General features: G+C 36.1%; 1 protein-coding gene across 2 annotated transcripts; it reads left to right on the forward strand.

Annotated features, from left to right (window-relative positions):
- Window positions 1-53,039: 53,039 nt before the first annotated feature.
- Window positions 53,040-182,873, forward strand: LOC131040594 (uncharacterized). 2 transcript variants are annotated; one of them, XM_057973546.2, is made up of 19 exons: window positions 53,040-54,288; window positions 57,235-57,366; window positions 57,693-57,764; window positions 78,299-78,369; window positions 78,516-78,615; window positions 78,682-78,777; window positions 96,523-96,649; window positions 118,167-118,300; window positions 118,396-118,455; window positions 118,538-118,773; window positions 135,251-135,683; window positions 136,161-136,484; window positions 136,610-137,215; window positions 137,342-137,518; window positions 152,285-152,515; window positions 152,705-152,988; window positions 153,106-153,405; window positions 170,327-170,443; window positions 182,033-182,873. In XM_057973546.2, exons 1-19 carry the CDS (start codon window positions 54,133-54,135, stop codon window positions 182,184-182,186), a joined length of 3,810 nt encoding a protein of 1,269 aa, XP_057829529.2. In that variant the 5' UTR covers window positions 53,040-54,132; the 3' UTR covers window positions 182,187-182,873. The 2 variants fall into 2 exon arrangements, with proteins under 2 accessions (XP_057829529.2, XP_057829530.2); XM_057973547.2 differs by having other exon boundaries at window positions 53,041-54,288; window positions 153,109-153,405.
- The last annotated feature ends 89,391 nt before the right edge of the window (window positions 182,874-272,264 follow it).

Below are 272,264 nucleotides of genomic sequence, written 5' to 3' on the forward strand. Positions count from 1 at the left end.
TTTTGCACGCAAGGACTAAGCACATTGAATTGAAATGTCACTTTTTGAGGGAAAAAGTTCAAAGTAAAGATGTTATCTTGGAGCATGTTTCTACCAAGGAGCAGCTTGCAGATATCTTTACCAAACCTCTATCTAAGACCACTTTCGAGTATCTTAGAATTCAACTAGGGGTTGTCCCTCTTCATGAAGTTAGTTGAGCATGATGCTGATTGCATAAGTCCCTAAACCACTTGCAGAATTTTACATGGATTGATGAAGAAGTGGATGTATTCCATAGGGGGAGCATCAAGTTGCAGAATAATGTTGATGCACAGTGAGAGCAGAATTACATTTTCTTTTTACTTTCACTTTGTCATTGTTGTCAAAGGGGGAGAAGAATTATGTGATCGAGGAGAAGAATTATGTGTCTGATTAGGTGAACCAGCGGCAAGTTGAAGGCAGATAGAAGCAAGGTGAATACTTGGTAATGTAAATTAGGATTCCTATTCACCAATCTTAGCAGCAATCAAAGGCATTGATATTTTTATTGCCATCAATGCCAAAGGGGGAGATTGTTGGCATTTTGAGTTTGTTGGCATTTTGCATAAAGATTGCATTAATGATATGTTGTCATTGATGTCAATTGAACTGATAATGGTATTCATGTTATTGTTGATATTGTTGTTTTTTATATTGGCTAGTAACCGGTAAGAAGAGATTTGTGGAAGATGTTGTAAACCGGTATGTAAAGTTTGTGAGTTGAACCAGTGAACTGGTGCAAAGGGTTAAACCTTTCTAAGCAATGTAACTGGTAAACCCTATCAACTGTTAAACCCTAACCGATCAAGTTTGTTGGTTTATTATCTGATAAGCGGTAATGATGAAGACATGTGTGATCATTGTATAAGGATAAGTTCAAATTATTTTGGCACATTTGTTTTTTATCTAGGGAAGGAGCAAAGTGGATTGCGTCTAATGCACAGCGCGTGATGAGTTACAAAGTCCTTAGAAGCGGTGATCTTGGAGCGGTTGGAATTTTCTTGAAGAATGTGAAGAGATTGTCATGATTTCTAACGATCAAGATTGTACTGACTTGTTTGTAATCTCGGTGATGAGAATTAGGTTTATGTTGTGTTACTGACCTAACTGATTTGTATTTAAGGTCGATGAAGTTGTTTGTAAAGGTTGTTGGCAAGATTGATAGAAACCCGTTGAGTGTGTATTTGCCTAACCAGTGAATAGATCTGCACTTTGAGTGAAGGCATATTGAAGCTTAGAAGGATCTGATCAAGCAAATGTAGTGGTACTCAGACAGATCAAGAAAACCTGTTGTTTTCTAACAATTACAGTAGTAGTGAAATCCCTTAACCGAGTAAGCTCTAACAAGCTTGGTTACTCATTAAATCCTCTAACAAGGTGGTCACTTAGCTTGGATTCTTAAATCCTCCAGCAAGGTTACTCCTAACAGGGTATTGTGCTTTTCATCAAGGCATATTTGTAAATCCCTTAACTGGGTGATTCCTAATCGGAATTAGTTCTCAACATGACTTATTGTAAAGCTTTAATAGGCTTGGCTCCTAAAAGGGTGAACTTCAGAAGAGTTCAGATAGCTATCCTTGTGAGTCTCATCTCACCATGGTTTTTACCTATTTGGGTTTTCCACGTATAAACATTTGTGTCAAGTGGTGAATGCTTTTGTGGTTATGATCTTATTTGTTGATTTGGTTAACTTCTGATAAGGCATGATAAGTAGAAGCATTGAAAGATGAATATTTTGAGTTATGATTAAGCATTGTTGATGTTTACAAATTGAAGTTGTTTGCTGTTAAGTTGTCATAATAGTTAAACCAGTTGATGTCAAGTATTCTTATGAATATTGATCTTGACTGAGATATGTTTACTTTGTGTGACTGAGTTTGAGATTGGGAACTTTGTATCAGTTTTTCAATATACTGATTCACCCCCCACTCTCAGTATTCTATCGGATACTTATTATTTCATCATACCATCAGTCATATGGTGTCATAAGTGGTCATCTCATGTACTAGGATCTTAAATGGGGTCATATGATGTCCTGAGGGGCCATATGGTGTCCTAAGGAGTCATATGGTGTCGTTAGGGGTCAAATGTTGTCCTAAGGCCCCACACATGTTTTAGAATACCATATGACCCCTTAGGACACCATATGAGCCATTACGATATCATATTGTCCTAAGGGGTCACATGGTGTCATAGGAGGTCATATTGTGTCTTAAGGGGTCACATGGTGTCATTAGGGTTTATATGGGGTCCTAAGGGGCAATGCATGTGTTAGAACACCATATGACCCCTTGGGACACCATATGGACATCATATGGTCCTAAGGGGTCATATGGTGTCCCGAGGGGCCATATGGTGTCTTGAGGGGTCATATGGTGTCGTTAGGGTCATAAGGGGTCTTAAGGGCCAACACGTGTTAGAACAACATATGACCCCTTAGGACACCATATTGTCCTAAGGGGTCATATGGTGTCATAAGGGGTCATGTCATGTACTAGGATGTTAAAAGGGGTCCTATGGTGTCCTGAGAGGCCATATGGTGGCATAAGGAGTCATATGGTGTTGTTAGGGGTCATATGGTCCTAAGGGCCCAAACGTGTGTTAGAACACCATATGACCCCTTAGGAGACCATATGACCCCATAGGACACCATATGAGCCATTAGGACATCATATTGTTCTAAGGGGTTATTTCATGCACTAAGATGTTAAAAGGGGACATATGGTATCCTCAGGGATCATATAGTGTCCTAAGGGGTCATATTGTGTCGTTAGGAATCATGTGGGATCCTAAGGGGCCACACATGTATTAGAACACCATATCACCCCTTAGGACACCATATGACCCATGAGGACATCATATTGTCCTAAGGGATCATACGGTGTCCTAATGGATCATATGGTGTCTTAAGGGGCCACACGTGTTAGAACACCATATGATCCCTTAGGACACCATATGACCGATTAGGACATCATTTTGTCCTAAGGGGTCATATGGTGTCCTAAGGAGTCATATGGTGTCTCGAGGGGCCATACTATGTCCTAAGGGGTCATATGGTGTCATTAGGGTTCATATGGGGTCCTAAGGGCCCACACATGTGATAGAACGCCATATGATCCCTTAGGATACCATATAACGCATTAGGACATCATATTGTCCTAAAGAGTCATATGGTGTCTTGAGGGGTCATATAGTGTCGTTAGGGGTCATATGGAGTCCTAAGGGGCAATGCATGTGTTAGAACACCATATGACCCCTTAGGACACCATATGGACATCATATGGTCCTAAGGGGTCATATAGTGTCCTAAGGGGTCATATGGTGTCATAGGGGTCATATGGGGTCCTAAGGGCCCACACATGTGTTAGAACACCATATGACTCCTTAGGAGACCATATTGTCCTAAGGGTTCATATAGTGTTATATGGTGTAACAAGGGGTCATATTGTGTACTATTATGTTAAAAGCAGTCATATGGTGTCCTGAGGGGCCATATGGTGTCCTAAGGGGTCATATGGTGTTTTTAGGGGTCATATGGGGTCCTAAGGGCCCACACGTGTGTTAGAACACCATATGACCCATTATTACGTCATATTGTCCTACGGGGTCATATGGTGTCCTGAGGGGTCACATGGTATTGTCAGGGGTCATATGGGGTCTTAAGGGGCAATGCATGTGTTAAAACACTATATGACCCCTTAGGACACCATATGGACATCATATGGTGTTCTAAGGGGCCATATGGTGTCATTAGGGGTCATAAGGGGTTCTAAGGGTCCACGCATGTGTTAGAAAAGTATATGACCCCTTAGGACACCATATGACCCCTTAGAACACCATATTGTCCTAAGGCGTCATATGGGGTCATATGGTGTCATGTCATATACTAAGATGTTAAAACGGGTCATATGGTGTCCTGAGGGGCCATATGGTGTTCTAAAGAGTCATATGGTGTTGTTAGGGATCATATGGGGTCCTAAGGGCCCACAAATGAGTTAGAACACCATATGACCCCTTAGGACACCATATGACCCCTTAGGACACCATATGACCCATTAGGACATCATATTGTTCTAAAGGGTCATATGGTGTCATAAGGGGTCATGTCGTGTACTGGGATGTTAAAAGGGGTCATATGGTGTCATTAGGGGTCATGTGGGGTCCTAAGGGGCCACACATGTGTTAGAACACCATATGACCCCTTAGGACACCATATGACCCATTAGGACATCATATTGTCCTAAGGGGTCATCTTGTATTCTAAGGGGTCATGTGGCATTCTAAGGGGCCACACATGTGTTAGAACATGATATGACCCCTTAGGACACCATATGACCCATTATGACATCATATTGTCCTAAGGGGTCACATGGTGTCCTAAGGGGTCATAGGGTATCTTGAGGAGCCATATGGTGTCCTAAGGGGTCATATGGTGTCGTTAGGGGTCATATGGGGTCCTAAGGGCCCACGCATGCATTATAAAACCATATGACCCCTTAGGAAACCATACGACCCATAAGGACAACATATTGTCGTAAGGGGTCATATGGTGTTGTTAAGGGGCAACACATGTGTTAGAAAACCATATGGCCCTTAGGACACTATATGGACATCATATGGTCCTAAGGGGTCATATGATGTCCTGAGGGGGCATATGGTGTCCTAAGGGGTCATATGGTGTCATTAGGGGTCATATGGGGTCTTAAGGGCCCATACATGTGTTAGAATGACATATGACCCCTTAGGACATCATATGACCCCTTAGGACACCATATGACCCCTTAGGACACCATATGATCCCTTAAGACATCATATTGTCCTAAGGGGTCATATGGTGTCGTAAAGGGTCATAAGGGGTCTTGAGGGGTCACATGGTGTTGTTAGGGGTCATATGAGGTCCTAAGAGGAAATGCATGTGTTAGAAAACCATATGATCCCTTAGGTCAACACATGGACATTATATGGTCCTAAGGAGTCATATGGTGTCTTGAGGGTCCATATGATGTCCTAAGGGGTCATATGGTGTTGTTAGGGGTCATATGGGGTCCTTAAGGCCCACAAATGTGTTAGAACACAATATGACCTCTTAGGACACCATATGACCCATTAGGACACCATATGGCCCATTAGGACATCATATTGTCCTAAGGGGTCCTATGGTGTCATAAGTGTAGTAGGGTGTTAAAAGGGGTCATATGGTGTTAAGGGGTCATATGGTGTCATTAGGGCTCATATGGGGTCCTAAGGGCCCCCGCATGTGCTAGAACGCCATATGACCCCTTAGGACACCATATGACCCCTTAGGACATCATATTGTCCTAAAGGGTCATATGGTGTCTTGAGGGGTCACATGGTGTCCTAAAAGGTCACATGGTGCCACTAGGGGTCATATGAGGTCCTAAGGGGTCATATGGTGTCCTAAGGGGCCATATGGTGCCCTAAGGGGTCATATGGTGTCCTTAGGGGCCATATGGGGTCCTAAGGTACCACACATGTGCTATAGCACCATATGACCCTTTAGGACACCATATGGCCCATTAGAGATCATATTGTCCTAAGGGGTCATATGGTGTCATAAGGGGTCATATTGTATACTAAGATGTTAAAAGCAGTCATATGGTGTCCTAAGGGGTCATATGGTGTTCCAAGGGGTTGTATGGTGTCCCAAGGGGTCATATGGTATTGTTAGGGGTCATATGGGGTCCTATGGGCCCACATGTGTTAGAACACCATATGACCCCTTAGGACACCATATGACCCCTTAAGACACCATATTGTCCTAAGGGGTCATATGGTCTCGTAAGGGGTCATGTTGTGTACTAAGATGTTAAAACCAGTCATATGGTGTCCTGAGGGGCCATATGGTGTCCTAAGGACTCATATGGTTTTATTAGGGGTCATATGAGTTCCTAAGGGCCCACACATGTGTTAGAACACCATATGACCCATTATTATATCATATTGTCCTAAGGGGTCATATGGTGTCATAAGGGGTTATGTGGTGTCCTGAGGGGTCACATGGTATCGCCAAGGGTCATATGGGGTCCTAAGGGGCAACACATGTATTAGAACACCATATGACCCCTTAGAACATCATATGGTCTTAAGGGGTCATATGGTGTCGTTACGGATCATAAGGGGTCTTAAGGGCCCACACATGTTAGAACGTCATATGACCCCTTAGGACACCATTTAACCCTTTAGAACACCATATTGTCCTAAGGAGTCATATGGTGTCATAAGGGGTCATATCGTATACTAGGATGTTAAAACAGGTCATATGGTGTGTGGTAGGTCACCGTCCCGCCACATTGTTTCTATCTTGTAGCTTTATTGTGGTGTTGGCATGGCCTTTGGCCTGCCATATACCACCACATGGTGAATGACAGGTCGGAAACCCTACAACACCCCATCGTGCCCTAGTTTTTCTTGCAATACAAAAGCAGTGTTTGGCGGGGCCGTAGGCCCGCCATACACCATTAAATGGTGTATGTCGGGTCTACGACCCCGCCCGACACCATTTCAAAATATTTTAAAGTACAATGTAGGCTTATAAAATCGTCTTGCGTTATACGGTTTTCATACAATTTTTTAAGTGTATGGCAGGTCTATAGACCCAACCAACACTTTGGTTCTTTTCTTTAATATGTGTATTTTGGATCTATGAGCCTGAATTAAACTTGTTTTTTGGGATTTTTCTAAGTGTAATTAGATTTTTTTTAAATAAATTCTAATTACTTTTTTTGCTCTACACTTTTATAAATGGATTTTTTCAAATGTTTTTGTTTGAGATTTATTTATTTTTCACACACGTAAATGGCAATTTTTCATTCCATTTACTTTGGAAATACCAAGTTATCAAAAATAGGTCCTATTACTTCTAATATTGATCATATTAGAGACACAAAGATAGGTCATATAGACCTAGAAGAATTTCTAAGAAGAATCGAGAAACCACCTTCATATCGAGATATGGAAGCAGTTATCAATAGTGGTATACACTTAGTTGCAACTTTTACCATGTCAGCACAAGGTCCTAAGTTTGTGATTGCAGTGGTGAAGAATTTTGATCCTAAAAGCATAAGCATGAAAGATGAATCCGGAAAGAAGTTAGTCATGCTTGATGAAGAGTTCTTTGATTCAGTTTTCAAATGTCCGAGTATTGAGAGATATTTCTATATCACTATGAAATCAGTTGTAGCTTACTTTGACATAAATTATGACAAGTGTAGGTGTAATATTAATGACAATTGGCTTAAAACTCCAAGGCAAACTATTGCCAGATGGCCAAAAACTCTTCCCACATGTGACTTCATTGAAGAAGTCAATGACTTGATAACTCTTTTGAGTAGAGTTAAAGGACTTACCACTTCTAATACTTTCTATAAGTAGATGTATCAATACATCCATGTGATCAGACAGAATAAAGAGAAAATGTTTTGGGGAAACCAAATCAATGATGCCATTTGTGAATAACTCACCAAGGTTCCCACTACTCTCAAGTTCTATATGACTTCTTACTTGGTGTACATTGCAGCCTCAATGAGACACATTCATGGCTTAACTACTACTGGTGATAGAAGGCAATTTGAGGTACATGAATACCATACCCAATTGGTTTTGAAAGAAAGTCATAGTCATTTCCGAAGAGTCAATGATGCCTTCTTTGGTTACTATATGGTTATGATGGTAAAAACATATATAATAAGAGGCTTCTTGATCACGCATGGGAAGTTGTTAATCAATATGGATGCATGCTTCTTCAATTTCCAACTTTTACCTATATTAGGGTTGTATGTTTCAATGGTGAGCCCTTCATGCTCCCAAGATATCCTTCTGAAAAAATTATGCTAATGGAGCTTGCTCATCAGATGAATGTAGTACATGAGTCCCAATCTAGTTCTCATAAGACAGGTTTGAAATTCTCTATCTCCACTAGAAGATATTGTATCAATTCTATTTTCAAGGCTAGAGCCATGGAGGATGAGATGAGAAAAGTCACTATGAGATTCTTCAAAGCCAGGAAAGATTTTGACTATAGGGGTATGAGAAATAAACTGAAGAAGGCCTATGTGCATGTTCATCGGATCAAAGATGTTTGGGTTGATTGTGGATCCAAGCATGATATAAGGAAACTTGATTATTGTCGCTTGATAGCTGAGAAAATTGAGAACTTTGGTATTGCTAATGTTCCTAATGATCTGGAAGAGGATGGTGATATCTTGGATCCTTTATATGAAAAGAATAGGGTTTATTGTACTCCTTTGCCTCTTATTCAATGGTCGCAAAAGGAGTGTATTTCTAATAGAGCACATATTTAGAGTATTCTCATGAATACTAATATTGTGTTATCTTTGCATGGTGTTCCCCTAAAACCTTTCTCCTTTGTTTCTGATGACGATATTGTTGGCCCATTGGGAAAGAGATCTGAGATTAGAACCAAGAACAAATAGGATGTTGTTGTTCTAGTGAAAGCTCCTAAATTTAAATTCACAGTTGGCTCCAAGAAAGGTAAATCTCAGGGAGAGCCTTCAAGTTCCAATGTTCAGGACATATCAAAATTGGATACACAGAATGAGCAAGACGAGGGTGAACTTCTCGATGAAGAGTTATTTAATGAACATGAGGGTGATCAAGAACAAGATGATTTGAATGTAGAAGAGTTGTCACAAATTGATGAACCTTTACTCCAAGTTTCTTCTCCTACATCTACATTACAAGTTCCTATCTCTACTTCTCATCCTGAGCCTCAAATTTTTGAAAGTGTTGTTTCATCAAGTATTATTCATGTATCTTACACAAGTGCTAGTGAGTCAGCCCTAGACACACCCCATGATAATACTAAGAATGTTTTCTTGGCTTTTCCCATATTGTCTGGAATGTCTACATCTATATTAGATAATTTTGATAAGTTCATCAATGAGCCAGCTCCTAGGTAAAATGAATCTTCATTAGAAAATCCAACCAATGTGATCGCCATAGCCTCTCCTTTTGTGACTACAATTGTTTAGAACTCTATCAATCTTTCTCTGAATGTGGTGGTTAGTGGGGAAGATGATTCTACCTTGCCACCTTGGTTGTTTTCTAATGCCCCAAAAAGGAAGAAGCAATTTTTTTCCCCTCAAGATTTTGATTTCAGTCAACTTGTTCTTGTAAAATCCAAAACTGCCAAGAAAGATAAGACTCTATCAAGAGTTAAGGTCGATAAGGATAAGAACAAGTATTTTGAGGTTGTTGTTACTCCCCAAGATGCAATTATTGCTCAAGTACAAGATACTTATTATACTATTCAGAGGGTTGAGTTGGGAAAACAGACTCATGATTCTACTTCAAGTGATGCAATATCGGCTTTGGAAGCTCTTGTTTCCAGATATGATGAAGACAAAGTTAAGAAAGATCAACTCAAAGCAAGGATCAAGAAACTCACTTCGATCTTGATCAAGGTAAATAAGTCTTCTGAGACTGTTGAACCAATAACTTCTTTCTTGGATGAGAAGGTTATTAAAAGAGTTGAACAAGCGATATCTCATAGTAGAGCTATGGTAGAAGGGATGGATCATATTTTGAGTCAAGGCACACTACTCATAGGTTCAACGAGTACCATTGTCAATAACCTTGATACCCTCAAGAAAGAGATAGATAACACTATAGAGGTCATCTCCCAGGAGCTCGAAACACAAGAAAGAGACTTTGAGGCTTGGTTGAAATTTGAAGATTACGATCCCGATGAACTCATATAGAATAATGGTATTCCTTCACGACACATGTATGTGGAGCAGGGAGAAACCTTAGAACACAAAATGAACATTCTTGAGCATCTAGTCAAGGATATGAGGAAGGATTTAAAGGAATGTGTTGACAAGAAGGAAGAGATTGTTACAAAGATTTCAAAAATTCCATGTATGTTCCTTGATTAGGATGGGAAAGTGCTACCAGTAGATGGGATCACTAAAGAATTTAGTTTACTTGTAACTGCTGAAGTTGATAGAGAGGATTTCTCTTTATCCTCGATTGATAAATTGGTTGACCTTCAATTTGTTCTAGATTTCTTAGATACTATTTTGAGGAAGCATAAGAAATGTTGTATTGATTTAGAAGATTCCATTACTAGAGTCAAGATCATCACTAGTAATACCCAAAGACCTGATGGAGTTCAGTTGAAGCATGCTTTCTAGAAGTTTGAGGAATTTCAAAAGAAGAATTCTACCTAAGGAAAGTGACACTTAGTCATTTTCATGATTCTCCAGTGGCTTTTTGTTTTATCCAGCGACACTTCAAGTGTCTTTTTGTAATTGCTCTTGTGCACCTACTGAGTGCACAAGTCCTAAGTCAAATCGAACTCTTCTTTTGAATTAGTCATATAATTAGTTATATTTTCCCATTTTCATGTTGCACGCCTCTTCTATATATATGAGGATTTTTATTGTAATAAGGATCTTTTTCCATCTTCATTTTATGCAACAAAACTCTACCCATGCAGAACAAATTGAGACTTTGTGTTCTTTTTGTGAATTTACAATTTAATAAAGAAGGATTGAATCTTGGCATTCAAACTTTATTTTGAATTCAATCTTTGTGTGATATTGATATTCTTATCTCATTTAGTATCATATGCTCTCAGTTGATTAAAGTTGGTGAAAGTTATTGGTGATAGGTATTGAAGAACTTTGGATTTTTACAAGTAATCTTTGAGTTACTTTGAAGATTCAATAATTGGGATCTGGTTAAGATAATATTGTTTTAAGTATTTGTGCTTTTTTCAAATTATCCCTCTAGTTAAATTTAAAAGATAGAAAGTGAAGTCTTTGTGCTGCGCAGACTATCTAGTTAGACTAGAATATCTTTCAATATATATGTTAGTCTTTGAGCTAACAGTATATTTGGGTTACAATGGTTGATAGGAGTTATAATACATAAAAAGAATCTTTGAGTTCTTAAGTGTGTGAGTTCCCATCCCTAGGTCATTTTCAGAAAAGGAAAGTAACGAGATACTTTGTTCTTTCATGGACACTTTACTTTCCAAAATAATTAGTTTAAGTATTACTGCAAGTTTTCAAGTTATTTAAATTAAGGGAAAAGTCTTTTCTTAAAAGAGAATTAGATGGAACTGGTTCTGAAAAAAGAGAACTAAGTTGTTGTTGTACCTTTGATTAGTGTAAAGTTAGCAAGTAGAAGAAAGTAGAATAATTGCAGTAGAAAGGGGGAGCCTTCCCTTATAATTAGGAGGGAGCGTATCTTTCCTTCTGAGAGATATTATCCTAAGTTTTGTCATGAAACACTCTTTTTGTAACCCTTTACAAGTTTACAAAATTTTCACCCAACATACACTTAGCTCGGTTACTTTATAACTAGTGTATATCAAAGTTATATCTTCAATTTGCACTACTTTGTGAGTTTTTTCCATGATGTACATCAGATTTATAGCTCCAATATACATTAGTTTTTATATTGATTTATATGAAGTGTAAATCAGACTTCTAAGTCTGATATGCACTTGGTCTTGATTCTACACTTAGCATAGTAACTTTATAACTAGTGTATATCGGAGTTATAACTTGGATTTACACTACTACGTCTGATTTGCATCCAATGCACACACATACAAATTGATGATTTTTGATAAATTTGTTCTCAATCGATGGACTTTCCCTATCAAATGAAGATTTTTATGAAGGATAATCATTTCAAATGATGATATTCTCATGTTGCAATGCATCCATTGCAAATGGTAGAACCCTCGCCAAGCAAAAAATGAATGAAGTTCAAGAAGTAAGAAATACATCTGGTGTTTCCTCCTTCTTCTGTGTCATCAAATATTGACAATATCAGGGATACGGAGATTGGCCATGTTGATCTTGAAGAATTTCTGAAGAGGTTAAGAGAGCCACCTGTTTCTTACAAGATGGAGCCCACCATAAATAGTGAAATGCATCTGGTGGTTGCCTTTCCCATGTCGGCTCAAAATCCAAAATTTGTGTTGGCTCTTGCCAGCAGATATGACCCTGTCACCAAATTAGTAAAGGATGTTGATGGAAAGAAAACACTCATTAAGCTTGATGAGGATTTATTTGATACAATTTTCAAGTATTCCCCTATAGATCAATATGCATATATTGACATGCAATCAACACTGGCTTATTTTGATAAGAATTAAGAGAAATGTGGGAGGAATATGAATGATAATTGGCTAAAAACGCCTAGGTCTATGATTTCAAGGTGGCCAAAGACTCTTCCCCGCAGTGACTTCATTGAGGAGGTCAATGACCTTATTACTCTTCTCAGTAGAGTAAAAAGCCTCCTAACTTCTAATACTTCTATAAATAGATGTATCAGTACATTCATGTCATCGAGCAGAATAAAAAGAAGATCTATCAGGTCAAGCAAATTGCAGATGCTCTATGTGAACAATTGACTAAGGTACCTACCACCTTAAAATTCTATATGAATTCTTATCTTGTCTATGCAGCTACCTCGATGAGGTATTTTCTAGGTCTATCTACCATAGGTAACAAGAGTCAAGTTCCTATTTATAAGTGCTCCACTCAGTTAACTCCCTTTGAGAGTTTACACCATTTTAGGAGGGTAAATGTTGCTTTCTTTTCTCATTACATGTGTTTATTTGGTAAGGACCTTCAAAACAAAAGAGTATCAGATGAGGCATGGAAGGTGGTGAGTGAATATGGTTGCATTTTTATTCAATTCCCCACATTCACATATATAAGGTTTGGATGCTTTGATGGAGAACCATTTATGCTCCCAAGGTATCTGTCAGATAACATTATTTTTATGAATATGGATCATCAAATGATTTCTATCCATGAGTGTCAATTTGGAGCTCATAAGGCAGGTCTTAAGTTCTTCATAGCCATAGGGAGATACTCCATCAATTCCATCTACAAGGCTCGCACCATGGAGGAAGAGATGAGGAGAGTGACTATGAGGTTCTTCAATCCCAAAAAGTTCTTCGATTATAGGGGCATGAAGAATAAGATTAAGAAGAACTATACTCATATCCATTGGATTGCAGATGTATGGGTGGATTGCATGATTGAAGAGGACATGCAGAGAATGAACTACTATTATTTGATAGTAGAGCAAATTGAAAACCTTGATCTAGCTGACGTTCTTAAAGATGTTGAAGAGGATGGTGACATTCTTCATCCTGCATATGAAATAAATAAAGTTATTGGATTACCTCTACCTCTCATTCAATGGTCCCAAAAGGAGAATAATTATATAAGGTCCAAGTTTCAAAAGATTCTTGATAATACCACTATTTGGTTGAACCTGTATGGTGTTCATCTAAAGCCTTACCAGACCGAAACATTTGAAGAAGATGTTGTAGGCCCTAAAGGAAAGACTTCCGAGTTAAGGACAAAAACAGACAGGAACCTATGACTCCCAAAGGTCCAAAATTCAAATTCACTTTTGGAAAAGGTAAAAACCAAGGTGAGTCTTCAACTTAAGAAATTCAAGCTCAAGAAGAGATTGGTGAAGGAGAACAAGAAGTAAATGAAGATGAACCAGAGAATGAACAAGAATAGGAAGAAGTAGAATTTGATGAAGAGGGAGCACTTGAAATCCCAAGTACTTCCCATTCTCAAGATATGCATGAAGGTATTACTCCTACATCACGTGATATCATAGGTACTACTTCAGTCTCTGTTATTGATGTTATTCCTTTGGGTTCTACTGTGTCATTTTCATCCCAAGCTCCAAAAATACATATCATTCCTTCCACCTCCACAAGTAAATTAACCCTAGCTACACCTCATGACAACCTTGATGTCGTGTTCCTTCCTAATCTGTCTAAGGTTAATTCTTCCGTGTTGGAAGATTTTGAGAATTTCATGTTAGAAACCCAGGTTCTTCCAAAGGTTTCTATTGTTTCAAACACACCTATCATTCTTACTTTCTCTTCACCCATTGTTACTACTAGTGTTCAGTCACATGAGTTGGCTACACAAGTTTTGATTGTTGGAGTAAATGAAGATTCATCATTGCGACCTTCATTGGTGTCTAACACTCCCAAGAGGAAGAAGTAGGCCATATCTTTAGATGATTTTTATTTTAATCAATTGGTGCATGTTAAGCCCAAGGGTAAGAAGAAGGCTAAAACTCTATCTAGGGTGAAGGTAGCTGAATCAAAGCAAAAATATGTGGAGATGGCTATTCCTCCTCCAGATACAAATCTTGATAAAGTGCATCCTACTGATTATATTATCAAAAGAATTGATTTGGGAAAACAAATGCATAAAGGTATAGTAGAAGATTCTCAAACTTATTTCCAACATCTTGTGACAATGTTCAATGAAGAGAAGATGAAGAAAGATAAATTAAAGAAATAGGTTGATCAACTCACTAAAGTCTTGATCAATATTACCAAATCATTAGAGGTAATTGAGCCAATCACTTCTTTAGTAGATGAACAAGTAGAATCTCATGGGAGAACAGTGGGTGAATGGATGGATAGATTGTTGAGTCAAGGAACTCATCTCCTATGTTCAACAATCATTCTTGTAAACTTGGAGGAGGTAAGAATTTAAATTGATAATAGTTTGAATTTTTTCTCAAATGAATTGGAAATACATGAGAAGGACTTCAACTCTTGGTTGAAGTTAGAGAATTCACAGTTAGATAGTTTGGGTGATAATGAAGTGATTCCTTCAAGGGAAATGTACATTGAGCAACGAGAGATACTGGAAAATCAGATGAATTTTCTTGAGGTGCTTATCAAATATTTGAGGAAAGCACAAAAAGAATGTAATGTTAAAGGGAAAGACATCATCGAAAAGATTTCATCTTTCCTTGCACTTTCCTTGATGAGAATCAAAATCCCCTCCATGAAGATGCTATTGTTAAAGAATTCAGTTTGTTGATCGGTGAAGAGGTTGATAAACAAACTTTCTCAATATCCTCAATAGGAAAGCTGGTGGATATCCAAGTGTTGTCCCCAATTTGAACTCACGGAAAAATTGGGGTAATCCTACAAATTTTGTCCAATTCGTAGCGTACGTTCTCTAAGGCGCACTTTTCGAGGCATTTTTGTTCTCCTCATATGTGTGTTTTTAACTTGATCTTCAATTTGGGGGTTTTTAAGTATTTTTGAGTTATTTTAGTTAAGTCCCATGTTAGGTGCAAATCGGGTTTATAACCCCGATTTACACTTGGTTTTTATCCTTAGTCTTTGTTTTTCCTTGGTGCAAATCGGGTTTAAACCCGATTTGCACCTCCCAAGTGTTTTGCACCTCCAAAGTGCAGTGTCGGTTTTAAACTCCTACATTGCACCTCCAAAGTGTAGTGTCAGGTTTAAACTCCTACACTACACCTCCAAAGTGAAGTCTCGGGTTTAAACTCCTACACTGCACCTCCAAAGTGCAGTGTCGGGTTTAAACTCCTACACTGGACCTCCCAAGTGTTTTGCACCTCCAAAGTGCAGTGTCAGGTTTAAACTCCTACACTACACCTCCCAAGTGTTTTGCACCTCCAAAGTGCAGTGTCGGGTTTAAACTCCTACACTGCACCTCACTTAACTGTCCAAGGTGTAAATCGGGTTTATAAACCTAATTTGCACCTCAACCTTGGAATTTTCTAAGTTTTCAAATAGGGTTTTTTGAACCTGATTTTGTATGAATCCAGAGTATGAACGCAAATGATCTTTTTCAAACAAGTTATTTTCTAAAGAACCTAAAGATTCAAGAGTACAAGTCATTCCCTATAATTTCAGAGGATTTCTAAAGAAGAATGAAAGTGATGATGCACAAAATGGAACTCCAAATACTTGGTTATTTTCATGTTTTTCCCAGTGGCATTTTATTATGTCTATTGACACCTTAGGTGTCATTTTATAATTGCTCATGTGCACCTATTGAGTGCACAAGTCCTAAGTCAAATCAAACTCTTCTTTTGACCTAGTCATAGAATTAGTTATATTTTCATATTTCTATGCTACACCCCTCTCCTATATATAGGAGGGTTTTTATTGTAATAAGGATATTTTTCCATCTTTATTTTTTGCAACAAAACTCTGCCCAAGTGAAGAACAAATTGAGACTTTGTGTTCTTTTTGTGAGTTTACAAGTTAATCAAGAAGGATTGAAGCTTGGCATTCAAACTTTATTTTGAATTCAATCTTTGTGTGATATTGATGTTCTTATGTCATATAGTATCATATGCTCCCAGTTGATTACAGTTGGTGAAAGTTATTGGTGATAGATATTGAAGAACTTTGGATTTTTAGAAGTAATCTTTGAGTTACTTTGAAGATTCAATAATTGGGATCTGGTTAAGATAATATTGTTTTAAGTCTTCGTTCTTTTGAAAATGATCCCTCTAGTTAAATTTAAAAAGATAGAAAGTGAAGTCTTTGTGTTGTGCAAACTATCTAGTTAGAGTAGAATATCTTTCAATATATCTTTCAGTCTTTGAGCTAATGATATATTTGGGTTACAATGGTTGATAGGAGTTATAATACATAAAAAGAACCTTTGAGTTCTTAAGTGTGTGAGTTCTCGTCCCTTGGTAATTTTCATAAAAGGAAAGTAATAGGAGACTTTGTTCTTTCATGGACAGTTTACTTTCCAAAATAATTAGTTTAATTATTACTACAAGTTTTTCATGTTATTTAAACTAAGGGAAAAGTTTGTTCTTAAAAGATAATTATATGGAATTGGTTCTAAAAAAAGAGAACTAAGTTGTTGTTGTACCTTTGATTAGTGTGAAGTTAGCAAGTAGAAGAAAGTAGAATAATTGTAGTAGAAAGAGGGAGCCTTCCCTTATAATTAGGAGGGAGCGTATCTTGCCTTTTGAGAGATATTATCCTGAGCGCTATCGTGAAACACTCTTTTTGTAACCCTTTACAAGTTTACAAAATTTTCACCCAACACAAAGTTAATCTGGATGATCTAGACTCACTTTTAAAGAAACGTAAGAAATACTATGTGAACCTTGAAGATTCTATCACTCGGGTCAAGGCCATTACAAGTCACACAAAAGGACCTGATCAAAAACCAATGAAAGCAACTTTGCAAAAGTTCAAGGAATTCATGAAGCGGGATCAAAATGGAGTGTTTAGTGACACTTAGTAATTTTCATAGTAGATGCATTTTTGAATAAGACATTGACACCTTAAGTGTCAATTTTGTACTTAGTTTTTGCACTTAGGCAACGCACGTGTCCTAAGTCAAATCGAACTCTACCTTTGACTTGGTCACAAATTAGTTGTAGTTTACCTAGATTTATGTTGCACTTCTCTCCTATATATAAGAGGTTTCTCATTGTAATTTGCATCTATTATCTTTAATATATATGTCGAAACTCTACTGAAGTGAAAATCTAAGAAGTGGAACTTTGTGTTCCTTTTGTAATTTTACAATCTGATGAAATAATAAGAAAGCTTTTGACATCCAGACTTGGTGTTAGGTTCATTGGTGGTGTATGGTCAGATTGTTCTTATGTCATTTTCATTATAAATTCTTATTTTACTCAAGTGAAGGTGTGTTGAGAATATTGTTAAAATGTAGAGGCAATGTTTAATTTGTGACCTTTGTGTCATATCTTGGCTATTGATAGAATAGGAATTAGTGAGTTTGATATTAGTCTGAAGACTTTGTGCTTTAATTAATTTTAGTTGAGATATATTTAGGTTATACTTTAAAGACTTTGTGCTTTATTGTGTAATCTTGGAAAAGGAAAATTGTGATTTGAAGAATTTGAGCTCTTGTCATTATTTTTCAGAAAAATATTATCAAAAGTATAATCAGGAATCAGTATAAATACTTACAGAAGAAACTATTTGAAGAAAGGTTGATAGGAGAGAAACTATTTTAAGACTTTGAGCTTAAGCACTCTTTCCCATCCCAGAGAAGCAATAGAGGACTTTCAACCCTTCATAGAAACTTTGCTTCTTTCCTTATCTATATTTTACTCATTCTTGCATTTAGAGTTAATTTGTAACATAGAAAGTGTAATAATTATCACTGCTCTATGTTGTAAATTCTTTCCTGAAGTAAGAGGGAAATAATAACATATATCTTTAAAAAGAAGATAGGATGATGTTCCACCTATGCTTAGAATAGAAACTAAATGTTGTATTTCATATTAGTAGAATAGAGTAGAAAGTTAAAGGGGGAGATTCCCCTTAGAAGAATAGGACAGATTAAATCTCATGTTTCCATGATTGAAACTATAATTTTGTAGATTCACATAGTTTACAAAATTTTCAACCAACACAGTTATAGGCTACACAACTTTTCAGCCAATATTTTAGCAATAAGACATTGACCGAGCAATGCCAACTTTTTGTTCAATTGCTAAAGATGCAAAAGATGAGACCATTGATAGCCAAATTGAAGATTCATATGAACAAGAAGATGGAGAAAAATTCTATTATTGTCAAAAATATTTTTAATGCTCTCAATTCTATTGGAAAGAATAGCAAGGAAAAAGATAAGAGAGTTGCTCAAAGAGTGATTACAACCTCCTTAGTAAGCCATCATTTGAGAAAGGCTCACTTTATGAGACAAACTTGTGTTGATTTGAACATAAATTATAAAACTTTGGATAGAGCACTTGTAAGAAGAGAAAGACTTGATGATCCTCTTCAAGATGATACATGGGATTTTGGTGGGAGGCTTCCACGTGTTGATAAGAAGTTGACCGACAATGTGAAGGAGGGAATTCAACAATTTTGGCACTCTAATTTTAGAGTATTGCCCAATGTAAATGATGTTTTAAAGTTAAGAATTGGCAATCAAGACCGCACACCGCATCCTAAACATTTCTTGAAATCAAGACAAATAATGTTCTACAAAAATGTTTGTGAAACACATCCAACTTTGCAAATATCACAAAGTACCTTTGAATCTTTGAAGCCATTTTATTGTGTACCTCTTAATATTCATAATACTTGTTGTTGCAAGTACCATGTGGAGTCTTCAATGTACCATGAACTTTTATGCTATATTCATTCTACGTTTCATACTAATGATATGTTGCAAGAGTGCGGTGCAATGCGGTTTTCAAGATCAACAAGAGACTTGCTAGATCTATTTTTATGTCCTAGAGATGATGAATTCTTTTTCTATAGAAATGATTGTTTAAATGAGAAGTACTCACAATGTGGTGGCTTGTCAAAGTTCCTTTTGTATTTTCATGAGGGCAATGAACACAAGTTTGGAAAGAATATTGTTGAGAAAATCAGTGTTGTTAGGCCCAATATGGAAAGCTAATGTACTGAGAGGGGAGGGGTGAATTAGTACTTCAAAACTTTTCTTCAATAATAACTTTACTGTTATGCATAAACCGAATAGTGCAATAACATAATATAAAGCTAAAACAAATAGATAACAATCATACATGATTCACTCCATAACACATATATTTTGGTTAGGCAGAAACTCTTGGTTAGAGAGAAAAACTGCGGTGGGGATGGCACCCACAACTTCACTACAACAATAATAAAGGTTGCTCGGTTAGAGCTACATGTTTATAGCTTACCCTGTTAGGAGTATCAAGATCTGTTAGATCTACCTTGCTAAAGGATTTTACAACACTTAATCTAAATGTTGCACCTGGTTAGAGGCTTTACAATTTATAGACTTGATTAGAGTCTTTTACCATGTTAAAGGTTTCTCTTACAACGTCAAAATATTACAATAAAATCTTTACAAATATCTGTAACTTTACATCTGGAATGTTATAGCAGATTCTATGTGCTCAGAATAAGATTACCTTGCTTATAGCATACCTCGGTAACCCATATAGTAACTCGGTAAACCCTTATGTTTACTCTGTTCTTTGACTGTTCTCTGGAATCCTTCTTGGTGACCTCTGTGTCTCTGTAACAGTCATAACACTTAGTGCTTTCACATGTCTTGCTTCATATATTTCTATATCTTCCTTTCTGTCATGCTACATGTATATATCTGATCTTAATACATGTTGTATAAATAGATCTCTTATGTCGGTGATCCATTCATTGCTTCGATCTTACAAATATGTTTTATCAAATGAATAACCATGCAAAATATTTCATTGGATAGATGACCTCCAAATCATACACAATCTTTAAGTGCAATTACCAATGTGATAATGGTTCTATGTTCCTCAATCTTGTAACATGTTTCCATATATATGTCTAGGTTCAATGAATCTGGTAACATGTTTCACTCGGTGTATATCAACTCGGTGTGTCATCTTTGCTGCTCGGTAGACATGGAATGATACTCGGTAGATAGCTCGGTGCATACTACGCTATGAGACTACTTTCTTCTATAATCAATTGGACTGTGCATACCGACTGAATATTTCGGTAGAGATAACCGACTAGAGTATATAGAATAACTTTGATCATAAAACTAATGGCAACTTGATAAGTAGTAACAATCTCCCCTTTTGACATTAGTTGAGATGTTTGACAAAAACTACTTTCAAAGTTATAACTCAATAATCTATATACTTGCAAAATTTGACTACAATGACAGTATATACAATAGTCAATGAAATAATATGTCCAGATATACTCCCCTTATCAATATACTGTACAAAACTCTGATTTTGCATGCTCGGCAATCTGCTCTGTTCTTTGCTTACTGTTTTGTTCACTGCTCGGTTCATTGCACTTGGATACTCTGCATACTTTGCCCGGTATACTCCCCCTGCATACTACACTCCTTTTGTTTGATACTATACTTTGATGCTTATATCACTCCCCCTTTTTGACAAACATCAAAATTTAGTTACCATTCGGTGGTGGTAACTGGTCAAAAATGGATTTATACTTTGTCCTTGCTTCGGTGAGAGTGACAAAGAGGGCATCCTTTACACTATCCATTAAAGAATTATGTGCTTGAATATCAGCCAATAATGATATGAAGTCATCTAAAGTGCTTCCCTCTTGTGTAGTAGACAAGTATGTGGCTCGGTTGATCTGTTCTTGGATGGATGAAAGATGAGGAAGGAATAATGTCTAAAGTGTCATTATGTCCATCCTGATCTTGTGTTCTTCATTTCTTGGTCCAATTGTTGAGCCATGAGCTGTTGTAACTTTGTATAGAAATTTTGAACTGAATTGGGCTCTGTGGTCAACTTATTTGAGAGATCGGTGATCTTTTTCTCAATTGCTTCTGTTTTATTTTTTATATCTTTAATGAATAAAGAAAATGTACAGAGTTTCTAAAATAAATAAAGAATGTGCTTGAGTTGAGGGGTCAACTCAGCAATAAATTTGACAAGTTTTACTTTGCCAATAGCTATAGCTTTCTGTAACTCTTCTATCATTTTTGCAGTGAGCTCTTTGTCTTTTAGCTTGCTCAAGTATTCAGATGCATCTACTCCAGATGTCTCTATCTTGGTTAGGAGTTCATCTAGTTGAATGTGGATGGTTGCATCTTTGGTTATTGTAGCTTCAGGTAGCATATATGTTAAGAGTGCTTTCACCTTCTGAAGTACTTTATTTTTCTTTTAAATGGCCATTTGCTTCTCTTGTTCGGCCTTTGCTTTGCATAGTTCACCAAAATCAATGAGTGCTTGCCCCTTTAATTTGGATATATCAACATTGGGCAACACTATCGGTTTTGACAAATCTACTTTGAAACTATGCTTTTTCATCTTCTTTTCTTTACCTTTTACTGATTGAACTAAGACAAGGGCTTGTGAGGCTTGATGACCCTCGGTAGGTTGCTCGGTAGAGGCAACACTTTGGTCGGTTCTTTTAACCTCTGTAGTGTCCTTTGGTGTCTCGGTACTCGGTGTCTCAGTTGCAACATTTTCAGTGCTAGAAGGATCCTGAGACATCTGTTATTGAGTAGTACCTTCTCCTGTTGTAGACTTGTGATCTTTGGCGCCTTTATCCGTATCCTGAGGGGTTTCAGTTGAGATAGGTTGATTGACCGATGGATAAGGCTGAACTTGTTCCAAGACTGATTCACTGGATACAAGTTTTGCATATGCATTGCCTTCTATCATTTCCTATTTCGGTGCCTCTGTATCCATGATATCTTCATCTATTTGAATGGTGTCAGCAGGATCTTGCTTGGTAACGTCAGGATCTTGCTCGGTGACATGAACTATTTCCACTTCAGCTTGCTCACCGGCATCCTTGTTTCTAAAGATTTCCTACCACTTTTCTTTTGTCTCATTTTCCACTTCAATATACAGCCCATTCATCAGTTTCAAGGCTTTTTGTTTGACAAGGAACTTTGTGTGGTAGGTTGTTAGATGTTCTTTTATTTCAGCTACCGACATGTCAGGAAAGAGATGTACCAAACTTCTCTCTCTATTATGTTTCTCCGAGTCCAGGGCATATTGCCACTTGTTATCAATATGTGCATATAATTCTTTTGAGAGAGAATTAGAGACTTCTAATGGGACCAATCAAAATTTTAGAAGTGTGCAAATGACAGCTTCTTCGATTTGTCTCTTTTCATCTTCATTTCTGGTCTCATACTTAACATATCTAAATCCTCCAAATCCACCATATTCTTTCAGATTAGCACATAAATTTTCAACACTATGTACATTTACCTTCTTGCTCTTGACAATCTGAAATTTGCTTGCATCCTCAGATTCTGTGTCACTGGACTCTTTGGCCAAAATGAGTCTCCGAGTAGATTTCTTGTAAGTCTTTGTTACCTTAGGAACAGTAACACTCTTTTTTTTCTTACTTGGTGAAGCTGCAGATGCTCTAGTGTTAGGTCGCTTTGCTGGAGGAGTCGATGAGGCCTTTGATGTGTCCTATTTCTTTCTTTTAAACACTTTTCCCTTAGGCAATTCGATGCTCAGTGTTATAGCTACCTCTTGGGCTTCAGATTCCTCTTTGGTAATGGCTATAGTGCCTTTGACAGGTGTGGAGGAAGAATCTTCTCTGAATTTCTCCGATGATGCCTTTATCATCTTTGTTTCCTTTCTTGTAGCTTTGGGTACTACAATGCTCAATTTTATTTTTTCCTTCATTTCTTCATAGGTTCCATACCTTAGCTCAGTAGCATGCCTTGGCAATGTAAGAAATGCATCAATTTGTTGTTGTGTGATGTCAAAATCAATCTCTTAACCCATAGGTGACAAAGATTGAGTTCTTGGTTCCACGACATTCACATAATAGTAATCAGTGTCTACTTCAAAACATATGTCATCTTTGTATTTTTCCACTAGCTTGGGTGGAATCCAATACCTGTTATGCATTTTCTCTTGAAATTTACTGAAGTAATCATCCATAATATCATTAAAATTATCACCTAGCTTCTTAATGAAGTCATTGATCTAATGGGTGATTGGTTGGTGTAGTTCCCAAACAATTTACCGACTGATCGAAAGAATTTTTCAAAATAGAAAATGTAGATAGGAATTTGGAATTCATCAAAGCAAATAGAAATTAGACTAGCTCAATCACAAAAACTAGATTGCAATGATAAGAAATCCTAAAAACATTCAATAGAGATATTGAAAATAAGACATTCAAACCAAATGTAAACCATTACAAACGCGAATATCTCCTCCAGAATTCTCCATTGTCCTTCTTTCTCCTTCAAATTAGTGTGTTTGTGGATCTCACCTACAAGTGCACAAGCATAGTATGAAAGCAAGATTGGCAAGATGAGATGACAGCATAAGGATACTAGAAGCGTGATTGATTCGGATCTCGATTGAAGAAATTCATCCAATTTATAGACAAATTGAAGAGAGGACAAGATTAACATGAAGACATTTGAAAGGAAATTCAAAACAAGAATAGCAAAATTATGACAAGTGTATGACAAATTGAAATGCAAGGTGTTATGACAAATTATGACAATTTATGACAAATTATGACAAATTGCTATGCAAGATGTTATGACAAAAATTTGAAAATAGAAATAGAAATTAGAAGAAATTAGAAAATTAGGTTAGAAATGATGAATTGGAAATTAAGAAATTAGAAATTGATGAAATTAGAAAATTAGGTAAATTAATTAATAATTTTTCATTCATTAATTAATTCACAAAAAGAGAGGGAATTAATTAGCCGATTAAATAAATATTTAATTGTGACAAGAAGACTTAGGATAAATAAATAAATTATTTAACCTAGAGGGAAAATGACAAACAAGATTAAATGAATAAATCATAAAACCCTAGAAGATGAATTAGAAATGCAAGGACGACAATTAGGTCTTGACAAAAGATAATTGATGTAGGTTCGATTTGATCATGATTCTGACTGACAAAGGACCAATGTTGATAAATGATTAAAATTGGTTGACAAAAACCAATGACAAATTGACCAAGATTGACAAGGAGATCAAATTGAAAAGCGCCAATTGACATGATTGAAGAGGACAAGGATCGATGACGAATCGATCGCAAAATGACAAAATTGGCAAGGACAAGGATCGATGATGAATCGATCGCAAAAATGATGATATTTGACAAGGACAAGGATCAATGACGAATCGATCGCAAAAATGACGATATTTGACAAGGACAAGGATCGATGACGAATCAATCGCAAAATGATAAGATTGACAAGGACAAGGATCGATGATGAATCGATCGCAAAATGATGAGATAGACAAGTTGATAATCGCAAATGATTACTAACAAGCTAAAGATGATTGAAAGATTGACAAGAGGACAAAACCCTAATTCTATCATTGATTAGGATTGACGATGTCCAAAATGATGATAAATGAGTACGCACCATGATGCGATAGGATAAGATCGACCAAAATCATGACTGAAGATTGTTATCGACAAGACCAAATTCAAAAGTGAGAAAAATGAAGAATGTAGAAGAAGGACTCGATGCTCGCAAATGATAAAGACCAAGTGCGCAACATAGATGAAATTTTAATGCAACGCAAGAACCCTAAAATAAGGCAATGCACAAATGTTAAAGTATGACTCCGCAAGTGTTGACCATTTTTAGATGTCTACAGAAAAACATGCATACAAGCAATGATCCAAACTTTAGTGTATTAGCCAAGTTGTTCTTCTTCGGCTTCCTGATGGTGTTTAGATTCTCAAACAGATTTTTCAGCAACACCTCACATAGATCAATTTTCATGCCTTTCTTCACAATTTTGTATGCTAAGTCTACTACTGCACAGGGTACACTATTTTCCCTTACCGATTGGAAGAAACAATAACCTATTACTCTAATGGCAAATTTTAGTTCTGCATCAGTGACATTGTTCAATTTTAGTCCTCTGCAATCTGATTCCACTCCGGTTAAACTGATCAATTCCTTTTGCGATATCATCTTTTGAGCTCGGGCATGATCATAAATAGGGTAACCGGTAATCAAATGAATGATTTCCTTGGTAATCTTAAACGGTTGCTCTTCTAGCCACGTGAAGTCATCATGAACTCTGCTCAGAACAAACTTGACCCACTGGGGTTTGAACACATGGGGATAGGTTAGGGCTTCAGTTAATCCCTTGATCTTAATGTGCTCATACTTGCTATCCAATTTACCATCGGTGCACAATTCATCATAGGTGTCTTTGATTTCAACATGACCGAGTTCTTCAACATGACATTTGGTGAAGAATCTCACATCCTCGACTAATAACACTCTATCCGGGATGAGTGAAAATGCAGTTTTGTCATCCGGTTCAGATGCAACTTTGGGAGTTAATGAGTATTTTAGTGAGGGCTTTTCAACATTCTTAACAATGATGGGATCTTGGATCTTAGGTGCCATTTGTAGATTTCAGATAAAAACTAACAAACGATCCTTAGGGTTTGAGGATTTTCAAACGGCAGACGTTTCAAACTTAACAGATAATGACAACTTGATAAGATCGGTAAACCAGCTTAACAATGCGTTGAGATTGATGTAAATACCTTGAATTTTGCTTTGTAGGAGGTTTGATCGCCTTTGAATCACTTTGCTCTTCTCTCTTGAAAACTTGGTAAGTGAAAATGACCACATAAATGTTTTAAGTACACAATATACCTTATCGGGCTCCGTGCATGTTAGGTCAAAAACATTAAATGCACTCGGTTCCACTAAACTTTCTTTTCTTTTTCGGCTTTAACCAAGTAACCAAACTTCCTTCATTTACCAACTTGACAGGTTTCCTGTATTCACCGACTTGACAGGTTTCTTGTATAGTGCTCCAAAAGACTTTGATAGAATTTCAAACTTACTACTACATCTTAAGTATGCAGATTTTGTCTTAAGTACATAATAAAATAGGAACTGTTAAGATTTAACCTTGAGAGAATGCATTCCCTTCATACCTTTACCGATTAATTTGGAATAGGAGCACCTAACTCGGTAGGTAAGGTGCTTTCTTCATTTGACATGGTTTCCTTCTTTTTCCAAATCATCTTTAATTTTTCTTTTATTTCCTCAGTGTCTTTTCTAGGTTGACCTCTGCAATCTCCAGCCAAGTGTCCAACTTTGTGACAATGAAAACATGCCATACTAGGATTTCTCTATGATCTTCGGTTGTTTATCCTAAACCTTATAAAGCAGTTGGCACTTATATGTCCATATCTTCCACAACATTCACACCATATCCTTGTATTGTAATCCCATGGTACTGCAGAATATTATCGGTAAGGATTTGTGTGAGCTCGGTAACCTCTAGCATTTGCTCGGTGTTCAGACCACATATAGTTCTTTTGCTTAAGCCAACACTTCTCGATACTATGTCCATATCTATTGCAGTTTTTACAAAACCCTTTTAATTTTGCCTTCTGATAATTGTTAACAGACTTTGTCCTACATTGATTAGATGTGTGACCATATTTATTGCAATTGTAACAATAACCATTGGACTTAGTGACATTCGGTTGCTTGCCTTTTCTGATTTGGCACATGTTGACAGTATGACCTTGATTTCCACAATAGTTGCAAATAGGCTTCTTTCTTTTGATGTTCTTCTTGATTCCAGCTTGCTTTGATGATTCTCCTCTCTCGGTAGTATGGATTCCCTTCTCAGTAGAGTCTTTTCCTTTATAATTGAGTCCTGCATCTTTGTTGGGTCTTCTTGTATTCAGATGCTCATCCAACATCTTTGATGCTTCATAACTCTTCTTCAGTGTTTCTTTGGATTTCATCTCTGTTTCAAGTTCACTGGTCAACCTTGATACTTCAAGTTTCAATGCTTGATTCTCACCATCTTTCAGATTTGCTTCATGATGTGCATAACCTAGTTGATCTGACAGGTTTTGTTGAATTCCAGTCATCCTTGTGATTTCATCATTCTTATCAGATACTAAGGCTTCAAGTTGTTGTTTCTCTCTTTCTAGATCTCTTACCTTATCCTCGGTTGTCCTCAATGCATCAAGATTTTCAGTCATTTATGTGCTGAAATGTTCATGTTCTCTTTTCATTCCTTTTAGTTGATCAGCCAGTGCTTTGTTCTTTTCTTTCAATACTCCATTAATTTCTTCAGTCTCTTTAGATATATTGTTCTCAGATGATGTCTCAATTTGTTCCAGTAACTCTTGAGAGTCTTGCAAATCATCAAATAATCTTCTTCTCACTTTTAGAGATTTTTGCATTTGCCTTTGCATGTCTACAATCACTTGATTAGCATGGTCCAACTCTTCTTGCAGATACACAATCCTCTGAGATTGTTTATAGGCTTCCATTGATAAGATCTTTCTCTTTAGGCAGTTAAACCTTTTTCCAAGATTGAAGCTCTGATAGCAATTGTTAGGCCCAATATGGAAAGCTAATGTACTGAGAGGGGAGGGGTGAATTAGTACTTAAAAACTTTTCTTCAATAATAACTTTACTATTATGCATAAACCGAATAGTGCAGTAACATAATATAAAGCTAAAACAAATAGATAACAATCATACATGACACTCCATAACACATATATTTTGGTTACACAGAAACTCTTGGTTAGAGAGAAAAATTGTGGTGGGGATGGCACCCACAACTTCACTACAACAATAATAAAGGTTGCTCGGTTAGAGCTACATGTTTAGCTATTTCTGATAGCTTACCCTATTAGGAGTATCAAGATCTGTTAGATCTACCTTGCTAAAGGATTTTACAACACTTAATCTAAATGCTGCACCTAGTTAGAGGCTTTACAATTTATAGACTTGATTAGAGTCTTTTACCCTGTTAAAGGTTTCTCTTACAACTTCAAAATATTACAATAAAATCTTTACAAATATCTGCAACTTTACATCTGGAATGTTATAGAAGATTCTATGTGCTCAGAATAAGATTACCTTGCTTATAGCATACCTCGGTAACCCATATAGTAACTTGGTAAACCCTTCTGTTTACTCTGTTCTTTGATTGTTCTCTGGAATCCTTCTCGGTGACCTCTGTGTCTCTGTAACAGTCATAACACTTAGTGCTTTCACATTTCTTGCTTCATATATTTCTATATCTTCCTTTCTGTCATGCTACATGTATATATCTGATCTTAATCCATGTTGTATAAATAGATCTCTTATGTCGGTGATCCATTCATTGCTTCGATCTTACAAATATGTTTTATCGAATGAATAAAGATGCAAAATATTTCATTGGATAGATGACCTCAAAATCATACACAATCTTTAAGTGCAATTACCAATGTGATAACGGTTCTATGTTCCTCGATCTTGTAACACGTTTCCATATATATGTCCAGGTTCAATGAATCTGGTAACACGTTTCACTCGGTGTATATCAACTTGGTGTGTCATCTTTGTTGCTTGGTAGACATGGAATGATACTCGGTAGACAGCTCGGTGCATACTACGCTCTGAGACTACTTTCTTCTATAATCGACTAGACTGTGCATACCGACTGAATATTTCGGTAGAGATAACCGACTAGAGTATATAGAATAACTTTGATCATAAAACTAATGGCAACTTGATAAGTAGTAACAAGTGTTGTTGATTATATTTTAGATTTTAAGGAAAATATTTTCTACAAGTATGCAAGGAATACCCATAGGTCTTGGTGGTTGGATCAGCAGTTCAGGATGTGTCAAAACTCTTTCCCAATTGGCACTGTTATATCATTGGTCGATTTTGCAAAAAACTATACATTGCAACAACAAAATGAGGTACAGGCTCAGTATTACAATTCAATTCAAATTACTATTTTTGTTCACATAACATATAGACATGCCCTTGATAGTATAGAAGAAGACAGGAAGATAATCAGGGAGTATTATTTTTATATGATTTGATGCTAGATCTCACCCCTCCGAGTATGTGCAACATTGTTTTGAGAATTTTTTTGAGTTCTTGCAGGAGAAAGGTATTGCAATAGACCGACATCTCATATGGTCAAATAACTACACGGGTCAATTCAAGAAAGCTCGTATGTTTTATTGGTTAATTACAATGCATGTAGAGATGCGTGTATCTCATATTTGGAGTTTTTTTCAAGCTGGGCATGGGAAGGGGAGCATGATGGAGTAGGTGCATGTTTGAAGAGAGCTCTAGCTAAGAAGCAATTGAGGATTTCAAGTGCAAATTTTTTGTTGCACATTCTATTATTGATTGGTGTAGTTCAACAATTTCATGGGGGGACACTTGATTCAACAGTGCGTAGATTCTTCTAGTTGGTTGAGGAGGGCACAGTGGGAGACAAATTGGATTGTCAAACAATTAAATTTTCTTCAAAGATGTATTCATTTTGCAGCTCAGATGCAAGTACATGGACCATTTGGATACGAGAATTAGCTTGTTTTTGTCAGAGTTGTGTTTAGTGTGACTAGGATCAGTGCGAGTCAAGTGAGTGGGTGGATACGTGGGTTCCATAATATCTAACTCCTTTATCTCAAACAATATCCATACCAAATGATTGTTGGAATTAATGAACACTGATAGGGGGTGAATCAGTGTTCCGGTACTTACAAATTTGTTAATCTGATTCTTTATCCACCAGATGCACAAGTAAGAAATAGAAATGCAGAAACACAAAGAAAATAAGCACATAACCATAACACCAATATTTTTGTGGAAACCTGGAAAAGCGAAAAACCACGGTGGGATTGAGTACCCACAATATTATTATACTATGGCCAGTAGTAGAACAAAATTATAAAAGTTTGAATGCACATGCATTCAGACACACTCCCTAGAGCTCACTGCTCAATTACAAAAGGGTTACAACCCATAGGAAGGATCACTACCTTATATGCTAATACAAAATGATTACAATGAGTAATGAACTAAAGAAAAGCATCTGACTATGCCAAATAACAGTTTCGGTTATGCACAAGTGATTCATTGTGTTGTTCTGATAAATTGCTCTATTCTGCTCTGCTATTGATTGCCATATCAACAAAACTTAAGGTGCACACATGAAAATGCTCTCAATCGCTCCCAAAATCATCTCCCATATCATATCATCACCCAAAAACATTAACCAAGTTGATCTTATATATCTGCACTAACAAAATTGATCTCCCATAAGTTGGCTTCCCAAAATATCAAAATATGAAACATGTAGCTTCAAGTCGGTTCAAATCTTCACAAGACCATATTCTAAATCCAAAACATATGATCACACACTTCCCATAAGTTAGTCCAATTACCTCGAACTTACCAACAACCACCAGAATCACCTCAAAGAATTTGGTCCACACATTACACCACCAATTATGAAGATAACCCTGTTATACTACTCTACCGGATACTAGACCTTCTAAAAAGCATAAGAATCAACACCATGGGATAGGATTGCATGATAATCTGCTTCTCATACTCAATCAACTTAACTCTAATTACTGAAACAAAAAACATATCACTGGAAATGAGAAATGCTCATCAAGACTGTACATTGAGTATCACCGACAGACTTATACCAAAACTTACTCAAGACATTTGGATATCCCAAACTCCATACCGGATAAGATCAATGGGTTGAGTTGCCATCAATGACAACTCCTAAGAGATCTCATGCGCCAGATATCATCAATTTTCACCGGAGCATAACCAGAATAGTGTCTTATGCCAACAATCTCCCCCTTTGGCATTGATGGGAACAATATGAAAAATGAGAAGTGTTCCAAAACTCCAAACACTGCAAGCAATCCGACAATGTGAAATTTGTACACTCAACTGAATCCCCCTAAGAATGAGCATCATTTTTAACTACTCTCTCCCAACTCTCTCCCCCTTTGACATCAATGGAAAAGGGTAGGAATCTGCCAAAACTTATGTACAAATAAATGTAATAATTTACATGAATTTAAAAATATCTGCATAAGTGACCTTCAGGGATTTCAAGTAGTCATTCCATCCTCTCGGGTAAAAATCTAAAACATTAATCAGAGAACTAAACATGTATGTATGATCTTCAACGCCTTTCAGATCTAATGGCACCGATTTACCTAAAGCACTGACTGCATCCTGCTGGGCTCCAAGTAAGGTGTCCATCCAGGGAGTGATCAAACTTCTCAGTTCTCCCACTCTGCTTAACATTTTCTCTTTTTCTTTATTCAAGCCCTTTATTTTGTCAGTAAGATCCATTATTTGATCTTCAAGGGAACTTGGACAAACTAAATGAGGGGCAAATGAATGACTAATAATAGTTAGTTTCCCTTCAAGATCTCTTATTTGCTTATCAACATTTGCAGTAAACTTGGGCAAAAAGAGACATGATTTGAATATTTTGTCGCCTTCATCTAATGCATCTTCTACACTTTTCACCGCAGACTTCAAAACTTCCCTATCAACTTCAATTGTTTTCAAATAGGTTTGAAGCCTCATCTCATTGAACTTATTCAAAACCTTTATACCTGAAGCTTTCTCTAGTGATACAAAATTGGATTCAACTTTGTTTAACATATCCTTAAACTTATCGAAGGGTGAATCATTGGAAATTTTCTTAAGGTTAGGCAAACTTTATCCAAAACTGCAGTTGCCAAAAATATCACCTCTTTGTCATTTGAAGCAGACTTGAGTAAGTATTCACTTGCCTTGATCTGCGCAAGGGTGGCCAATTTTAGTTCTTGAAGAGGGGACAAGGTACTTAATTCTACCAGACCATGAGAAAGATCATCCTCAATTGCAATTTGCTTTCCTTTATCAGGAACAATGGCTTTTGTCATGGTTACCGGAGGTACAACAGTTTTCTTGTCACCCTTCTCCTTCACAACTTCTTCAATATTTACATCCTCTTTACCTCTCTCACCATCTCCCTCACCATTTCTAGCTTCACCTAACTCCTCTGCTATCATCTCTGTTAAGATCTCAATCTCTAGAGGATCCTGAGTAGCTTCACCAAAGTTATCCACTGCTTGATTACCAGAGGCATCAACTGGAGCTTCTTGTCCAACTGGATCTATAGATGACTGATCTTATTGTCCATCGGGAACATCTGCAGGCACATCTAGGATAGATGGAGTATCCTTAGGTTCAGTTACTACTGCTTGTTCTTCCGAAACATTTTTCTTAAGAAGAGTCTTCCGGATTCACATCAACTCTCTGATTAATCAAAAGTTATCTCAGAATTGTTTCAGTTTCCTTTATCACCTCATCTTTCTTCCCTATCATAAGTTTATTTACCCTTCTCTTCCTTTAGAATTTGTCCTTGGCAAGTTTTATTAACCGAGTGACTTCATCTCTAGAAATAATAGAAGATAGATTTACTAGCACATATTCTTTTATCCTCTCATCCTCAAGTGAAGTTGTATGTCTCCTTGTATTCAAAATGTCATACAAGATCTTGGGGATCATAGATGATAATTCTACCAAAACCTTACTAAATTTATCCATATATTCTACAATTGCCTCTTCAACAAATCGCTGATCTTTATCCTCAAAATTCTCATAATATGTAGAAATATTTTTTAAATTTCCATCTTTCAAAATCTCATCAATTAACTGTTGCAAAGTCATACGAGGCACAATTTCATATGGTCCTTCAAGCTTACCGGACTTAAGAGCTTGATCTATCTGAGATTTCTTCTTTCCCACCCTTGTCCTTCCCGATGGCTCTCCTTGTGACTTAGCTTTCTTAGTAGGAGGAGCATCACCGGATGTAGGCTTTCAGCTTCCCTTGCATAGGTGGCAATCTTCTTTACTTCCCTCACCTCTTCATCTGACTCTGTTTCCTCTTCTGCTGCAACATATTGCCTTGTAGGTTTCTCCTTCTTCCTTTTCTCAGCTCCACTGGTAGATGTTGTTGGTTTAGGCTTGGGTGGAGGTACCGACTTCTGTACACCAGGAGTAGGTACAAATTTGATGGGCTTTGCCTTGGACTGCTTGGGAGGAGTCAGTTTATCTTGTGGCTTTACCACATCTTCCTCATTTAGAATGTTTTTCTCCCTTTCTTTCTACACTTCTTATTTGGTAATCCCCATCTGCTCAGCAAGTTCCTCAACCTCTTTTCTCACCTTCCTTTTCCTTGTGGGCCCAGTGAACTTCTGGTGCAAAGCTAGGTCCTTCTCTTGGAAAGTTCCAAACCTTTCTTCCTTCTAATCCACCGATTGACTTAACAGGTGTTGAGCATATACATCAAGGGTGACTACATCTACCTCATACCACATGGGCATGATCCACACAATTCTCAGCTCAACTGCCTCCATGTGACACTAAACCTTGTCAACCATGAAACAAATAGTCATCTCATACTTCTCCAATATCTCTTTGGGAATTCTCTCTCTTCTTTTCATGGTGGCTTGGAAATTCTTGAAATAGCCCCATAAGGCAGATATTCTCATCACATTGTCACCAATACACAACAATCCTTCTTTAATTTTCATAGCCACCGGTTTGTCATAAGCCCATTGGACTTTACCAATTTCGGGGATCTCGTTCAAAAAATAGAGAGCTAAGCACACAATTAAGGATCCAAACTTGAAGGTATGTTTCTTGTCTTGCTTTATTTTCTTCAATTTGCTCAACAATTCACTTAGAAGTACTAAACAAAGACAACACCTTTTATCCTCCTTGAGCATCTGATATGCAGTGAATATGGCAGTAGCAGAGACCGGGTTCTGCCTGCTTAATTGGTATACCTTGTATCCCACCACCATTGAGGCGAATCTTACATCATGCTCATCAATGTCATTGATTGTCATCGATCAGTTGTCATATTGGAAACTGGTAACAACTACCACAGTAGTATTCTGTACTTTCCTCAGACTCATAATCTCATCGGTTGCACTCAAGCATGTGATTGCCTAAATGACTTGCTTTGTAATTTTATGTTGTTTTGTCCAGCCATATGAACTCATCATGAACCCTGCTCAGAATGTACCGAACTATTTCGCTTCGTCAAATACCAAAAAATGGATAAACTGTGTGAATCCCTTATCATCAAGGATCTTGTATTCGGGCTTCAGATTTCCCAAACTATCTACCATATGCTTGTTATAGAGTGTAAGAATGTATGCATTGCCAATTTCTTCAATATCACAGTGAATGTATGCCCTTATATCTTCATTGTGAAGGACACCATACGAAACTGAGGAAAATGCTCCTTCTGGATCATCTTCAATGGATTTGAAAGGATACCTTTTGAAAACAGGCCTTACTCTATCAAAATTTTCAACCACAAGAGGTGTAGCAATATCGGATGCAGATGCCATGATGAATTTAGGGTTTAAGAAGATAACTTGTGAATGGATAAATACCTCTTGATTCACAACCAGGTGCAAGGAATCACTAAATGATCGCTTCAAGCTTGATTTTTGTTGTCAAATCTCTTTCACTCTATTGCTCTGCTCTTTTCTCTTGAATGCATTGTGAAGATTAAACTTTTGAAATTCCCTTTTAACCTTTGAAAACCTAATTTTGTGTTGTAATAAATGCTCAACTTTGAAAGCTTTCGATTGCACTATTTTTCCTTGTTTCATTAACCGGATTACCAAACTGTCGCAAACCTTTTGGATGTTATTTGCATGCTTGATCTAGATCTTCTACAACCTTCTAGAACCGGTTACAGATCTCCAAAGAGGGGGTTCTATTGATCTACATGAAAAACTCCCCCTAAGGCCAAAAAGGCTCTAGTTACCGGATGAGGTTCCATCATTAGATTTAGGTGTGGAGCCATTCTGCACATTTTGATCTTCTTTCTTTAGCCACATCTTCTTATGTTGATCTCTGATTTCATCTACCTTTTCTTTTCCTTTTTCATCAGATTTATTTTTGTTTACCAGACCATTGTTCCTGCTTCTGCAATATTTTGCAATATGACCTAGTTTATTACATGCATGGCAGACAACATTTCTCTGCATTGGCCTGAAATTCATTTGATTTTGTCTCATCCTACATTTGTTAGATATATGTCCAAACATCCCACATGCAAAACATCTCTTATTCTGGAAATTGATCATCATTCTACACATATTTGACTTATGTCCAAAATTGTTGCATTTGAGGCATTCACCGGTAAAGGTAGGGCCATTATTCACAACATTATTCATCATCCCATTATTCATCCTACTTCTGCATTGATTTTCCATATGACCAAATCTATTGCAAATAAAACATTTACCATTGAATTTATATGCATTAGTTTGTCTTACCAGAGGTTTCTTGTTCTGCTGACGATTAGATTTTGCATTGCTCTATCTAGAACCAAATGATTCTCCTTTCTCATATCCAAGTCCTCACATTTCTTTTCCATTTCTCTGACCTTCCAGCATCTCATCCAACTGGGATGAACTAGCTTTGAACTTTTCTTTGTATTCATTAGCAGTAGTCATCTCCTCTCTCTGAATTATGATTTGTCTTTCAAGTTCTTGCCCATCATTCTTTGTTTGCATCATCTCAAGCTTCAACTGGTCATTCTCATAGGTTAGTCTGCTACATTCATGTGATCTTTCCTTCAAGGATTGAGTCAAGCTTTCTTCATTCTTCTTTCGGTCTTCAATTTTCTTAGTCATCTTCATGACAATAGATTGCATCTCATTCTTCAAAACTGCATTCTCCTTGGCCAGCTCCTCACATTTATCTATCTTGTAGAATTTGATTGTCAACACTTTGTGAACTTCTTTCTCCTTTAGCTTGTCCATCATCTCCTTTCTCTTTTCCCAAGAAGTGTTCAATTGATCTTTCAGGGTTTTAATGAAGTCTTCAGTTGCATTCAAATTTATTTTCGGGATGCTCTTTTCCTTCATTATTGCATCAAGATCTTCAAGTGCCACACTAAGTTGTCTCTACAAGCCAGAGTCCATTGATTCAACCTTCCAGATCTTCCTCAAGTTGTTAGGCTTCCTCAGAGGAACTAGGACCTGATACCAATTGTTGGAATCAATGAACACTGAGAGGGGGGGGGGGTGAATCAATGTTTTGGTATTTACAAATTTGTTAATTTGATTCTTTATCCACCAGATGCACAAGTAAGAAACTGAAATGTGGAAAAACAAAGCAAACAAGCACATAACCATAACACCAATTTTTTTACGTGGAAACCTAGAAAGGGAAAAACTACGGTGGGATTGAGTACCCACAATATTGTTATACTATGGCCAGTAGTAGAACAATATTACAAAAGTTGGAATGCACATGCATTTAGACACACTCCCTGGAGCTCATTGCTTAATTACAAAAGGGATACAACCCAGAGGAAGGCTCATTGCCTTACAGGCTAATACAAAATGATTACAATAAGTAATGAACTGAAGAAAAACATTTGACTATGCCAAATAACAGTTTCGGTTATGCACAAAGTGATCCGCTGTGTTGTTTTGATAAACTACTATGTTATGCTCTGCTACCAATTACCGGATCAACAAAACTTAAGATGCACATGTGAAACTATGCTCAATCGCTCCCAAAATCATCTCCCATATCATATCATCACCCAAAAAAATTAACCAAGTCGATCTTATATATCCGCACTAACAAAATTGATCTCCCACAAGTCAGCTTCCCAAAATGACAAAATATGAAACTTGTAGCTTCAAGTCGGCTCAAATATCCACAAGACCATATTTCAGATCCAAAATATATGATCACACACTTCCCATAAGTCAGTCCAATTACCTCCAGCTTACCAACAACCACCAAAATCACCTCAAAGAAACCGGTCCACACGTTACACCACCAATTATGAAGATAGCCCTGTTATACTACTCTATCAGATAATGAACCTTCTAAAAGACATAAGAATCAACACCGGAGGATAGGATTACATGATAATCTTCTTCTCATACTCAATCAACTTAACTCTAATTACTGGAAAAAAAAACGTATCACCGAAAATGAGAAATGCTCACTGAGACTGTACACTGAGTATCACCGACAAACTCATACAAAAACTTACTCAAGACATCCGGATATCCCAAACTCCATACCAGATAAGATCAATAGGTTGAGTTACCATCAATGACAACTCCTAATCTAGATCTCATGCACCATATATCATCAATCTTCACCGGAGGATCATCATAATAGTGTCTTATGCCAACAATGATGACATTGAAAGTTCAATTAAGTATGACTATATTTTAGATCTTCTACAATTAGGACATGTTTTTGCAATTGTTGCACTGTAGGCAAATGAAGAGATATCAAACTATTGGTTGGCATGGTGTGTATACGGAAAGAAAATCCTAACACAATTGGTGACAGCTGGTGATGGGTTCATGTATCCTACAGGTTCAGTTGTTGTTGCAGGAACTTGGTTGCAAACATACAAGATTAGAAAGAATGACATTACCTATATTTGAAGATTACGAGATACACAAAACCATTCTCGTGTATTCACACCTTATTATAGCTACAAATATCAAGTTGTTGAAACATCAAGCAAGACCAAAGACAAAATAACTATGGACAGTGAGTAGTGTTGATCATGAAGCAATACTGGATACTCTTAAGCAAAGAGATGACCCTTTAGGCACACTTGAGTAGCAGGTCTTTATTATATCTTAATTTTTTATCATGCATTTCATTTCAAATAATGATCATAATTTACCTTTATGTTCAATTTTTTTATGTGTAGATTAACAATTCTTAAAAATGCAGGTCTTTTTGATGAATAATACTATTGCATCAACGTAGTGGGTACACTCGATATAATTTGTAAGGATGTATCTTCATGACGTATAGTCCCACCTCTTCGTTTATTATCATGCATTTCATTTAAAATAGTGATCATAAAACCTTTATGTTCATGTTTTTTATGTGTAGATTAACAATTCTTAAAAATGTAGGCATTTTTGATGATATACAATACTATTGCATCACGATTTTAGCATCAACGTAGTGGGTACACTCCATATAATAAGGATGTATCTTCATGAGGTATAATCCCACCTCTTCATTCATTAGCATGCATTTCATTTCAAATAATGATCATAAAACCTTTATGTTCATGTTTTTTATGCATAGATTAACAATTCTTAAAAATGCAGGTCTTTTTGATGATATATAATACTATTGCATCAACATTGTGGGTACACTTGATATAATTCAAAAGGATGTATCTTCACGGTATATAATCCCACATCTCTGTTTATTGTCATGTTTTTTTATGTGTAGATTAACAATTCTTAAAAATGTAGGTATTTTTGATGATGTTCACATTGCTTATGTTGGCCTTCATTTATATGCAAACATTGCTCTACATAAGCTTGGCTCTTAGGACATGGGGATATCAGATGCACATGAAGTAGGTTGTTGTATTTGTATATAAGGACATTGATGTAACTTTGTTATGATGATATAGGATATATTTGTGCATGAGTACAAATATATACAATGTATTTGCACATGAGCACATTGGTGTAGTTGTATTGATGATATATAATGTATTTGTACATGAGTACATTGGTGTAGTTGTATTGATGATATACAATGTATTTGTACATGAGTACACCGATGTAGTTGTATTGATGATATACAATGTTGTACATGAGTACATTGGTGTATTTTTATTGATTATGATGAAAAAAGATGCATAGACTAACAAATCTTATGTGTATGGCCCACTTATGTATGTTCATGGATGTCACATGTAAGTGTAATGGTAATTATGTATCTAGAATATATGCAAATATGATGATCATGATCATTACAACTCAATATAGGCTTTTTAGTCTATATTTATCCTTTTCATCCTTATTATCATTTAATATAGGCTTGTTTGACAATTTTTCGCACTTAGGGTGCTCAAGGGACAACGCCGGTAGGGTATGGCCATGAGCATTCGATCAAGTAGGGAGGCAAAATAGGAGCATTCTTAGGGTAAGAATGCCTAACTAGACATGTTGGAATCGACAGTTCACGCCCATGACGAGTAGAACGATAATTTGGCTCAGTGATAACTTTTCATTGAATGCATTTGATGATTTTTTTGTCAACTAAAAAATCACTGCCTACGAAAAACTGCTCCAAATCTTGAAAATCCGAGATAGGATATTGTAGGCGGACCTCACATGACCCTATAGTTTTAAATGAATTATTCACAAGTGCCACAGATTCTAAGATACAACCTTTCAAAGTTTGATAATTTTTCGCACTTAGGCGCTCAAGGGATGAGCTTGCATGACCCTATAGTTTTAAATGAATTTTTCGCACTTAGGCGCTCAAGGGATGATTTTTTTGTCAACTAAAAAATTGCTACCCTACAAAAACTACTCCGAATCTTGAAAATCTGAGACAAGCTATTGTAGGTGGCCCTCACATGACCCTATAGGTTCAAACAAATCATTCGCAAGTGCCACAGATTCTGAGATACAACCTGTCAAATTTTGACAATTTTTCACACTTAGGGCGCTCAAGGGATGAGACCGGTAGGGTATGGCCCTGAGAGTTTGACCAGGTGAGGGGGAAAAATAGGAGCATTCTTGGGGTAAGAATGCCTAACCAGATGTGATGGAACTGATAGTTCATGCCCACGACAAGTAGAATGAGGAATTGGCTCCATATCAACTTTTCATTGAATGCATTTGATGATTTTTTCATCAACTGAAAAATCGTTGCCCTACGAAAACCACTCCAAATCTTGAAATCCAAGATAAAATATTGTAGGCGGTCCTTACATGACCCTATAGGTTCAAACAAATCATTTTCAAGTGCCATGAATTCTGCGATACAACCTATCAAATTTTGACATTTTTTCACACGTAGGGCTCTCAAGGGATGAGGTCAATAGGGTATGGCTCTAAGTGTTTGACCGAGTGCAGGGGAAAAATAGGAGCATTCCTAAGGTAAGAATGCCTAACCGGATGTGTTGGAACTGATGGTTCATGCTTGTGATGAGCATAATGAGAAATTAGCTCCCTGACAACTTTTCATTGAATGCATCTTACGATTTTTTTGTCAACTGAAAAATCATTGCCCTATGAAAACTGCTCCAAATCTTGAAAATCCGAGATAGGCTATTGTAGGAAGCCCTCACGTGACCCTGTAGGTTCAAACAAATCACTTGAAAGTGTCATGGATCATGCGATACAAACTGTCAAATTTTGATAGTTTTCCGCACTTAAGGTTCTCGAGGGATGAGGCCGGTAGGGTATGGCCCTAGTGTTCGACTAAGTAGGGGGGGAAGAAGAAGAGCATGCATGGGGTAAGAATGCCTAACTGGACATGTTAGAATGGATGATATAATGCATTATGAAGCACAATATTCCTACCTTCAGTGGGGGTGGACATATTTTGCATGTGACAATAAAAGAAAGGAAGGTGACATTTGTATCTTTCAACAACTGAATGACAATCAAAACAAGTTTATGTTTAGAGTTCATATATTCAGGTCTTAAATTTAATGGGAAACATGTGGAAATGAACCTCTTCTCAGTATCTCCCTGTTGAGATAGCTTTAATGATGGGCGACTGTTGTTGCATGTAACCAATGGATTATGAAAAAATTGCATTTCGTTGTAGAAGATATTTTGCTACTTTTCATTTGTCATTACTAAGTATCCATGTTATGATTAATAACAATACCAATATGGTCATATTATATAACCACAATTATGATTAGTGTGTCAACTTAAATTTCATCCGTAGAATGCTACCTGCAACAAGTTAGTTTCACAAAATACAAATGGAAATGCTACAGGAAATCCAAACTCAACCAATGAAACTACATGAAATACATATGAAATAAAAATATTAATATTACCTTCATGTTTTATGTCTCATTGTGTCCTAACTCCACTGTCCCTGGTTGCAGATGGTGTGCTCTCAGACAATGCACTGATAGCTTCCAAGATGGCATATGAAGAATGGACCGATAACTGGTAGTTAACTGATGCTATGATATGCAATACTACATGATTATGCTATATGATAATTGCTATTTGCTTCAAGATTAAAACTCATAGATGCATAAGTTTTACAAATGATTTGCTTGAAAATGTACTTGAAGTCTATTGAAGTCTAACTCTCTCTCAACTGAAGCTCTTTGTTTTATAAACCTTGAGAGGATGAGATGATGTGGCTTAGATCAACAGTCATGATCAGGTCTGCAGATTTGGATAGTCGTGAGCAAAAGTGAAGGTTGAGAGAAAGGGGGAAGGAGAAGACAAGTGTCACTCATCTCACCTTGACTGGGTTGCTGACTAAGGGAATCTAGGGATGGTTGGAGAAGATTTAGGCATGATAGGACAAGTGGACTCAAGTCCTTCCTAAGATGTAGGGGGTGTTGGAGAGAATATAGAAGATGGTTATGAAATATGTGTACGTACACCATATTCATTAAATTTGGTGGTTGAAGATAAATGATGAATTAATATTTAAGAAATATTAATTTCCTTAGCCACATGTTTGATGAGTTGGCAAAGGGAAGATGAAGTGGAGATGGAAGGTGAGTTGGAAGAGGGGGATTAAATAATTTAAGAAATTATTTAATATTTGAGACTATAGGATAGGAGAATAACTATTAAATATTGGATATTTAATTGATTGAAGGAGATAATTAAATATTAGATATTTAATTAACTTGGTTAGAGGAATAATCAAATATTAGATATTTAATTATTTTAGAGGAATAAAATAGATGAATTAATTAATAAAATATTAATTAATAGAAAGACACGAAATGAATTAAATAAATTAATCTTTTCAAATTAACTATTTAATAGAAGAATAAACATTAAATAAATATATAATATTTATTTAATCACTCATAGCCAATTTTATGTATATACAATTAGTTATATTATATAATTTAAATTCTAAAAGTTAACATAAAAATCAATATACATTGAACTATAATTGAACTCTAAAATTGAATTCTTGATTACCTCATCTCCACGTTTTCTCTTAAGATGGTTAGGAGTCCTGGAATATGTCTTCGTTAGAGCAGGGATGTCATCAAGATTTTCGTAAACAACCTATAAATGTTCACAAACATAACATTGATACAAGTTAGCATATAGTTGTCGATGATAGAAACAAATTATATCTACTAAACACAAAATAAAATAAACACATGTACCTGAGGAATCTCTTTTGCTTCTTCAGGTATTGTGGGTGTAGTCAACAAGGATGTGAAGCCAACAATTCTTTGTACATAAATATGAAAAGTATGTGAAACTATCAATCATTATAAGTTATTTAAACTCTTAATTCAATCATCTTTGCATTCAATTACCTTTCCCTTGTCTGTGACTGCGCTGCCAGAGCCTGGATTGTGCGACACTGCACTCACGCTAGGTGTGTCCTACAAGAGTAAAATAAGATAAATATGCAAGTTACTATATAATTTAATTAATGACAATTTAAGTGACGATAATGTATACAATAAAAACATAAACGACTAGGTGCAATAATATATGTACCGTATAGCTATCAAGGCCAAATGAAATGGCTATCAAGGTGTCGTCATGGACCTGTGATAACTCCTCCTCAGACATAAACTATTAAATAGACCATGTATATAAACATTAATACTTAATACTATCTCTTATAAATATTTATTTAAAATAAAATGTACTATGAAATTAAAAGTCTCACCACTATATCGTTAGTGCATGATGAAGGCACCTCCTTGTCTCTAGCATGTGAGGAATCCCCAGGGTATGCTCTAGTCCTTGTCATCACATCTGGTGCATCGGGCATATCAAACACCTTGTAATCAATAGTGTCCATGTGACGATCAACAGGCTCTCCAATAAGACCTAGGTATACTTGATTGCACATAGCACAAGTATGTGGCAATCAGCACAAAGATATGTGGAGCTGAAGAGGATGTGTCAATGCCATCAGATCCACCATTAGCATCACCAAAAGGCTGAGCTAGCGCCCCAGCCTGAGAAACCAAAAGGCTACTCAAAGAGTGAATAGCCAATATAGTTTGTGACGCTGCCTCAACAATAATATTTGGATGTTGTACTCGATGTGGGAGATCAATGGGAGGAGGGGGAAAATATGGGCCGTGTGATACTTGAATTGCCCAAGGTCTATCTAGAGGCATACCTAAACCCACACCCTGGAAAGGCTTGGTGTTAAAGTAGTTGACAAGCTTGCCCAAAAGAAACTCAACATACAAGTTTTTGATGAAATAAAATGGGACATCAAGATTGTTGTTGGGTGGTCTATCAAAAACCATCCACCAATGATCCCAATTTTTTTTTACAATATCATCATTTTGACACCATTTGATGGAAAGTTTTAGCTTTTTCACATCTATGGGCTGTCTAGTGCGGGGATTAATAAACAATGGGACAATATCAACTTTAGATATCTCAAGATCCTTCACCCGATCATAGGTCAAGCCATCCACATATTTATTCCTCATGGACTCTCACCACAAAAGAACAAAATTGTGCTCAGTAGTGACAATTTCTACATTGTTTATTATGGCATTAAGTGCAGATAACATTGGGGCTAGAGGAGGGATTTTGTTGTAAATATTAGCAATGCCCCTCAATTGGTTCAAATTTTGACCAATTAAATCTTGAATTGGGGGGGTGGGGGGGGGGTTAGTAATGAAGGGTTTGGTGGTTGTGGCTATTTATCATTGTCATTGTTATCCCCCATTTTACCTGATTGAAGTTGAAAATTTGAATTTAATCAACAAATTTCAAAGAACAATGTATTTCAAATGAAATATCAAAATTTTTTAAAAACAAATAAAAAAATGCGAAAAATTGACGAAAAGACAACAAAATTGGAATAAAATCATACCTCTATTGAACATTTCACAAAAAAAAATGCCATGAAATTGGATATTAGATTAAATCTGATATCAGATTTTATTGATTCGCGTAGCTTGTGGGTGAAAAATGACCCACGGGCTGTCTTAGTGGATATAAATATACCCACATGGATTAGATAACTGATACCTAAACCTTTTTCCCGACATAGAATACGACATCTTATATATTATATATGTGTAGACACCAAAAATTGTCTTGTTTAATTAAATAAATATATTACTTATTTAATTATTTTATCCTAAGCCTTCTATTAATTAAATAGATTTTTATTTATTTAAATTATCTTTTCCCTAAATTAAATAAATATTTTATTTATTTAATTGGTCCCACTTCCTCTATTAATTGAATGAATTTTTATTTATTTAATTAATTCATTAGCTTTTTTTCTTCATGACACATGTCATTTATCTCTTAATTTTTCTTTACCTGCCCTCTTCATATTTTATTATTTTCTTCTACCTACCCTTTAATCCTAGCCAACTATTTATTTCTTTCACCTCTTAATCTTATCCCTCCATTTTCTAAAGTGTCTTCTACATAATAGGATTCTCTCATTCTTTCACAACCCTAACACTTTTTATGCAATCAAGCGACTTTACAACCACAATCCGTTCTTTGTTGAGCTCTTGTGCACATAAAAAATCTGAGAGCAAATATATCAAACAAGATCAATGGAGATAGGAGACAATGGAGATAAAACCCTACTTGGCATGTGAATGGTATTATTAATTCAATTTGTTAATTTGCATGTTCTTAGGTATCTTCATTGGTGTATGGTGTGTTTTTATTGTATAATTAGGATTGTTTGTGGTTGGATCTTTGTGGTTTTGCAATAGTTTGTCATCATAATTTTTCACCTCACACAATATGAATAATATATTATATATTATTCACATATAATATATTAATTGAATAATATATGATATAATATAATATAATATATATGATATAATATAATATAATATATATTATATAATATATTATATATCTATATATTATAATAATATATTATATATTATATTATATATAATATAATATATATTTGTATTGATATAATATTTCATTAATATTAGATATCCGATTTGCTTGGGCTTTTGCCATGGCTAGATGTACTGAAATCCAAGCCAATCAAAAAGTCAACACGAATTTTTGGCGTTTTTGGGCGAGTGGAGAAGGCAATTTTTTTTCATATTGCCACTTTTTGGCCCCTCATTATCCTGCACATACCCAGTCCCTATTGTTGTAACTGTTATCTATGGTAAATGCAATATGTTGGTAGTTTGGTGGTTTGTTAGGACTAGTTCAGAGAATGCCTTGCATTGATGTTTCTATTGTTGTAGCTTGGAGGACATGCATATAATGTTTACGTAGTGTCTCTATTTAGCTTTCAAATGATGAAGTGTTCCATATGTATGTGTGTTGTGGTTTTGTTTCATAACCATGTTTCCTGGTATTTTGGTAATGAAGAACTCTATATCAGTTTGGTGTTGTTAGCTTGGCTCGGTTTGATAGTATCAAAGATGTATCTAGAAGTGTTAATTGATGCTCAAGGAGTGTCTCTATGTGGTTTGCATGATGTTGGTTGATTTGTTTGGTGTTGCATTGTCTAGAGTTGGTTTTGAAAGTAATTTGCAATTTTTTTGGCCAATAGGGCTTGCTCTTTTGCTTGTGCTATATTTGAGGGTCTGCACCAACATTGGAAATTGTTTTGAGTTGTTTTTGGGTCCTGCCATGCCTTGTGGGAACCCACATTGATAAATTTCCTTTGAAAATGTGTGTTTGCGCCGATTGGTTATGTGCACTAGCATAAAGAGTGTGTGGTGAAAGTATTGGAGCTAAATTGTTAAATGGTTGCTTGAGGCAGTGAGTCAAGAGAAAATACATTTTAGGGAGATTGTTGGATGTAGTGATGTTGAATGTTTAGTCATTATAACACAAAAATTCATTTATCTTGCTTGGAGATAACGAGTCTTCTCAGCAAGTCCTTCATATCTTTCCCTAAGGAAGTGATCCTCAACTTGCAAGTTATTCTAGGAGAAGTGAGCTTCCTTGGGAAATGATCTCTAAAAAATATATTGTAATATTTGTTTCATATAGTGTGATTTGACTCTCACTGTGGATTTTCCCTTCTTTAGTTTTTCACTTAAATTTGGTTTTCTCTTGTCCACATGTATTCATTGCTTTATCTTTCTTTGTTGCTAATTAGACTAGGGGTTTAAAGTTGAAATTAAGTTGTGTATTAAAGTTTCAAGTTTTGATCAAGACTGATTCACTCTCCCCTCTTAGTATTGGGGTGTGTCTAACACTAGGGTATTATAAAAATAAGTCAAGTTCAAGGAGATGCTAACAAAAATTAGGAATGCAATTGTAACTTATGTGATGCTTAGAAAATACTCACTAGTATAACACATGTCTTAGTAAGTGTTGAGGAGCATGTAATATTTGATGCATTTATGCAGTTATATGCCACAAAAGTATGATAATACTTCATAATAATATAATGTTAAAGTCACCACATTGGTTACATGTAATGTGTTAGGAAATTTATAGACACACAATGCCAATTTCCACAACCCAAATAGATAAGTCTATGCAAATAAGTATTCACAATCCATATGCAAAAGAATAGACAACATACCATCAAAAATGACGTAATATACACCCTAGGAAAACACTCAGGATGGAAAAACCAAACATCCAAAAGTATTCGTCTATCGTGTATTATCCAATAACAAAATCATTACAATACACATTCAAAATCTCCATTAACATTTAAAAAATATACACACTCTACAAGCACTTCATGTGAACAAACATGTAATCACACATTCCATGCCATGCTTCAAACCCTCACAAAGGAGACAAGAGATTCTCTCAACCCCTGAGCCAAAATAGCCAACTAGCCAACCTTAGACAACTACCCATGTGCTTGCTTTTATAAAATTAAGCTCACACAAAATCACTAAGTGTTATTAAATAAAACCATGTGACTAATACCATGAATTGCAAAACCATCAACCCCTCCTTTAATATTGGTATTGATTTTTTCCAATAAATATTTTTCCCATGTGAGGCCCCAAGTTAAATGTTTATCACAATATTACATACAATGCATAAAGTGGCCCCAATAATTTTAACCCCGTGTGATGCACATATCCCTAAGTCCCCTAGGTGCACCACGAATAATAATAGATTAAACATTATAACATCATGCAAGGTGTACAACACACCTTTTCCTAACATAATGTATCTATATATTTTGGACATATAAAATCGCATGATTCTAAGGATGATAATTTGGATAGAGCGGTTATGTGGTGTATCAAGAAACATGCAATATTGGTGTACAATTTATGAGTAGATGTTAGCTTAGCTAATATAGTATTTGGTACTATAAATAATATATTTTATTATTGAGGTACTTGATCACAAAAGTTATAATTGTGGAATTTGACAAGTATGTGGGTGTGCCACGAGACATTAATAATCCAAACAAGTCACAAGACTAATGTTGAAAAGGGCCACAATAGATATCAATGATATAGAGAGGGCTTGTTTGACTTTCATTGCTATCTTGTTGTCTCTTGAGTTAAATCTCATAGGACATTGAGAATATCACCATTATTCTTAATTGAATGATACTTAAGATAAAAATGAAGAATTATGTTAACAATAAGAAAAAAGAGGAGCATTAATTGCAATCATTGTCTCTAAGTTGATCCTTACAGGAAAGATACAATATGCGTTCAATTTACAAGTATGATTGATTTGGATAACTCAACATGTTTTTTTTTTTAAATTTAAATAGATTGTGGCATTTATACTTACAACAATTATTTATCTTTTAGTTATGTCTATGTAATCATAATTGTGTAAAATATTATCATTTATATGATGAAATGTTCACACAAATTTTCAATACACATGATACCCCAAGAGGTGCATTCATAATATTCATGCAATTTCATATTCTCATATTACATTTTTTGGTTGCTAGTCCTTGTCATAGGAAGGGATACTAAAGTCTTCATCTCTATACATGTACTTTTCTTTTTTGGTGTAAAGAGAAAAAATAATCCATCTTCCTAGCATTATTTTTCTTGCTCATATACCTAGGTAAGACACCAAGGAGCTAAAAAAAAGAGCTTTGAGGCTTAGATGTTGGTAGTGAGCTCTTCAAGTTCATCAATAGAAAAACATATAATTCTTGGACAACCATAAAAAATTCCAACCCAATTTTTTTTTGAAACCACTAACATATGAGGTGGTAGTCAAAGGCTTAATTTGTAGACAACTAAGATGATAAACTAAATATCATCATGTATATAGTTTATATGCAAAACCCCAAAAAAGTTCAAGATGAAAATGAGCAAACCAAATAGATCCATATGACAAGAGATTATTATCACTAAGGGTGGGGAAAATTACTTCAATGACCCACTCACCATTACCAAAAAAATTATTGGACCCAAAAAGTGTGATAAAGTTGTGTCCCAATATTAGACACAAAAAAAAACAACTAGATAGTTATGAGGAAGGGAAAATTATGCAAGCTCCTATGCCTACCCCCATAGCACTCCTAGGAATTTTTAACATTTAACCTTTGGTGGAAGAGGGATTTCAACTAGACCATCCTCCCCCTCATCCTTGTAGCATTTATAGACATTAGATTCAATACCAAAAACCATCTAGACCTTCATTTCCTTAGTAATTGGTACCAAGTGCCTAAGTATTTTGTGTTTAATCATCATCTCATGAAAGTATTAAAGGTTGTAACTATAGAAAAAATTTGCTTGGTTTTTAATATTAAAATTATCATGTAAAAGGTAAGTACCTGTTGTAGAAACCCAAAATTGTCCAGTCTAATTAAATAAATATTTTATTTATTTAATTATCTAAGCTTAATTCTTCTATTAATTAAATAAATCTCTATTTATTTAATTAATTCATTTATCCTCTTCTAGCCTTATTTCTCATTTAAATAAATACATTTATTTGTTTAAATTATCCTTTTCCTAAATTAAATAAATATCTTATTTATTTAATTGATCCCACTTCTTCTATTAATTAAATAAATCTTTATTTATTTAATTAATTCATTAGCCTTTTCTACCCATGACACATGTCATTCATCTCTTAATTCATACACCACCTACCCCTTTCATTATTTTATTATTTCTTTTACCTACCCTCTAATCATAGCCGACCTCCTTTTACACCTCTCAATCTTATCCCTCCATTTCATATTGTGTCTTCTATATAAGGAGATGCTTCCTTCATTATCAAACCTTGGCTAATCAATCATTCTAACTACTTGATCAATTGACTACTTGGCATATGCGATCCTACTTGCAACCACATTTTCGTTCTTTGTTGAGCTCTTGTGCACATAAAATTTGAGAGCAAATACATCAAACAAGATCAATGGAGATAGGAAGAATGGAGATCCAAACTCTATTGGACATGTGACGGTATAATCTTTGTGATTTCATTTGATTTGCATTGTCTTAGGTAATCTTTATATGTTATGGTGGATCTTTGTTGTTGTTAGGCTAGGGTTTTGTGGTTGAATTCATTTAGCCTTTCAATATCGTTATTATTGTTATCCATTTTCACCATATACACCTGTTGTTAGGGAGAGAATGGTGGCCCAACTAAGCAATTGTATCATTTCAAAGATACCCTTATGCTTTAACAAGGGACACCATTGATTTGGTTGGCATTCCAGTACACAATCGTAAATTTATCATAGCTTTGCACACGCTCACACAAGAAGTACCGTCCATTTTCTTAGCATGATCCTAGATCCTAGATGACTCGTTGCCCAAGATCTAGTTTATTAATTTCACATTTAATATAATCAATGATTTATTTGTGAATAGTAAAATATAAAAAAATGTATCAATAAACAAGCACCATATGTGAATGCTTCCCTATATTAAGCATGCACCCTTGATAGAGAAAAAAATATGAACAATGATAAAAAGCATAAAACCTCTTACCATACAAACCTTTCAATGACCTAAGTTTTGCACTCCAAGTGATTGTTGATGATAGAGGTTGAGTGTGATTACCTGAGTTTTTTGCAGCTTAACCTTGTCGCATCTAGTCTTCTTTCTTGGAAGTCTTATGGATTGTTTGATTCATAGATTTCTTCAAGATCAATGGAAGGTTGAGATTGGTTTAGGGTGGTTGAATAATATTACTTTAGAGAAATTCTGAATTTAAATTTGAGAGGGAAAAGGGATTTAATGCTCGTGGTTGGTAGATGGACAAGTAGGATTGATTTAATTAGATGATTGATTGAGATTACAAGTTAATTTGAATTTGGATTGAAGGTGGTTGGAGATGGGTGGTTAGAATTAGTTTGGTAGATTTGATGGCAAAGATTAATACATAATTTATTTTGCATTGGTGACTTGTATTTATTTTTTATTTTTATTTGTGGATGTAACATGATTGTCCTATTAGTGGGGATTAGAATATGATTTGGGGATTTAGGTCAATCAATCAAATAATTATATTACTTAATCAACCGAGAGAGGTGGATGAAGGATGTTAGTTTAATTAAATAAATGTGTTTTAATTAATTGATTGGGTGATGGGGGAATGTTAGAGGATAATTATTGATTAATTAAATACATATTATATGATTAAATAATTAGTGTTGAGACGACACGAGTGTGGTTGTGATAGGCCTAGTATGGTGTCAAAAGTGATGAAGGTAGTAATGTTAGATGTGTTGTTAGGATGTGGTTGATTTTAGGTGTCTACAATTTTATAGCATCATTCCCCCACCAACCTTCAACCTTTTGGTTAGATTCTACAACAATGTTTCTCTAACATCACTTGCACCACCTTGTTTATCACTAGCATGAATATAGAGGAATCCATGAAAGCAAAAGTCTATAACCATGAAGAGAGAGGTGAAAGATGTAGAATTGAAGCAAGAAGGGAATTGTAAAGTAGCCACCTTCACCTAAACAACCACCATGTCTATTACAAACACACAAATGACATCATAGAAAATGCCCCCGATGTGAATTCTCACAGCTTCAAAATTAATGAGCACGGAGCCCATATGTACATTTTAAAATGTCATTGCTTACAGTGTGAAGTACTTTCCCATGATCAAGAATTATTTTTCTTTGTTTTATTTTTAAATGTTACATTCTATTTTTTTCATTCATTTGTTTGAATTTAGATGGGTGTAAAAACATATTTTTTATTTCACAAAAAATAGAGAAAAAATGGGACATAATAAAATGCCTAGTAGTATACCAATACATACCACTTGTCCATGTCAAGTAGTTACTATTGGTGAGAAATCAATTCACATAATTTTTTGAAAGTTGTGGTCAACCTTCATGTATCCATTATTTGCATTGTTTGCAACACTTTGAAGTTGTATAAAAGTAGATTATGATAAGAAGTGACGGTGCTACTACCAATGTGAAAACCACACAAATTGGACAAGCCTATGATTCCATTTAACCTCTAATAATTATGCGTTTTTATGTGTCTTATTGCACAATGTACTATGTGCATAAATAATTATGCATAATGTATCATTGAAAATATGTTATTATTGGAAAGATACATGTCCTAAAATATAATGATAAATTTATCCAAGTCTTTATGGTTAATATTTATTATGAAACCATAATAATTAATATTAGTAAATTAAAATACCATCTACGCCACTTCTTTCTTATAAACAACATTTTATTGAATCATTGCTACTTACAAATATTTAAGATCATTTCAATCAAGCAATCTATAATGACTCTAAAAACATATAAATGAACAATACCTAACTCTCTTTAAAAAAAATCTATATTTATTATAGCATCTCTAAATACTTTTAGTAATAAATACTATGCCACCTCTCAAAACAACCTATCATTTAAGAAGAGTGTTCAAAAGTAATAAATTTATTTTTAATTTATTTGAATCCATTCATAATTATGAGTGAATATTAAAAAAAATGTTATACATTATGGTTAGTATATACCTATATGTACTTTCAAAAAATTCCTTTTAGACTCTTTGACTTACTTGGAATTCCACCTTCCATGTGATAAGGATGTTAATAATAAATTGATAGACCATCAAATTTAACCCAAGATAACGCTAAACGTTCTAACTTCCAACCTCACAGGGCATGAAAATCTGTCTTCCTTAAGAGTGACAAAAAACTGTTTATTTTCTTTCTGATTAGGAAAATGTCTTTGAAGAGATCCGTCCTATTCATGGTTGCCTTTGTTTTTCAACAAGAAGATTAACATATTCCAAAAAAGAGTTTCAAACGTTTAACAAATTTGAAAAGAAAAAGATTTCCAGCACATATTGAAAAAGAATGGTGATGACAGTAATGCTTAACGACGCAAAGTAAAATAAAAAATATTAGTAACCACACATTTAATACGCGGAAAAGATAATCAGGGCGGAAATTATATTTAAACAAATACTTATCATGTCGGATAGTATTCTTCTTGTTATTTTTATTTTCAGCTTCCTTCGCCCCTCGTTTTACTTGAAAACCCTGCTCTGCATTGTACAACAGGTTGCGTGAATGGAAAGAAGATGCAACGGATTGCTAACAATTTTAGGCGGTTAAATCACTTTTTTTCGGTTTCAAGTATTGCAATTTTTTTTACAGGGAGGAAAATTATTTGAATTTTACTGCCCGGGGGGACTGCGAAATTTGGAATGAAGGCGTCATTTTCGATTTTTTTGTTGTTCGAAAACGACCGATGAGGGCATGTTAAGGAAAGATTAAAAATAGCGGCGTGGTTGACAGTTGAGAATTATTTTAAGTTGTTTTGAAAGGCGTCACGAAAATAGCATGGCGATTAAACAAGACCCATGAAAATTAGCAAGGCATTGCATTCATTTCCTACACGCATCTCACGTGGACATTACGTCAGTAAAGAGTAAGGCTTGCTTTGTCTGTTACTGTAGAAATTAGGGGGAAAAAACAATGGAGAGACCTTTACCTTCTTTTTACATGGCTTTTAGACTGTCTTCTTCGTCTTTGTCTCTATCCTGCGATCAATACGAACCAGAGCATTTCTTATCACCTTAAAATATTTTAATTTAACTTAAATTGGCTCTAAATTTGGCTCCATTTCTTTAAAGCTTGGATGGATGAATTTCAAAACGAAATCTGCGAGGAATTCCAGTCAAAATTTGCCTTCTCATAAGTCTCTTTTGACTGAAACGGATTATTTTTCGTGAACGAAAGCATTTGGCGCTTCCTTGTGTCATATTTTGCCCCTTTTCATGAGTTTAGACGAAATCTGTGGTGAAACGTTGTATGTTATCTTGAAATCAGCGAAGTTTTAAATTTCTGCGGTTGAATCAGAACAATCCGAGCTCCCGTGGGTCAGATTTCGCCTATTTGTGGTGAAATTTAAGTTTTGGTGTTTGATTTAGTGAAGTTGTAGTTCTCGTTGTCATGTAAGAGCTATTTAATTTTTCCTGAGTTGATTCACCCCTTTTTCATGATTGCGAAGAATTTTTGTGCCGAAATCTTCGTGCATTGAACCGTTTTGAGCCTGTGCTGCCTTGGCAACCTTGTGTTCTTTTTTTTTCTTTCGAAACTGTACAGGCAAATGCTCTGCGAAGCTTTGCAATTTTGTTCGTTCTTGGCCTTAAACACTACCTTTGGGTATGCGAACAACAATCCGCATTAACTGCTTCGAAAAATAAGCACTGGTTAAACGAATAAAGATAGTAATATCATTATTCTGGTATTTTCCTTTCTAAGGTTTCTGGCTTTTATCGGTGTTTGGGACATTTGGGTAAAAGATAACACCAACAGCATAAGTATCCCAATTATATTTGCTAATGTAGTATTCTTGACTCCTCGTAAATGACTTTTAAAGTTTAAAGCATTGTAGCATCTTCCAGTAATATTCTTCAATTTAGATGCCGTTATTCTATCAGTAATCAGCTTTTTATTTGCCAGCTCAGAGAGTGCGATTCTGAGCCTCAAATTTTAAGAATAGATCGAAGGCCTTTAGCAGTCATTGGACAGTCAGAAGGGAAGGGTTGAGGTGTGAGCAGTAGCACCGAGATGAGATGGTGATGTCTTTAGACAGAGATTCGGAGCAGGTAATGAGCCTCAGAGGGGGTTCCGTTCTTGGAAAGAAGACAATATTGAAGAGCGATCATTTCCCTGGATGCCAGAACAAGAGGTTGCGGCCTCAAATCGAAGGTGCTCCCAATTATAGACGGGTATGTATGTTAGGTTCTTTTACATTCTCAAGCTTGTATTGCCGAACTGGTAGTTTATTTTCACGTTTGAATGCATAACTACCGAGAAAACAGATTAATCTATATCACGTTTGAATGCATAAATACCGAGAAAACAGATTAATCTATACCATTCTTCTACGGTGATTTCCTGCAAATTTCTCTGGGCCTGTGTTACTGTTGGAGTTATCACTCATGAAGCTTTTTCATTTGCCTCTAGTCATTCATCAAGTATTGGGAAAGTACAGTAGATTTCTGTTCTTCTTTTTCAGAGATCAAAAGGTTGGGACAACTGTTTGTCGCGTGGGTCAACACATGAATTACATTATACTTGATAGATCTCACTAGTTGAATTGCCCTGTTTCAGTTTTTTGTATGTTTATCAGGTTTATAGTCAATTGCTGTTATCTGGCTTATGCATTGGCTTTTAAATGATGTTTCCAACTTAACAATTCTTGAAACTATTGTTAAAGTACATCTTCATTTATATAAAAAAAGTAGTGTTAAAGCTACTTCCTTGGGTTCTACGTTGTGCAATATAGGCAACCATTTGCAGAAGTGGATGATAAGTAATATGGAATGGAGTAGACATTCTTCAACGTCCACTACAGTGGATTACTTGATATGTTGAAAAATTCAAGGAGTCAAATTGTAATGGCCCAGCCCAAAAATTAATTGCTGATTGGTAGCTAATTAAACATTGATCATTGTCCCCATAATATAGAATTTAATTGTAAGTTGTTGCTTCCTTCTATTCCTAGCTATAGCTGGAAATTGGAATGTTAAATGCACATATCTTCTGAACCATGCTTAAGCGTATCTGTTACAAGTTCTCTGTTAGTTTCAAAAGCATTTTGCCTTGGGTACCATGACAGTGCTTGTGTTTGAGACTAGTATTTGACACTGTGAGCTGCTTTTTGTTCATAGTCTGCAGAAATGAGTTTGATCAACAATGCTGATTGATCCTGCAGAGAAACCATACCAAATGGTTTAGAACAGAACATATTAGGAAAAAATCCCACTTTTTGATGACAATATGCTTGATGCATGACCTTGTGAATCTTGTCTTTCCGGCCTTCATTCCTCATCCAACATGTTCCATGGTATGAATTATTCATTTTCCTACTGATTGAGGAATCCCATTTCTTGTTTCTGCTCCTCATTTCCAAGTGCAGGTTACCTCATATCCTCTTAAAATGTTTTAATTGGCACTGTCACTACTCAGTAACTAGATTTATGTGGAAATGTTGAATGTTTCCGTTTGATTTTACATCTTAAAGTTTATTTTGTGTTAAACTTATTATAAGGACAGCCAAGGGCATTTTAAAAACCTTGTGGGCCTAATATGGATGTCTCTGGAAATCTTAAAATATTGCCCCACAAAAAGAATTGCCTAGTCAGCTTTCCTTATTTCAGGTCACTGTACTGCGGACACATTTCCAGATCTTGTATAGACCCTTCCATATAGATTGATGAGGATGTTGGTCATTCCATCATATTTTCATACATAGTGAGGTCAGCTTTTGCCTCAAACTGTGGACTCCATCAACCTTATAATCTTATCTTCTTTGGCCACAGCTCTTATGTTCTCATTTATTATCTGTATATTTTGCATAACATGACTTCGAATTTTATGCCATGTTTTAGGGTTTACCTATTAGGTTGACACCATGGTTAGAATGTTTTTTAATTATGTGCTATTTAATTTTAGCTTGTATTGTCGAGCTTCTTCGAGTGTTGGAAGTTGGAACTTCTGTTTTATACTCCATTTTGCTATTGGTATTGATTGTAGGTTTGGGTGCCATTGATCTATTTTGGTTACTTAATAGACATTTATTTAATTTTTTGTTTTTGTTTTTTTTCTCAAATAGTGAAAACCAAACATGCTTTTGTTGAAATTTAATTTTTTTTCGCTTTGCATTTGTGTTAACTGAGAATGAGACAATTTTGCATTTTAAAGTAGCTTATATTATGTCACTGTCAAAGATCGTGCTAAAGCATATTTCAAGTTGTTAATGTATTACATGAATGTGTGATCCATGAAAATCCAGAAGTTGAGAACTCTAGAAAATAAGTGGTTTTTTCCACAGGCTGAAACTGTTGCATTGGAAGTGAAACCATCATGGCGAATTTGAAATTGCTGTGGCTGAAACAAGACTGCCACCTGTTGACAACTGTTGGTTTCAGCATGGCACAGGGGAACACAGAATTTGAAACAAACCCACTTCTGGCACTTCCAATTCCAAATTGGGGTCTTCTAGTGCATGGGAATGGTTCCCAACATCAATAAAAAGGTGTCACAAAGCTCAAGGGTTCAGAGGAGTCCTAGACCATAGTATGTGTGAGATTAAGGAGAATTCAGCTGTAGAAGACTGTGCATGTTTGACAGTGAATAAATTAGAACAACAATTGGTTGTATTCCCTCATTGTACTTCTTGTTTATGTTAATAATCAACAGGTAAATGAGTATTTGGTACTGCTAATTGATTTTTCCTTCTAAGGGGGAATTTTCCTGGATAAATTCTGTTGTGTTGTTTTGCAAATTTTGGGCAAGTTTCTGTGTTCTAACACAGCATTCTTCTTTCATTTACTATCATTTGTGATAAAGCAAGTAGAACAGTAGTTTATCAGCGATTTCTTATTTTCTACCACTTTTTGACAAAATTATGGATCAATATGTAGGGAATGGCTATTTTTGAATCAATAATGCTAAGGAAATTTACCATCCCTTGCATGCGTCATATTTTGCCTAAAATCTCTTTCTCAAATTAAAATGTCTTTCATTCAAATGGTCTGAAAATATGTTAATATGGATTTTGAGAATGATTTCCAAGTTGCATCAAAATTTATGTTACAATGTTTTGGAAGTTCAATCTGAAAGTTCAGATTTATTTGTGCATGATTTTTGTAAATTTTGTTTGTTTGCAGGTTGGTTCATTGCCTGTTCATGGTGTTGCCATTCCAACTGTTCAAGGTATTCGCAATGTGCTTGACCTCATTGGAGCTCTCAAGAATGGGAAAGAGAAACGTGTGCTCTGGCACAATCTTCGAGAGGAGCCAGTGAGTACCCTTCATAATTTATGTGGAATAGCCTTTGAGATGACATGAGAGCAAATCAAATGTCTTAGAGAGGAAATTATTATGAAACATAATGACATTCTATCAGTTTGCTTCTGATTTGGGTTTTTTTCTATCTTAAAAGTTGAACTGTATTAGTCCCCCACAGTTTTTACTTTTTCACATTTGTTTCATTGTTAATGTTTATATTGTTTCTATACATTATTTTGTCATTCTGATATTTATATATTTGTTAATCATAGAGTATTTAAAAATGTGTGTTACTCTTGATTTTAACTAGACTTCTGTTTTGACATGGGAAATAACAGGTTGTTTACATTAATGGAAGGCCTTTTGTTTTGCGTGAAGTTGAGCGTCCATTTTCTAACCTTGAATACACGGTATGTCTCAACTCTCAAGGGACTAGATATAGGACTTTTTATTAGAGATAAATTGATCATGAAGGCAACTTGTAGACTAATATTGTGATTTAAACTTTTTATTCCAGATATTTAGGACTTAGTTAATTCAAGTATCATTGTTTATGATGTTTGTTACACCATTAGAAGTTGAGTTTGTAGTGAAGGATCTATTAATTATTTCAATGTAGCTATAGCTCAGAAGTCCTACTGTTTCATTCTTTGAGATGACTTCTAACTTGTCACAACCTATAGAGTTGCTTCTATTGAGTTTGCTGTCAATTGCTTGTTTGCTTATAATTTCAGTGCAGAAATAAGTGGATAAATTTATTATTGTTCTCTAATAACCACAACAAGAAGCAGTGAGACTAAAATAAAAAATAAATCAAATGTGGTTCATAATGTAATTAAGACAATTTATAACTAAAATTTTAATGGCATGGAATGAGTTTTATTTTTATAATATTGATGCAGAACTCGTACCAGAAAACTGAAAAGGTTAATGCATTCGAAGAGGCTAAAAAATTCAGGAATCCATGATCTATTAGACTATTATGAAAAAAATAGACTTTATTTTGATACGTGTTGGTGGTATGAATCAGAATATTAAGGATCTAAATGGGCTTAAATTTGATTATCCAAGAGAATGTGATTGCTTATGAAAAAATTAATCATTTTGGTTATTTGTTATTGGTGAAAATCAGATCCAAATGTTCGTAATTGTTCCGTACTCCAGAAATGACAGTAGGATTTCAAATGTAAAAATGACATTGTAAACAGATACCCTAGAAATGATAATAGGCCTTCAAATGTTATGCCTCTAAATTGGCAATCTATTTCAATCTAATGGTTGGAATCCCAGGAGATATCATGGGGACAACACTCTATCTTGCTAGAACTTGGATGTCTTACATGCAGAATCCAGTATTAAAGAAAAATTCAAAATTAGTAATAACAATAAAAATGATGCATAAGTAAAATAATAATATAGAACAATAACTGAAATTATATTTATCAAGTGTTTTCTTCGTGGCGTTCTCTTGAAAGAGATGAATGGTGGTCAATTTTCATTATTCTTTATTAATCTTTTGCTATCTAATTATCTATATATGTACACATGGTTGTAGAATGCTGCAGAGGGGAAATAAATGTATTAAAAGATGAAGTAGCTACACTTCCAGAAGTGGTTTTGTTGGTTCCCCAACTTGTATTCCAACAACCTTTAAAGATTTACCTAATTCTTATGCTCAAAGCTGCTGGAAGTTATGACAACGAACAGGAAACACTTTCAATTGTGTTTTCCTCTGTACTTCAGGCTTTGCAAAATCTAGGTGGGGAAACGCTTTTATGACACTGAGTGTAAGTATGTAACAGATGTAAGACTTAGTGCCTAGCAAATCGATTATTGTATGTTTATGACAAGGATTTGTGAATGAGATCTTAAAACATACAAGCTCCTTATGATCGGTTTGTTTTAGATACAAGGATTTTAAACAAATACAGAAGAATGAAATAGTTGATTTAATATTTATCGTTTAAAATATATATTCTGAGGCTATGGGAGAAACTGGACCGATTGGTGCCTATTCAGGGTGACAGTCAATATAACATACATTCATTTATAACAATCAGTATACACTAATGTTCAATCTAGAATTATCAACTTGTAATAATTCAACCTGCAAAGGGCTAATAATGTGGTCTTGTTTCAAGATCTGTTTTGTAATAGTAGCATCCTCTGTTATCTTCAATGAAAGAAATTACAATGGTGCTTGAACAAAAATTAACCAAGAAAATAACACGTGCAGCAAGTGTGCACTTGTGAATATCACAATACTTGACTATTTTGCTCAAAATAATACTGAATCACAAACTAGAGACAACGCACATTGAGAGCATGCATTCATATATGCTCAGATCATAGCATGTAAAGTTATCATAGGAAATTGCAGTCGTTGACTGTGTACCTGTTGATGTGTTTTTTATGCACATGCGAACACAGAATAAAATACCTAAAAGGTACCTTATCCTCTCTTGAATAAAGTCTCCGAATGCTGAAGATGTCGCGAAAAGGATCAATCGGGATGACTTCAAGGTTCTTTGCTGTAGGATCTCTACGTGTGGATAAGCTCTCTGTGGTATGATGTGATTTTGCTGGAATCACAAGGGGACTTACACTTGACGACCTAAACGTCTGATTTGCTTTGAATATTGCTGGAACACAAGATTTTACTGGCTTAGATTTGAAAAAAAGGAAAAAGGACGAGGTCGAGGAAAGGATCTAATTTTGACACTAAGAATGTAGGAGCAATGAATGATCTTTGATGAAATTCTAACTAAGTCTTGTTTTGACATCCCAGGACCATCTCCACAAGGTTAGTGCGATCTTCGGAGGAGAGCTTTATGATGTTCAGATCATTGCCATAGGCATAGACACCATCAAGCTGATGCATATCAATGAAGAAGCGACAATTGAAGTTAAGCTTAAGCTGAATGATTCCAGTTGACTACACAAGGCAAGTCTGCAATCAACAAACTGCTAGTAGTATGGACATACGAATTTCACCATCAATCAAACACATTTCTTACACTCATCTAATAACACGAAATCAAATCTGAGAAGTATAGAGACCATGCAAATTGTTGAATCGACCCATAGATTTCACCATTTCTTCGAATGAAGTTTTACAAGTCTTTTACAACAACATCTTGGCAACAATCTTTGCCTTCTCTTGCTATTCTACTCTAATTGCTATTCTATCAACTGACTATTCACTATTAGCTAACTATTCACCTATTATCAACTATTGACTAACTACCTTCTATTATCCTTTACAAATGAAGAGCCGGGGCTTATATAGTGCCCTTAATACAATTCAATGGCTAAGATCAACTTGAGATCAATGGCCAAGATTCTACAATGAAAACCCTAATTAGGGTTTGTTACAGCAAACTCAATTCTGACCAATGAAATAATTGTATTAATTGGACACATGTCTTCTCTGGAATATTCGACCAATGGATAGCCGGGGTAGGTACATCGAAATTTGTGCCACCTTTAATGAGTCAGGTACATTGAATCTGGACATGCTGAGGTGGACCAACCCGACTGGAGGAGTGATGACTAGGATGCCACCTTGTTTGATACTTGCAACTTGGTAGATATCCAATTCGATGATGCTGAGAAGCTAGCTTTAATTAATTCATCTAAAACTATCTGCTTCTTCAACGAACCCTTGCTCTGACTTCTTTTGTCTTTGATGTGCAGGATGATGATGTACCTCGCCTTGGAATGCTGGATTGGAAGAGGTTATTCCTGATGATGCTTGACCGAAGAAGTCCGTCCTTGTCGATGCTAGACGGGAGGAGGTTGCCCTTGTCCTTGCCCGATCTTCTTCGTTGAGAGTCTGCTAAGTAATAGATCCTCCGGCTTTGGGTGGTTATTTGAAACCTACACAAAAACTTAAAATTAGTCTTTGAGCATCATACCTTAAAACATGAAATTTAAGACCTTTCAAGGGTATAACTTAAGATATCAATTTGAAAAAGACATGATAAATCAAGAATTATACATTTTCAAATTAATTATGAATGGAAATTGGATTTTCAAGACTTAGACTTTACAAAATTGCTATGAAATCACAATAAGTCTTGAATAAGAACTTAAAAAAAAATGATTCTTCATACCTCCTCCTTGAATGCCTAACTATGAACCTTGAAAAAATGGAAGAAAGAAGCTCAAAATTTGCTGGAAAAAGATTGAATTTCTGGCCTTCTTTTGGATGAAATATGCCTCAATTAGCCTTTTCGCCTTCCACTAGCCTCCAACACTTAGCAAAATTTTGCCTCCAATCTGTTGGATTTCGCTCCTCAAATTGCTCCTCAATTTTGCACTTAGAAGGGATGAATGAATGATTTGCATTTGTCCACAATACACCTCCCTTATATAGGGCGCTCACCCTAATTCTTGTTGAGGCCGACTTGACAAAAAGGAAATAAAATGAAATAAAACCCCCTTTTGAAGGATGGCCGACTTGGCAAATAAATGCAAATAACAAATATTGAGCGCTCAACTTAATTTTTTCATTTTCAAAATTAATTTTAATGCTTCCAAGGTGGATTTTTTAATTATTTCAAGGCCTAAAAATTAATTTATTAAATTGCCAATGCCTTAATTAATGCGAATCTAATTCAACCTCCCAAATGTCTTGAATTTGGCAAATTTGGCGAAATTTGGGAATATCAAGGTTTGTTTGAGGCTTAGTGAAGTTTCTTCAAGATTTCGCCCTGGACCCTCTGGAAGGGCTAGGAGCGATTTTCTCAATTTAGTCCTGAATATCCCATACCTCGACTCCAAAATCTCCTGGAGGGTGAATTCATACCTAATTAAAGTCTTGCATTTCAAATTTTGGTATTTCATAGGAGGAAATTAGGTGAAAATGTGGATTTCGCCCTGGGCCCTCTGGAAGGGTCAGGAGCGAATTTTTTATCCTAGGTCATAATTTCACCTTAGTTTGATTATTAAACTCCTTCAAGGCAATTTCCAGGGTTCATTTATCTCCATCACTGGGCTAGCTCATCAAAATTTTGAAGGAAACATTGCATTTAGGGGAATTTCGCTCTGGACCCTTTGGAAGGGTCAGGAGTGAAATTCTCTCCTGAGCTCAAAATTCTCATTTTTCAAAGTTCACACCCCCTTCAAGGCATCTCAAATAGGCTTTTTCACTGTAGTCCAGGCTTAGTCTCATTCAAAACTTGGAGAAAAAAGTGGATTTAGGATTTTTTGCCCTGGACCCTCTAGAAGGGTCAGGAGCGATTTTTCCTCCTTGGGCTTACTCTTTCATCATATCAACTTCAATCCACTTTACAAAGCTAGGCAAAGGTCTTCTTCTTTCACTCCATCCAAGCTTGGTTTGCTCCTGCAAGGCAAAATAGGGGATTTTGAGATTTTCGCCTTGGACCCTCTGGAAGGGTCAGGAGCGAAATTCTTTCTTGGCTTCAAAATTTTCATTTTTAACAATCCAATTTCACTTCAAGGCAATTCAAAAGTCTCCTCAAACCCATGCTTAAGTTTAGCTTTGCCCAAACTTTGGAAGAAAAGATAGGTTTTAGAATTTTCGCCCTGGACCCTCTAGAAGGGTCAGGAGCGATTTTTCTCATTTGGGCTCAATTCCTTCTATTTTCACCTTATCCCATACTTGCCTTAGCAAAACTTGATAGCAAAGGGTGATTTTGAGAAAATTTGCTCTGGACCCTTTGGAAGGGTCAGGAGCGAAATTTTCATTCTTGACCAAAAATCATCATTTTTCCAACTTGAAACTTCTTTGCAAGGTAGGTTTTCATCTTTCATCATGCTAGGAATAAAGTCTCACGTCCAAGGAAGGCCAAAAATGTGATTATGAGGAATTTCGCTCTGGACCCTCTGGAAGGGTCAGGAGTGAAATTGCCTTCCTTGTCCAAAATTCTTCATTTTGCATGTTTCCAAGTCTTCAAATGTATCAAATGATGTCCAATCTTCATTCCCAGAGACCCTGCACATAAAAAAGTTAGCCAAAATTAGTGACAAATAAGCTCAAATAAGATTTTCGCTCTGGACCCTCTGGAAGGGTTAGGAGCGAAATCTTTATTCCAGGCTAAACTGCTCAATTTTTAAGTTTCAAACCACTTCACAAGGCAAAATTAGACCACTTTCCAAGTTAGGAACAAGGTTTCAAGCTCAAACAAGGTGGCAAATGAAGTTTATGATGAATTTCGCTCTGGACCCTTTGGAAGGGTCAGGAGCAAAATTCCTCTTCCAGGCTAGAATCCATCATTTTTCAAGGTTTTCAAACAATTCCAAAGTCCAAACATGTCCACTTTTCCCTTCAAAATGCCTTGCAAATCCAAATTTGGTCAAATAAGGCAAGAAATGAATCTTAGGTTGATTTTCGCCTTGGACCCTCTGGAAGGGTCAGGAGTGAAATTCGCTTTTGATCCTCTGGAAGGGTCAGGAGTGAAATTTGACATTTTTAGACTCTCCGTCAGGATAATTTTATGGAATATAACATTTAAGTATTATACTTTAAGTTATATTCCATATATACTTTCAGGATGTTTGAGAGTGGTTTCAGACCTCCAGGAGCTATATTGCAAAATCTAGTTTTTGGAGGATTTTCAGTTTTCCAGACTTAGTCAAATTTCAGGATCAGGACATTCCAGACTTAGCCAAATTTCAGGATCAGGACATTCCAGACTTCATCACTCACCAACTTGACCTAACTCAAGCAGAACCTGCTATCCAAGTGATCCCCTTGGCGACACTTGAAAGCTAAAGGCTAACAGACAAAACCCTAAAAGACCTAGAAAACAAACCCTAGAAAGCAAAAAAGCAGGGGTCCCCATTTGCAATGGGGCGATGAGTGAAATGGTCACAACAGTACCCCCAAAAAATAGAACACAAAGTCGATCAAGTTGCTGCCCAAATTCTTCAACGATTCCTCAAATTTTTTTCCAGCATCCTGAAATGATAAGATAGAATGAATCCAAATGGAGCCAATTCCATGCATATATGAAATCACTTACAGAATTCAAATTCAAACCAAAATGAGCACCAAAAATCCCACTCCCAAGGAAAGGAAAGTTTCTTGTTTCTAAGTGTCTCCAATTTCCTACAAGTCTCAAGGAAACTTTCCATTTGCCAACAATATCAAACGGGCAATGGAACTCAAAATGTTGCTAAAATAAGACTTTCCAAAAACCCACATATCACTTGAGTAGAAAATTCAAAATAATATCTTTAATAATAAATAATTATTGTTGATTTGATTAAATCACCCAAAAAGATATTATTTTCCAGTCTTATCCAAAAGTCCTTATTTACTATTTTTGGAAAGCTGAGCTTACTAAAAATAGAAATTGCTGATTTTGGAAAGGGGAGATAATGAATATTAATTAAATAATCTTTCCAAATGTATCCTGTCAGAGTTGGCATACTATTTTTGGCCAATGGGGCCTTAGTAAGTGTTATTTTTAGAAAAAGGGACATGACACTGTTTGAGTAGGGAGTATGTTTTCATCAGCTTCTTTGGTGCCTACTTGTCAGCCTTTCATGCCACTTTATCATGGTGACTTGTCAAAAAGTGATTGATATATTTTATATATATATATTTTTGGAAGGAAGTGCAATTTTTCAAGGCAAGTTGTTTATTGAGTACAGTTTCTTTACTCTTGAGCAGCGATTGTTTTTGACAGTTGGCAAATTTAATGTGCATTCATTCTAAATATTCTCAGGTCAGAATTTATTTTGTGAGGGACGGCTCTGACTTTGTCTAAGGTTCATTAATAACTACTAGACTCGATGCTTTTTATTTTTAGGCGATTTTGTCTCAAAGATGGTGAAGTTTATTGGTGCGTTTTTTTTAAGGAGCTAATGTCGGAAGAGGTTCACGGTATCTAAGCTGGGCATGTTAAATGGAATAAAGACGTTTTTTTATAAAGACCAAATATTGTTTTCCGTGTGTATTGTATTGCGTGTTTTGTTTATGCGTGGTGGAAGAATCATGGTGATTTGAGATGGTCATTAAGAATATATGTGATGCCATATTTATGGGGAAAATGTAGCTCATTTTCTTTTCTGCTGTATTGGAACAAAAAGCGTGAGTGCGCTTTATACATGCGAATGTAGTGTGCTTAATGGTGTAGTGGATCGGATACCCAACCAAAAGTAGGAAAGTACTCTATGGATTTTATAAAGGGGCTTCCAAAAATCTAAGGAAAGGATTGTAAATATGTAGTAGTGGATCGACTAACCAAGTATGCTCTTTTTACGGCCATATTTACAGAATATAGGGCACCCCAAGTGGCTAAAATCTTTTTTCAAAGAAGTGTTCAGATTACATGGGTTACCCAAGAACATTATTAGTGACAGGGATAGTTGATTTCTTAGCCTATTTTGGCAAGAACTCTTCAGATTGGTAGGTATTGAATTAACTCTTAGAATTGATGGTCAGACAGATTGTTAACAAATGGCTTGAGGGATATTTGAGGAACTACGTCACTAGCCAATAGAATGCATGGATCAAGTGGTTACACCTTGGCGAGTATTGCTACAATAGAACTCATCACTTATCAATTGAAATGAGTCAATCTAAGGCTTTATACAGTTATGAAGCAACTTCTTTTGGAAGTTTGGCTCTCCAAGAAGGTAGAGTACTAGGCGCCAAAGATTGTGTGCAGCAAAATGTGGATATCATTAACATTCTCAAGGATAACCTTCACCATTCCCAAAACATTTAAAGTTGGAGATTTGGTATTCCTAAGGCTACAATTGTACAAGCAGTCTTCCATCAAGACCAGTGGAGCAGAAAAGCTGAAACCTCACTTTTATGGACCTTACAAGATCCTAAAGAAGATAGGGGAGGTACCTTATGAATTAGAATTGCTTGGGAGCAGCAAAATTCACAATGTTTTCCATGTATTAGGACTTAAAAAAGTCCTTGCACAACAAATTACTCCACGTGTAGAGTTACCTCTATTGGATGACGAGGGTAAGCTGATCTTGGAGCTAGAAGCAGTCCTCAATATGAGGGAAAAACAATTAAGAAATAAGACCATCCCCAAATTCTTAATCAAATTGAAGGGCTTACTTGAAGAAGATGCTACATGGGAAGTAGAAGAAATCTTCAATCATCCAAACTTGAAATTGCTTGTGGACAAGCAATTTTGAGAAGGGCGGACTATCATGACCCCGACTTAGTACAATATGAACAGCGATTAAAATATGGATTTGGACTACATAAAAAATCATATGGAATGCTATCGATCATAGTTGGATTGTTATTAATTAAGGAGGATGTTACATAAATGAATCAGCACCCTATGAAGAAATATGTTGTCTATTGGAACAATGATTATGTCTAATTAGTGAAGATCATTAGTGCAGTGATCCATTACTTTACCATGATAACAATAAATGAAGAGATTAATTGGTTAAGATCAGATCAGTTATATAATAGAAGGGAGCAGTCTGCATAATAGAGGTAGTAATCACATGTCTGAATTACTACCAAGAGGTGCGATGATCTTACTTAAATCAATTCATTGGTTAACAAGTGGTGTTCATTAAAGGGATAGGTTGTGACTCTTAAGTGAAACGACCATTCCAAGAATCATGTCCTTTAAGAAATAAAGGTATAAAGGACGCTTCAAACACCAACTCAAAGGCATCGATTTTGGTGATTTGAAGAAGAATTACAGATTTCATTCACAGACCAATAAGTTACTATTCATCGGTTGGCATCAAAGTGTAATGGAAAGGGTACGATTTAGTACTGCTTTACAAAATATAATATTTGAAAGATAATAAGGCTAAGAGCCAACTTATGGTCCATATATATATATAACCTATCCCTTAGTCTATTGCTATAGCCCCTTTTGAGGATAGATGGGTTGTAGGGAATGTGTTGTGATGTTTTCACACATCGCCCCATTGCAAATGAGGACCTCCAGTTTTTGCTTTGGTTTAGTGTTTTGCTTGGCAATAGTTTCTTAGTTGTTAACCTTTACTTATGAGTGGAGGTTGGTTTTGTCAGTCCTGCATGAGGAGTCGAGGTTAGGTTGTCGAGAGATGCCGAGGTTGCAAAGTTGCAAATGTTGTCAAGAAGCAAGAAGTTGTCAAGTTGCAAAGAAAGATGCTAGGTTGCTAGGGTTGAATTTGTTTAAGTGTTGAGAGTCATTCCTGAAGGGTCTAGCAACGTTGATGCACCTAGACTTACCTTCCCTTCTTCATATCTAAGCAATCTTAAATCCATTACTAAGACAACAAAAATGGAGCAAGGTAACATCCAAGTTGGAGTGAAACGAGAATTTGACTAAGTATAGATCTAGGCGCATTGTTCATACACCCATACATTTTGCACCCTAGTTGTGCAAATGGACCTAAGATTTGCACCCATGCTAGAGAGGTAGGAAAAATGAGATAACCTAGGGCAATGTTAGGTAAGCGGTCAAGATTGATGAATTGGGGTGTGGAAGTGAAATTTGACTAAGTCTCGATTTTGCTCAAGTCATGGTCTTCATAGTAGCTTGCCCACCATGAGCAACCAAGTTGTGTGAATGAACCCCAAAAATGTGCCAAGAAAAGGATGATTTGAGCAAGAGCAATGTCAACATAGACATTTGAATGAATGATTTGTATAATCAAAGATGAAAAGGACAACCAAATTGTGCAAATGGGAGGGAAAAATGTACCTTAGCAAGAAAGTGTGCAAACGAACATACCAAATGCGCCCAAGTTGAAGAGCTTGAAAATTGTAAATTTTGTGCAAATGAACATAAAAAGGCAGCCTCCTTCAAGTTTTTTTGTACAAATGAACCCTCAATTTGTTTCTTGCAACTATAGTTTTGTGCGATTAAATGTAAAAAATCTGCTAAAGCAAGCAACATTTGTGCGAATGAACTTATTTGCGCCCTCCTTTAGGTTTTTGTGCAATTAAGCATCAATCTTGCACCCTCCATTTGTGCTGAAGTATGAAAATGTGCTCTAGCAAAAAAAATGTTGTGCAAATGGAGCATGAAAATGCGCTCTAGCAAAAAAAAAATCTTGTGGAAATGGAGCATGAAAATGCGCCTAAGCAAGGAGGTGAAGGTAGGTTGAAGCGTGCAGACCTTGATAAAAACATAAGCAGGATTAAGCGTAAGGCCAAAACTAAGTGAGGTTTGTGGGGTTGCAATTAGGCCTAGACCTAAATGAAATACATGAAAGATCATTTATGCTTGAAGATGTAATTAGTTAATGTTTTAATTCAAATTATAATCCTCTTGCAATTATGATTGCAAGTGAATACAAGGGAAGCATAAGGATGTGAGGCCAGAGTTCAAGAGCAAATGGACTTCATCAAGGGATATCAATGCAGCTAGCATCAAGGTCCCAACAGTGCTGTGTCAAAAGATCAACAGCAAGAGTTATACAAGAAAAATGATAGACTTAGTAACTTTAACATTCGCAAGGACGACAAGATGATCAACAATTCAAGATATAACATTGAAGATAATCAAAGATAGTAACAAAGGACTTCAAAGAGAAAAGATTCATGATCAAAATTTTGTCAAGAAGCCAGCCAGTTCGAGCAAGAAGATAAAAGGATTCGCTTAAGCAAGGCAAATTAAACAATCAAAACTAGAGAGTCAGCTTGATCAAGATGATGCCTTCATTGTCAATGAGGAGCAAACTAAGGTGGCATCCTTGTCATCATTGACCATTCAAAGGATTCCACATTAGCATGTTCAAATGCAATGTACTTGATTTATTCAATGGAGGCGCGAAATACAAGATACCTAACCTCATTTTCTATTGGTTCACTTTCAATGTGGAACATATGTCAAATCAAATGTAATTTCTTCATTGGCCGAAAAAGAGATTGTTGTAACAAACTCTAATTAGGGTTTTCATCTTGTAATCTTGGCTATTGATTGTGGATTAATTTGAGCCACTCATTGTAAAGAGATATCTATATAAGGCTCAGTTTTCTCATTTGTAAAGGTGAATAGTGGAGTAAGAGAGAGTAGTTAGTAATTGATAGTTGATCAATAGACATTAGATAATAGATAGTTGGAGTAGAGTGGGAGAAAAGGAGATTGTTGCGAAGACTTTGTTGCAAGAAGCATATTATTTTCATTGAAGATATTGTGAAATTCATGTGTTGATTCAACATATGCATGGTCACTACGTCTTGTTTATTTTCATGTTGATAGAATGGATGGAAGCTATTGTGGATGATTAATGGTGAAACTTGCACGTTAATACTAGTATTTTGTTGATTGCCAAGTACTTTGCGTGGTCAACCGAACTCTTTATAAGCTTAACTTTGATTGCTACTCACCCATTGATATGCATCACATTGATGGTGTCTATGTTGTTGGTGGTGATTTGAACATCATAAGATTACCTTAGAAGATCACACTAGCTTTGTGGAGTTGTTGCTTTGCATGACAAAGCAAATTCTAGTAGAATTTCACTAGGATTAGACTAGCTTCCTAAACCCTATCTCTTTTGCCTTTTGTTTTAAATTCAAGTAAAATTACACGTTCCAACAACATTCAAACATTCAAGTATCGATGTAAGTCCCCCTTTTGATTCCAACAAATCACCTCACACATTGAATCTATCCAAGAGCACGTGAAGACTTGACATTTGAAACCTTGGAATCATCCCATTTGATCACGCAATTTAGCACTTGGGAGGATTTTGTTCAAGAGAGGATAGAATACTTAGTATTTTATTTTGTGTTGTATAGTGCATAAGAACACATCAACAGAATGGCTGGAGTAATTCCTTGCAAGTTGGGCAAATCTCGAGATAGGCTAAGGCATGTATTTCTGAAACTCCGAGGGCATAGTTCCAAGATGGGTATGAATATGTGTTTTGGAAACCTTGAGAGAATCCACTTGTAGATTGGCATTTGAGCACCCTATGACAAGTACTCCCTGTCCTCCTTAGGGTCGAGTTTGGAGAGAAGTAAGAAAGTCGGTTTAAATATGTTAACTATCAAATATACTATGAATTATTCATTGTTTTTTCTTAAAATAATTTGATTTAGTTGCATAGTAATGTATGTCAACATTGGAAATTGATAGCCTCCTAGTAGGGGACATTATAAGATACGAATTGGCTAAACTCACTCAAGACAATATTTTGAATTTCATCTCTGAATATATCTTTCTAAATGCAGCCTTTTTAGCTAATAGCAATCTCCACATCTCTACATGGTGCCACCCTCCTTGGCAATGCAAGTACCTCTTTGCTATAAAACTTTGGGGACAAAGCAAATGGTAAGAGATGTAAGGGAGTGGTCATCTTTTTCCAATAGTCAATTATAATTTGCTGTAGAATTTTTGAAAAGTTATTCCCTTGGGTCATGTTCCTTGGCCTCTATTATTGTTCTTATTTTTCCACCATGGAGTCCATGCCATCATAAATTTCATCCAAACATGGGTGATCAGTATTAGCATACCTAATCATGCTCATAATGGGCTCAGTGAAACTCAAAACACATTTTACATGATCCCACCACTCATGATCAAAGGATCCATGCTCTTACTTTCTTTAGGTGTTTGATTGCTTCCATACCCTCCTCAAGGTTGTGTGAGATACGAATCGTGTTATGACAACCTGACATGTCACAAAAAATACATGTCATTTATCAAATATAAAAAAAATTAAACAATTAAAAAATAAAATTTAAATTACCTTCAACAACTCCAACTTAAAGGTCTTGAATATGGCTTGTGACATGTGATGATTAATCACAAACACTTGAATCACTTCGGTCTCCATGTAAACTTGGACAACATTTCTAGGCCCCACCATGTCAATGGATGCTATGAGGATATTGGCAATGAAACTTGCCTTCATAAACTTCCTCCCTTTAGGGGACACCGCTATAACATTGATCAATGGCCTATTTTTGCAATCTTTTTATCCATCATAAATGGTGGACGCACTTGTTTCCAGCCATGTATCTTTGATCACTCTCAATGATCTCTATTGAAGCTTTCTCCTTCACCAATAATGTGGTTCGCACAGTTTCATACTTGGGACTAACATAATTATGAGGTGTATTGCAAAGGGTATTTACCATCTCCCACCAATAAGGTGATCTAACAATGTTGAAAGGAAGCCCATTGCCATAAATGGAATGAGCAATGCTCTGGCCTGCAATCTCTTTGATTTCATTTTTGAAGGCCTTATCCAATGGGTCTTTTTTTGTGTAACCAAAACATTCTTTGGTTCAGAAGGTGGTGGCATGAGAGGATGTGGGCTAGATGGTTGTGTCAAGGCACTAGGAGGTTTCATCGAGCTTTTCTTGGGAAGAGGATGATCATTCTTTGATTTGTTGCTTTTCATGTTGGCTTCCTCATGTTCTTCAATATAATCAACTATTAGATCTTGTGGCATTCCTTTGCCATCTGGCCCCCAAGAAGCTTTTATTCCGTGTCTAGGGATGGTGCATAAGTGAATTTTCACTTGATATTTAGGGCGTGCATGCTCTATGCTGCAATGGTTACACTGCCATAGAAAAATTCGAACCACTAGAATCTGTTTAATCATTGTTGTATGATGCCTAAGTAGTGAAGTTGCATCAATTTTGAAAGGGCTCTTTTGATTTCTGCCTTGGTCAATTAAACTAGAACTTTCACTTCTAGCCATTATATATGAATAATGATACCTAAAATGGAAAACATCATTGAAAAAAATTGAAAACAATTCAGCATCATAACCCCTTATTATGCATAAAAAGTTAACAAAAAAATTCAGAACTTTAAAAATAAAAAAAAATAAATTGAAAAATCTTGAAAAAATTGTTGAATACTTGAAACAAATGAAGATTTTCTTACGTGTGATAGTTAAATCTTCCTTCTCCAACGATTCCTAAGTCTTTGGTGTGCATCTTAGTTCTCCATAGCTTTCACCAAAGTTTAAAAACTTAGACTCGCCATGGATTCGGCAAACCAAAAATTTGGACTCGGACTCGGACTCGTGAAAGACTCGCGAATGACTCGGCAAAAAAACAAACCGTAGTTTTACAAAAAAACATAAAGAAATTAATGCATTTAGAGAACATAAGAGCCATAATTGAAACATTACACATGTTACATACTCATAGTTTCAAACTTTCAACTCTAAAATGTATAATACCAAGATTTCTTCAATGCTAATTATGCTGTTATATGGAGCCTAATTAGACTCGGAGGTTAAATTTTCCCTACTTCCATTGGCGCAGTTTCCCCCTATATTTTTCGATGGGGGTTTGGGGGCAGCGCCCCCAAGTTGGGGTCAAGGCACTTTAATTTTTTTATAAAGGCGTCGGGTGTTATTTTGCTTTTATTTTTCACTCCCTCAGTTAGGCCAAATGAAGGCAAAAAAATTAAAAAAAAACTCACTTTTAAAGCCTGCATTACTTTTTTTCTGGGTCGCGCGAGTCCATCTGAAAGACTCGAGAGTCCGTGCAAAAGACTCGCGCGAGTCCTTGCAAAAGACTCGTGAGTCTTTTAGATGGACTCGCTCCCATGGACTTGGGAGTCCGTGGCGAGTCCACGAGTTATAAAACTATGGCTTTCACCTTCGAAGAAAAATGCAACAACCTTCAAAGCCAGCCTGGAAAAAATGGTGAGAATGCAAGTTTTGTGTGAAAAAATGAGGTGAAATGACTAAAATAAGGGAAGGCAAGGTGAAATTAAGGGTTGGGGGGGCTTTTTTAAGTTTTAATTTTTTTTTTTCATTGTGGGGCCCTTTTTTGGTTGTACACCTTTGCTAAACCCACAGCGAATTTGGGCGCCCAAGTGGAACCTTGGGCGAACTCGGACCCGGACTGCACTCGAATTTGATTCTAGGCCGTTTCTCATGAATCTAGTAACATAGGTGATATATGATGTGAAATGAGATGAGGGTATGAAAATTTGCAAGACCTAACAGGTTCTACGTGTTTTGTTGGTAAGAGTTGGACCATGCCAAAATGAAGTGTTGAATCTGGCCCTCGAGTCATATGCATGGCTCTGCCCAGCACTTGGTGGTGCCATATATGGAGAATTAAGCTTTGTGTTCTGCAATTTCGGATCATAGTTGACTGATACCATGATTAATCTACTAATATAACGCATGAGCTTTGATGCACTCTCGACATAGCATGCTAGATTCAAGCTTTCAAAATTCTCTTGCACCGTTTTAATTTCTGGTTCAGCATTTGGTGGAGTGCTAATTAAGGCATGTTTGGGTAGAATATTGATCTTGGTTGCATAGCTGACCACAAAAGGTGATTTTGCTTTACTATGGGACATAAGAGGTGATTGGCATTACTGATTGGATAGTTTTGGAGTTATCACTAGGAATCACTGGTTTACATTTTGGAATATATTCGTCTTGATGATTCACCGGGCTTTGAAACTGGCCTCATGGTGATGCTTGAGTTGGTGGTCTAGTGGCTGTGAGTCTACTTTCACAATCTTATAAGATACAAGGCTTGCGGGATATTCTTCTGAAATGATTTGAGTGAAGCTGATTAGAGTAACGGGACAATACATCCTTTGTTTTGTCCCTTTTTCATTTTATCCCTATTTTTCTTAAATATAATAAGATTTAACTCCTGGTAAAACTTGCATAGTCAAATATCAATAAGAAATTTCTGATTTTATTACCAACTTAATGGTTACTGTTAATAAATTTTTTATTATTTTGAACACTTAGAAATCAGCTTATATTTATGTCCAATATTTGTTTTTATAGAATTATTGAATTACTTGAAGGTTGCAGCAATTTAACACAGTGGAATGCTTTTAGAAAACAAATTGAGATCTACTTGAGTTGGGGGTTTCCGTCGACCAACTCTGCAAGGAAAGAAAAGAGTTTTCGTCCTTTAATGTTCAGGTCTGGAGGGGTTCTGTCTTCAGGCTGTTAGAGCACAAATCTTGTCCACAATAGATAGAATCATATAAAAATGTCTTCTACGATGCCCCTCCATCCTACTTTCTTGACTTCTTTTATACCCCTTTCTTCCAAAAGATGCTACTCACCCTCTGTCTTTTAGCAACAATTAACTGTAATTAACTTTTTGTCTTTTCTTCCAAAAACAGATGCTGCCTCTTAGACCCTTGGATCCATGATTACCCACAGTTTTGTTTAAATTGTTTTTTCTTTTATAAAACATCTTAATGAATGCAATGTCTCCACTTTGAAATAGAATTTAATGGTCATTAATAATATTAAAAAAATAAAATTCAAAAGAATAGAAACAAAATAAAATTTAAATTTAAATATAAAAGAATACAATTAAATATAATTAAAATTCAATTAAGATAATGAATGGTCAAAAGACATGGAATGAAAAGTTGTGACTCCCTAAAACATGGGATATAACAGGGAGAAGAGAACCTCATTTGAGAGGGGATAATTTGTGAATCAGAAATGCAGACCTGATTTAAATAAGAAGTGCAGTTCTGATCGTGAGAGGTTGTCTCCCTTTCAAATGGCAGATATAATGAAGAGTTGCACTCTTTCAAAGGGTGCTAATGGTGAAAGGGCGTGTCTCTTGCCAAAGGGCATATATGATGAAGAGGTGTGACACCTCCTTCAAACTGGGAGATATAAAGGAAAGAAATCAAAAGCAATTAGTGACATCAACATCAAGCAGATCAGATCAGAACTGTTATGAAGTTACAGGCCGTCTCCATACTCAAACAAAGGCATATGTAAGGCCAATGCATAGGATGATCTAAAAACAACAAGCACTATACAAAAAGGCACGCTTAATTATTGCAGAGTAGTGATACCAACCAGGAAGAGATCTTATTATATGTCAATGAAGCATTAGCATGTTAGCAAATGGATTAAGGAAACGATAAGAATTGTGTTTACATTAACAAGTATTATTTATAATCCTTGATTAGGTGCAATAATCAGCAGCAGATTAATTAGTTAAGGCAAAAGACATGATATGAGGAGTCACCGCCTTTGCAAGGATAGTAACCGTTTGGAAAGACATAACTTTCCATGCAAATTGAGGGTTTATATACAGCATAACAGCCACCCAAAGGAAAAGCATCAAACAATCTTGGAAGAGGTGAACATAATAAAGAGATTGAATCTGAAACTATTGTTAAGATAAGACGATATTCTAGTATGAAGCTCTGTGCATCTTTCTGATAATATTTTCTGCATACTATTATTGATCACAGATTGTTGTTATGATTGTTCACTGTATGTTATCTCCAATCTGCTCTTTCTGACTCATACTGTGTGATCTATTATGTTTAATATGATGGAATATGATGTTTCATATATATATATATATTATGTCTGATTATTGTAATCAGCTGTAGTTATGAAGATTTACAACATGAGGGACAACGGTTTAGACACCCTCTCTAGCACATGAGGGAGAATGGTTTAGACACCTTCTTTAGCACATGAAGGAGAATGGTTTAAACTTTAGACACCCTCTCTAGTATGAGGGAGAACGGTTAATAATGACACCCTCACAAGTATGGTTTGATGGAGGGAGAACGGTTTAGACACCCTCACAAGTGGGGCTTGATTAAGGGAGAACAATTGATAAGACACCCTCTCTAGTATGAGGGAGAACGGTTGATAAAGACACCCTCACAAGTATGGTTTGATGGAGGGAGAACGGTTTAGACATCCTCACATGTGGGGCTTGATTAAGGGAGAACAGTTGATAAGACACCCTATCAAGTGTGGCTTGATTGAGGGAGAATGATTGATAGGGTATACCCTATCAACTGTGGTTTGGCTAAGGGAGAATGGTTGTTAAGACGCCCTATCAAGTTACCCATCCTAGCTTGCTATGATTGGGATTCCTTTAGTTATGACCTATGATTCTGATCTCTACATTTATAGTTGTTTGTAGTTGCAAATTGCTTTAAGTTTCATCATAGTTAGTGCTTCTTTACTTTATGGATCATAATTAGTCTCTCTTTGTTTTATAGTTAGTATGCTTGTATTATTTATTTATTACATAGTTCCAGGACTCGCTAGGACTCTCCGAGTCCTGAGCCGAGTGACCCTAGCTGAGTCTTAGGGATTCGGGACTCTCCAAGGACTCGGTTTAGGTGAAACTCACTAGAAACTGGTATTTTGCCTTGTCTTGCCGAGTTTTGCCGATTGTTTTGCCAAGTCTCGAGTCGGGTCAGCCTTGCCGAGTCCGTGCCGAGTCCGAGTCTCATTTCTATTGTAATCATTAGTCACTTATATGTTATAGATGAATTTCCTAACTTGTTTGCAGGGTTTTTTCCATTAAAGAGATAATGGAATTCCCTCTCTAACCCACCCTTAAGAGGTAAGAGTTGTAACCTAGGGCAAACTAGGGCATTTTACAAAAAAGGAACATTACAATGAATTGGTAAGATGGAGCCTTTGGATTCGATCAGTAGGAAATTAAAACCCAGCACACTGCAGGAAAAAGGCCATCCTTATAAAATTAAGGAGGGGCCATCACATCCTTATCCCAAGGATATTTGTAAGTTTGAGGCCCTGGCTTCCATCTAAGAAATTTGTAGGTTTGATTTTCCAAGCAGTTAAGAGGAATATTTAAGGCTTGTTTTGTAGTTTTTGCCCTACTTGAAAAATTTGTAGGTCTAAAAGTAGCATTTGCAGAATGATATGAGATGTTTGTAGCCATGAAATGGGCTAACTTTAGTCATGGGGGTATAATTGATTGCTCAGTGGTGTGGGCTGTATGAGTTGTAGCTTCCTGGAAAAGTTTCATTATATCATATCAACTTCTTGCTGCACATCTTTAGATAACTAAATTGATGGAGGAGTCAGTTTAAACAGTGTCGTACCACATGCTCAGAAGGGAGGAGTTTTCTCTTGTGCATGAGCATGTTGTTGAATTGCCATATTGTTACTAATTAAGAATCTGAATTCTGCATCCTTTTTTATGTATATTATTAATTGTGATGCATGAAACATTCATGACATATCAGGAATGTGTTTCCTCTAAATCATCTACCTGTTGAAGTTTCTTCATGAAACTTGACCTTTGCACTTTGCTACTTATCATAGAACGATCGTGGTATTTGTAGTTAGATCTAATCCGTTTTTCTCATTTGCTCTATGCAAAAATTAAATGATCCCTATCTAATTTTCTTAGTATCTTCTTAAACCAAGATATGAAAGGGAGTTTGTAAGAAATAAATTATGTAATGGCTGCTTACACTTTTCATTTTATGATAACCTCAGTGCATGTTCCATGTCTATAAATGCATACTGATTGTAGAAATGTTGGGGTTTTTTGATGCTATATTATTCAAAAGTAACTTAGTAATGTCATTATGCTTACTTGCTTAGCACACACTTTATAGCTCTGGTAGATTTTCAACAGCCCAACTTTACCCTAGAACCCTTTTTTCTTGTCCCTCTAAATAACAATTCTAATTGAAAGCTGATTTACTAATTGAACCTATCTGAATAAAGAGCTGCTTGTTAGTTTTTGTAAATTATTGAAAAAGTAAACAACTCAGGTGCTTATTTTATTTGTGATAATTTTGAAAAGAAGAGGATGACTGATGCTTTACTGCAACCCTCTTGACCAATTAATGTTTTAATGGTATAGACTATTGTTTAAGAAATCTGAGGACGTGTGTGTAGAATAGGAAGAATAGGACATAATGGAACATGTATGCTATTAATACTATGAGGCAGAAATTGCCACTGTGTGAAAAAGCATCTTGCCATACTTTCATTCTTTCTGTTTGCTTTGAAATAGAGGATAAACAAGTAAACTGAGATGCTAAGTGGGTCCTTACCTGTCATTTTAGAGTTTCTTGAAACTTTTCTTTTTTCATTTTCCTTGATTGCAAATTATTGTCTTTTGGTCTGGAGATATCCTTGTATGAAGAGTTTTTGGATTCCCTCATTTGTTATGCACAAAGAGACAGAAGCTAAGTGTTTTTAAGCGAAAGATGTAAATAATGTGTTTATGCTTTATTCTGATTGACATTATTCGCTATTCTCCCTTCATTAGGGAATTGATAGAGCTAGAGTTGAAGAAATGGAAGCTCGTTTGAAGGAGGACATATTACAGGAAGCTACATGGTAATAGCCTTTTCTTGTGCACTCTTAAAGAATCCCTTCTGAATCATATTGCTGGTCATTGTACAATTCTTATATACATTTTTTATATGTGAAATTCTTTTGAAAGTTACTTTTGGTTGCGTTTCCTTTGGTTGTTTCCTTGACAGTTATGGAAACAAAATTCTCGTTACGGATGAGTTGCCAGATGGTCAAATGGTGGACCAATGGGAACCAATTACTGGAGGTTCCGTGCAGACTCCTTTAGAGGTATACACGAATTTCTTGTATTTGTTGTGTTTGACTGTAACTGATCTCTTTTAATACTTTATTCAGGTATATTTGGAACTACAACACGATTACTTTGTTGATTATGAAAGAGTTCCTATCACAGATGAGAAATCACCCAAAGAGCGAGACTTTGACTTGCTGGTATCCTCTCACTTTTTGCTGTGTCTTGGCTAGTTTATTCATATGATGAGATGGATGGATAATCTTAATGATGCTATTTTTATTTACATTTGTTGTTTAATGTCTTGTTCGAGGGGTTAGTTGATAGGTTTTTAGATGCATTGGCTTTATCTCTTAATTTAGATCCAAAAGATGATCCCATTGTGCATCATAAGAAGAACAATTATTTATGCCAAATATATTCGACTGTATGATGGACTCCCTCAAATATAGATGTATGCATTTGACACTTATTTTATTCCAAGTGCACAACTATTATAGCATAATTTCTAAGATTTAATTTATCTCTTTTTACCCTTTGATTTTGTTGGGCGAGGAATTGCCTTGCACTTCTAATGGCATTGGCACTCCTTGAGATATTTGTAGAAGCACCATTGGCTGGGGCTGCTGAAATTTACACTGTTCTATTTTCCCTCAAGAGGTTCATGTAGTCTATGAAAGGCAACTAAACAGTAATTTTACTTCTCAATATCTGCTAGCCAACATTATCTTGTAATGTCATTGAATGTTAGATGAAGTATGTGATATGATATTATTGTTTACCTAGGTATATTTAATATCCCTTCATTATAAAACATAGTTACAAGACTTTTTTGGACTTGCCTAGACTTGGTGCGTCTCAAGGTGAGCTAGGCCAAACAAGTCTTGGGGACTTGAGCGAGACTTGAAGATTTGCTAGACCTTACGAGTCTTGTAGGCCATTCGACATTTTAATTACTTTTTTAAAAATAAAGCTTGCAACCTTTCAATGCTTGTTTAGTTTATGAAATGCCCATCTAGGATTTAAAAAAAATATGAAAGTGGTGAGAGCCATGAAGGTTTGTGTGGTTTTTTAGGTCTTCATTTGGGCTTGGTGGCGGGGACTTCGTTCCTTGACCCCACCTTGTATTGCAACAGGGAACACGAGGAATGCTGCCCTCAGATCCCATGAGGGGCGTTGCCTCTTGACCTTGTTGTGGGTGCTGCCCTCAGACCCCTCCCTACAAGGGGTTACTGCCCCCAAACCCCCATCAAACTATAAGTCTAAGCAAGCAATAGCCAATGATGAATCATAATCATTAAATCTACAAAAAACACATCCCTTGTTGCAAGGCCACAATCAAGGATTATCATGTTTCATACATTGGACAACTTGTTTAGTATACAAGGACTGCCATAGGCAAAGCTGGCATGCTACAACCATTGTATTGCTGAATACAAGTTAAGTTAAAGTTGGCAAAAAATTTCATTTTCATAATGCAAAAATGTATCATTATACCCTGCACCGACAACTCATAGAACAATCCCATCTATTAGTATCCTAGCTAAGGTCAAACTAGAACATAAGCATTTATCTTTTATAAAGCTGTCTCTCTTTGTTAAGGAGTTTGACAAGAAAACATGCAGTCTTGAAGGCTTAAAGAAAACATTGATATTAGATTCTTCAATTGAATATTCACACCAGTCATTGAGACCGGGGAATGTATCATGGCTACATCATCATCCAGGACCTATCTTAGATGCCAATGCATGACTTGCCGTGATGTTTGGATGAGTAATGCAGATGCCTCTGAGCCATAGACTTATATTTTTAGTTTTGATACTTCTGTTGATACAATGTATTTCATATGCTATGACTTTTGTGTACATTTGAAAATATTCAGATATCTAAATGTGTTATTTCTTTTAGCTAAAATATCCATTTATACTTATATGATCCATGTATACTTGCGCATGTGATCAAAATAGCTTCTATTTGATGAGGTTATTGTGTCATTAAGGTTTATTTATTAATGGATGCATGAAACAAGCTTTAAATCCTTAAAATTCTCTGATTTTTTTGGGTTTTTTGATTTACCGAGTCTTTGCCAAGTCAAAAATCAGCTTGCTGAGTCCAAGCCGAGTCTGAGTCTCTTCTCACTGTTATAAACATTTATAATGGACCCTTTGATTGCAAACCATAAGCAAAGCACAAAAAAAACATTGCTAAAACATGTAGCAAAAAAATTGTCATTTTGTGATATGTTTAGTGTAGCTCGGGGACATGTTTCCTCTAGATTTGCAGCTGTTTTGGAAAAGAGGACGACCTAGGGATGGGGGGATGATAGGAAATGCCCCCTTGCCGTCCCCAAAAAATGATTTTTTGCTGGAAACCTTTGCTGGATCTACTAACTACCCCACAAAAGACTCAACATAATTTGCAAGTTATTTGGCCATGGATACAATGAAGGTTGCCCCCTTATTCTTAGAATACTCTACGACATGAGATTTCCAAGACCCTCCCTGGTTCTGTAGAACTTTTGGATATGACCAAGTTTACCACAATCCTTCCAACATGATGTTGGGTAACAACATCCACGATTTTATAAAAACACTGTAAAAACTTTTGAAGAATAACACTGTTCGCCCTAGAAACTTTTGGTGCAACCAAAAAACAAGCTGCAAGAAACCACAATTTTGTGGAAAAAACGTGAAACTCTCAATTCAATGCTGAAATTACACATGATTTTGTGAAAAAATCGGCAAAGACCTTTGTTTTGTGGAAAAAATGGTGAAACCCCATGACCATGATTTTTAGGAAAAAATCATACAAAACCCTCCCTAATTTTTATAGAAAAAATCATATAAAACCTTTTCATGATTTTTTGTGGAAAAAAATCAGAAAACCCTTCCTGATTTTTATGGAAAAATTCATCCAACACTCTTCATGATTTTTTGTGGAAAAAAATCAGAAAACTCTTCTTGATTTTCAATAGCAAACCACGTTTTTCTATTATAAAACGATTCAAATTTTTTTTGCAAAAAATTCTAGGTAGAAGTCACAATTTTTTTTATTAAAATTTGCCAAAAAACTTAGAGCAACCTTTGCTATATCATGAAATGTTAATTTGTTATATAGTAATTACAAAGGAGCCAGGCTCCTTATATAGAGAATACGAGCCACTATTCTTGTTAAAATTTGCCAAAAAAACTTATAGCAACCTTTTCTTTGATATCATGAAATGATAATTCATTATATGTTAATTACAAAGGAGATGAAGGCTCTTTATATAGAGAATACAAGAGGATCTTTCCATAACAGAAACTATCGAGAATAAAAACACAAAATACAGAAAGGAAACTTCATAAAACTAACCAAAGATGAAAGACATAAATGAAAGTTTCTAAATACTAATTGACTAAGATGACCATTATATCAATATTACAATATTATTTTAATATCCTTATGGTTGGGGCACAACTTACATATTTGAAGACTTAGATAGCATAATTACTTGCTTGGTACGTTAATTTCTTGGATCTAAAATTATAGAAAATTGTGATGTCTTATGAATAAGACGATTTTCTGAGCAATGATAATATAGTTATATATGTTCTTGAATCTTATTTATTACTGAATTTATTTCTGATTTTATAAACATGTTAATGAATATTATCATTATTTTTTATTTGATTAAATTCATTGTGACATGATTAGGGGGATGACATAATGATATAATATAATTATTTTTTTTTTGACTAAATTCATTGTGACATGATTAGGGCGATGACATAATGATATAATATAATATGGCTTTTAAAGCTTTTCAACTTATCTACTTGTTGTGACATTTTCACACATCGCCCCATTCCAAATGGGGACCCCCTACTTTTTAGGCCCTCTCAGTCGTTTGGTTTTGGTGTTTGGGTCTTTTCGTGGTAGTCTCATCAATCTTCTCAGTTTGCAATTGTTTGGGGGTCGGTTTGACCAAGTTGTAGTTCGTTTGAGCAATTTTGGCTAAGTCTGGAGCTTGTTTTGTCTGATTTCGGGTTTTCACCTTTAGGCTTGAATTTGAGGCCTTTCCTTTGGGGTTTTGCAAAAACTAAGCGTTGCATTGGAATCAAGACCCTAATCCTCCACGTGAAATTTGAGTGAATTTTGAGCAACCTTCTATTTTTAGAAAGTTCCTATTTTTTAGGGATTCACTGCCTCTCGGGTTGGTCTAATTTTCCCAAAAATCAAACTCACTATTTTTAGTAATTTCTATTTTTAGTGTCTTTGTGTCTTGTTTTGCCGTAACTTTGACATTTTTAAACACTTTCTATTTTTGGAAAGTCTATTTGTGGTAGGTTCTTCACAGGCAGACACTGGAGATTGAGCATTCCTAAATCATAAAAAAATGGCTAAGTGTAGACATCCATTCCAGAAACAAAAAACATGAAAATCCTCAAAGTCCAGCTGGAAAATCACTTCAATTCCTCAAGACGACATCCTGATTGTGGAAAAGGTTCGAAACTGACTAAGTCTGGAGAGGAACGAGTCAAATTCCTTCATCAAAGGGACATGGCGCCCAAGTCAGAGGTTGAGCACCAAATTTAGGGCATCATGGAAAAGCAATGAAATGAAGATTTCCTCCACTAGACCAATTTAGCGCCCAAGATGGCAAAAGGGTGCTAGAACCATGATGCCAAGGAAAGGTGAAAAAGTTGAAAATTCCACCTCTATAGTGTTTTGGTGCCCAAGTGGAAGAATGGGCGCTAAAATGGAGATAGCATGGAAAATTATCAAAAAGCAAAATTCCACTACATTGTGATTTTGGCACCCAAGTTAGGGGTTTGGCGCCAAAATGGGGTGGCTAAGGAAAATAAGAAATGCAAAATCCCACCACATAGTGAAATTGGCGCCCCAGTCAGGTGGATAGTGCCAAATCAAAGTGGGCATGGAAAGTAAACAAATTGTAAAATTCCTTGGCATGGGTGAAATGGTGGCCAAGTGAAGAGAGGAGCGCCAAAAAGAGGTCCTCAAGGAAAAGTTGAAATTCTTCCAAGCCAAGGAAATGGCGCCCATGCACAAAGAGGAGTGCCAAAATGTCTAAGCATGGAAAATGAAAAATTGTAGAAATTCCTCCTATATGGCAATTTGGCATTGAGGTCAAGGAGAGGGTGTCAAAGTAGGGTGAACATGAAAAAAGTTTAAAATGCCAAATTCCTTAACCAAGTAGAAATAGCTCCTAAGAACCAGGTAGGGGGCCAAAATCAAAGAGTGATGGAGAACTAGAAAATTGAGAATTCCTCCATAGGGGTGAATCAGCACCCATGCAAGATCGAAGGCACCAAAGGAGTGTATCAAGGAAAAACATGAAAGAGTGAAATTTCCTTCACATTGTGGAATCCACATCCAAGATTGGAATGCAAATTTTTCTAAAGCAAGGAAAATGGAAGTCAAGGATGAATTCCCCTCGGAAGTTTAAAAAAAAAAATCCATTTTTCAAGCATCAAAAGTCATCCAAATTTCAAAATGTTGATGGATTTGGATCTTGCAGAGAATTTTCTCTCTCTTGGAACCCTGGAACTCTATTTTTGGAAAGTTCCTTAAAAATAGGAGATGGTGAAAATTGATGGAAAATCTTCTACAAGACAAGGAAAATACAAAACTTCAAGAAAATTCTTCCTGGATCAAGTATTCTCTCTCCAGGGGTGTCTTGCTAAGTGGTAGCTGGTCAATGCATGTTGAATAATGAAGCATCTTTTGCATGCAGACACCACATTGATGATACTATGGCAGATTCCTTTTGCATGTTGCTGTCGCATGGGAGAATAACGGGCATTTATGTCAGCATGAACGATTTCTTTATGGGGAATATTCATTGTATGTTGGGCGAATGTTGGTTGAAAATGTTGTACACCAGGAAAGATGCACAAAATTGTGGTTTCAGCCACAGTGTGAGTATAAAATTCTCCTAATTTAAGGGAAGGCTCCCCCTTTCCTACTATTACTTACTAAACACTAATTGAATTTAGGTGGGACAACGTCCTCTTCTCTTTTTTCAGAAAAAACTATATTCTTTTCTCTTATTTCAGAAAAGATGTTATAGCAACAAAGGTAAATACATAAATGAGACTTTTTGTAGGGTTTTTGGAACATAAAGGGAAGCAAAGTTTCCATGAAAGCACAAAGACCTCCGTCACTTCCTCGAGATGGGAAAACAAAAATGAAAGCACAAAGTCTTCAACACTTTTATTGTCCTATCAACCTCCTTAAAAAATAACAGTGTACAACACACAATAGCTCGAAGTCTGTCTATATGATGCACTTCACCTTACATGCACAAGTCTTGAAAATAAAAGCAACACAAAGTCTACAAGTTATCTCCTTACTTTAGCTTTCTACACTAGCTTCAAACGTGACAAGCAACTCAAAGTCTGCAATATCAAATCATAAAAACAATCTAAAACTCCAAATGCAATAAGCAGCTCAAAGTTTGCAAGATTGAGCTCGAATCCCTCTTGTATAACACCTTGAATCAACACAAAGTTTGAAAGCAATATGCCTCTTTTAATTGACTGCAATCTGATTTACAACTAAGCTCACAGTCTTCGAGTGTACATACAAATTGGCGGAGTCTTGTTGCATTGCCAAAACATATCTATTACATAGAGCACCTTTGAGTATTTATAGGAGAGGAGCTTTGAGAAAAAGGTGGGAGGATCCCAACTAACTTGAGAAATTCTCTCAACCACCATGACTTATTCCAACTACAGTCCTAATCTAACTCAACTTGTAGTTGCTTTACATGTAATTACAGTTTACAAAAATGCAAGTGAAAGTGACACTTGCAATTACAAAATTTGTTGTTACATGTAACTTGTCAAAACGATAATTACAAATGCATAATTGAAACTATTCTATGTGTCCGTAGACACGACTCTAACTACATCATCCTTTGTCTGTGATGATCTTCATGTTGCTTCAAGATTTTAGAACTTGGAAGTATTCAAGATTAGTGAAGACATCTCGAACTGGGATGGGAATTTGCATCCTTAATGATCTTTGTTGTCCTTGGCCAACAAACTTCAATCTTATCTTCTTGCTTGGGGTAGTTCTGGATTTTTAGGAGGGAAGTTCTTTGCAAGGCTGAAGTAAGATGCCTATCTCTGTCTTGAAAGCATTCTATGCTCTCAATCATTCATATCACTTATCCATCTCCTTGTATGACTCCTTCATATTGTTGTTCTTTCTTTGTATTATTCTCCAGTCTTGGAATCTGCTTGCAAAATAAGGCCCATGCCTTAATTTATTGATTTGGTAGGCTGTGTGTGCAAACAAGTCTAACACGGGAAGGGATAAATTGCTGCGAAAATGGGCTCACAAGTGAATTTCGGGTTTTGAGGACTGCATTACATGTGTGGAAAAACAAGAGCATTAACTTGCAATTGCGGAGAATGAACACACAACTTCATATGTGTAATGGGAAAATACAAGTTTACACTTGTAAGTGGTTCCCAGAGACTCATTTTCAAGTGTTTTTGAGTGCATTTTGGATCAATTTCGGGTTTTGGAAGGCTGACTGCAAGTGCAAGTATTCACATGAGTCTAACTTTGACATGGTGAAAGACCATACAAACCTGAAAGCAAGCATTTTCTTGATGGGAAAAGCATAGACTGGTTAAATATCACTATTTGTAATCGGGTTTCAAAATCCCGATTACAGGTAAAATACATTACTTGAAAGGAAGAACACAAGCTTGTCTTATTGGGAATGCACATAGCATCTCTAACAGTTATGGCCATGATTGGTATGAAAGGCAAATTCAACTTGTAATGCAAATGGGAAAAACTTTGCAAATCATCCATAATGGGGGTGAAACAATGCAGATGAAGAACTTTGACACTTGGAATAAAAGAAACTTGCAACCGCATTGTGGAGATCCGACCATGGAGGAAAGATACAAAAGTTTCTTTAGATAGAAAACGTTTTCAGCAAACCCTAACCATTTGGGCAAAGAAAGAAATGCATCAATAAATAGTAACAAAGAAACAAAAATCTGTACCATGTCTTAGCAAATCTGCCCCAGATGATTTGACTTAGCAACAAAGACTCAGCTCTTCCTTAAAACGTGAAGAGAAGATGAAAACACAGATCAAAACACCTCCTCTACACACGTGGCCATGAAAGAAGAGGAGAAAACCAATTAAAAATGTGCAAAAATGTGGCATGAGTAGGGCAAGAAACAAGGATTCATTGAAGTTGCAGATCTGCCAAGTGTTCTTCATGTTAAAAATCTCTCCGATCAGGGTACATATGAGCAAGAACAAGTAAAAATCAGTTGCAAAACTGATTTCGGGTTTGGAAATACTTTTTAGAAGTTTAAAATGACTTGTAATTCTTTACTTGAATCAAATCGGTTTTTTCATGACCCATTACAAGTTAGTTTTTACAAATAACTTGTAATAGGGTCTTTAAAATCACTTTACAAGTTACTTTTAAGAAAAATACATAAAACTCACCAAAAGACTTGTAATCGGGTTTCAGAAACCCAATTACAAGTTTTAAAACTTACAAAACAAAGAAAAATAAAGGAAAGAGTAGGAACTTTAAAGGGGAATTATAAGTTCTTATAAACTTGTAATTTTAAATTCACTTGCGATATGATCAAAAAGTCCCTACAAAGTGACTTTAAAGACAAATAATAGGAATGGAAAAGATATAACAAGTTACAAGCTACACATCTTTATAAGATTTCACTTGTAACTGTTTGAATAAGTTCCTATTACTTTAAAAGCAAAAGTCTCTTTTACTTGCAAAAGAAGGAAAATTTCCCACTTGTAGTTTAGAGATCAAAACCTGATTTTGGAGGAAAGACCAAGCAAACGAACTTAGAATGCGATAAAATTTGAAACGTGGATCAAGGGTGAACTGAAGATCAGTTCAGTTATGAGAGAAGCAAGTAGTTTGCCTCAAAAAGTGTGCCTTAGAGCCTTAAAAATGCAAATTTAGTACTAAAATCTTCAACTTGTAGTGATTGCTCTGAAACCCGAAATTGAACAGAAAGCTAGGAAAATGAAGGCCAAAACTCACCAAAACCTAGACAACGATGGCAAAGACACCCCTTGATGATTTCACCTTGTAAAATGTGCCTTGGAGACAAAAACGACACATTTTAAGCAAAAATTTGTAGGGATTGTCATGTTTTCGAAAATTAAAAAATGAGGACAACAACGAACTTGAAGTAAGTGGTGCATTTAATGCATAAATGTACATCATTTTGGGCATGTAAAATTAATTGTATATGGGCATGATGGGTCATTAATTGTTGATTGCCACCTTGTTGCAGCATGAGTGGAGAATCTTCTAGGGGAAACCCCAATTAGGGTTTGCATGTCCTCAAGGCTTGAGGCCTATATAAGGGGGTGACCCCTTCATTTGTAAGGGGAGGAAGTTTTGTATGAAATTGTTGCGATGAGTTTTTGAGATAATAATAGTGAAACATTGTTCTTTGATGGTGTCCACTTTATTTATTTTTTCAAAACTTGCATGGTTTCACCTTCCTCACTTAGAGTAGAATTTTGTTTTCTCAGTTGTTAGATAAAGTGCTTTGGTTTGAATGAAGAATGTAATGGTGTTTGATGAATTTCCATGGTTCATACATTTTGCATCTTGTTGATTATAAGATGTAGTGTAAAGTTAGTCTGAACCCCTAAATTTATGCTAAGTTCGATTGTGAATAGTCGTTTGGATTGCAACATGTGAAAATCCTTAAACATCCTCAGAAGATTGCATCGGTTCCTGCAGAGTTGTAGTTAATCTTGGTGAAGTAGAGCTTGGTTTATTTGGAAATTGTCCACTAGAGAACTATCCATTGATATCACTGCCCTTAGGAGTAGATTTAGATCTTCTAAACCTTTTTCCCTTCAATTTTAGTTGATTCCAATTCAGTTCATTTGAATCGGAAGCATCACAAAATTGCCATATTTGATGATGAAATTCCAGCCACAACAAAGAAGTGAAAGAATGATTCAAACGTAAGTCCCCTTGGATTACCGGCGTATCACACCAAGCCAACTGAGTCAGGTCTATAGCATAAAGAATCCTTGGAGTCGATTGTTTGAACTTCTTGCAATCTTAGCATACAATCGTACTTTGATCAAGAGAGAGTAAAATGACCGTTAGACAACTTTATTATGTGTTCGACACTGTCATAAAAAACACACCAACACTACCCAAACAACCAAACTTAACTAATATTATTAATTACTAGCTTCTATTTAATAAATTAATATTAATGTTAATATCAATTATTTATTATTATAGACAAATGTTAAACTATGTTGTGCACTAATTTGTAACTTCACCCCTTCATTGTGGACATAGGAGAAGGAACTTATTCTTGAGCTGCATTGATGGTTGGTCTTGACCAGTCTTTGTCTCCATCTTTGACTATTGAGATTCACATCATCAAATCTCTTGGGATGTTGATTTCCAATGATAATGAATTGTATGCGAAAAAAAATAAAAAATGGTGATTGTACAATCATTAGTTGCTCTTTGCACATGTTTTTGAAAAATGATATCTCCCTTACAATATTTTCTCCTTTTTGAAAAATTCTCCTCGAGCTCCAACTTAGAGATTAGGATTTACATCAATAATCTCCTTGCCAAAGAAAAGTTTTCACCACCAAGTTGTGTAATGCTATGTGAAGTTTGAATAGGTTTAGATGAGGGGTGTTGACCTGTTATCAAATACCAAGCTTGAGTTGTTATGCCCAAAGTGTTGTTCTAGTATGTCAAGTGGAGGGAGCTTGAGTGTGGAGATTGTACCAGTCATTAGACAAGTAAATGACAAAAGTGTTGTCCTCATTTTTGGATTTTCAAATAAGTGATAACACGTCCAAATTTTTGCTCAAAATGTGTCATTTTTGTCTCCAAGGCACATTTTACGAGGTGTAAAACTCACATTTATTAGCGCGAAATCATCAAGGGGTGTCTTTACCATCATTGTCCAAGTTTTGGTAAGTTGAAGAGTTTCAGAGGAGTCACTGCAGGTTGAAGATTTTACTCCTAAGGCACACTTTTTGAGGTAAAATTTTCACTTCTTGTTGAATTGGACTGATCTTCGGTCCATCCTTGATTCACCTTTCAAATTTCATCACGTTTCGAGTTCATTTGCTATGCTTTTCCTTCAAAATCGAGTTTTATTCTTTGGACTGCAAGTGGAAAATTTTCTTTCCTTTACAAATTTAGAGTTTCCTTTATGTTTTAGTGTTGTAGGGGTTTTTACTAGCAATTACAAGTGCACTTTATTTCGGTCTTGTAACTTGTAACTTGCTTTTTATTTCCCCTTTCCCCTTTTTGTCTTTTAAGTTGTTTGTAGGAACGTTTTAGACAAATTACAAGTGAAATTAAAAATACAAGTTTAATGAGAACTTGTAAGTTCTCATAAAAGTTCCTACTTTGTGCTTTTAAGTTTTAATAGGGATTTTATTTCCCTATTACAAGTCTTTTAAGTTTTTCAAGTGTTTTGTCTTACTTGTAATGGGAATTTTATTTCCCTATTACAAGTTTTTATGTTTTTATTCCTTTTAAACTTGTAATGGGGATTTTATTTCCCTATTATAAGTCTTTATGTTTTTAAAAGTTGTAAGAGGGATTTTATTTCCCTATTACAAGTTGTTTTGTTATTTCTTTTTGCTTTTCTTCCTTTCAAACCAGAATTTGCTCAAGTGAAGGAAAAAGTAATGCAATTTAAAACTTGTAAAGGGGTTTTAAAAACCCGATTGCATCTTTGGAGGGCACATTTGCTTGTAGCTGGAGAGGAAAAACCTGATCTGCATTCTTACTCTCACAAATCTGATTTTTGTGGCATTATTCCCTTGAATCCATCCCACATTCTTCCTATGCTGTTGGAAATCGATGGTTGGTGCCACTTTTTTGGGATTCAATGGTTTTGGCAAACATGTGCATAAATGTGGGTATTTTTGGCTCCGGTTTTTGCTTTGTAAGCTCCACGTTTTGGGTGCCCATGTTTTGCCATTGTTGCCACATTTGCAACACGTTTTGCATCCTTCATTCATTGAAGAGTGTTTGACATCAAATGTAACTCTCCTTCCAAGCTGTTTTTTGTGGAATGGGTTAAATGCAAAATTGATTTGTTTGCTGCATGGGATACCAACGTGTTGGCTTTGTTGATTTTTATTCCTGTGATAATGTCTTATTGTTGATTTTTATTCCTGTGATAATGTCTTTTTAGTTCCTACTTTGTGTCTTATTCTTAAATTTTGAAGGCCTTAAGGCCAATTTAACATTTAATTTTATCCGACTGAAGCTATAAATCATCAACACTCTCTCTTAGCTAGGGAGGATAAAAGATATTGGGAGCAATATTCATAAATCGTATGATGCTTATCTTGGGACCATAGTTTCAAGATGTGAATTGCCTCTGTCGGCGATTCTATTCACAAACTCTTGAGTGGATTGCCTCTGTCGGCGATTCTATCCATAAGCTCTTGTGTGGATTGCCTTTGTCGGCGATTCTATCCACAAGCTCTTGTGTGGATTGCCTCAGTCGCCGATTCTATCCATGAGCTCTCACGTGGATTGCCTCAGTTGGCGATTCTATCCACAAGCTCTTACGTGGATTGCCTCAGTCGGCGATGGCGATTCTATCCACAAGCTCTTACGTGGATTGCCTCAGTCGGCGATTCTATCCATGAGCTCTTGTGTGGATTGCCTCGGTCGGCGATTCTATCCATGAGCTCTCACGTGGATTGCCTCGGTCGGCGATTCTATCCACAAGCTCTTATGTGTGGATTGCCTTAGTCGGCGATTCTATCCACAATCTTGAGTTATTGTAAGATCGTCACCTTCCAATAACCTCAAAAAAATACAAGTGGAAATCATTTGGAAGTCGTCACTTCCTTATGATTTACACAAGGCCTATAAAATAATTATTAGTATTAATAATAATAATCAATATTTACAATTTTACCTCAGAAGTGCTCAATCTTTATTAGTAAGCTCTCTCTCAATCACAAGGTATCTTGAGTTTCTTCTAGAGAACATATTTTTCTGAACATACGTCTGAATTTTTGACTTCAGCAAGGGAAGCTTGTAGTTTAAGTTTGAGAGGACAAGTTCTTGCAATGTGGCCATATTCGTCACATATGAAACATTGTACTTTAGAGGAGTTTCTAGGCTTCTTGAATGATCGATTACCATATGTTTTTTTGTCCTTTTTCCTTTTCAAACTAGAGACTAGAACTTGAACATCTTCATCAATAGGTTTCATGATTCCTCTTGATATTAGGTTACACTCTTCTTGAATGCAATCAGCTTTTAGTCTATCAAATTTGGGAACTTTGGATCGAGCACTAACTCCTTGTCTAAAGTTTTCCCATGAGATAGGGAGCCCATTTAGAGTTATCATAGTTAGCTCCTTATTATCATAAATGTGACCAATTGATGAGAGCTGGTTCCTTAATTCTGTTATCCTCATAAAATATGAAGTGATAGTCTCTTCTTTACTCATTTTAATATTAGAAAGTTGATTTTTAAGTGCGAGGATTCTGCTCGTGTTGTTAATCTCAAACATGTCTTTCAAGGCTTTGAACATGTCATATGCAGAATCTAACCTTGTAATGATAGGTAGTAGGTGACTCTTTACTCCATCTACTAATAACTCCATTACTTTAATATTGTTCTTTTCCCACAGGTTTAGAAGGATTCTCTATTATTGTTTTTAACTCACTCTTCCTTAGTACCAACATCATTCGTAGTTTCCATGAATCATAGTTTGAGGCACCTTCAAGTCTGTCTTCGAATCTGATTCCATTCGTCATTTTAAAATACAAACTTTCAAGGAGATATCAATATGATCTTAATCGGATCTTCCTTCAGGTGGTTAGGCTTTATAGAAGGAAACCTGGCTCTGATACCATGTTGATTTTTACTCCTGTGATAATGTCTTATTGGTCTGCAGGTTTAGTGTTGTTGTCGCAGTCGCAGTACTTTGTACTCTGCACTGTCCTGCGCTGTCCTCACTGTCCTCCACTTTTGCTCCCTTTCTGCTTGTCGACTGCATACTATGTATATTGTTCGTTGTAGGATAAGAACAAGCTGCTGGAGAAGATTCTCTGAATGCCGAAGTATGTCAATGAATGGATACGATCTGCAGAACTGTGTATATTTTTCCATTCCAAGAAGGAGAGATATGGTCTTCCTTTATATCCGATGAAGGTGATCTACACCCAAGAGTGGGCACCCCTTCCAAGTGACACGACTTCACAAAATGCATCGAACACAATCACTAAGGGTGGCGGACTTGCAAGACGACTCTTTATTAGCACGTCTTCATTAGGAACCGACTAATGCCAAGAGTCACTTATTAATCATCGGTTATGTTATGATTAATCCGAACATTCATTAAGCAAGACGTGGTTTCATTTAGTTATACAATTAAATATAGTAATAATTATTATTATCTAATCAATTTAACAATAATAATAATAAATAACATAATGATATATATTATTAAATGTTGAAGGCCTTAAGGCCAATTTAACATTTAATTTTATCCGACTGAAGCTATAAATCATCAACAGGCTTCTTTACCTATTTATAAGAGCATTACGGTTTCTCCCAAGTTCATTTGTTTTGACCAAGCAAGATTTCGGGTTTTATAAATCTGATTACAAATTAAAGTTTTTTTCCCTCTTCCAAAGTTGTCAAGCTGAAAATGTGTCTTTCCTTGTCACATAAAGTTTGCCATTACCAGTCAAAATTATTCTTTCCATTTTCCTCTCATGTCAAAACCCCATTTCATCCATTCATTTCACACCTTCACTCATTTTTCCCATTTAAAGTCTACTTGCAGTCGAAATTTTAAAACCCGATTGCAGTTTTGTCTTCACTTGCAGTCAGCCTTCCAAAACCTGAAATTGGTCCAAAATGCACTCAAAAACACTTTAAAATGAGTCTCTAGTGTCCAATTACAAGTGCAAACTTGTATTTTCCCATTACACATATGGAGTTGCATGTTTGTTCTCCACAATTGCAAGTTAATGCTCTTGTTTTTCCACACATGTAATGTAGTTTCCAGAACTCAAAATTCACTTGTGAGCTCATTTTTGCATCAATTTATGCCTTCCCTTGTCAGTCTTGTTTGGACACATGACCTACCAAATCAATGGATTAAGGCATGGGCCTTATTCTACAAGCAGATTCCAAGATCGGAGGATGATACAAAGAAAGATTAATAACATGATGGAGCCACACAAGGAGATGAATGAGTGATATGAACGGTTGAGAGCATAGAATGTTTTCAAGACAGAGATAGGCTTCTTACTTCAGCCTTGCAAAGAACTTTTCTCCTGAAAAGCCAGTACTATCCCAAGCAAGAAGTTAAGATTGAAGTATGTTGGCGAAAGACACAAAGATCACTAAGGATGCAAATTCCCGTTCCGGTTCGAGATGTCTTCACCAATCCTGAATACTTCAAGTTCTAGCATCCTGAAGCAACATGAAGATTTTCAAAACAGAGGATGATGTAGTTAGAGTTGTGTCTTTGGACACATTAAATAGTTTCAGTTGTGAATTTATAATTTTTTTTTGACAAGTTTACTTGTAAATTTTTTTTTTTTGTAATTGCAAGTTTGTCACTTGCACTTTTATAATTACAAGTCAATTTAGAATAGCACTTGTAATTTTGAATAAGTCTTTTTTAGTAGTTGGAATAAGTCATGGTGGTTGAGAGAATTTCTCAAGTTAGTTAGGATCCTGCCACCTTTTTCTCAAGATTCCTCTCCTATAAATACTTGAGGGGGTCTATGGTAATTTTTATCTTTTGGCAATGCAACAAAATTCTGCTAGTTTGTATGTGCAATCTAAGACTTTGAGCTTAGATGTAAATCAAATTGCTTTCAATAAATGCGACAAGTTGTGTTGAGATTTTGTGCCAATTCAAGTTGTCGTTATGTGACAACATTTTTTGGAGTTGATTGTGATTTTTGTTTTATTGTTCAAGAGGGATTTAAATTCAATCTTGCAGTTGTATTTAGAGTTATATGTTTGGTTTTTAGATTTGGTCTTGTAGACTTTGAACTGCTTATCATATTTGAAGCTAATGTGGAAAGCTCAAGTGAGAAGATAGCTTGTAGACTTTGTGCTGCTTCTATTTTTAAGACATGTGCATGCAAGGTAAGTGCATCATGTAGTTAGACTTTGAGCTGCTACATACTGTGCTTAATTAGCAGAAAATCATCTAAAAAGGTTGATAGGAGAATAGATAGTTGAAGACTTTGAACTTTTTTTTTTTTTTCCTGTCCTAGGGAAGTGACGAAAGTCTTTGTGCTTTCATAGAAACTTTGCTTTTTTTATGTTCCAAATCCTACAAAAAAGTCTCATTTCTGTATTTGCTGTTATTTATTTCCAATTGCTATTACTTTTTTGTGAAGAGAAAAGAGTATAGTTTTTCTTGAAAGAAGAAGAAAGACTGTTGTCTCATCCATATTAGACTAGTTTAGTTTGTAGATAGGGGGAGCCTTCCCTAAATTAGGAGAGTATCATACTTGCACACTGTGGCTGAAACCTTAATTTTGCACATTTCATATTTGTAGAGGGTTGAGTTCATTGAAATGGAAAGACCAGGTCAGGAGTGACTTGTAGTCTTTGGACAAAGATCCGAGATCGAGTCAAAACTGATTCGAATATCTGAAACCAAATCAATCTCAGATTCTCAACTCATTTTTGTGTAGATGTTTGGAAAGGATTCCTTAAAAAGTCCTATGCCTCTTTATGTTCTTGAACTGTTTTAAAGAAGCCAATCAAATGAAATGGAGGTCAACAAAGGTTTTGCAATAATCTTTTTTTAATACCATATTAAAAATGAGATATGAGTGAGATCCAAAGGCTAAAACACATTGATTAATTAGTCATCTTCAACATTAATGATTTAATTCAATATTGCTTTCTAAAGCAATTCAACTTACCAACCAACCAAATGACCCAACTTAACTAATATCATTAATTGCTAACATCTATGTAAAAATTTAACATTAACATGTTAATTATTATTTATTATCACACACAAATATTAAACTATGTCATGCACTAATTTCTAACAAAGCCTGTGAGAAGTAGGAACAAGTTCTCCATAGGGCACTTATATTGGACATGTACACTTAAAAATCTCCAATGCATGAACAAAGTCAATAGTAAAAGCGTATGCTTAGAGTAAATCCCCCAATAGGAGATTAACGGTGAGGGTTTGACCTCCAATTGACCACCTAAAATTCAGGAAATGCCCTTAAAATATACGAAATGCTCCTAAAACATAGTAAATTATTGAATACTCTAAAAAATACTAGGGACAAATGAACGAAAACCAATCCTCACTAGTATACACTTCTCTAGTAATCACCCCTCACCGACTTAGAAGTATAGAAATGGGGTCGTGGATGCCACAAGTATCTGCCACATGGATCTTATTCTTTGCATGAGTTTTGGTTATTGTGAATTTTTAATTCTCATATTGCTTGAAGATAAATTTTCTTTGGTGGTTGTTTTGTAAGCATTCTAGCTTTTTCAGATTGAGCTCTACTCATCTAATTCTTCCATTTGATAAGAGATACAAAGCAGAAGAGAAACTAAATGATGAATAGCTCTTGTTGGGATAATGTTTGCACACTCTCCATGTTCCATATTCTTTGCAAAGCTTTCCTAAGAGGTTTTTTAATTTGTTTTATTGGAAAAAGAATGATATAATTTTCGTTCTAAAAACTATGATGCCACATAAGTTGCTTCTTAATAAAAGAGCAAGTTTCAAGTATGGTTCTCAAATCGCAAGACTATGCTGTTATAAATGTTGTTTGTTTCCCATAGAATTCTTTGTATTTATGTTTCACTTGCATTATAAGTGCATATCATGTTTTTGTATTTCTTGCAATTTCTAATGTTCTTCCACTTGAAATAGGTGCATAGAGTTTTACAAGCAGATATCAATACAGAAATTATGTTCAATTGTCAAATGGGCCGAGGGAGGACAACTACTGGGATGGTTATTGGCACATTGGTTTACCTCCACCGTAGTGGAGCGTCAGGTAGACATGCTTCTTGTTTCAACTATCCTTTTTAGCAGTAAATGAGTCATGGGGTGCTTACACTTGATTTATTGGTCTTGTGGCCATTTTAATAAATAGTAATAGATTCTGTATTCTGACATAAATACTCTTTTTTGGAAATATATATATATATATATATATATATATATATATATATATATATATATATATATATATATATATATATATATCATTATATGTAAGAATCAATAAAACCAATGAGTAGGTTCATTTACAAGACTATGCATAAAATGGTTGCTGTTTGATTGTAGCAAAATGTGTTGTTATAAAAACAGTCACAAACAGGTGGTCCTATTTTTTCTCTTCTTTTTTGGAATGTCTGGCAAATGAATTTTGTATATGGTTCTTTTTTGAAGTTTAGAAGTCTTAATAGTGACAAGTTTGAACTTTTGATTATATCCTATTTCTTTCCATCATAGTACAGTTTTCATTTCCTTTTTCTCTGTGCAAGTAAAGTTTGTAATATGGTGAAGTGCATTTTTCTTTCCTTTTTAAATCAGAAATATAACATTATAATAATTGGAATATTAATATACAAAGTTGCAGAAATGATAGTAGTCTGCTATTGCCGACAGCGAGAAGTTTTGCATAAACTGATTTATATTGACATATTTAATGAACAATATGTTGATGAGGAAATTCAGCACTCCTGTCAACATAGAATAGAATGCACAGAGTCTATCCTATTCGATCTTGAGTAAGGGGACTTTGTATGCCTTCAATTGTCCAAACAAAGTATAACCTCAAGGTTCCTAATGTCAAGTCATGACTAACCTTAGGATAAGTTAGGGCTGATGTGGTTTGTTGGTAATCACAAAGTGATTTGTGCCTGTTCTTTGGACGGATTTTTAGAATAAATAATACAGACAACCTTCTAAAACATCAGATTTTCAACATATATGAGGCTTTATGAACTAAGTTACTGGGTTTGCCTGTTCTAGTCCACGTACTTGAACCGGGTTTGCTCGGGTTTGGGTTTGCGTGGGGTTCGCCTTGGGTATGTACCCAAGCGTTTGGGTTTGCCAAGTACAAACCAAGGTCCGCTAGGTATGAACCTAGGTATATCCAAAGGTGCTGAGTGCCAAAACATAACAAAAACACATTTTTGACCTTTTGCAATTAAATACCCTAAAAGCACCCCTTCTATCATTGTGTTTTCGTCACACATTGATCAATGATGAAGTAGCATACTATGAAATGTATTTAGTTTTATAATTCTGAATATTTCTTTAAATTTTTACATATAATATGTATATACATACATACATACACACACACATACATGTTAATTTAGCACTTTCAGATTAATCTAAACTCAGATAATCAGAATTTAATTACTAATTAAATTGATTAGATGAAGGGTTTGTTATTTTCAGATTTAAGCATAACAAAGAAAGGAACAAAATAAACACAAGACAAGGTTACGCTGGGAAAACCTCCTAGGAGAAAAAACCCAGCCAAAAGATCCTCAGATCTGATTATGAATTATGTTCATATGAGGGTTACAACACTTATCTCAAGTACTTGAAGGTGTTTGATAATGTCTTCCACAAGACTGCACTTTCACAAGCATCAAGTAGTCACATCTGCACCTTTAACCCTTCCAACAGCAATCAGGTCCAAACCCTAGGTTGGTAATGTATGAAGTCTGTTCTTTGATTGACTGCAACTTCAGTTTGCTCTCCTTCACACCAGTTCGCTCTTCACATGAATGAATTTCACACTTTAATTGGGAGAAGTAGTTCGCTGATGTAACTGAGGTATTTTGCTGTGATGGCAGATCTAATATACTTCCTTTAGCTCGCAATGGCAGACATATGTTTATTCCTCCTTAACTCGCAATGGCAAACATATATTTATTCCTCCTTAACTCGCAACTGGCAGACATATATTTCGCATAGGATCAAATGAATAATGAATGTGTATTTTGTGTTTGGCAATTGATCTTTATTTATATGAGCATTTAACCCATATACTCCAAGTCAGCCTTAATCATTTTGGCGCCAATTTGATTTGTGGCGTGGTACATATTTTGGTATGGCGTGGAGATATGGGGCCAGTCCTGACTTGGGGGCACGTTACCTTTTTGGATAGGACCCAGTCCTATGTGGGTTCGGATGTTGCCTTAAGGCAATCCGAACCCTCTTACCTAGTTATAAACAACAATACATACATACATACACACACATACATACATGCACACACACACACACACACACACACACACACATACATACATACATACATACATACATATACGGACGAACCTAATCCACAAACCGAGAAGGCAATTTTTTTTTTCCCCAACCCACGAATCGAGTAGCATCGTCGAACCCAAACCGGTAACTTAGTTTATGAACTACTTCCACAACTGATTTCAAAAGAAAAAGCAAAAGTAAGAGTTTAGAGAGCTAATCTAGCTCAATGAAATAACTTCCAAAACAGTGGATAGAGCCGTTTAAAAACCAAGCCCAAGTTTGCCAATATAACACAACTTAGCACATGTTGGTGCAATCTTCAAAGGATTAAACAAATTTTCAGATTGCCAAAGCATATATGTTGAACTCAAAAAAAAAACATAAGCAATCCAATACAGACATTCAGTAAGTGAACTAAAGCTCTAAAAAGTTCAAACTAACTATACATAGAAACCAACATTCAGTTAATCCCTAATGTTATGAACAAAGGCTTCATCAAATACTAGTTCAGAAATCATTTCATACTAACATGCATAAATAAAACAAATAAATGGAAGAAGGGAGAACCATGCACTCACATGAAATAACACTTTAATTATTATGCCAACAATTTCCGTATTGATTTCAACAAAGTTTCTACAACAATTCAGAAAAAATCTTACAAAAATGAAAGAGGGCTTGCTCCCTTTTGTAAAGTGGAAAATTTTGGGCTTAGCAAATTCACTGTGTGGAAGGGAGAAATCACTAAGTCAATTTTCACTTGGAGGATTGTACATTCTAAAGAGGGGGGGGGGGGGGATCCACTAGATTCAGTCACTAATCAGATTAGGACTGAATACTAAGTAGATTGACTGAAACAGAATGTGTTTGACCCTCTTTTGTAAGTTGATTAGCTGAATTAAGATTAAATGCAAGAAATGTAGCCAAATCTGAGAAAACAGTGAGTTGTAAAGTCGGGATTTTGTCGTGCACATGGATTAGAGAAGTGTGATATGATTCGGAGCTTCTCTACAAAAACTACCAAAAGTAGCAGGGACTAGGGCGCCCCCCTCTTGGTCCTTTGAGATTTCCGATCGCCGAAAAGGGTTTTTTCGTCTCTATGTTTGAAGCTTATCCCGAGAGTTATAGTTGCGTACCTGTTTTTCTGCACACAAAAGAAAAGTGAAATGTGTCGAGAATAGGAGCTTGCCTATAGGTCAAACCTCGGTTTTGGAATTAACCATGTGGTTGAAATAATGTAATTGAAATGACTGAAAGTAGAAATCCTCCTCTTTGAGGGGATGCTGAATTGATTGAAAATGAAATGCTTATACCTCCTTGTGAAGTTTTGCTTGCTTCCACATGGAATTAGGACTTCATGAATTAGAATGATGATCTCCTCTTCAATGCTTGAAATCTTGACTCTATTGTTGCTCCAAAGCTTGAAGGAAGACTGAAAATGCTCAATTGCTCTTGAATGCCTGATCTCTTGTGTGTGCGTGTTTGTGGATACTTGATGGATGGATCTAATCTCCTCCTCAAATGAGAGGGGAAATTCTCTCATATACTTGTCTGTCGAATTAATTGACTAATTTTTCGACATGAGCCGACATGTAGGGGTTTTTCTCGCTCAAATTTGAGATGGGTCAGGGGGTCCAAAATGGGTGCCCATTAGGGAGGACTAGAGCGCCACACCCTAGTCCTAGTGAGGACCAGGGCACCATGCCCTGGTATTGGTGAGGACCAGGGCGCCACGCCTTGGTCCTGCCCTATTTTGGGGCAGGATCGAGGTGGCATGTGAAGTGCACTTTTGAGGTAGATGATGTTTTTGACTTGTATCAGCATAATTAGGTCTCCAATTAGGTCAAGGAGTGCAAACACTAAGGCGAAGACCAAATTTGTGATCAAAAATTTCAAGGGGTGCAATTTTAGGATGTTACACCTTTATAGATTTTAGGAACTAGATGAATGGCCTAGATCAAATCCATTCAATGGCCCAAATTCATCCCCTAAAAACTCCACCATAGCCATTTAAGGATTCACATCTCATCTTAACTAACTTGCAACTACTTGCAATTAATCCCACCAAAAAGAAAAAGTGCACAAGGCTCGAGATACAAAAAGACAAACTTTTTAGTTGAGGAAATAATTGACTTTGGGTTTTGTATTTTTATCTCTACTTTAGCCCAAAACAAATATTTTCTTTTACAATAAAAATTCTTGTTCATCTTTTAAATAATTTTTCCATATGTCTCGACTTATTGTTCGTTGTGCTCGCACATATTTCGGGAACCTTAGCTGGATTGTTCTCAATTCGTGATTAGTGGGCACAAGAATGCTATTGAACCGGGATCTATTGGCCTCTATTTTGTTATCCACCCTCTTTATTTCATTGTTCCAATCTACCTTGTTGGCATCGTATGCGTGCATTGTATACAACACACAATCTGCTAGCAGTTTCCATATCTCCCTCGGAAAATGGGGTCCTTTTGGGTAACAACTAACTATTCCAAACTATCCTCAACGTGTCAAAGTTCATTTGCGAGTTGTTATCACCAATCATTTTCACCAAGAGCAAGGAGCAACTTTCCTTAACATACTCAATGGTGTCGTCACACACTTCCTAGTCGCGGTCAATAGTGACAATAACATCTCTTTTAAATGTCAACGACTTATACAACTCCATGATGGTGTTGAGTTAATGTGGCTCTATGATTTGCTTGCCGGTGGGGATTTTAGTGATGTTTCTAACCAAAGTATTCAAAAGAGGAAGTGCAACGTTGATTGATTTGGTAATATTGTTATACGATTAACTCCTTGAGCACATTGTTCCCTTTTGCACTTAACTTTTTGAACTAGGTCTTTGTTATTTTGACATAGGCTCTCATCTCTTCAAATTCAGCCATCGTTCTTTGTGCAAATGTTGCAGGAGGGACATAAGATTCTTTTGCTTGTTGCAATGGCCTGAGCAAATGATCAATGCACCTCTCAACCTGTTCAGTTCGGGCCTTAAACATTTCCTTTTCTTCCGTTTCTTTTTTTAAACCTCCTGAGTATTGCATTGGAAGAGACTTGGAACTCCTTAACCTCTTGTTCCTTTGTTGCCTTCCCCATGTCTAATGATAAGATCTTATAATCCGCGAGGGTGACTTCTTCAACTGATTTATTTGAAGGTAGAACAACAACATGCACAACCCAATTTTGTTACACATCTCTAGTTATTTGTGACTAGGTTTTGGGCTTCTTCCTTGGTCTTGGGCTGCCCTACTCTTGCGAATAAGTTTTCAAGACTTAGAGATGATGTTCTTGCTGATGCCTTCTCTTCGATTTCGGTTTGCAACTAGGTGGGAGGCGCTGATTGGCTAGCGGAGACCATTACCACTTTTCCTTGCTCTTCAAAAACCTCAATTGGTCCAACGTTTATATTCTTTTCCTTATCTATGGAGGGAGGCTGATTTTCAATAGTGTCTTGATCTTTCCCTCCAGTTGAACTCTCACCAACTTTATTCATTAGCTCTTGATGCACCTTTGTTTCTTGCTGTTCTGTCCCTTTATCCGTGGCCTCTTCTCTATTGTTTGACTCCACAGGTGGGATTTCCCCTTCCTCAATCTCATTAGTAGGATTGTCTAGGTCAATAATCTGCACTTCGTGCTACTGGAGACTCGACTCTCCTGGGTTAGCTGCCTCTTCAAGGACTGCCTCCAGTTGTTGCATAGTAGGCATGTGCTCTATATTAGTTGCATTTTCTGCAGTAGTGGAATCTTCTCGGGAGGTAGTTGCAATTGAAGGTCTTCTCTTCAGCTTCTTACGACTAGGACCTTCAGGTTATGAGTTTTTCTTTTTCTTGGACTTCTTAGCTGCCTTTTGTTCGTTCACGACCTTCTTATTTTTCCTCTTCTTCACTATCCCTATTTTATTTATTTTCTTGAGCTACAACTTGTGCTTCTTCATGAATCTCAAAGTAATGTGATTCAAGGCCTCCCATAAAGTTGTATGTGAGCTTTACACCCTCACGCATTAATTCTTCGGTTTGCTGGTGCATCCCAGTGTTGATGTATTTTTTCGGTCTCCTCCCTATAACCTCCAGGCTAATGATTGGATCTTGCAACCAATCAATTTAGGCTGGTGGCCGATCTGTGACAGAATCATACACAGGGTGTTCCAAGCAATCGTCATTATCATGTGTTTGGTCGGACACATGGGCAAACTCATATATTCTTATTTGGTTGAGACTTAGCTGAGAACACTCTCTTCTTGTGACCTTGAAGTTGTCATTTCAGTAGGCCCAATAGACTTCTATATTGGCCTTGTGCCTGTAATGCATCCCATAGGCTTTTCGTCCTAGTCCAGTAGGATCATAGCTTTTCCTACTTGTCTGCTCATGCAGACCATATGATGCTAGCTCATCTGCTGATTTATTTGCTTGGGCGGAAGTTTGCACATAGACATCTCTATCCCCAATCACCATTGGATATGATGCCCCTATGACCTTTTAGTCTCTTAGCACTTTCGTTGCAATGCTCACCTGCCTAGTTACCTCCAAGAGGATCGATTTATCTATAGGGTACTTGGGCAGCATATATGGGGAGCCCTCAAATCCAAAAATTCTCAAATAAGAGAACCTGGGGAACTGTATAAACCAAGCCCCATATTGTTTAGCCAATGCGATTGCCTGCTTGGATAGCCTTTGCTAGAATCTTGCTTGCATTATTCAGACAATATGCATGCTGAAGGCATCATTTACCCTCTCAGATTGGCCTACTGCGTTATTTCTCTCCCTCTAGTGGATGTTATGAAAGTGGAGCTGGGGGTAACACTCATGCACCTTGATTTGTCTTTCTCCATTTCCAATCTCGCCTAGGTGGATTAGCCTGATGTACTTGGACTGCTGAGCAAACATGTATACCACATAGGATGACATGGTGAATGCCTTCCTCTTTGCCAAGTGCACCGATTGCTCGTGGATGTTGTCACATATGATTTGGACCCAATCTATCATAAGTCGGCCTCCAAAGAATTCTTCCGTATAATAAAACATCAACTCCTTGAACATGTTCAATTGTGGTAATCCCATGACCCGGCTGAGGAGAGTGACCATGTCCCAAAACTCATTAAATTCATTTTTGTAGATTTTCTTGGGTATCTTGGTATGGTGAGGTCTTCTTTCTCTATACCAGTTATTATTCATCTTACTCTTGCATTTGCTTGGGTCTTGATTGAACAGTTCTCCTCCATGTGCACAACCATCATATCCTTATGGATTGGAATGCCAAAAGCTTCTGCAATAGCCTGGGATGTGTTATTGGCTATGACCATCTTGTTAACAAAGACCACCCTTGTTGGGGGTCTGTAGTGCTTATTGCACTACACAATTAACTCATACTTTTGGATGGCTTGTGGGAAACCATCAGCCTGTGCTGTATAAGTCTAGACCACATTTGAGCTCTCCATGTTGGGTTTGGGCTGTACATTTTCTCTTTAAACTGCTGAATGTCTATATGTCCAAAATTCATGTCTCGTACATTCTACCATTTGCTTTGGATTTTGGACTTCCGTAGTGCTCCTTGATATTCATACTTTATCTTGTCCAATTTGTGGTGATCTTCTGTTTTGGATGTACTTGTTGCCTTAGGTGCCTTGGATGAGTTGTCTACCTTGGGAGGCATCTACCCTGCACATGGACGCAAATAGAATTGGTCCTTCTAAGATTAAATATGGGGTTAGCTAGCTAAAAAGGGTATGCTGCATAAGCATTATTACAAAAGAGTTTCAATTTTAGGCATAAATAGATGCAAAGGAGCAAATTTAAGCATCTGATCAACAAATTTATGCAAACAATAATCCTTGGTATCAAATTCGGGATTAAGACCATTTTCTGGGAATAAGCCCTAATTTGTTTCAAGGTGCATGTAGCAGAGTTCAAATTGTAACTCTGCTACCTGCACCTTGAAACAAATTTTCTTATCGTAATGTTGGAATAGAAAATTGTCTTACCGTAATGTTGGAATAGAAAATTGTCTTGAACTTATTTCTGAAAACGTGGTACATGTGGCAACAGTTCTTGATCTGATACAACTGATTTAAAGTGAAGAAGTCCTCTGGACAATCTTTTGTCAGGTACTTGGGCTACCTTATTGATGAACATGGATTATATGCAGATCTAGACAAAGTCAAGGTCTTTAGAGAGTGACCTGCTCACAACACAAGAAATTATTAATGGTTTATTGGGGGTAATTATTCAGATGTTTTCTGCCCCTTTCATCAGTTTATTTCATTGGCAGCTTGGTGAACAATACATTAAGTTGAAGCACTTGATGTTTATGAAAGCAAGGAACCAAAATAAAGATGACTGAATCCAATATATGAAAATGGTATTACATTGTAAATGAAAGCTTTATTGCAAAGGAGCAATTTACGCATCTTCAATATGAAATGTGAAGCTTTAACATTTTTTTTGGTCTTACTAGGAAACTGAAAGGTCAGAAAATAGGAAGTGAATTGATACACCGTGGAATGTAAAAATCCATGACACATAGCCCCCCAAGAAGTGAAAAGTATTTGTTGTGATAAGAAATGCTGAAAACACAAACAAGTTATTTCTTAAAACAAATTAAGCATTTTGTAGACTTTTGTATTTTGCAATTTTGAGCCATACAGAGTGGCTTTTTTGGGGTTTCAAACTTTGGTGGACGTAGTTGTGAAACATTTTATCATCTTGTACGTGTGCTTAAGCTTTCAAATTGTCATGTTCCCACACTTATAATAGAAATAATTAATATATTTTTACCCTGTAATATGTTAATCATATTAAAATTATTACATTGTTTTTTTTTGCTTGGTAATAATTTGTATTTTATTAATATTCAAAGATAGAAATACAAAAACATAATAGTATCTACCATATAAGTCCACAGTATATCCTGAAAAGACAACCACCACATCTAAGGCGAGCCATACAAAATGCTCCCATACTAAACTGACAGCTACGCTTTCAAAAAATAACTACCCCATTCTACCGCTAACCTGCCAATCTAAGATGTAAACAAAAAAGTGGATAACAACCACTACAGACAAAACAGAACCATCTGCAAGTTCATCAACTCACAATCTTCGCTTGCGTCACAGGCCAAAATCTTCATCAGATTTTCTGTCCTCTGTCTCCCTTCGCTTCCTCGGATGTAGCACTCTCCTTGCGATACCCTCTGCTTTGGCCTTTGCAATTTTTATTACTGCTTCCAATTCTTTGATTTCCACCATGAGTTTTAAGGCTTCCCAGCCATGCTTTGCCTCTGCTCTATGGCGTACTTGACACAGACCTTGTGGCCACCTTAAAAATGAAATCAGACTTGCCCTGTGTTGATGTGTTTTTTATGCACATGCGAACACAGAATAAAATACCTAAAGGGTACCTTATCCTCTCTTGAATAAAGCCTCCGAATGCTGAAGATGTCGCGAAAAGGATCAATCGGGATGACTTCAAGGTTCTTTTTGTAGGATCTCTACGTGTGGATAAGCACCAGTGGTATGATGTGATTTGCTGGAATCACAAGGGGACTTACACTTGATGACTGAATGTCTGATTTGCTGGAATCACGAGTCCTATTTACTAACTGGAAGACAAACAAATGGCAAAAGATGCAAGGTTCAGGAAGTCTACTCTACTACCTAGAATGCGAGAAGATGGATGATTGACTAGGTGGAGTCCTACTGGGCTGGGTCTCACCATCAGGCTGAACAATTCAACACCAACTCAGTGCGATCTTTTAAGGGATGCTTCCAATATGTTCAAATCGTATACCATCTGACACTGATCACCATTCAAGATAATGCATGAAACAATAGACGTGTAACGACTTAAGATTAAGCTCATTTTATTCCAGTTGACCACGCAAGGCGCACTTACCATCAGCAAGAGGCTAGTGGTTTGGATTAGACAGATTCCACACAGGTGCATTCAACAATTTCCTTCATTCGATCTAATCATCTACCATCTAAAATTGAAGATTCAACAAGAAACCATGCATATTGCAAGAAACGACACACTTCACCATTACTTCAATGAAAATGGACTTTATTTACAATCAATGGCAACAATTTCTTGCCTTGTCCTCCTATTCTACTCTAATTGCTATTCTATCAACTGACTACTCACCTTCTAACTATTGACTAACTATTTTCTATTCTTCACTAACTACTCTCTATTAGCCTTTACAAATGAAGAGCCGGGGTTTATATAGTGCCCTTAATACAATTCAATGGCTAAGATCAATTTGAGATCAATGGCCAAGATTCTACAATGAAAACCCTAATTAGGGTTTGTTACAACAAACTCAATTCTGACCAATGAAATAATTGTATTAATTGGACACATGTCTTCTCTGGAAAATTCGACCAATGGATAGCTGGGGTAGGTACATTGAAGTTTGTGCCACCTTTAATGAGTCAGGTACATTGAATCTGGACATGCTGAGGTGGACCAATCCGACTGGAGGAGTGATGACTGGGATGCCACCTTGTCTGATACTTGCAACTTGGTAGATATCCAATTCGATGATGCTGAGAAGCTAGCTTTAATTAATTCATCTAAAACCATCGGCTTCTTCAACGAACCCTTGCTCTGACTCCTTTTGTCTTTGATGTGCAGGATGATGATGTACCTCGTCTTGGAATGCTGGATTGGAAGAGGTTATTCCTGATGATGCTTGACCGAAGAAGGCCATCCTTGTCGATGCTAGATGGGAGGAGGTCGCCCTTGTCCTTGCTTGATCTTCTTTGATGAAAGTTTGCTAAGTAATAGATCCTCCGGCTTTGGGTGGTTATTTGAAACCTACACAAAAACTTCAAAGTTAGTCTTTGAGCATGACACCTTAAAGCATGAAATTTAAGACCTTTCAAGGGTATAGCTTAAGATATTAATTTGAAAAAATCATGATAAATCAAGAATTATACATTTTCAAATTAATTATGAATGGAAATTGGATTTCAAATTAATTAATTATAAATCACTAAATTCGCATAAGAAGGAATGAAAGAATGATTCGCATTTGCCACAACACCCCTCTCTTATAGAGTGCTCACCTTGATTCACCATGAGGCCAACCTAGCAAATAAACAAAAAAATAAAATAAAATCCCTTTTAGAAGGAGGCCGACTTAAGTATTTAGTAATAAAATAGGATAAAATCCCATTTAAAAGGAGGCCGACTTGTTTATTTAGCCAATAAATGTGTTTTGAGCGCTCACCTTCATTTAAAATTTGAAAATTAATTTCAAGGCTTTAAAGGTGGGTTTTTTCATTTGTTTTAAGGCTTAGAATTTAATTAATCAAATTATGAATGCCTTAATTTATGCGAACTTGATTTAGCTTCCCATATGTCTTGAATTTGGCAAATTTAGTGAAAATTGTGGGCTAGCTTAGGAATATTAAGGTTTGATCAAGACTTATTGAAACTTGTTTCCTCCTTGAGCATCAAAAATATCCAAAGTGATGGTTTGAACCCTATGTCTAGACTTGCTCACTTGATAAAATTGAAATTTTCTCAATCAATATTTGCAAATTTCCATGCCTTTGTATTCTCAATCTTGCAATTCTCCTTAGACTCAATCAAACAAGGTTGAATGATAGATTTTTTGATATTTTCGCCCTGGGCCTCCTGAGAGGGTCAGGAGCGATTTTTCCAATTAGGTCTTGAATATCTCATTTCTTTCACTCCAAAATTTCTCGGAAGGCGAGCTTATGCTTGTTTTGACCTAATCAAGTCTTGCATTTCAATTTTTTATGAGGAAATTAGGTGAACATGTGAATTTTGCCCTGGACCCTCAGGAAGGGTCAGGAGCGATTTTTGCTTTTTGTAGCTCATTTTTGATCATTCCAACTTCAATCCACCTCACAATGCTAGGAAATGTCTTTCTTCTTTCTCCCAATCCAAGTTTGATTTCATTCTGCAAGGCAAAATGGGAGATTTTAGGATTTTCGCCTTGGGCCTTCAACAAAGGTCAGGAGTGAATTTTGGGTTCTAGGCATATTTCTTCATGCTTTTAACTTGAAATCACTTCTAAGGCAAAGAACATCATGCCTCCCTCCCATCCAAATCATGAATAGCAAGATCTTGTCTTAATTTTGCAAAAAAAGGGATGAACTTGGAAATTTCGCCCTGGGCCCTCAACAAGGGTCAGGAGCGATTTTTGCAATTTTGACTAAAAATCTTCATTTTTCCAACTTGAAACTCCTTTGCAAGGTAGGTTCTCATCTTTCATCATGCTTTTGACACTTCATTTCAACCAAACCAAGCAAGAAAGCTTCCTTCTAAGCCTTTTCGCCCTGGACCCTCAGCAAGGGTCAGGAGCGAATTTTGCAATCTAGACTCAAAATGTTTCATTTTTCACCTTGAAACCTCTTTGACATTCCAAAACTAAGCAAAAACATCCCCCATAAAATTTTCGCCCTGGACCCTCAGCAAGGGTCAGGAGCGAAATTTAGGTTTTCAACAGAGTCCTTTATCTTTTCAAGTTGAAACTTTCTCAGGTGGGTAAAGGGAGATGCCTTTTTTTCACTCATGTTCAAAACTTGATCTTTTTTCACTGCAAAATAAGGGAAATTCAAAATTTCGCCTTGGGCCTTCAGTAAGGGTCAGGAGTGAATTTGCTTTTGTTGCCCAAAATTCACCATTTTTCATGCTTTCAAACCTCCAAATGCATCAAGTGACGTCCAATCTTCCTTCCGGGAGACCCTGCACAAAACAAGTTAGCCAAAAGTAGTGACAAATAAACTTAAACAAAATTTTCGCCCTGGACCCTCAGCAAGGGTCAGTAGCGAAATCTTCATTTCAGGCTAAATTGCTCAAATTTTAAGTTTCAAACTACTTCACAAGGCAAAGTTAAGTCATTTTCCAAGTTAGGAACAAGTTTTCAAGCTCAAACAAGGTGGCAAATGAATTTTATAATGAATTTCGCTCTGGACCCTCTGGAAGGGTCAGGAGCGAAATTCCTCTTCCAGGCTAGAATCCATCATTTTCTTCAAGGTTTTCAATCATTTCCAATCTTCCCTTCAAAATGCCTTGCAAATCAAAATTTGGTCAAATAAGGCAAGGAATGAGTCCTAGGTTGATTTTCGCCTTGGACCCTTTGGAAGGGTCAGGAGCGAAATTTGACTTCTTGAACTCTCTGTCAGGATCATTTTATGGAATATAACATTTAAGTATAAGAAAATGTCACTTATACTTTAAGTTATATTCCATATATACTTTCAGGATGTTTGAGAGTGGTTTCAGACCTCCAGGAGCTATATTGCAAAATCTAGTTTTTGGAGGATTCTTCAGTTTTCCAGACTTAGTCAAATTTCAGGATTAGGACATTCCAGACTTCATCACTCATCAACTTGACCTCACTCAAGCAGAACCTGCTATCTAGGTGATCCCCTTGGCGACACTCAAAATGCAAAGGTTAACAGACAAAACCCTAAAAAACAAACCCTAGAAAGCAAAAAAGCAGGGGTCCTCATTTGCAATGGGGCGATGTGTGAATACGTCACAACACCCTCTTACCACGAACATCCACCTCCAAGCCTTCTCACACATCGGAGCCTACACCTGGCACAACTCGCTCTAGAAACGTCTCCATCCCCACCAAAAAATCCTCAAGAATTATCATTTTCATGACTCGCCTCACCGTGCCTATATTCTCCCCCATGCCATTATCAGCGTGTAAATATCCATTCTTGTCTTGTATCTATGCTTAACCAGGTTAAAAGCATCACCCACAATGATAGCCACACATCGTGGCAGCAATTCATCTGAAAACCTGAAAAATCCCCTGAGCCTTTTAATGGTTAAGTCCCCGTAAAAAGGACATAACTGTTTCTTGCTTCGGATTGTAAAATTTGCCTCCATTACTTCTCCCTATATCGCTCCACCACTGTGCACTACTCTGCTTAACTCCACCCCTGCAAAAACCCTCTACAAAGAACTCGGCTTTCTTCACAATAATGCCTCAATAGATGATGGGACTATGACTTAATTATTTGTTCCATCTGCTCGACAACCATCATTAATACCCCAAGTTTTAAATGCTCGCCGCCTCTTACCACCTCATCTTTGCTCTCCATGCTTTTCGCCATGTACTATAATCATCAGTTTCCAGAATCCTTACTACTTAAATGAAATTTGCTGAAAATCTTCAAGTTTTAAATCTCCAATCTCATTAAAGGACAAAGCCCATTTAGATAGGATATCAGCCTCCACATTGCCTGCTCTCCTTATATGACTTACTTGAAAATCTTCCTCAACTATACTAATAATCCAATTTTGTAAGTGCCACGCTTCTATGCTACCCTTCATTATAGTCTGTATGACGATCAAAGAATCCCCCTCTAGATGTAATTTCCTGACACCCAACTTCTTACCAACTTTAACCGCTAACAATGCCGCTGACGCTTCTGCTATATTATTTGAGCCTTCATTAAGTTTTTGAGCACCTAAAGCTACCACCTCACCCTTCCAATCTCGAACAATGAACCCCACCCTAGATGGTCTAGGATTACCTTTAGAGGCACCATCAAAATTTATTTTCCACCATCCCTCTGAAGGTCTCTCCCACTTCTCACTAGAAAGACACTCATTGCTAGATTGAACCCAGCCATTCCCCTTATGGGCAAATTATTACATTGCTATTAAAAATGATATCTTGTTATCAATTTACACATTGAATTTATATATACAATGTACATTGATTTACATTTTTATGCATTGAGTAATGTTCTTAGATTAACAATAATATATTATATTAAAATTATGTATTAACAAAATATATATATATATATATATATATATACACACATACACACATTATATTTTATCCATTAACAATGCTGACTGATGCCATTGTTAAAGTACTTAATATTGGCAAACTTTCTTAAAGACCCGATAGACTCTCCCTTAAATGGTATTGAGGGGCTTGTTGGGCCTTTTTTTAGATTTAGGGTTAGCTTTTTTTCTGTAATTAGGAACTCACATTTGTAAGGGGTTGTTTTATAAATCACTCATTGTCAATCCATCTACCGATCAGACCCAAGATGAACAATTTGCAAGAGTATCCAATATTTAGGGTGTATACAGGTTACAGGCGCGAGTATGTAGGATCAATCAGTCAAGCAGTGATTTTAGAGTCTAGCCAACAAGGGTTTTTGGTATGTCGGCAGTGCATGGTCAAACACAAAAAGAAAGAAGGTATTTGAAGGTGCTTTGTTTGAATGGGACATTGCTGAATGGTGGGTCTGGAGGCTGCAGTCAATGCAGGGCAAAGGTTATACAAGGTTTTGGTGGGCTCCAGTCAGTTTTCTCAAGGAAGCTTTTTCAATGCAATGTTGTTCCCAATAAGTAGACAACAAACATGTTAAATGAAAAGGAATTCTTTGGTCTTGTTGAAACAAATCACTTAGGTCAAGTAAAGATTGCATCATCAGTGTAGTAGGGAAGTGAGTTTGGGTTAGTGCAAAGCAATTTCAATGTATGTAATGTCCCTTATTTAGCTACCTGGAAAGTGGGGACAATTATATATCAACTGTCAGTTTTTCAAGAGATGTCTTTCCTTGGTGATGCTAATGTTGTCTTGCAAATGAAGTACAACTGATAAATAATGATAATATTATTTAAAAGAACAATATATGGATTGGATAGCTGATTGATATTGTATCTGATATGATCCTTAGAAATATGTAAAGTTATAATATTCCAATCTGCAAAATTATATATACAGAGATATATGCTCTTTCTGATACAGGGATATGGGTAATGCAATAAATCTCTGGTAAAGCTGATAGTCTTTCCCTTCGACTAGACTAATGTAGAGTGGATTTCTGTTTCAGATTTACTCTCAATAAGTATGCAGACGTCGTCACTTATGTCTTTGCTATATCTAATGTGTCGATATACTTATGCAACTATGGATGCGATGATATCACCCATAGTAATAAGTTGCTGTTTCTGGTATGGAGATATGTACTTGCATCACAATGGTCCTGTCTTCAATATTGATAGTATTCCTTATGCAATTGATTATGTGCCTTCAGCAATGGCTCCCAAAGAGCAATCCCAAAACTAGAATAAGTAGAATTAAAACTCCCCCACTGAAATGGAAAGAGTCGCCTTCATATACTTTGTGTTTGGAGTGATAATACATGCCTCATATCTCTTCGTGAGTCTCTTTGTGAATGCTTTCCTTCATAACACTTACTAATCATCCTTTCATCATTATTAATCTCCAAAGTAATGATTGATGGTAATTGGGTTGTTGTCGGGTCTCTCTGAGATTAGCCTCTAATTGGTGACTGCTGATCATCAGTTGGTATCATGTCATTTTAATCATAATCATTAATCAACATGTGCCCTTGCCTTAACCGAAATCAATGTAATTCAAACTACGGCATTATTATGTTGTTGACCATCGCTGGGTATACCATTTTCATCTTATGGTCAGTATTCACGATTATTAATTTCCCATTGCCTGGCTACCGATTTTCATATGGACTCCCGTTGCTGTTAACACAGAAATATACCGTAATTATTGTCCTTAACTAATCCCTCATACATTGATTAGCTTCAGTATCATTCCATATCCATCGACTTTGTCTTCAGAGTATCATGCCTGCTATGTCATTCTTCTTCATTGTGACGAGTGGATGATTGAATCAATTGCCTCTTTTCAAGCGGTATGAATTTCCTTGCAATTTATATTATTCTTGGGAAGCATTGATAATAATTGGTGGATATGTTGGATGATTGTTTGTCATGTTTTTTTTTTTTTTTGATAGGTAATTGGCCGAAGCCGATAAGGTGTACATACTCTACCCCCTTTGTGGGATTTGAACTTGTGACCTCTATTTCAAGACCACAAGTTCTCCACCACTAGGCCAACTCAAGTTGTACGTTTGTCATGTTACTTATGTTTTATTTATTAGTTCTCCTTCATTTAGTTGTCTTAATGAATATTATATTTTATTACTATTTATTTATTTATATTATTATATATAGTATATATATATATTTTAATTTTATCATTATTATTTATCATTAAATCGTATTTCAAAGTGGGGACATTACAATGAATCTTAAAATATAGGCTCGCCTACTTAAAATGGGCACAAATAAGAAAAAAGTGGTTCTTAGTCATAGGTACAAAAATCTTTCAAACAAATCTTTGTTACAAGGTTGTGGTAAAAGGTCCAAGGACAAAAGAGTCAGTGAAGAATCTGACATTGATAGCCCTACTTCCTCGCTTCTTACCTGATCCTCAGACCTTTATGTATAAGAGTTGTTAAATGCCAAGAAGAGGTTGGAGGTTTTAGAAGGCAACGAGTGGAAAAGGACCGCAAATTCCATGAGATTGCATTAGCCAATCAATTATTAGTGGAAGATAACAAAGTTTTAAAGGAATAGGTGGCAATGTTGCAAGAAGCTCTTTTGGTGGGGAAGCTTGAGTGGTAAAACATGAAGCTTGCTTGGAAAACCATGAAAGAATCCATGGTGGCGAATAGGGTTGAGGTATACTTGAAAACTTCTCAGCTTGAGGGGAAAACATTTCACCCAACAAAATTTCAAGGGGTGAAGGCAATATAGAATAGCAAAGACAACATATCAAAAGAAGTCAAAACATGGGCTCAAGTTGGTAGAGATTTTGCTAGTATAGAGGAAGAGGCAAACACTTGTGTTGAAAGAATGCAAGTAAGAGAGTTCAAATAAAGGCAAGATAAAGAAGCAAATGTTAATATCAAAGGTATAAGAGATTATGGGAAAAATGAAAGCACTCAATCTTGCAAGTGATATTGTATCCCTGCTGGATTCCACCCCAAATTTTCACCTTTCCCCAGTTGAGTTATTTTGTTGAACAGTTTGTATAAACCTATTACTCATATCCACTAATGTTTGCTTGCTTTAGTTACTCCAAGGACTTGTATCAAATAGTTTGAGGAATGTTTTGAAGGATACTTATAATGATGACAGGTGTTTCCAATAAGAACAGAAACATAAAGACTGATATAATTTGCAAAATGAATCTATCTCTGCCATACAGTGACAATCAGATTTAATATTCAGATACAGAAATATGTATTATGCACCTTTTCAGAAATCTCAGTCTTCTCAATTGTGCAACCAATTGTTCATCTTCCAGCCAGCAACTTCAAGCTGTTACAGAAATGAGAATCAAACCAGAAGTTATCCTCTATTATCTTCACCAGCAATATCAACCTCAATTTGACAGCCAATTAGAATTATACAGGCCTGCTGCAGGTTCTAGAATGATGAATAGTATTCAAGAGTAGCGATTCATGATCTCCTCTGAGAGGAAATAAGTACCAGTCTGAAAATGTCAATTATAGCTCACTAAATTATAGCAGCTTAATAGTATTCCAATTACACAATATTTTCAGTCGTAATATCTGATATGCCAACTAATAATGCTTGTGAGTCCTTCTGTAATGCACAGCAATCTACAAAGCATTTGAATCGACCTCCTCCAGAACTGTAGCAGCAATATTGATATGAGTAGCTGTGGCTAGCCAAAGTAATGTCCAGGAATGAAATAAGGACTGAAAAGCAATGGAACTGTGTGTCTATAGCTGTATACAAATCTTTGAATAACCAAACTTCTTTCTCACAATCAGCACAGATCTGAAATTCTACCTTTCGCAAGGCACTGCTAGCAATTGCAAATTACTAAAGTTTGTAGCTGAGAAATGAAGATATTATATATAAATATTAATCACTGATATAGTAGTGTCCATTTATGCCCAGCTGAAGGTTCCATGGCCAACATTTTATTCAAGAATGTCCTCTTATTTCTGCGTTTCAAGGTGAGAGCATAAACATTTGAAACGCCTCCATTAATGGCTGCGTATTGACCTAGAGTTTCCACGTCTGTTTTTAGGAATGATGTCGAGAGAGATTGAATATCAGGGTGTCTAAGTTTGGGGCTCAAACAACCTCCAATATCCTCACCATGCTTGATACATCACCACACAAATTCGCCCTGTATCGTAGTGCCCAAAAAATAGAAGTTATGGCTACGATTAGTTCCTAATGGGCTCACAAATGCAGAAGGAACGAGGAGAGCCAATAGTCAAAACATCTGGTTTGCAGCTTGTGGGACCTCTTTTTGTCTACCTTGGAATATTTCCTTCCACCCATGACTTGCTTCGAGCTTCCAAATTTCAACCCGACCACTACCTTTTCTTATGCCTGGAAATTACAAGGTAATATGCCCAGCAATAGAAGCAGTGACATGGAAAACCTTTGGTTCCCAAAAATACTTATTTTCCATGTCTAATCATATAGTCTTGACTTCAATAATTGAAATTGACAACAAATAACCGTATATTTTCTCATCCACGACTTATCTCTCCAAATACAAAGTGTCCCAAAACAGAATAATATTGACATTCAAATTTTAACATGACCACCAGTTCTTAAGCTACGTGCAAAAAGATTATTTATCACAAAGTTCATTTAAAATGCATTCCTTTGTCAACAAGTAATATATTTTAAAGAGGTGTCCATAACTCAACTCTATTAATTTTTTATAATAAATCAAACCCTGTAAAGTTGTCTCTGTAAGAGATTTAAGAAATTTGTCCAACTTATTTGTGAATCCTCAGTGAAATCTTCAGTCGACTTCCAAAATATGAACAATGCAATGCAATTGTGAATTCTGGATGAAGTCGCCTTAGAAATGGAACTGTGTTTTTGTCTAATTTCTCAAAACCCAAGGGTTTTCGTCCTAGGGCTTGTCAACTGAAAGCCAGAAGCTCTTAGAGCTATACAAGAGAAATTATAAACCAAGCATACCCAAAAGAGACTCAAACTGTCTTTTTTATAACTCCCTGACGAAGCTTGCAGAAACCCTTTTAAAATTTCCTCACTTTTTAATATTTGACTTTTACAAATGGGAAATAATCAAGTGAACCTTTTAATTCTTCTTTGACATTAAAGTCACTTTAATGATCTTAGTAAATAATTATAAGTCATTAAATTTATATAATTTTTGACAAGTTAAATTTTTATTATTTAATTAAATTTTAAGGTCTAAATAATATGGGGACATTATAAGTGACTTCTGAAAAGACAAGTTTCAGTGGCAAGGACGGATCTGCCAACTGTTGAGGGTGGGGAAGATATCTGATGAGAAGGTCAGGCCTATAATAAAACTCTTAAAACATAAATGTTTGGAAGAATTCTGTTCTCCATTCCTAAAAAGAATTAGAACTATTTGTTAGCATTCTATTCCTTGTTTGGAAACCTTTTGCCATTTCTTTGCCTGGAAGCCTTTTTATATTGTTTGTAACTTTATATATAGAAAATTCCTAAAACACATAACGTTGGGAAAATTTCTGTACCCTACTCCCTAAAAAGTTTGGAATCATTTTTGAGCATTCCACTCCTTGTCTGGAAATGTTTTGCTACTTCCTTTACTGGAAACTTTTCTTGTATTGTTTGTCGTTGTACCATTTGCAACTGGATAAGTGTTATTTGTATGTTGCTTTTTGGTTACAAGTATTGAGTTGAAATAGTACATTATGTTTCATCTTCCTTAAATTCTCAGCATAGCATGTGTGATTAGTATATGTTTTTAATTATTAATCTGGCTAAATTTCCCTTTTTTTGGGGAGTAGGGTTCAGTAAGTTGCCATGACTGATGGTTATTGTTGAGACATGGACCAGCTAGGACTTGAACCTAGGACCTTCCATACGCTGCTGGAGTGCTCTACCACTGAGCTACTGGCCCCTCTTGGACCAGTCCATCGTCGGTCCAGGTGTGGCTTATTTCCAACACCAACACCCCCCCTTAAGCCACACCTCTCGTGTGCTTGGGGCTCCTAGCCTAGACCTGGCTCTGATACCATGTTGAGACATGGACTCGAACCTAGGACTCAAACCTAGGACCTTCCATATGCTGCTGGAGTGCTCTACCACTGAGCTACTGGCCCCTTTTGGACCAGTCCATCGTCGGTCCGGGTGTGGCTTATTTCCAACACCAACAGTTATAACTTGCGTCAAATTTACCCACAACTTGCACCCAGCCTTGTCTTTTGGGTTATGCTGCACCCTCTGAGTTACCCAATCTTAACACTCTTTTACATGTCTCCTGGTATTTAAACGTAGAGCTTTATCATGAAAGCCTTGAACTTGATCTCATCCTCTGTGTGGTTTAGTATGTGTTTAGAAAGTTGTGGAAAATAGTTAGGTATGTGCAATATTTTTTTCCCTTTCTTGTGACATAATAAAAAAAATGTGATGGTCATTTCATAGGAATTCCGAGGACAAATTCTATGGGAAGAGTTCTGGAATCTGAATCAGATATAATAGATGACATATCAGATTCTGAGGAGGCACTGCGGAGAGGTGAATATACTGTTATACGGAGCTTGATTCGAGTATTAGAGGTATAATTTATATCAAGGCTTTGTTTCTAAATGTTTATGTGTACCATCTTTGGGTTAGAGATTAATTGTAACATGTTCACGGAAATGATTTGTAGGGCGGTGTTGAAGGGAAAAGACAAGTTGATAAAGTTATTGATAAATGTTCTGCCATGCAGGTAAGAAGGTTTTTTACCATGAAGTCCATTTATTTCTGTTCATTGTTTAGTTCTATACGTTTACATATAACATTTGGTACAGAATTTGCGGGAAGCTATTTCAGCTTATCGGAATAGCATTCAACGGCAACCAGATGAAAAGAAGAGGGAGTCTGGGCTTTCATTTTTTGTTGAATATTTGGAGCGCTACTATTACCTTATTTGCTTTGCCGTGTACATCCATACAGATCGGGCTGCTCTTTGTTCTAATCCATCTAGACAAAGCAGCTTTGCTGATTGGATGAAGGCAAGACCTGAATTATACAGTATCATACGAAGGTACGTGTCTCTGAATTGCATGCATGTTATGTGTTGTCAAGAAAATCTAGGTTTATCACTGTTTTAAGTTACATGCTTTGCTGTTTATAAGTTTGTTTGGATGTAACTATATAGGCTAGCTCAATTGACTAGGCTGCGAACTACATTTCTAGAACTTGCTCTCCCACAGTGCTAGATGTTAGAAATTAGAATACAAGACTTACGTTTTGTAATAAAGTCACCCTAGTGACTTTGTAAGAGTTAGTACTTAAATAGTAATAAGTTAGGAGCTAGATGTTGAGAGTTAGTTACTTGTATGGAAGTGTGGCAGGAAGAGATGTACGCTTGCATCAAGGACAAAGATGCTGCTGTCAAGGATGAAAACATTGTGTAATAAAAATGGAGATGTGGGTTTGCATTTGATTGTGGAGAATGAAGATATTCTCTAAAACCTTTTTTAGCTTATTTGTTTTCATTATAAAGAATGTTAATACAAGCAGCTTGGAGTTGGTGAAGAAAGTGGATAAGTGTAGAGCAAGTGTTGTTTATCTAGCATCTCTTGCAAGGAGAGCTGAGTTTTGTTAAGTCCTCATTGATGAATATGACATAGTAATAGATACCGTGGATAATTTTGGAGAAACTGAAGAAGGCTTGGTTTGAACATCATGCAATGTATTATTATTTATTCTCTCCAAGTTTTTGGGACAGGGATGGCAATGTCATGTCTCCCTTTTCAGATTAAAATAATTAATAAATTTCTTTAGTTGGGCCTTGGCACTTTTATTTTTTGGGCAACTTGCATATAAAAAGTATTTGGGAAAATAAAATTAAGATAAAAAAATAAATATATGAAGGCACCTAAAAGGAAAATATAAAAGGAGCACTTTTCGTAATTCATGTCTATTCAAGTTATCCTTTTCCACAAAAAATTCAGATCTGAGCAGTTTGTTCAATCTATAAGGCATCTAGGGTTCAGTATGTGGATCTCTCATGTCCCGACCAAACGATGAGGCTCAATAAGAAATCATCTTATTCATAAGACTTCATGATTTTCCTATCAAGCATCCAAGTACAGCATAGAGAATAACATGTAGGAGTGAAGACAAGAACTCTCATAAACAAGGAATGAAGACGTTAAGATCATATGGCATACTGAACCCACATGATGTCAAGTATGATAACCTGGCTGATAACCCATCTTACATAGATCATGACCCTGCCATTAATTACAGTAATCCAATATGATCAAAATAACCATCAGTAAATCCTTAATCTTATGTCCATAAGATGGTATCCCAACATCATCATTAAGACAACATGGAGGAAGTATGATGCATGCTAAAGCTGTTACAGAGAAACTCATGGAGATCTCTTATGCATTGATCATATATAAATCCATATCGATCATGTATGAAGACCATTTCTGATCTAACATCCATTTTTGCTGTAATAAGCTAATAGAAAAAGTATCGATTATCGTCAGTGTGACCTCGATCATAAACAAAAGACCGTCATATGTGGCCATCAATTATAATCGTGGCAAGGAGACTTATAACATCTGAAAGTAATTCATATTGGTTGCATCATATTGATAAGGCAAATTGTCCTCATGAGGGAGGAAGGATTAGCAGGTCGATGAACTTATTTTTCATTAACCAATCCAACCAGCAACTAACTAATCAATTGGTTGATTATTTATTCAAACAATGATTAATCATCAAGTTCGATCAGTAATCTAACTAGTTATTAGAATGCTATTAATTAAGAGGCACGATTTGTATAAGGAAGAGATGCGTTCAAGGAAAGGATGTGTCCATTTCCAAGCAAAGGGGTACAGCCAGTCAAAACCAAAGATATATAATGTGGATTGGTACTCATTCCAAATATCATTGGATTTTGTCTCAATTTCTTATTTGTATCCATATTTGGATCTGCTCAGTCAAGCATCTGCCCTTGGCATCAAACAGGTTGCATACTTCTAGAGATAAATCAGAAATAGCACCACCATAATTGCATTTTCCTAAAGACCAATCAGACACAGCAATATAGCATTCATGCTATCAATGAATTAGGAGGAGATCCAGAATAATCATACAAGCAGCAGAGTGATTGTGCAATAACATACACCATTGCGATTACAAGGCAGTCCAGGAAAGGGACATTGCAAGTTTGAGATTAAGAACAGATTTAAGGAGGATATGTGAAGACCCTATGAGCAGAAAATCTCAAGACATTCATGAGCAGAAATCGGACACATATTTGGAACAGTCCTAAGGCTTTGAGAACGATCAATTGGAAAACCTGATCTGATAAAAGGAGCAGAATAGACTGAGTTTGTCACACAGTAAGATACAACAGTCCATTCCAAAAACTGAAGCATCGCATAAGAGCAGATCTGATAAAAGGGCAAAAACTAGGGCATTTATAAAACGGGGAAATTACATTTGTTTGGGTTTTGAGTGGAATAAAACTCTCTTTGGTTCCACATTCGGGATCAAGGATGAAAACCCTTGTTTCCCATTTTGGGATCACAATTATGCCAATTTGTTAAGGAGTTGAAGACATTTTTCAATCTGCTACACTGCCACTATAGGAACACTACATTGTTTTTGGCAAGCAAAAATAATATCTTCATCACAGATGCATATTTGAGGGTTTATATCATAGTTCGCAGACTCGGACTCAGAGAGTACTCAGTAAGCCCAAAGTTTTTGACTTGGCAAATACTCGACAAAAATTAGGCAAAATTTCGGTAAGAACTCAGCAACTTAGAAAGTACTAGAGATTAAAATTTCTTCAAGAAACATTTTTTTTTTGCAAAATTTAATTACAAAATGTATTAAATTATAAAATGATATCATAAAAGAGAAAATGCATGGTTTTATAAATAAACAACGTTTGAAAAATGCATTTTAACTAGCATAATACCTGTGTCGGTATTTTTACTAGCATTTTTCCTATGTTTATAAAAATGCAAGAGTTAAACTTTTAAAAACTTGCCCAGCAAAAAAACATAAAGAGTACTGCTAACTCAGAGAGTACTTGCAGAGTTTGCAAACCATCGTTTATATATTGAGTTGCAAAATTTTGATGAGTTTGTGGACATATTAAAGGGCTGCTGTATCTGAGTTGTTATAGTGACATCAGCTGCTGGTTAACATCATTGGAGGTTTTTGGCACTACTTTTGGAGGTAGCCTAGTTGCACAAAAAATAAAAATTATATTTGAAGGGTTTGCATGGACATGGTTGCTGTTTGCCTAGCATTTATTTCAGATCAGTTGTAAAGCCATTTAGACACAATAGTAGCCATTTGTCATCTTTCTATAATGTGTACGAGCATCAAGGAAGGTTCAATCAGACTTGGGGGAGCTGTACCGGCATGATATGTTGCTGTGCAACAACTCTTTACACCACATTCTCAGCTGCCATAGTCCTAAATTCTCAGCCACGACCTACAACAGTTCATACTGGTTATTTTGTGAGTGCATTTTTATGACTAAAATCTGGATAAAATATTGTTTCATGCATTGTAATCATTTTCAACTCAATGGGCAAATAAAATCAGATCTCTGAGATTTAAATTGACTGTATGATAGAGAATGATGCTGACATGTTTATATTAATGTAGATTTGAGTGTTTGGAGTAAACTAGGGTTTGTATCGGCCATTGTAATTGATGAGATTGATCACATGAAGAGTTGTTCCAACTAAGGAAGTTGCTTTTAATTGTAGAAATAGAGTTAATGATCACTGTTAGTAGTTAAGTTATAACCCAACTATAAATGATTTATGTAACAAAAAAAGTACTTAATAATGTGGTACATCAGAACATCTCACACTAAATATGTCTTGATGTTGTAATAATTTAGTGATCTGTTAAGATATCTATGGGCATATAAATGAATAAAACACTGTAACCTGTGAATGCGTTCTGACCAAAATAGGGACATAGCCAGCAAGGGACGTTTTGGGGATGTAGGGACAGGTTGGAAACGTCCCCATGCCTTCTCCATTTTTTTTTAAAACTGAAAACGTATTGGGGACATTTGTAAAATTTCAGGAAAAGATAGGGGATAGTAAGTTTTTATTTCATTTTATTTAACACGAAAGTTAAAAAATAAAGGGGTGTTCATATAAGTGGTTCATTAACGAGACATTATCATACAAAATATGTAAAAATGCAAATACCAAGTACAAACATCACCCTCATTGATGGTATACAATTACCTATAGTGTTCTTTACAGCTTATTCTAAATGTACAGTCGTTAAAGACCATTAAATAACAGCAAAATTAGCTAAGGGTGCAATTTACAGTTATGAATTGGAATATATTGATGATCTTACAAAGCCAAAACAAGTGAACGTAAATATGAGTCTTGGGTTATCATCAAGGGTCACTCCTTTGATGATACCTTTTTATTACCATAACAATACTAAAATATATTAAAATATGCCTTCACAGTTTAGACAGATTGACCATTATCAGCTTACTTGGTGCTGCTTAATCTACCCAAGTACCCACTAAGCTGTCTACAGTAACACTTGGTGCTGATTAATCTACGGTTTAATAGACTCCAAAGTGACCTGATAGTTAAATAGTTTCTCTCTATTAAAAACAACCCAAAAATGCAAACTCCATTACACTTTTCAAACTCATTTGCAATAGCATCTACATATGTGGGACAGCATTTTTCTGTTGTTGCTGGCTCTCCAAAGTAGCTATCCTTAATGAGTTTTTCTTGTTGTGCTTTAGTTCCAACTTAAAACAGAAATCTTCTCCACTGGAAGATAAATAATAGCATTTATTAACTTTGGACTAAGTTTGACCATTGTGGGTATCCAGTCATGATATGTAATGTCCCCTCCTTGAAATTAGAACAACATTAACCCAATGCTCCCTCATACATCTCCCATGAGTCTTAAGGAAAAACAAAAGTGCACCATTACAACATGAATCTAATCCAGCCAAAAGAAAGGAATTCGCTAAGGAAAACAAAAGAAATCAAATGTGGTGCAAAACAAGACAAATTACCTCAGGCATAATAAAGACGGAGGATAACATTGTCTAGGGGCTAGAAGACAAACTATAGCAAATGAAAAGAGATTGGGTAATTTAGAAAGAGTGCTTGGGAGAAGATTGCAAGGTAGAAGATTTTTAAGGAAGCATTCAATAAATGGTTAGTAAACGCTAACTTAAGTGAAGTTATGAATGGCAAAAGACCTATGTAGGGTTATGTTCTATGATAAAAGGCAATTTATTAAATGAAGGTTAATCGGGGAGAAAAAGGCATCAATTTTACGAATGAATATATTAACTTATTGCAAGTGAATATTAAAGCCAATGAGGATGAAACCCCTCCAAGGAATATTAAGAGATTTAAGAACAATACCCCCCAATTTCTCTTAGCAAGTTGGTGGATGAGAACCCATAACTTGGGTAGATATTAGGAAAAATGACTCCTATAGGGACTTTTGACACTTGCACACAAAAATCACACCATTTTGCAACATTTTAAACATTTTTGCTCACATTTTGAAGGCAAGTTGCAACCTCAACATTTAGAAAAATTTAGGATCACTTTAACCTTTTAAAATCTTCAACATTTTGATCCTATTGACCTCAAAACTCAAAATTTAACATTGTTAACATCTTGAAGACCTAGGAACATGATCATATCAAAAGGTGAGAGTCAGGCATTAAAAGCTCAAAATTGTCACTTGACTGCCAAAACCCTAAACTAACAAAACCGGAAAGTAGGAAAGAGGGGGTCCTTGTTTGCAATGGGCAATGTGTGAAAAGGTCACAACAGGTGTTAGATGAACCATTCTCCACAAATAGGCCTAAGAGTTTTAGGAACACTCGTCCATACAACCTCTTGGACTCCCTAAGGGTTTTAGGAATATCCATCCATACCACCTCTTGGGGCTCGCCTATTTTAGGAGGTATAACAACCGCCTTTCCTTAACAAATTCAACCTATCCTCATGAGGGGTAATACAAAATGATTGAGGATTAGACTATGAGTATACTATTCTCTCATGTATTATGAATATATATGTAAACAAATGAAATTAAGCATAATTGTTCTATAAATCTTATTATTTCTGTTATATGTGTATATAAGAATAAATGTAATAGTTTATAGTTTATACTATAGGTCATATATCTATCCTTTATTCCTAATAGAATTCGCAGCATATATATTCTCCTTTGATGATTGATCCCCTAGTTCTTATTCGCAGCATATATATATCTTCACTTGCTATGGAAGGGATGTGTCTCTTCTATAGTCACGCCTCCTTTAAGGGTGTCTCCAAGAGGGTAGTATTCCACTTGACTATTGATGTCTAATCATTGTGCCTCTTCATTAATCCCTGTGGTGAGTTAGGAATTATCGTGCCTTAATAAACATTCTTTCCACCTGATCATACATAGAGACCAATGTATATGTGGATAAGGAAATCAATGCAGATTTAGGGATTAGAATTCTTTAGAAAATTGTGAAGTCCTATTTCATAAGACGATTTTCATATATATATATATATATATAATCATCTATTTAAAAGCTCTTTGTGGCGGGGTCGTGACACCCATCTAACTGAGTGTTTCTTCTTTTTTCCTTTTCCATCAAACCACAAATTTTTTGAATTTCACTAACTTGATAGTTGTTAAATAGCCAAAAAGAGGTGTATCATAAATTGTATGAAGATAGGATCTTTTCACATATTTGGATTCTATTTGCCAAGGACATATATTGCTTATTCCAATTATCTAGCTTTTTATCAATTTTTCCTTTAACCCATACCCACATATCCTTTAAGAATGGATTTATTGCAAAAGGAATTTGCAAATATCTGACTTGTTTGTTGGGATCTCCCCATTGGAATTCATATTTAGAAAACTAGTTATGGGGGTGTCGTTCCAGCTAAGCATTATAGATTTAGTAGTAGATACTTTTGCTTCTAAGGCAGTTAAAAGAGTTTCAATCTTTATATTAGATTATCAACATCATCCTCTTTAAATTCAACAAACAATGTAGTATCATTTGCAAATTTGATGTTTAAGAGGTCTTCATCGTTAGGTAGGTGTAAACCTCCTATCGTAGGGGTCGTAGGCTTAGTCACAACATTCACCAAATTTCATATATGAAATTCGAAATTCAATGAATCAAAAGAAAAAGATTAAAAATTCGTGTTTATTCGTGCAAATATTCATATGGATAAGGGCTTACCACTTTTAATATTTAAAATTTATTTTTTAGGGCCACTAGTGTTGAATCAGATTGGCTAAATCGTGGGATTTATCTCTCATCTGCTCATTTTTCATCTCTTCTTGCCTCGTCATTGGCGATAGGCAAGCATGATACCATGGTCGAAGAATTTAGAGGGGGTTTGCTTAGCATCCGTGGTCATTTGGTATCTTAGAACAGGAGTCACCGTTTGGAGTTCTATATCTTGTCTAAGTTTATTATATTTTGTCATGTGAAACTCAATGTGATAGACAAAGCATGTATTGTTGGGGATAGCGCAGAAGGGAAGTTTGCCCTATTCCTTTCCGGGTATCGATCAATATTAACTATTGAAGCCCTATATTAACTGGGTATGGATCCATATTAACATTAAAGCCTTGTATTAACTATAGGGTTTTCCTGCCCAGTTCTATATCCTTGTGGTCGTGTTATATTTTTGTGATGTGATTTAATATGTTTATATTTTATTTTCTAAACATTGTAGATTTGTTTTTAAATTCAATTTATTAAAATTTAATATTTTAAATATGTAAATTGGATTTTTATTTAATATATTTATTGTTTATATATTAACAATATCTAGATTAAAAAATTAAAAATATTTATATTACAATGTTTTAAAATTTATTATAATGAGTTCAAATTTAATTTTAATTTTGGGATTTATTACTTATATTTAAAAAAAAATCAAATTTATATAAATTTTTTTATATTATAATGTTTTAAAATTTATTATAATGATTTCAGATTTAACTTTACTTTTTGGATTTATTACTTATATTTTTTTAAAAATCAAATTTATAGAGGTGAATTTTATCACAGTTTCTTTTTCCTTATCAAATTTCATCCGAATTTTATTGTTGCCGAACACGAACACAAACTCGAACCTTGTGACTTAGGTCATAGGTGAGTCTCTTGATAGAAAATAGCATCTTATAGGTGAGTCTCTTGATAGAAAATAGCATCTTATGCAATTACAAATAGGGCAAGAGCAAGAGGACATTGCTGCTTTATTGAGTTCTCTAATTAGGATTGCTTAGAAAGTGATCCATTAACATCAACCTGTGCAACTACATTTTTGAATAGAGTGTTCATCATTTGGCAAAATCTATCAGGGAATCCAAAGGCCTCAAGGGTCATCCCAAGAAATGATCGATTCCACTTTGTGAATTGCTTTCTCAAAGTCTGGAAGGAGCATGGCAGAATTTTTTTGGAAAATCTTGCCCATTTTATAGCCTCCCAATTAGTTAGGAGGTTCCTCCAAAATATATCTGCCTTCTATGAACCTAGTTTGAGTGTTACTGATAAAAGAAGGAAGTATATCCACTAATCTCTGGTCTAACATCTTAGCAAGGATTTTGTATGATACATTGAGCAAAGTAGTAGGTCTCCAATTTTTGATTAGAGACTTATCAGCTTCTTTAGTTAACAACTTGACAATAATTTTATTAATGTTACTGCCTAGTGAGCCTCTACTAATGGCCTCCTTGTAATTCTTTTGCAAGTCCTCTCTCACCCAATCTACATTTTTCTTATAAAATTCTACAAGCAAGCCATCAACCTCTAGAGATTTATCATTTTGTAGAACCTTAAAAGCCTTAATAACTTCCTCTTTGGAAATCGCTCTATCCAACCTGATTGCATTTTCTTTGGATATTCTTTTTGGAATGAGGTTCTTGTAGAAGTTTCTAGCATTTTCTGACCAGGCATTACCAAATTTTTCCTTAACGTCTTTCTTTTTAATGTATCTAAAGAAATTTTTTGAACCTTTATCTCCATGAGTTCACCAGTTCATCTTTGCTCTTATGCAAAGACCTTGTGTTTTGGTAGCTTGCAAATTCCTTATGGATTTTTTAATAGAGATTAGTTCCTCATTCGGTTCTATATTCTTTGGATCACTCTATAGATTAGTTTCAAATTTAAGAAGTTGTTCTTGAAGGCTGCTTTGAGTCTTCCTATTATCCATGGCTTTTTCCTCACCGATGGTTTGGTATATAATTGTTCAGCTTTTGACATTATTTTCCCATTTGTCAAGGGCTGATTTGTCTCTTGACATCCATCTATTAATCTTTCTCATTGTATAAATAGCTTCATTACAATCTTCACCCTTTAACGGGTTAGCATGCAGGATGAATTTGTCATTTTTCTTACACTCATTATGTCTCTCATTAGCTATCAAGATTGTTACCTTGATAGGATGATGATCAGATAGAGAGCAGGCGTAAACTCTTACCCTACTAACATCTTCAATTTTGTCAAAATTAATTTTTTTTTTTTGTTGGCATAGAATCTATCTAATCTACAGTATATTCTTTTATTCCCTTTTTGGGAATTACACCAAGTATACCAAATATTTTTATTTTTTCTTTCCATTTTTTCTTGAGGATAAAAAAAGTTAAGCTTATTCTTCATTTTGTACCTAAAATACTTCTCGTTATCCATCCATTCCATATCTATACCTCTATTTTTGTTTTCACTATTTTCTTTTCAATCATATTAAAATCCCCCCTCACAATCTAGGGAAGGTCTTAAAGGTTGCACATCTATTTCCATAGCTCAATTCTGCCCCTATACTCATTAGGAGCAGACTGAACATAAACCAAATCTTTTGTTCTCCTTTTCTATGATAATCCAAACTGCCCAATTGCATGGAGAAACTCCAGAAGCAATCACATATTGAGACCATTCATTAGATAGAAGGATGGGTGAGTCTCCCTTACCTTTTGTATGTTCAGTGAAATAGTGGGACGCTCCTTTCCAAATAAACTTGAGGTTGGTCTCAAGTGTAAAGCTGACTGCCTTTACTTCTTGTAGTAGGACAGCATCTTTGTGTTTATCAAGATTTAAATACCTCCTTACAATGTACTTCCTATCAGGGGATTCAAATCCCCTAATATTCTAGCAAGAGCAATTAAAGATCAACATTTATCATAGAGAAGTGTCGACAGAGTTCTAAATCTATCAAAACATTTAGGAATTCTATCCTCTTTCTCTTTCTTCTTGGTGTAGGGTTCTAATTCTTCTCTTTTTCTTACTATTCTTTTTTATTTTTATCCATCCATTTCCTGTAGGATTAGCTCTTTCCCCACATGATAACTCATTTCAACTAGTAATGGGGGAATTTATTGTTTCAGGATTCAAGCTCTCTTCTGTGATCTTGTCACTATCTAATGACTCTATAGCCCCTGTAGGGACCTCCTTATTAGTCCACATTTCAACTAGGAATGGGAGAAGTTATTGTTTCAGGATTCAAGCTCTCTTCTGTGATCTTGTCACTATCTAATGACTCTATAACCCCCTGTAGGAACCTCCTTATTAGTCCACATTTCAACTAGGAATGGGGGAAGTTATTGTTTCAGGATTCAAGCTCTCTTCTGTGATCTTGTCACTATCTAATGACTCTATAACCCCCTGTAGGAACCTCCTTTTTAGTCCACATTCTGTTTTCAGCTTCATCAATTGGTATATTTAATATTAACCTCTAGGCATTATTTTCCTGTCCTAGATTGGTACTAAACAAGGTGATCAAATTGGGATTGTAGGCATTGTCATGTTTGGCATTACGATTGTTCCATGGCCGTTGGGGACAGGGAGACGGGGGAACGAGCTTCAGGGACGAAGGGAAAAGGTTTCGGGGACAGGGGGACTTGGGCTTGGGGGGAGGGAAACACATTTCCGTGGAACAATGTTAATATTATCTCAATCTTTATTGCCATTAACTTTAGCGTCCATTTACAGGCCCTTGTCTAAGACCAATACATGGGCATCATTTTGTCCATGTTTGGAATTAGGCACACAGTACAAATTTATGCTGTTTACTTTGCTATGATCAAGTCTAATCTTATTAGCATTTGTCAGATTACTTAAGATCTGTGAATTTCTAAGAACTAAATCTTTAGTCTCAAACTCATACACAGTGTTCATCACTGTAGAGGATACAACATCGGTCAGGTGCTGAGGGTTTTATTCATCAATCTTTATTGATCTCAAATATCACATTTTTCAATTTCACTTTTATTTTGGGTGTCTTCTTCAAGTAAGGGTTCTATGTTCCCTGTATGAATCTTCTGGGCCATAGATTGTTTAATCTTGTCTAATACTAGCTTTTGGGCAATTTTTTAAAATCCAAGGGTAGTACTAGGCACACTTGAAAGGTTATTGTCATGGTCCTTTAGGGGCTTTTATCCATAGGTTGAATAGCATGTCCCAAATTAGAAGCTAACGGTGGCTGCCTTTGTCAATTCAATTCTTGTGTTTGCAATTTCAACATTGCTAGCTAGATCAAGATTATTAACATTAGGGCTATTCTCAATCTTGTTATGAATAACCAATATGTTTAGTGATACAACAAGACTTGACAAAGATCTAGTGAGGGTTTCACCATTTACCACTTCTTTAGGAAGAATTCTAGGGATAGGGTTAGAATGAACCTGGTTACTCTGAGGTTTAAAGGCTATCATCTTCAATTCTTGTGTTTGTCAATTCTATTTTGGCTATCATCTTCAATTCTAGGGATAGGGTTAGAATGAACCTGGCTACTCTTAGGTTTATAGGGATAGGGATAGGGTTAGAATTGAATTGGCTGCCTTTGTCAATTCAATTCTTGTGTTTGCAATTTCAACATTGCTAGCTAGATCAAGATTATTAACATTAGGGCTATTCTCAATCTTGTTATGAATAACCAATATGTTTAATGATACAACAAGACCTGACAAAGATCTAGTGAGGGTTTCACCATTTACCACTTCTTTAGGAAGAATTCTAGGGATAGGGTTAGAATGAACCTGGTTACTCTTAGGTTTAAAGGCTATCATCTCTATTCAGGCAGCATTGAGAATTTGGGATGAGAAGCTGAATCCTTCCCTTGGGCTACTCAAAGCAACTTCACTGTTAGCAAAGTCTAGGCTATTGTTACTAGTGATCTCCTTGGGCAAGCCATGAGAATCAACGTTGTCTACAGAAACCTCAAGGCCAGAGTTAGAACCAATGTCCTTTTCAACACTTTCTCTTTTTCTACAATATTCTTAGGAATAGTGTCTACTGTAATTTGTTTGGTTGTAGGGTTTCCAGGTTTGTTCTTAAGAATAGATCAATTTCTCCTGACGTGCCCTTCTCTTCTGCATAAGAAGCAAGCATTAAGACCACCAAGATTTTCTATTTTGCAGGAAGTTATTTTTTCTCCAAGTTCAATTTCTATCACCTCTAGAATTGCAATTTTCGGAGACAAAGAAACAAGCATTCTTGCATCCATATGGAGGAGAGTGGCCTTAGTCTTCTCAATGCTCAGTACATTTACTATTGGGGAAATAGTTGTGGCAACAATGCTACAATTGGGGAGGAACATCTTTGACAGTTACCCATCTAGGGTAAGAAAGTGCAAGAATCTCTTCATTTAAGTCTTCCAATGACTAGGTTTGGGCACAAAAAATACATTTTCCAATATAAATTTTACCTGCATATTGTGATCTTTAAAGAACACTAAAAATAATCCCTGTAGAATCGTTCTACAATAGGAAATCTGTAACCCTATCTTTTTAAACCAGACATTATTTAGCCATTCATCTATTTATCTCCTAGCAGGAACCTTATCACAGTCAAGTGCAATGAGAAAAATAGCAACATTCTTGTACCCAAGGCATCAACCATTTCAGAGTTAGGAGAAATGAGGATCTTTCTAGGGCCAACTGAAGGACACTTACCTTATCCTTTGCAACCCCGACCTCTTCCACCAACTTCAGCATCTTCGTGGGCTATAAACTTGGTAGAGGGTAATTTTTTTTCTTTTCCTCATTTTGTGACTATGTCTCAGAAAGACCTTTCTTTGCTTTTAACTCCAGATGACCGTTTTGGATCATCGGGAGGCTTGCCGGATGTTTTGGCACCAACTTCCATTTAATTAATTTTCATACTATCAGCCCCATATGAGAGGGTCACAATAGTTGCTTGCAAATTGGGAAAAAACCAAAGAGAAATGTGGAAAAAAATTGAAATTAACTAAACCAGCAGAAAAGAAGAAAGTTTCAAAAGGAACAAGGAGAGCATCAAATGGGAAGGGCCACAAAACCGCATTAGAGGAGGGCCAACACGTCCACCACTGTAGCGTGCCCTTGGAATCCTCTGCTCATCTGATTGCCTCAACCAGTGCTCCCACCTCCATTTTTTTGTTGTTGTGGTTTTTGATAATGCTATAAAATGCAAAACTATTCTCTATTATTTTCTTTGGGACTGCAATGATCATATTCTCATGCTTAAACCCTGGCATCCCTCCTTTAATCCCATCTCTGATTCTTTCAATGTCACTCCTGTATAGGTTTGTCTCCCAAATTTTTTTCTTCAATTTTGGTTTGATTAGTGTTTTGAGGAAATTGGAAATTTGTTGAGGAAATTTTTAAATGTAGATGAGGGGTCTTCCAATTTTTCGCACATTACATATGCTTGCCCCTTGGTTGAGCTACACATTTCTAAAAGCCTTTCAGCTGATATATCTCTCAAAACCACAATTCAATTCTAGAAACAAATCCTGGATTTTGAGGGATTACCATTTCGGTGCTACATATGTTTTGGCATGGGTCACATTGCTGCACATTGTGCCAAATGGTTTGAGTGATACCCAGGTCACATGGTGGAAAGACATTTCCACCCACCATTACTTTGTGTGGTAAAAGAAGATTCTGATTCGTCAGTGGAGGGCAGCCCCTAGGCAGTAGTTCATAATGAATCCTCTCATATGATGCCCTCTATTGTGAATGGTAGCCAAATTGTCCCATCCGGTGATGTGCAACCTACTCATGCAACTATTGTTGCCTCTCGACCTATTGAGGGGGTGGGGGTGAGGGGATGGGGTCTCACTATGGATCCAAACCTCAGGAATTTTAAGACAAAAGGGGATATAATAGTGCAACCAGAGTCTTCAGATGCTTTACCACCAAAGGATGAAGATCACAGTATCCCACAAGCCATGGATATAGCTATGAATGGTGGGGATGCTAGTGAAAATTGGACAGTTGTGAGAAAGAAAGAAAAAAGAAAGAGGTGGTCTTTTTTTAACATACTTCTTTGCTCTCACACTAAATGTGCTGCAGAATGCAAGATTTGCAATAAGATTTAAAGTAGACCCTTTTGGATTCCTTGAATCTGGACAATGTACCCTGTTAATGGGGATTTAGGATAGTATGGACTTGACAATATTCTGACATTCCTGGAGTTGTCATCTTAATATTTGTAACTTTGTATGTTTTAATATATGGGGTGGCACCCTAAAGCTGAACTTAGCCAAAAAAATTATAGACTAGTTTATATTATTATTAGTTATTAATTTTACTATATAATTAATAATTATTAATATATAAATTAAGAAACAACATTCTGATATAATATATACTAATTAAATTTTTAAACTATTTTATAATATTATTATTTTAAATTAATAAGAATTGGCATGAGAAAAAGATTTCCCTTACAAGTCAAAAAAATGGGGACAAAAACACCCAACCACAGCTAATCCCTTCCACTACCCAATGCAATCATGTAAACTGTCAATGCTTTGCTGCAGTCCCATGGCCTCGCCATCGGCTGAAAATGCCAGAGGAAAAATACCTTGTACTAGGCCAGGTGTTGATACGTTAAAAATAAGAAACTAAAAACAAAATAACATTTTTCGACAAATTTTGAAAATGACTACATTCGTAGACATCTGCATTTTTCCTTCCATTTAGGGCTTTTAGTTTTCATGATCCCAGAAGAAAGAATGTGGTTTAGGGTTTTTTTGAGGTCAAGGCACATAAAATCTGATTTTGCACCGATTTCACACACTTCGATTCCGAGACATGTTGTACCCAGAATCGGCATAATTCTTGGGCGATTTGGTAGCTTGGGACTCTCGCCTTTTCTGTTATCAGCCTACATGTTGCCCTTTTCTTTTCAGTTGCTGTCTTTGGCAATGTTGCATTTCTTAAAAGCTCAGAACAGGTTCAAATCCCTTCCCAGTAAGATCAACTAGGATGGAGATCTCACACAATTGCAAGCAGATGATCTTGAATTGGTCACATCATTTGTTAACCAAATGATGGCCTCGATGGATCTCAGTTGTCTGTAATATTCTTTTACTGCTGCCTGATTTGCAGTGGTGTAGTTTGGTATTCTTTGGGAAATTTTTAACATATTTTGGATCAAGAATTCTAAACATCAAATATCTAATGGGTTATGAAGTGGGGCCTGAAACTTTGACAAATTCTTACACTGTTCTTATCCAGAAGTTTCTCTATTGTAAGTTCTCTGTGGACAATGGAACTAAATAGTTAACAGAGATCTAGAAATCAAAATGCACTACTGAATGCACACATGATTAAAAACCACAAGAACATATAGAAAACATCACAGTGGATTAAGAGAATTATATAATATTTGCAAATAGAATTCAAGATACAAATGCAATTCTAAAGTTACCACCAGTGGAAACATGATCAAATCCTTTAGGTGGAATGATCTTTGAAAATTACTGTCAACATAAAGAGGTCTGTCTCTAGTTTTGATCAACTTCATTATCATGTACTCAATTGCTGCTTTACATATCTCTGAAATAGAAGATAGACTAAACACCAACTTTGCATGTCAGTGTTATAAGCTCTTTCCAGTTTTGATCCAGCTGTTTTATTGTTTCTTTCTTTTCTTTTTCTTTTAGTTAAAGAGATAACCCCTTTTTATTGGGCAGTACCTGTTAATAGTTATTTCTGACAGATGAAATGCATTGATATTGACCATTCTGGCCATCCATGTACATCAATATAAACTCAACTCCACTTTCAGTTTCTGCCTCTTAACAGATGAGTTGGTTTTTGAGGAACGTATGGCTTTGTCTCCCAATGATATTTATAGGTTGTTAAAATTCAATTCCAATCTGGAGGCTTTGTGCATCTTTGAGGAATGTTTCAAGCATGTGACATGGATGATGACTTTAAGAAATTATTTGCTCATCTGTTGCCTTTATAATTTGTCATGCCTTGATTGTCTTTTGAATATAAAATCTTTTTTACAATTTTACTGGTACTGAATGTTGTGTGAGGAAATGAGTTTCTCGTGACTGATGAAATATTAGAAACAATGCCTTGATATTTTAAATAAGTGGCAAAATATGAAAAGCGACAAAATATTAGAATTAATCTGTTTATAATTTGACTGCAACAGTCCACTTTTTAACTGTGGAGAATGCATCGACTGAAATACTTGGGTGAATGCTTTTGTTTTCTAGATTGCTAAGGCGGGATCCAATGGGTGCCCTAAGCTATGGCACTTTAAAGCCGTCACTAATGAAGAAAATTGCTGCTTCCACTGATGTTCGGCCATCTGACATGGATACTGTAGCTGCCAAAAGAAATGGAGAGGTTCTTGGAAGGCAAACTGTTCTCAAAAGCGATCATTGCCCTGGTTGTCAAAACATGTCGTTACCTGAGCGTGTTGAGGGTGCACCCAATTTCAGAGAAGTACCTGGCTTTCCAGTTTATGGTGTGGCTAATCCAACTGTAGATGGCATTAGAGCTGTTATTCATCGAATCGGTGGCTGGAATGGTGGAAGGCCTGTTTTATGGCACAACATGAGAGAAGAACCTGTTATTTATATCAATGGAAAGCCTTTTGTACTTCGTGAGGTGGAAAGGCCATATAAAAACATGCTGGAATATACGGTGAGGAACTTGAATTTGGCAGGCAGTTTAATTTTTGAGTTCTATATTTGTTTTCTCTTAGCTAAAATTCATCTGATTTTCTACCTATGATGTATGTCTGTGCTTGTTGTTACATGCTTGCTTATCAAAATGCTACTGAGTTAATTAGACCTCCTTACTGGATAATGGCCACTTTGAAAAGATCAAGGATTACACATTTATATTATTGATTCCTTATGCTATCTGTATTACTATTTAAAGCTATCATATTATCAAGAGTAAGCCTCAGTTTTTCTTGTAAAGTAATAATTTATACTTTTGCTTTTGTTTTTCACCCATTTTGATCATTCATCAATCATCATCAATTTTTTTCTGTATTTTTATTGAAAAAATATTTCTGTAAAAAACTATTGATTCGGAGAACAACATTCTTATTGGAAATGGTAATGGTGCATGAATTCTATGCTCATTTTCTAATGTTGGTCAATTTGGTCTTAGGGCATTGATCGAGAGAGGGTAGAGCGAATGGAAGCTCGATTGAAAGAGGATATTTTGAGGGAGGCAGAACGATATGGGGGTGCTATAATGGTAATCCATGAGGCAGATGATGGCCAAATATATGATGCTTGGGAAACAGTAAATTCACAAATAGTGCAGACCCCTTTGGAGGTGTTTAAAGGCTTGGAACTTGAAGGATTTCCAATAGAGTATGCTCGAGTACCCATCACAGATGGAAAAGCTCCAAAGAGTTCTGATTTTGATGCCTTAGCCATGAAAATAGCCTCAGCTCCAAAGAACACTGCATTTCTCTTCAATTGTCAAGTGTGATTTTCTCATCTATTTCTTTGGATTTTAGATGAAAGTCATATTAGATGTTATTCTATTTTCATTAATGCTTTGATACTTCATGAGTCCTATGACATCTTAAATTTGGTCTCTCTTCTCAGATGGGTCGTGGGAGAACCACAACAGGAACTGTGATTGCTTGCCTTGTTAAGATTAGACTTGATTATGGGAAACCGCTTAGACTGCCTTCCGCACATACAGCTCTTTCAGAAACAGATAGTGGTTTTACTAGTGGAGAAGAAGCAGGGAATGAGAGTGGTGATGCTTCAAATGGATCACCAGAAGCAAACAGGAGGCAGCAAGGTTTATTCTCGAGTTTCGGCATAGATGATATTTTACTTATACGGAAGGTTACTACATTGTTTGATAGTGGTGTAGAGTGCAGGGAAACATTAGATGCCGTTATTGATTGCTGTGCAGCACTTCAAAATATACGGCAAGCTGTTCTTCATTATAGGAGGAAGTTCAATCAGCAATACATGGAACCTAGAGAGAGACGTGTTGCGCTAAACCGTGGTGCTGAATATTTGGAGCGATACTTCATGTTAATTGCATTTGCAGCATATATTGGAAGTGAAGCATTTGATGGTTTCTGCGAATCTGGATCTCCTAAAATCTTGTTTAAGACATGGCTACACAAAAGACCCGAGGTTCAAGAAATGAAATGGAGCATACGGCTACGACCTGCACGCTTCTTTGCCATTCCTGTAATAGCATTATTTTGATTGACACAAATTCTCTAGTTTTTTGAAGTAATACTGAGGGCTCATGCTATGTTTTTACACTTTTGTGTCAAAGGAAAGTTGTCTTGTCTCATATTATGCAATTTGCAGGTGGATTCAAGGACACTTGCTGAAAGCCATAATGGTGATGCAGTCATGGAAGCTATTGTGAAGGCTCGTAGTGGGTCTATTCTGGGAAAACATTCCATACTTAAAATGTATTTTTTTCCTGGACAGAAAAAGACTTCAAGCTACATTGACATTCCAGGTGCACCTCATGTATACAAGGTAAGGAAGGCATATATTTGGTTTTCTGGATATGTTGTCGGGTAAAACATTGCTCAGTTATTTAATATGATGTCTGTTACATGATACATCTGTTTTTGAGATTGGTTGTGAATTCACATGCAAGTGTATTATTAACTTTTGATCAATGTGTCACTCTTGATTTCTTCAGAGTTGTTGAAATTTACTGTTCAGTGAATAAGAGAGCTCTGATTATAATTTACGGAGTTACATTTTTCTTGCTCTCAAATTGTTTTGATGTGGGTGAAAAGAGAGTATATATTCAAATATAAAGAAGATAACAATGTCAGAAATTGTGGTTTCTGAGATTGATGATTAGAACAGATCTGAATTAACAGAGAGTATGGACTAGAAGGATAACTGTCAAAATAATCTGACAATTATTCACAGAAAACATCATATCTCATGACAAATATGTAAAAACAGAGTCTCTGTAGAATTAATACTAAATCAAGTATTTTAATACTTATTCTCGGTTTTTCTTCAGACTGGTTTAGAGGAACTGGTAATTCGTAATTCACAGAGAATTTGTCGAGCCATAATCTTATTGCAATCAGGAGAATAAACTGCTTCCAGAATGTGTTGTATAGTTAACTACTTCAGTTGGTTCTTTCTAATGACCAGAGACTTCACAATTTTAATACATTTGATAAAGTTCTAGAAAAAGAGACAGAAGATCTTGGCTTCTTGAATCCTGGTTGCTATAAAGTCTCTCTGACATGTGTTGGCCTTTTTCATTTATTTGTTGAATCCTTGGCATGGATATTTCCCCTTGCAAACTAACTAGGTGTTGTAAATCAAGCTGACAATCTGAGCATTTTGAAGAGGAAGCTTATTATCCTGATCAGTAAGGAGTACGAAGAAAGACAGTCATGTTGTGAGTCATGATCTCTGTATTTTTTTTCTAGTAATCAATCACTTGGTGTTTGTTGGCATTGTTGTGGATGGCTGTTGCAGCATAGGTTGGAAGGCTGGACCATTCAATAACTTGATGATGTATCCCCTTGATGGAAATGTTGTCATTGATGTCAAAGGAAGACTATCATCATGATTGAAGCCAAAGAAGTCATTGATGTTAAAGGAAAGTTATGAATATCAAAGTATAATTGATGCCCAAAGAAATTGAATAAAGGCTAAAGGCCACTTATCGTTTCAAATACAGATTGCATTATTTCAAGGTGATTAGAAGACAAGTTCCTAAGTTGGCCAACACTCTTCACATAGGCCGACACTGTTCACATTAGTATATAAGCAAGACATTCAAATCTTTATCTATTGCTAGCTGACTTTGCAGATGAAATCAGTGTATTAACTAATAGTCTAATCCTCATTAACTACACTCTTAATTGCACTAGTCATATATATATAGGCCAAGTAAGCAGGGAAGAACTAAATAACTATGACTATGAGGAATATTTAAAGTTGAAGGAAAATTTAATACAAGGTTTGGCAATAGAAGATTGTGGATTTTTGTGATGCATGATTGAAGGCAGAAGATTATGCTAGTCGATTTTATTGGTGCCCAAGACAAAAAGTTATAAAATAAAAGCACAGCAATAAAATATTGAATATAAAGAACAGTGATTGAGATTATAATCAGTGGCGATCACTATATTAATTAGTGGCAAGTGGCAATCATGATAAGATTTCAAATGCACCGATCACTATATATCTATATAGCAGTGATTTTATATGATTTATTTGTTAAGAACATTTGCTTGTTTTATGAGGCAATTGGCAATTATATATTACTATCAGCAACTATATAAATCACCCAAGTAAAGCAGTGATTAAGATTGTTTATATTAATTATAAACAATAGGCTTCAAGCACCTATTAGACTTTCTTCTTTGAAAAGAGATATCTAATCCCAAAGGCTATGTTCCTTCTATCAATATGAGGATATAAAAAGAAAGAGAAGTGTGGAAGGTGTTAGTGGTGTGTAGAGTGAAGAAGGAAGCAAGTGTATAAAGCCAAAAGGATATATCATACAGACACAAGAAGAATTTATAAAGAATAAAGAACACACATTTTATCATGGCAGATTAGTGAAAAAGACGTAAATAATAATCATATATTGAATTAGTGAGTGTGGGGTAATAAGACATATCATACATCTTCCAGCGAAAAGACCTTGAAGAGCAGATTTTGAGAAAGATATATGTTTCATGCAAGGTTAAAGAAGATTTTGGAGCAGAACAATAAAGCATATTGGAGAGATTTTTTTTAGCAGACTTTATGGTGGATTTAAGAAAATTTGCATGCAATATTTGTGCAAACACATAACCAGATCTGAAGGAGATATGAGAGCAGAATTATAGCAGACTTGTGAAAAGAGTTTTGAGCAGATTTGTAATCAGACTAGTGAATAAGAATATATGAAGTTTTGAGAAGAAGAATAGAATGCTGATTTGGTGAAGGAGATAATGATATCATCATAATATCCGTCATCCGTTGAAGAAGCAACATATTAAGGGTGGAATCTCGTTTGTTGTGGAAGTTGGTGCTTCCTAAAGGAGAGATTGGTGTCTCTAGCTAATTTGGTGCTTAGTTGTAGGGGTTGGTGCCTTCAGTAGGTTGGTGTCTACAAACTGAGGGGATTGGTGTCTCCTGTAGGTTTGTGCCTACAAAACGAGGGGATTGGTGTCTCCTATAGGTTTGTGCCTACAAATTTGTAAGAGTTTTCTATATATAAAGCAATATTTTGCCGTGGTTTTCTCCTGCAAGGGTTGCCATGTAAATCGTGTTTTCTAGTTGTATTGTGTAATAAGTTTGGAAAAGTGCTCATCAATTGGTATCAGAGCCGGTTTCTTCAAAAAAGTGTAACCACTTGAAAGTAGATTATGAGAGAACATATGGTGAGAAGAAAAGGAAATAAGGGAAAAAGAAATGCCAAACAGAATGTTGATCAACAATCACCAAAATCAAATACAAAAAGTGATGAAAGTGAAGGTAGCAAAAGTAATGAAGTAACAAATGGGACACACATGTCAATAGATACAAAGAGTGATGTATCAGAAGGTGAAGACTGACTACCTATTGAAAAAGAAGAAAAAGCCAAACTGTATGGAGAAGTTGATGTAGAAAAAGAGTATCACCAAAATGACGATAAAGGAGATTTTGAGGAAGAACTCTATTGCGCTATAGAGGAGATCGAGAAACTTAGAAAAATTCAAAGTATAAGTTGCTGTTTCAATAAGAGTGTAAATCAAAGGCCAAAATATTTGAAGAATCCGAAACAAATGATTATTGACTTGAAAGTTCAAATAGAGAAAGAGAAAAGTAGTCAAGAAGAGTTAAAAATCCAATTGAAAGCAAAAGATGAAAATTGTGAAAGGCTAGAGTGTGAAATTGTTTCCGTGAGGAAGGATTTGGAGAAGACAACCACTGAGTTAAACACAAGCCTCAAGTTTGTAAAGAGCATCAAAATCCTAGATGACATTGTGATGTCCCCATTTTGAAATAGAATTTAATGGTAAATAATAATAATAAAGTTAAAATTCAATGAAAAACATAAAAAATAAAAGAATATTATTAAATATAGTTAAATTTAATTAAGTTAATGAATGGTCAAAAAACATGGAATGAAAATTTGTGACTCCCTCACACATGAGATATAAAAGGGAGAAGAGAGCCTCATTTGAGAGGAAATAATTTGGGAATCAGAAGTGCAGATCTTATATAAATAAGTGCAGATCTGATTGTGAAAGGTTGTGTCCCTTTCAAAGGGCAGAAGTAATGAAGAGTTGCACACTTTCAAAGGGTGCTAATAGTGAAAGGGTGTGTCTCTTACCTAAGGGCATCCATAATGAAGAGGTGTGACCTCTAGATATAAAGGAAAGGAATCAAAGGTCTCCAGTGACATCACCATGCATCAGATCAGAACTGTTATTAAGTTACAGGCCTTGGTGGTATGCTTAATATGTATGCATAATATACGAAGTCTGATAATGTTCTTATGCAGAATTTAATAGTAATATTAATATAGACTGCAACATGTACGACAGTCATACTTAATTAAAATGCATTCATAGTACATAAAAGATTTATATAGATTTATATGGTACAGAATAAGGATAATAGATTTATATATGATAATGATGTTAGCAAGACTTATAATAGCTTGATATACAAACATATATACTTGAAATAATATCAATAAGATCATATATATATAAAGATCAAATTACAAATATTATGGATAAGATTATAGATAAATTACTTTGATTATTTATATATGTGTGTATGTCTTATCTCGTAATCAATCAAAGGAATGAATGGAGGAAGTAAGTTAGGGAATTGCAGTTTACTGGTTCTCCCAAGCTAAGTAGGCCACCCCAAGGGATGGAATTGTCATAGTAGGACGTTCCTGCCTCTTGAGGGCCAAGAGGTGAGTTGTTAGTGGGACGTTGTGCACTCTTGGGCTTAGTTGGGTTGAGCAGTTTATAGGCACTCTCTCGAGGCTTTCCTACCAAACTAAACTATGATTGGTTATAGGTAGAAATACATGTTTATCATTCTTTGTAATATATGTACTATTTATCCATGTATTTATTCGTCGATTTGTAAGTTCATTGAATGACTAGATCGAGTCACTCTCATAATTTGAAAAAATGATAAACTATATTGTGGAATTACTAATTTAGGACAAAATCCAGGTAATCCCTTGTTAGGGATGTAAATGTTATTGCAATTTCCAATTTAATGAACAAGTTATATGCAGAATGGTGTATTTAAGGTTTTGGTATTATGACTATGACAATAATATTGTTGTATTTCTTTTGCTGCAGGTATGGAGGATGAACATGTATCGATTTCAATGTCATCCCCTTTCTTTTGAATGATGCATATATAGTAAGGTAGTCACAATCAAGTAGCACCTTGATCGGACATGTCTTTTAGACATGTCCGACCAAGATGTCACTTGGTCGTGACTCTTACAAATGCCAACCGATCCACTCGGTGTTTATGATAACTAATCGGTGCCATTGTAAATGATAACAGATCGGTATAAACACACCAGATAATGAATCAGTATCAAAGCAAACAAGCCCAATAACTAATAGCATTACATATGCTATCGGATTAATACCTCGATAGTATATTAATGCCGATTCATAAATGAATCGACATTAATATGCTATCGGGTTACTAGCCCGATAGCATTTAGATTGATGCTTAACTATGTTAAGCAAGTCGTCGATCTAATTCATCTTTATCCAATGTCAATATCATAATCATGATCAATGTTACAGTCTGATAAACATATTCAGTTCGGAAAGCATAAATCAGATAATCTAATAGCATAGATGAGTAAACCAACACAGAATAGAGGAGATTAACGGGTTAGGAAAGTCTTATCTTGCAGAAGCTACTAATGCATTAACAGGGGACATAACAAACATCGTTAATGGCTAGAGGTCACTATTAAATAAAACAGAACTTGGTTATAAAGAAAACCAGATGTCAAATGAGGAAGAGTCTAAAGAGTCATAAAAGATGACAAATGAAGGAAAGGCAAAGAGTTATGCTATCAAAGGAACAAACAACAAGAATAGTAAAGCCCATAGAAGTTGAGCACTCATCCATAGGACATTCAAAAGATTTTATGATTCAAGATACAGTCATATGGATAGGTTGAAGAGTACCTTCGATGGCTATTGCTACTCATGTAATCCTTTTGGACATAAGGCAAGAGATTGTAGAGCACAAGTGTGATATGATTATAGATGGAAGAAAAATAGGAATTCTTATATGTTCCTTTAGTGAATTATAAGGTTATATGCTACAAATGCAACAGCTATGGACATATAGCATGCCATTGCAGAAGTGGGTTTATGGAACCTTCAAGACAAAACAAGAAGATAAATACACTTGGCAAGCATAAGAAAGATCCTATAAAAGTTTGGAAGAGGAAGCTAAAGAAAGACAAGGAGAAACCTATTCAAGTGCAAACTTGATTACATTCACAAGAGGTATCTCCTAGTTCATAAGAAGAAACACAATTTTAGGGGGAGCTAAGTATGCCATTATCTTTTAGCCTCTTGAAGAAGATTACCCAAAAGATGAAGACTGTTTACTGCCTAACTCTACTAGTTACAAAAGTAATCATAAATGCTCATTAACTAAACATCTCCTTAATGTTCTTTAGTTTTACATGTCAAATTTGATTGATTCCAATAACAAAATGGGGATTCAGAAGCAAATTTTAAGCTTTTCAATTGCAAACACAATATTTGAAGGGTTAATTCTTCTCCTTGAACATTGCTACATTACGACTCACCATTGGATGTCTCATTCCAAATCTGTCTCAAGACGGAGAAGCATCTAAATCATATGCCTTTCTAGTTCATGAAAGGAGTTTCAAGGGAAGAGAAGCAGGATTTTCCCCAAATTGGGCATAGTTCAACCCTTAAACACTAGCAAATTTTTATTTTAATTTAACATTATACAAATTTCACACGTAATGGAATTTATTCGCTAGGGATTGAGTAGTAATCAAAAGAAAATATTTAGATGACTTTATTTAATATCGTTTTTAATTTACTAGAATCTTATTAAATTTAATATATTTTTAAAAATTATTAATTTAATTATTATTAGAAATGAGGAATATTGTTTACTAAACTGAATTTATCGGCATATAAAATATTTGTTAAATATATATTATATTATGTAAATTATTATTAAATTGGTCATTTATTAAGTTGAATATGTATATATATATATATATATATATATATATATATATATATATATATAAGAAAGTTTTGAGAAGTAGTTTTATCCATATTTGATATGGTATTTATCTTTATTTGTATGCTAAGTCACAAGGTTCGAATTCGAATTCGAATTCGACAGCCATGAAATTCGGATGAAATTCGACAAGGGAAAAATTCGAAAAAAAATTCGGATAAAATTCGCCTTCTATAATTTTGTTTATTTTTAAATATATGTATACTTTTAATAAATTATCAAAATAGCAACCCTTGTTGGAGAAAATCAGAGGGCGACCCAGCAGTTGCAGACACCCATGACCCAATAGATACAAAGCATATACAAAGAATACCCACGACCAACTGAGTTGTGTTTAGAGGCGGATAGCAGTGCTTTATAGAAGAAATTCGATTAAATTCGTTTTTTTTTATAGAAGTTTGAAATCCGATTAAATTCGAACCTCATCCATGAAAATCGCCGTATCCTGTGACTTAGTTTGTATGTATGTACACACACGCACACACATATATATAGATATATACATAGGTTATTTATGTAATGTCCCCTATTTTAGCCTTTAGGCTAATAGGCGTTATAAGGAGAAATTAATTAAATTAATTTCTTATAAAGTCATTAAAATAAATATTTATTAAAAAATGACTTTATATTTAATTAATTTAATTAAAAGTGACTAAAGTATAAAAATAAAATAATAATTGTAAAGTCAATAATAAATAATAAAGTGTACCTACCCTCTTCTAGAAGGAATCTCATGACGGGTTATGAAAAGGATAAATAGAAGAGGGTGATTGTTGAACAGACACATGGAGTTTTGGATTTGGAATTGATGAGCTGATGCATGGCATTAGTTGAATCTTTGAGGACGCAAACCTTCAACAGATTTTGATAGAAGGGCTGGACGAAACCCTAGTTCTTCATTTTGGGAGTAGGTTCGTGACGGAGTCTACATCAGCGCCAAATTTGTGAGGTCTTCTTTCGAAGACAAATTTGCAGTTGAGAGGAGTATATTTTAGTCTTCCTATTTGAGCTCATAAAGTTTCATATCAGATTTCTGTGATGTTGCTTCAGATTTTCAGACTTGAAGAGATCCCTTGGTTGAAGGCTTATCCTTGAGCAAGATTAAAACAGCGATATCTCTTTGGCATTTAGGCAACTTTTATTAAGGAGTTTGAAGTCAAATCTGAGTTTATATTGTACTGTCATCAAAAGTTGCAGACCAAGGTTTCCCACGATTTGAATTATATCTTTCCCCACATGCATCAGTTTTGATCAACATTGGTTCCTAAATTTATTTAAGGATGAGGTGATGTCTCTGAGGTGATTTATTGGAAGATTTGGTGCCTATTTAATTACAGTGAAGAGGCCGAACTTCTGCAGGTCCGTGCCTTTCATACTTCATCAAACTTCATCATATGATGCATCGAAAGGGCAGTGAGGGTTAAGGCGATAAATTTAAGATCATTAGACAGAGGATTTGATGACTATTATAATTAGTTTGAAGGAGCCGAAGGTAGCAGATCCGTCCCCATGATCCCTCTTCGATTTCAATATTCAGTGCCTTACTTGATCAAGAAAATCAGCTAAGGAGTGAGGCGCTATACTACAAGTTGGAGATCAAGTTAGCAGCAGCAGGGCGGCATCAGACCAAGGATAATCTTGCAGATTGGAAGTCTACTTTGGATGGTTGTTGCTAGTAATTTCATTGCTTCATTCCAGGTTCAATCGCTAATCAAACTCATTGTAATTTTCAGTTTTCAATGATAAGTTTAGGACTGAAAATTTGTCTTCAGACTGTTATGACAACACTCCTTATATGTGATTATTTGCTGCCTATGTAAATGAAATAAGGAGTGAGGAGTTTGGAATTACATCTATATTTGTTTGGTCTGAGGATGTTTGGCAAATGTTTGTCAAATTGTCTCTTGGCTGTAAGTGCAATGTAAATTCATCACTATGCATTGATTAAGGGTCTAAAGTGACATTTAAGCATTGAAAAGATAAATTATGCATTGTAGTGTTGAATCTCAAGCATTTGGAAACCTTCTATAGTCATCTCAATAAGGACATTTCAGACTGAGATAATAAACCAACAAGCTGGAGGGTTGCATATGGAGTGTTCGTCAATATTCCTTGGGCTAGAATACATCTTTTCCACTCCTAGTTGGCCAAGGGATATTACAATTTATGAAGTTGAATACATAATATACATATACAATGTACATACACATATAGATATATACATATATACCTATGGCTACACATATACTTAAATACACACACACGTAAACGTACACACACACACACACACACACACACAGAGATACATACACACACAGACACACACTGACACATACTGACACACATACAGAAAAGTAGTATTATCCATATTTGATATGGTATTCCTATTGTGCTATGATATTTTTAATATATATATGTATGTGGAGATGTATACATATATGTAGATATGTATATATGTGTGTGTGTGTGTCAGTGTTCCACGAGGATGTGCCCCCTATCTAAAGCGATCATTTCAGTTGTCTTTTCAAGGTATTTTCCCTTATTGTTTTCTATTGGGTGCTAGTTTCATGCAATTTGGGCAACCTAGAAAGTGTCTTGTCAATGTGCTGCCTTGTACCTACATTTGTATCAGCTTGTAATCGTTATCAGTGCTTAATAGCAGAGATAGCATTGTTTCAATTTGCATGGTTCTTATGCCTGTTAAAAAATAAAAGATCATCCAGAGTGGTCATTACACATAGAAATGTTTTTTATGATGACAAAATTGAAATATATTTATGCCATTATTTCTATACCTTGAGCTGAAATGATATGGGTAATTAGAGCTTTTACTGTCTTTAGTGTTGGATTTTTTTAAGATACTCCAACACAATCGTTCTACATATAGCTTAATGTTCAAAGTTCAATGCAATCATTTCAACGTGTTTACTTATTCCTTATACAGTTATACATATTTTTATAACTAATCTTTCAAGTACTATATGTATTATGTCAGTACTGCTACCCCCCCCAAACTTAGCTTGTCCACCCGAGGAAACATCCCCAAACCTTGAGACACACACATATATATACAATTTGTCTATCTATCTATTGTAGATAGATAAATATATATGATTCTTATTTATATATTTATACATTAAATTTGCTGTTCAACATGTTTATATTTATTCATGCTTATATTATTATTATTTATCTATCCAGAATATATATATATATATATATATATATATATATATATATATATATATATATATATATATGTATGTAATATATATATATTGTATGGACATATTGTTACAATATTGCAGCCTTCAGAGTTTACAATAAGCCATCAGTGGCTAAATAATAAATATGAACTTTTGTTGAATAAAGGCTGCTACATATCCAGAGAATAGAAAAGATTTAAGAACTACAGATGGACATATTATCCATCCATAATAAATAATATCACGCACGAAAGATAAACATATGTAGAGCAGTGGCTGTTGTGTTTGCTACTCTATTTCCCGCACAGAGGCCTGAGTATTTCTGCATTCTAGTATATTCTGAAATCCTTATGTTCTCTGACTGAGCACATCAAGTGGCATTATCATGGAATGAATTTTAGAATCTGGAGCCTAATATGCAAACTATGGAAGATCAATTCAAACAGCATGTTTAGGATACAAATTTGGAGTGTATGGTTGAAAAATTAGATTTTGCTCAGAATTCATATGTTCAAAACAAGTTTGCTTCTAGACAAAAAATTCTTGAGGACAATTATGATTTATGAGAAGAAAATTTACCGTGCTTAAATGTGTTTGGAAAAAAAACATTTATGAGAAAAAAAATGGCGGACTCTTTGCTGAAATAAAAAAAAAACATTAATGAGAAGAACTTAGAAAACTGACAGAGCTTAATTGCAGTTAGTTCCTAAAAATCTGTTTTTTTTTTATAATATTTTTTTAATACACTGTTTGCCTGGATTTACCCTGGGTACACTCAGGGTTTGTCCTCTGGAATGTGGATTCATCTTGGCTATGTCTTGGGACGAACCCACAGTCCCAAGTATGATGCCTAGGTGTGCTCAAGAGGGACCAGACTGTGACGTGTACCTAGTCTTGTATGACACCGGTATGTCGCCAGAAATGGGCAAATCTTGTAGCATAGACATAGACCATTACAATTTAGTGAAGCAAACAGATACAGTTAAAATGGATGACAATCCAAATTTACAGCTAGCACTCAGTTTATAGAGACATGCCATTGCTTCAATTTAGTCATTTCAAATTAAGAAAGCATTGTTCACTATAAGTTAGTGCCAAATAAATTGTGAGTAAATAGGTCAAAAGCTTTGTTCAGTAGGCACTTTGTATACTGGATCAAGGATAGGATTGAGCATATTAGGAAACTGAGCTGGTAAGTTGAAAACTCAGGTAAGAATGGATATTGTCAATTTGATTTTATTTGCCAAAATGAAGCTGGAGTCAGGTGATTTAGATCCTCCTTTACATGTCAAAGTTTGCATAAACGAGGACTTTTCTTCCAGATCTTTTATCATACTGGACCAATGAAGTCACTAATTTAAAGTATTGGTCAGATAATTGAATGAAAAGTATGAATGATGTTACTAGATGCATCTAAATTTGGAAGCAAATATAGATCTCATCCTCTTCATACATCCTTGATTTGTCTATGTTCTGTTTATTATTTCTGTAACTATGGCAAATACCCCAGCTGTCTTTTTAGCTGTCTCTGAAAATCAACACAGAATTCAAATTTTTAACCCCTTTCTCTGACAAGGATAGCCGAACAATGGTTAAACACTAAATTTTTTGTGCTCAAGTTTTCCCAATTAAAAGTTAAATGACAGATTGTGATGGTAGTGCCTTTGAACAAGGGTTACTATTCATGGTGACTGTAGAATTGGAGAGCATATAATACGGAAAAGCAAGTGAAATACTTATTTATATAACCATGGAAAGTATAAGGTCATCACCAGACTGAGATGTGCAATGCCCAAGTTTATAATGATAAAACCTGGTTTTGATTGAGATTGCCTTTTTTTGATATTAAGATTTACCACCAGCAAATAGTTTGGCGGCAACTGTCATTCCATGAAACAACAAACATGTGCATGTTGTTTGATTACAATGTCAATTATTAACAATAAATGGTGTATAAATCTGTACCCTGGTGACTAGAGTTTTATGTGCTTTATACACCTGGGTTGAAAACTTATCATAATGATTGTCTAACTGTGATAAAATTTATTGAAGATAAGAAAAGCCATTTTCTCTTCTTGAACAGGAAAATCTGGAACAGTATGTCTCTATAATAGCACTGCCCACAGTGCAAACTGCAGATAAGTTATTGTGCTCCGTGCAGCTTGCAATTGATACAACAAATATTAAAATCCCATTTTCATTAGTAACATGCCATTGGAGTCATTGTTTTAACTGTCAATAGTATGGTAGAGAAACTTAAATAAAAAATGATACCAATTTTATATCTTTATTCATAACCCTTCTGATGGGAGCTGTTTTACTCCATTTTAAGGTTGTTGGACTTGTATGCATGTATCAAAATATGGTAGAAGAATCGGGGTGTAAAATATGATTGTAAGATTGCTGAGTTGTATATATGAGGTGGGAATGTTGCATGCATTAATGCACTGAATACAAGGCAATTATGCATGAACAAGTTAGACATATGCAGATCCTAGCAATTTTTACCAGCTGATGGTTTTCTGTTAGATATGATGTGATGTCCCACCCTGGATGGAACTACCGAGAACTGTTCTGCAGCAACCTGCTCGTTAATTTTAATTTAATAATTATCTTTTCCTATGTTTTGGCGGTCCTTCAGAATTAGACATAAATTGCAGAAGTTGTGTTCTGATTTGTGTTTGTAGTTTTTGAAGAGAAATAACAATTATATTCTTTTTGCAATTAATGAAGCCAACAGAAACTAACTTAGGAATTACAGTCGAGCTTGTTATTTCAATCAGGCTTCTACTGTAAACAAATACACTAGTTTTCTTATGATAATGGTGCTATTACAAACAAGCAGTGTCTTTCAAATCACTTTCTAACATACCCGATGGCTCCTTTGCATAAGAGTACTTAATGAGTTAATTTCTAGGCAATCAGACAACCAAGGTGCTCACTCAGAAAATGATTCATAGTGATTTAGAAATCTGCTCTTCACTTCTCCAAACTGCTGTCATACGGAGGTCTGATGTAGGCGCTCATATTAGTAGACATGCTATGATTAACCCTTGAGTTTGGAGATGTTTAGAGAGTTCACATCCTTCAGCTGGTACAGCCTGTTACAAGTCTGATTTATGTATATTAAATCCCTTTTGTCTGCTGCAACTCTTTTAGACGGAACTATTGTGCTGGAGGTGTGATCCCGATGATGGCAAGTGAGTGACCTAGAATGAAGTTTGGGGCTAGAATGACCTTCAAATGAGCTGCAAAGGGGGTCGGCCTAGCAAGCAGCCATCTTACTTCAGCCACCACTAGAAGACTTCTTAATCTGATCCAAAAAACCCTTCAAATTGCTGGGAATGGAGTTTCATACAAACCCCGATCAAAAAATGGATCAAAAGACTCTTGTTCACTTCCAACAAGCCAAATAGGGAGTGGCTAAAAAAGCTAGCTTCTCTTTCAGATTTCTATCAGCAAATAACTCTTCCAAAATTGGTTTCCTTGTAGCCAAACTGAGATCCCTGAAGTAGAACCTCCTTGCACACTCTTGGTTGGTCTCTCACAGCTGCTTCCCTTGGTTGGTCTCTCACAGCTGCAGGTATGTTTACTTATGGAGGTTTCGTCTCCAATAAGCAGCTCAAACCCTAAGGTTTAGACAAGCTCCTCTAAGGAGACAATAGCAAGATTAAAAAAACCACATAACATACCAAATGATTTCCAAATAGCCTTATTAATAGCCTCCAAGTCATGCACCCTAATTATGGTTTCTTCCCAACACCCACTTTATGTTTTCAAATCGAGTTTTGCTTTTCTCTTTAATACTCCTTTAAATTTGAGCATATTTCTCTCTCCTCAAGGGCATCCAAGATAAGTCGATTTCACCCTTTTATCATTGTCAATGACTTTATTATAACTTAATAAGTCGGCTTTGCAAGTTTCCTTTAATATCTTTTATAATATTACAAATAACCATAAAATGAGTGAATTCCATTTTCCATCTCCTGGGACGTCTAGCAAGGAAGCACCTCACTCTCTCTGTAGACTCATTTATGCCTTTGAAGGAGATATTCTAGGGTTTAATGGAGTTTTAGACTGGCAACTTGGAGATAACAATACTGTCAACTGATTCAACCCATGTTGACTCTAAAGTGCCCTCTAAAATAGGAGAAAATTACCAGTCCAGTGTCCTCTGCCTGTCCTTATCAGTCTATGAGGACTTCGTTAATAGATTGATCCTGATCTGTTGACTCTAGCTAAGATGGGGACATTGCATATGATTTGATGAAGTTTTCCTTAGATGGCTGCATCAATGGGTTAGTGTTAATTTTTATTTTTCTGAATGTTTTTGTAGGATACATAGTTAATAAAATAGATTAACTATCACTAAATTTTTCTCCTGCTCTTGTTCGTCTCTTTCATGATTTGATAACAAGAAGTTCCATTCCTTCTTTTTTTCCTTTTGTTGTGCCTTTATCTGATAGAGTGTTTTGAATTTTTCTTTTCTCACATGCCTTATTTAGTAATGATTGTGAGTAATGTCCATGGGGAACTGCATTTCACTGTTACTCCACTAGAAACTGGTGGAAGTAGAGTAGATAAGCTATATTTAAATATGGTCCTGCATCTCATACATATTCATTTCCATTTTTGAACTGACTATGGGAAATGTTTCTTTTTTCTGTACAGTTAGTGTAGTGATTAGTCTATGCTTGCTCTGAAAACTATTGTTTTCAAGTTTTATCTATTTTGTTACAATTCCTTGTGCTATCTATCTGTTTCTCTGATGTATGTAATATTTCAGGTTGATGATTTTCCAGTGTACAGCATGGCAACACCAACTGTTGATGGAGCAAAAGCATTACTATCTAGTCTTAATGCTGAACCCAGATCTGCTGGACATTGCTCACAAAAAGTACTTATTACAGATCTGAGAGAAGAAGTTGTTGTCTATATTTGTGGCAAACCATTTGTGCTTCGAGAGCTTTATCAGCCAGTAGACACGCTCAAGCATGTTGGAATTAAAGGCCATGTGGTGGGTAGGAGTCATGCAATTAAATACAGTAGGCCTAGCACACCACCTTTAATATGATTTATATAAAGATATAAGTTGATATTAATCTAGTTTAGTCAAAGACTCAAAATTATTTGATTGGATGCATATGAATTCCATTTACAGAAACATTAGTATGTATTCCGTTTGACTGATATCATACATTTTTAGGTTGAACATATGGAGGCTAGACTGAAAGAAGAAATTTTGTCTGAGGTAGCACGATCAGGTGGGCGTGTGCTTTTGCATTGTGAGGAGTTAAATCCTATCACAAACCAGTCAGACATCATAGGATACTGGGAGAATATATCATTTGAAGATGTTAAAACACCAGCAGAAGTTTATGCTGCTCTCAAGGGTGATGGGTACAATATTGATTACAAAAGGGTGCCTTTGACAAGAGAAAGAGAAGCTCTTGCCACAGATGTAGATTCTATTCAACGGCAGCTAGATGAGTATGTTAACTGTGATAACTGAGTTCCTGCTCAATGCATGGGTGTATCAGTAATGTCTATAACTGTTTTTTCATAGATTCTATGGTCAGATATAAATTTATGCTTCTTGTCTTTCAGCAGCGAAGGAGGAGCACAATGCTTGTTTGTCTCACATACTGGATTAGGAGGAATTGCATATGCAATGGCCATCACTTGTCTTAGACTTAGTGCACAAAGAGCACTGACTTGTGAGGGTTCAGCATCTGTGGGATTGACTAATTCTACAGGGATGCAGTGTTCTGGAAACGGCCCAGTCATAAATCCTTCGAATGATGAAGAGACATTCAAACAGGGAGACTACAGGGATATTTTAAGTCTTACCAGAGTTCTAGCATATGGCCCCATTAGCAAGACTGAAGTGGATGTTGTTATTGACAGGTATGGTTTGTTATCCACTTAAGTAGTCAAGCATTTTGATCAAGTGATTATATTTTGAATTTGCATTCATTAAATTTATTATTGAAATCTCACCTTCTTTCTTTTCTTTCAGTTTGATGATATAATATTTTGATGCAATTCCCTTGTAGTAACTTTTCCCAATAAATATGGAATTACAAATCAGGTAGTCTTACGTAAGCAGGGATGAAATTAGAAGCTAGTGGATGCTTGTTTTTCTTTTGTATGATCCATATGATTTACTTTTCTCTTTTGTATGTTTAAATAATCCTTTACTGCAATTTCAGTAATGGTTATTGGAATCCAATTATAATATGGAGGAAGATCACTTTAATCTAGATGTTTCCTATAAAACATGGACTCTCTTATACGTGGACAAGTAATGATAAAAGCCTAAAGGTTTGGTCCAACTTATTACTGGTAGTTATTTCAGACATTGCAATATTGGCTTTTCCAGTGACCCATCCTTCAGTCTGAGTCTTCTATGATGTTTACAGTAACTTGAGCAAAATTTTAGTTTTAATCAATCTTATGCAAATTGGAGATCATTTGGGATGTGAACCTATCCAAGAAGATTAAGAATGCCTCTTGAGATTGTTATATTACTCATTATAATCGTAGGATATAGTTATGTTTTAGGGACACCCAATTATCAGAGCATATTAATTTACCTTCCAGCTGTAAGCTCAAGAAATTAAAAGCATATTAGAATTTATGATCCCAAGGTCCAAAGTGACCATAATTAACAGCTGTTACAAAAACTGTTGTAATATGCTCTGTGAGTAATTGCCATTAATATACTGAATCATCATATGCTAGATTAATTAATTGATAACTTCCATTAATTTCCTTCTACTAACAAAATATGCACTGTGAACTGATTAATTTTGTCTTTCTGTTGTACTTCACTTTATATTACTGGCCCGACCTTGGCATAGCTCATCCACCTGTGTTTTTGTAGTCAATGAGCCTACATTAATTACATGTCTATCATCTGAACATTCACATCAGTTCAATACATTAGCTACTCGCCACTCGGCAAAACTCGCCAAGCCACTAGGAAAAAAACTTGGCAAAAACTCGGCAACTTAAAAACACGCTTAAATTTAATAAAAAATGCATTTTTTTTTGCAAAATTTAATGAGAAGATGCATCCAATGAGTCAATAAATGACAACACAAAAGAAACAAGCTGATTCTAGATATATTTAAATGCAAAGTGTTTACAAAATCACATCCTCATGAGGAATGCTGATGGCTGGAAGCCTGAAAGCAATTAAGTAAATAGTTTTTGTAAAACCAAAAGTAAATACATCATTGCAAATTACAATTACAACTTCCTCTTCCCAGCTCTAGCAAAAAGTTTGGGAGAGGCAGATCTAGAGGGTCCAGTCCTAGAAGTCTGCAGTTGGCGTGTGAGTGTCTGTGCCTCCTCTCTCAGTATGGCTGGCTCATCCTCCATCATGGCTGAAGCTATGTCTCCACCTTCTTGTGGCACTGGCAATGACTCCTCATCCTCATCCTCTTCCTCCTCAATGTCATCCAGCGTGAAACCAAATCCACCCCCCTCCTCCTCCATAGCCTGCCTCTCCAAATCAGTGATCTCACCCTCGGAAAACAATGGAGGTTGCTCCTGCGATGTCCAATCACTGTAAGGATCTATATCATCGAAGTCAATTGGACCACCTTCTACTTCCTCTACCTTCCTTACGCGCAATCAAAGGTTATATTGCATGAAGACAAGGTTATTGAGGCATTTCTGCGCTAACTTGCTCCTCTTCTTCGTGTGGATTGCTTAAAAAAAGCTCCAATTGCGCTCACAATTGGATGAACTGCAAAGCTGACATAAGACTCTGAGGGCAAATTTCTTGAGAGGGGGGGTGTTTCCACCCCAATTTTGCCACCAAGCATTTGCAAAATAAAAAAATTTGAAAAGTTAGAAAGCAAAGAGAAAAGAGAAAACATAATTTATCAGTTTATCAATCACTTTAGATCCCAAAATCCAAATGGCAAATGTTATACCTGGGGTTTGAGTGGTTCTCCCTCTCCTAGCCAGCTCTGAGAGAATAGCTTACCCCTTCCTTATAATTTTGGAGCTCACTCACAATGAGCTCTCTCTCCTAAACATTGGGTACCATCCTCTCAATGCATGTACTAAAGCTCTCCATGACCTCTCCATTCAGATCTAAGTAAGAACCCCCGAATCTAAAATGAGGGTTTAGGAAGTACCCTGCTGCATGAATGGGTTGGTGGAGCTGATTGTTCCACCTCCTATCAACAATTTCCCAAATGGGATCAAATTTGAGTCTATCCCCCTTGTAGTAGTTTTTGATAGACTCCTTGGTCCTATCCATGGCCTCGTAAAGATATCCCATTGGGGTTTTATCCCCATCCACCCAGTGGAGAACTCAAATAAAAGGCTTTGACACTTGCAATTGAAAAATACAAATTACAAAAAGATTAATTAATGAAGTTACAAATTAGTAATGAGAGACTTGAATCAAGAATAAGTAAAAATTAAAGTTTTGAAGTTACCTTCACAATCTTTGCAGCCCTTTGTGCAAATTGGTTGTCGAACATTATGAATGCCACAACCTCTCCTTCAGGCTTCTTTGAATAAGGTGAGTTAAGCCATTCTCCACTGACAAACCTTTGTTTCAAAGAAGTCGATGCAGCAAGAACACTTTGCAATGTCAAGAAAATCGTTGCAAACCTTGTGACACCAACTCTCACCAAATCTCTCCTTTGGGTGTGCCGTCTCATCAAATTTAGAACCCAAGGGTGATTATAAATATATTTGGTGATCCTCCTTGCATTTTCCACAATTGGAGTCGCCCACTCAAGTTTGCCTATGTCCTCCGAAAGGAGGTCAAGGACATGTGCTGCACAAGGTGTCCAAAAAAGAGTGGGGTGCCTCTTTTGGAGGATTCTTCCTGCAAAAGAAGTTATATGCAACCAAGTAAAACAAAGCCACAAGTACAACAAATGAAAATATTGGTAATGCCTAAACATAATAATTCAAAAGGATTCTACCTGCTGACACATATGCTGTTGCATTATCTGTGATGATTTGCACCACATTGTCTACCCCCACTTCCATCACAACCTGCTTCAACATTTCAGCCAATGTTTTTGCATTTTTCACCTTGCTGGAGGCATCAACCGACTTCAAGAACACTACATTGTCCTTGTAAGCAACCAAATTTTTTATAATGGTGCGGTTCTTGCCATCTGTCCACCCATCAGAAAGAATGGTGCAGCCATATTTTGCCCATTCATTTTTTTGTTCCTCTACTAGTTCCTTTGCCCTACCAACAACATTTGTGAGCAACCTACAAGAACAAAGTGAAATTAGTACACAATTTTGATTTAATAAACAAGAAATCTACAAAACAATTAAAAATGAAATCAAGTGGACTATTTAGTAATTTACTAACCTCTCACTCAACTCCTTGCGAGTAGGGGCCTTGTGCTCTTTTCCTACAATTGTCATTGTGGTCACCAAATTCAGCGAATAAAGATTTTCTGCCACATTGAATGGAATGTTGTTGAAGTACCAAAAATCAGCGCATGCAATGTGGCATTTCTCATGTGCCTCCCTATTCCATCCAGTGGCCTTTAATGATGGTTGTGCTCCAGGTGTGTTCCTGGGCACAAAATAGTCACCTATGGACCCTAATCGTGATGCAACAGTGGCACTGACACTGCTAGAGCCAGGTTCTCTACTAGAGGAACCAGATGCAATGGGCGAGGTGGTGGTGGGTTTGCGGATATGTGGGCCACGTCAAGAGCCCACTATGCTCTAAAGTGCTTCTTGTTCCTCTTCAATATCAATAGAAGCACCTTGAGATTCAGCTATGGCTGATCTCATGGCTAGCTTTACCCTCTCCCTCTTCAATTTCTTCTCTTCCCCAGCTGCAAGTAGGGCATTCATTTCTCTTTCTATTTCAGGAGTGGTCCCTATGCATTCTCTAGCATCATGTTTATCTATGCCAACAAGGTGGTATTTGAGGCGGTTGATGCCTCCATGAAGTACTCTTTCACACTTTATGCAAATAACTTCCCCAGGTTTGGGTCCCTCATATGCATACCTCCAAGCCCTATCTCTAGCGGACGGGTGCCTATATAACTGGATGGGCATGGTTCTAGTGGCCAATCATGACTTGCAATATTTAATGCTTAGTTAACCTACACATACAAAGTGAAAAAAAAAGTTAACTTTTTAGTTAAACAATTTAGCAAACTATCTAAATTAGTTGAAAAACATTTAGACATCATTTAAAGTTTAAAAAAAAAAAACAAAACTATTAGGGTTTGATTTTGTTTTGAAAACTAGATATTCCTCAGAAAAATAGTGAAAAAATCTACAGAACTTGTCAAAACTAGTGTTAAATCTTGTTCAAATAAGTTAAAAAGATTTCTAACTCATCTAAATTCAACAAAAAATAAACAAAATGTTTTAAAAAAGCGTAGGAAAAAAATAGAAAAACTAACACCTGGGAATCTGATTTTTCTTGAAAATCCCCTTCAAATCCCCTGAAAATCCACTTGGAATCACTCAAAAATCACTCCAAATAACCTTGCAAGTCACTCCAAGTCAACCTTAACCCTTCTCAGCCCAAAACCCAATCAAAAAACACAAAATGAATAATCTTTCTGCCGTTTGGCATTTTTAGGCACAGGCAGGGGAGTTTTTGACTCGAACTAGCCGAGGTTTGGCCAAAACATCACCAAAAACTCGGCGAGTTATCCGGCGAGTAAAAGTCATTATTACTCTCCGGATACAAAAACTCGGCGAAACTCGGCGAGTTTTATGCATTCAATAATATGGCAATGCAACTGTATATAGAATAGGACAACTGCTATTCTATTTGCAATAACAATATAAGGTCATAGATTTTCTATATTTACTTGATCCAACATGTGTAAGACAATCAGTACGCCAGTTAACTCTTTCCACATCAGGTTAGATACCTCAGGAATGCTAAAAGACACTCTTTTCAAAGTCAAATTTATAAATACTAAACTCTTTTTAAAGCCTGTGCCAAGATTCTCCTACACCCTGTCATGGCATCTAACATCTAACATCTAGAAGCAACTCTGTAATACACATGGATGGCTGTGGGTGACAATACACAATAAATTCTCAACTAAGGTACAGCTCAGAAAAGAGGGATTCGTTGGACTAATGGTATGCTCTCATGACTGTTGCAATAAAGAAACAATTGGTCATCTTTCTTGTTTTGTCTGTTGCCAATACGTTTGGAAAGTTTGTGTATCAAAATCTCATGTCTCCCAAAGAAGCCAATTCAATCTGGGATAAGATTAAAAAGCTGTATAGATATTTTGGACAGATCCAGTGCTAAAACTCATCCACAAACTCAGCCCTGGAGTTCACTGTTTAGTATATATGGAGAGAGAGAAATAATGGAATCTTTGACAACTCAGCATGCCACATGGATACAGTTATAAGTAATAGTATTGTTAAAACCCAGATCATAGATACAGCCATAATCTATGCTGGTAAGTCAAGGGATAAATTCTCCATCTTGGATCTCAAAGATCTACCTATTGAATGAGCTTGGGTCCAATACCCTTACACTATAACACACGCTGTTTCTCCGTAACACTCCAACCTTGTTGAGACTACCCTCCTAACAGATGGATGAAAGTGAATTTCAGTGGGAGATCCAAACATAACTCTGGCTGGGTCAGCATGAGAGGAATATGCTAAGACATGCAAATGGTTCTGTTTGGAATGGCATATAAGCAATTCTCAGGTAAGCAAACAAGCTATATGGCCAAATTATTAGTCATGAGAGGAGGTGTAGAATTAGCCAAAGATATGCATGTCAATAGGCTGCTAGTGGAAGGTGATCCTAAATTAATCATTAACTAAATCAACAAGGGACTCCAAAACAAGCAATATTGCTAGAATTGGAAAATAGAACCACTAATGGAAGGTGTTGTTTGAAAGGACTAGAATTCACTATCAAAGAAGACCTACAATCAAATTAACAGACCACCTTGCCAAAGAAGCAATTACAGGAATCCACAACCTTTGAGGACTACAAGTTGTTAGACGAGCTCTCTCATCCATACAACAACTTATCAATTTTTTTAAGTTCCCAACAAATATGATGTCATGTCCCCTTTTACCAGAAATGGAAACTTACTAACAATAGTAAGTTCTCACTATCCAAAAATAGTAAGTCGGGGCCATAGGACAATTTGGAAAAATTAGTATTAATTTAGTAATTTATTAATTTCGATGCAAATCCATATTCCTCAAACAAATAATATTAATTTAATAATTTATTTATTTTGAAAAAATAATATTAATTTTACCAAGCAAAAAAAAAATAATAGTAATTTTATAATTTATTTGTTTTGATGCAAATCCATATATCTTAAACAAATAGATATTAAATTAATGTCCTCATTTGGTGGGCGTGGGTTTTTAAAAGTTTCCTTGGCATGAATGTTGTAAAAAATATTGAACATTTCCTTTTTATGAAAGTTTCTTTCATTTCAAATAGTGGGATTTGGGTGCTCAATTTGAATTTTGAATTTGAATTTAATATATAAAGAAATTTGGGCATTTGGAGGGCATTCAGAATTTGGCTTTTAGTATGAGCTTTGGCTTGTTTCTTTAGTGGCTGATAAACCGGTGGAGAAGGAGACTGTAGAACGAGAGTTTGGAAGTTTCTAGTTGATCTAAGTATGGGAGTTTGTAAAAAATATTAAACATTTCCTTTTTATGAAAGTTTCTTTCATTTCAAATAGTGGGATCTGGGTGCCCAATTTGAATTTAATATATAAAGAAATTTGGGCATTTGGAGGGCATTCAGAATTTGTCTTTTAGTATGAGCTTTGGCTTGTTTCTTTAGTGGCTGATAAACCGGTGGAGAAGGAGACTGTAGAACGAGAGTTTGGAAGTTTCTAGTTGATCGAAGTATGGGAGTTTGTAAAAAATAATAAACATTTCCTTTTTATGAAAGTTTCTTTCATTTCAAATAGTGGGATCTGGGTGCCCAATTTGAATTTTGAATTTGAATTTAATATATAAAGAAATTTGGGCATTTGGAGGGCATTCAGAATTTGGCTTTTAGTATGAGCTTTGGCTTGTTTCTTTAGTGGCTGATAAACCGGTGGAGAAGGAGACTGTAGAACGAGAGTTTGGAAGTTTCTAGTTGATCTAAGTATGGGAGTTTGAGGATTACCAGGGTGTTCTGAAGATGGGAGTCAAGTCATTGTAAAGAATAATCTCATTCAGAGGTTATCACTGAGCTGATTAGTCTAGGATTTCTTCAGTTTGCAGCTGTTTTGAGTATAATTTTGTATCTTGAGTTTATTTAAGTCTATTGGCACCATTGAGGCCATGGCGTTTGCTGCATTTTTCTGTTTAAACTCACATTTTTATCATTAATTAAGTTGTCTTGAAGTTTGGTGAGTTATTCCTGAAATGTGGTGAAGTTTACAGTGAGTTTGCTTTCAAATTGATTCCAGTTTTGTACGCAGATTTAGTGTTATTTATGACAGAAAAAATAATGTATTTTCTTGTAATAAATCTCAAATAATTATTTCATATCAATTTAAATAAGTTCCCTGAAGTTTGGGTGAAATTTGTGCAATAGGGTGCATAATTTGTGAGTTTATTTGCTGAAACTGCAAAGAAATTTCAGTTTAATTTGGATAAGTGTTTTCATAGGATTTTGGATTGACAAATTAATTTCATTAGATGTCCTTCGCTGCAATTTGATTAATTTATCAAATTAATTTAATATGGGACATTACATATGATTAAAATATATACATATATTACAAATAACATTATCTGTTAATAAATTTCAAATGGGACAGGGCTACTCATAAATTAGATGCTGAAAAAACTTTTATTTATTCTTAATTGACTTCCTTGAGTCTGAATTACTCTTTGATTTTACCTTTCATTATCTCTATATACAAACTAAAATAATGTGTCTAATATAGAGTTTGACACTTGTAAAAATTATTGATAAAAACAATTAAACAATCTCTTAAATTAAGTCACCTTACATTTAGTTTTCCAATTAGGTGGTTTAGAAAGAAAAATAAAGACTAAAAGCTGGGTGTCTAAGCATACAAGGCTTATCCTAAAAATAGTGGCACCCTATTTTCTAAAACAACAGTTAATAAATAAGAAATCTAAATTGAGCTTCATAAACATAGTCTTAAACAGCTGGAAAATAATACCTAAAACAAATATTTATTGGTTGTACCCAATATTTTAGCAAACTGTAGAATGTATGAAACATCTTCAAAAATAACTACTATCATCTTTGTCGGTAACTATTTGTTATCTTCATTAACAACTGATGTGTCTTTATTAGCAACAATTTGAATTTATCAACACCAGTAGTTTGCTTTTGTTATCTTATTTTAACTTAGATATCATTCTGCTCTTACATCAGTTTTTCCTACATTCTCGCCCTTGATGTCGAATCACTTTATCTGTAGCTGTTTCTTCAACTCTATATTTATTATTATTCCTAGTCCTTTAATCATGATACTTACCAACTCTTTTATTGACCTGCAAAACTGAATTTTTTTATCTTATCCCAATTCTTTTGCATATTGGTGATTTAATTTTTTTTTTTGTACCGGCATGAAACATTTGATATTTACTTAACTGTACTGCTCTTCTGTTGTCACAAAATATCACTATAAAATTTCTTTGTTCTTCTCTTAGATCTTCCAAAACTCTTCTTAAACAAGATGCATGTGTGCATGCTACTGTTAATGCAACATATTCTATTTTTGGACTTGATAATGCCACTGTATCATGCTTTTATGAACTCCTGTAACCGATTCACTTCCTAGCACAAAATGACATCGTTTTGTATTTTTTTAATTATTTGGCAGTCCTGTTTAATTTGTGTCCAAATAACCAAACAACTTTGAATCTTTAACTGAATAATAATGAATTCCATTGTCTTTGTTTCCTTTCACTTTCCTAAGTATTCCTTTTATTGCTTGTAGACGTCTTTCCATAGACTGACCAGTATACCTTGAAATCAATGAAATTGCAAACATAATATCTGGTCTTGTAGCTGTCAAACATGTTAAGCGACCAATAATACTTTTGTATTTCTTTTCATCTACCTTTGGTGATCCATCTTTCATCAATTTTTCTCCATGTGCACTTGGTTCATCAACACCTTTAATCTAGAATTAGAATATTAAACTTCTTCAATATATGTAGCACATACATAGCTTGATGATTGAAGATCTTAACATGAGATTGGTGTACTTTTCATGTTAAAAGATCTTGGATAAGTCATAAATTAGACATTTCAAATTATTTTGTCATGGACTTTTTGAATTCTTTCTTAGTCTTGATTGAGCTTCCTTATCGATTTGATCAACTTTTAGGAAAACATAAAATGTTTCATTACCTTTCTTCTTGAAATACAGTGTAGGTTCATTCTTGCTTTGTACAACTACAGATCCACTTGGTAAGAACCATATATAAATTCTTGAATACCATGCTCTTGGTGATTGAACATTTTATTTACCCTGTAAGCACATACTTCTTTGCCTTGTTCAAGGCCTTGTAGCTGATCCACATATACTTACTTTCATTGTAAGCATTTGAAAAAGCACTCATCACATCTAATTGGTATACTTTCCATTCTTTCTGACCTACTAATGACAATATCAATCTTATAGTGTGATGCCTGACAACAAGTAAGGTCTCTTCATAGTCTGTACCAGACCCCTGCACATATCCTTTTGCAACCAGTCTAGCTTTGTATCTTTCAATTATTATTTTTGTTTCTTTTGATAGCATCATTCGTTTCTTCCATAGCTATAATCCATTCTTTCTTTCAATTTTTTCTACAAACTTAGGTCCAATCCTAATAGTTGAATAAAATGCATAATTGATCAATTCATCATCTTCATTGCTTTCTTTAACTTGATTTCTTGTTAATCTTCTTTTAAATGTTTGATCTATCATTAGTTTTGGAGGAAGTTTGCATTATGTTTCTTGTTTTTTGTAACAACATTGCTTGAATTTGATGTAGATTTTGGACTTTCAGCTCTCTTTTCTTGATCCCAAGTTATTTGTTAATTCTTTTTTTTTTTAATTCCTTGAAGTGATTTGCATAGACACCTCTTTAAACTAATATCGCATTCTACAAATACTGCTCTTCTTTGAGGGGAATACTTTGCTTTCAGTATTGTATGTTGTAAATATTCATGCTTCACTCAATGCATCCAATTTCTAACTTGTCTTTTTTTTTATGTGAACACAAGCCCAGCAACCAAATGCTTTCAAGCATGCTATTGTAGGATTTTTCTTGTATCACACCATATGCAGTGTCAAGCTTTTTACTGCAATAGTTGGGCTCTTAATCATGATATAAACAACAGATTTAAGTACTTTAACCCAAAACCCCTTGTTCACACTCCTTGCTTCCAGTATGTCCCTTGTCAATTCTAATAGTGTTATGTTTTTATGTTTTTTTTGTGCCACTAGATTCCATCCTTTGCACAAAATTCATTGAATTCTTTTAAACAAAATTCACCTTCTCTATCTATTGTTAAACACTTTATGTATCTTCCACTTTCTTTTTTCTACAATTGCTTTGAATATTTTTAATGCTTCAAAAACAGCACTTAGTTGTTCGAAAAATAGACCTATACATATTTAGACTGCTGGAGATTGATTTGTGTTGGATTTAGCTGTGAAGCCATCCAAGATCAATATGACTGAAGGAAAGCAAGGTAGGAATCCTAAGATGAACAAAAATCAGCACTCCCTTCGTACTGAACTAGACTCATAATCAACTGAGCTAGTGATCTATTATCATAGGGAGAGGTGAGGGCTGTGTATATAAGAAAGTATGGGCAAATAAAGCCATGAGGAATAATAACTCCCTATAGCCCAAAATAGGAGGGAGTTTTACCTACTTGGTAAATGCCAAATACATGGTTATGCCAACTTACGTAAAGACAAAGAAATGGTTTTGGGGAGGTGGTAGATAAATCCAAAAGAGGGTGTGTCATTCAACTTCCCAAATGTGGGTGTGAATGACACGTTTGATTGTAGGATTATGCCATGTGTCTTTATCCTAACCATTCTAATATAACGTAAGCAAGCTTAATAATGTGTAGGAAAAGTAAATATTCTCTAACATAAGAGAAAATAAATGCCTACACTAACAATTTGTTCCATGTTTCTGGCTTCCATCACTTTGTTGAGGCCTTCGAGGAAGTTTTTAATTGGGTTGGTTTGCAAAAGCATTATCCTTTTCGGAAATTTGAATGTAATCAGCAAAACATTCCATTAGGATTTTGAAGAAAATGTCCTGGGTGTTAATGGTCTGCTGTCTGATCCTACATTATAAGTTGTCAAAGTTGGTTTGTGATCATTGTTGGCCCTTCAAGCAATCTTGTCACAGTTCACCTCAATCTTTCGGCCTTTGAAATTCAAATCTCTGTAGCAATGAAATAAGGAGCAGCTGCCTGTTCCTGAAAGCTATAGCAGGCCACTTAAGAATATTAGATATTGTAAGTGTCAGTCTCTTTGTTTTGTCTGTAACTCTCAAACATACAAGAAAGAAGCAATTCTCAAAGAGAATTTGTTCTATAGAGCTCCCAAATCCTGATGACAATGCTGTTAAGGAGCTGAATAGAGATGAGATTTGTTGTATTGTTCTTGATGCAGATGAGCATAATGTTCCTCTCTGCGCTGTCAGGCTTTCTGAAACTGAAATTGCTGTAGTACAGCCTTCCAAGGACATTCTTCTCACTCAAAAACTTCAACTATAACTCTCCCTTAATTTTGCTTTCCCACCTCAAAAGCAAGTATGACCTCAGGTCTTAAACAGCACACTGGAGTATTATCCGCTACAGATATTTTTTCTGAAAAGCCTTTTGCCTCTGCTGATTTCAACTCCCAAACCTATGATTTTTAGACCTTCCACATCTACTAAAAGCAACTTCTGTATGCCTACTGCAATTAAAGGCACAAGTCCTTTTGCACTCTGATGGAATGGTGACAGGTCTGCACTCTCCTCTGAAGACACTAATACTGACCCATGCCCTGTTGATTCTAATGCTTACCCTGCAAATGAGCTCAATTCCAAAGATACAGCCATACTTATAACCCTTGCCAACAACAGTAATACTTGCAAGGGTTTACACTAAGGTTCTAGAAGTAAACATTGAAGAACAAGCTGGAAATTAGAAGAGCATTAACCTGCTGGTTGTCAATATTCAGTTCTATGGGGACAATCAAATGGCTTTACACAGATACCTTAGCAAGAAGGCAGATCACTTAAAGTGCTGGAAAAATACATAATAATCTGTTCAGCCAGAATGAAGCTACTGAGCTACCAAGTTGCTGCTGATAAATGAAAAATTGAAAAGAGAACTAGCAGAAATAATACACTACAACGAGCAACAGTTGGCCACCAATACAGCCATCTCGTTTTTCAATGAACCTCTGGCACACTACTCTCCACCTATGGAGAAATGGAGTGTCAGTCCTAGGGTTCACTCGGAGGAAGAAGTGGTGGAATGGATCTGAAACCAGTGCCAATTTGAGGTCACATCCTCCAGATCAGGTTCCTCATGCAACAAAATCCCTGTCCCCTCACAGCTGCAAGGCAAAATAAAGATATGCAGCCCTTCTGAAAACCAATTCAGAAATACTGAGTGGGGGGTTGGGGGGAGGGGGGGCGGGGTTGAATCAGTATTTCAAAATATTAGTATTTGAAATCACACAAAATAAGCAGAATAAACATTCAAAGAGAGGATATAGAATTTATCTCGTGGAAAACCCTATCAGGTTAAAAACCACGGCATAAAAAACTTTTGTTAATACAAATGGGCACCAACCCACTTAGAGAGCTCCTACCCTCTTTGAATCACAACATTAATCAGTTGAGGCGCCAACTGCAATCAGAAAAGCAACACAAAAATCACTATAATCCTGTATCAAGTTCATTCTGTAAATATCATTTGCTTCTCTTCATAACATATGCTCCAAAACATGCATTCAGAGCTTCCTAAAGATATTCAATCAATCCTCCTATTTTAGAAACAGTAACTGTATCACTTTTAAAGAAACACGAACTGTTCTCCTTTTACTGCATACCACCGGCAAACTATGTTATGATATGTATAATCACTCCCACAATCAGTGTCCCTCATAGATACACACCCATACGAACTGTTCTCCTATATCATATTTAAACACAGTTTGAACAGCATATATCACTTACGGCCCGATACCTCTCCAGAATCATCACGCACAACAGATCACTTCACTATATTAACAGCAAAGATGATTTTCATAAACCCTCTTGAAACGCACAGCACCTTTCAAAAACCAGACACAGTTACCTTTTTACGTCAACACATCTCTTAAAAAAAATCACACTCAATTTAGTCGAAATATCCTACTGTAAACAAAACATTTTCTTTTTTTTTTGATACTGACATCCCACTCATTACAAATCGAGAAGCACTAAAAAAAATTTCGAAGTAGCTTCCCAGAAAGAATACACAACTCTTCCACCTGTCTGAATACAAAGAATGTCTGACACAATCAAAAGCTGACACAATGTTTCCCACAGAACTTCATAGCAGAGGAAAAATCGGGCTCAGAAAAATCCGAGAAATGTTTATGGCAGACATCATAGAAAATTTCAGAGAACCGTTATTCTTTTCACACTGCGCCTAACCAAACACACAGACCAGCAGCTCTCAAAACAATATTCCAAAAGATTCAATCTGAAAAAAAACAATGCCCTTCACAAGCCAAGTGTGTCGAACTTTCTCAGTTTGTTGAAGAGAACTGCCAAAATACTCCACGTAGAAGGAAAAAGAAAATGTTTTATTAGAACCATGTAACATTCACCTGCTGAAAAGAATCAAAACAAAAACGTTTTTTAAAAAAAATCAGATCTCATATCCATCTAAAACAGGTATACGTGTCCAAAACGGCTCGCTAATGAAGACAACTTATCTTTAGAAGTTGTATGCAACTCAGCTTGTAGAGTTCGAACATCTGTTTGAAAGTCTCTTTAAAAAAGAGCCAAGAATTCTCTACAATTTTGCTACCACAAAGATAATGAAGAAGAAAGTTGATTGTGAGGCCACGTATCCATCATACTCCACCATCATAGCTTAGAATCAAACAAAATACGTGCCATAGAAACTACCATTGAAGCTGGCTCGTGTAACTTCTGAACACAAATCGCACAGCAGATGAAAAAGAACACATATGTGTCCAAAACACATTCCATTCCTCTTGCAAACGAATCACTCAAGGATGTGACACAAAAGCTGACATAGAAAGAACAGCTTACAAGGCACAGGCAACCAGCTGATATAGACACTCAACCAAGCAGCTCAAATGCAGACACTCAAACAACATTGACATCAATGACAAAATTCTCTACACCTTCTCGACTGCACAGACTACCAATATATCTATGTCAATCCCATGCTAAACAGAATTGCAATAGATCTCTACTTACTTTTAGTGCCATTTTAGATATTTAGTTTTTCAACATGTCTCTAAGCTAATCAGATATATACTACTCTTTTGTTGCTTCCTTGTAATTTAGGCTATACCCTAGCTTTTATAACTGCAGTAAACTCTTACATATATTTTACTTGTAAAGAAACCTGGCATTTTGTAGGTGGCCATTTCCTTTATCAATATAATTTATCTTTTGATAGATGACATTATTCTCATTTTCATGAACTAGTCTACAAATCTCTCAAGAAGGGCCTTGGGAGGAGTATTAAAGACCTCTCATAGACCCTGTGTTTTTCATTTGGCAACAACCGCATGTAAATCCCATACACAACCGCTTAACATAACCTACAAACCAGACTTAGTTATATGCACATTGCATAACAACTTTTTCATCTCCAAACATATTTCCACATTATTTATTCATAATTTTCATCTAGTCCATACCTTAAAAAGGTGTCTCTCTCTGAAAGATGCCATGTAGTTATAACTCTATCGCAAGTTCTGAAGTAGTTCTCACTTGCAAAGTAACCATCTCTATTACTTGTGATGCGTTGTCATATGGCAAATCCACTAGCAATTTGCTCATAGAGGACTTTGTGTTGCTCCTCTCGGACTTGTCAAGTAGAGCTGTACTTTTTAATATTGTGGTTATATATTCCATCATCACAGCAATACAAGGACACAACATAGAGACTACTTTATAACCTTTCTTCTAACAATGCAATCATGCACTATCTAGTGGGCTTTGTTTTGTTAGGAGTCTTCTGTAACAGTTCTGTTGTCAGTATGCTCATCTTTGAGTGTGATATGGGCGGTTCCTCTCTTGTTATTTGCATTCTTCATGTCAAATTTCCTTTCTTTTATTGCTTGCTTTCACTATTCTATTTTAACACATTGAATCATCATAATTATAAGTGATGGCGAGAAGTGATTAAGAATCATTGCAAATAGCTGGATCTATGGATTAAGAATAATTTATAGAGCCAGCTATAAATAGGAAAACATTAACAGAAGAGTCTACAAACTAATCTGTCTTATTGTTCGCAAGGACATATTACATCACCTATAGCACATTGAGTGCATTTATATTGCTAACCACTAGGACCATAAAATCTAGTTGTTGTTTGGAAATCCACTTTAAGCTCTATTTGTGATGTTTCCATTAATAATTGGCTCCTGTGGATGTTACTGAGACAACTAAAGAGACTGCTACTTCTACATAGATCATGACTTCTCCAAATGCTTCTGATGACTCTTAAGCAGTTTTATATTTGTCTATATTATCCACCACATTTGGATACTTATTACTAGACTTCTCATGATTTTTTTTTGAATATCACTTTCAGATTTGTATGACATTAGCAAGGATTTTGTACTCCTCTTTGATGACAAATCTCTTACACTTTCATTACAACATGGAGATGCTTTCTATTGAAAATAGAGATTTATTGTTTGATCATGATGCAGTGGGGCCTACTTTAGCACTCTTTGTTGCACCTATTTAATTAAGTTTACATAGGTAAATATATTTTATTCACATGTAGCTAATAACAACATACACCATCCTTGAATAAAGTCAATGAGCTGCCACTTTTGCTTTAGTATTCCTTGATTTAATGCAATCAGGTGCCACTTATACTTAGAAATAGCTATAAATAATTGTATCTTCTTTTGATTAAAAAATGACAACTCAATGAAAGTGCCAATTTTTTATTCACTTGTGCTGTTTATTTCTGCTTTAATATAGAAAGTATTTGTAATTAGTTTAAGTGCCAAGGGTCTTGGATATTGTTTTAACTTTTTTATGATCTATTTTAAAATTTTACTAATAAAATAAAATTTAACTTGTACAAAAAACTATTCAAAGTAAAACTTACAAAACTATTAAAATACGTTAACGCTTATGAAAACTGTTCAGTCTACCTGTCCTCTGTATTTTTCATCCTCTAAGCATAAAAATGTGCTGATAAAAAGATGGGCATATATAAAAGATTATCAGAACCACTTTTGAAAAATTGGGAAATGACACGACATGTGGTGGGTCATGATTACCTTGGAGTAATCAGGGTTTTTTCAAGTGTTATGCTTCTTTGCCTCAGTTTCCTACGAGCATTATAAATACTCTAATTTCTACTTTTGCAAATTCTTGTTTGCCCTATATTAGTTATTGCATTTGTGTTTTGGTTCTAAGACAAGGCTCTTACTTACAATGTAATTTTTATGAGCAATGCACATTTTATTTTCTCTCATAACATTGTATTAAAGATTAATATTTCTTAAAATCTGCTTTGAGTGCTTTATGATCACAGAATTTTTCTTTCTAAATTTGTTTGCATGAGCTGATCTACCTTTTATGTGATTCAAGGTGTGCGGGTGCAGGACATTTACGGAATGACATATTGTACTATAAAAAGCTATTAGAAGAATGTGTTGATGACGATGACAGGTCATACCTTTCGGACATGGGCATAAAGGCTCTAAGGTAAGCGTTAATTGCTAAAACTATCTAACAAGTCTAGTTCCCAATCATCAATTAGCTGTATTGAAAAGCTTAGTAAATTCATGAGTCCATTTGGGCTCTTATGCTTATTTCAACTTTCAAGAGGAATTCCTTATTAGTGTTAACTGTTTTGTCTATAAATGCAGGATTTGTTTTCTTTATAATTATTTTTTATGCATGAAATAGGTAGGAGAGATTTGATAATTAATTAGGACTGAACTGGTGAAGATGCAAATCAATTATTGAAGCAAAAAGTCATTTCATTTTATGACTGACCTGCATATAGTAGTTTTGATGCATTATTTTAATGATTTAATGCGATTATTATAGATGATGTTTTGAAATGCTTCCTTCCTCTTTGTCTTAACCCTACACAATGAATTTCCTTCTTACATAGGTTGACTTCCCATGTGATTAATGAGGCTTTACAATTCGCTTGCTAATGCAAAAGGATTTTAGTATCAGAGCATACCTTGCATAGCTGGCCTCTTAGCCAGTCTTTTTAGGTGGTGGTAACTTGTCGGGGTGGCCTACTGACAGCACATAGCACCATGAATTTTGACGGCAGCAAAGGTCTAACTTAGCCTCGTAATCCTTCATTAATGATTTTAGATGATGTTATAAGCCCTTAGTCATTAATGAAGGCTTAAGAGACTCAAAGTTCAAATGTTAGATCTTTGCTTCAATAAAGCTTCACGGTGTTTTGTTGTCATTAGGGGAACCCAAGTAGAGTAGCACTACCTAGAAGGAATGGCAAAGGGACTTGTTGGAGCTTTATTAATTGCATGAGCATTCCTTTTCAGTTTCTTTTCTCAATGAAGATCTGGAATCTAACAAAAGCACATTTTTCAATTTTTGTTATAGAAAGTTGACTTATAGTCAATTATGTGTATACATGTTAATTGGGAGATGCGTCTCTCACCCCCTGAGATGCATCTCGGAGATGGAGATGCGTCTCCAGTATTGGAGACATCCCCAGAAATGTCCTAATGCATAGGGTTCTTTTGGCGGCTGTCTCTTGCCATCTTTGAAGTCTTCCAACCAGAAATCGTCATCTCCTACCAAAAAACTTAGGGCAAAATGTGTTAAGAGGCAAAACTGGAAGGCAAATAAATAAAATAACCCTGCATAATGTTTCATGCTGCTATTTTGGATGATACAAAAAACCACGCAAAGTTATAGTGATCAGATCTACTGATAGTGTAGACTTCTTGAGAGGGACATAAACAGTTGTATGACTGATTTCTTGTTATTCTAATGGTCTAAAGAGTAATTGCTTTTACTATTTATTGTTCTTGTACGACTGATTTATTGTTCTTGTTTCCAAAGTTCTATGTCATGATATTTTCTAGAAATTATTAAATTATATTTAAAAACTAGCATCTCCAAGTCCCCAATCTCCTATTTTTGAAAATTACACGTAGCGGTACCGATACAAGTTTCTGGCGTCTCAAAGTGACAATGTGTGTACATGAATCCAGTGTAATATGGGATATGGCATGTTATTTGTTATGGTTAGAGAGATAAGCTTTTTGGGCCACACGTGCAACTTGTATATCAATGGCACTATTTAAGGTCAAATATTTACCATAAATAATTATGTTGACAAAAATCATTTTGATTAGTTAGTTTGTGGGTGTACTTCAAAGTGTCTAATAAGAGTGAAAGAATGTTAGAACTCTTTCAGAGTGCAGCCTATGATCAACAGTAAAATACTAAAATGTACTTTATTGGTTAGTCCCAATGGAAATTGTGTAACAATTTTTTCACCATATGATAGTAACTAGCACCTGCGCTCTTTAAATGCTGCAAGTGGGCTGATACACTGAGCCAACAGGATGTTATTAGTATACAGTATTAAAATAATTAAACAAACAAACAAAAATGGGAAAAGTCTAATTAGCCACCATTTGACACGAGCATTGAAATGTTGTTGTAGCCTGTCATCATGTGAAACGTATTTTTCTTTCGGTCAAGAAATCTGATCCAAGGAATGGCATTCCGTTTTTCTTTTAAAAGAAATCTTTGAAAGAAGCATGGTGACTCTGTGTCATATCCCCGCCATGACACCTATACCTGTGCCATAGTTAATAAGAAAAGATTGTCTTGGAACAATACTTCGCAATCTTCTGAAACCCAACTCACCCCAGGTTGATAATATTTATAAGAAACCACATCATCAAGGAGCACCCTCCAATATAACATCAATGACAGCGATCCTTCCAGCTGTTGTCCATTGATTTAATGCCAAGTTTAATGCATTATTAGCAATCCATAAGGTGCGATTAATTACAAGAGTCCAGCGGATGTGAAAAGGCGAAGGAGAAGGGGCACCTCTCACAAATGAAGGCTGTGGCCTTACGAAAAGACAAGACCTCTCACCCATGACTAAGTGAAAGACATGACCATTCACCATAAGGGGAGGTATATATACATGAAGATTGGGACTTCAAAGGGGGAGGAGGTGCATCCAGAGAGTCAGATCTGAGTTACAAACATTAAGGACTTACAGCCAACAAAACATAAATACAATTGTTTCGGAATGAATACAATATATCATGCACTGGTTGTTCTTTGCAAGGAGCAGTTCATATTATATTACTAGCAATCATTATGGTAACAGCAGATCGGTATGCTGTATCTCACTTATGAACTAAATGCTTATTTACAGTAATGTTATATTTGAAATTTGAATTCTATTAAAAATAAGGGGCAGATATATGGCCTATAATGCCAATAAGATTTATATTTGTTAATAATAGAGAAACCAGATGTATATGACAATTATGCTTAATTTCATTTATTTACATATACATTCATAATACATGAGGGATTAGCATATTAATCACCTAATCCTTAATGATTCTCTATTGCCCCTCATGAGGATAGGTTGGTTTTGGTAGGGAAAGGCAGTATTAATATCTCACAAAGTAGGTGAGCTCTAGGAGGTGGTATGGATGGGCATTCCTGAAACCCTTGGGCCTATTTGTGGAGAATGGTCTTCTAACACCCTAACATAGTAATTCTCCATCCTCCGTTAGGGTTGATGATTAGGAAAGAAGTAAGGATTGGGAGTTTAAATATGGTAATTATCAATTGTATTATGAATACTAATTGTTCTCTAGTTTTGATAATCTGATCTAAGGCATAATAATGTATAATGATCTATGTTTAATTATTGTGAAACAGGCAGACTCCTTGTAGGGGGACATTACACTCTGCAACCTGAGAATCATAATTGAAAGATTAAGAAAGTCTTAAAACATTATAATATAAAGAAATGTTTAATTTTTTTGTAAACTGACCTCTTAAATATGAGTAATACACCCATTAGAAGCATGCAGAACTCATTGCAATACACATTAAAGTGGAGACGATTTGCAATAAACTTCCATCTATTCATTTTGTAATATCTTCAATAAGTAAAACTACTGATTATGAATTTTGAAAGGAGCCATTAATTCCTTGTAAGGACATCTGCTCTCTCTTCGTTTATGCTGCCCCCACTATGATAATCAAAGTTGAAATGGTGAACATGTAGACGGAAATAGGGAGGCCATTGTCTCTATCCAGCAAGTAAACCAACCCTAAGTGGTGCCAAAAGAAAAATCAAAGCTGTGCCCAACTCTAAAATAATCCATGGACAGTATGAACAAATGATCTTAAATATTGTTCTCAGATCTGGGTGGTTAAAGAAGATAAGGAAAATAATGATGGTATTATCTGCAAGCTACTTCAGAAATAAAATTGCATAGTAGTCAAAGTCTGAATATTTGAAAGTGGCATCCACCGATGGAAAGTTCACAGACGACAACTTTCTAGATGCAGACTTCATTTCAAGCAGGAGGGTGTTTTAGCTAATATTAATTCTAAGTTCCCCTCTACAAGCAGTTGAAACCTAGGGAAATTTTAGGTGAAACAAAAAGAAAGAAAAAATGGTGAACAAGCTTCTAAACTGTAAAATTTTCACTAAGTTTTGTTCTGCTATGGAGGATTCATGACAAGACTAACATCATTGTCAAGAAGATCTCCTAATGAAATTCTTTGCAAGAAGTGCTAACACAGACAAAGATTTGAGATATCAAATGTATGCTGTAAAAACTCACATGCTATTTTGTTATTTAGGCTTCCAGAAAACAGCACGAGTCCAGAATTCGTAGAGCATAGACATCTAAATATATTTTTCTATACTTTTTACCATCAGTAGACAACAATTCTCAAATATACAACCATAAAAATTTCAGAGCTAAAACAAAACAAAAGGACCGTTAATTCAATTGATTTTTCAGCCACAAAAAAAAAGTATGAATTCATTGACCATGCAAAGGTTTACAGGTTTTGCAGAACAGGTGAATCTAAACCATGTGAATTACCTGGTAATAATGCTGTGCGTGTGCTGTTTTAAAAATTGACAGAGGACAGACATATTAAGCTCTATTTTTTCCATATATCCAACCTCAGTTTATGGAAATTATTTCATAGTTTCCAGATCAAGTTTTGGGCATTAGACATGTTTAGCAGAAAAAAGTAGCACTTCAACATTTTGTCATCTTATAATTCTGGCTGTGTTTGAAGTGAAGGTGAATAATTATAAAATGGAAATCTAATTTCAACTGTAAATTAGATTTTATCCAGTGCATAACCAAATGGAGATTGCAAGAAAATAAATCAGGAACTCAAATAAATACAGAATAGAAGAATAGAACACATAACACAATGGTTAACTTTACGCAGATAAACCCTTTCGGGTAAAAAACTTCACTAAGAGAGACCTAGATCTGTATTATCTTCAAAAAGAAATTACATACAATCTTTCTTTTTTCGTTCTCTATCTTTAATTCTTCAACATCTGCAAATAGAGATTTTTCACTTTTGCCAATTACACATCCCTACCATGACTTCAAGGTTTGTTTATATAGCATTTTCTCCCCCTAAATGGGGCATCCGAGTTTGTTATCAAATACCCACTAGTGGACCTTAAATTGTCCAAGTCAATTGCCCATTTTGCATCAACAAAACGTTTTATTTCCAATGCTTTAACCATATTATTAGTATCAGTATAAAACAAACAATAATCAAAAGAGCCACACAAATATCTTAACACCTTTTTTTCACATAATTCTAATATTCTCTGCTAGGGTTAGACATAAGCTGGCCCAAAAAAATCATTTCTTGGGGAATCTTCAGCCTAGTGTAAACCATTTTGTACATTAAGCTTCCTACAACGCTAGCATATCGCACACTAAAGATATCCTCAAAATCATCTTCACTCTTAGGACATATTTGTAATGAAATCTTACTGTTGACTAGTAAAGGAATTTTAACTCGTTTATAATCTTGCATACAAAATCTATTCAAATAGCATATATATATATATATATAGTGTGTGTGTGTGTGTGTGTGTGTGTTGGGTAAGCATTTTAACTTGTTTTTAACATGTTAGGATGCTTTTGACCTAGAGCTATGAATCGGTGAGGTCACAAACGGAGGAGCTCATCCCCATCTAACAATATTGAAGCTCAAATCTATGAGCACATTGGATCAGCAAAGGCACAAGGCAGCAATCACAATGTCCCAATGGGGGTTTGAACCTTGGTGGTCACAAGTACAACAACACCACCACCACTTAACCAAAACACTATGAGAAGAACCCAAAATAGTATCAACATACTCAAACCGAGAAACTAAAGTTTTTTTATCCCATCTCTTCTAATTTCCATTGCCAAAGTGTACTTCGTTGCTTGTAGATCTTTCATCTCAAATGCACTCGAAAGTTGAGCTTTTGGCTTACCAATCATACCCTCGGTGTTACTAGAAAATAACATATCATCCACATACAAGGCAACAATTAGTATATTATAATCAATACATCTAATGTAAACATAGTGATCTTCACATCTTACAAAACCCAATGTTGAGTAAATGAATCAAATTTTTAATACCACATTCAAGGAGATTGCTTTAAACCATAAAGAGAACGTTTTAACTTGCAAACCAAGTGTTCTTTTCCTTTTCCCTCAAAACCTTTAGTTTGTTGCATATAAAATTTCCCTTCTAATTTTCCATGCAAAAATGTAGTTTTAACATCCCTTCGTTCAATTTCAAAATCATTCTCAGTTGGTATGGATATAAACAATCTAGCTTTGTACCTTTCTAATGAACCATCTGTTCCAAACTTCTTGTTAAAGATCCATTTACAACCAATGGCCTGCCTTCCTTTGGGAAAATGCACTAGCTCCTAGGTATTACAAGAGTCTAAAGCCATCATCTCCACACTTGCATGGCTTGTATCCAAGACTTACTATCATCTACAATTAGAGCTTCCTTGTAAGATCTTAGGTTCATCATTAGTATTTAATAAAGCAAATATACAACAAAAATTTGCCGGGCTATACTTGTCAACTGAATTTCATTGTCTTGTGGATCTTCTGAGAATAGGAGTATGAATATCTTTTTGTTCTTGAGTTTGCTCAATTTCTTCTTGGCAGTCTTTCCTAACTTTTCAATTTTATTGAAAACTTCATCTGACCCTTTTTTTTCTTCTCCCTCCTCATCCCCTAATCCACCTCTTTGTTCTTTTTGAGGTGCGTCTTCTCGCTTAGTCTCAAAATGCACCTCCTTCTCATTTCTTTATCTTTTGGCTATTCAGGGTTAGAAATAGCTCTAAGTTGCTTGAAAATCACATCTCTAGAATATATAATTTTCTTGGTTATTGGATTCTAAAGTTTATAATTCACAATATTTTGACCATATCCAATCAAGATACACGTTTCGTCTTTTGGATCTAACTTAAATTGCTTTTTTGTAGGCACATGAACATAAGCTTCATAGCCAAAAACCCTCAAATGGGAAATAGAAGGTTTCTTACCTATCCACATTTCATAACTTGTCAAATCAAGAGCCTTACAAGGAGATCTATCTAATGAGTAACAAGCAATACTCATAGCTTCTGCCTAAAAGACATGTATCCAACAGTTTAACTACTTAACATACTTCTTGCTTTTTACATAATTGTTCGGTTTATCATCCTATTTTGTTGAGTGTGTAGAGTAGTCTTTTATCTAATTTTTTTTGTATGCTTACAAAATTCATCAAATTCCTTGGAACAATATTCCTCTCCATTGTGAAATCTCAAAACCTTTATGTTACAATCTGATTGCTTTCCAACTAAGGCTTTAAATTCTTTAATCTTAGTGAAGACTTCACATTTATGTCTCATGAAATAAATCTAGGTAAATCTTGAAACACCATCAATGAAAGACACAAAATATCTAGACTTTCCAGTTGATTCAGTATCCACATGAACACACATATTCAAATGAATAATCTCTGATTTAATCTTTAGCTTTATTACTGCCTGAAGGAAAAGATGATTTGTTTTGTTTACCAAACACACAATGCTCACAGAAATCAAACTTCTCATCAGAATAAGAAAAATCATCTAACATTTCTTTACTTAAATGGTCTTTGAAGCAGACTCACTTATGTGGCCCAATCTGCAGTGCCACTACATGTATTTTTAGTTTTCTCAATTAAATTTTTAGAGTAAAAAATAGTGGTTGCATCTAGCCTAAACAAAGTTCCAATCCTTGTTCCTCTCATTATCAACAAATTACTTCTCACCAAATTGCAACCATGCTTTATCAAATGTTACATGCATTCATGCATCATTCAACTTAGAATTGAAATTAAATTTGAAGCTAATCAAGGAATATGCAAAACCACTTCTTATGAGGAATCATATCATAGGAGCATCTTGAATCAATCAACCAGTGATCATTAGATATCACATGAAAAAAGAAAAGCTTAATTCGCTTGAATGAGAGGACTTCTCTATGGTGAATCCTGTTGTTCCTTTTTTGTTTTTGCTTTCCTCATTCACATGTCCCTTTTTGTTTTTGCATTCCTTCACACTTACAGCCAAGAAACAAAGTTGAAGGTTAGAAATGAAGGTGAACAACTACAAATTTGAAGTCTAATTTCAATTGGAAATTAGATTTTATCCAGTGGATAACCAAATGGAGATGGCCAAAAAGAATCAGCAACTCAAAGAATATGTAATAGAAGAATATAACAGTAACATATAACACAATGTTTACATGGAGAAACCTTTTCGAAAAAGAGCTCCACTAAGTTGAGAGGCCTAGATCTGTAATATCTTTAAATAAAAATTAGATACAATCCTTCCTTTCTTCTCTTCTGTTCTTCTTGGCTCTATTGGGATTGAGATTGATCGTCTTCCTCCCTTCCAATACTTCTTGGGTGCTCCTCACCATCTCCTTCCTTCTAGACAGGAGCTCAATCGGTGTGTTCGTGAGGATATTTATAGGCAGTTCATTCACACTACCTGGGTCAATCCCCATGGGGGCCTCCGCCCCAAGATGACCTTTTATGTTGAGCACTTTTTGGAGCTACGTGATGGGGTCATTGTGCATCCTTATGTATCACATCACTGGGCACATTCTCTCCCGATCCCCCTTGGGCCTGCTCAATGCCAGGAGCTTGTGCCAGAGCTACAGAAACAAAGCAAATTCACAGAATCCCACAGTCCGTTGGCGTAAATTCGCATCTGGTCAACCTGGGTTTGGTCATTGTGCATCCTTACATATCACATCACTGTGCACATTCTCTCCGGATCCCCCTTGGCTCTTTTAGAGTGGGCTCCCATCGTCTTCGTATTGAGACTGATCATCATTTAGTCAGAGATAGCAAGATTTGTGGGTTTTGTACCATGGGCGAGGCCGAGATTCAGGAGCATTTCACTTTCCATTGCCCTATACTATGAGATCAGAGGCAGGTTTTTCTATCTCTTCAGGGAGGTGCAGTCCCTCTCCACCTTTTTTCGATACACTGACCAGAGGTGCCTTGCTCTTTACATTCAGGAGGCTGTTCGGCTACAGGACCTTTCCTCTCAGCATCAGCACTATGACACTATGCAGTCGTGCCAGCTTATTACCTCCTTCTTTCTTGAGATTCACTCAGATCGTGGCACCAAGCGCCTACTCAATCCTCCCTCCAAATCTCATCACTCAGTGGTTTCCAGGAAGGTCTCCCTTTTGCAGCAGTGCTCTTCTCCTTCCAAGAAACATCATAAGGGCTCTGGGCCTCCTGCCGGCCTTTTGGGCGGTAGGATTATCTTGAGGTTCTTTTCTGCGGTGCAGATTTTGTAGGGGGGGGGCTTAAGGGGTTTGGGGTTTTCCTTTCTCCCCTTCCCCCCCCTCTCTCTTTGCTCTCTCTTGGTTCTCTTGCTTGCTTTCTTTGTCTTTTGTTCTCTGTTGCTTTTGTTCAGGCACCGTTTGGTGTCCCTGTTGTGGGCTGGCTCCCTTGTTTGGTTGTTGGCAGTCCCTTTGACCTGTTTTGTGGTCTTTTGTTGGACATTAATAAATTTATCTTATCTTATCTTATCTATCTTCAATCCTTTAGCATCTGCAAATATAGAATTTTCACTCTTTCCAATTACACATCCATACTACCACTTGAAGGCCTATTTATATAACATTTTCACCTTCTAAATAGGGCATCCAAGTTGGTTATGATGCTTCCAAGTATTTAATGCATTATATAATGTAGGTTTCAAGCATTTACTCACCTATTTGATTTGGACGCCTAGTTGTTAGTTTTTAACCAACTTGGTTGTTATTGTTTATAACAAGAAGTTTTATCTTTAATAATAGCCCACCAAAATAACAAAACAACCTCATAGCAACCCGTGTAGGAAGTTGAACACCCAAAATAACCTTATCCTTCAAGATTCCCTCTCGGTAACTAGTAAATTACTGTAGGTAAAAATTAGTTATTGACTTCCAGTAAAAGATTTAATTACCGTAATAGTAAAATCTTGACGGTAAAACATAATTATTACTGATGACAAAGCCCTCATCCCTTATGAAGATTTATAAACAATACAATATTAGGAGTAATTAAATACATAGGATTTAAAAGGCTGATGGCATGAGAATCCTACCAGGCTGAAGGATGACAAATATTAGGAGCAAAGTTCTTACTAAGCCTATTGGCTAAACTAAAAAATGTATTGGGAAGTCTTTAAAGAAATTGTTACCAATTATTTTATCATGTAATACAAAGATTATGTTTTCTTTATAGATCTTTCTACTAGTCTATTCATGATTTTGTTTGAAGTTAATAAAATCTGAGCTAACATGGAGAGAAATTAAACCTAAATGATAGTTTCTATCAGTAGTTCCAAATATGGACTAGTTGAACTTGATTTTATAATACATCTATTCCTATATTAATTTTTTTTATCAGTGGTAATTTCTTTGTGACATATGCCCTTGTGTTAGGTTTAGAGTTTTGTTATCATCAAAGTTCTCCAAAGTACCCTGGAGTCAAGAAAGAAGCAACGGAGGCATGAGTTTTGCGTACAGCTACAAGTCCGTCATCCCAAATTTAAGGGGATGGCATAGAAATGCCCATACATAACATAAAGAATATTTTTTCTTCCAACACAACAGAAATGCTAAATACATATAAGCAAACATATATTAAGATGAAACAACAATACTAAAAGCCATAAGGATATGCAGATACACATAAATACATCCCTGACCATAGGAGATGCATTTCCTGGAGACTATATTTTATCTGTTTGTTCACTCGGAAATGAATGAGTTCATGTTAAATTTTTTAAAAATACATGTAGTGAAGAGTGGATTGAGTTGAAGAGGTTAAAATTGTATGAAGCAAATGCTGCAATTACATATTGTAAACTGAGTAACTTTATATGTGTGATGCTACTAAATTTAAACGCCAGAGTGTTGACACGAGAAATGCTAAATACATGTAAGTAAACATATATTAAGATGAAATGACGATACCAAAAGCCATAAGGACATGCAGATACACATAAATACTTCCCTGACCATAGGAGATGCATTTCCTGGGGACTATACTTACATTTATTTCGTAACTTGGAAATGGATGAATTCATGTTAAAATTTTAATAAATACATGTGTTGAAGAACGGGTTGAGTTGAAGACATTGAAATTGTATCAAGAATATGCTGCAATTACATATTGTAAGGTGGGAATAACCTTATATATATGATGCTACTAAATTTAAACACTAGAGTGCTGGGTTTTGCTACTGTGTCCATGCTTTTATGTATCTTTAACAGGAAAGCATAATAGCTGATATTGATCTTGAGCAACTAGAATCTCCAATTTTCAATGGATATTCCTTAATCAACAGTGCTCTTGAAATGTTACATCTTCTAATCCCAGTTTACTTCATCTTCCTCATTCCTAATATGATGTGAGTTCTGTCTGGTGGCGACATTAAATACTACTGTTACCTTTACATTTTTCATGCGTGTAGATTTTTAAAATTCTTAAGTTTAGACTGATGAAGGTCTTTGAGTCTTTGTTCTGTATGTGACTAAGGCATCTTATAGTAGACAAATCCTGCTCCTTGGCATGGCATAATATTTGTCTGATTCCCAAGCAAAATGTCACAACCCATTTTATTTTGATTGTTGTGGATATTGTGTATTTCTTTTGTACTTTTCAAAGTGAATTGAATAACTCATGCTTGTCCCTTTTCTGTGGCAGACGATATTTTTTCTTAATTGCTTTTAGGTCATATCTGTACAGCCATGTGGCACTACATGGGGCTAAATTCACAGGAGAGACGGGATTCGCTGCTTGGATGCAAGCCAGGCCAGAGCTTGGTCACTTATGCGACAATTTAAAGCTTGATAAGTAATTTATTACTCCCTGTATGCTGATGCTGATTTACTTTGGGATGCTTCTGCCCAGATCATAAATGATTGCCGCTATAGGTATGCATGTTTATTATCTGCTGTGGATGTTCAACTGTTACAGCGTTCTATATTGCGGTATGGGAGTACTATCTCCTCTGAAAATTCTCATTAGCGTATTTGATCATTTGGGAATCCATTTGTATGTTCAGAACTAGGCTGATAAAAACTGGAAAATATGTGTATTTAGTAGAAAATGTAGTGATTTTCAGTGAAGTGACAATGTAAAATTTGTCAATACATAAAGGGAACAATTTTTATGCAAGTATCAATGTAATTAATATCTTTCTATATCGATTTTGTACAGTCAAGTGGGAAAATGCTAATCCCATTGTGACAATAACTCATGTCTCAAAATAAAATGCTTAGTTCCTCATGGACTGTTGAGGTTCAAGGTTCCTGTACAGGTTGGTTGTGGAGAGAAAGGGTTTTGCAGTATAACAAATCGTTAGTGATGCAAAGTTGAGGAGATTAAAATGGATTTTACAATGTTCATGATAGACCTATATATTGTGCCATTCTGTGGGAAATTTGTTCGGATCAATGTTTTGATTAATAATTGTTCCTAAAATCTTGTAATTGTGACTACTACATTTTTTCCCATAAAACTAGCAACCATCATCATTTATTGATACTGCAGCAGATGTATATGTTTTCAGTCCTTTGGAGCACGTCTGTGCTTCCATGAAATGTTAAAAAGATTCAGAATCATAAGGTAAGCATTCATCTACCCTCAACATTTTGCTTTGTAATAAACAATTTTTAATTTCAATTATCTTCTGAATTGCATATCTCATGCAGATTATTTATTAGATTCAGCAGTTTGACAGCAGCTTCTTGGGTAATAAACATTAATTAGAAGTGGTTTCTTGTTTGATTTTGCTACATGAACTAAGCTGAAAGTTCATTCTTTTGGTTTGGTTCCTTTTTCTACCATTTCATAATGGAAGAGTGTCTGAAATAATTCATCTACACATTTTCCTCTTTAAAAAAAAATATTGCATAATATTTCACACAAGAAAACTCACAATATACAGCCAAAGTCTATGACAAGCATCAACCGGTATGAAGACTAATGATTCAGGCTGTTATAGGGACAATTCCTCAAAAAAAGAGCAAGTACAGGGTTATATAGAAAACAATATTAATGAACAGGCATATAAATCACTATAAACTATATCACTTTTTTCGATATCATCAGCAATAGTTTTATATTTATATAATATCTATGAAAACCACAAAATCCTGGGAAATCATAAACATAATAATTGATTGCCTCTCCTAGGCATGCTGCTATGTTACTGAAGAGAGAAGCGAGTAGGTGCAAATCCCTGAACGAACCATATAGATGGAATTCCCTCACTGAACCCATAGCGTACCGGAACTGTACACAAGACATCCAAGCCAGGTAACTCGACTGGCACTTTGTAGGGCCTGCTCAACGCCAGGAGCTTGTGACGGAGCTACAGAAACAAAGCAAATTCACAGAATCCCACAGTCCATTGGCGTAAATTCGCATCTGGTCAACCTGGGTTTGGTCATTGTGCATCCTTACGTATCACATCACTGGGCACATTCTCTCTGGATCCCCCTTGGCTCTTTTAGAGTGGGCTCCCATCGTCTTCGTATTGAGACTGATCATCATTTAGTCAGAGATAGCAAGATTTGCCAGTTTTGTACCATGGGTGAGGCCGAGATTGAGGAGCATTTCACTTTCCGTTGGCCTATATACTATGAGATCGAGTACAGGGTTATATAGAAAACAATATTAATGAACAGGCATATAAATCACTATAAACTATATTACTTTTTTCGATATCATCAGCAATAGTTTTATATTTATATAATATCTATGAAAACCACAAAATCCTGGGAAATCATAAACATAATAATTGATTGCCTCTCCTAGGCATGCTGCTATGTTACTGAAGAGAGAAGCGAGTAGGTGCAAATCCCTGAACGCACCATATAGATGGAATTCCCTCACTGAACCCATAGCGTACCAGAACTGTACACAAGACATCCAAGCCAGGTAACTCAACTGGCACTTTGTAGGGCCTGCTCAATGCCAGGAGCTTGTGCCAGAGCTACAGAAACAAAGCAAATTCACAGAATCCCACAGTCCATTGGCGTAAATTCACATCTGGTCAACCTGGGTTTGGCAGGACCAAACCCACAGTGCGTGGGTGGGACCCTGCCATATCCTCTACGTACCGGCCCTGAAACTGGATCCAGTTCAAACCGAACCAGGACCCGGGGGGGTCGGGGAAGGACCCGATAACACAACTTATCAGAATCAAGTTCCAGTCACCATCAGCATGTAGTACGTCTTCCTTATTCAGCCTAATTGAGGCTTTATTCATTAGCTTGGAAAATTTGTTTTTGGAAGTATCTAGTCATTATAACCTAAGAAACAATCAAAGAAGAGTTGTGCTCATAGATAATGTCAATAAGCATTCTCACTCTACCTTGGAACATATCATTGTTTTTAGCTTTTTAAGTGAACGATAATATTTCAGTGGATAGAACCAAGCAAATTTTTTGTAACATATTATATAAACATTTAATATAACCAATCACAATATCCTCCCGAGATATAGAAACAGTCCTAACCCAACATTCACATGCTACAGGAGACAGACATGAAACCGTTGCGCCCCCCCCACAAAGACCCTAAAAGGCTAAAATTGATGTTTGAAGCAGAAAAGACCATCATAGACATGCTTTTTTGGGTTCAAGACAATAGGACTATATAATTTGATATATTTACTCCATTCATAGTTTTTTATTTTTTCACATTGCAAATAGTTAACAGCTGTTAACAAAGATTCAGCCAGCTGATTCAAAAAGACCAAAAAGACACCAAACTAACCACCCACCATGGCCAACTATTGCAGTCTACCAGGACATTACATCAGAATATTATGGACATCAAACTGCCTAGGAATAACATCAATCTCTTTCCTATTTTTACGTGCATCATGAGAGACACCTCCACTTGGGTCAGCAACAATATTAGGGAGAACATAATCAACAGGACAATCATCAACCGCAAACTTACAAATCATAGGGAAAAAGTATCCCCAACACCAGAGTCAACAGGCAAATTGGGAGAATTGACATCAATGCCAGTAACATAAGTAGAAATAATAAGAGTAGAAACCAATGCCAAAATTAGCAGCATTCGAAACAGTAGCAGGATTTGCTATGATGAAACAATAGTAATTTTCTTCTGAATCAGCTAGCCACCCCAATCATATACCAAAAAATCTAGAATCTTGCACCATTGAAAGGGATAAGGATCAACAATAGTACTATCTTTCATAAACTTCACCATAGCATCCTTCTTGTGAACTATAAAGCCAGAAAATTGGCAACCAGAGAAATAGTGAGTTTTGATGAAATCCATTAATCTCTAAAACTTATCCCCCATCTAAGGTTGAGATAGGTGAAGATCTCTTAGGTATCAATCTGATTTTCATAAATGATCTGACTAGTGTATTTAGTGAGGGCAGTGCCATTAGATCAATTAACATTCCCCAAAATTTCAGTAGCCTTGGTCAGAATGGAGAAGGTTATTTTTTTAAAGTTTGGAATTTTAGTTTTTTTTTATTTAATTCAGTCCATGACAACATTTTTAGATAACATATTTGTGACAAAGTGGAAAACCCCCCCAATCCTCCTAATTGGATGGAGAAAAAAATTGCTGAAAGTTGGAAGCTCCCCCCGGAGTTCAAAATCTTCAACAACAATGCTAAAAACAAAAGGAAAATGACCAAATGGTTAGCCCCTAAACCACATTGGTTTAAACTGAACTTTTATGGGTCTGGCCAAAGTGCCTGCCAGGCAGGCGGGTGGTGGAATCATCCATGACCACTTGGGGAACACTGTGGCAGCCTATGCTGGCAACCTTAAGAACAATACTGTCACTTAGGCAGAGGGAATGGCTCTACTATGGGGACTGAAGTTTGCCAATTCCATGGGCATTAAGCAGCTGGAAATCGAAGGGGACTAGCAGATTATAGTGGAAACGGTGAGGGGGAGATCTACTGCTGGGTGGAAAGTTGAGTCCATTTTGAGGGATGCTAGGATTCTTTTGGCAAATCTTAATGGCTTCACCATTCGGCATGTCTTTAGAGAAGGGAATGAGGCTGCGGACTCCATGGCGGCAGTGGGAAGGCTGCAAAACGACTTACGATGTTGGAGGAACCTCATTTTGCTGCCAGTAGCCACCAAGGTGATCTTGGAGATGGAAAAAAAACCAAGTCCAATGAGGAACCTGTATAACCCTAACTTGATGAAGAGAGCCAATTTTCAAAATTTCAAATTTAGAAGGAAATCCCGCCCATCATGGGCCCAGTCTGCCACGTAGCTACGAAGGGCCTTGTCATCACTCTCAAAAGGGATGTGTTTATGATGATAGTATTGACATCGGGAATGAATATTTCCTAATTATTATCCGGACGGAGCTTACTGGCGGCCATAAAGGCGATAGTAGGGATAGGTCAAATCATATTGGCTGGATTGAGGGTCTGCACGTTTCTAGTAGATTTCATGATTTTGATATCTACTCGGACATAAGAGATAATAATCACATTGTTTATTGCGTGCTTTTACCTCAAGATTGGCAAAGTTTTTATTACAACCCTACCTTGGCCTTGTTTCGGCTCTGCGATTCTGTTATTCTATTTCACACCTGCTTTGTTAAGCTAGAGGAAACAACAATGGGGGGTGGCAGGCTTAGATTGGAACCCGACAAAACTAATGAGTTTAAAGCTAAGCCGATGGTGTGGTTCGTCTGTTCAGAAGGTGGCATAGATAAATTCATGGAAAGCATGAAGGGGAATGATGAGAGACTGTCTAAGCAATTTGTGACTTCCTAGGAGGACAGAGTTACCATGGGGGTATCTCTTTCAAAATTAATGAAGAAGTTATTGCCCAAGCGACGGGTCTACCTAAGGAGGGGAGAAAATGGAAAAAGTAGAGTCGCATTTTGGATACCACCAGTTTGAATCAGTTCTTTCGTGAAGGCGAAAAGCTGGTGAAAAGGGCGGGCAGTTTCAATCGGGAGAAGCTCCCCACTCGATGGGACGAGGTCTGTTACATCGTGATGAAATACATCACTTTGGAAGGAAGGTATGGAATCTTTTATTACTACCATCTCCCTTTCTTTAACCACCTGAGAAATAAGGACTACATTTCCATTCCGTTTTTCTTGCTGCATTTGTTGGATTCTAATGTCAAGGATATTGCCGAGGCCAAGAAAAAGGGTAAAGACTTCCCCATCCTTCACCAAGGCCTCATCCTGCGTCTTTACAACTTCCACTTGGCCCTCTGCCTGCCCCGAACTATCTCCGTCCAGAATGTGGCTGATAACAGTCCCTCTACCTACCCTACTGCTAAACATAATGCTAGCCCTCTTCAGCTACCGAAAATAGGTTCTTATAGCAAGAAAAATAAAAAGCGCCCACTTGAAGATGTTAAAACCCTTGAAGATGTTAAAACCCCCAAGAAAGTCAGAATCCAAGAGATTGATTCTGACATGGAAATCACTGACGAAGCTAACACCCCCCGCCGTTCTATCAGACTGACCTCTAAACCCTCAGAAAAACCACTGAGAGACTCCTCTTCGCATGACCCTGGGAACTCAAGCCCAACTGAAAATGTGGTCCTCTTCCATCCTACCCGACCCCCAACTCCGTCAGCTCGACCCACGTCTCAGAAAGCCCTAGAAATTCTAGGAGTCTGGAGACTGGCCCCAAGTCCCAAACAAATTCTTCCTCCCTGACTCTCAGGTTTGAGAAGGTGATGGTTGTGGAGGAGGCAAGTAGCATAAAGGAGGATGACAACAACCTGGCGGAGTTGGGTAAGAAAGTGGAGGCCCTGTTTGATAATGTGTAGGATATCACCAGCAGGCTGGAGGCAATGGAAAACAAAATGCATGATGTTTCAAAATTTGCGTTGATTGTGATGCGTTGTTCGGCGACCACTCTGTGCCTTCTGCAGGAAAGTTCTTCCAAAGGCAAAATCAAGGACGATGAGGACTACAAGGCCCTTTTCAAATTCCTCACAAATGAATGGGCAAGAAAGCTCCTCCCCAAGAGGAGCCATGGGAAAAAGAAGTAAAATGTTTTTATGCTGCGGAAGTTTGTTTTTTTGTCTACTCCCAGTAGCCTATGGGCGGATAGCTTTAGTTTATGTTTATATTTGAACTTTTATGCCTATTGCCCTACGTGGCAAATGTTTAAAATGTTTACAACTACTTTTTTATATCTATTGAACTTATGTAGAATGATCATAGGTTTTGATAGAGGTAAAGGGTTGTAACTGTGTTGATAATTTGTTGACAATAATCCTGTCATTGTTTCTTTGTTGTTCCAATGGGTCAGCGCCCTTGTTTTTTGGCTGCTTTTAATATCAAAAACATTTGGTGGTTCTTGAAAATATCACCAAAATTTTGAATCTCCTTGGGAACAATTCTCAAGAACACCCTTGAATTCAAGCTAGGGTTTTTTTGGGTATGGCTCCCATTCTAAACAAAAACTCTCTAATGATCTCCCAGACCCTCCAAATGCTACAAAAAATTCTAGAAGCACAATTAATGGCAAAGTTCTCAAATAGAATGTCATATGAACAAAATTCTTTCAACTAGTTTTTATTCTTTTTGTATTGCATTGTTTATGTTATTTCTAATCATGACCTCCAAAGGCTTATCTCCCTCAAAGGATTTGATGACCCATTTAGCAGCCAACACAATACCATAGACCTTTAGATTCCTCAACCCCATACCACCATATTTCCCAGGAAGGCAACACCATTTCTAGGTGATTGTATGCCTTTTCTTTTGATCTTTTGTGTCTGACTGTGGACAATTTCATATCTGTTTATGAATTCTTACTACCTGGTAGCTCTTAAATAACCATGCAAAAGCATAAAATAAAATAAAAGAAGTGAAATTTTTGATAAAACTTATACCTGATTGCAATAGAAAGCATATGGCCTTACCACATAACACATTTCTTCTCAATCTTCATTACCACCCAATGCCACGTTTCTTTCCATGAAGGATAAACAAGTGCTGCAAAACTTGCGAAAAAATCGCAAAACTCTGGGTACACCCAAGGCAAAATGCTAGGCAAGTTACTCACAAAAAACTTGCCAACGAGTTTTTGAAAAACTTGTGGTCATTTTTTCGTATTAAACTTGCGAGTTAATGTGAAAAACACAATTTTCATTGGTGGTGAAGGTCTCAAAGGCCTTAATTTGGGCTTGGAGCTTTGCCCTTCAACCTTGCCTTGTATCATGATGGGTAGCGCAACCCCTAGATAGCACGAGGGGCGCTGCCCCTCAACCCTATTGGGGGCGTTGCTCCCAAACCCCCACAAGGAGCATTGCCCTTTGAACCCATTGGTGGCGTTGCCCTTTGACCCTGTTGGAGGCGTTGCTTCTAGACCCCCATGAGGGGCACTACCCCTCAACCTCATTAGGGTCTCCACTCCCAAATCCCCATTAGTTATTGTAATTTATCAAATAAAAAACTTGATTACTATGAGGGGGTGATGGGGAATTGAGATATAACTCGAGTGTACTTACTTAGATGTTATTGCCAAAAATCTCTTTAGATGAGGAAACTTCTACATATGACATGGCTAGTGGAAGTGACATTATAACTCATAGAGTTGAACTTGTTTTTTGGTCTTTGGTATGTATTAAATTCTAATTTTGATATTTATATGATGGAAATTGGTAATATGCTCAACAAATTTAGTGATGTGTGTTTTTGAAGAATATATTTAAACATTTATGTATATAAAATGTTCGAAAAAATTGCTAAGTTTTTTAATTTTTTGGGCTAGATGAGTTATTGTCAAGTCTTAGTTTTTCAACTATGGGATAAACAACAAAGTGATCCTTAAATATCTAATTATTTTGTTAGGACAATTTCATGTACACCTCATTCCCACATTTATTTCAAATTAGTTAGTAGGGGAGTCATTCCAACTAAGAAACATAGATTTTTGGTCGGGCAATTTAGACCTAGATGCAATGCAATATAGAGTTTTGAATTATTTGTTAAAGTATATAAAAATATTCTCTTCAATAATAGGAGTATGGAAGTATCATAAGCTAATTGAATATCAATCAACTCCTTGCCATTAGGCAAGGCAAGCACTTTCACAAGTGGATTTAAAGAGAATTCTTTGAGTAAATAATGCAATGCTATTTGTTGCTATAACAAATAGTGAAGGGGCTCGACAACACTAGTAATTGGTCTTTGTAACTCTATTAGGGAACACATTTTACCATTGATATCCTCTTGAGCATATGCAATTTTTTTTTTTGAGCACAATAACTTCCACAACAAGGAGAATGAAAAGTCATTCAATTCTATCATTGTCTTCTCAAAGTCTTGTAGGGCTATCCAATCTATTGACCAAACTTTTTAGCCCAGTCAATATCTTCTGAATTGGTTATTAGATTTTCCCAAATCATTTTTAAAAAGTCAAATTGAGACCATGGAATCATATTGGGAAAGACTTTTCTTTGTCTGGAAGCCAACAATTTAGTTGAAACTTAATAAGATACATTAGGTATTGCGACCTGTCTCCATTTCTTTGTCAAGGCCCTCTCTGTTCAGAACTGGATGCATTCATTTCTTAAGCCTAAATGCAATCCTTCACCATTTTAGTGTCAAAGACACAATCGATGTGCTTCAATAGGGATGAATTCAGCTAAAAAAGTAATTGCCTTTATCATTGTTAAAGCTTTTCCTATTTTTGGACAAATTTGAGCTTCATTAGGGTGATGATTAGATAGAGTTTAACCAAAATAACATCGCTATTACTAGGGGTTCTAAAATTTAAAAAACTTAGTGTAAAAGCTATCCAATCTAGCAAAAGCCCTATTTGACCCACTTTGTTGGTTACTAAGTACACTAAATCTCTCTATTTTGCCCTTTACCATCTCTAGGGGTATTGAAGACTTAGAATTCCCTTCATTTTAGCCCAATAACATCTCTCTCTACCCTTCCACTTAAATTTATTGCAACCCTCTAATACCTTTTTTTTTTGCATGTTCTGCCCTTTTCTCCCTAACCTCCATCGTTGGTTGAGTGATTCCTGGAAGCCTTTGGTTGTTGGTAGCATTGAGTTTTACCCTTGTGCTAAAGAATTCTTCATTGCTTCCTTTGTTGGGAATGACAAATTCTTTTAACCCTCTTACCGAACCACTCAATGTGTGTCCAGTATGGGTTTGGCTCCCTAATCTTCACCTTCATTTTTAGGAGCATTGTTGTTACGATGTCATTGGTAACTCTATAGGTCGATTCTTGAAGATTGACGATTCCACGTCTACCATGGGTCATTCTACCTTTGGCCACATTTTAATCGACATTGATATCTCTATGCCTCTCCTTAGGGATGTGGTTCTCATGGTTGGGGATAGGCCATCAACTCAATCATTGGATTATGAGGGCCCTCCCTTTCGCTGTCAGAGATGCTTCTCAACAGGTCACTTAGTTTCAAATTGTTCTCTCACGCCACAAAGGTGCTACTACTTGGTTGAAAGACGGTATTGTTGACCACTTGGCTATCAAGGCTTCTGATTATGATGTTTCCAATGACTCCTCACAAGAGGATGATGACTCTTGTCAGGATGAGGTTGTGCCTCTTATTGCTATTGAGGCCTCTACTAGCCTTCTCGTTGCTACTGATGTGGCCTCCTCTGGCTTTGAGGCTCCTACACCTATTGCATCTACTCCTAGTGAATCTATTCCTAATGTTGTTCTACAACAATAGTTTGCTCATATTGTGGACATAAACTCTACGAGGATCTCCCCACTTGTTCTTTCTTATGTTCCTAATAATAATACTGCTTGGACTATTTGTTTGTCATAGGTGAAAGGATTAGTCTTCATCACCCCTCCTCCTGCCACCCCCTCCCCCCCCCCCAGTGTCAAGTTCTGGGTGTTTTTCCCCACTCATGAGTTGGGTTTTGGGTTGTTACTGATTTGGCAAGCTTTTAACAATGGTCTTCTAGCTTGTTGTTAAAGGCTTGTCTGACCTAGGTTTCTTATGGGTCAACACCCTTATTTTGTTGCCTTTCTTTTTTGCCACCTACGAGTTGTTTGTATATAGGGCCATCAACCTTGTTTTTTTTTTTTTTTTAATAAAAAACATTTATTTTCAATCATATATTAAAATCTCCACCCAACATAAGAGGAATGCTATGTAAGTTACAAATCAGTCAATTCTAGACTCCCTCTATTGTTAGAATCATATAGGGTTCAAATACTAAATTTATATTTTGTATCACCAATTATGACCCAACAATTTCTATTGCATGGGGTACAACCGAAGTTGACAACAAAAGGAACCCTTTTGTTGCAAGCAATTTCATTGAACCCCCTTTACCATTTTTATATTTACTGTTAACTTTAGTAGAATTCTTTCAAATAAAATCAAGAGCAGAATCATGAGTAGAACCTGCTAGCTTGACTCCTAATAGCATACATTCAAATTTATCAACGGATTTATAAAATATCTTAATAATTGTTTTTCTTTCATAGGCTTACAACCCCATAAATTTTTAACACATTTCATGCTCATTTATTCTTTGGGAAGAGATTTGTGGGGCTTCTTTCAAAGCATTGTGGCATTTTCACATCCTTATTCTTTCAGATTTTTCTACCTTGTTTTGTTCAATGAATTTCCTTTTCTTGATTTCAACCTTTTCTTCTCCCAAACAAGAGCCTTTCTAGGTGGATGCTAAGTCACTAGGTTCGGCCGAATTTGAACCTTGAAGTTCAAAATTCGCCGAACTTGAAACATTACCTAAAAATTCGATTAAATTCGAATAAAAAATTAAGGCTGGCAAAAAGTGTTTTTTTGGCACGTTTTAGGGTTTTGTCGAGGTTTGTTTTATAAATACAGGCGGCCACAGACAGAGTTGCAGTCATGGACGCCACGCACTAGTTCCAATCGCCATTGCTACCTGCCACGGACGGAGTTGTAGCGACGACCATTGCTACCCGCCACGAATGGAGTTGCAGTGACGACCATTGCTACCCACCACAGACGAAGTTGCAGCCATGAGCCACGACTATTGCTACCCCGACCCGACGTCGCCCACGGTTGACCTGCACAGCCTCTCCCGAGTCTCGACCTGCACAAGTAGGCTTCAACTTTTTTTAAAATTTTTTTTTTTTTTTTAGGTTTAATAATTAAACAACATTATAATTAATTTTTTTGGGGTTTATTATTTATTTATAATGTTTATAATGTTGTTGAATTTTATTATTATATAATTTATAATTTTATATTAATAGTTTTTAATTTAATATTATATATTTTTATATTTTTTAATTTTTTTAGGTTTAATATTTTTATAAACAATTTAATAATGTTTATTATAAATCTTATTATTTATTTATAATGTTTATAATGTTGTTGAATATTATTATTATATAATTTATAATTTTATATTAATAGTTTTTAATTTTATATTATATATTTTTATATTTTTTAAATTTTTTTTAGGTTTAATAATATATTAATATTGTTATTATATTATACAATATAATATTACAAAATACACATAATACACATTTATTTATTTATTTATAATGTTTAATAAATTAATAGTTTATACTTTATAATGTTTATTTATAAATTTATAATGTTTATTTTTTATAATGTTGTTTAATATTATTATTATATAATTTATAATTTAATATTAATAGTTTTTTATTATATTATTTAATATTATATATTTTTAAGAGGTCATTTGTGAAATTGTTAAAACTTAAAAGTATTTCTATTTTGAAAGGTTGAAATAAATGTAGTGTGTTTTTTAATTTTTCTTTCCAAACATGCAGATTTTCATTTAATGGCTCCTCCCAAATCAACTTCTGAAGCATGGAAGCATGTGCCCTGAAATGGAACTCACACCAAATGTAACCTATGTCGGGGAAATATGATTGGAACTTTAACAAGGCTTAGGGACCACTTCCTTGCTAGTACAGGTCCAGGTGGAGGTGTTCAAGCATGCATAGGTGCGACTCCAAAACTTAAAGCTATTCTAGAGAAAGAGTTGACTGCTTCAACGGTAGGCAAAATGAAGAAGGCATAAAAGAAACAGAGAATTGAGGGAGATATATCTAGATTCACATCCATCATGTCTTCCTCTTTTGTGCAATCCGAAGCAGTGAGTGTATCAAAATAGAGTGGAACACTGAACAACTTTTAGAAACCAGTAGAGAAACAACAGGTGGATGATGCAGTTGCTGATTTGTTTTACACAAGTGCTTTTCTGTTCAATGTTGCGAGAAATCCTCATTTCCGTAATGCAGTTCAGAAAATTGCAGAGTTTGGCAAAGGGTACACACCCCCAGGTTCACAGGCTATCAGGACAAATCTTTTGCAGAGGTCAAAAGATAGAGTGACTAAAAAATTAGCTGATGTCAAAGCCACTTGGAAGGAAACAGGTTGCACTATATTGAGTGATGGATGGTCAGATATGTGTCAAAGGCCATTGATTAATGTTTTGGTGTCTTGTCCTGAAGGTGTTGTGTTTTTTTAAGTCATTGCCACCATGAACCACAAGAAAACTTCAGAGTATATTTTTCCAATATTAGAAGAAGCCATTCTTGAAGTGGGGGTGGAAAATGTGGTTCAAGTGGTAACTGATAGTGCAACAAATTGTGTGGGAGCTGGGAGGCTGATTGTAGAGAAGTGCCCACAGATATATTGGAGCCCATGTGTAGCCCATTGTCTCGATTTGTTGCTTCATGACTTGGCTAAATTCCCATGGGTAAATGAAGCTATTCATAGAGGGACAACAATTGCAAATTTTATACGGAATCATCGTCTCACATTGAGTATTTATAGGCAGCATGCATCAAAGGAATTGTTGAGGCCTTGTGAAACAAGATTTGTTTTGTATTATATCACTTTGAAAAGAGTGGCTGAAGAAAAAACAGTTGAGATCTGTTATTTGTTCCAATCAGTGGGAAAGTTCAGTGTTTTCTAAAGGCCCTAAGAGGAAGAACATAGAGCAAATCATCCTAAACAAAAATTTCTAGGAAAGTGCAGCAAAAGTTTTGCTTGTATGTGAACCAATTGTTGATGTGCTTCGTATGGTTGATGGTGACACTCCTTGCCTTGGCATGCTTTATGAAAGCATGGACCGGTGTAAGGAATCTATTCAAAAAGCACTAAATAATGAAGAAGCAGAATATATGCAGATATGAGAGACAATTGATTGCAGATGGAAAATGATGCACACACCTTTACATGCAGCAGCTTGCTTTTTGGAGCCTAAGTTGTTTTCTATTGATAGAAGGGGTGATAATGAAATCATGGCAGGGCTTTACCAAGCCATTAGCAGGTATGTACCAGATCCAAAAATTGCAGCACTAATCAAAGATCAAAGTTGGCAATACAAGAGAGGAGAAGGGATGTTTGGAGGGGCAGAAGCCAAATATGACTCGCCATGTATGGCTGGATATAGATGGTGGATCGCTTATGGATCATTAGCTCTTGAACTGCAAGAGTTTGCTATTCGAATTTTGAGTCAGGGAGCAAGTTCACCAGCTTGTGAGAGGAACTGGAGTTGCTTTGACCACATCCATTCCAAAAAGAGGAACAAATTGTTGACTAGAAAGTTGGGAGATCTTGTCTATGTTCGCAGCAATTTGAAATTGTTGATGAACAAATCAGCAAAGAACACTTCTTTAGAACAAACTCTTGAAGGCATAGCAATACCAAATGTAGATGAGCCTGACTTTGCAGATGATGAACTGAGTAGTGATACAGATGATGATGATTTGACATCCCAGCCAAGTGCTCTTGATGACTTAGAGTTATTTTAAAGTCCTAAAGTTTTTGACTGTTATTGTACCTTTTTGACAAAAGAACATCTTTGCAATTGTGAAAGCATATGTTTCCTATGGTTTATATTTTATAAATGTGTCATCTTTTTGTAATGATTTCAAATCTATTTATCAATGTTAAACTATTTAGGCAATTTTATAGATATATTACATATATTTATTAAAAAATTTTAAAAATTACATATGGCGATTTTAATTCGAATTTTATACATTTCGTTTTTTTTCCGCATCGAACTCCATTCGAATTTCAAAGCTGTCGAACTTCGAATTCGAATTCGAACCTGGTGACTTAGGGTGGATGTATTTGATTCCTCCCACCCTCTACGAGATCATTTGAGGACAAAACGCCATCACACTTTGGATTTTCCATTTGGTCTTTTAGTCTTTTGATTCACCTACATACCCCATTCGGTGACGTGGCGATACAAACTCTAATTTGAGTATCTTTCAAACCATTGGTGTTCCATTAAGGTTTGCAAAGGCATTTAAATTTTCATAGTGAGTGGAACAATTAGAATCATTTTTCTTTAGACAAGGTCATCTCTGCAGTCATCTTCGCCATTGATACTTTGAAAATTGGGTTTTCAAAATCTTTTAGAGCAAGATTATTGTCGAGGATTGCAGTAGTCTTTGGGTGAGCCAGGAGGGGCCACTCCCTCCTTACATGGCCACCCATTTTACATAGAAAGCAAGATGAATAGCCCTCCCAACATTTGAATGTTGCACTGGAATATCTTTTTCCATTTGATAGACAAAACATTAGGGAACTCAATGTTGGGATTAAGTAACATTAGCACCCTAGCATTTATATATGACATGGTAAAGTTAATTTGTTCAACTTGAAGAATCTTTCCAAGGGGTTTTAGGACAGTTTTAAGGAGATAATAAAGTTGAGGCAGCACATTAGCTACTTCTGCCCATTTGGGCTCAGATTTTATACCAACATCTTTTGGCTCAATATTAGGTATCATGACAGCCTTAAATATTGACCGTCCACATTCCAAAATTTCTGTATTAAAACTCTATTCCACATGCCCAAATTTCCCCCTTAAAGATAGGCTTTTGAATCATCAAAAAATTTCTTAGAAGAAAGTTTTTTTATTCAAACAAAGAAAACTGTAAGAAGAAGTTTTTTTATCCAAACAAAGAAAACTGCAATTCTTCTTAATCTATCTTTTTTTTAAACAACATTTTCCGTATCGTCATTCAGAGAAACAAGGGTACGCCCAGAATCCTAACACACATGAGCAATGTAGGAAAAAAACAAAAACAAAGCAACCTTACAAAATGTATGCCTCAATAATTCAAGAGATGCACACAATGAGAAGTAGAACTAACATAAATGAAGACAAGAACAAATTAAAAAAGAGATTTATATGGCAAATGCTTTACTGACAAAAATACAAAAGCTCAGTCAAAGAAACTAGAACATAAAGCACAAAAATGACCAAGGAAACAAAGGCTGCCTCTTGTATATGAATCTGATAAATGAGAAGAGCTCTGGAGATGGCAAAAGATGATGACTTTTCGTCTTCCTCAATTAGCACCAGGGCTCTCCTCAACCTCCCTCGTCTACACAACATTTTTTCAATAAATGTAACAAATATGCTGAATTCTTTCTTTAAAGTCATCTCAAGTATTCTTGGAATTAAAACTGTTTCAACTTGGATACATCATCTGTATTTATTTGTTATACGTTAAATAGATGGGCATGGCTTTAAATTCGGATCCATATTTGTTTTTTATTCTTAAAATTTTGTGCAATACGTATCGGTAAGTGGTTTTGTGTAGACCAAAAAGGTCTAGAGTTACGTTCCCTTGAAGGATGCTTGAGCTGGCATGAAATTTGATGTTCATTTTGATCTCAAATAATTTTATTTGAGACTAGCTAGTATTGTTAATGGATGGATATCATATGACATACTGTTCTTTCACTATGCACGTGTTATGTAATCTTTAGTTGGAGCTTATAGGTTTTCAAAGCTAGATGAGGTGCATTCAATTCATAATTGTAACTTTAGCCTTCTATATGTGGATGTATATGTAGTTGAAACTTTTCCTTTTCCTTTTCCATTTAGCGTATAAATGATAGCAAGGGAATGTTTTCTATAATAATTTGTGGTTTCGAAAGTTTTTTGCCTTTTCCATTTAGTGTATAAATGATAGCAAGGGAATGTTTTCTATAATAATTTGTGGTTTGGAAAGTTACGAAAAACTTGTGGAAAATCTGAAAAATTTAGTATATGTAAGAAAATCACACATGTAAGTAGAAATACCCTAATACTAGGTTAATGTGGTGTCGGTGATGTTCAATGCCTATTTGTTGAGAATGCAATTGATGGTGAGATTTGGATTGAACTATTTATTTATTAATACCTAAGATGCATAGAAATTTTCGAAGTGCTTGAATGAACATAAAAAAGCAATACTATGTAGACTTACTAACAAAATTTAAGGTTCGTTAGACCGTGAGTCAAATGAAATGCATGTTTGTGGCTTATGTTATCATCACCTTCATACATGTAATAAAAAAAGTATCCATTACTGACTTCAATGCCTTTTTATGGTGACACTTTCTTAATCAAATAAAGTATCTCCACTCTATAATACTTGGGGATGTCGTTTTTTAGGTGGTTGCTATTATGCCTTCTATTTGTACAAACATGGAATCAATTTTGGTATTATTTTGTCAAAATATTCTATATTTGTATTAATGAATCTTGAAATTAAATATATATTTCACATAAGATTATCAAAAAATATTTAGAATTAATGTTTTGAGTTTTTAAGTCCCATTTGTATTAGATGACAAAAATATGCTTCATAAGATGTTGATTATTATGATGTTCAATGCTTCTCGTGGTTTCACAAGTTGTCTGTAATTGTGAGGTGATTCAAATCTTAACAACTTAATATGATGTTAAAAAGTCATTTCAAATATTTGAACACCCATCTATTTTGTTTTTGAAATTAAAAAAAAAAAAAAGTAGACAAAATAAAATTTTAAGTAATTTTAATTTTTAAAAGTATGGTTTCTGTCATATGGTAATTGATCAAAAATATCCAATCTAATTAGCCTTAATATAGATTTATTTCATCTACTCAAATTTTGATCTAAGATTTTGTATGTTTTTGATAAATAAAGTAGTGATAAAACGGGCGCTGACCCTTTACAAAGCTAAACGGCTAACTGAAATAAATGGACCAAGCAAGGGTGTAAACCCCAAACAAACAAAGTTAGACAAGGCAAACAAACCCACCTATCAAACCATCAACAAACCAACCCAACTCAAGAGTGGGGAGAATCCACACCTTGACGAAGGGGGGGCTGGGAAGGGGGGTAGATTTTCCTTTCCGCCTGCGACAAACAACCGTCCAAGCAACACTATCATTAGGAATATTCAAGGACAAATCAAGCAGGGAGACCTCGCAGAGACACTACCAGATTGCTGCAACAATACACCAACAGACTGTTGTTGAAGAACATAATTGCCAAGAGAAGAGCGAAGCTGAGGATTAGGAGCAACGGATGTAGGAGCCAAGGGGATGGAAGAGTCTACAACAGTAGTAACCTCAGCAAAGGCATCATCAACAGTAAGGGGCGCCTCATCTCGAGAGGATTCAATTGAGACAGAGTCAGAAGCATTAATTGTCAAGTGATCTTCAGTAGCGTCCTTCCACCAAGTAGCAACGCCTTTGTGGCGGGAGAGAGAGTAGTCTGAAACTAATTGTCCCGTCGAGAAGCACCTTCGACAACAAAAGGGGAGGCTCTCATAATCCAGCGGTTGAGCCCATGGCTTATCCCCAACCATAAGCACGACATCCCTGGGGAGGGCTAGAGATATGTCAATATCAATCAATAGACGAGCAAAGGTAGAGTGACCCATGGAGGTCGTGGCATCGTCAACCTTCAGAAAACTGCCAATGGAGTTACCGATGGCCTCAAAGCAAGAAGGCTCCCAGAAATGGAGGGGGAGATTGGGGAGGCGAACCCAAACCGGACGAATAGATAGAGATTCAGTAAGGAGGTTGAAGGAAGAAAACCAGGGTTTAATGGAGAGAGAGTGATCCCCCCAAGACCACAACTTTCCCAAAACCAAATCATGGTCAAGAGTAGAGGTGAAAGAAGCAATGAAAAAACCTTTAGCACACGAAAAAGTTCAATGCCATAAGCAACTAAAGGCTTCCAAGAATCACTCACCCAATGATGAAGGTCTAGAAGGGAAGGCCAAAACCCAGCAAATCTGCAGACCAAAACACTGTGTTGGTAGAAATCGATATTCTCCACAACCTCCTGGCCACAGATCACAACAGGTGAAGTCTTGGCACATGGAAGAGGATGAACCCCCTTGGAAGGATGGGCAGCAGATCTGGCCACACAAGCAAAGCTATGGTTCCCAGCAAAAGAAGATCTGGGCAGAGCATTAGCAGCCGCAGGAGGGTCGTCAGGAGCACCACTAGTAAGAGGAGTCTCTATTAACCTGAGCATCAGCAGCAGCAGCAAGGGCATCCAAATCCAAAACCGGATCTGGGACACCAACCATGGGGGAACCAGCACAACCCACCACCAGGGGAGCATCACGCACAAAATGTTCAACAGAAAGGAGAGGGGAGGCAACTATAGAGGGCGCAGAGCAACCCCCACCACTACCCACAGCAACGACAACCCCAATAGAAGCACCATTCGCGTTGATAGGGGAGTGAGGGTTGTTTGAAAAAGCCTGGGCGGGAATCACGGGAGTCGCAAACATCGTCAACTACAACTGAGAGAGAGTATACAAATATGTATCGGTATTGTTTATCAACCAACAAGCCAATGATTTTGAAATTATTAATGTTGTTTTTAATCACTTGGGAAACATTTTAAGGCTTTGTCACCTTCACTTGACTTTAAGAGTCATCCTCAAAACAATGTCTATCTAAGACACATTATAATGACATTAATAAGAAATATTCTTTTGCAAATTTTGCTTAACCAAAAAGAGCTATGTACCTTTTGATAGCTAAAACTTGCATACATCTTAGAATCCTTATTTATCTTCTTTCACCATTTATTGATATGAGGTTGAAGCTAAGTCAATTTGCACAAATATGATGCATAATAAACTCATTAGCATCATGCCTCACCACATTTTGAGATGTTTCCTAATGGGTCTTTATTCTTTATTCTTACAAAAAAAAAAGGTGTGCTATCTTCCTTTAAAGATTACTCAAAAAGAACTAGTGTTTGAGGATAACCTTGGTGGCTTGTGGGACCCTTTCTTGGCCTAAGGACAAGACTTTTATATAGGTTATTCCATTGCATCACCTACTTTGTTTTTCTATTTGATATACATAAAAATTTGTTCATTTGACAATGAATGTTTATTCAACCAATGGCAAATTTTGATTATTTGCTTAGTAATTGCACATAAGTTGATTTTTACTTACTATATATACTAGTTATGGTACAACATCAAAGATGACCTTTGCTTCTAGGAAATTGCACAATTACTAGTAACATATTACGATGTTGGTAAAAAATTGTTGATTGTGAAAGCTTTTGATGTAGAGCAAGGCAAGGTCCTTAAACAACACAACAATCCATCCACAATTCAACACATCAACCATCCAAACATGGAGATCGTTCTCCCAACTCACCTATCAATCTTAGGTTCTTATGACATAATTGACAAGGCACACCTTGTGGAGATTGTGGAGATAGTTTCAAAAATTTGAACAACTGCTAATATTGAATTCATAGGGGCTTGTGACAACTTACTAGGTCAAACCTAGCAAGAATTTTAGACCTTAGCTACTTATCTTCAATGGTTCCTTCACAACCTAGGCCATTGGCTTATAACCCTTCAACCCTGCAAGTCTGGGCATATCTTCTAACACAATCTCGATATCAACCAAAGGAGAGCAGTTTTAAGTACCCTTTTTGGTCTACCACAACATATCCAAAGCTTGCATAGGGTTGTTTTGTATCATGACACCCTATAATTGACTAGTATGCAGATTTTAGACCTAATTAGGCCTTTTTTACAAAGAAAGTGCCCCCAATAATCTCCAAACACCAAAAATCTTTACAAACAACCTTCACATATCATGTAGGGTCCAATTATGTAGCTAGTTCTAATGGACCACCTCAATCTCCTATTCTATCAAACCCTCAACTAACTAAGCCTGCCACATGAGGATGTTAGGCTAGGGCTGGCTTGAAAACTTGGCAAACTCCATTCGCCTTTTCTAAAACCACCATAAACATTAAGAGAATTCCAAAACTATTCATTCCACCGATTTTCAGATTCTTCCAACAATGGAATGGCTAGTTATTCAAAAAAATTTATCAACAAACCCTTGAAACTCTCACTCACAAAGCAACTTTCAAAAAAATGTTCATATCTTGCACAAATTTGAATGCATTAAAGTGAAACCAGATGCAAATGAAATCTATTTCACTCCTTCATGATTTCCAATTGGTTTACCCACAAAAAATGACGTACAAATCCATACAGAGGTTTGCAACTCTTGAAAATGTTTAAAATTCCAAGAAAATGATGCCTGAATTATTGTATTTATTCAACAATCAACTCTAGAACCTTCCATTCAAATGTCCAAGGCTTCTTTTATGCATGATAGCACTGAATACAATGGTTCATAACAACTTTTCAACTTATTACTGGTCACCTTCCTTACAAAGCACAAAAATGACTAAAATTTTAACACTACAACTTTACAACATTTTTCACAATTTGACCACTTTTACAAAACTTAACAAAACTGACCCTACATGACTCAAACATATCAAAATTGGTCTAAATAGACCTTATTCCACCCATGAAGATTCAAACCAACACTAGACTCAAAAATGCAACTCCAAGGCCCCATTTAACAAGGTACTCATGCACCGACTTTGGTTGATTCTTTCACTAGAGAGTTTGAGTTTCCAACAATTCTAAATATATGTGTATCTACATGTTTTAAAATAAATAAATATTAAAAACAATGAAATTGTAACTCTAGACTACCATTGTTGAAAAGGACGTTAATAACAATAATAAAGAAATACAAGAAAAAAGAAAAGCTCATATATGACTTGGAAATAAATTAAAAAAATACAAATGAGAACTTATACTAAAAGGAAATTATATTTTTACAACCTTCTTAATCTTTATTTGAATATGTTTTGTTATCATTGTTTCAAATATGTTGAAATCTTGCCTTTTAGCTGTTGGAGTCTGTCGAAATTCAGAATTTGACCTTTGCCTACAAGTTTGTAGTTTTGAGGGTTTAGGGTTTTTACTCTTGCATGAAAATAGTTAAAAAACTAAACCTTTGTAGCGCATTATTGTAATTCATTTTGAACTTGAACCCTTGAACCTTTTTGGTTCAAGGTTCAAGGTTCAACCATTTCTCTTACGTGAGTCGTGGCTTTGTAATGTTATTTAATAAGCAAGTGTGAATGCGTTATGTTAGTTCTGAACCATTTACAAATCGGTTCAAGGTTCAAGATTCAAAATTTCCCTTGTTTTGTTAAAGGTGTTTGCTCGTTACCTTTTTCACTTAAGTGGAAGGATCTGTGCGTTGTCAAGAGGGGCCCCCTTTTACGTCTAGGCTTGGGTGGGTTCTGATAAATTTTAATTTTTCTTAAGTCCTATGTCTTTTCCTACGTATCTGTTGGGTTTCTTAAAAGATTGAGCAATTTTCTTTAGATCTCGTGGCTGTCGCTATACCGCAACATAAAAGTGCTCGATGGTTATTCGTCGCGACAAACCACCGGCGGTGAACCATTGCTGGCAGTTAATGCAAGCGGTTCAGGCAAATAAAGATTCGTAGGCGTTTGGGGAGGCATCAAAGTTTTATAAACAATGCACTAGCAGGTGTATAGTCCAGGCCCAAACCAGAACCATCCTCTCTGCATAGTCCGAGGAAACAATTTCAGTCGCCAAGCATGTAAACCATTTATCCCACATTGACCGCGAGGAGGAGCATTTTTGGTATTCAAATGAAAAGTCACACACATCCTTAGTGTCAAAGCTTACAGGATTTTGACAAGGCATCGCTCAGCGATCCGGTGGGCCCCCCTGTACGCATCTAAAAGCACCCAAATTTTGCAGCAGAAAGGCAAAATAACTAGGCAGATCAACAGTGATCGCAAAGGATCCAACGGCTATCGCTATGTCGCGACATAAAGATGCTCGCCAAATATCATCGCGACTTGGCGACAAAGAACGTGCCGAAAAGCATGAGCGATTCAGGTTAAGGATCGAGCTAGTTTGAGCCGATCGAATGACTATCGCTATACCGCCATGTAAATGTGCTCGACTATTAATCGTCGTGACTTGGCGATTAGTGAGGTGGCAGGTCCTGTGGTGCCATGGTGGACTATAAGTGCCACGTGGTGACACGCAGCAGAACATATGGCATGTCATCAGAATGACCGTCGAACAAACCTTGGCCGCGATAAACCTCTAGATGGTTTCGTCGAAGGCTCAGTTCCATCGACAAAGGCACATCGAAGAAATATCAACTGGTCCCACCGATAAAATAAGGGCATTGATGAAACTGCGGGTTTGATGAGACATATGAACGGCTTGCCGAAGAGGAAGTTTGGCCGAAAGACTGATGTCGAACAAACCAAAGTGAAACGGTGGGTCCTGTGGTGCTGAGGTGGCAGATGAGGCCGTGACAGGTTAGATGGTGGCCAATCGGGACCCCAGAACGAATGACGAAGTGCCACATGGTAGAGCAGAGGTGGCATATCATCAAAATGAATATCGAACAGACTGTGGCTTCGATGAATCACTATAGGGACTCACTAAAGGCATCGGTTTCATCGACATAAAAGGTATCGATGAAACTAAGGTTTCGATGAGACAAGAAAACGGTTAGCCGAAGAGGAAGTTTGGCCAAAAGAATGATATCCGATAGAACTAGAGGTTGACGCGTGGAAGACCCGACAGACAGGTGGTGCCCAGGTAGATCTTAGAACGAATCATTGGCTGACACGTGGTGACACACAGCAGAGGGGAGCAATTTGGCTGAGGTAAAGGCCGAGCAGATTAAGAAGATCTGACGGTTGGGCGAAATGATCTGATGGTTGTCACCATGTCACGATGGGAAGATGATCGCCAAATATCCCTTGCGACTTGGTGACAAGGCACGTGCGAAAAAGGTGAAGCGGCCCAGGTGTTAAGTATCAAGCAGGTTGAGGGAAGATCTATGGCCATCGCTATACTGCAAGATGAAGATGCTCGATGGTTATCCCCTACGACATAGCGACTAACAAGGTGGTCGTCCAGATGGGCTCGGAACGTATTAGGATGTACCACGTGGCAGGGAGTAGAAGAAGAACCAAGGCAGGCCCAAGTCCGGTGGCGGTCCAAGTGGTGAACAGGTGGAGTCCAAATGGACTCACAAGCGAACCAGGAGGTGACATGTGGCCAAGATTTGCGCGGGAAAGTCAGGTTAAAATAAAGTTTCAAACTATAGTGAGAAAGGAGAAATTAATGACTGACCTGCAGAGGGATTTATTCGCCCGAGGGTTAATTTTTGCCCAATTATGGATTTGTCATGTATCATTGGAAAGCTCTCATTCTGAGGAATCTGATTCTGCAGTCAAGTGTAACCCATGGCAAATATTTTTGGGGCAGTGACCTTGAGATCTCAGAAGTTATTTCTCAGTCAGAAGGTGATGATTTTCTGCAGGCCAAGTGCAACAACAGTTAATGCTAGTAGTTAAGGTAAGTGGTTACGATGGACAACTAGTGGTAGCGTTTAAGTTTTTAACAGCTAGAGACCAAGCGATGGGGCCCGTTTCTAAGTTGATTACTTGGGAGAGTTAAAGGGCGTGCTAGTTTCCCATGATCGGATGGTTGTCGCTAACCGCAATGGAAGTACGCCCAAACGTTAAACCGTGCGACATGGCGACTAGAGGAAATGTGCTCAGAAAGAAGGCTTCCCTAGTCCATTGGTGCCAAATTCTAAAATATTCAAAAGAATCAATGGCAGAGATGTGCAAATCTCATCAGATATTGTTTCGAAGTGAAAGTTGGTGAGAGGTATTCAAGGAGATGTGCATAGAACATAGTAGTGCATGGCTCTATGTTTTCTTAGATAAGAACTCATTAATGCTCTGGCACGAGATGATCCACCGGCATTATGAAGCTGACGGTGGTTGTAACCGATTTTGGGTAATAGGAACTTACCCTTTTGGCCATTTTCCAAATGAATGCCCAGTGAATTAATGAAGCACGCATCCCAGAAAGAATGTTAGGTTTCTCCCTCAACTGCAATGGCACATAAATGTAACTTTTGGAGTAAATGATTGTTAGGGTATGATTTTTTCTTCTAGGTGGTCTGAAGCTTGTTGCATCCTGATTTTCTATAAAAGGATACCAAGGCTACCTAGAAAAGGGGACACAAATTTTGTAGCTAAACTTTGGCAAAATCAATGTAGGCCTTTTTCTTAGCAATTTTTTGAGTCAAATATGAAGTACTTGTAACCTTTTGACAGAGGAATAAAATATACAGTCCCGAGAAGTTAAATTCAGATTTGTATTGTCTCTATGTTATTGTATTGGTGTTCATTCCATTTAAGTAATCAAGGATCGCTTATTTGAATGATTTGCTAGGCATCTAATGAAGTTGTTTTTAGTCTTTTTCTCAAGGAGGAAAATATATATACTTTAAACAAAGGCATTGATATTAGTACTTTTGGTGTGGATTTGATGATGAAGTCTGGTACAGATTAGGACTCTGTATATATCAGGCATATTCAGAGTTGATAGATCAGGAATTTGTGATTTGTGTACTAGTTTCTCTTGTCAGGTTGCAGTCTATTGTAGACGACTCTATTGCCCAGATAAGGAACTGGTTTACCTGTTGGGTTTTTGAGTGCATTTTGGGATCCTTTTCAAAAGACAAAATCATCTTTCCATTTATGTTTTAGTTGTACTGGTCAGTAAGGAAAGTTTGCAGGAATTTACATTGGTTTTCTGCAAACCATTTAATATTTTTTGTGAGAAAATAGTCTTAAAAGGGTTCACCTGCCCAAGCTTTTATAAGCTTAAAGTGTAGGAGGTCTCCTAAATCTGGAACCTCATATTGTTGTCTTTATTTCAAACTTTTGTTGTTCTCTTCCATTGCAACATAGAGGCAGTTGTTTTCACTTTTAAAGAGAAAAAACAAAAGTTTCTCAAAATGGAAAACAAAATGTTAGATAGTACCTAAAGCATAGGATCAAAATAGGATCAAAATATTTAAATAGAAATAAAACTTGTAGTTGTCAATAATGAAGAAAAATATAGTAGAATCTTTCTTTTAGGAGGGGAGGCTATTTGAGATGAAAATTAAACCTAAGATGAAGTTAAATTTATTGAGACTTAAACTACAAAAAAAGATTAAGTACACACACTTGAAATAGTTTGTATATAAAAAGGATGGACTTATGTTTTTCCAATAAATGTATGTATTGACCTCTTAAAGCTAGTGCATTGCAAATGAGGTTCTCAAATATTAAGGACCAAATGACTAATGTGAACACGTAGAAATGACACATTCAAACAGGTTAAAACTAAGAATTATTTAGTACAAGCAAGGATTTGATAGGAAACATGTAAATTGACACATGATTTCAAGAATTTAAAGAGTTAAGTTGAAGAAAAAGCTACACTATAGTAGATGATATTGCCAATACAAAGCTTAATGCTACAATTTATAGTTCTTTAAATTTATGAAATTATATATATGAATTTCAAAATAGCTCTATTTAGAACAATATTTTTGTAACATCAATTATAATCATGAATGTCTTGTGTCCAATACACTTATTTTAGAGTTAATCAATATCATTTTAAATATTTAAAGATAATAATTAGTTATATATATATTTTTTGAAGATGAGGTGCCCTTTACTGCTGATGAATTTTTTTGCTGACGATAGTGTTGTTGTGGACTCTTCTGCCCCCTTGGCTCCTACTTTTGTTGCTCCCGCTCCACACCTCCGCTCTTCTCCTGGCAATTCGGCTCCTGCTCCACAACACTTCCTGAGGGGCTTGAATGACCGCATTAGTGGAGGTGTTAGGGTGTTTGAGCCAATTTCAGTGGAGATAGCCATGGCGAAAGCTAGATTAGTTGACTTGAACCTTAGCCGTGCACTTGGTGGTCAGCCAGGTGTGCAGATAGGGAGTGCATCTTCCAGTGGGAATAGAGCTCGGGGGAATTAGTCCCAGTCAACTACACCATTTAGGACTCCTCAAGCACCCGCTAAGGGTGGACAGCAGCAGCAGCAGCAACTGTCGAAGCCAAAACAATTTTAGGGCCCTATAAGGCAGTCCTCGCAGAGTGAATCCCACACCCCTAGCCAAGGAAGTTTCTAGCAGTTTAGTGGACCAACAGGTAATAGAGGACCAGGTAGAGGAGCTTGCTTCTCTTGTGGGTAGTTTGGTCACAGAGCCGCGCAGTGCCCTCAGCGTTTCCATAATATAGGAAGTCATAGGCCAGCAACATTAGAGCCTACAGTGGGAGATACAAGGAGATCACATAGAGTGTTTTTCAGTGGTGGATGACTGCCAAGATGATCCTCAAGGGTCGCACCATCGACCAAGTAAGGGTCCTATGGGACCCAAATGATGAAGACCTCGGCGACTTGGGAGGATGCAACGAAGATGAGAGAGTTGTATTCTTATTTATTTTAGGCTTCCAGGAGTAAGCCTAGTTTTGGGGGGAAGAATGTAGTACCCCTACTCGTTTGAACTCATTGAACTCGTATTTTATTGTTGTTGTTTTCAATGGATACATTACCATGTTTTGTTATTCAGACTTATATGACATTATTTCATGCTTTATCTGGATATGAGATGCTTAACTTGTTTACAGTATTTCAGTACTTGTGGTTTATGACACTTTATGGATTATTGCTACGTACTTACACTTTACTTTAACTATGCAATGTGGAATTATATGTTGTGTGTCTACGAGTGTATTGGATGCAAGGGGACGATTTTCCTTCACTCATTTCGGTGAGACAGGGAACACCGCGATTCTCCTTCATCGGTGTGTATGTAGTGTTTTCTATATTGTATATACGCATGTGTAGTTCGGTGATGCAGGATATTGTAGGTACAAGTACCGGGTAGGTACGGGGTATCGTCTCCACCTGGCTTCACAGGTCTGAGTGTGCCTTATATATTTTCTGATGGAAGTGGAGGAGATAGTAGTTGACCCTATTTTTATTCAGTTACACTCGGGTGAGTGTCGTCAGTCAGTCGTTCCGTCAATTTGTTCGGTCTTCGTATTTGGTTGTTTGACCTTTATGAGAAGTCGCTTGATGCTTGATCAGTTTGTGTGTTTAGTGTTTTTAACTATTGCGTGTCATTGGTAATTGTTACGTTTATTTCGTCTATAAGAGTAAAAAGTAGTTTTATATTTGGAAGGAAACAAAGGGGTTAAGTGATCTAGTGTCTTAACATTGTTTACAAATATATGAGTTTCTTATGCACGTTAGTTCGATAATTGCAACTTGATCATTTGAATATATATAGGTTGTATATACTAGGGTGACTATTAGTTATGTGCAGTTGTTTTAAATAATGTTTAAGTGATTGAATTATCATTAGATAATATCGTCAATTTAAACTATTATGTTTTCGAATATGCATGAATATAAATTAGGATTATATATATCATATTTAATATATTTTGTACATTAGATTTGATAAACCGAACGTGTAATATATATAATTCAATTGTTTGAATATATATATGAAAAGTCATTAATTATAAATATTGCAAATCAAAATATATAATTGAGGATTAATGTTTAAATGTTTATATTAATGAAAGCCATTAATTAATTATTAAAAATATAATAATGAAATTAAAATAAAAAAAAAATAAAACAAATTTGAAAAAGGTGGTGGCGGATTTTAAGTTTAAGTAAATTAAACTAATAATTAGGGTCTTAATAAAGGGAGGGATCGGTATTACCACCGACCACCCTCCTCCCTTATTACGCACGCCTCCTCCCATTTTAGTAAGCTTCTCCACATTGCAGCGAACAACGACACCCTCTCGCTTGCTATTATACCAAACGTCGACTGCAACATGGCCATGATATTTGGCTTTCAAACCGCCACTATGTATCAGAAAACTCATAGTTAAGGATTCGGTATCGAGGAAGACTCGTGGGAGACCATAGTTGAGAGGAGTAGATTGGCACGTGGTGCCATGTCTATAGGGAAGTTGCAGATTTCTCCATTAACCATGGAGGCAGATTGAAATCTTCACAAGGATTAAACTGACAGCGACTGTTTCTTCCAAAGCATAACCCACGTGTTAGATTCATGCAACCGTATCCATTAAGGTATGTGGTGAAAGGAATTAATGAAGGGGTAGGAAGTAATGTAGGGAGTAACTTGGAGAATAACGTGGTTTACCAGCCCACGTAAACCCACCCATATCCACCATTATCAACGTGTATTAGATAGTTGTTTGATTTGCTTGTTTTAAGGAAGCTATTTATAGTAAAGACAATTTAGTGTTGAAGTCAAAAGCCACATGTATCATCTATAAATATGGAGTTAATCACTTTAGTGGTGTGGTGCCATGAAAATAGGAAACTCAACATAATGGATAGAAGACTCCTCATCAAACACAATCATCGAGCCTTTGAATGGGGAGAAAACATAAGATAATTTTTGGATAAATAGAGATGGGAGGAAGGAAGGAGGGGGATTGATTCGCATCGAAGGAAGGACGGTGGACTCAAGAGAAAACAATAGAGTAGAGGAAAGAATAGAATAGAAGGAAGAATAGAGTAGAGGAAAGAATAGAATAGAAGGAAGAATAGAATAGAGGAGAAAAATAGAATAGGATAGGGAGATAGAGAGGATACTTTTGAAGTATCAAAGAGAGTTAGATTTGAGATAGAATTGGGAGTATATTGGAGATAGGTTCACAAGCAAGGCGCATTACTATTTGGCGGAAGGGCGTCGAGGTCTTGGAAACCGGTCAAGATTACAAGAGGTCAGAAACTTTCTTTAGTGTTGGCTTATTATTATTTACGGAAGTTTTTGTTGTAAGTTATGAGTATGATCTTCCTTATGTTATGGTTATGGAAAGGAATTATTATTCGAGATGAATGAAAATCATAGGGTTTTAGATGTAATTAAGTTATTAGCTATAGTAGTGGAATTTTGTTTAAATGATTAGAATATTGTTGTTTAAGAACATATTGCACACTTTTTATTATATGAAAGAAATTTATGTTTGCGTTCGAAAACCTAGGTATTAAGACTTATTAGTCGCTTTTGTAGGAGAGTTTGGGGAGTAATGGCTTACTGTTGAAACATTAGATTTATGACTTATTAAATAGTGTATTAATATAGTTGTAATTCTTATTTTCTGGAAGTCTCTATTTGCAAACTTTGTTTATGCATTTGACTGTTTTAAGGAAAGATTGCCTGTGTTAGGATCATGTGAAAATGGTATTTTCTGTCAAGTTTAAATTCCAATTCTTGTTGCATTATCGTTGTGTCCTATGTTATTATGTTTCCTTGGTCAGGTGTCGATATATAACTTTATGGATGTGAGCCATTGTGTGTTTTATCCAAATGGTCAACCTTTGGTTAGTAAATCATGTATCCTTCACTTGTGGTTTGTCAGGATTAGGTATGGTTGTCTGTTGCGCCATAGAGTTCTCGTAGAGAGACTTTTCCTATAGTGTCCTATGAGAGAGTGGCTTTCGAGCGGGGGTCGTGCCTGAAGTGGATGACAAGATAACCCGTCGGAAGTCAGTTAAAAAGTGATAACCTAATAATTGATTCGGGATGAGTGAGATAAACATTAATTAAGATAATGTGCTTCGTGCATAAGTGTAGTGCTTGTACAGGGCTCATAATGTTATGAGAAGGCCTGGAATGGAAAACTTACCACTTTGTCTTCATGAAAGGATTGGTAGGGTCCGCATGAGACTTAATTGGAGCCGGAAGCCGGGAGAGGTTACCAGGACAGAGAGCCGGGACCTAGGAGGTTGTACCATGGTATCCATCTTAAGCTATGCGATGACACTCTCTCCTTAGAGTCACTTGTGTTTGTGAGTTGAGTCACATGAATGTTTGCGGAGTCATGTATTTCTTTCGTACTTGTCTTATTTTTCTTGCTTGAGGGTTTTCTACAATCTCCCAGCACGGTGGGGTGGTTCCATTTCGGGATCACATGGTCGGGTGGTAGTGCCACTTCCCATCGGATGTTCTAGAAGGTATCCTCAGGTGAGGAAAGGCTTCGCTGATGTTCTTGGTTCGTGGTTCATGTACCAGCTCTTGTTCGTGACCATTATTCAATTGAAATCTTGAGGTCTTGTATCGAAACTTTTATGTAACCTTCATTTTGTAACATTTTAATTCATGGTGTAATTTTTGTAAACATGTATTTTCAAATATTGTAAAACAGAGAAACATTGGAATGCATGTTATTTCAGTTACTTAATTCTTTTGTATATATATTAAATGATTGCTTTGGAGTACTTTGAATTCTTTCATTGTGGAATTTTTATCTTAAACATTTAATTTTCCTATAAAGCTAAATAGTAGGTTTTTCCGTGGTGTTAATATAATTTACGAAGTAATCTTCGTTGGTGACCCTTAGGGAATCATGTGTTAGACTTCCGATGTGTTATTAGGCGTGCAATGGTTATAATTATGCACTTGTTCTTTAAAAAAAAATCATTTCACCCTTAGTTGCATAGATTGTGATGTTTTTCCTTTAGGGTTTCTGGCGGGGCATTACATTTGGTATCAGAGCCTAAGTTTCAACACTGGGTACTCTGGGTTTGTAGTGTGCCTATTCAACTTGACCTTTTTGCTTAGGTCTTAATGTTTGTGGTTTCCTTATTTATCCTTGCCATAGATCTGAACCATTTTTTTTTTCTTTTATAGTGCTAGGTCATGGCTAGGAGAGCTAGGGGAGGTGGTCGTATGGATGGTCGCAATAGAGGTAGAGGAGGAGGCAGGGGTGGAGGACGGGGCTGTGGTTCTAATCATCACAGTCCTTCACCACCACCTACTCATGTTAGTGTTGAGCCAGAACAGTCTGTTCATCAGGATTCACCACATGCAGAAGAACAGGTTCCTGAAAGGGACGAGTTGAGACAGATGTTTCGGGAGGTTCTTGCTAGGTTAGGCCCCAGGCTTGAGGTTGATCAGCCAGTTCTAGGAGAGAGAGAGAGAGAGAGAGATCACCCAGGAGGAGGGAGATTGCAGTTAATGGAGATTGAGCTTCCTTGGGTCACATAAAGGACTTGATTAGGTCCAACCCTCCTTACTTTGATGGTATGGGTACCGGTCTCAAGGCAGAGACTTGGCTTATCGGTGTTTTGTTATGTTCCCATACAGTAGCAACACCAAGGCAAGATGTGCTATTATGCGTCTCGAAAAATTTGCTTCGATCTGGTGGAGACTAGAGGAGCAGAAGATCGGTGTGTGGATTAACACCATGACATGGGAGCTATTTCTAGAGAGATTCAGGGCACGATTTCTCTCACCCCAGTGGAGACAGACTCGGGCAGATGAGTTCCACGATCTACGTCAGTATGGTATGACAGTAGACCAGTATGAACACGGGTTCTATGAGCTCAAGAAGTATGCTGGGATTGGTAATGATGAGGCTATGCTTGTACAACACTTCCTGAGGGGCTTGAATGACTGCATTAGTGGAGGTGTTAGGGTGTTTGAGCCAATTTCAGTGGAGATAGCCATGGCAAAAGCTAGATTAGTTGAGTTGAACCTTAGCCGTGCACTTGGTGGTCAGCCAAGTGTGCAGATAAGGAGTGCACCTTCTAGTGGGAATAGAGCTCGGGGGAATCAGTCCCAATTAGCTGCACCGTTTAGGACTCCTCAGGCACCCGCTAAGGGTGGACAGCAGCAGCAACAGCAATTGTCGAAACCAAAACAATTTCAGGGCCCTATAAGGCAGTCCTCGCAGAGTGAATCCCACACCCCTAGCCAAGGAAGTTTCTAGCAATTTAGTGGACCAACAGGTAAAAGAGGACCAGGTAGAGGAGCTTGCTTCTCTTGTGGGTAGTTTGGTCACAGAGCCGCGCAGTGCCCTCAACGTTTCCATAATATAGGAAGTCAGAGGCCAGCAACACCAGAGCCTACAGTGGGAGATGCAGGGAGATCACATAGAGTGTTTGTCAACGGTGGATGACTGCCAAGATGATCCTCAGGGGTCGCACCATCGACCAGGTAAGGGTCCTATGGGACCCAAATGATGAAGACCTCGGCGACTTGGGAGGATGCAACGAAGATGAGAGAGTTGTATTCTTATTTATTTCAAGCTTCCAGGAGTAAGCCTAGTTTTGGGGGGGAGAATGTAGTAAACCTACTCGTTTGAACTCATTGAACTTGTATTTTATTGTTGTTATTTTCAATGGATACATTACCATGTTTTGTTATTCAAACTTATATGACATTATTTATGCTTTATCTGGATATGAGATGCTTAACGTGTTTACAGTATTTCAGTACTCATGGTTTATGACACTTTATGGATTATTGCTACGTACTTACACTTTACTTTAACTATGCAATGTGGAATTATATGTTGTGTGTCTACGAGTGTATTGGATGCAAGGGGATGATTTTCCTTCACTCATTTTGGTGAGACAGGGAACGTCACGATTCTCCTTCATTGGTGTGTATGTCGTGTTTTCTATATTGTATATACGCATGTGTAGTTCGGTGATGCAGGATATTGCAGGTACAAGTACCGGGTAGGTACGGGGTATCGTCTCCACCTGGCTTCACAAGTCTGAGCGTGCCTTATATATTTTCTGATGGAAGTGGAGGAGATAGTAGTTGACCCTATTTTTATTCAGTTACACTCGGGTGAGTGTCATCAGTCAGTCATTCCATCAATTTGTTCGGTCTTCGTATTTGGTTGTTTGACCTTTATGAGAAGTCGCTTGATGCTTGATCAGTTTGTGTGTTTAGTGTTTTTAACTATTGCGTGTCATTGGTAATTGTTACGTTTATTTCGTCTATAAGAGTAAAAAGTAGTTTTATATTTGGAAGGAAACAAAGGGGTTAAGTGATCTAGTGTCTTAACGTTGTTTACAAATATATGAGTTTCTTATGCATGTCAGTTCGATAATTGCGACTTGATCATTTGAATATATATAGGTTGTATACACTAGGGTGACTGTTAGTTATGTGCAGTTGTTTTAAATAATGTTTAAGTGATTGAACTATCATTGGATAATATCGTCAATTTAAACTATTATGTTTTCGAATATGCATGAATATAAATTAGGATTATATATATCATATTTAATATATTTTGTACATTAGATTTGATAAATCGAACGTGTAATATATATAATTCAATTGTTTGAATATATATATGAAAAGTCATTAATTATAAATATTGGAAATCAAAATATATAAAGGAGGATTAATGTTTAAATGTTTATATTAATGAAAGCCACTAATTAATTATTAAAAATATAATAATTAAAGTAAAATAAAAACAAATAAAACAAATTTTAAAATGGTGGTGGCGGGTTTTAAGTTTAAGTAAATTAAACTAATAATTAGGGTGGTCGATAGTAATATCAACCACCCCCCTTAATAAAGGGAGGGGTCGGTATTACCACCGATCACCCTCCTCCCTTATATTACGCACGCCTCCTCCCATTTTAGTAAGCTTCTCCACATTGCAGCGAACAACGACACCCTCTCGCTTGCTATTATACCAAACGTCGACTGCAACGTGGCCATGATATTTGGCTTTCAAACCGCCACTATGTATCAGAAAACTCATAGTTAAGGATTCGGTATCGAGGAAGACTCGTGGGAGACCATAGTTGAGAGGAGTAGATTGGCACGTGGTGCCATGTCTATAGGGAAGTTGCAGATTTCTCCATTAACCATGGAGGCAGACTGAAATCTTCACAAGGATTAAACTGACAGCGACTGTTTCTTCCAAAGCATAACCCACGTGTTAGATTCATGCAACCATATCCATTAAGGTATGTGGTGAAAGGAATTAATGAAGGGGTAGGAAGTAATGTAGGGAGTAACTTGGAGAATAACGTGGTTTACCAACCCACGTAAACCCACCCATATCCACCATTATCAACGTGTATTAGATAGTTGTTTGATTTGCTTGTTTTAAGGAAGCTATTTATAGTAAAGACAATTTAATATTGAAGTCAAAAGCCACATGTATCATCTATAAATATGGACTTAATCACTTTAGTGGTGTGGTGCCATGAAAATAGGAAACTCAACATAATGGATAGAAGACTCCTCATCAAATACAATCATCGAGCCTTTGAATGGGGAGAAAACATAGGATAATTTTTGGATAAATAGAGATGGGAGGAAGGAAGGAGGGGGATTGATTCGCATCGAAGGAAGGATGGTGGACTCAAGAGAAAATAATAGAGTAGAGGAAAGAATAGAATAGAAGGAAGAATAGAATAGAAGGAAGAATAGAATAGAGGAGAAAAATAGAATAGGATAGGGAGATAGAGAGGATACTTTTGAAGTATCAAAGAGAGTTAGATTTGAGATAGAATTGGGAGTATATTGGAGATAGGTTCACAAGCAAGGCGCGTTACTATTTGGCGGAAGGGTGTTGAGGTCTTGGAAACCGGTCAAGATTTGAGATAGAATTGGGAGTATATTGGAGATAGGTTCACAAGCAAGGTGCGTTACTATTTGGCGGAAGGGTGTCGAGGTCTTGGAAACCGGTCAAGATTACAAGAGGTCAGAAACTTTCTTTAGTGTTGGCTTATTATTATTTACGGAAGTTTTTGTTGTAAGTTATGAGTATGATCTTCCTTATGTTATGGTTATGGAAAGGAATTATTATTCGAGATGAATGAAAATCATAGGGTTTTAGATGTAATTAAGTTATTAGCTATAGTAGTGGAATTTTGTTTAAATGATTAGAATATTGTTGTTTAAGAACATATTGCACACTTTTTATTATATGAAAGAAATTTATGTTTGCTTTCAGAACCTAGGTATTAAGACTTATTAGTCGCTTCTCTAGGAGAGTTTGGGGAGTAATGGCTTATTGTTGAAACATTAGGTTTATGACTTATTAAATAGTGTATTAATATAGTTGTAATTATTATTTTCTGGAAGTCTTTATTTGCAAACTTTGTTTATGCATTTGACTGTTTTAAGGAAAGATTGTCTGTGTTAGGATCATGTGAAAATGGTATTTTCTGTCAAGTTTAAATTCCAATTCTTGTTACATTATCATTGTGTCCTATGTTATTATGTTTCCTTGGTCAGGTGTCGATGTATAACTTTATGGATGTGAGCCATTGTGTGTTTTGTTCAAATGGTCAACCTTTGGTTAGTAAATCGTGTATCATTCACTTGTGGTTTGTCAGGATTAGGTATGGTTGTCTGTTGCGCCATAGAGTTCTCGTAGAGAGACTTTTCCTGTAGTGTCCTATGAGAGAGAGTGGCTTTCGAGCAGGGGTCGTGCCCGAAGTGGATGACAAGATAACCCGTCAGAAGTTAGTTAAAAAGTGATAACCTAATAATTGATTTGGGATGGATGAGATAAACATTAATTAAGATAATGTGTCTCGTGCATAGGTGTAGTGCTTGTACAGGGTTGATAATGTTACGAGAAAGCCTGGAATGGAAAACTTACCACTTTGTCTTCATGAAAGGATTGGTAGGGCCCGCATGAGACTTAATTGGAGTTGGAAGCTGGGAGAGGTTACTAGGACAGAGAGCCAGGACCTAGGAGGTTGTACCATGGTATCCATCTTAAGCTATGCGATGACACTCTCTCCTTAGAGTCACTAGTGTTTGTGAGTTGAGTCACATGAATGTTTGCGGAGTCGTGTATTTCTTTCGTACTTGTCTTATTTTTCTTGCTTGAGGGTTTTCTACTATCTCGTAGCACGGTGGGGTGGTTCCATTTCGGGATCACATGGTCGGGTGGTAGTGCCACTTCCCATCGGATGTTCTGGAAGGTATCTTCAGGCGAGGAAAGGCTTCGCTAATGTTCTTGGTTCGTGGTTCATGTACCAGCTCTTGTTCGTGACCATTGTTCAGTTGAAATCTTGAGGTCTTGTATAGAAACTTTTATGTAACCTTCATTTTGTAACATTTTAATTCATGGTGTAATTTTTGTAAACATGTATTTTCAAATATTGTAAAATAGAGAAACATTTGAATGCATGTTATTTCAGTTACTTAATTCTTTTGTATATATATTAAATGATTGCTTTGGAGTACTTTGAATTCTTTCATTGTGGAATTTTTATCTTAAACATTTAATTTTCCTATAAAGCTAAACAGTAGGTTTTTCCGTGGTGTTAATATAATTTATGAAGTAATCTTCGTTGGTGACCCTTAGGGAATCATGTGTTAGACTTCCGTTGTGTTATTAGGCATGCAATGGTTATAATTACGCACTTGTTCTTTTAAAAAAAAAATATTTTCACCCTTAGTTGCATAGATTGTGATGTTTTTCCTTTAGGGTTTCTGGCGGGACATTATAGTATGCATGTGTGTGTGTGCGTGCATGCACACACATATAAACACTTTTGACCAGAAGCTATGAAAAGGTGAGATCACAAATAGGGGACCTCATCTCCAATTGGAATATTCAACAATTGCATGTTGTAAGTGCTATATATTCATACATGTGCATGTATACACACACACATACATGTGTATGCATGTGTTTGTGCGTGCATGCACACGCATATAAACACTTTTGACCAGATGCTATGAACAGGTGAGATCACAAATAGGGGACCTCATCTCCAATTGGAATATTCAACAATGACACCCCAATGGGTTTTGAACCTTAATAAAAAGACCAATAACACAACTTAACTACCACACCATGCCAAAGTTGTCAATAAGTGCTACATATTTTGAGATGGATGGTCATTCTAAGATTCATATACACTTTAAAGTAGTGGCAAATTATAATGATGGAATTTGTATAGTTGTGCCACTTTCCATTTATTTTTGTTTGTACTTTGAGGGGAGTGCTTTGATACATAGACATGATGGCAAATGGGATAACTTCATGTAAAGTTAGGTCCCTTGATCTATGTTGTCCAAAGACTTCATCATATTCCCTTCTAGGCACCTATCACTTATTCTTTGTTTATGTCCGCACACCCTTAAACATTCACTCTATCCATTTATTTATTACTTCTAAGCTTGCACTTATACCTATACACATAAATTTCATTGTGGTCTAGCCCCTTTTAAATGTCACAAGGGTAGTTTGTTGTTGTAGGGTTATCCTCACAATTGTGGATCTATCCCCTTAATTTAAAAGTCAAAATTGAAATTCAACAAACCTCCCACCTTTATGCTTCCTACTTAAGTTTAACTAAACAATTTTCTGTACAACATATTAATTTTTTTCTTATATTTAAATGCATTGATTCTTATCATATAGACAAATAATTCCCATCTACGTATTTTAATTGATAATGTAAAAGGAACCTAACATTGCACAACTATTCTAGGAGTATTTTTATTATTGAAAATAGTTGTTTTGTTTTTCAATTATTAAAAAAAAAGAGTCCAGGAGTTTGGGAGTATAAGACAAGATCGAGATTGTAAATTAGTCATTGATAGTTAAAACCACCCCATACAAAATCAACGAAAAATAACTAAGCATTAACCATCTTTGATCTTTATACTTCTCAAATCCTAAGACTTACCAAAATCGGATCTTCTTTATTCTTCATAAATTTATTTGTTACTGAATTAAATACACTACTTTCTATTTAAATTTCTCAACATTTATTTATAATAAACAATCAATATATCTACACTAACTCATAACTCACTGATCTATATATTTTATATATTGAATGATTAAAACAATATAATAGAATATTAAGCTTTAATTATATTACATTATGTAAATAAATCATTAAAATAAACTGCAATAAAGAGTTTGGCTGCCTGCATATACCTGCAACAATTTCGTGTATTTTTGCTGGAGTTTTGTCTTTCACAGCGTAGGTATAAAGTTGGTATACCAATATAACAACTGAAATATACTTGATTATCATGGATCCAATCTGGCGAAATGCATATAAACATGCATAAAAACCTAATAGTATTAAGTAAGAAGCATTCAAATTAATTATTCCACAAACAGTCAATACAAATCACAAGGTTCTAGGATGGTTGTCATCTCCATTGTTGAAGATCACACTGAACCCAATCATGATATTTTCTAATACAGATATGTACACAAGGTTAATTTTTCCAAATAAATAGAGACAGACATGGAGAAAAATCTCATAGCAGACTTCCCAAGAAAAGTTAGAACCACAAATTGATCTGAATTTACTCAGAACTAGAAACATAACCTCTTTTTTTAACTCTCTTATTGTAAAATCAACATTGCCTGCAAGATTTTTTAGATAAACTTATTTTATCCCCCCTGATGAAACATGGGGTTCCAGGTGAACAAATCTGCCTGAAACTGGGCTATACAGTAATCTTTAGTATTGTTTAAGAGGACCACAGCCCAATTGATTTTGAACAATCTGATCAATTCAAACTTGTTGGAGGAGAAGGAGAAGAAGAAGAAATAGAACCCACCCAATGAACTGATCTAATCAACATCCTCCTCAAACTGAATTCTTCCCAACCTATGAGAGCTTCTGCAACTGCATAGAAGTTTACCCACATTTTTTTTAGCATACAATGAATCAATTAGATGACATGATATAGAACAATAAAAGTTAAAAGCTTATTTTTCTTTTTATTGAATCAAAGTAGAATTATGAAGAATAATAGCTACAGCAGGTAGCTGAAGACAAATACATTGAATCAGATCAAACAAATAGCAGGTAGAAACCTACAAACTAAAAGCAATTAGAACAGACCAGAAAATGACATTACTTTTAAAAAACAAACATGATGAAACACTGATAAATTAAAAACAATTACAACAGGTCAGATCAGTTAAAAGCTTACTTGACAATACTGTAGTTAATTCAAAAAAAACTTACTTGAGGAACTGGAAAACCCAAATGAAGAAGAAGAATATTGGGGTTTTTCTGCAGCAGACCAAGTGATGAGAATGGGAGTGATCACCATGAGTAGTCCCCAGAACACAACAATCAATACATATGCTGAGGGAGGCATTTCATAAAGTCTAATTCCCCCCCACAAAAGATGATGAACAGACTACTGCAATTTGTTCAGAATTTGAGAACATTAAGAATATTGAGCTCAGGAAATGGGAATGAAAGACAGCTATGCATGTCTCATCATCCTGCTGGCTATAATGATCATACTTGAGAGGCCCACAACTATGGCAGTCATATTATACAACTGGTATCTTTTTGTTTTTTAATACTGAGTAGTTAAAGCCTGACAAATACAGAAAAAAAGAATATTGCAATATCAAAGGTTTTTCAAATTCAGAAATATATAATCATCTTGTTTGGTCAACTGTTAATTCTTCTTGGGAGTGTTTTTGCTCTCTGTAAATTATGTTCTCTATTATTAGAGAGCCCCTTACTTGCACATGGTTATTAGTTGTTCTTGTAATTATTAGGCATTGACTATGTTCTTGAACTAATATAGAATATTATTTCATTAGGAATTGGAATATAGCATGCAATCTCAACTTGTATATATAAATTAAAAATTATAATGGTTGTTGTTGTAGGGTAGAGAATAATGACTTAAATATTGGGATTATGTCATCTTTGAAAGGGCCAAGAAATACATATGATGGGTGAAGGAATAGTCTTAACTGGGTTCGCTTATCACATGTTATTTGTATATCATTTATGACATGATTGAGTTGGTCATTTTAAGTTTTTTTTCTTTAAACAATTTTATCTCCCTAGAGATTTGGCTTTTAATAGTTTTCTTGGTGAGGAGATAAGCTACCTATTGACAAGGTCAATTGTAATTGTTATCTAATTGGTAAGCATGAGTATTGCTGATAAACAATCTAAAGTCAAATTCACTATCAATGAAATAAATTTTTAAAGGAGAAATATTAGTTTTTGCAATGGTAGATTTTATATCAATTTTGTAATTTTAGATTTAGTTTGATTAAGGTGTTTCTAATATTAAAGATTAATGTATATATATTATGTTTTTATATAATTTTTGAAAATTAATTGATATCTAATTTTGATATTATTTTTACATATCTTTAGTGAATTGTTCTAATCTATAATTTTATTCGTTTCTATATTTGGATCAAATCTATGAAATAAAAATGTTCCTAAATTTACTAATTTACAATAGTATCTTAGGATTGTGTAATTTTGCATCTCACACACACACACATTCTTGTATTTTTTTCTCTTGGAAAATTTCTAAAGTTCTTGAAAAAGTTTGGTTTTATAATTTTTAATAGTAGTCTACATCAAGCATGAGAATGTACACTGAAAGGTGCATGATCATTGGTTATGTTTTTCTTATCATATAAAATTATTATCCTAAATGATAATCTTGTGCTTGTGTGGCAATGCATAAGGTGCATTTCATCATTTGATTTAGATGTACAACATTTGAGCTTCATGAGTTCATATTTGGGTTTTCTCTTTTCAAATCTTATGGTGACTATTCTGAATGTTTGGTATTGCTAGCTCTATGTTTTGATGAAGTAAAAGCAGGTATTTGAAAGGTACCCGAACCTTGTACAAGCCAGGAGAACAGAACTGCTAGAAAAAAGTGCCTGATCACTTCAAAAAGGCAAAATGATCCCACCGAAAGGGATCAACTAACATAACATATCATTAAAAACCCAGAACAGACAGCGAAAGGAAAGCACAGAGACAACAAAAAGATAGAACCTAGGACACCAACTGAGGCCTAAATACTATTCATAATTTCCTCAGCATGCACAACCATTTGTTTCATGTTGTTCGTTGAGGTCTTCAGTTCCTCCAGCTCACGACCTTTGATGTCGCCCTTGATCTTTGTGTTAGCTCTGGTCCTCCTTTCATGACCCTTCCTGTCCAGCTGCTCTTTATCACCATCCTTCTCAGCATTGTTCTCAAACCTGTTGATAAGGATGTTCATGTTGTCCACCGACGATTTGAGGATTTGGAAATTTTGGTCTGTAATCTTCTTGACGTTGAGTTCCAACTTGTCAATTCTGTTGCCGAAGTCATTCATTTTATTTTCCATTTCCTTTCTATCTCCCATCTCATTGACCTTTTTTTCCGTAGCTATGATTTTTCCAACCATACATTCAATAGCTTCCGCATTATGCAGAACGACAACCAATTCTTTAACATGTTCAGCCAGGGGCTTATCACCAACCGTAACTCTTGCGGTAGCCTACGTATCTGTTTTCAAACTGTTGATATCCTTCACCATGGTAGCGATGGTCTCACAGAAGGCTTTAACAATATCATTGTCACCACTGCCACTTTTATCCCCTTTATCCTCCTTTTGCAGACTTGTGGTATTCACGACCTCAATATTGCCCATCACCGGGTTACCCTCCCCTTCTTTATCATGACCCTCAACCTTCTTGTTTTCTTTAGCCTCCTCCTTAGAATCAACTAGAATGTGGTTGATGTCTGAATTGTTACCCTTTTTAGTATTCTTCCTCTGAGTCTGCTTTCCAGTACCTTTCCCTTTCTTTTTTTTAACAATTTTTTTCTCAAAGGATTCAGTTTTAGAATCCGATATTTATGATTCCACAATAATCCTTCTCTTATTGGCCCTATTCCTCCCTTTTTTGCTAGTTTCTTCCGATTCTCCCTCGGTCTCTGATTCAAAGTTAAATCCGCTAGCTTCACTCTTCGTTGTCTCATCTCTTGCATTTTTGCCTTTAATAGGCTTTTCAATGCACTTCCCCTTAAGCATTTTATAAACCAGGACCATAAGCCCTTGGTGGAGGGCATGGTCGCCTTTAGGGTCCTTCTGAACCTCCTTTATAGTATGATCCATTGAGCATGCTAGGTAATAGGGTAGGCTCACCTTTTCACCATGACGGAAATGGTTGAGCAAAACAAAGTGATGCCCGTAGGCTCTGGTAAACCTACCATCTAAGGTAATGTATGCAATAGAAGCGAATAAAACAAACCTCCATGGCTTGCAAATTCTCTTCGGAGCATGGTAGGAGTTATCGATTTTAATCATCTTTTTCCTCTCTTTGTCCGTGATAGGAAACTTATCTGTGGATTTATTTGATATGCCTCCGTCCTTGTAAAATTTCATTCCCTCAGTAGTCATCCCCGTGGCCTCAACAATGACCTCTTCATCAACATTCATCATCTGGGATCCGATAAGGATTTTGCCATTTTTCCAATTCTTGATGAAATAGCTAGTGATTGTGGGGTCTTTCCCACTTAGCCGCTCCATGAAAACATTCAGACCCCCCTGCTGAAGGATATCCTAGACTTGTTTGTTCTTTCTCCAGTCAGAGCAGGAAGTAGGTTCGAATCTTTTCTTGTTACCTCCCATTTTTCCAACACCTTCCTTGCAATTCCTTCTCTCATCTTGATAACCTCTCCTCTGGTTTCTGTGGGTACTCTGTAAGAACGCCCAGAATCTATGCCAGATAATAATGATAAGACACCTATATAAATGCTCATTATCTTCAATAAAACCCTGCATCGAAAAAGGCGGAAGAGGCATTAGAAATAATGATTAAAAGTACCACGTTGCCTTGTCTGGCTCCGGTCCTGATTAAGAAGGGATTTCATTTCACTTGCAATCTCCATTTCACCATAACTAGTAATGATGTCTCCCGATTGGCAAGCCAGGTTGGCTGCCCCATCAGCGCAGGAGTTGGCCTCCCTATACACGTGTAAAAACACACATTTCAAATTCTTCGCTGATTTTCCTAGTTGCTTTAATAGCATTACTAATTGACCAAGAAGGCAGGAATTTCATATTTAAACAATTGATTATGTTTAAAGAGTCTCGTTCACACCAAACTTTAGTGCATTTACCTTCCTTGGCAAGGATCATCCCATGGTAAGCCGCCATGGCTTCGGCAACATGATTAGTCTGATTTCCTATAGGAATACATTTTATGATTTTTCATATTCCCCATTCATCCCGTAGGACCACTCCACATCCTGCAACACCCGGGTTACCCTTTGCGGCCCCATCAAAATTGATTTTCATTCATCCCTTGGGCAGACTGATCCATATCACACCCTCTCTAGGGTTGATCTGAAAGCACTCTTGACCCTTTAATCTCCACTTTTTGTAGATAAATTGATCATCCTTATCTTGAGGATTATCAATACCGCCTATGATATTCATATTTTCCACTATACTTCTTCTTATTTTTTCAAACACAATTTTAGCCTTAGTAGTCTTTTCTCTGAAAACTCTATCATTTCTCTCTTTCCATATGCCCCAACACATGTGAGGTAAAGCAATTTTCCATAATAAGGTTGTGGATTTATTTCTTGAAGGATGATGCCAAGAATTGAAAATCTCCTGAATTGACTTGGGGAAACCCCAACTGACTTTGAAGTGATCCAGACAACTTCCCCAAACATCAACAAAGAAAGGGCAATGAAAGAGCATATGATTTATAGTCTCCTCATTCTGCTTACAAAGAATACAAAAACTAGGCATACTAATACCTCTTTTTCTGATATTCTCAGTAGTAAGAATTTTATCTTGAAGGGTTGTCCAGAAGAAAATGTTTATCTTAGGGGTGAGGCCTTTCACCCATGCTTTAGCCTAGCATGGGCTTTCCATGTTGTAGAACTATTGATGATACAGAGAAGCCACTGTAAATGTACCACTAGTTGTGAATTTCCAAATTAAATAGTCTTCTTCTTCAACCCTCACCATAGAGTTCATGACTTTATTCAAACTACCCAAAGACTGGTCCACCTGAGATAAGTCCTTCCACTATCCATCTTTCCAGTAATCCTCCACCTTGGTTCCAAATCTTTCCTTGCATTGGTTCTGAAATTTGTTCCACTCAAGGTTTTGATTCAAAGGGATCTCCAGAAGCCAAGGATCATCCCAGAACTGGATAAGATTCCCTTTCCCCAATTTCTATTTTGCACCTTTGACAATTAAGTCTCTTGTTCTAGAGACATTTTTCCAAATATTGGATCCAATTGGGATAATCTCCGCTTTGAGGAAGCTTTGAAGTGTCAAACATTGACTTTTATATTTTTTATCCCATATCATTTTCCACTCTCTTTGATTTCTATATCCTCTCCAAATCTGCTTGGCCATAAGGAACTCATTTATGTCTCTTATTCTTCTAAGGCCTAGACCTCCTTTATTTATAGGCTTGCAGACCTTCTCCCATGCAATCAAGTTCATTCTTTTCTTCTCCTCAACCCTTATCCATAAAAAAGATCTTTGAATCTTTTCAATGGCCTCTGCATACTTAGCAGGAATCCTAAATAGACTGATGGCGTAGAGAGGAATACTTTGAAGAGTGGATTTCAGCAATTGAGCATTACCTTCTTGACTAAGAAGAGCACCCTTCCAGCCAGATAGCTTCTTGTGGAATTTATCCACCAAGGCTCCCAAAAAAGTATCTGGATGATCATGGCATAAGGGGAGCCCCAAGTAAGAAGCAGGCAGACTGCCAATTTGACAACCCAAAATATTACTAATTTTAATCCTCCTTCTCTCCAGGGTATTGATAAAATAAACAAATCTTTTAGACCAGTTTATAAGTTGACCAGTGGCATCTCCATAGTTATCCAAAGCCTTTTTTAATCTTCTAGAATCCTTCACTGTAGCTTTCCCCATTATTATAGAGTCATCAACGAACTGCTAATGGGAACATATTTGATCCACCGAAGAAGGATTCAAACCACAAAACTCCCTTTTCTAACTAGCTTTCCAATACATCTCCCCAGACATTCCACCATAATGATAAAGATAACTGGGGATAGAGGGCCCCCCTGCCTAAGACCTCTAGAAGCTTTAAAGAAAGGAGAAGGGGATCCATTCATTAAAACAGAGAAAGAAGCAGAAGAGACAAGTTGCCTGATAAGGCTAAAACTATGTTGTGATAAGTGTTATTCTCTATTGTATCCATTGTGAACCTCTAATAATATATACAAGGGAGAACATTACGGAGAATGTACCAAATGTGATTATTGATTAGTTAGAATTGTAGTTAAATAGAAGAATTAAAGTATGTATTCCATGATAAAATATGATTGAAACTTCTTGAATTATATGAAATTGTTAAGAGATGTGTGACTGGTCAAATGTGAATTGTGTAATGTGTGTTAGTTAAAATCATAATTAATTGTAAACTCTATGTCCTCAATGAATGTTAATGTATGTCATGTGCAATATTGGTAAAGCATGGATGCCTATGTTAGATTTTGAATGAGGTGTGTAATTGGATTATCTTGAAATGTGCTAGTTGTATTCTTGTATAAGTTCGTGTTGATGATAGTAGAATCATTTGTATTCTTTGTGTTTGTTGGTGTGATTGTTAAGGTATTTTAATGCACCATTGATCTTGTTATTTTATTGTTTGTCGGTGCTCATTGTGCCACCATAGATGTGGAATTTCCTAACTACAAGTATGGATGGCATAGTGTGGGGATGGGAAGTGCCTTAGTTAGTGCTTCACAACCTAATGATTATATTTCCACCGACTACATTTATATGTATATTTCCTTGTTAGAATCCTTGTTGTAGGTTGGTACGAGTTGGATAAGTTCACCTTAGTGGTTTGGGTTGTTCCTAACCTAAGGTTGGAAGAGGATGCACTTCTAATGAGCATAATTCACCCCCCTTAGTTTGGTTGAATTTGTGAGCATGGGACATTGACCTTAGTGAGGGGTTCAATATCACCTTATTGATTATGAAATCATGATCGAGTTTGTTTGATTAACCCTTGTTGTGGCAATACTTGAGTGTTCGACAATAGAGGAATCTTGTCTTGCTCCTATGCCTTATGGTAGTTGGTAGCCATGTGGCCTTCTTCGGAATTTTTAGGGATTGTTGAGCCTCCATAGTGTGGGTGATCTTGGTTGTGAGTGTAGTTGAGAAAATCTAATCTGAGATCCTATGAGAAAAGATTCAAATAGATCAATTAACCAACAATGAAGTACTTGCAATGAACACACATGCAAACCAAATATTAAAAACTAAAACACACATGCATGTTACAAAATCTACTCCATTGTCCTCCTACTTATAAAGATCTTGTGTTCAAATAATAAGTGCTCTCAAAAAGCACATGCACAAGAAGCTATGAAAGATGGAGATTGAGGAAAAATTATCAAAATGCAAGAAATGGATGCAATCAACATACTTTGAATGCCAAAAGTTGTGGATCCCAAAATGGGAGAGGGGCTCTACTTTTATAAGCATTCTCCAGATGAATCCAGGTTGTGGTGGGAATGTGGGATAAATAATAGGCTTTGAGAATTTGATTCCACATGTGTGAGGTGGATGCAAATGGGTAGAGGAGAAAACATAAATGAATAATGTAATTGCTTATGCATGTATTTGTGAAAAAAGATAAATGATAGTATTATTAAATATATAGGTGATAGCATAATAATATTAATAATGTATAAATGATAATATAGATATTATTGATGATAAATAATAATACTAATGGATAAGGATAAATAATAATAATATTATTGATAATATTAATAATAGATAAATGATGATAAATGATAATAGATGGAATAATGTATGAAAAATGAAGTGGATTCACCTAGGATTAAGATGAAAAAAAATTTGTGTCTATAGTGAGAGGTACTTTCTTTGCATTCATGCCTCTGAATACCCTTGTGTTGGTCTTAGTTTCTTGAGGAACTAGATAAGCATTCTGGTTGGCTAGATAAGCATTCTGATAAAGTTACGTCACAAGATCACAACTAGTTTTGAAGATATTAAATTTTCCATTTTGGAGGTTCCAATGAAAGGTTTTAATTTTATTTTGATGACTTTAGAGGCCCCTAAATGCCTTGAAAAGTGGGCATAAATGGCATAGCGGTTTATGAGGCAATAGAGCACTTTGTGAGTTTTTCGACACTTCAAACGGTTCGTCAATAGGACACACGGTTCTCAAGTTATGGCCTCCGGAAGTTTGTACTCCTGAAATAGGAAATATAAAATACATCGGGCACATAAATAAGCTGTAAAAAGGGAGACACGTCATAGGGCATCTAGAAGGGAGATAAGGTTGGCTACACCTTATTGGGTGGTTTTAGCCCATGGTTTTGTAATATTGTTTCACGATTTCTTGTATTGTATCTCCTATACATGAGATGTGTGAGATAGAGGTTGTGTGAAAGAGTCTTATGGCTATTGAGTTACCTCTAATCTTTGATTAGTGGTACTCCTATGAAGAGCTTGCTCTGCAAGTATATTGTAATCTGTTTCGATTGTTGAATAATATATTGGACAACTTTTAGAGTGTGGGGTTTTTCTCCCGAAAGGGTTTTCCCCACATAAATCATTGTGTTATGGTTTGAATGTTATTATATCTATTTCTATTTTCTGTAAAATGTTGTGATGATCTATAAAAAAATTTGCATTACCCTCCTCTGAAGGTTAGTGTAGGAAGTTGTTTTGCTACTTCACTTCCTTACAAGTGGTATCAGAGCTTGATCACCTTTGGTTTCAATTGTGGGTTGTTGGGTTTGTTGAACTAATCCAGATTTGAGTGAGAGCTTTTGTAGAAGACACTTTTTGATCTTGTTGCAGGAATTTTCAGATGGCAAGTTTTTCAAGGAAAATATAGGTGGAGAAATTTAATGGAACAAATTTTGAGATGTGGAAGCTGAAGATGGAAGATCTGCTAATAGATTGAGATCTATGGGATGTTGTTGATGCGAATGTCCAAAGGCTCTCAGATCCCACTGCAATGGCTCAGTATGATGTTATGGACTGAAAAGCCAAGGGTCTAATCAGACTGTGCCTAACAGACTCTGTTATGATCAATGTCCACGAAGAAAACACTACAAAGAAGCTATGGACTAAGCTTGGTGAAATGCATCAAGCGAAATATTTATTAAATCAAATTTTCTTGAGGAAATAATTATATTCCTTGAAGATGGAAGAGGGTGGATGAGTTGCAGACCACCTAGAAGCATTCAATATGTTGGTGGCTCAATTAGTATCTATCGGTGTTAAGATGAACTAAGAGGAGAAATGTCAGATATTGCTTTATTCTTTGCCTGATTCGTGGGATTTTTTTATTATGGCTATCGATAGTACTTCTATTGTTTTGAAGTCTGAAGATGTGGAAGGTGCCCTACTTGGTGAAGAGATGTGAAGGAAGGTATCCCACAATTTGAAGGAAGCCCTAACTTTTTGTGGAAGACCTAAGGAGAAAGGCAAGAAGAATGAGAAGCATGATAAGTCCAAATCGAGAGAGAGATCAAAATATCCTAGAAAGTCCAAAGTCATTTGTTGGAATTGCGGTAAACCAAGTCACATCCGTAAGGACTGCAAACAAGAAAAGAAAAAAAAAAAGAAGAAGATTGATTTTGATTCTGAGTCTAAGAAGGAAGATGGTGATGCATTTATTGTAGCTTTTGCAACTCATGCAAGTAATGATGCATAGTTTATTGACTCAGGTGCATCTTTTCATATGATTGGCAATAGAGATCAATTTTTTGAATATGAAGAATTTAATGGAGGTAAGGTGTACTTGGGTGATGATTCACATTTAGATATTGTTGGTCGAGGTAAAGTTAGAATCAAGTTTTCTTATGGTAGAATAAAAAAGATTAATGATGTGTCGCATATCCCTAGTTTAAAACGAAATCTATTATCTTTGAGCAAACTGATAGATACGGGTGTGCAGGTAGTCTTTTCTGAAGCAGGATATAAAATGATTAATGGTGCTATGGTAATTTCTAGAGGTGTCAGATTCGACACTTTGTATAAGCTATATGCATACACTGCTTTGTGTAATAGCACTTTTGTACAAAGTAAATTTGTGGAAGATTTGAGGGTTTCACCTTCAGTAGATGGAAATGGCTTTTGGGTACCTAAGGGTGCTCTTCTTCTGAAGAAAATTTACTTGCAAAGAAGACTATGTTATGGCACCAAAGGCTTGGCCACATTGGAGAAAATGATCTAAGGACCTTGAAAAATAAAAACCTTGTTGAAGGTTTCAATGATTGTAATCTTGAATTTGATTTCTGTGGGTATTGCATTTATGGAAAACAAAACCGCGTTCAGTTTTACACGAGTTGTCATAAAACTTGTGGTTTTTTGGATCTTATTCATTCTGATGTGTTTGGTCCTATAGATGTTCCTTCATTGGAAAATCCACATATTATGTTTCATTTATTTATGATTTTAGTAGAAGGACATGGATATATTTTCTAAAGAGTAAATCTGAAATTTTTAGTCGATTTAAAGAATGTAAAGCAATGGTTGAGTTGCAGACTGAAAAGAAAATTAAATGTTTGAGGACTGATAATGCCAATGAATTTTTCTCTAATGATTTTGATAGATTTTGTAAAGACTGTGGCATTAACAGACAGAAGACAACTCTGTATTCTCCAAAGCATAATGGAGTTGCAGAAAGAATGAATAGGACATTGATCAATAAGTCTAGGAGTATGTTGAGTGGTGTTGGTTTAGAACATAAGTTTTGGGTTGAAGTTGTTTCCACTACTTGCTACCTGATTAACAGGTCTCCTACATCAACCCTTGTTGATAAAACATTTGTGGAGGCATGGTCGGATCACAAGCCTTCATTGAGACATCTTAGAGTTTTTGGTTGTGAGGCATATGCACATGTGCCAAAGGAGAAGCAGACAAAGTTGGAGAATAAGGCTATGAAATGTATCTTCATCGGGTATAGTTATGGTGTGAAAGGATAGGAGCTTTGGAACCCTGTTGCACAAAAGGTAATTCATAGTAGACGTGTTATTTTTAGATAAATTAAGTCTCTTTATATTGCATTGCAGAAAAACTAGACTAAAAAGGAAGATGTGATTCAATTTCCTTCTACACCTGAAAGAGTTGGATTGAGACCACTAGATAGACAAGAAGTTGAGGAGAGCTCATCTAGCTCTAAATCTTCAAAAGATGAGGAAGAATCTCCAACTCATCTTGTTCGAAGGTCTACAAGACATAGACAACCACCTGAAAGGTATTCACCAAATGATTGGAGATGCATTTTTGCTTTGAATACTAATGTGGATGAACCAAAATCTGTAGAAGAGGCATTAGGTATGAATTATGTCCTGGAAGATTGCTATGGAAGAAGAAATGGCATCTTTAAAAAAGAATGATACATGGGATCTTGTACCATTGCCCGAAGGACGAAAGCTTGTTGGTTGCAAATGGGTATTCAAGAAAAAGATTGGTTCAAATGGAAGCATTGAAAAGTATAAAGCAAGGTTGGTTGCAAAAGGCTTCTCTCAGGTTGAGGGTGTTGATTATGGTGAGATATTTTCTCATGTTGCCAAAATGGTATCCATTAGATTTTTGCTTTCTATTGTCGCTTCTTATGATTTAGAGGTTGAGAAAATGGATGTAGAAATCGCTTTCCTCCATGGTGATTTGAAGGAGGATATTTATATGACACAGCCGGAGCACTATGTGGTGAAAGGTAAAAGTATTTTGGTATGTAAGTTAAAGAAATTCCTATATGGCCTCAAATAGAGTCCTAGGATGTGGTACAAGAAATTTGATACATATGTGTTGAGTTTAGGATTTGAGCGTTCTAAATCATATCATTGCGTTTATTATAAAACTAATGGTGATCATTTCTTGTACATTGCATTGTATGTTGATGATGTGTTATTCATTGGTAAAGGGAAATATATGATTTCAAAACTAAAGTCGTAGCTCACTGCTAAATTTGAAATGAAAGATCTTGGTGCAACGAAACACATTCTTGGGATGGAAATTAGAAGAGATAGATTGAATAGAAAGTTATGGCTAGGCCAGAGTAAGTATGTGAATTCAGTGTTACAGAGGTTCAACATGCAGGATTGTAGACCATTGTGTGTTCCTTTTACAGTTGGAACAAAATTATTTGTTGTATTTTATCCTACATCCCCATCAAAGATGGAAGACATGAGCATAGTGCCTTACCAAAGTGCAGTTGGAATTTTGATGTATGCTATGGTCTGTACTAGACCAGACATTGCCCAAGCAATGGGAGTTTTGTCCAGATATATGTCTAATCCTAATAGAGTTCATTGGGATGCAGTCAAAAGAGTCTTTAGATATTTGAAGGGTACCTCAAAGTATTCTTTGTTTTATCATGGTAATTCGGTTGGAGACGAGATTTCCCTTGATATTCATGGTTATGTGAATTCAGTCTAGGCAAGTGATATTGATAGCAGAAGATCCACCAATGCTTATGTGTTTACTTTATTTGGTGGTGCAATTAGTTGGATGAGTAAGCAATAGGATATGGTTGCTTCGTCCACTACTGAAGAAAAGTATATGGCAGATACTCATGCTTGTAAACAGGCCATTTGTCTTAAGAGATTGTGTTAAGACATTGAAATAAAACAAGGAGTCGTGACAGTTTATTGTGACATTCGGAGTGTGATCTGTCTATCTAAGAACCCGACATTTCATGCTCGGACCAAGCACATTGATGTTCAGTATCATTTTGTCAGAGAAATGGTCGAAGATGGTAGGGTGAAGCTGGTTAAGGTAGAAACTTTGATGAATGTTGTAGAGTCTTTAACTCGGGTTGTGAGCACAAAGAAGTTTAGATGGTGCTCGGAGTCTATGGGCCTCATGGCCCCTAGCAATTTATTTATTGTGTTGATACTCCCTTTTCTCTTGCAAGGTGTTTGACAAGTGGGAGATTTGAGCATGAAATAGTGCGAAATTATCCCCAAAGCTTCTGGTTGGCTAGATAAGCATTCTGGTAAAGTTACGTTGTAAGATCACATCTAGTTTTGAATATATTAATTTTTTTGTTTTGTAGGGGTCCAATGAAAGGTTTAAATTTGATTTTGAGGACTTTGGAGGCCCCAAAACACCCTACAAAGTGGGTGTAAATGACATAGGAGCTTATGAGGAAATAAAGCACTTCACGAGCTTTCTGGTGCTTCAAACATTTCATCAATAGGACACACGATTCTCAAGTTATGGCCTTCGAAAGTTTGTACTTGTGAAATAGGAAATATAAAATACATCGGACACATAAATAAGTTGTAAAAAGGGAGGGACACGTCATAGGGCATCTCGAAGGGAGATAAAGTTAACTACACCTTATTGGGTGGTTCTAGCCCATGGTTTTGTAATACCGTTTGATGGTTTCTTGTATTGTATCTCCTATATATGAGATGTGTGAGATAGAGGTTGTGTGAAAGAGTCTTATGGATATTGAGTTACCTCTAAATCTCTAATTAGTGGTACTCCTACGAAGAGATTTCTCTACAAGCATATTGTAATTTGTTTTGATTGTTGAATAATATGTTGGGAAGCTTTTGGAGTGTGGGATTTTTCTCCCAAAATGGTTTTCCCCACGTAAATCAGTGTTATGGTTTGAATGTTATTATATCTATTTCTATTTTTTGTAACTGTTGTGAGGATCTATAATTTATTTTGCATTATTCTTCTCTCAAGGTTAGTGTAGGAAGTTGTTTTGCTACTTAACTTCCTTACAAGTACTGCTATTTAATATTCTTATATATCATTGCAAATGGGTATTTACTCCTTGAAAGTGGTTTTGGTATAGTCATTTTTGTGTTTTTGTGAAAAATATGAAAATTTGAATTTGATAAAAATAGTGATGGATTATTATGTCGAGGTATAGACATGCCCTATAAATTGTGAAATTGAATTTGTTTGGATTGTGCTAAATGTGTTTTTTGTGAATTGATAAAATGATCAATGTGATGTGAAAACTCATGAAATAGCCTTGTTTATTTTTAATTATGCATTTATTGGTGAACATGATGATCCTAGGGTGTAGGTATTAGAGTCAATGATAGAATGTATTCCAATGGGGTTTGAGGCACAAAGGGGTTGTCAAGATAACCCATTGGGAAGTTAAGGTAAAAAATGAAAACTAATGAAACACACTTAATAATTAACCAAGATAACATACATGTCATGCCCCTCTTATGCCTTGAGTGCTCGTAAACACTAAGGATGACTTGGTAAGACCTAGTCATCTATGGGACATTGATCTAGTAAGATTGATTATCCTCGTCTATTAGAGAGGACTACTTGATTCCATGTGAGTCAACCCTTCAAGCTATATGATGACACTCCACTCTCTTGTTCTCTAATATCTAACATTCAAGTAGTTGATTATCACCTAAAAGAGTATCTTACCTTTCCTTTGGGTGTTGATCTATTGATTCTTATGTGATTACCATGTGTTCTTGTCTTTTGGATGTTGTCCCTCGTTAATTGATATCATGTATTTTTATACCTTTGATGATGTGTATTCTTCATGTTTGGATGAGTGTTTGCACATCCCCTCATTGTCTTGTGTGTGAGAGTGTCTCTGGCTCTATGACTATCTCCTAGCACAATGGAAGTGGATCTTTGATTCCACGTGGTTGGGTGGTATGTATACCACCATTGGGGTTCAAAGGATAGTGGATCGCACTCGCTTGGTGGATCCATTTCCCATGTGTTTTCTTATGCTTGTCAATTGATTCATTTAAATGTATTTGTATTGAGAGTACATTTGATTCCTTGTGTAATGTAAATTATTATTCTTTCATTGAACCTCACATTAAGACGGACGTAATTATAATGAGATTATGTAATTAGTTATGGATTGGTTTGTGTATCTCAATGTTAGAGATAAGAACAATTGCTTTGTTATTTGATCAAATTTTTTATTTTGGTTAAGATAAATAAATGTAGGAAATTGTATTTTGTGATTAAAATAAATATAAGGAATCTTACTATCATCTTGGGTGGTGTTGTAGACACATTGTGCCTTCAACATGTGTTCTAGTAGTGTTTAGAGTAGTGTTGAGAAGTTTTTGGGTCATTTCTAACTCTTTTATAAAGTGTTGTAAAGTGTATTTTTTGTTTAAGAGTGTCATAGTTGTGTGTCCTCCTTAGGTGCTATGATCCATATGAGTGATAGTGTCCCCATGGTATCTATTTTGTCATTTGGTTGCTCGAAAATAGTTGTAAATTATTCCTCAAAGTGAAGCAGTGTGTGCAAGTTGGTCTCTTTTGTCTCTAGCTCCTTCTTAAGCTTTCAAGATGATGAGGAGTGTCCTACATTAGGATTTAGGACATTTCTTTCCCTTGGGAAGTGAGTCATTGCTTAGAATTGACTTGTTGTCTTTCCATTTGGTAGAGAGTTGTGTTCTCCTAGTTGAGAGACCATTTATGTAGGTTTTACCTCATGATGGGGGCTTGGAAGTGATCTTGTTGAGCAGACGAGGTGATTAGACCCTTTTCCTACTCCTTGGCTCAAAAATTGATAGATTCATTGTCTAGTCAAGCAATGCGGGTTCCCAGACTCCATTGGTGTTGATCTTTTGAGTGTCATTAGTTTTGTGTCTTTGAGTTGGTTAGTGTGGTATGATGTGGATCGGAGGTTGATGTTTTCCTCATTCTAACAAATTTGGCTTTGTGCAAGATTTTGATCGTGAGTTGTGTCGATTTTTTTAACGTTTCATATTTTCTCTTATGTGTTTTTCATGGTGACTTGTCCCACAATTGTTGGTCTTCCATTGGTGCCACCTTTCTTGTGCAATGGTGAGGCCTTGTATAGTCATTCTTTAGTGCTGTAGTGTTCTTATGACACTTAGTGTGCACATTGTTATGTGAATGCAACATGTTGTCATATTTGTACTATTATTAGTTGTTGTTTCAAATAAAATAAAAATTAGGTTTTTCCTTTGTCCTTCAAATGGGGCATTACACCCAAATGGTATTTTCATGGTGTAGACGTATAAAAATGACCATATTCCTAAATGAATATTTTATGTTCATTCCTCTATTTTAGTTAAGAACTAATTTAACTAAATCACCCACATTCCTCTATTTAAATAAGTAAATTATTCAATTTATTTAGTTAAATTCACTAGAACCTTTTACATCATTTAATTGAATAAATCATTTTATTTAATTAAACCCTTTTCTCTCTACTTTTAATTAAATTTACATTTAATTAATAGTCCACCCCAAATTGAATAAATCTAATTTATTCAATTTCCCAAATTGCAACCAAATTGAAATAAAGTAATTTATTTTAATAAATCCTATTATTCCTCATCCACTTGCATTTTCCTACATCTCCCACTTGCATCCTAAACCCTATTCCTAATTTCTTCAAGAATCTATCTAATCCTAATCAATTAGCCCAAACCTATTCATTATCCCCTTTCCCTAAATTTGAGGAGGTCACTTCTCAAATTTGGAGTAAAGTCTTCAAAAGGCATTAAAGCCTTTATCCATTCAACAAGCTAACTTGTTGAATACCCCCAAATTTGGAAGGACTCTTACAAATTTGTCCCCAAAGTCTTCAAACCATTAATGGTTAACTAACCCTTAGTGGCATGGTTAGAGACTTTTTGACTAACTTAACCTCCATCTAACCCAAGGATCTCATCAAGCATTTATTGCTTTGACCATGGTTATTCCTTTAACCCTTGCACAAGAGTTTATCCTTTGGGTAAAAGCTTTATCCAATAGATAACCCTAACCTAACCTTAACCCTTACCTCTTAGGGTAACCATGAGGTCTTCTCACGCATTTAATGCTTCCTACCTCTCCTCTCAACTAGTCTTATGTTGACATTTGTCACCATTTCATTGGTGAAAAATGAAAACATGGATTGACAACTTTCAAACTTGACCCTTGATTAACTCTTTCAATCCTGACCATCCATTGCCCTATTTTTACTATAAATAGAGCTCTCCTTCCTCCATTTTAAAGACCATGCAAGCTTTTAGTATCTCATTTATGCTCAGTTTTATTAACACATCTAGCTTCTCTTTGTAATAGGAATTAATCTAATAAGAATTTTAGACTATTTCCTTTATCATTAGCTTAAATCATTAACTAGTATATCATGTTAGGATAGTATTGCTACTAATCTTGTCATCTTATAATCTAGTTTAACTAATTTGTAGAATCATGCATAAGTAGGATGCATTCATGTTAAAATCAATCATAAGCATCCCTCATTTTTGCATTAGTCATCCCTAAGTCACTTTTCTCAGTGATCTTAGAGCAAAGGCATTGGCTTGAGGGACCTTGTGAGATAGAGAACCATGGAACCAACCTTGGGAAGTTGATTCATTCTTCATGACTCCATAACTTGCACCAAGAAGTCTTGTGGGTGTGTGAGCAAGCCTCTTTGAGCTTTATTTTTCACATTTTAAGTTTCATTGACCCGCTTTTCCCGCATACATTTTAGGGTTTCTGCATGGTCTGGTGTTGCGGCAGTATGGTCGATAGCAGGGGATTCCACAGGGAGCATTCTTTTATGCTCGACGAAGACAGGACATTCCGGATTGGGGACCTACGATTGACAACACGGCGGCAGTGGAGGAGTTCTTTCATTTAGCTGGCCAGATTTGGGATTATGCCCCTGAGATAGTGGATGCAGGGATGACTGACGAGTTTGTAGCATTTTTTACAGCGCATGCAGTGGCCCGGATATCAGATCCAGCGGAGATGATTCCCACTTTTAATGACGATGAGGATGATCAGCGAGGAGAAGCTGGTGAGGAGATAGAGGATGGAGGTGGTAACGGAGGGGGTGATGATGGAGGAGGTGATGATAGAGGAGGTGGAGATTGGATCAAGGGAGACTTGATCGGGGGAGGAGAGGAGAGAGAGGTGGAGATGGTGGTGCCAAAGGGGTACGGGGTGAGAGGGTAGGGTGGCGGGTGGCGGTGGATAGAGGGAGAGGAGGTTTGGCTATCAGAGCTGGAGGGAAGGAGCAGGTTGGTGAGGTGATAGTGGTGGTGGGAGGGCATGATGATTTCAGACGACCGGCCCAGAGGAGGAGATCTGATGTATTACCTCCACCAGCATCGAGGATAGGTAGAGGGATAGGGGGTACCCCTTCACAGGTACCTCTGCAAATGCAGATTCTGATGCATGCAGAGGATGCGTAGATTAGATCATTGTAGTTGTCAGTGCAGCATTTGCAGACACAGTTGTTGGTGCATCAGCGTCAGATTACTCAGTTGACCACAGAGTGCGATATTGAGATGGAGCAGCGGGGTGGATCAGAGGATCTTGCAGTGAGTGTGCAAAGAGCGGTAGCAGGTGGTCCGATGAGAGACACCTTGAGAGAGTTGGCTTTGAGAGCCAAGGAGGCAGAGTATTACCAGCACCATTATGAGGATGCAGTGCCTAGGGAGCGTCGAGTGTAGAGTTTTACACAGTCGAGATCCTTAGTGAATTTGATATCCACTACACAAAGTGATGAGCTATCAAAGGACAAGGAATTGCAGATCAACTGGCTGAAGCACCACTACCTGGTAAACAAACTATGGAGATCGAGTTTTTGGACAGGGACGTTCTTGCTATCTCCACCACACAATGGACCTTATATTTTGATGGATCCTACATGCAACATGTCTCAAGTGCTGGCATTTTGTCCATCACCCCTAAAGGACACACTATATCAAGATCATATAGGCTTATGTTTCCATGCACAAATAACATTGTTGAATATGAGGCATTGGTTATAGGCATCAAAATGGTCATAGAATAGAAAATCACTGATTTAAAAATCTATGGAGATTCACAACTGGTCGTCAATCAAATCAACAATGACTATCAGACAAAGGATGAAAAGTTGCTACCATACAAGCAAATGGTGGATGATTTCAAACAATATTTTGTACACATCACCTTTGAGAAAATACCAAGGTTGGACAACAAAGCAGCCGATGCAATGGCTACTATCGCTTCACTACTGCAAATCCCAGAGCAACAGAGTCGTTATGAGTTTCTGGTAGAGCAACTATTCTCCCCAGCCTATGACCACTCTGATTCCCATGTTATCTATGCCTTGACCGATTCTGACTCTCTGTTATATGGACCGATATACGATTATCTTAAAAACAATATCCTACCCATTGACCTATCTCGAAACCAAAAACGTAACTTTATCTGACAAGCCGCCCGTTATACTCTTACCGCTGATACTTTGTATCATCGAGGTCTAGATGGTACTCTTCTTCGTTGCCTTGATCGTAATGAATCTGACTCCACTTTACATGAGCTTCACAAAGGTATCTATGGCACACATTCAAATGGTACTACTCTTGATAAAAAGCTTCTACGAATGGGATATTATTGGCCGACAATGGAAAAAGACTCTTACCACTTTGCAAAGGAGTGTCCTAAATGCCAAATCCATGGCAATCTTATACATGCACCAGCATAGGAACTGCAACTATTCATAACATCCTGGCCCTTTTGTCAATGGGGACTAGACTTAGTCGGCAAATTTCATCCTTCATCTTCAAATGGACACAAGTTCATTATAACTGCAACAGAAGACTTTACCAAATGGATTGAAGCAGTCCCCATGACCATAATGACTAGGAAACAGATAATGGACGACCTTTCAAAAACCAAGATGTACGAGAACTATGTGAAAAATTCAAAATCCAACATCGTTTTTCTACACCTTACTACCCACAGGGGAATGGTCAGGCAGAAGCATCCAACAAAACAATATTGAAAATCCTAAAGAAAATAGTGAATGATAAACCGAGGCATATCTAACAACGAGGTCAAGCCAAACCTCTCAATAATGTCTCTATCTGCCTGTGTCAATCGTGGTATCAAGGACCATGGTCTCGAAAATCACTCACATGACTGAACCACTCCAAGACACTCCTATCAAAAAGAAAAGCAAGTCCAATATCAGTTTCCTCATCAACACATGGATATCAAAATCAAATTCATCTCAAACACTTGAAAAATTTGACCAATTTAAATCAAGTTCCACATCATATCAATCCATCAAATCATATCAACTTGTAACACAACTCAAGTTTCATATCAACTTGTAACACAACTCAAGTTTCACAATCATATCAACTTGTAACACAACTCAAGTTTCATATTAACTTGTAACACAACTCAAGTTTCACATTCATATCAACTTGTAAAACAACTCAAGTTCCACAATCAATGCAGCTTGTAAAACAAATCAAGCTCCACAATTCATATCACACACATTCATATCAAAACCCACATCATACCAAATCAGCATCAAATCTATATCAACTTGACACATCGCAAATCAAATCAAGTTATATCAAAACTCATATTGGACAACTTATCAAAACAATGACAACAAACACGCAGACTGACAAATTGCACTTATCCCGGCAGAACCAGCATCAACCTACCAATTTTCTTCATTCACAAATCACACTATACCAAAAATTTTCCCTATGCGCTAAACAATTTTGTCTACGCGCTAAGTTGCTTACCATGCGCTAACCTATCCTCTCAAAGCGCCACCCAATCCACCCTATGCGCTAGCCAGCACCTACGCGCTACCCTTTTCTTCCAAAGCACCATCTAAACTACCCTAAGCGCTACAGCTACCTTATGCGCCATTCTATCCTGCTCTTGCTCTACGTATCTAACCCTATGCGCTAGGTCATACCTATGCGCTATCTGGACCTACCCATGCGACCCCATAGACACCCTATGCGCTAGGTGTATCCTATGCGCTACCCGTTTTGCCCTCTGCGCTACCCTGTGCACCTGATGTGCTAACCTAATCCTACACACTAACCTAGTCTACCAATGCACTACCCTAAACTTTTCGGATGCTACCCTATTTTATTCAACCCTACGCGCTACAAAACCTATCGTATGCGCTATTTCTTGACCCCGATGCGCTAAAACATAAAATCCGCGTGACAAATTGAAAACATGACTAAAAACAACAAAATCAAAAATCAAAAAGGGGTCAAAAAGGTTGACTTACCAGTGGTCCATACGCGATAGGCCTCTGATACCTCCGCACGCGCTCGAATTGATGAGAAGAATACAGAATCGGCATGTTGACTTTTCTCCAAGTGTCACTTTCTCCAAAGTCAACAAGCACAAATGAGACAAAAAGGAATCACTTTTTCCCTTTTATAGGGTAAATCAAAATTAGGGTTACATGAAGGAACGCAAAACTTGCTCGTGGTGTCTCATACAACTCTACCAAACATCTTTATCGGGAGATGAATCAATTTATCGCATTCAACATAGACTAAAATTTAAAATGCCATTAAATTTATCCAAATCCAATCAAAATTTCAAAAAATTTGATTCATCTCCCAAGGGGGCATTATCAACATCTTTTAATCAAATCTAGGGCATCGGTTATCAAATTTGGGGCACGACATAAAAATTGATCATAACTAAATCAAAACGACACATCATTTTCTTTGAATCAACATGTGCACACACGTCACTTCAAAGAGGGGCAAAATGTAGACGTATAAAAATGGCCATATTCCTAAATGAATATTTTATGTTCATTCCTCTATTTTAGTTAAAACTAATTTAACTAAATCACCCACATTCCTCTATTTAAATAAGTAAATTATTCAATTTATTTAGTTAAATTCACTAGAACCTTTTACATCATTTAATTGAATAAATCATTTTATTTAATTAAACCTTTTTTCTCTCTACTTTTAATTAAATTTACATTTAATTAATCGTCCACCCCAAATTGAATAAATCTAATTTATTCAATTTCCCAAATTGAATAAATCTAATTTATTCAATTTCCCAAATTGAATAAATCTAATTTATTCAATTTCCCAAATTGAATAAATCTAATTTATTCAATTTCCCAAATTGAATAAATCTAATTTATTCAATTTCCCAAATTGCGAGAGGAGTCTTATGGGAAATCACAAGGGAGGGGGCTTCGTGGAGACCTATAATCTTTTTTCTCAGAGGCCGAGCTAGGGTTTCGCGGCCCTAGCTGCAGGCGGTGCTGGTGTGGGTTCGCACGGGGGGGGGGGGGAAGTGCTGGGGTTTGATGGAAGACGGAGGAGGAAGGAGGTGCGAGAGATGCGGTGGTGGTTGTGGAGGTGGTCGTCGGGAGGTGGGAGGGTTGTGCAGGGGTGGGGTTCTGCTGTTGCGGCTGAAGCTTTCCCGAGGGTTTGGAGTTTGAGGTGGGTCATTCCTTGGTGGTGCGAGTGAGGGGAGGGGTCTTGGGTGCTGAGCCCCGTGGGGAGACCTTGGGGTGGGGGCCCTCAGCCGTACCCTTGGTTTTTTTTTAATTTTTGTGTGCCCAATGGTGACTTTGGGTGGGGAAGCCTCGCAGACGGTTCCAGCTATGGATTTCCGTGTTGCGGTGGACTCAAAACCCCCTTTTCAGAATGTAAAGACGTTTAACAATAACCTATTCTCTTCTGATTCGGGCTCTGGGAGTGCTGGTAGCTCACGCATGGTGAAAATTAATGGTTGCCTGGAGAGATGCAGTGAGAGGCTGAAGTTGATCATCCCTCCGGAGATCATAGCTGATGACATTGAATATTTTTCAAATCACTCGCTATACTGCAAGTTCTTGGGAATGAGGGTTTCATTACAGTTTTTGGAAAACTGGGCGCAACGGACATGGGCACCGGAAGGGGAAATGGAGATTATGCTGCTGGCAAATAACTATTTCATGGTTACGTTCAACTGCATGGAGGATCGCAATAGGGTCTTTGAAGAAGGTCCGTATTTTTACAACCAAGTGGGATTATTCATCAAACCTTGGCATGCAAGGTTTAATCCTTCAGAGGAGCTCCCAAATAGAGTTATGGTGTGGGTTCGGTTACCACGTCTTTCGATGGAATGCTGTCGAGAGGATGTGCTACGGATGCTCGTGACTCTGCTTGGGAGGCTAGTGCGATCCTCATCGCAAACTCTGGGGAGAAAGGTAATGACCTATGCACGTATCTGTGTTGAAATAGATCTTAGTAAACCCTTGCCAGATGCTATAGATATGTGTGTAGGATCTTATTCATGGGTTCAACAGCTAGATTACGAGACTTTACCATTTCGTTGTCATCTGTGTCATGAGTATGGTCATCTACAGCGTAAGTGCCCTAGATACAAACTAGTAGTGAGACAACCTCGGTAGTCAGAACCGAGCCTTGATAGGGCTGAGAAAGGGAAAGTTGTCATGTCAGGTGTGGTAGATGGTGCTGATGGTTTTGTCCTAGTTAAGACAAAGATAGGAACAGAGGACAAAAGAGACCCTTATAGGAGAGATGAGAGGAGGATACCTTTAACAGATTTGAGACCCTAGATGACCTGAGCCATCAGGAAGTTAACCCGGGGTTTACCCCTCTAGATCAAGTTGCATCAGGAGGGGTGATGGAAAGTGTGATGGAGGAATCTTCCCAGGCCTTGCTAGTGGTTGGAAGCCAACAGATGGAGATGGAATAGACAGTTGGGGCTTAGTTGGGCCTGGCTCCTGTTATTGAGGGGACTTTAGCTGAGGGGGAGGGTTCTCCGATAGCTTCAAAATTGGAACTAGTTGGGGCTAAAAGTAATAAGTCAGTCATTCACCTAGGTCTACATCAGAGAGATATTAAGAAAAGTGCTTCAGAGAAGAGCTCAAAGGTTGGCAGAAAGAAGGATTTGGAGAAGATCAAATTGATGGGTGAGAATTTGGTTGAGTCAGGGTCAGTGAAAAATTTGGACTCGCACTTTTCCAACCCTCCTAAATGATTTTGCTCTCATGGAATGTAAGAGGCTTGAACAGCGGCCCTAGACAAAAAGTTGTTCGGGATATGATTAGGAATCACTCACCTGATGTCCTTTTCTTGCAAGAAACTAAACTTACTATGGATAGTATGATGGGTCTCGTACCAAAGCTATGGGGGTGTGGCGAGTGTTAGTGTGTTGGGGCAACTGGTTCCTTGAGAGGGGTGGCCTGTCTTTGGAACCCTTTAAGGTTCTGCCCTATCTGGTGGGTTGCTTCCAGATCCTCTTTATCTGGGGTGCTAGCTAGTCTTGAGACCAGGGAATTCATCTTGTTTTCGAATATCTATGCTCCCACTGATTTTTAGGGTAAGCAAATCTTATGGTCACATGTGTCAGGTATGCGCAGGTTGGCCCCTCTTCATCCTTGGATTATGGCAGAAGACTTCATTGCCATCCTGAAGTTGAGTGAAAAGAAGGGGGGCATAATGTGGTTGGAACCTTCTTCTTTCCTTTTCCAGAATAGTATTTCCTTGCTGCAACTTGTTGACATCAAGCCTAGCAATGGTTTGTTCACTTGGAACAACGGGAGGGTGGGAGAGAATTGGATTGCTGAACGATTGGATCATTTTCTGGTTTCCTATTTTTGGATCGGCAGGGGGTTGTCCACAAGTTCTGAGATTCTTGACTGGAGAGGGTCGGATCACTGGCCCATCAAGTTGGTTTTGTCTTCGGCTCGGGTTGCTCGTTCACCTTCATTCAAATTCCAACTTATGTGGCTTTGGGACCCATCGTTGCAGGTTCTTGTTGTGGACTAGTGGAGGAAAGGGAGACTGGCCTTTGGCACTGCCATGTACTCTTTTGCCAAGCAGCTGTAATTTGTTAAGCTCCAGCTTAAACAGTGGAACTGTCAAGGTTTCGGGAACATTTTTCATGAGAAGAAAGCTGCTCAAGTTGCGCTGAATGAGATCACCAGTAAAATTAGGGAGCATGGGTTGTCTGAGGAACTGCTTAGAGAGGAAGACAGGGCTGTCAAGGTGGTTGAGGAATGGGAACTTCAGGAAGAAATATATTGGAAGCAAAGAGCTCGTATTGACTGGTTGAAGGAGGGGGACAAGAACATTGCTTTCTTCTTCAACTCAGTGAAAGCAAGAAGACACGGAAACTCCATTCATGTACTGGTTAATGACAGAGGTGAGCAGTGCTTATCCTTGCAGGAGATGTCGAGGGAGTCTCTCCAATTTTTCCAGTCCCTCTTTAGGGAGGACTCTCAGGGGGAAACAGTGGAGGAGAATCAGGTTTTGGATTGTATGCCTTCTCTTGTCTCGAGGGAGATGAATGAGCAGCTTTTGTGTCCTATTTTATTGGAAGAACTTGAGAGGATTGTCTTCCACATGAGGAAAGGAAAGGCTCCTGGACCGGATGGGTTCCTGGTTGAGTTCTTTCAAGAGTTCTGGGATATAATTAAGTTGGACTTATTGGAAGTAGTCCAGGAGTCCTAGAGGAATAAACAGATGCTTAGGGCATTGAATGCGACATTCATTGCCCTAATCCCCAAGTGCGAAGGGGCCGATCGGTTAGGCCAGTTCCGCCCGATTTCCCTCTGCAATGTGATTTATAAGATCATCTCTAAGCTTATAGCAGATAGATTGAAGAAGTGCTTGGGGAAGGTTATTTCTGAGGAGTGGGGTGGATTTGTGGAAGGGCACCAAATCCTGGATGGGGTGGTCATCACTACAGAGACCATTCATTCTATGGAAACATCCAAGGAAAAAGCTATGTTTATCAAGCTGGATATGGCTAAGGCGTATGATAGAGTTCAGTGGTCCTTCATTCAGAAGATCCTCAGGGCTTTTGGTTTTGCGGATGAATGGATCCAGTGGGTATTGATTTGTGTTACGTCCACCTCTTTCTCTGTGCTCATCAATGGAGACCATACTGAGATGTTTGGTGCTTCTAGGGGTCTCCGCTAGGGATATCCTCTCTCCCCCTATTTATTCATTCTTCTTGCTGAGGGTCTGGGGAGGCTGATTAAGCATAATGTGGGTCGGGGTTCTATTCAGGGTTGGAGATGGGGGAATGACTTGCAGCCGTAGTCTCACTTGCAGTTTGTGGATGATACAACCCTGATGGGGCTTGCTCGAATCAACAAAGCTTCAAATCTGCGTAAGGTCTTGGATGTTTATCTTGCAGCATCTGGCCAGATGATCAATGAGGATAAATCTTCCATCGTCTTTTTTAACACTCCTAAGTCTATTTAGAGGAGGATTGCTCTTATCTTGAGATTCCAAGTTGGCTCCCTGCCCCTGACGTATTTGGGTATTCCTATTTCTCCTGGCAACCCCCCTAGAGAGTCGTGGCAAGGGATCTTGGACAAATTCCGCTCCAAGGTTGAACACTGGACTCATAGATGGTTATCCTTTGTGGGGAGGGTTCTTCTGATTCAGTCGGTGGTTCAGGCTTTGCCGACCTATCAATGTATGCTTCAGGTGGCTCCTAAGTGGTTCTTGAAGGGTTTGGACTCTCTGGCTAGGAAATTATTATGGGCTGGTAATCTCACCTCCTTCAAAATGGAGTCTAGTCAATTGGGACTTGGTGTGTAGGACGAAGCAAGTTGGGGGGCTTGGGTTAAGGCAGTCTATTCTTTTTGGGGAAGCACTTGCTGCTAAATTGTACTGGAGGTGGTGTGTTGAGCAGGACTGTGGCTAGGCTAGGATTTTGGCCAACAAATATATGCAGAGGATCCCGATGGAGGAAATCCCTAGATATCCTCTTGAAGGAAAGGGCTCATTGATCTGGTACACTCTCAAGAGGGGGGCTTCTCTCATTAAGGTAGGGTTGTTCTGGATCTACAGAAGGGGGGAAGAGGTTCTTTTTTGGAATGATTCATGGGATGGATACCCTCCCATTCTTGATCAGTTTCCTAATCTTGGAAACCTGGGCCAGAGGTTCTTGGAAGCTGGATGGTCAAGGGTGAGTGACTTTAAGGCTATCTACAGGTGTGGTCGGCTGGAATTGGAGCGATGGAAGACTCCTAATGAATGGCCAGTGGTTGGGATGAAGGAAGAGTGTGCAGAGTTGCAGGGCATTTTGGCGAATAGACACTGCAGCTCTCTGAAGGGTAGGGATGGGCTTGCTTGGTCTCCAAATCCTAAGGGTGTTTTTTTTGTGGCTAGTGGTTACTGGGAATTGGTGAGTCAAAGACTGGAGGGAGGAGAAGTGAACTGGTGGAAACAGGTGTGGAATAATGCTTCTTGGCCGAAGTGTAACTGCTTTGCCTGGACTTTGGCTTGGAATGGATGTCTAACTTGGGACAATATCCGCAAGCAGGGGTTCTCGGGGCCTTCTATCTATGTTTTATGTGGTAACAAAGAGGAAGATTCCTCACATCTATTTTTCAGGTGCCCCTTCTTTATGCTGATCTGGCACTATTGGTGGGGGGTGTGGAAGCATCCTTGTGTCCATGCGGATTCTCTGGTGGATTTTTGGAGTAGTTTGGGCAGACCTCCTATTTCGTCCTCCTTCCTCCAGAAGGTCTGGTATATTGGGCCCATTTTCATTCTATGGTAGATCTGGCTCGAAAGGAATAGGAGGATCTTTTGGGAGGCCAAATTGTTTGTTCAACAAGTTTGGAATAGGATCATTGTTATGATTCAGGAGACAGTGGAAGTTAAATGTGAGGTGAATTTCCCATTGGGTAGAGATGAGGCAGATATTATGAGTAGGCTTGGATTGCAGGAGTTGTCTCTTGACTCTGCTTGTGTTAGGAAAGGTAGACGGGCTACGAGGAAGGTGCAAAGGGTTGGAAGGTGGACACCCCCTCTGGATGAGTATATCAAGATCAACACTGACGGCTCTTCTAGGGGCAACCCAGGCCCTGCTGGTGTTGGGGGTGTTGGCAGGAATAGCAGGGGGGAGGTTGTTTTCCTCTTTTCGGTGCATAAAGGGTATCAGTCTAATAATCTTATTGAGGGTTTTGTGATTCTTTATGCACTTGAGCGGGCTTTGGCGAGGGGTTTTAGGAAGGTGATTTGTGAATCGGATTCACAAATTGTTGTTAACTTGTTGTCTGATCAGAAGGTGAGTGGGATACAATGGCAGTTGGCAGGGATTGTTCAGCATATTCTTCAGATTAGCTCTTTAATGGAGCAGGTGTCCTTCACCCATATTCCCCGTGAATGGAATGGTGTGGCGGAGTATTTGGCCAAGTGGGCATCAGAGCATGATAATGAGTGGAAAGTGGAAGGCTGGGAGCATCTCTCTGGGGATTACTGTCAGGAATTGCAGATGATTCTCACTGAGAACATGGGTGGCCTTGAAGTTGGTTGATTTGTGATTGGGATGGTTGTCCTTCTCGGGGGCCTCAGGGCTCTGATTCTTTTTGTAATGCTTGATTCTGATTCTCAATAAAGTTTTTACCCTTTTGCCAAAAAAAAATTTCCCAAATTGCAACCAAATTGAAATAATGTAATTTATTTAATAAATCCTATTATTCATCATCCACTTGTATTTTCCTACATCTCCCACTTGCATCCTAAACCCTATTCCTAATTTCTTCTAGAATCCATCTAATCCTAATCAATTAGCCCAAACCTATTCATTATCCCCTTTCCCTAAATTTGAGGAGGTCACTTCTCAAATTTGGAGTAAAGTCTTCAAAAGGCATTAAAGCCTTTATCCATTCAACAAGCTAACTTGTTGAATACCCCCAAATTTGGAAGGACTCTTACAAATTTGTCCCCAAATTCTTCAAACCATTAATGGTTAACTAACCCTTAGTGGCATGGTTAGATACTTTTTGTCTAACTTAACCTCCATTTAACCCAAGGGTCTCATCAAGCATTTATTGCTTTGACCATGGTTATTCCTTTAACCCTTGCACAAGAGTTAACCATTTGGGTAAAAGCTTTATCCAATGGATAACCCTAACCTAACCTTAACCCTTACCTCTTAGGGTAACCATGAGGTCTTCTCAAGAATTTAATGCTTCCTACCTCTCCTCTCAACCAGCCTTATGTTGACAATTGTCACCATTTCATTGGTGAAAATTGAAAACATGGATTGACAACTTTCAAACTTGACCCTTTATTAACTCTTTCAATCCTGACCATCCATTGCCCTATTTTTACTATAAATAGAGCTCTCCTTCCTCCATTTTAAAGACCATGCAAGCTTTTAGTATCTCATTCATGCTCAATTTTATTAACACATCTAGCTCCTCTTTGTAATAGGAATTAATCTAATAAGAATTTTAGAATATTTCCTTTATCATTAGCTTAAATCATTAACTAGTATATCATGTTAGGATAGTATTGCTACTAATATTTTCATCTTATAATCTAGTTTAACTCATTTGTACAATCATGCATAATTAGGATACATTCATGTTAAAATCAATCATAAGCATCCCTCGTTCTTGCATTAGTCATCCCTAAGTCACTTTGCTCAGTTATATGAGAGCAAAGGCATTGGCTTGAGGGACCTTGTGATATAGAGAACCATGGAACCAACCTTGTGAAGTTGAGTCATTCTTCATGACTCCATAACTTGCACCAAGAAGTCATGTGGGTGTGTGAGCAAGCCTCTTTGAGCTTTATTTTTCACATTTTAAGTTTCCTTGACCCGCTTTTCCCACATACACATGGATATGTGTATCCTTCAACACAATGGGGACCCATATACTATGTCTTAGATCAATTACCAATAACACATCAAATGTGACTAAGAGACATAAAAGGGAAGGGACTAAAAAAAAAATGAAGCTCCACATTTAAGTCAAACTATCTTTTGCAAGAATAACAAGGATCCATATCTTTGGGAGTATAGTTAAATGATGAGAAACAAGCATCAAGAGTGACTTAAACTTATTCATACCAAAAAAAATTCATGGCTACACAAATAAAATACTACATATAATACAAACAAGAAGCAATGTGTACAAGAAAAAACACACAAGAAGACACATTGACATTGAAGATATGACTACACTCAAAAATTACCGCATTGTTTTGCATAAGTCAAAACCTACCTAAATACCCATGACACATGGCCATGAACAAATAGTTGCATCCACTTGCCTTAATCAAATGTCATTAGTTGAAGGAACTAATCTCACTCAACCTAAAAGTATCTTCATCACGATAGGGCAACAACTTTATCTTCTTTCTTTTGTGCATAGATTGCCTCTAAAAGAGTGAAGACTAGCTCCATAATTAATTTTGTCATTGCAATGAAACTAAAACAAATATACCTTTATACCATGTAATATATCATTAAATACCAATGTAATGTTGGGAAAAAATTAAAGAATGAGGCATGCCTCAACAAAAACACAATCTTCGTCATATCTACTAACCTAGCTAGATTCAACAAAAAAGAAATTACTTCTAACTCACATTGTAAAAAAAATATGCCTCCTCATTCTATTGGTTTGTATGAAGGAATTTCTTCTCAACCACTACAAATTAAAATTTTTGAAGCTCGAGCATATTTAATACTTGACAAGTTGATCTATCTTCAACCTATAGTGTTGTGTTGTCGTTGATGTCAGTCCATGTGTATAAATGTTGCTAAGCTATGATGAATTCCATGGTTGTATGTCAACACTCTATTTGGTGTTGATGTCTATATTTAGTGTGTTGTGGTTTAATTTATTTTTGCATTTTTATGATGATGCTTATGATAATGATGATTTTTTGAAGAATATTGATGGTGCTGAATTTTATGATTGGATGTTATTCCTTGTTTGTTGTCAGCAAAGATGATATTATATTAAGACGAGGGTTATAAGAATTGATGATATGATGTTGATGGTCTTGTGCATGCTACAGGATATTGTTATACCTCCCTTGTTGCTCCTGAGTTAGCAAATGGTGCTAGAAGGATGTTATGGTCTCTGCAAATTAGTGAAGTGTGTAAATGCAAGAAGGTGTTTTGAAGATTGTTTGGGAGAATTCTCTGCATTCATCAATGCCTAAAGATATGGTCTTGAGGTTTGAGATTTTTCTTGTATTTGTTGTGGACCTTGCACTCCTATTTTTTCAAGTCACAGGTGTTTTTGTGGATATTTTTTGGTAAATGCAATATGTTGGCATTTTGGTTACTTATCAAGGCTAGTCTGAAAAGTGCTCCACATTTCTCTGTATTATTGTTTCTACTCCTATATCTTTGTGGATGTTCTTATATTATTTGTTTAGTGTATTGTTGTGGTTTTTAGGTGATGAAGTGTACCACAAGTATGTTTGATAATGTTCTCTCTCATGATTGTGTTTTCTAGCCTTCCAGGTATAAAGAACTAGGTATTTGTTTGGTTGTGCCAACTTGTTTTTGCATGAAAGTATGAAATAAGTGTATGTGAATATTTTTTAGGGTTCATATAATGTCTCTATGTGGCCCACATGATAGTGTTTGATGTTATTTTGGGTTTCATATTATCTTGAGTTAGTTCTCAAGGTGATTTGTGGTTGTCTAGCTCACAAGGCCTATTCTCTTTCTTGTGCTATGCATTCGAGGGTTTGAACTAGCACTTGAGGTTTTGATGAGGGTTTGCACTAGCATTTATCTTTGGGCTCTGTTATTTCCTAATGTGAGCTACATTATGTAAATTCATTTGGATGTTGTATTTTTGGGCCAACAGGTAAAATGTTATACATTACCTTGTTTCTGACTTGGGAATATTTGTGCCAGTATGTTTGATGTTTAGGGCTCCATGGAAAAATGGAAATAAGTTGTTTTAGGTCCACTCTATATCCTAGTTTAGCCTACTTTCACCAAAAATGTGTTTTGAGGCTAATTTGTTGGGATAAATGCTTGTCTCTTGTTTTGGCTAACCTAATTTGATGTTTTCTTTGATTGCAAAAGATTATATATAAAAGATTAAATCAATTGCAAGTGTGTATTGTGAGATGTGTAGTATAGTGCAATAAAAGTGTGTGGTGGAAGTTTTGGAGCTAAATTTCCTAATAGTTGCTTGAGGCAGTGATTCAGGGATAGCTACATCCTAAGGAGATTGTTGGAAGATGTGAGTTGAAGGTTTATTCATTGCAATTCAAATTATCATGTATCCTACTCTGAGATAGTGAATCTCTTCAACAAGTCCTTGTATATTTCTCCAAGGTAGTGAACCTTTTCAACAAGTCCTTAAGGGAGCAATGTGCTTTCTTAGGTAGTGAGCCTTAAAAAGAATTGCAATCTTATTCTTAATAGTGAGGCTTTTCTCACTGTGGTTCTTCCCTTGTTGGTTTCTACATGTAAATTTGGTGTTCTCTTGTGCATTTGTGTTCATTCCTTTATTTTCATTATTGTTGGTCTATTTAAGACTTTTTGAATTGTGCTAAAGGGTATAAATTTTTAAGATATTGATTCACCCTCTCCCCTCTAAGTATTTGGGTGTGTTCAATAATTTGTATCAGAGTAAGGTTCCTCGGAAGCAACTTAACCAATTGAGGAAGGTTCAAGATGGCACAAGGTGGATTTCACAAGACAACATTATTTGATAGAGCAAACCATACTTTGTGGAAAGTAAGAATGGAAGCATATTTGTCCTCTATATGGTTTGGAGTTTAGAACTTAGTCAAGGATGGTTATATTGCTCCTTCTACTCCTCCAATAGATCTAGTTGAGATTAGGTTGTATGAAAACAATATCAAAGAAAGGAATGTAGTCTTGAGCAAGATAGTAGATACAAAACTTATGAAGGTGATACACTATGGTACTGCTAAGGAAATTTGGGAAAATCTTAGCATCATTTATGAAGGAGATGATAAAGTAAAGAAAATAAAGATGCAAAACTTCAAGTACAAATTCGAGAATTTGAGGATGTTATAGGATGAAGATATTGCCAATTATATGCTCTGGGTGAATGAAGTGTTAAATGGCATTAGAGATATTAGTGGAGACTTGAAAGAAGATGAGGTTGTGAAAAAGGTACTTATATCTCTTTTTAAGTCTTATAGTCATAAGGTATCTGATATTGAGGAATATAAGGACTTCAATATCTATTCAATGGATCAACTATATGGTGCTCTCGTTGCCTTTGAGATGAGAGAGTTTGACAAAGATGCTCCAAAGAAGGAAGCAATATTCAAAGTCAATAACAAGGTAGAAGATGAATGAGTTGATCGGTTTGATGGATTTGAGAAAGTTGACAAAAAAATTGTGAGAAAACTGAAGAAGAGCACCATAAAGTAAAAAGGTAAGTTACCTTTCAAATGTTTTAATTGTCAGATAATTTTCCATTTTGCCTCTAAATGTACTTTTAGAGAATCAGAAGATAGCAATAAAAGAGATAAGTTCAAAAGCAGTATTCATTCTAACAAAATCAATTGCTCTTTAGAAGATGAGAATCATGATGATTCAAATGAAGAAACACTCTGCATGGCTTTGAAAGTCGGTGAGAAAAAGGGTGATATTAAAAAATGTAAGAAGTTTGGTACCTTGCAAGATGACAAAGATAATAAAAATTTAATTATTGTATGGGATACCTTCCACGCAAAAGAAGAGGCGAATTCTTGGGTGATTGGTAGTGATTGTTTCCATCACATGACTGGTGACAAAGGGACGTTCATCAGCCTTAAGAAGTGGAATGGAGGATTAGTCAAGTTTGGTGACAAAGGCTCTACACAAATCTGTGGAAAGGGTGCTATAAAAATTAATGGAAAGAACAAGATAGAGGATTTTATTTATGTTAAAAGAATTAATCACAATCTCCTCGGTGTTAGTTAGATGTGCAGCAAAGGATATAATCTTAAATTTCATGACAAAGGTTGTGCAATCAGAAAGGATGACTCTAAAAGACTAGTTGTAGAAGGAATTGGGACTAATGGGAATGTTTATCACCTAAAGGAGGCTAATGGAAGAAGTTGTCTACTGGTTGGCTATGGATCAAGAGGATGGGTCACATCAACTTTGAAAACATGGTGACTTGATCTTCTCTACACATATGGTAATAGGCGTTCCAAAGATCATCAAGCCTACAAACATATTATGCAAGCGATGACAGATGGGGAAGAAGATAGGGACAAGCTTCAAGTATAAAAAGTACTCTTCTTTAAAACTTTTGGAGTTGATACATACTAACCTATGTGAACCTACCAAGACAAAGGGTCTCAACCATGAAATCTATTTTGTGTTTCTTATCAATGATTTTTCTAGGATGACATGGGTTACATTTTTTAAAGAAAAATTAGAAGTTGTAGAGTAGTTTAAATTTTTCAAATCTATGGTTGAGAATGAAGTATATGTTAAGATCAAATATCTAACATATGATAGAGGAGCTGAATTTACTTCAAATAAGTTTGAAAAGTTTTGTAAAGACCATGGAATTAGGAGACATATATCTGTTGGACTAGGACCCCTCGGCAGAATGGAGTAGTAAAAAGAAGGAATAAAATAGTCCAAGAGCTAGCTAGGGAAATGTTAAAAGAAGCTATTATGTCTGATATGTATTGGAAATAAGTAGTTCATATTGTTGTCTATATTCTTAATAGAGTGTAATTGAGAGTCAATAGCTCCAATACCCCTTATGAGCTCTGGTGTGGAAGACATGCAACTATCAAGCATTTCACAATTTTTGTAGAAAATGTTATATCAAGAGAGATGAAGAAGAATTGGAAAAGTTTGAATCAAGATGCAATGACGGTATCTTCCTTGATTACTCAATGTGAAGAAAGGCTTATAGATACTACAACAAGAGACTGGGGAGGATGGTTGAAAGCACAAATGTTAAAGTAGATGAAGATTTGAGTCAAATGACACAAGAGCCTAAGGATTGTAGATTAGAAGAATGTCCCTACATAGAAGAAGAAGAAGAAAAGATAGAATAAAAGGAACAAATATCAAAGAAGGCCCCTAAGAGTCCAACCAAGTATGTTCAAAAGAATCATTCAGAAGATCAAATTATAAATGACAAGAATGAAGGTGTGCAAACCAAGAGAGGACTTGCAAAAGAAAGTGAGAAATTGAATCTTTGTCTGCTATCAAAGATAGAGCCCAAGACCTTTGTTGATACCAAACAGGATGAAGGATAGTTGCAAGCAATTGAATTAGAGCTAAATCAAATTGATAAGAATCAAACGTGAGAATTAGTCCCTAGACCTATAGATAAGAATGTCATAGGAACATAGTGGGTATTCTAGAGTAAACTGAATGAAGAAGAAGTAAAAGAAACAAAGCTATGTTGGTTTGCAAAGGCTATTCACAAGTGGAAGGAATTGATTTTGAGGAGAATTTTTCTCTAGTGGCTAGGATGGAGGCAATAAAAATGTTTCTTTCTTTTTTTGCTCACAAGTACTTCAAGGTTTATCAAGTTGATATCAAATCAGCTGAATGGTGGTTTAGAGGAAGTATACATAGAGAAGTTTGATGGGTTCCAGTTATCAGAGGATCTAGACATGGTTTGCAGACTCAAGAAGGCTTTGTATAGTCTCAAGAAAGCTCTTAGGGCTTAGTATCAAGGGTTGTATAAGTACTTACTTTAGAAAGGTTTCAAGAAAGGTACCATAGATAGCAATCCTCATATTAAGGTTAAGGAAGAAAATTCGTTAGTTTTTGTTTTATATCTTAATGACATCATCTTTGATGGAGATGATGGTATGCATAAGAAGTTTACAAAAGACATGCAAGAAGAATTTGAGATAACTATGATTGGTGAATTGTCTTTATTCCTTAGACTTCAAACTTCTCAGCTAGATGATGGTATCTTTATTTATCAAACTAAGTATGCTAAAAATATGTTGAACAAGTTTTGTATAGACGATTCAAAACAAGTGAGTACTCTCATGGATATTGGTTGTCATTTGAGAAAGGATTATGAGTCACCTCAAGTTGATCAAACTCTTTATAGGTCTATGATTGGAGGGCTACTATATTTGACTACTTCTACACTTTATATTATGCATGTGGTTTATTTGGTTGCAAGATATCAAGCCAATCCTAAACAAACTCATGAGATCGTTGTCAAAAGAATATTCAGATACTTGAAGGGGACTCTAGACTATGGTTTGTGGTATAAAAGGGATGATGAATTCTCTTTGAATGCTTATACTGATGTTGATTGGGTTAGTTGTGCAGATGATAGAAGTACCAGTTGTATTGTATTTTTCTTATAGGATATACCGGTCTCTTAGTTCAATAAGTAGGAATCAATGTCCTTATCAATAGAAGAAATTGAGTCCATTGTTGCAGCATCTTGTTGCACCCAAGTGTTGTGGATGAAGAAAACATTAAAGGATATTAAGGTGGTCTATGTTGATCCCACTCTTATCTCGTGTGATAATACAAGTTCTATAAATATTTCAAAGAATCTAGTGATGCATTCAATGACCAAGCACATTTCTATCCGATATCACTTTCTAAGAGAGAAGGTTTCACAACAAGAATTCAAATTGGAATATGTTCCCACAAAAGATAAAATTGCATATATTTTCACAAAGGCACTTTCAAAAGATACATTTGGGTATCTTAGGCAAGTGTTATAGGTTATTGCCCCCCCTCCCCTTCTTCTAAGTAGGTGCATAAGATGGTGCATCTATCTATGAATAAATTTAAGGTATATCATTTTCTCCTAGATTGATGTGGACTACCTCTTAGGAGGAGTACGTAGTTTTTAGTTTCTTGCTGATAGGGGGAGCATGTATGATAGTTTTCAAGAGAGTGCTCATAGGTTATGGATACCTCCCTTTGTCCTTGATGTGAAAGGAAGAGAGAGTGTAGATGAGTCTTGAGGAAAGAGTGCAAATGGTTGTCATGTTTGATGAGTGTTTCCATCAATGATGAAGGGGAACATTGTTGAATATTATTGCAACAATTGTTGTGTTGTCATTGATGTCAACCCTTAGTATTGTGTTTTCATTGATGTCTCATTTCGAGTCCATGTGTAGAAATGTTTCTAAGCTATAATGAAGTCCATGGTTGGATGTCAACACTCTATTTAATGTTGGAATCTATACTCATGTGTTGTGTTATCATTTATGCTTGCACTTGTGTGATAATGCCTACGATAATGATGATGTGTTGAAGAATAGTGATGGTGTTGAAGTTCATGGTTGGATGTTGTGCCTTGTTTGTTGTTAGTAGAGATGATATCATGTTAATATGAGGATTAGAAGAATTAAGATGAGAATTAAAGCATTAAAGATATGTTATTTATGGTCTTGTACATGTTATAGGCTACTGTTATATCTCTCGTGTTGTTGGTGGGTGAGAAAATGGTGCTACAAGGATGTTATGGTCTCTGCAGGTTATTGAAGTGTGTAAATGTAGGAAGGTATTTTGAAGATTATTTGGGAGAATGCTCTACATTCCTCCATTCCTAAAGATATGGTCTTGTAGGTTTGGGATTTTCTTATGTTGTTGAAATTACACTCCTATTCTTTTAGTTCACCAATGTTCCTATAGATATTTTCTAGTAAATGTAGCATGTTGGCAGTTTGGTTGCTCATCGTGGCTGGTCTAAAAAATGCTTCGCATTTCTCTAAATTATTGTTTCTACTATTGTGTCAAAGTGTACATGCTTATATTATTTGTGTAGTGTCTCATTTGAATTTTCCAGGCGATGTAGTGTACTCCAAGTATGTTTGATAATGTTCTATCACATGATTTTGTTTTCCAAGCCTTCTGGATATACAGAACTGTGTTTTTGTTTGGTTGTGCCAACTTGTTTAGAATGATAGTGTGAAATAAGTGTATTGGAATGTTGTTGACAGTTCATGGAATGTCTTTATGTGATCTACATGATGGTGGTTGATCTTTTGGGTGTCACATATTGTGTGGAGTTGGTTCTCGAGGTGATTTGTGGTTGTTTGGCCAATAGAGCCTATTCTCTTGCTTCTGTTATGGTTTTGGACATCTAGACCAGCACTGGAGGTTGTGATGAGTTGTCTTTGAGCCTTGCTATATCCTAATGTGATCCACATTATGTAAATTCATTTGGATGTTGTATTTTTTGGCTAATAAGTAAAATGCTATACGTTACCCTATTTCTGACCTAGGAAGATGTGTGACAATATGTTTGATGTTTGGGGCTGCATGTAAAGATTTAATAATTTGTTTTAGGTTCATTCTATCTCCTAGTTTGGACCACTTTCACTACAAATATGTTTTGAGGCCGAATTGTTGGGGTTAATGCCTGTCTCCTATTTTGTCTAACCTAATTTGATGTTTTATTTGTTTTATGTGCAGTGTGGTGCAGTAAAAGTGTGTAGTGGAATTTTTTGAGTTGAATTACCTAATGATTTCTTGAGATAATGAGTACATAGAAGCTGCATTACAAGGAGGTTGTTGGATTTTATGAGCTAAATGATTATTCATTATAATTCAAATTTTCATCTATCCTACTATGAGATAGTGAATCTCTTCACTAGGTCCTTATATCTTGCTCTGAGGTAGTGAACCTTTTCAACAAGTCCTTCATGGAGTAATGTGCTTCCTTAACCAATGAGCCTTAAAACAAATTGCAATCTTGTTCTTATTAGCGAGGTTTTTCTCATTGTAGTTTTTCCCTTCTTGGTTTTTCCACGTAAATTTGGTGTTCTCTTGTGCATTGGTGTTCATTCCTTTATTTTCATTGTTCCTGATCTATTTGAGATTTTTTAAATTGTGCTAAAGGTTTTAAGTTTTGAAGATATTGATTCACCCCCCCCACCTCTCAGTTACTAGGTGTATTCAACAACTATATTTTGGGCCTAAATGAAGCACTTAAAGTCAAGAACACCAATATCCCCAACATCAAAAGTTGCATCTTCATCATGAAAAAAAATATACTGCTCATTTTAGGGGCAAAAAGAAACAAGAAATCAATAAAATATTAAAACCATGAGACACCTCATGCGATGAGCCCAATTCCTCAAACTCTCTTTTTCCATTATCTTTTTCCTCAATCACTAAAGAAATAATCTTGAGTAATCCCATCATAGCACACTCTATATAGTCAACTTCAAAATTTTCTCCATATAATTATTCATTGATACTTAACTCTTCTTTGTCCACCTCACCATTCAAAATAGCATGGACATATTCTTCATTCTCAAACTGGCATTAATCATTAATCAATTCTTTTATGTCATCTAAAGATAAATTATCCAACTAAGGGTGGGTACAAACACTAGCATCTTCATCTACATTGTCATCACATAATATGACATTGCCTTCCTCTACTCACTTACAAACATAATCATCACTTGATATTATTCTATAAACGGGTGCAATACCCATGTCTTTGATGCTCAAAGTAGCATGTTTATTATTAAAAGCCTCTATACTTGAGAAAAATAATTTTTCAATCAAATCTATTTTTACTTTCTCAATGTAATCAATGAAATAAATGTCTTTCTATATTTTAAGTATATTATGCTCTTCTCATGCTAAACTATAACCTTGAGCAGCATTATATGATCCAAGGAACATGTCAATCTAGGTATTTATGGGATCGTGGAAATGAATCAATTAACCTATGACTAAATTCCTTGCTAGACTCCCTTTATTTCCATATAATTTTTTATACCTTAAGCATAGTAGGGCCTAAAGGAGTCCTTTGGAAAACCTTCACACCACTTTAGTACTTTTCCATACAAGGACCTAACCAAATATCTCATCCTCATGTCCTCATCTTCAAATTAAATTTTTTTCATGAAATTTAAAAATACCTCAACATATAATTTCCCTTCACTAATATAATACTCATCAAATCTAAGCATTTGGTTGTATGCTTTGGTGGTTATGGCCTTAATTTCATAATTTGTTCATATGTGGCAGCTAATCATTTCTATCAAGAATAAATTCTGGTGAATTTGATAGTTTCTCTTCAAATCAATTAATTGTGGAGTGCAAGAGCGGCAGAGCCACTTATACAGAACTTCTAAAACAAAAATTTCTCATTGTTTAATAAATGATTCAATTGTTATTTTGAGATGTAACTAACCTAACCACCAAAAAGGAATTGAAAAATAAGTGGTTGTGGAATGTCAAAACACAAAATATTTGAGGTAATGTGAGTGCTTTGATATAGTGCACAGTAGTGATTTATGTTGTACTTCATTTTCACTAGATATTAAAAGGAAAGTGGATGGTTTTTCTATGCATATAGTCAATATTGGGTGATGTTAGAAATATGAAATATATGCATAACCAATATCTTTCTATGAGAGAGATAAGCTATTAAATTGTAAATGAAATCAAAGCAATTATCTAGACTTGTGATTCCACGAGAGGTTCAAATATCAAGATGACAAAATTTTAAGAGGATTTCAAAGAGAATCACAATGTAGACAATATAATTCCAAATGAAAACTAGGTAGTGAGTTTATATAGAACTAAGGAGAGGATGGGGGTGGTAAATCCATCCAATAACGTGTGACCACCAAGTAGTCTAAAAATAGCAAAAGCTCCACCATTTAAGGATTAGAATACCACCTTTTATTTAAGGGGATACCTCACCATCAAATCCTATTCAAAATCACTTTATGAACCTAATAATTCTTACTAAAAGTATAGGAAAAACCTAGGGCTAAAGAAAAAATAAATAACCTACTAGAAAAATAAATACCTACACTAACACCCCCCCTTACGCATAGCTTAGGTCAGTGAAAATATTATGATGATGGATCCTAGAAAATGAAGCCATATTAGTATTAGGTTTGCATTTACAAATAAAAATACTCCCTAAATTAATATTCCTCTCCCATAACAATAAAGTACACCTCCCATAAAAGAAAGAGAAAAGAACTCGAAGGACCAAGCAGCCCCCCAACAATGTGTAGAGCTCTAATGGTAGATGTTTGAAACTAGATGTAGAAAATTTTCCATGATCATCAAACACCATTATTCCCCATAGGAAGAAATAATATGAAAGGTATATGAATGAGATTTCCCCATTTGTGAAAGGAATTTGGAGGAAGAAAACTCAAAATGTATGATGTATCTAAACTCTTCTCAATCACTTATATGCCAATGTTGAAAGTTATAACCATCAAATTAGGTGTTCTAGGATACACTCTTGAAGTTGATAATATGAAATCTCCTAAAAAATGATGTAGAAAAAATTCAAAGACAAATATATCCCCTTTAAAGATAAAGAGACCTCCTCCAAATCTTCTTCCAAAGTATCCACATTCACATCAATTTGTAAGGAATGGTCATGTAGAGAATGAAGAAGATGGTCAGAGTGTTTACTCACAACAAATGGAGAAGAATCACCCTCATCAAAGAGAATATGTATGCAATCAATAGTTTCTCCAAAATATATAACATGAGACTCCACAAACACAACTAAAATGTCTATCAAGAATTCATCCCACAAAGTTGCATCTGAAAGACTATGTGTGTCCTATTGCAAAGAATGTGTATGAAGCTTTTAATGAAACAAGTATAAACTCAAAATTAGAAAAAATGCATGGAGAAGATGGAATGCAAGGTTCAATAACTAGATCACTCATGATAATACCCATGCTCAAGTAACCAAAATTCTCATCAAAATCAAAATCCAAACTAGAAGTTTGATCATCCAGCGGATCAAATCCATCATTAAGAATAAAATCTGAAAAGGTGTAAAATTGGATGCATGATCAACCACCTTAGTATAAATCATCTATTTTCTCTCCATATCTCTGATGAGAGATAAATTTGAAGTGAATTCCATAGTCTTCTCTTCTCTACTATGAGCAATCTAATAGATGGAAAGAAGATTGTTGGAAAAATGAGGTACTCGCAATACAACATTAAAAATGGCATCCCTAATATCAATAGACCCCTTCACAATTGCATACATATATGCATTTTTACCCAACAAAATAGGTGGAATAACACAAGGATAAAAAGAAGATACTATAGACTATGAAGAATTCATATAATGAAAAGCTCCTAAATCTAGAAGGCATCTCCCTGATCCAACACTTGTAGAAGAAAAAGAGATTCTCCTTTATTATTATTTGATGTAGAAGTATAACCAACATGACCTTTTTTCTTCTTCTTAGTAAATTCTTGGTTTAATGAAAACTGAGATTCATTGACCCCTTTCTTGGTATTCTCAAGAAAATATTAGAGGTAGTCATCTATTTCTTCATACATTTATGTTCATCATGACCAATTTTCTTACAATAAGCATATTTAAATTCTCTCTCTTATGTTTTCCTTGATTTGAAGAATGTTTATTGTCCACTTTAGAATTAGACGATGATCCATCTATATTATTCTCTCCTTGATTTATTTTTTTCTTAAATTGCTTTCCATTATCTTTTTTATCTTTATTGCCTTGATTTGTAGCCAAGGCATGAGACTTTGAATATTTTAGTGTTCCCATTTGCACCAACATGCCCTATTCTTTTGTGAGCTCATTAGCAAACAAATCAAGATATGGCATTGTGTAGGTAGATCCCAAGACATATTTAGTAGCATAGAATATAAAAAACAAAGACTAAATAGTCAGGACCAAGCTTAGAAAGAATACTTATGATCAATTGTTTATCATCTTTCTCAATTTTACTTTGTTTTAGTTACAATCTTATGGCCTTTAGTTTGGTGAAGAATTCCTATATAGTATCAAAACGTGAAGGACTTAAAATAGTGAGCTCGTTCTCCAATTCATGACCTCTCAATTCATCTTGCTTACCAAAGAGTTTTTCCAATGTTATCCAAACTTCATTTGGTATAGGCAAACACTAAACATGAAAGAGAAAATTAATAGATATAGACATACATAAGGTTTCAAATACTTTATCACACTTATTAAACCATTTAGAGTTTTTTGCATCAATTGTTGGCTTATTTTCCAGTCTCATTGTTACATTATACAATCCAAACAAATCAAGTAGATTGAAATTTTACTTTTCCAATCAAAATAGTTATAGGGTGTTAGAATTAGAAGTACTTGTTGATCGTGGGGGATTCACTAGCTAGGCAATATTATATCACGTGCATTCATATTGGGGGGCTTAATATTTCAAAAATGAGGGTGCAATATATTACCTATTGGTGAAAATAGGGGGGTTTTAATTCTGGCTATGAAAAAGTATAGTATTTGGTGAAAATAGGGGGGCTTTTAATTCGGGATGTGTATAGGGAGGGGGTGACAAAAAAGGAGTTTAGGGCAATATTTTTTGAAAATAGGGAGATTCTTTAGTATGCCACGAACGCATGTTTTATAACCAAAGTTCACTAAGTGAAGCCCCAGTGTTGTTGATATAGAATAGAAGATTGTTTGTGAGTGCACAAAATAAGAAAAAAAATGCAAAAGAGACACCTCCATTTCCAATAGTCTTTGAAATCACCCCCTCCAAAGATATTACAAGGTTGAAGTTTAGCATTAACACAATTACAAAGACTGTATCTGATTACAAAGCTTAATAGGTCCACAATGGCCAAAATTATAACTTTTAATGTAAAGTAAACTCAAGAATAAATCTGAAAAAATAACCATGTAGCTATGTAGTACTCTTTAATACCTTTCCAATTCATATTGGTTTGCAAAAATTGGAGCTCTAAGGCGAGATTTATGGAATATTAAAGAAAAAACATCAAATAGTTTCAACCTGCAATATATGGCAAAAAAAAAGGAAAATTTTTTATCAAGACTAACATAGATACAAATTTCTCATTTTAAACTTTTCTACAATATCTTATTTGCAAATAAAAGAATTTTGAATCAAAAGTTATGAAATTTTGAAAAAATTGTTGAATTTAGCCTATAATGACAACACCCTTAGCAAAAACCTTTACATTAATAACCTTCCCATTTGTAGCTTGGAGATGTGTTGATCTTGGCATGATCTAACTATGTATCTAGGGATGCATAGGTGATGGGTGTGTTTAATTTTCTTTCATGAATACACACACATAAGCCACCTTTTAATTTATGCTATGTAAAACCTAAAAGGTGGCTTATGTATATTTATATTCATGATAACTCATTGGGAATTTATGGTAATAACTGAGAACTAATGAAACATGCTTAATAATGAACCAAGACAATGTGTGCCCCTCTCATGCCTTGAGTGCTCATAAATACTAAGGATTGTAGACGTCTATAATTAATTTATCCTTTTCGCATAATTAATTATATTAATTGTGTTAGTCCTCCTTCTTCTCAAAATTAATTGAATTATATTTTAATTAATGTTGTCACCTTACCTATATAATTAATTTATCAAAATTAATTATATTCAATTCTTCAAAAATTATTTCAATTCTCAACCTTAGTCAATATTTCCTTTTAATCCTAATTTAATTAATTCTAATTATTAACTAATGCCTTGATTCCTACAAATCACCCTCCTAATCCTCATCATTTAGCCTAATTAATCCTAGCCTTATCATTATTATCATTTTCCCCAATTTTAAATTCCTCCACTTATTCTATCTCCTCATGTTTCATCCTCCTAACTCACCTACCTTCTAATCCTCAATTATCCCACCTAACCGCTCCCCTTAATCATTTGCACATTCCTAATCACCATAATTAGGGATGGGGCAACTTTTTTTCATAAATGGCTTTCCCATCTCACCTCCCAACCTTAAATGCCATCCACTTTTGTCTATCCAAAGAATTTCAAATTCCTTGAATCTCTCATGCCCTCTCTTCTCAAGAAATTTTTCATTCCTTTATTCTTTATTCTTCCAATGCCCCCTCTTTCTTGGCAATTTTTTATTCTCTTTGTCCTCTCTCAAGGAATTTTTAATTCCTTTCTCCTCTTCCATAGGTACTTGGGGAACTCTTCCCCATTTACTTGAGAAGTGTGGAGACAAGAAATTCCTTTATGAAAAATATTTTGGATGTCCCACTTGTCCTCTCAAATCCCTCTCACCATCATTCAATCCTAGCCCTACATTTCCTTCAATCCCGACCATCCATTTTGGGTCCCTCCAATCTATAAATTGGAGTCTCTTCCCTTCATAATCCAATCATCATTTTCATATTTTCATGTTGTCCATTTGAGCCAAGAGATCATGCATAGTACCCTTATCATGCCCAAATATTGTCATATATAATCACTCAATTCCTATCATTTTTGTTGTGTTTTGGAGAACAATCCACATCACTCACATCAAGGAGAAAATCAAGTGGAAACAAAGGGTGCATTCCACTTCACACTCAATCAAAGGAGGTGAAGAAAGAAGGTATAAAACAAGGTCATTTTGTGTGTTTTAGTTCTTTATTGTGCTTTATTTTATATTGTATGCATCTAACCTTTCCACCACTTTTCCCCATCCTCAAGGATGACTTGGGAAGACCTAGTTGTCTATAGGGTGTTTATCTAGTAATATTGATTCTTCTCATTTTTTATAGAGGATTACTTGGTTCTAAATGAGTCATCCCTTTGAGCTATGCAACGACACTCCCCTCTCCTGCTCTCTAACACCAACCCTTGAGTAGTTGACTAGCACCTAAAATATGATTAAAAATTTCATGTTGGTGTTGACTTATTGATACTTATGTGGATTCCATTTGTTCTTATCTTTTGGATGTTTTGATATCCCTCATTCTTGGATGTCATGTATTTCTCATATCTTGATGCTATGTATGCTTCATGTTTGGATGAGTGTTTGTCTTTCCTTATGTGTCTTGTTTGTGTGAGTACCTTTGGCCTTTGTGACTATTTCCTAGAACAAATGGAGTAGATCTTTTGATTCCATATGATTGGGTGGTGTGTATACCACCACTAGGGTTCAAAGGATAACAAGCTAAGCTTTCTCAGTGGATCCATTTCCCATGTATTCCCTTATGCTCATTAGTTGAAATGTAATTGTATATTTTAAACGACATTTGAGTCCTCTTATAATGAAAATATAATTATTATTCATAGAAATCATCATTGAGATGGATGTAATTCATGTTGGATGATGCTTCTATGTATGGATTGGTTTGCATGTCTTAGTGTTGGAGCAAAGCACAATTTCTTTGTTAATTGCTCAATTTGATTATTCTTTCTTAAGGAAAAATGAAGTTAGGAACTTATTTTTTGGGCTTAAAATGAATCTAAGGTGTTTTAATGTCATCTTAGTTGGTTTTGTAGACCCATTGTGCCTTTGTCTTGCATTTTAGATGTGTTTCAAGTGATTTTTGGTCCATTTTGGACCCCTTGTAGAGTGTTGTTAAGTGTCTCTTTTATCAAAAAGTGTCATAATCTTGTTTCTTTGATTATTTTGGTTTGGGAAAGGATTTATAAGTGTTGGTAAGGTCACTACAGTCTCTCCCAACCTCTCCTTGAGCATTTTGGTGGTATCTAACACCAAGGGAAGTCGCTTGTCAATTTTGTCCCTTAAGTCTAGTTTTGTCATTTTTTGGACTCATGTGGCATCATTGGGCCTTAGGGGTACATTTGAGGTGTCTTAGTGACAATTCACTAACTTGATACATCTCACCAGGTAGGATACTAGCATGCAGAATTGGACTATAGCATGCTGCTAGGACACTAACATGATGCACTAGTGTCCTCCCTAGGCACTAGTGTCCCTAGGGTGTCCAATTCGTAGTTTCATTGACAGAATTTAATCATTAGCCATTAATAGAGGTGACCTAGTATTTCGGATTTTGTTCCCTTGTTCTTTGGAGCCTTTTTCATAATTATATTGACAAGTGTCATATAGTATGATTTAGGACAATCCTTTCCTTCAAATATATTTTGTTTCTTGGAAATGGCTTGTCATCCTTCCAGTCGGTGGAGATTTATCTCCTCTTGGTTGAGTGACTTCTTGCATATGTTAATCCTCATTTTTTAGGTTTGGCATGGGTATTATTCAGTGGACTCGAGTTGATTTGTCCCTCATCCTACTCCCTTGACTCTGAAATTGACAAATTCGTCATCTAGTCTAGCAATGTGGACTATTAAACTCCATCAATGTCAATCTTTTGAGCATGTCGTAAGTGTTTTGGCCTTCACTTGATTATTGTGGTTTGATGTAGATTAAAATTTGATGAATCCCTTATCCCATCCTAGTGTCATTTTGTGAGTGAATGTGATTGTAGTTTGTGTCGGTCATCATTGAGGTGCTGCCTTTCACTCTCTTATCATTTCATCATGGTGAATTGTTCCACAGTTGTTAGTCTTCCATTGGTACCACCTTTCTTATGTAATGTTAAGGTCTTGTGTAGTAATTCTTCAATGTTGTAGTGCTCTCGTGACACTTGTGTGCACATTGTAGTGCAAATGTGACATCTTGTTGTCATAACTTTGGTGTTGTCATTGTCTATTTCAAAAAAAAGTTGTTCTTCGATTTTTTTCCTTGGTCCTTTTGCTAGGGAATTAAATCTAGTATTAGAGCCTATGTTTCAACACTAGGGTCTCTAGTTCATATTGTTTCCCATGTGGTTGTTAGTACTTGCCACATAGTTATGTGAGTAGTTGTAAAAATTGTGAGTTAGTTGTTCAATTTGTTGCTTGGGTACCTTGTATTGTATTTTAGTGAGTTTAGTGTGAACCAACCCAAGTAGAGTTTTGTAGAGGAATATTAACTCCTAGGTTTTGTTGCACCTATTAGGAAAGGATAAATACCCCTATTTGAGTGCCTCCTGAGGTGGATAATGATCACTCCTTGGTGTGTTTCTCTTGTTGGGTCTTCATTTTTTTGGAGTATGTGGATGGTAATGGCAACAATTTTTGTTGTTGCCTTGTTTTCCCTAGTATGATATGTTTCAGAAATTCTTTATGATAAATGGTTATTTAGACCCTTGATTGTTCTAACAAGTTATTTCTAGAGTGATTGATTATCTCCTCAATGTTTGATTCTTGTTGACTTTGGATAATAGTGGCCCCTGAGTGGTCTTGAATGCTTTGATGTGTTTCTTTCGATGGTGCAATTGATAAATATGTCTAATTTGACTTGAATGTTTATGGCTTAGCTCTTGATTGAGAATTGTGAATTGTATAATGTAAGTGGTGAATTGAATGTGAAATAGATTGAAATTATTATTGTTCGTGATATGTTGATATTGTTGTTCTTTTGTTGGGTGTGTTGCATATCAATATTTGTGAGAATGCATGTTGCGTGTGAAATGAAAGTGTAAATACATTTTAATCATTATAATACATCACTTGGGTTAATGACTTATGTCCCCAAATTGTATCCTTTATCATATTCTTGTTAGAACCTATGTGGTTAACTGCATTGCGGTATTTTAAAGGGATTAAGGAAAGAATTGAAATGGTTTTGGCCATAGTCTTGTGGTGACCCTATCTTTCATAGTGTGCATAATTACATTATCAAAGAAAACCTACACAATAGGAGAATTTTGTTAAGTAATGCTTAGTGCATTTATGTTTTCTTTGTTAAGCTTGTGGATTCCAACAATGGGTCGTTTTGAGCATTCCAACAGTCTGCACATTCCTTTTACAGTCAAGAAACATGGTTTTTATGTTTGATACAGATAAATTTCAGCTTTTAAGTCTTTCACACAATATTCACTTTACCAATCATTTTTGTGCATCTTTTTGTAGGGATAATGGGGACCAGAAATCATTGTAAACAAAAAGGAAAGAGAAAACTCAAAATAGAGAAAATTGAAGCATATAGAGAAAAAGAGAAAAATTCATACAAAGAGAAGATAAGGTATGTTGAATATTGGTCAAGATGAGGCCTCTTCTCCACCTGTAAATATTATTTCAAGTGAAGACGAAATTGAATATGAAAATTTTAAACATGGTATTGAAATTGAAAAAGAAAATTTTGAAATTGATATAAAAAATGTTGAACATAAAATTGAATATGAAAATACTGACATGGAAAATGAAATTTTGATATTGATAATATTTTTTTTGATAACATTAATAACATTTAAGTTGAAAAAATTAATAACACTCAAAAAATATGAAACAATTGAACATTATGTATCACCAAATTACATGAGAAATGAAGACATTTGTGTGGAAGAAAGATAAATTCCAAATCCAAGACCTTCAAGAACCCCAAAATGGTTAATTTAAATTAATGAGAGCATTATAAAAAAACATTGAAGGAAAGAGGTCAACATGAACCATTCGGTTGTGGGCTACACAAATTTTCAATGAATATTTTAGCAATAAGACATTGACTGAGCAATGCCAACTTTTTGTACAATTGCTAAAGATACAAAAATGAGACCTTTGCTAGCCAAATTGAAGATTCATGTGAACAAAAAGATGAGAATAATTCAATTATCATCAAAAATATTTTAAATTCTCTTAATTTTGTTGGAAAGACTAGAAAGTAAAAAGATAAGAGAGTTGCTCATAGAGTGATCACAACCTTATTAGCAAGCAATCATTTGAGAAAGGCTTGTTTTATAAGACAAACTTGTATTGATTTCAACATAAATCATAAAATACTGGATAGAGCACTTGCAAGAAGAGAAACACTAAGTGATGATCCTCTTCAAAATGATACATGGGATTTTTGTGGGAGGCTTACACAAGTTGATAAGAAGCTTATAGATAATGTAAAGGAGGAAATTCAATAATTTTGGCACTTAAATCTAGAATATCACCCAATGTAATGGATGTTTCAAATTTAAGAATTGACAATCGAGACTACACACCACATCCTAAACATTTCTTGGAATCAGGGCAAATAATATAGAATAGAAAATTTTATGAAACATATGATCCAACTTTGCAAATCTCACAAAGGGCTTTTGAATCTTGTAAGTTGTTTTATTATGTACCTCTTAAAATTCGTAATACTTATTGTTGTAAGTTCCATGTGAAGTTTTTAATGTATCATGAACTATTATGTTATATTCATTCTACTTTACATACTAACGAAATGTTGTAGGAATGTGGTGCAATGCAACTTTTGAAGTCATCTAGAGACTTGTTAGATTTATTTTTATGTGTTAGAGATGACGGCTACTTTTTTATTTAAATAATTGTTTAAATGAGAAGTGTTCACAATGTGGTGACTTGTCAAAGTTTGTTTCATGTTTTAATGAGCGTAGTGAACATGAATTTGGAAAGAAAATTATTGAGAAAAAGAGATATGAGATGGTGAAATATAGTTTGCAGAGTGGACGTGAGGGTTCTAGATGCAAGTTAGTTACAGAGGAAATTGTGTCTGGTTTTATTTCAAATTTTAAGGAAAATCTATTTTACAAGTATGCAAGGCATAGCCATACGTTTGAGTGCTTTGATCAGAAATTAAAATATGTAAGGACTCTTTCCCGGTTAGCACTATTATATTAGTGGTTGATTTTGAAAAAAAATACACATTGCAACCACAAAACAAGGTACAATCTCAGTATTACAATTATATTCAAAATGTTATTTTTGTCCACGTCGTATATAGACATGTCATTGATAGTACAAAAGAGGATGGGAAAATAATCAGGGATACCAGTTTTATTTAACTGATGATAGATCTCACTCATCAAAGTATGTGCAACATTGTTTTGAGAATTTTTTTGAGTTCTTACAAGAAAAAGATATTGCATTGGGTCAACATCTCATTTGGTTAAATAACTACATGGTTCAATTCAAGAATGTTCATATGTTTTATTGGTTGAGTAGAATTCATGCAAAAAGGAGTGTAGCTCATATTTGGAGTTTTTTTTTAAGTTGTCCATGGGAAAGGGGGGCATGATGGAGAAAGTGCATCTATGAAGAGAAATATAGTTAAGGAGAAATTGAGGATTTTAGGTGCTAAATTTAGTGATGCACGTTTAATTCTTGATTGTTGTAGTTCAGCATTATCACAAAGAGAGACACTTGATTCAAAAGTGTGCAGGATCTTTTGTTTGGTTGATGAGGGTGTTGTAGGAGACATATTGGATTGTTAGACAGTCAAATAATCTTCAAAGATATAATCATTTTAAAGATCAAATACACGTACATAGACCATTTGGACATGAGAGTTGACTTGTTTTTGTTAGAATTGTATTCAATATGGTTGGGTTCAATGTGAGTCAAGTGGGTAGATACATGGATTCCACAGTATCTGACTCCTTTATCTCAAACAATATCCTATTTACATGATGACACATGTAAATCTCTCTTGACTATGACCATCTTTTATATTTTCTACAACCAAGACATGTTTATGTAGTTTTTGCACCACAAGGCAATGAAGAGAGATCGGACTACTAGTTGGCACAATGCATATAAGGATTTAAGAAGAATCTAACACAATCGATAATAGATGGTGATGGTCCATGTACCCTACAGATTTAGTTGTTGTTGTTGAAACTTGGTCGCCAACATATATGAATAGAAAGAGTAGCATACCTGCATTTAAAGACTACAGGAAACACAAAACCATTATCATGTATTTGCACCTTGTTATAACAACAAATGTTAATTTATTGAAGCATCATGTCAAACCAAGGACAAAATAACTATGGACAGTTAGAAGTGTTGATCATGAAGCAATACTAGATACTCTAAAGCTAAGAGATGACCTTTTAGGAACACTTGACTAGCATATCTAGCTCATACCAAATGGGGCAAGTATGATAATTTTCATGTCTTATTTATATTCATGTTTAATTTTAACCATTGTTGAGTGAAACATATGTAGTATTTTATGTTTCTATTAACAATTCTTAATCAATGTAGATCTTTTTGGTGGGCAATACTATTGTGTCAACATTTTTCTTGAACATTGTGGTAGCATTT

The sequence above is a fragment of the Cryptomeria japonica genome, chromosome 4 (genome assembly GCF_030272615.1).
Source record: "Cryptomeria japonica chromosome 4, Sugi_1.0, whole genome shotgun sequence".
In the NCBI taxonomy this organism is placed as follows: Eukaryota; Viridiplantae; Streptophyta; class Pinopsida; order Cupressales; family Cupressaceae; genus Cryptomeria; species Cryptomeria japonica.

Bases quoted from the DNA above. Each gene is read 5' to 3' on its own strand.
- LOC131040594 (XM_057973546.2), top strand. From the start codon at position 54,133: ATGGTGATGTCTTTAGACAGAGATTCGGAGCAGGTAATGAGCCTCAGA. The intron at 57,367-57,692 runs GTGAGTACCCTT...GGGAAATAACAG, and splicing joins ACAATCTTCGAGAGGAGCCA to GTTGTTTACATTAATGGAAG. The intron at 118,456-118,537 runs GTAAGAAGGTTT...CATTTGGTACAG, and splicing joins ATAAATGTTCTGCCATGCAG to AATTTGCGGGAAGCTATTTC.